Source organism: Diadema antillarum, unplaced genomic scaffold (assembly GCF_040938485.1).
Source record: "Diadema antillarum isolate AM-2024a unplaced genomic scaffold, OU_Dant_1.0 seq00000696_RagTag, whole genome shotgun sequence".
Lineage (NCBI taxonomy): Eukaryota > Metazoa > Echinodermata > Echinoidea > Diadematoida > Diadematidae > Diadema > Diadema antillarum.
The window spans coordinates 266,003-548,783 of NW_027271601.1; the positions used below are offsets into that span (position 1 = coordinate 266,003).

At 37.6% G+C, this 282,781-nt stretch overlaps 3 protein-coding genes across 8 annotated transcripts; 2 read left to right on the forward strand and 1 right to left on the reverse strand.

The window, feature by feature from the left end:
* Positions 1-30,387: 30,387 nt before the first annotated feature.
* Positions 30,388-131,119, forward strand: LOC139737542 (forkhead box protein N3-like). Of its 6 annotated transcripts, none has more exons than XM_071648215.1 (9): positions 30,388-30,571; positions 81,772-82,363; positions 92,905-93,056; positions 99,262-99,317; positions 120,024-120,101; positions 122,270-122,338; positions 125,940-126,114; positions 126,533-126,775; positions 127,000-131,119. In XM_071648215.1, exons 2-9 carry the CDS (start codon positions 81,788-81,790, stop codon positions 127,232-127,234), a joined length of 1,584 nt encoding a protein of 527 aa, XP_071504316.1. In that variant the 5' UTR covers positions 30,388-30,571; positions 81,772-81,787; the 3' UTR covers positions 127,235-131,119. The 6 variants fall into 6 exon arrangements, with proteins under 6 accessions (XP_071504316.1, XP_071504317.1, XP_071504315.1 ...); XM_071648216.1 differs by lacking the exon at positions 30,388-30,571 and adding an exon at positions 56,203-56,220; XM_071648214.1 differs by lacking the exon at positions 30,388-30,571 and adding an exon at positions 64,074-64,671.
* Positions 131,120-146,370: 15,251 nt separating this feature from the next.
* LOC139737561 (transmembrane protein 223-like) lies at positions 146,371-148,030 on the reverse strand. The gene is made up of 2 exons (XM_071648243.1): positions 147,742-148,030; positions 146,371-146,663 (listed from the first exon to the last, which is right to left on the reverse strand). Exons 1-2 carry the CDS (start codon positions 148,028-148,030, stop codon positions 146,371-146,373), a joined length of 582 nt encoding a protein of 193 aa, XP_071504344.1.
* A 6,893-nt stretch (positions 148,031-154,923) lies between these two features.
* On the forward strand, positions 154,924-171,692 carry LOC139737585 (protein phosphatase 1 regulatory subunit 21-like). The gene is made up of 14 exons (XM_071648267.1): positions 154,924-155,079; positions 159,742-159,810; positions 160,336-160,482; positions 161,163-161,264; positions 163,169-163,360; positions 164,620-164,746; positions 165,335-165,387; positions 166,286-166,438; positions 167,166-167,267; positions 167,722-167,810; positions 168,907-169,136; positions 169,518-169,645; positions 169,922-170,077; positions 171,394-171,692. The coding sequence occupies exons 1-14, from the start codon at positions 155,029-155,031 to the stop codon at positions 171,601-171,603; spliced, it is 1,809 nt and encodes a 602-aa protein (XP_071504368.1). The 5' UTR covers positions 154,924-155,028; the 3' UTR covers positions 171,604-171,692.
* The last annotated feature ends 111,089 nt before the right edge of the window (positions 171,693-282,781 follow it).

Below are 282,781 nucleotides of genomic sequence, written 5' to 3' on the forward strand. Positions count from 1 at the left end.
GGAGTCTTGACAATGACAATGGTGTAAATAGATTTGATATGGTTTTTAGTATTGTGCATTGTATGACTGCCCTCTTATTTTCCAGCATGTTGCCAATCATTCTTACCCATCAGAGGTAAAGAACAGAGCTGAAAGGAATATTAAAGGGATGGTATAGTATTAGTGGAGTTGAGTTTCTGTGAGATCCCAAGAAACCATCCATGAAATACAGAGCATACCATTAATTCTAGAGGAACTCAAAGTTCATAAGATAAAAATCGGTTTTGAAATGGCTGAGACATCCAAAAACAAAGCAAAACAATGCGATCCTAATAAACGGTGAGTCCCACCTTTTGAGAACTGCTCTGTTTTGGATATCCCATCCATTTCAAAACCAATTTTCATCAAATAAACGTTTAATCCCTCTTGGAATTGCATGCTCATTGATGTTTTATAAGAGGTTTCTCAAGGAAACCTGAAGTTAGGTCCCAAAAGTATACGATCCCAGGGAGCAAGGAAGGCCTACACAGTTGTTATTTTTGTTATGAAGATGATTTATTTGTTTGTTAATTAGTGGTTTGCCTTGGGATGGGAAATTTGAAACTTCAATGATATCAGCTTACCGTAAAATATTTCTTTCAGACGAGGATGAATCCCAAAACATTTCATGGATTTTTAATAAGGCGCAAGAAGAGTTAAGAACGACAAACCTACGCTGTAATTAGATTTGGTTTACCGGGTGATGGAGAGAGAGGGGGGAGAGAGGGGGAGAGGGTGTGTGCGTGTGCGTGTGTGTGTGCGTGTGTGCGCGCGTATGTGTGTGTGGGTGTAAGAGGGGAAGACAGAGGATGGGGGGGGGGCTGGCACGGGACTGGAGTGGGTCTGATTGAAAGTGATGAATTCTGAAATTCGTCTCCGTCCTAATTTATGAGAATCCTCTGCCAGTGTCCTCGGGAGAAGAATACGAGGAATATCAATGTTTTCCATCTGCACGGCAAGGAGAATGAAATCCATATTGCGAGATTTTCCGCTGTCGTTATTTCTTCACGACATAAATTCACAGATCTACTCATGTGGAAATTTCCCTCTTCTATCTGTGAAATCGCACTCAGGATTCACATTCGTCATTTCCAGTTTCTCCCAAGACTTTTTTTTAAATGAAACCCAGATTATAGACTAGCCAATCGCCGATAATGTATAGTAAAGACGATTTGAAAGGGGAAAAAAGTAAGTGCCACCATCCTCAACTCGTATAGTGCACATGAAAGATGTGTCAATAAGATTTTCACATCAGACAAGTAGTCATAACAAAAGTTATCAAAGTTTGTTTGTCGTTATTAATTACTGTTTACTATACTCACATACAATCAACTAAAACACTTCACCCGTAGATATCTGATTGATACATGAGCCTATATTACAGCTTAACACATACTCTTTACCCTTCTCAACTCTATAACGAACAGAAAGAATGCCATGTAGGCTCCATGTAACTCAAACAAACTAATCGACGGGTGATGAATATCTGGCCAGCCTTTGAAATTTCAGCCATTCGAGGCTAGTTCAACCCATATTCTGTGTCGGGAATGTCTTAAATTATGTTGCATCATTTGTATTCAACTAATTGTTAGAATATTAATTATCACTTACCCACTTTCAACGGAGAGTTAAGCTTTATCCATTTACGAATAGCTCAAATGATACTAACATTGAATACATACAGTTCAATGGCCAGGAACCCCGGCCAAGAACACATTGAAGAGTGAAGGTAAATTCAGTCATGTTGTAGGATAGGTCCATGGTTCAGTCAATTTGAAAATTATATTTTACCAACAAAACCTTGAGGTACGAGTCACATCATATCTTGTCATTAGCACGTATGAATGTAACGGTATTTGCGAGAATCCTATTATTGATGTTTGATTTGTGTGTGCGCGTGTGTATTTGTATTCGTTTTACGTGGACATAAATATACATGCACAAAGGAATCACTTAAATGTTAAAAGGAAAGCTGATAAAGGGGGAGCCCTTACGGGACGGCCAGTATATACAATATAGGACTCACACCTGTAAATAAAATGGAATGTCCCATACCCCTTCACAAAATCGTACCAAAGATACCAAAATAAATGAAGAAAAAAAGTTATCAAAAATCAATGATGCAGTTTGAAAAAAAAAACTGAACAGCTGCAGATATTGAGATGAATTCCTCTACAAACTGCATTTTGGTTGGAAGATGAAAGCTTTCCTCATGGAATTTGGAGGGACTATACATTTGGGTGCAAGTACAGAAAATAGGTGATTTTTTTTTTAGTGAAAAGAACTCGTAGTCTGGCTTTGCGGACCCTTGGACAAAGTTTGAGCTGAAGAACCCGCCTTGGAAATTTGATGGATGAAAGGGTATATCTCACTTATTCAGGTTAGGGGAGATGAAACACCTCATTTTTCCCAGCTATTTTACAGAATTTTTTTTGAATTTTGAATTTTAACACACGTCTCTATGAGGAATTATTTACCTGTGTGAGCCCTATAGAGTATGCATGTAATGCACACAAGTCAATGGGAAGTATTCATCCCATAAAAGCTCTGCTGGTTTATGTTGATCTATTCTGTCAAACCCCTTCCTCCCCCCCCCCCCTCCTTGCCCCCCCCCCCCCCCCAACTCTGCTTGACTACAATTTGTTTTCTTATTATGTTCTTGTGGTACTAGATCTTAGTACATTAGTAGTCATCAGTATCACACAACTTTGAGTGATTGTGGTACCATTTTAATGTATTTCTTTGTTTTGGCTACCACTGAAAAACAGCTCAGAATTCATGAAGTTACCACTGTTTGATAAATCAAAGTCTTTTACAGTACTTTGCAGGCAATAAGGTGATGATGACATCCCCTTAATCAAGGATAACTGCCTGCATCTATCTTATGAAGAACTAATCAACACTGCAAGATTTATTTTTGGAAAAAAAAACCCAAAGGGCATAATTTTCAAAAGTGTCCCTTTTAGAAGCTTTACAACCCTTCAATGTGCAATTATATTTGGATAAGTGCAAAAAAAATAGACCTGTCAACATAATAATAGATCTGAATAGGCACACATACATGAAAACTAAAGGTATGAGCAGCATTCTTATTTTTTATTTCACTGTACAATTACAGGTGCTATGTAGATCTTATAGATCTACGTCACATAGTGGCGAATTGCACTGTACAAGTCATCATGCTTTCCACAGCAAAAAAAAAAAAGACACACACAGAACAAAACAAAACAAAAACAAACAAACAAACAAACAGTACACACATTTTTATGGTCACATTACGACCTTAATGGAGATTGATAAATCATATCTAAATGAAATGCAGTTGCCTTTAAACAAATTCAAGCTAAACGTATAAGAGAACACATTCCTTTTTTTGTATTCCACAGAATTTGTAAAAGAAAAAATAAAATCACTAAATGCACACTAAAGCCTATAATAACAAATTGGAAAGCAGTTTTGTCACACGTTTGAAGTTTGAAGTTTTATTAGCAACAACAATTGAACATGTACATTTTCAATCATAACATTATTGTATAATTACATACATATGTGAAAAAAATACTTATCTATTACTCCTTTACAATAACATAATTAAATGATGACATTAGATATTTATATTTAAATATGATACGTGTAGCATAATTCTACAAAGTTGTTGTTGTTAACAAGGGAACCAAAAGTTAGCACAAGAGCTAGTCGAGATTGGTCACCTTGATCTTCATACTAAAAGCTAAACACAAAAGAAAAATTATTACATGGTTAGTTGAAAAAAAATCGCATGATAAAACTTTGCATGCTTTGTTGCACTTTGAAAAAAGAAAAAAATTATGACTGACACTTACGGTGCCTGTTTTCTTAGACTCAGCATATTTCTGTCTTTATAATTTTCGTTTCTCCTTAAAACTAAATGTCTTGTTGGGCCACCATCATTTTCAATCAGTGCAGTAAATTAACAGATCTTTTTTTTTTCTTGAAGTCCGGAGGTTCAATTCTGCAGTTCAATGAAATCTGCATCTCACTCAAAGATCGAGCCATTGTTCCACCTTGATCCTTTGTTTCCATTTTTACATTTGATGGTATATACAGCAATGACAGATTGTCCGTTTCCCCACTCTTTGCTTTTGTACCTTATAGAGGAAAATCAATAATGCATAAAAAAATCTAATTTCATCTTACTCTTTCGGCCTACAAAAAAGAGTATACTATAACGTGTGCTAAAATTTGATATGATTATTAAGCTATATTTGGTTGGTACTGATTACAGTAAAAATATAAACTTGAAGGTAAAAACAAAGAAAAGTGTTCACTTTCTTCCTGTGCGGTGTGTTGAAAACTAGATTCACAAGAACAATCTTTAGCACCGTTAATCCAATTACATCTAACAGAAAAATGATTTAACAGTGATTTTATCTAAACGTAGGCCTATGCCTGTTTACGGATGTTGCGAAAAAGAGTTCTTCAGTTCCTCTTTTCTTCAAATGTATGAAGCAATTTTGATTATCATTTTGAATATTATGTGGAACTCGAGTTGTACAGCGCGAAACACGTGATTGTGTGCAATATAATGCGGACATTTATCATGCATTGGCGGACGGAATTTTTATTCATCGATTGCATAGCAACTGTACACAGTGTCAGCCGTAGAGTTATTATTTTGCCGCCTTGACGTGTCAGGGTTTGAGGGCCTTATGCTAAACATCGTCCACGTCGTTTCGCTGTGCGCGAAGTTATGCCGCACGCTTATTTCCCATAGACGCATTGCTTTGCGTCAATTCGTGAAACACTCACCTCGACCATGTGCAGGGAGGTTAGGGCCTCTTTTTCAAAGAGACGTAAACGATTTTCAATATTTCCCGGTGTTTTTATGCTACCAAATTTACTTCATATGTAGATCTTGGTATGTATATCAAGAATATATGAAAAACTCAAAAGTGAAAATTTGCTCAAAATTTATCACTTACGTCGGTTCGTGAAACGGCCGACGATATGATGTAGGGGCAAATATCATCAAAAACACATTGAAGATGTTAAAAACTCAATTAAGAAATAATGACCTCTACTATAGGGGCACAGCCGCAGCTGGCAGCATACATTATATTCGAACCAGGAACTTAATGACCGAGTTGGAGAAGATACATTCTGCCAACGTCAAGCAAGTGAGGGGACCTTTAGTGACGAAAACTTCCCAATTTATGACGATCGCTGTGTGCTGCTTTGCTGTTACACGCACTCACATACAAACACATTTTTGTGTGAAAAATTCAATAGAATGCGTGGTCCAAACTAGTCAAATGTCACAGATATATTCACCCGTTTGCCATGAATAGTTCAAGTATCCACACACCAGGGCTCCATACTAACTTCTTGTTTGGTGGCCCGATGGGGCCACCAAAAGTCTCAATTTCAAAGTTTTGGTTGCCCGAGAGAAAAATTTGGTGGCCCGAAAAAAAAAAAACAAATAAAAAAAATCAAAAGCCCTGTTTTTTTTAATGAGTCAATAAGTTTTATCATAGTAAGAACTGGCAGTTGGACATATCTACTCATAAATAAACCTCAACAAAGTCGCAACACTCACTCTCAGGCACTCACTTAGTCCTTTTTATCCATCCTTTAAACAAATCTAACTGCTAATTTCTGCGCAAAAAGTTACAAATTTATTGACATGGCCTTTTTGCCATTTTTTGAAATTTGGTGGCCCGATTTTCATTTTTGGTGGACCCGGGCCACCGGGCCACCGTTAGTTTCGAGCCCTGCATACACTGATTATACAACCTTTGACGTCATTAGTAAAGATATTTCCCATGCTAAGAATACAACTACGTAATTATAAAGGCAACATTATGGTCACTCTGTGTCATCATGATGTACCTTTTGCCTTATACTTTCCCGTCTTTTTTTTTTTTTGGGGGGGGGGGGGGGGGCGGCAGGTCTAATACGGATTGCCTTTTTCCTTCACGCCGTTTTGGAAAGGTACAACATTGTATCTTGATGTCCACTGATCACACCACATACTGTTAATAATGTCATAGACTGAAGCAATGCGTTTTATCTCGTTTTACCGTTTGAGTGCATTGTTTGTTTAAGGCCATGTGAAAGTGTAAGAGAAATGATACAGAAATATGTTTCAGTTGAATGATATGATCGTACGCATGTTCTTCAAAATTTATTATCAGTGATTAAAGAGTGCCACAATTCTCACTTTGAAGCATCTATACTATCAAGCCTAATTTTAGAGTAATTATGTCTTCGTTTGCTGGACATGTCACTTGTCTCTTAATTATGTGATCATTCCTATTATCATAACTGTATTATTATTATCATTATTACTACTATTATCATCATTAGGAAGAAATTGTACTTTTGGCAGGTGAGAGTTTTGTAAAAAGATTTTTTTAAAAACCCATGGTATTGCGCCACCTTCAACAATATGCTATGTAGAAATGGTACTTGTTTGATATTGTTAAAAAAAGAGAAATGTATAGAGAAAAAACAGCGAATTAAGCAGATTACTGTATAATTCAAAAGTTGAGTCTTTATACAAATACAGCTACAACATTATCTATTCACTGCTGCTGGTATGTAAACATCACATACACAATCCACCTCCCCTGGCTCCAATCGACTGTCTTTGCCTGCCTTCAACACCACGTCTCTTTCCAATGCTGTCAGGTGTGTGATGTTTATTCAGATATCCATTGTATATTCCGATTAGAAATCAACAAAATTGCATAGAGTGGTAAACAGACAGACGATACATCAGTCAGCCAATAGGAACATTGGAAGAGGTTCACTAATCTATACTACTTACACAAATATTATAACAACATATTTGTTTATCTTTAAAGTTCCCTTGACTTTGAAAACCATCGCAACCAACGCAGATTATGAATATGACAGAAAAGTATACTTGCAGAGAATGCAAATGAAGGAATGAACAGATTAGAGTATTTTTATTAAATCCGTATTTCTAGTAAACAAAAATCATACAAAATGTAAACGTGACTACAAATTGGATGTGACGCTATGCGATTGGTTAATAATCCATTAGGTACTCTGAGTAGCCGAGACCCTAACAAGACTCGATGCACCTAAATCAGTAACATCAGGTTTGAAGGGAGGGCAATCACGGCAATAATCACCTGGATTATGCAACGCTGACTTGTCGAAAAGCGATGCAGGAAAGTTATATGAAGAGAGACGTTTTCAAATAGGCACGCAGGATTGGGGTGCTTTAACCCTTTGAACTTCGATTACTATACCCCTGAGAGTGTGTTGTATTGCTTGGCCGAAAAATGACATGTCTTTTCTAGATTGGTATATGAATGTCAAGAACCTTCCTGATTATCTATTTTGTTGTTTGTATTATCTTATCTTATCTTACCTGAAAAGTCTTGATATTACTGTATTGCCTATTACAGCCGGCTTGCCTAATATTGACCCTATATCATCAATAACCTTTTGTGATTTCAATCGTAAGTACTTATTCCATGAACATGATTATGACTGCGGTAAAAATCACTCTGGTATTGATTCAGCTCCCTTGTTTTGAATATGGGAATTATATAGATTAGTAATTGACTTCATAGGAAAAATATTTAAGTATACATGTTATCTCCCTTTTAACGATTAGTTCATAAGACTTACATCATGTAAAAATACTCCACACGACTGTTCTGTACTGGTATTTTTTGATATCAAGGGTTTGATTGGCTTCAAATGTTTTCGTTGAGTTGACCATAGTTTGTGTTTTTATCATTGTCTGGCATCTACAGTCTTCAACGATCACTATTATAGTATAATGATACTGTCTGCCATGCTAATGATTACTTTCCACGACTGCGACGAAAGGTCTGAAGTAAGATTCAGAACTAATTCCGGAACCCAAGGTAAACGACAGACGGTCTCAAGAGTCGAGGTGAAGCCTCCTTCTTAAAGCTGACAGTGCCTTGAATACCACCACCGAGTCCGAAATGTGGAATAATCGGTGCTGCTCAGCTTGGGGCGACTTCGGGCTTGCAAGCAACAGCAAGAAACCTGAGGGATGTACAGGTCTTCCCGAGGAAAGATGTACACCCAGCTCCGCACTGCCTCCTTTGCATGGTGATATACATAGCTCACATCGACGCTAAGGATTGCAAAAATATTGCGTTATTGCTCTTTAATGTTTGAGAGCGGAAAAGGATCGGCATCACCACTATTATGGAGGTTAAAGAGCGAAGTTTGTAGCAGAATTGCCAGTCAGATTGTCTGCAGACATTGCCAAACATCTCAAGCAAGTCACCATGAGCTGCCTCTGAAGATTCCTTAATAGATAGTGAAGTCGTCCTAAAGTCTTAAGTCTAAAGATTGTTATCTTTCGAGTGCGTCTTATACTTGGGGCTAAACTACGAGTTAATCATCAAAGTTTGAAACTTCGAACAAATCTTGAAGATTGGGAACGTCGTGTGAACGTAACTTTTTTTTTTGTCTGTCCCACGAGGTTCAGACTTCCTAGCTTGTGCAACAAACGTTTTATTATAAAAAACAAACAAACAAACAAACAAACAAACAAAACTATGACCATTTTACAATACGAGGCACGAACATCATCACCGTTCATCTCCACAAAAATCACTGTTTGTAACCAATAACATGAATAGTCCGGCAGAAAAGAATGTAGGCCTATATCCAAGTAACTGACACAGGGACGGTCATACTCCTGATATCGTTTTCACCTGGTATCGTTTATCGCCACTCCTGACATTAATATATATATATATATATATATATATATATATACATATATATATATATATATATATATATATATATATATATATATACGGATGCATAAAATAGACTGAGGCGGACGTTGCTCTCGATCTTGTTCGCCCTTTTAATCAGTCGAGCTTTCGGCCTGTCATCAGGCCTTCATCAGGATCTACCAACCGAATAGTTATTATCTAAATAACCTGATGTGTCATAATATATAATGCATTATAAAATGGGTTCAAGAATGTAGCCAATTGGAAGCGCTGAAATGAGTCACGTGTGCGTGCATTATTTTCTTCTGGTAAGCACTAAGAAGAGTCTCTCTTCCACCTCCCTGGCTTGACGTACGTCACAATGTTTTACACTAGCAGTGCGCACTCAATCAGTTGTTACAAGTGCGTCACGCGCTACTATACGCGCTGTCAATCCTGTAAACAACTTCTAGTTCGGGCCGCGGGCTGCCACAACAGCCTTTCTTGTGCATAACAGTACGTGGCGTACGTATACTCTTATACGTACGTACAGTACTTATAGTGTGCGGGATTTCCGAGTGCGACGTGCGTAAATGTTTGGGACGAACATCTTCGGACATCTTGACTTTTGAGCGAGTGCTACATGTAGCTGCCTGGTATTGACCCACAAAGGTACGTGAATAATGCTGTTAGTTTTCGACCCATTTTATAAAACTAATGATGCACAGGATTATTTCGTGGCGTTAGTGAAGGTGCGGCTCACTCTCGAGTATTGACAACGGTTGCAAACATGCACTCGGCTGCGCCTCGTGCATGTCGCACCATTGTCAATACTCTCGAGCGCGCCGCACCTTCACTAACACACTCTATCCTGTGCATCATTAGTATAATATCATATAATGCCAAACTTCTGAAATATTACCTTTATATACACAAATCAATCATTCAATTCAACACAAAATACGTTTGGGAAGGGAACTATATCTCTCGCACTATATATATATATATATATATATATATATATATATATATGTATATATATATATATATATATAATAACATCACCTCTTCTAAAACATCTCCTTAATCACTCAAATAGAATTCTCTCTTTGCCATTAATAGAGATATGTTTTTCACAATGATTTTATAAATGTGTGCCTATTCAAAGCCCATGTGTATCACTGTAATTTGTTGAATATGTACTTGTGCACATGGCGGTGTTTAGTGAAACCTATAACAAGAAATCACTTTCATTGTTTTATATACAACCTCATCTTTACTTTGCACATCTTCTCTCTTTCCCTCTCTTCCTCTTTCTTCCCTACCCCCCCCCCCCCCCCTTTTCCTCTCTCTCTCTCTCTCTCTCTTACTCAAATGGTAACATCTTTCAGGATCTGGGTCAAATATTTTACAGCATCACATGGAGCAATCAAATTGAAAACTAATGACACGTGTCATTGCTGTTACTGACCCCTTGGAGACTCCTCTGGACTTCGGACTGCCTTGTCACCACCAAGATAAAGAGCTGTAGCTTTGTCCGTTAAACTTCACTGAAGAGCTAATTTCACATCCCATGTCGCCGTTTTGAAGACCCTCCCTATGTACGACCGTTACCATAGCTACCGCCACGTCAGGCCTCTATACATACTGTCAAAGGTATACACCCTACTAAACAGTATTATTTTGCGTCCGCGCAGATTCTGATCTTTGACAGCTTTGAGCTGGTCTTCATAAGCCTTTTAGCGCTTTTCGTCAATAAATGCAGTGAACATTATTTGATGAACTCATACATATAATAAGATCTACAAAGTATCAGAGTTGCCCTTTTGTAGCGAACGCCGGATAGAAATTCAGGTTAGTTATCTCATCATGATGGATATGATGACATCAGTGATAGAAATTCCCTCGGACCTCTCTGGATGATTTCATTGTATTATCGTAAACGCGCTCATTAATTCTCTAAGAATCATTACCGTCATTCATTTCTCTTTTGAAATATCGTTTTATTTCCAAAAAAGAAAAACCCACGACAAAACAAAACAAAACAGTGCAGACAAACCCTGACTTCAGATAAGTTGCTCGCACACTGCGAATCTGGCGACCTTCTGAAACAACATATTGTCCATTGGATCATACATGGTTTCTATATGCCATAGACAAATTAGGCCTTCTTGGGCGATTTTCTAGCTATGAATGAGCATTAAATATCCATGTGCAATAAAACGTGTTCTAAGAACCCTTCCCTCTCGAAGATGTTTGCAATGTTTTAATATGATTATATCGATAGATATAATCATACATACAAGACTATTCAGACGTTAAGTCAATCAACCACAGATTTTCAGTTTTTCCTTTATCGTCGACAAATATTCTGTTTGGTAAAAAAAAAGGGCTGTAACAGCAAATAGTATACAATGTTCTCATTTTACGTCCTTTCACATGGTAACAAAACTTCTGTTATTCTGTTTCTAATGTCTCTTTGTACTCAACTTGATCCTGGACTGGCACTTCATCTCAAGCTCCTCAGAATCTGCTTGGAGTCGAAAAGAGTGGATAAACGATGACACAAACTTATGCTCTTCTGCTTCTTCAGGTTGACGGAGATGAAGTTGAAGTTTATTGCAAGGGAAACATGTCGTGTTGATAAACTGTTATACCTGGCAGTTATGCCCCCTTCCGTGCGTTGACTTGAAGAAAAAAAGATGAAAGGAAAAGGTCGAAGTAAAACAATTGACATCCTATCCCTCCAGTGAGTGTTAAGAGGAGTGAGAGAGAGAGAGAGAGCTTGTGTGTGTGTGTGTGTGTGTGTGTGCGTGCGTGTGTTTGTGAGAGAAAGAGAGATGAATAAAAATTATGTTCCGTGGATCACATACCGATTGATTGTTTTTCGTTTGATTATTTGCTGTTGATTGTATATTTGCGTAGAGGCCTATGTTCAAGATGAATGTTTTGCCATGTAAAATTATAGAAATCAAATAGAGATTATTAAAAAAGAAGAAGAAGAGTGGATTGACAGAGATGTTAGGGGGGGGGTCAAACTTTCAGAATGAATGAGGTACTTCATCACAGTGATTATAGTTTACTGGTAACATGAGATAGAGATGTCATCACCTAGTTACTCTTTACCAATCCTAGAATACTCTGAACAATGACGGATGAAATAGTGTTACGGGCTCAACAGTGCATCACTTATATTAGTATTTTTTTAAAATCTTTATGTTTAAGAAGTTAGACACGCAAATCAATCTCTTGCCATCGCACCCGGCATTCGCAAACTTGAGTGATAAAAAATAAGGGAGAGATTTCATCGCATTCGCCTATTTACAAGTTGCTTCACGTATCAACCTCTGATTTCGCGGCATGAGCAACGTGCTGCTCTCTCAAGTGTCTCATGGTGACAACGCAATCCTTACACTGGCCATTAAACCATCACTTTTAATATACTTCCTTCATTTCCCAACGTTGAAATCGCTCATTATTCATGAGACGTATTTAAACAGTGATCAAGGACGTGGTAAATCCCTTGCTTTAGGCAAATTTGTCTGGACCCTTGGAATCATTTTTGATTTGATAGTTCTTTGAACATTTACAGGACGTGTGGTTGCTATGGTAACAGACGAAGCAACGCAAATGCAGTTCACGTGTACAGCGCTAAAAAGAAAAGAGAAGTTCTGAATTGTCTCTGCCAACACTGTATCTATAGTGGCAAAATAAATTCACACGTTAGTCATCATTGATGAATGAGCACACACACGTGTATACAATCTGAAGATATATATATATATATATATGTATATATATATATATAATATGCATACTGTATGGAAATGGTCAACATAAATACTAGTGGGTGATTGGTCATGACGCAATCACGTGAGTGACTATGATACGAAATGCAGCGAGGATTGAAATCGCTATATTGCTAGCAGTGACAAGCAGATTTAAGAATTGACTGGCTATGATTATACCGACATGGTTTTGAATAGATTAACGTGTATTTATGTAGACCATATTGTATAACAAACACGGTCTTGTTTATATTATTTTGTGAAATGATTGTACTTGACAGTAGGCCTACCTTGCGAGATTTTCCCCTCAGCACTGCGCTCTCTGCAAAAGGTCTCTTGTGGAAAACATCACTCCCGCTGGATGTCAAGCATTATCATTACACCTCTAAAAGAGCAATCTGCATACGTAAACATATTAACATACATGTGTGAATAACTGCTTTGACTATTATGACAATGCCTTGAATAAACTCGAATGGATCTAACCGGATCCATGCATGACAACTGTACAGTTAGCCATGCCGGTGTTATACTATATATCTACGGTGGCAAAAGATCGAAGAGAAATGGAAAGTGAAGAGCAATTATGACTTTTCCGTGAATATTATAGTCCAGAATAGTCCAAGATCAATTCGTTATTGTAAACATTATCATAATTATTATTCATGATTGTTGCATATAACACATACACATTTACTCCTTATACGTCTGTCTCCTAGTGTGGGTATTTGTCTACAATAAAAGAAAATAATCTGACAAACTTACAATTTCTTTGCCATACTATGAAATATGAATCCATGGAAAACGATATTTCTGTATCTACTGTATTTTCTACATAAATATAAATATTTGTGTTATAGTTCATGTACCCCATGTGCATCCCTTCTGTTGTCATAGTTACCATAGATGTAATAATAGAATGGCCCATAGAGCGCAGCTGACAATTGACACTCCCCCCCCCCCAAAAAAAAAAAAACAACAACAAACAAACAACAACAACAAAAATAAACAAACAAACCACAACAATCATTTTTCGATATACTGAGACCGTTTTTATCTGTGATTCAGAAGGCAAGAATTTCGAAGAGGTTTGATATAGGGATGGAGAACAAGTTAGTGACTTAAGGTCGTTAGCCAATCATTGACATGCATATGAAACGCCGGTCACAGATTAGTGGTATGATTAGCAGGCAATACTCGAAATGGCAGTTTACCCCTTGGATGGTTCTAATCTCTCTGTCTTTTATTTTTTAAAGAAACGCCATGATGGCATTCCCAGTAGGAAGTCCTTCGTACATGTCGTACCCTCACAAAGGACGCGTGCCAACGCAGCTGTTGCTTTATTTAGCGCGTGCCGCCAGTTGGATGCAGGCACACGCCACATACCAAACAAAGGCGACTAACGATTTGCCTGCCGTTTGTTCCACGCTCCCTTTCTCTCTTAAGAGATTAGCAGACAAGAGGAAGGTACAGATGGAGATAATCAATACATGTACGAACAATGCCCGGTTAGATTTATTCTACTCTCGTTGGACCGAAACATGACCAACCTCTATATAATCACAAAGGCCATTACGTGAGCTCAAAACCACGTGACTTTCAGGCTCACTTTACAAACTACATACGAGTACACCAGTAAATCAGGCACCACAGTTTCAAGCAAATGTTTTTTGGCCAGCAGTTACTGTGAGATTTTTAAACTCGATCAATATTGATTTGAATTGATCGCTCGAAGCAAAGTGACGCTATACATTGTAGGCTCCCTGCTGTACATACACTAAAGCGTATACAGGAACATCGAACAACGCTTAACTACTTTTCCCTTTCCTGTGTGTGTGTGTGTGTGTGTGTGTGTGTGTGTGTGTGTGTGTGTGTGTGTGTGTGTGTGTGTGTGTGTGTGTGTGTGTTTGCAAGTATGTGTTTCATGCTTTGCTTTGATTTGTGTGTGTGTGTGGGGGGGGGGGGGAGGTCCCATAGTACTAACTGTCGCAGTTTTATGAATGTCGTTTCTTGCATAATACATCCTCCAAGAAATAGGTCTATGACACGACAGTGATGAAATGTCTTATAGTTATAGATGGAGTTTACTGAAGTAGGATAACACTAACCAATGTACTTGAATTCACCATTACCATGATAACAAATTTGACCAGCGATATGTGTCAAGATTAGCACTGAGAGAGACCACCAACATGTAATTTTATATTTTTTCAAGACTTTATTATGAAGTTCTGCTCCTGTCCATATTTTCATAAACTATACGTACATTCGTCTAGTCATGGCTTTCAGCTTCGGCAGTTTGTCCGATGTCTTCCTGGCAAATTGAAAAAAAAAAAAAACATGGGAAAGAAACGTAGAAAGGTCAAATGATTCTGATGACTGAGATTGTAAAGTGTTCAACATATTCGTAAGATTTATGTATACAGTTGCCATGGTAAAGAGTCACTGTATCCATAGCAACGCCGAGAGGCGACGCACGTCCCCTCATTTTCACGCGCTCCTTTTCTCTCGTTGACAATACATCGAACTCCTTGGTGTGCGTATCGCTCGGTACAAGACAGCTAACCGCGGAAGTTTATTCTAAGTTGCGCAGACTCTATTCTCAACTTGATTTTCCTATTTTGATGTACCCTCGCGTTTTTAAGCGAAATACTACATTTCAATAATCTTTGTCATGTATCTTTAAGATTATGACTATAAAACTGACTTTTCTGTACATTTAGCTATTCATACGATGCATGTGTCATATCGAAGAGTGGTGATACTGCCAATAATTATGACAAAGAGAATGACTCGTAAGACTAGTCTTATTATGCCGTAATTAATACTGATACGATGATTGTTCGTTACGAGAGATATGCATTGTACCAAGCGGGAAAATATCGCGGCGGGGAGGAAACACATGGCTGCGACATGACGGATAAACGACACTTGTGTTTCTCTTTCAAGTGCGAAAATGCCGATCAATAAACCGAGCTGAGATTGTGTAACGGTATGCGCTGGTTCGCCTTGTGTTTAGAGTATATATATATATATATATATATATATATATATATATAAATGTGATATATACATATATATGTACATACATATATATGTATATATATATGTACATACATATATATAAATATATATATATATATACATATATATGTACATACATATATATGTGTGTATATATATACATATATATATATATATATATATATATAATGTATATATATATAATGTTCTCAAAAATATTTCAGTTTGAGACATTGAGTGATTTAGGATTAATTTCTCAACAAAGTCGTTTGTCATACTTTTCTAAATGTCACTTCTCAATCTGCAAAGTTACATTTTATACATCAATTTTGACGTATTCTCGTAGAGGAAGAACTCATCTACCATTAATCAATCTGTCTGTCAACACAGTTAAAATGTATATCTTTATACCTGTTTATCATGGCACAACCTGGATGGTTATGATGCGTTCATTAACAGTGTGCATATATGGAAATATGTATATTCTTCCATCATTCCTGGTGTTATGCCTGCACGATTATGATTCAGTTCAATTCACTTTAATTCAGTTCACTTCAGTTCAATTCAATCTAAATTTTATTTGTTCATTTTTCGACAGAATATAATAACATACACTTCACTTTTTTGTAACACGGGAATAGCGTGTAGACGATACATCGTGAAATGAACAAAGAATGCAACAATTGCGAAACATTGAAACAGCGAAACACTGTAATAACGAAAATTTGTTATCAATCATCAAAGCGAACATGATATCATAAATATATAGGATATGAATACAAGGTGCTGTAAAAACATAAGATAGCGATAGGATTTAAATGCTTGAAGATCGACTTGCCTTTCTCCCTCATCCCGTCTCCTAGCAACCGCGTCCTCCGTTGCAGCGTCTCGCCGTGTTGAAGGGTTTCTTCGATGCCTTTGTGTCATTCTCTCACAATCAGTTTTATTCGTCGTGACGCTCTGGATTTAGCATGAAATTTGCATGTTTGAGAGTATCTCAGCATCTCTGACGAAGAGATCCATAAGAGTAACAGCAGTGAGTTTACTTGGAAACCATTTCGTGTGTGTTTGTGTGTATGTGTGTGCATCGGTTTTATGCGGCAGACATGAATTTTCCGTCACCACTATCACTATATCATTCTACATTAATTTTATTGTCACTGTTTTGTTCCGCTTTTGTTTAAGCTGAAGAATGAGCTTGCCTGAATTTTAATTATGAATATCATTACACAGACTATCCACTGACTTTCCCTGAAACTCACATGTAGCAATGTGTTAGCACGTGAGAGCTCTCCTCTGCGTTCGTCGTGTGACAAAGAGATGTCCATATGATATGACGAATTCATCGTAACGTCATCAGTGTCACAGTGCTGTGCATCTACCGATCTGTCAACTCAAAACGTTACGCTCCCTGGATTGCATGGATCATACACACACACTGACGTTTTATTCTCAAAACTCAACATTAATCGACTAGCTGCAGTGGCGTGGCATCAGTTGATGAAACGTTTTTCTCTTTTTAAGACGCTTGCTTTTGCGTCCAAAACATGACAGCTTGAGTTTCGCAACCACACAACGCAGGGTCCTGTGGAAGAAGAGGGTAGATTCTGTTTGTCGCATCTTTCGCAACAAACGCACTGAATAAACGAGCAGATCTTGCCAGACTCCACAATGAGATGCCTACACATCAGCATGAAGGTATGTGTACGCAGTACTGCAGTTGCCTCATCACCCTCTTCTTTCTCGTGTATTTTTTTTTGTCTATATGCTAGTAGCATGTTATAGTTGTGGTTGATGATGAATTTTCCGACGATTCTCATTGGAGCGTATTATTTTGATCGGTCATATCTTCAAACGGAACGATAATAACACAGTCAGAGTAATGTATCAAATATACATGTCTGTGTTCATATTGTACGACAGCTCATTCTTTTGAATACATGCACTTCGACTCTCATCATAATAATAGCGTTCTTACTTTTGTCCGAAAAAGTTAGATATTAAAAGTATGTACGAATATGGGGAGACGTGTATGTGTTGACTGAATTCCGTCCTTTCAGGTTCCTAAAGGTAGAGAACTTTCGTCGCTTGACCCTGATCGTGCAGATATAAACCTTGTGAGGCACAAAAAGAGGAATGTCATTTAAATAGTGTAGTTTTAAAACCCTATTAAGTGAATTTCAGCTGTGTGAAATCATGGCCTTTCTCTTTTCTTTTCTCTTTTTTTTTACCACGTTGTAGCAGTATATTGCTGTTAACGGATCAACAATCGACAACAACAAATCACTATAGATAGGCACTTATTCTATGATTATCCGCATAAGCTCCAATTTGTTTTGCTAGTATAGCCATAGTCAAACTGCTAAATACATTTTCCCCAAGAAATGTAAGCAAGAATACCGATCTAAAATGTAAAGTCTAAATTAACAGAAAATGAAAAATGATGATGCATTTGTCGATCTTCGGTGTGAATAAAATGATTATGAATGGCTGTCCTTGTAACAGTTGTCATTTTACTCTCATCAAGATGTAATGTGTTCAATTTGGGCTCTCCTAGGTACACTGTCAAAACGATGGCTGAAAATATGAATTGACGTTGTATTATTGCTTTGCTTGAGGACTAGGTTGGTTTCTCTTGGATTAGAAGCTAGGAAAAGTCAAGCTGTGGAAAATGTATATGCATGGGAAGCAGTCCTTATCTGCTAAAATGAGCTCTCTTTTTGTTTCACAAACTCAGATTGAAATGGATTTGCTCGTTAAATCACCAAGTCTACTTGCCAAAACCAATAAACATATTGCAATTCAATTCATGACTAAAACTTTTTGCTTACGCACAATTTATTTTGTCAATAACATATTAATGACGTATGCTGTTTTATAATTTTGGTTACGCATGTTCATTTTAAGAAAAGATGGAGCGTACAGACAGAGTTTTGGAAGGATAGTTGGTACAACAATAGTTGGTACAACAACACAAAAATGCAGAAAGAATCTACAGCAGAAGATGATTTCACTTTGTATGTCAACAGATTGAGGTGTTCACTGGCTATGAAGAAAACATTCGTCTGTTTATATAGTAGCATGGGTGTTATGACATCGCAGCTTGTTTACGTAACTCGTCATCTCTTTCGAGAAGTATTTTCTTAACTTTGCACTGACGAATTCCATCGGAATACGAAAGTACAGGAATACTTGCACTGCCCCTCTTTTCCTTTTTTGGTTTGAACAGAAAGAGAAGGTATGACATACAAAAGTATACATTTTGCAATAATGATCACATGGACAAAGCCACGTAAAAACCACTACCCCCTTTTTTTAATCCTTTAAGATGAAAACTAAGGGGAAAATAAATGGTAAAAAAGGGAGAATTTGTTATACAGTGTTTTAAGGATGTTATAACTTAAGCTAAATATTTATAACATTATGAATCATTTGTTATCATGAAAAAGACGATTGTTTAGATATGTTATCGCCAAATATTTCATAATGGCTATAATAGTATTTCATTCAGTCTCATTGACAAACCAGATTCATTGTCATCAATGGCAAACGGCATGCTACCTATACCTAACACAATCGAATTGATATACACGTTGAATTGCTCTGATTGGGTAGTAATGGATAGATCATTTATCGGTGGTGCTAAGAGTGTTAGAACTAGTCTGATTCAACACTGTCAAGCATACTGACCAAAAATATATGTGAGTAACAAAAATGAAGGGATTGAAATGCATCTCGTCGCCCTGATGTCATTTCCGGGATGGGAGTCTCTCCGATCACAAATCCCTGCATTTTGTTGTTAGGCGTTTACCATTGTGATGGTCGGACCACTTGAATTAATCAAATATAGCATACCTTCGGCGTTCGTCAAAACAGATGAGGGACATTTCACTAGTGTATCCCTCATCATCTCACTTTCAGCGATGTTCACTTCAGAGCTACGGGAAGACTTATCTCATTGTATCCGTTTCATCACTCACTATTTAATCTCTAATACTGTTTTAAAGAAAGTAACCCTTAATGGCACATGCGGACTTGACACGCAGGGCGAGAAAGGCAAATGGATTTCAGAGAGGGTTGAGGAAAGGTCCTTCCCGTTGCTATGCTAATCCTCATCATGCGTGAGGTAATGAAGACGCGTTGCCAACCAGGGCTACTGCGTGCTAGGCTAATGAATTCATGTATTGATCGGTGGAGAAGAGAGTGAGAAAAAAGGATTGTACGTCTCTCTCCACCAATGGCATTGATTGCTTCGCACCATTTAGCCTCAAGTGTGTCATCAGCATTACTCCCAAACCTGGGCCATCTATCAACTGGACTACTTACACTTCCCATTTATGGGTGTGGCTTTCCTTTATTTCATTACCTTCTATAAAGAACATTTTGCTCATAATTCTGTTGATGACTTAATCCATAGGTGGAATGAAGAAATGTTTAAGCATGGGCATCGACTGAATTGATTGTAATTAAACACGTGTGTTTGAATGTATGTGTGCGCTTGCATAGGTGTGATTCCATGACATTTACTCCTGCGACAATTGCTCCCATGGAATATGTGCACGCTATAAAAGCCAAACATATATTCTTCCAAAACACATAACCATAACCCTTATCCTATAATCCTCAAATAAAACTAAACCCCAAACCCTGCTACAATCCTAACCCTAACGCTAAGTCCTTGGAGAAAACAAGGTCGGAGCAATTGTCGTAGGAGCATAATTTTATTTCGTGTCACCGCATACTAGGTTTACCTCAGGTAAAGCAATGTGTCTCTAATTTTGACAAACATTGCTTGTGAGACAATTATTATCCATGATCGAAAGAACAATAGAAAGAAAAATCACAGTCGTCAAGTTGTATCTTATGTCAATACAATGTCGTTTATTTCTATGATATCTAGTTTTCAACTGTGTAATAGGCCTATACCTATTTCCGTTGGAAAAAGTGCAACACACACACACACACACACACACACACACACACACACACACACACACTACCTATGGAACAAAAAGCGGGTTAAGTATGCGTCTGGAAAATTTTCAGTCTTCAATCATGTCTGTAGCTAGATAATTTCAAGATTTCTCAACAAGCTTTTCAAGGGTATAGGCCTATAATCAGAGATGGAATATCGGTGAAATAATTGGATCTTGGCTCACCGTATTATTAATAATGATGACGACAATGATATCAGTAATAGTCGTCATGATATAAACGATAATGATGATAAATAGTAAAAATGGAATAATTATGATAGTGATATCAGAAGAAAAAATATCATGTAAAATCATAATCCCTCCAGTATACCATGATTGCAAATATCACCATTATTAATTGTTATCATGTATATATATGGTAGTAAAAGTAATAAGCATGATAATAATTACATATTTCCATATGAAACTATACCACAATGTTCATAATGATAACCCAAGGAGACTTATGTTATAGCTAAATGCCTTCACAGAGGACGGAGATATATCATTACCTCACGTTATATCATCTGAGCGTTGTGAAGACTCATGTTGTACATATCAGTCAGGCAGTACACTGGAGAATTAACACATCGAGACAAAACATATTGTTCTTACTCGGAACTTGCTTTGTTCACATTCACTGTTACGCTACACATACCTTTCTTTTGCTTTGACAAGCTGACTGGCATTTTCATTTACTTCGCCGCGGAGATAAGATGTCTTTTATCATTTTATTTTTGTTTTTGTATTATCACAATTATTTGATAGTTTTATAAATGAAATGAAAGTATATATATATATATATATATATATATATACATATACATATACATATATATGTATCTTTTTTACAGCTGCTTTTTCTGAGCACGTGTGGTTTTTTTCTTTACCTGCATTCTCTCTCACATAAACTAGTGACCCGCTCAAGAAAATAAAAAGGAATGCAAAAGAAAAAGCTTGCGAACTGGGGGAGGGGGGGGGGGGGGGGGGGAGGGGGAGAGACTAATTAAACATCACCATTTACATTGTTAAGTAAACTACCCTAAGGTTTTCATTGCTCATTAAATCGCACGATCAAACACCGTTGTAATATTACTTAATCATTCGATAAAGTTTCAAGAGATGAAATGATGTTATCAAACTTTTACTGCTGTTATTGTCAAAAGATAATAATGCAGAAATGTCTGTGCGTGCTTGTATCTCATACCCGTACATAAGAAAGAAAGATAGAGATGGGGATGGGGTGGAGAGAAATCCAAATTATTGCCCGAATGAACCATGAAAGAGCAGATTATTCTGCGATTGAATCCCGGTATGCGGCAGATCATTCTGCGATTGAATCCCGGTATACGGCAGATCATTCTACGATTGAATCCCGGTATGCGCATTGCTCATGACGTAATGTCATCAATCTTATTTGCATGTTTCAGACAGAAATCATAAAAGAGGAGAAGAGGAAGAAGAAGAAGAGAGGGCATGAGAGGCATGTCATTTAAAGAGATCGTATAGTTTTGGTTGAGACCTAATTTCAGGTTTTTAACATTTTTGTGAGATAATGAGAAAACTCTTATGAAATATGAAAGAGCATGTAATTCTATGAGGAATTCAACACTTATTCGATGAAAATTGGTTTTGAAATGGCTGAGATATCCAAAAATGAGCGATTCTAATAAACTGTGGGACCCACACTTTATTACGATCGCTTTGTTTTACTTTGTTTTTGGATGTTTCAGTCATTCCAAACCCGATTTTCATCAAATAAACTTTGAATTCCTCTCAAAATGGTATGCTCTGTACTATATCATACAGTAAGTGTTTTCTTGGTATCTCACAAAAATTTAAAAGCCCAATTCTCATCTCCACCAATACTGTACTATCCCTTTAAACCCTTCAGGATTAGATCCTATTACTGGGAGAATTTAGGAGTGAATGGTGAAGAAAGGCGCGACTATTACGGACTTTTTGCCAAATTCTCACTTAATTTGAATCAGCTTTTCACATGAAACTTCCTTTTCACATGACCTATAAATAGACTTATTTGGGTCTCTAAAGAATATGGTGCTGTCACTGTAAATGTTATTATAATAATGACACTTAAACATCCTGAATGTTTATACGTTCGTATACCTTTATCATCAATACATTATCTACGGGATGCCGAAAATTTAGATACCCGCATAACGATAATTTTTTTTTTTTTAAAGTACATTATTTCTTCGCGGTCTTATGTTCAACACAATGATTAGCGTGCTGCCCGATGAGAAACTCTTTGATCCAAACTACTACGTATAAAATCCATTTGCACTGTTGTAGATATCAGTATACTCAAAGGTATGATTATGGCTTTGCATTCGACATCGAACATTGATATTCATTAAGTAGTTATAAGACATACAATGTGTAATTGTGTTTTCAAACATTTCCACATTCTGTACATGTCATGGCATTTGAGCAGTATGAGGACATATCCCATGGTATGATTCTTGATTGTGACATACATACTCTCGCCCTCGCATGGGAACTGCGTATACGGACTTGCAAGACACGTTTCGTAAACGAGTTATAACGAGAAAACGGTGAGGCAATACACCCAAAATGACTGCTGCTGGAAATAAAGAGCATATGGACCGTTGTGTGACGATAGTCGATGTTGCCATGGTAACGCCGAAATATTGCCGCACTCGGACCCATCCTGAGTTCAATCTCATCCTCAATGAGTCTGCGCAGTAGAGACAGTGCCCTTGTAAGCAGTAATGGGTGGGAAATAGAGCGAACCTGTCTCCTTTGTATTAGGGATGGTGAATGAGGACAAAGATGAGAAGCGGTATGTTGACAGAGACACCGCCTTACATCGAATAAACCAAATCAAGATTTCTTTGCCGTGCTGCTGCCGCCTCGTCTCAAAGTTTTGAATTGGGTTAATCCAATGAAATCTTTTGATCTTGAAAAGGTGAAACACATTTGCAATTGCCTGGTTAGTTCATTGCACAGGATAACATAATAACCAAATCATCTGTGTTCGCATATTTTCTCTATGTACGCATTTCTTTGCGTGGTGATATATGCTATTAAGTTTGTAATCTTGGTTGAGGCTGGAATGATTATAAAGAAATTATTCTGTAACATCTACGATGCATATTTACAAAGACGAATACGATAAATGAATTAATGTTAGCGTATATTTGTATCTGATTGAATGATATCTCTTCGCAGATATATAGTTGATTTGATTCTATGAATTCAGACCTATCCGATCAATGAAAGTATGAAGGTAAATATCAACAGTACGGAAAAAGGTCAGGCCAATCTAAAGCTATCTTAACATAATTGTCTTTGCCATGCGCCCGTTTCCGCGCGCGCGCGATCACTCCCCCCCCCCCCTTGATCTTTATAGATTTCATTCAAATCATACATGAATTAACCCATGCTGGGTATAACATGCAAAAAGGCAATACAAGTACAATTCAAAACAAAAACGAATAAATTCGAAGAGTAAATCATATCCTCGATAGCAAATTTTATAAAAGATGTGCATGTTTTACCAGTTAGACATTGTCTTTATATAAACCCCAGCTGTGTATAATGATGATGATGATAATAATAATAATAATAATAATGATGATGATAATTATATATATATATATATATATATATATATATATATATATATATATATATATATATATATATATCAAGAGTAAAAACTGCTTTTTACAATGTTATTTCTGTTCATCGCATTGTGGTACAGATTTTCTGACATCTGTGTATACGAATGTTTCATTGTCCTTCCAATTATTTTGTTTGTTGGAAATGAAATAAATCAACTTGAACTTGAATTTTCAACTAACCTAGCTCTTCGGCTGGCAAATATCAGTACTGTTTGCTATGTCGGGTATTGTTGGTTAATGTAAATCTGTTTGTTTTTGTGTTTTTTTTTAAACACATCTTTGAAAAGGAGACAGAGGAGCGTAAAAGAGCAGGTTAGATCTGTACTGGCAATGGCAGCTCTGCGATACACTATGGAGGTACTAGGCGAGCAGAGTACCTCCTTGGATACACCATGCTTCACTTTCAGGGCGCGCACTGCTCAGGCAGAGTCGTATTATAGGATAACAGGCATGACATGCGGTTCACCTATTTTTAGAATGCAGGCATGCTGAGATTACGAACAAGTGCTTTATCCTGCCTGCTCCTACGATGCTGACGACCGTACGCGTAATAAGCGCGAGCTGAAATTCCTTTACAGCGCTCGGTAATGGATACGGTATCGAATTTGTTTACCATAATCGATCTAGAAGTCTCGGAGTTGTCTCGCAGTTGTTGCTTGACTTGCCGCGATATCCAATATGCGCGATGAAGTTTGAAATCGATTGCACTTGACAAACACATTGCTTTGCTCATGAAGTGGTCATATTCATTTCAAGCTTCGCGCTATACTGGTGGACAATCACCTATGAGTATTAAATAGACTTCAATATGAAAATGCACTCCCTTTGACATCCTAAGTATTCTGTGTGAACAAGATACAGAAAATAGCCTACACCCGATGCTATGTGCTATGACCACATAACAACGTATAAATGCGTAATCGTCTGCATTTTATCGGCGTGCATTGTACCACTGAACAGGGGCGGCGGAGCGTTTTCAAAAGTGGGGGGGGGGGCACTTCCGGGTTTCATGAGCCAACAAGCCAAAAAAAAAAAGAAAAAAAGAAAAAAAGGTCCTCAGCTCATCTCTCCCCTTCCACTTCCGGGTGTCTTCAGCTGACAAGCAAAGTGATGACACCTTATGTATTCCTTTATTCCTTTATATGGTTCACAAAAAGTGGGGGTGGGGGGGGGGGGGTGGGGCGATGCCCCCTGCCCCCCCCCCCCCCCCCCCCCGTTTCCACCGGCCATTCTGAAAACAACAATTTGGTTGGATTCACCGAGTATGAAAAAATGAAAAATGTCATAACTGTGATAACATAAACTAAAGGGCCTACTTAGTTATACAGTATAGTAGTAGTAGTAACATAATGTTTCACTAGGCAGCGTTAGTGCGGGGGGGGGGGAGCTGGTCATGTATTGTTCTACATAAAGTCTCACGATGCGGCAGATTTCTTAGCGGATTAAGGCGGCAGTTGAACGTTCCAAAGTAATTTGGGGATAATAAGAACTGAGGGACAAGAGCTCCACGCGTTTAAATCCTGCCAGCATCTTATTATTTCCCGATTAAGTATCTGCACTTTGTCTTGGCTGTCGAACGGGCTATTTCCTGCCCTTTGTTATAGTCTCCACGCATCTTTTGTATATCACCACGCCTTTTTGTCACTATAGTCTACAAGTATAACCTGTACAAAGTCTCCTCATATTCCCACCCAACTTCTCTATAATGATCTCGGCATTACACAGAGAACACGGTTGAAAACAAATTTGAGAGATGTTATTTTGAAAAGTGAAAACCTGCAGACGTAAGAACAGAAGTAAATATATACAAATAAGGACACATGTACAGAGTATAATATGCAGAGACTGTTTAAATTGCAAAAGCGAGCTATTAGAATAGTGTCGCATTCACCGTATAGGGCGCCTTCTTTGCCAATATTTTCTACTTTGTCTATTTTAACTGTGTATGATATATATTTATTACAGAGTGCAGTATATATGTTATAATGGTATTTTACCTGTATTATTACTTGGTTATTTTAAACTAAACAAAGATAATCATAATTATGGCACAAAAAATTGTAGAAATTTTTACTTACCTCAGATTCGAACATCCTCCTACAAAAAGTCAATATTTTTTCAAGGCCCTCAAATCTGGAATTCTATCCACTCTGATGTGAAATGTAAGAAAACGGTTAAAAAGCTTTAAGAAAGCTTTCAAGCGTATTTTACTTGAAAGGTATTCTGGAAGTTACCAATATAATTTTCTGAATTCATAAGAGATTAGGGGTGTGTTTGTGAAAATGGCATCTTGTGTATTGCTAATATGCTGGTGTATGTTTTTGTCTGTGTATAAGCATGCGAATGTCACGTGTGAGTGTGTGATGTGTGTGCCAACGTTTTTCTCAGTTATAGTTTATCGAAAGAAAGACATAAGGCTGTATTTACTTTTCCTGGGTTAGTTTTAAATAAGGCCCATTGCCTTCTCACTAACCCCTTCACTTGATATCTTTGGTTGTTTGATTACTTTTTTGTTTGTTTGTTTGTTTGTATGTTTGTTTTTGTCACATTGTCATGTTATACTTGTCATACCATTGTAACATTTTTATGTATGCATGTTTTATTAAGTGAAAATAAATGAAATGAAATGAAAAAAAAAAATGAAATGAAAAATGAAATGATCTATACATGGTCAGTTAGATAGATTGTGCATTATATGGAAAGACCAAGCATGTCCTCCGAACTAGACAGGCGTGAACATTAACGCTTTGTGTATTTCGGTCATTCTTTTGTTGTCCCTGAAAACTCAATCATACAATACACTTCAGATCTATTCCGCAACAAAGGTGCACAAGGTGGAATTTTAAAAATGCTATTATAGTACGTGTTAAACATTCAATGTGTATCATGCAAACAAGAGTAGGCCTATACACCGTTATTTGTAATATTGATTCAGTTCCACCGAAATCTTGTGATCCGTATGATTTTATTTTTGAGGCCTCGAATCTGTTCTTTCGTTGGAGTATATAGTCTAAAGGTCCTGCATGATGGACCCAACATCGAATTTAACTAAGAGAAAACGTTTGGCTGAGCTAAGAAACTAGATAGGGCTATTTACAATAATCTCCCAATGGCCTGTAAGTACATAAATGAAATATTACTCTATATGAAAAGTTGACATAATTTCCGTCTCTGATTAAAAGTTGAAGTGAGCGCAAACTACTTTGAATTTTAGCAAGAGGAGAAGAAGAGCAGATTGATACCTTAAATAGTTTTTACTAACTGCCAAGTTATTACATGTATCTTACTTATATGTTGGTAGCTAATTGTATCCGAAATCCTTATACTTAGAGGCCTACTGAAAAGCTATGCTCGTATTTTATTCTATTTTGATTATTCATTCTCCACTCTTGGGAAGGATAGATAGGTCCTTTCAGCCGTAGTTAGGGCTGATTTTCAAAAAACAACAACAACAAAAACAAAGAGACGTACATTCAACATTGCGTCAGTGTCAACAGATTAATTATTGTGCATGATAATCATACTCATGACGTCTATACAGAAGAGAAAAAAATACGATGCAGAAAAATGTATTAACTTCAATATTCTTCTTCTTGTCTACCGTACACTGCACAAATTTGCCCCTGCCTACCTTCAAAATATTCATCTTCACCAACCACCACGAAATCTCCGCTAGCCGAACTCAGCACAAAAATTACAGGTACCTCGAATCAAGCATATATATAGTTGGTGGGGGGGGGGGGGTTGGGGATCGTGCTTTCTCATACATGGGCCCAAAACTTTGGAACAACCTTCCAATATATTTACGACAAGTATCTTCTATTGACGGTCTCAAAAAGAACCTCAAAACCTACCCTTTTTAATTTAGATTGACAATTGTTTACATGTTATGTATGTGCGTATATTGTTTGTTCGCTTATCGTTCTTACAATTGTATACTAGTATCTTCTATGATACTCTGTTGTAAGGTAATATTCTTTTCCATATCGCCATGAGTATCTTTTTAGCTGGAATAAGCGCTTTATAAGAGTCTCTCCATTATTATTATCATTATTATGCAAATAATTATTAACACTAAAATGAAAACAAAACCTTTACCATTATGCAAGTATAGTCATGGGGCCATTTGACTACAAAAACAAACCTCACATACTTAATAAAATAAACAAAAGCAGACATGAAAAGAATGGGTAATTAAAATGTGGCGAGAAAAAAGGTGAATTGAAGGTTTAAATCAATTAAAGGTTTCATTTGGCGTATGCATTGTGTAGAATATCCTACAAGATTTTCCTGCGATTGATTCATGCAAGCAGAATCGCCATACAAACATAATCGCCATTCAATGGTGTTTAAATGATGCAATAGATACAGTCGCAGACTTTGGATAATCGAGGTCATTTCAAACTTTTATAGTTCCTATAATACGTGAGGGCTCTTTTACCGTAATTCGTCTTTGGTTGTGTATAATTATCAACAAGATAAAGTTTCCTAAGGCCAGATCGTGTAGTGTAGATTCTCGACAACAAAATACTGTATACCAGTTAGATATAAGACGGGCAAAGATTATTAATCGGAGCAAGTTTAGACTAACGAAACTGGAGTCTGTCTAACTTTGAAGTGTAATACAAATATATTCGTTGGAAATTTGTAGTGTACATTCATTTATACTATAGAGACTTATTTTGCAATACTTGTAATCGACTGAGATATGACTTACAGCTCTTGTTCTACTATAAGAAAATGGAAAAATGAAGAAAGGAAAGTGCACTATGTATACCATCACATCAGCTGTCATCCAATTCGCAATAAGAAAAATGCAAAGGGCCAAAACAGAGGAGATTGAATGAAAGGAATATATATATATATATATATATATATATATATACAGAGAGAGAGAGAGAATGGGAGAGAGAGGAGAATAAAGGAGAAAGATAGATTTAGGAAGGAAAGGGGGACAAAGGGGAGAGAAGAGGGCTTCGACCAGATTGACCATTTTCCCTATTTTTTCCCTTCAATTAACTTAGTATGATGGAAATATACATAATTTTCTTGATACCATGTTTCCTATCGCTTGTGTAGTAGACAATATGAAAATGATCATTTTCATTTATCAAGTTCCCATCCTAGGCAAAACTAAGGCAAAGATCATAATTTCCTTATAGGTAATAGTGATGGCAAAGCCAAAAATTGAATATGACAATAACCATTTGGTGATAATGATTCTTCCAATTTTCACAATTATTCATGTTGTTGCTTGTTATGGATGCAGTATATTGCATCTGCGAATATATAAAAAGTCTTCCATAATGGAGGATATAATTCATTCGAAACTTATACTCAACTGTTTTTTTTTTCAATAAATCGTTCGAGTTGTTGGTAAATTGTGTAGGGTACATGCATCAAATATCTAACGCGAATTGTGGTTGTCCTACTATTATGACTAAGGGTAACTTACAATACTGAAGTAACGTCTGAACCCTTTTGAAGAGCAGTTGTAATGCTGATTAGTCTACCCTATACATAAAGAAAATCATATTATTATAATGCTTTGGTATAATTTATATGATTGGCTCTCAATCGACGATTTGAAGACAGCTCAGTGACCAATCTCGTATTATACGTAATGCTTGGTAGACTCAGTATCCAATTACGAAATCTCAAATCGAAACAAATATGTGGCCTTCTGGAAATGACCAATTCTTACCACAGGTCAGCACGACACAACGTGGTCGACAGCAGTCAGCGGTCCACAAGCAAAAATGGAAAAGGCCGTGACAAAGGGTTTTCCCCTTTCGAACATACCGCCTGGCCTCTGAGGGCGTGCATAGGATATACCGAATTCTCATTGGTTGCTAAATACGCCATCTGTGGCTCTTCGATGTTACGTACTAAAAATTGTCTCCCGCTGGAAAAAAAATAATGAGAGATAACATCGCCTTATTAAAGAGTAAAGATTCAAAATAAATCATGAAACTGTGAAAACAAATATTTAGATATCGATTTTAAGTAAAAAATGTGGCCATTTAACGGAAATTGTACTTCCTTAGTTAATAAGTCTCCAAAGGACATAAGGAGTAAAGCGTATCGTAGCGACTACGACTGGCTGTGCCAGCGTCCCTGTGTGCAGTCACCGTGCACTATCAACTGTATGGCTACACTGGGTGAAGAGAGCGCTACCACGACACTACTACACGTGCACTGGCAAGTCGATGGCCGCAAGCCTGTAGCATCTTCCCTGAGAGCCAGCGGATCCGGAGTTCAAGCGACTGTACTGACTGACTGACGATCTGGCTGGCCAGCTGAATCGAAATTCAGCATACACTTTGCAAAGGCGTCGAACGTAAAATTTTTCCCTCGTTTCTCGACTTGAAAGTGTGAGTAGACATATGAGGATGAGACAGTGACAGAGAAAACAGACTTATCTAGATATCATGTTTATGTCCTCAATGTATGTCTTCAATTATATATTGTTTTTAAGAGTGCATGTTTCACGAGTTTGAAGTGATTTTGGATGCCATTGTCCTCAACTTCTTGTGGTAGCTTTGTGGGTAATTTCGTAGACCAATGCGTCATTGATCGTTGTTTGGAGGGGTGTGGATTTACTCACGTGCATGTAGCGCGTGGTTGCGTGAATGTTGTAATTTTTGGTGACGTGTCTTGTACTTTCGAAGGCCTATAAGTTTTAAGATCTATTATATGTCCGTCCTGTATGTGCTAGATGAATTTCAAAATTTTGTTATCGAATGTGTAAACTATATGTGATTCGGTTGATTCGAGAACAGTGATTTGTTTCCCACAAAAGCCGTGACATGTCCCGAGAAGAAGGGTGCATAGCCTCATCGCTCAGTCTGTACAAACATATCGAGTACAATATATTGTTACATGCGAACAACTTGGATAGAATGTGTCGATACAGTGATGTACGACGTTGGTTTTTATGGTCTTCTCAGCGTTACTTTTTTTATCTTCTTACATGTCTTTTTCAACCCAAACGGAAGTCGGGCGAAAGCCTTTCCTGCGAGCTGCATTCTGCACCACGCACAAGGTTGTCAGTCTCTTTGTCTGCGGTAGGGGCTGGGGACAGTGGGGTGGGGACTCGCAGGTCATGTGTGATTACGGATAGAAGCAGCATGCTTGCGTGTTACACTGGTCACATGGTCGGTGTGACCAGCTCTCCAGTGAATGGGTTGATTTCACTCTTGTCTCCCACAAGGTTGCATCAACATGTCTAGCTACTACACATATCGTGCATTTTTTCCCCCTCAATACTTACTAAGTTAGTGATTGCCATGGAAAGTTTTGCAAATGAAGAGTTTTATCACAAAACAAGCAAAGTACATTCTTGTTAAGTTGAGATATTGATAAGAGCTGCTACTGAGTAAAGCTGCTAATAAACAAAGAAAATAATAAGAAAATAACAGGATATTTTTGATCATAACTTCTAGAATATTCCTTGTTTTGTTGCAAGTGAGGTGTTACTGGAAAGGTTACATTTTGCTCTAGGCCTATCTGATGATGGACTTCCTTTGAAATGTTTAAGATTGGTGCTTAGACCATTTTGCAATAAAACTCTTCAAATGCAGAAATTAAATGACAAAATCCTACTCCCAGTACTGCTACTATAGACTATAGTCTAAGGAAAAACTTAATCAGATCTCTTAGATTTAAAAAATCATACACCACCTGGCCTTCATATCTGTTTAGTTTTATTCTTCTTTACCCCACCCGTCACTCCAGCTACAATTTGTACACTACAAGTACAATTGTAGGTAGGCAACACTAGTTATGCATACATTGTAGGTGACTACAGTACACTTGTATATCTAGGTGTATGCAGTGACTTGTGTGGGCACGTTTATTTCTGCCTGCTGAACTTTGTTCAGATTATCTTTGATACCACTGTGCATTATGCTGTACAGTTGTAAGTTCAGCTCAACTTCTTGGACAGTGTTATTGCTTTTGTCTTGCGAGTTCAGTATTGTATCTGAAATACAGTTATAGCGACACACAAGTGTGTATTCTATATGTTATATAAGAAGAATCTGAAACAAGTTTCCATGGATACTAATGAGATACCCAAGTAGGCTTCCTGTATTCACCTTGGTCTTCACATTTAATATGAGACTGATGCAAGACAGTGTAGTGGTACAGCATCAGTTTAGCATCAGTCACAGCTTAACCCGTTGAGGAAGAGCCACGAGTACATGTATACTCGGGCAGGTGTCTATGGGCAATGCGTGTTGTAGCAAAATCAGTCCGTCCTCGACGGGCTAAAATATATTCACTATGAAATCACAGTCTCGCACCAGTTGCATGCTAGAAGTGAAATGCCACATTCATTCATTCATTGGGTGTATGCACAAAAACAAGTGTGTAAAGAAACTATTGGCATGGCCGATGTAGAGTGAAGAGGCAGTAAGCAATAAAACCAAAACAAAGAAAAATACATGCCCATGTACAGTTTAGATTTTTGCAGTCTCTTTAAAGAGTTCTAACAGTTTGGAAAGAACTTTTCAATCTTTGCAGTCATTGCATTTGTTGATGAGAACAGCCAACTCGTTCACTTTATCGTCTAACTGTACCGGTAAGTTAGACGTTGTTGAATATGATAAATATATGAAGTCGATGATGTTCTCACATATATCTAGATACCACTGTTCGATATCTTAGACTATAAAACGTGAACAAGGAAGGGTACATTTATCAACTCACTTCTGGTGTAGAATTAACGTTTCCAAATAAAAGACTTTCACTTCTGGGGAGATTTTGGAAATGGGCAGTTGATAAATGCAGAACTGTTATGGTTATGGGGTTAGAAATGCCTTTCTGAAATGCCCCCAAGTGTGATTTAATGCATTTGGGCTAGAAACACGTTTCTGTAGAAATGATAAGTGCAAAGTCGTTTGAAAAGTGTGTATACCGATTACCCATGCCAAATGCATGAACTCCACTCCTCTCAATTTGTATAGAGATGATAAATGCAACAACTCCATGCACTCTGAAAGGCCTTTGCAAACATGTTTTGAAATTGGGTATTGAAATGTGTTTCAAACATGGGAAAGAGGGTATTATATGCAGTCAAAAACTTACATTGTATTAAACAAAAAATGAAAACTTGTTCTGCCTCTTAATTGAGAGATGCTTTCCCAGTGGTAGCTGTCTGGCATCAATTCTGTACTGAAATTTCAGTTAGATTGGTTTTAAACAGGGCTGATGCGGGACATGACCATATCACTTTAAATTAAAAGATGGAATGCAAGTATTCAAACTGACAGTTGTCTTTCATCAGTTGCAGACAAGTTGTGTATCAGCTCTGGAGTACAACTATCATGGCCAGATTTCCACATCAAATAACTTTGAAATGCAACTAAAGAACTACTCTCATTTATCATTTTAAAGTTTGATATTTGTTTTGAAAACTTTGTATTAGTATTTGTTAGTTTAACCATAAATATGTTATGATGATAGTTATCTAATAACAGAGACTTGGAAGTCAACCACAAGTATCATTTCCTTTTTGGCCCAATATCTCTGTCTGGCTCCCTCTATGATTATTCTAATGAAACAGCTTGCTCCCATGTGCAGATACAATTAATACTTGCAGGTGGTTTGAACACACATGGGGCTTTAGTTGTGTAAAGAGTACATACATGACAGTGGATAATATATCATAATTCTGTAGAAATGTGTTCTGGAGCTAATCATGCTGTTAGTAGAAGTACATGTACCATATGTTGATCAATACAGAATATTGTTACTGTGCTCTGCTGCTGATTTGATTATGAATGGCCGCATGATAGTCCCAAGGTATGATTTATAAAGACATAGTTTTCGAGCAGTGGACATGTAATTTAGCATATATTTCATTATGCTACTGAAAGGTGGAAGGAAAAAATTATTTTCCCTGTAAATGGCCAAATCCTTTGTACTGCTGTGCTTCATTTGATACATACAGTACCGGTACCTATGTAACTAGCTAGGGATTACTTATGAATTTACAATTTGTACATTCAATGGTACAAAATTGTATATGCTTCGTTGTCATTGAAGGGAATTTCTTATTTATATAGTGTGCTACTCCTTGTTTTAAGCAAGTGATAGTATTGTACATTGTTTCAAGAAAGATGTTCCCTATATCAATGTGCCTACACTTTCTGAACTGCTATTATTGAAAGATGTACATCATTTGTGGCTTTGTTCTAATATACTGTAATGCAGAAAGAAAAAGGAGTATGCCTAATAGTATGGAAGGAGTAAAGTGATAGCTTTCATGTGTGCAAATGATTTAAGGTACAAAGTACACCTTGGCATGTGTACCAAATCAATATTCAGAGAGCAGAAATACGAGCTGGAAGAAGGCATGTGTTTTCTAGTGTAGAAAGTATTTGCCACACCATGTGTGTTAAGCACTAGCTGAGGCCTGGACTGTGTTAACTACAATTGTACATAGATGTAAAGCCACTTTGCACTCTGCCATGAGTTTATAGACAAACACTGTACAATATATGAAGCTGAAATCATTGATCAAGTCTGTAATATGTAATACCATACAAAGTATCCTTTATGGAGAAGAAACTCAGTTATTGCATTTATTTTTCAGTGTGGGCATGAGTTATAGTTGTTAAATATATCATAAACCAACCCCTGTAATGTTTGTAATCATGATTACATGACTTTTAGTTCTTCAAATGACGTAAGCAAGAGATAAGATTATTTCCATTTGTGTGTCTAACAGCCATCTGTTTGAAATATGTCATTGGTGGAAGGTCATGATATTTATGAATGGTCATTAATATTTTCAACATGAAGGCAAATTGCACACAATTTACAAACTTGTTTACACACGTACACATACATAAAGACTAAAGTGAGATGTTTTTTCAGCGATAAACGGGGTTTATATAAAGGTCAATTTGTTTCAGCTTCATTGTGACAAAGTTCCAAATGTTGCATGACAAGTTTGCCATAAAGTCATGGATTCAGGGAAGCCAAGTTCAGAAAACTTTTATGAGTGAGGTTTTCATGACTGGGCATCTCGGCGAGCGAATGTGCGCGTGAGCGAGGGTGTGGGAGGGGTCCCCCCCCCCCCCCCCCATGGCCTCCCAATTTCAATTTTTAGCTCTTAATGATGCGACCAGGTGCATACTCAAGTGACTATTTTCGACTTATTTTGAAAGAGAAAAGGAAAATACACCTTCAATTGCAACTATCATTTTAATCTTTGGAGCTATGCTGCAGACTTCGCCCGATGCGTGAGAAAAATGGGTGCCATGCGTGAGATCGTGAGACGGCCCCTAAATGCTTGAGTAGCTCTGTGGATTCAAACAGATACCAAGTTTGACTAATAATAATGGGAAGCTTCCATAGAACTAAACCATACAGCTAATAGTCTATCATTGTCTTTATTCGAGTCAGTGGACATTGAATACAGTGGCTGTGAATTACAGCTAATTGTGCGAATCAATTTGTGGTTATGCAGGCATATTAGTATATGTCCAAAGTATGAATCCTCAGTGACCAGTTTCAAAAGCCCAGTCATCACTCTTCCCCTATTTTCTTCTGAGCCTGAGGGTGTCTACTGATACAACTGTGTACCTGCAGGGTGTAATGTTATGTTGAACAACCCACTGCTGGAACAAGTAAATGAGGTTAGTTGTCCAAATTTGCTGATTCTTGGACTTTGTTAGTTTTATAACTTACATGGAGACTGTTGCCATAAATTTCAAGGTGTATGAAGTATATATGGCAAAGCCTGCACACTAAGCTCTGTGGTTTGCACTTATTTGTAAGCAACACTGTGGCCTAACGAGATATATTGGATCTCTGGATCAGCATTTACATGTAGCTCTCCAGGGTGTCAGCTCTTCCATCATATGTGATATGTTGTTGACAGATGTGTGTCTCCTGTTGTCATGGAAGCAAGAGCGTACGCTTCCATGCATGACCAATTAAGGATGGAGAAAGATTGAACATCAATCATATTTTTGATGCATATTTTCACATTTTTTGTTGTCTTGTAGCCAAGCACTGCTGCCTTTTTTAAATGGTACCAGTAAGTAAAATGCATTGTGCGATCAGCTTATCCTGCTGACTATATGACATTAGCTAATAAATGGAGGATGCCTAAAGTTTTGATTTTCTATTCTGGGGAGCTGCATAACAGGAAAGTTTACCAGTAAAATAAATAACATCTACACAGTATGTTCTTTCTTGAAAGGATTAACATATTTCATTATATCTTCCCGTCCAGATGGATGAAATGATATTCTTCATGGCTTGACAATCCCCCCATGGCCATCTTTTTTCTCATGTCAGGGATTAGTTAAATGCTGCCTGCATGTCTGTTGTCCCCTCTTCATTGTTTGATGAAGTTGTCGCCTCACTTTTAAGATTGTCCTTTTGAAAAGGAATGCATACTTCCATGTTAGCGTGGGCTAATTCATTTATGGTATTCTTTTATGTCTTTAGAATTCAACATTGTGTAGAGAGGAATTCAGTGAAACCCAAAACCATAAAATATCTTTTTAATAGGGGTAAAGATTTACTCAGGTACTCTCATATCTACCCTGACCTTTACACACAAAATTTGGCAGGAGTTTATAGGTTTATTTGTGTTTTTATGCAAGGGTAAAAGCAGGGAGGTTAAATACTAAAAGTAGGCCTTGATTGCATTTCCTGTTTTTGTACCGCAATGTTTGCAATGTATGTGATGCCCATGACCTCAGTGTTAGAGTTGGAAATATTGCAATGCTTTGATAGGATGTGGTCTTCCCTAGATAACTTTTACATGGATTTTACATTTATGTATGCTCAACTGATACATTCTCTTTTTCACATACTCAATTTTGCTTAGTTCTTAACCATCTGAAAGCATTTTCTTTTTCATGTGCCTTTTTGTAAATGGGTTCACATTATCATAAAGCCAACACCTTTAATCACTTTGGATATCATAACAGGTTTCCTTTTGTTAAAAGCTGATTACTAAGCTACTACCTCAATAGTAAAATTACACTACCCACATTGTATGCCTTCAAATCCCGTGATTCCTCTAGAGAAGACTACTACATTTTATTTCTTCTTGAATTATTTCCTTTTAAAGAGATCAGACTAGATTCTGTATCGTTTCTCCCTCTGTCCTACCAGGGAGGTGACACCTCCCTGGTCCTACATGACTCTTGGTATGGTCTGTTCATGGAGCCACTAGCTATGGTCTGTGTATGGTCACTTTCTACACTCCCTAGCTACTTACTTGTATTAGGAAGATTAAGTGAAATGTGGCAGAGCTGTGATGAAATGGAAGCAAACATGACCCAGCTTACAGGCTTGGCCAGAAAGCTTGTTGTTGCCATGGAAACTAAGCTGACCATTGTACAAAGGCCAGGCTATGACATACAGCTGTACAATTTGTACTAAAGAGTTGCATGCAAACCCTCACAAAGGAGGCAGGGTCTGGAAGACAAGGTTCTTGAATACACTACAATGTATGGAGCTACTAGTTCCATGGTATAACCCTTATTGTTACATCTCAAGTGTTGACTTAAATTATTTTCTAACTGTGCCTATTAGATCACCTATTCTGGTGTGTCTTGGGGAGAATCAAAGCATGTGGTGATTTTCACAGTATTAAGCTGAATAAAATGGTGCAACTGAATTTGTTTATCATTTTAAGACACTAAGACCACCCGTGATGCCCCGGTAAATAGTTTGTGCTCAGGATTATTTCCTTTGAAGTATATTCTACTGTATTCCTTTGATGATGCTACCAGCAAACATCCAGCCTGGAAGGTTTTGTCTTGGATCAGATATGCTTCTGAGAGGATTAAGAGCTGCAGAGGTCAGGGTCCAGCCATACCCAGTCCAATCTGCCAATCAGTCATGCACCAGTAGCTGCTAATGACCTGCACATTTCATTCATTTTCACCACAAGTCCATTTTCCTGTTATGCACTGTTCCCTTTTTTTTTAATTGCCTGATATAGAATAGCCTGCAACATTCTAAGGAAAGCAGGAATTATGATCACATCTGCATAGAAAACACGTAAGGACCTATAGAATTGTTTGTCCCCCTTCTGAAAAGCTTTTGTTTTATGCTGTTTGGACACACATACAGTGTATGTGTGTACAAATGTATTGTGCGCAGGGATTGTAGGTGTGTAAGAAAAGAATATCTGCAAGCAGTTCTTGGGTTCTCTTCTAGATATTCTGTTGTTGTTGCATTGATTGAGTATAGGTAAGTAGAAAAAACAACAACAATGATCTTACATTCTGGGATGTTTTAAAATCCCATAACTCTCTCTTTCTGTCTTTCTTTTTTATCTATTTTTTTTTCTTCTAAACATATACACTGTACAGTGTACCTCATCTCAGCGCCTGTCACTAGCCACAAATGGTAACACAGTAAATTGCAGAATAAAACAGTTCTGTACCTTGTTACATTTAGCATCACACAAATGGTTCTTAGTGGTTGTACAAGTGTATTTGCTGTAAAGTTCAAGTATCGGTGATGGAAAGTTGTTAAGAAGAGAAAGAGAATGCCCGGTTTGGGGGGGGGGGGGGGGGTGATCATGCAGGCATCTTTTTGATGTCACTTGAAAGAGCTTTTTAAGTTAAGATGGCTTACTGAAAAAACTCATTATAGACACTTGTTCAGACTTGCTGGGGTGTTCAAGTTCAGTGATGAGCAAAGTGGAGATGGTGGTATTTAAAGGTATTTTGGTAATGACCTTTTTGGTTGACTGGTTCCAGTTCCCTTTGAAGCTGAAAAGCAGTTTCAAAGCTTCATATTCACTAGACCATATCCTAACAGTAAACTGTTAGATGTCGCCCTAAACAGCCTCCCTGCACACAAGACATGCTACCGTATATAGAAGCTGGCCACAAATTTAGCCATAAATCATTTCAGAAAGATCAACAAGTTGAATATTTTAGTCACATGTAGTCTTCTTTTTTTAAATTTTATTAAAGGTACATTATGTATTGCAGTGCACTGTGAATGAGTTCTAAAGTGACATTACTGCCTCATGGGTGTTGACCATACTGGTGTTCATGTTGTAACATGGTCAAATGAAGAACTTGAAGGCACCAACTGTGAGTGCTATAAAGTTGTACTTATTTTAACAGAAAATTACTTGTCTTCATAAATGAAACAATTGTTGAGCAGTATAAAATCATGTAAAATGACACCACATTATTCATCACTAGACTTAATAAATTGCTTGATGGATATAATGGACTGGTAAGAAGGATTCCCACTAATTCAGAAGAGCTAGGGAGTATATCCGAGAAGCTGGAGGAGTGTTTGGATGCAGGCAGGTGCACCCAGTTTTGGGCCCCTCTTTGCCCCATGCCTTTAGCTGTGATTTGCCTCCGAATGATGATGGCAATCGATTGATGTGAAATGATTTTTCTCTTGTCCTCAATATGCTTGGTGTTTCACCCACAAGTTTTTCTGTTGTAGTGTGGTGGCTTAATTTACATTGGTAACCATGGTGATGGAGAAGCAAGTCAGTCTCCAAAGGTGACTTTGCCTCGGGCTAAAGAATGGAGATATGGCATTGAACCAAGCCATGGAATGCTAGCTAATGTTGCAGCCCACATCCTTTTGTGTAGTTCACCATTAAATCAGAATCAGGTTTGCAAGAAGAAGAAGAGAATATGATGCCTCAACTATTTTTGAAGTATAACCCATTTGGGAAAATTTGTTGTGAAGGGAATAATTAAACAGGCATAAACTGTAGATGACTTATTTATACAGTAGGTGAATTTCACTTAATGGAAAACAGTAAAAAACAAAGCATTAAATATTATTCATGAAAATAATACAGTATATTCAATTAGGTGATTCTTGGGCCATTTTTGTCGAGCCCATCAGAGGTGAGGGGAGACTAAGGGATCACCTGCGGCGTCTGTCCATCCGTCGTCCATCCGTCCATCCGCCCGCCGTCCATCCGTCCGTCGTCCGTCCGTCATCCGTCCGTCTGTCATCCGTCCGTCGTCCGTCCGTCCGTCTGTCTGTAACGCTACTCTGGGCTTCAATTGCAATCAAAATTCGGGGAAGAGGGGTCATACAAAGTTTCACATTTTTCCTTATATGAAGGTCACCTCAAGGTCAAAGCTCACAGGCAGGGGTCAATGAACTTTTAGAGCCCAATGTTAAGTTTTAATGGCGCGCTTCTATTATGGGTCATAACTTTCGATCCATAGGTCCGTTTGTGACCAAACTTGGATGGTAGATGTCCCTTGGGGAGTGGATGGTCACCACAAGGTCAATGGTCACAAGCATGGGTCAATGAACTTTTAGAGCCCAATGTTAAGTTTTTATGGCACGTTTCTATTATGGGTCATAACTTTCGATCGATAGGTCCGTTTGTGACCAAACTTGGGTGGTAGATGTCCCTTTGGGAGTGGATGATCACCACAAGATCAAAGGTCACAGGCAGGGGTCAACAAACTTTAAAAGCCCTATTTTAGTTTTTATGGCGCATTTCTATTATGGGTCATAACTTTTGATCCATAACTCCATTTGTGACTTAACTTGGATGGTAGATGACCCTTGGTGAGTAGATGGTCACCACAAGGTCAGTGGTCACAAGCATGGGTCAACGAACTTTTAGAGCCCAATGTTAAGTTTTTATGGTGCGTTTCTATTATGGGTATCACTTCTGATCTACAGGTTCTTTTGTGACCAAACTTGGATGGTAGATGACCCTTGGTGAGTGGATGGTCACCACAAGGTCAAAGGTCACAGGCAGGGGTCAATGAACTTTGAGGGTGCAATGTTGAATTTTTATGGCACGTTTCTTTTTTGCCATAAATTTTTACCCTTTTATATTTCTCGTTATATGTTATATCTCTTTTTTTTATCTGTTATATCTCTTTTTTTAAAATCTGTTATATCACATTCGCGTACAATTTCTTGTACGCGAATGGGCGAGACACATTATGGCACTTGTCTTAATTCATTCATCTAATTATCAATGTAATGACTTGGGATATAAAGTGTGTAATGTCTGTAAACTTTGAAAATTTAAATCTAAAATTTTGAACATTAAAATAAATTCCTCTGCACTTTTTAACGCATTAAATGTCCAAAGCCACTTTCAGTTCTCATCATGTTCTCCAAAGGAGAGGGACAGAGAAGTGGTTTTAAAGGGGAGGGAGCTCATTCCAAATATAGCATAGGAAGGAAAGATAGTGAACAAATTCTTCTGCACCATTAAACATGATATATTAGGGTTCAGCCCAAGTCTTACACACTTGAATAATAAGCCAGGACGCCTCACTTAGAAAATCCTGATATGGCGCAAGACGGTGTATGCTGTGAAAGGGCCTCTGCATGCCTGTTAATTGAATTCCTGCCATAATACTCGAAAACCAAATCAGAATTACCTTACGCTTCAGCAATTATCGTTGGCTCACTCAATGAATAATAGACAAAGCTAACTGTGCTGTGGGATTCGCTTCATTGCACGTCTTGAGTGGGAGGGCGCTTCATAGGCATTTCTCCTTGTGCCATCGTCATGGGGAGCCCGTCACTGTCTAGTCCTGGGGTGTGTCAGGTAGTAGCTCCATGGTTGGTGGTTCCCACACATAGAATGTAATGCATGCATGTAGGAATTCATGGAGTGAGTTATTAATGGAGATTATATCCCAGAACAGATCCCAAGCATACTACAAGTATGTACTTGAAACAGGTTTCTGTTCAGTACAGTGTGTATGGGACCTAGCCACTACGTAACAGCTTACTGTAAAACACAGTGTATTGGGGATAAAAATTCAGAAACAGAAAGGGGGATCAGCCAATTCCTCAACTGGCATTTCTTAGTGTGTTTCTAGAAACATATCTATCATGCTGCTATGAGCATACCTTGTGACACATTGGTGCAAAGAAGTATTGATTGCGAGAACTGCTGATTACTGTACTATAACATACTGGGAGCAAAGAGATCTATGTGTTGTACTGCATGCTTCAGATTTCCACTACATTCTGGTGTGATGGAAAAAGAGTATATTATTGTCTACTCACCATGACAACAGCAAGTGAAGCTCCTGGTGTGATATTCAAGCTGCTGAAAGCTGACTCGCCAGTTTCCTGTGTTCTAGTTTCACAAGTTGAGTGCAATGTGACATGACAGAGCTTCTTCCTTGTAATGCACGGAATGAAGTTTGGATATGTGATATTATCATTCTATAGTCTGCATCCCAAAATATATCAGCCATTTATAATCGTATTTAAAGATCAGTCAGTCAGTCCCGTTAATCAATGTACATATGACAAACATAGATACACACAACTTTGTTATGTTATCATCATTGGCATTAGTTATTGGACAGGAGATGCTGAGAAGCAAGCAATATTGCCTACTTCATTTTCTTCAGACATTACAACATATAGAGTAAAGTGTACATGTTATGATAGGATTCTTCTCCACATTGTTTTTGTTTGCAGCATTGACTACTGTAAAGCCAGAAATGTTTGCGTGCATCAAACTTTCACGAATTTTGCGAGGAGCCAAGATGCACGAAAAGTAAATGGATGCAAAATTGTTTGTCTACACAATGAATTGAATGCCACTGGCAAGTTGCAGAATTTTCATGCTGCAAAAAAAAAAGGCTGTTGGCTCCAATTTTGGAAAGTTTGATGCCTTGAATGTTTAGAACTGGCTTTACAGTATGTGAGAGAACATGATTGCTTCAGGCATGTCACATTGAGCGTGTTTCTACTGAGCGACGAAAATTCGAGGTGATGCCAGCCGATGTGTGGTGATACCGGCCGATGCCGGCCGATACTGGCCGATGCGTGGTGACACCTCGAATTTTTCCTCAGTAGAAACAGATCGGGTAGTGGCCGATGCCGGGTGATGCGAGGTGCTCCGTCGTCCACCCTATTGAGGTGGTCGATGCGTGGTGACGCGAAGGACGATTCTCAGTAGAAACACACCGGGTAGCGAAATTCGTGGTGTATCGGACGTCTAGAATTTCTCCCCGCGCTTTTCAATTGGTTCATCGCACACACTCCTTCGACACGTGTACAAAATACGTGTGTACACACAGCGACCGTGTTCGCAACTTGCTTTGTTTGTACCAACTCGCTTGTGTACGTGTTATAGGCCCTATACGTTACGTTACATGTGAATTGTGGCATTCATCGTCTATTGTTCGCATGATTAACAGCCTAACTTATTGCATTACTAAGCCCTCATCACTTACTTTGATTTTACACCGCGTTACTTAGTATTTCATTTTATATTGTCAGGTAGTGCGCGCATGACCCAATCTGTGACTTAGAAATACCTGACTTCTGGAATCGCCGCATTTGCACGTCACCTTTGCATCACCTCGTATTTTATCGCTCAGTAGAAACAGCTCGACTGGTCGTAAAATACGAGGTGCTGCGTTGGACAAAATTCGTGGCGATGCCAGGGATGTGAGGTGCTCTCAGCAGAAACACGCTCAATGTTAGCTGTGGTCTGCACTCTAGACTATTACTTGGCCATGTAGGAAAGATGTGGTATAGAAAGCAATAGGCTGCTGCCTTTATCTTAATCATGGCATGTTTAAGCACTTTCTTCCTCTTTTCTCATTAGTTCATTCAAAAACAAAAGGGAAAATATATCCAGAAAATATCAGATGAATCAGGCAGGGAAGAGCACAATCAAATTTGAAATGAAAATGATATCGATGAATTCGCACGTCACAAGGACAATTACACGGCCTGCTAGTTCCAGGCATCGCTTTGGATTAATTTCATCCCTGATTAATATTGACCATCATCTTAATGTGTGTTGCTCTCCCTTCCCTCATATGAGGGCCCAGTGTGTTCTGCTCCCCTTCGTTTGGCCTCGCTTGCTCCAAAACAAAATCACAATCGCATCAGTGACCACCATAATCATCATGTGTGATGCAATGTCATCTAAGGAAATGAAGATTTTTTTTTTCTTAACCATGGTGGAAAAGGGTGTACACCAAGATGAGTCAGTCCATGGAAATTCTCCAATTAATGTTTTGTCAACTCCCATTTACGTCCTCTGAGCCAGTAATTAACAGTGTGCATGTACTACGAAGTAAGTAGCCTTTTGCTTAAATGGCAGTTAGAAAACTGCAGTGCTTGGCTATACTTTTAGAGGCAATGGACAATTATATCTAATTGGTGCAAAATTGCTGCCATACAACCTTAATATCAATATAACTGGGGCATTTTATTTGGACAACCGTTACAAGAAAAAATGAAATATTTGATTCTTTTTCAATTTCTTCATTTTTAATTCTGCATCTTACTTCTATATTGAGCCCTGATAAGTCATTGTAGATAATGTTCTGTTGATGGCAGTAACTTTTTGTCCATGGATTCCGGAGACAATGTGTTATTAATGTAGTGTTTATGTATCCTCTGCGATGAGGGCCAGGAACTGGGTGTTTAAAAAGGGTAAAAGGTTTGACTCTGTGGTGGTACAATGTACACCCATATAAGAAAATCAGATACATAGTTCCGTTAGATGGATATTAGATTCTTACATCAAATAACCTCCCAAAAATAACCTCCCAAACATGGTCACACTGTCTAGTATACATTTCATGCTCAAAGCTAGATGCTCACCAACAAAAACAAAATAAAGTCAAAGTTTAGTCTGATAGTGATATGAAATTCTAAATTTTAATATACTTTGTTTGTCTGAAGGAATTGCTCTCTTCTTAAACTTTGTGATTGCTTCCTTTGGACACGGTTGATGTGATGTCATCCCACTGAATTAAAGACCCAGTCAGCATGAGGAAACATGGGCAATCCAATTGAATTGATCTTCATTCGCTGCCCTCTGGGGTACAAAAACCACAAGTAGTGCCCCTTAGTGAATATTGTATGTGCATGGAAACATAGGCTCATTGGTAGCGGTCAACTCCAATTGAGATTCTTCAGTTACGTGTCTAGATATCAATGATAAAGCTGTATAATACAATTCATTACTGGGATTGTCAAATATTTCCAAGCCAGCTAGCCAGTCTCCCCACTCCATGGCATCCCATGCTGCAAGGTCTTTAAAGTACAATGAACACGAAAAATAGCTCGATATTCATAAATAGGGTGAATCATACATTTCTGGAAAGCTTAAGTCTCTAGGAATATGAATAATGTTCAGAAGGTGAAAACGTCTCTAGAACGATGGATAGATGATGTTTTGAGACCCTTTTCTGACCACCAGAACCCGATCTGACAGCGAAATTTCGGGGACCGAAATTATGACATCATGCAAGGAACGAACAAGCCGGCCCTGCACTGATGCGCTGTTGCTACAGTACATAGCGCTGTGGTTCAAAGTGTGAATTCTGCATGATCCGTAGGCACATTTCAGTGAGGTATCTTCCTATAAGAAAGGAGGTACGTGAACTTTGTTTCATATAATTTTGTAGATTTTTACTTATAAAATTGAATCTATCTTGCTTAGAACTAAGAAGAATACAGCTGTCTTTTTAGACTTTTACTTGTGCTTGTGTGCCTTATAGTCTCGACTCTCGAACAGTCGGTACCTGCTAACTCAAGCTAGCACTAGAAGCAGGATGGGGGACGCCGTGCAAAGCACGGCGTCTGGTCGGGCGCGGTCGGGCTAGTAATTCCATTGAAATTTTGCACATCCATCTTCATCTGTAGATCTAACATGGCTCATCTTTTGATGGAGCTAACGTTAGAGATCTAGACTAACATTAGTCCTTCTCCTAGAGTCCTAAAAAAGTGCTTCCAAGACACCCTCTGAACTGTGGAAATTTCAGGATTCTAGCTAAATATATATCAGATTCAGATCCCAGATATGGATAACTCACCTTGGGTTTGGCTCTAGTCGGTAAAAGTGTGTCTGTATGGAGGTAGATCTGTAGATTTAGACTTTAGAGGTCTGCCTACTGCAGAGTTCTACAGTAAACAGTTCCAATACTTTTGTGAGACGTAGGCCCTGCATCTAAAACACACCTTGTGTCCTCAACGGCTTCTGCTGCTAGCTTACTAAGTTAGTGATTGCTGCTGGCGACCGGCGGCCAGCTAAAATATAGCTTTATATGAGCTAGCTACGTGCTCGCTCATAACCCTAGCTGCTCGTGTACACACATGTACTAAGTACTGTATCAGTAACCAAGGAGATGGTAGTGAGAGCGCGTTTACACCGAGCACGGTAACGGCAATCGTCATGATTTTTTGCTATGGTGCGCTAAAGGGAATCATGTCTGGTTCTGTTAAGAAAAATAGTATTTTGGCACAAAATCACCCAAAATGTTATTCTTATGTCAAAATCAACAGCAACAATCAATCACCAGCAGAAGTTTAATTTTGTAACAGAGTTATTAGCGCGGAAGTGATATCTAACAGAACCAGACATGGTTCCTTTTGGCGCACCATAGCAAAACCTGGCCTGTTGCCCGTACCATGCTTGGTGTAAACGCGCCATAACAGTTCAATGCGCGCTGCAGCTGTGAAGTGCACAGATATCAACAGATATCAACATGAACATAAAAAGCAAAACAAAAAAATCTAATCACCGTGCTCGGTCATGGCATTGCCCTTCCTTCCTCTACCTACCCGACTTCGTTGCTGTTGCTCTCAGTGTCATTTGTTACTGCCATCACTCAATTCACCCTCGACATCAAACTCAAAGTCTTTCCGTACAATATAAGGTAAGAATTGGACTTTTAGTGGCTCAGCTGAGAAAGCTGATGCGAAGAAAGACAGGCCAGATATTACATCTGCTCGCCTGGAAATACGTGCTTTATGAATGACGGCCTCCATGTCCCGTTGCACTCGTAAAGGGTTTTGAGCCTTTCGTGACGTCATAATTAAGGGCTCGAAAAAGATGGCTGTTACGGGGCGAAAATCAGTGAAGTTAATTGATCAGTTTTAACTCGTGATTTCTCAATGGCACGAATATCTTTTAATAAGTCATGACAGGGAATAATTTTCAAACTCAAATTTGATTAGCAATTTCAGCTGATGAAAAATATCTTCAATGATATCCTGTACACTTCTATGTAAGAAAGCTGCTACACAAAAGTTAGTTTGTGTAGCAGTGGTGTAAAAATGCATAGCAAATTGCGATGCGATACCAGGAAAATTATTCCCTGCATGATAATATGTTTCAGGAGATATTTCCCTCTGCTTTGATACCTTTTTTCATGTGATTTTCCTAATTTGAATCTCTCATTCATTGTACTTAAAGCAGCTTGTTTGAAACTAGTGTGAGGAGTATGAACACAATGTTGATAGGGTACACAGAAGATGATATTCTGTCATGGTGTGAGGAGTGTTAACACAGCCCTGACAGCGTTGTTAGGGTACACAGAAGATGATATACCGTCATGGATGGCTTGTCCATATTTGGGATGAGCTACCTCGATCCAGCAGCTCCATGTGGAGTCTATCCTAACTGTAGTCTTCTCTTTCCAGACATGTTCATATCACTGCATGGAATTCTCTCATGACAATGTGTATAGTTTGTATCCCCTTCCTCTTCTGCTCATGTAGATAGACCTGGACCCAAGAACATGCACATATTGACTCACAGCCTAAAATGTGAGGTGAAAAAACTATGGAAACCATCAAAACAATGTCTGTGGAGTATCTGTAAGTAGAAATGATGTCAAACATACATGTATAACACTGATAATGTCTGGATATTTATGATGAGATCTAAAGTTAGTTGAACAAGAGATATTTTTGCATCTTGAGTGGATGGGTGTCTGCGAGAGAATATCATGCAGTGCGGGGTTGAAAACAGTTTCAATTTTTCCATCCAGCAATTTTGTTATAAAAACAGGCTCGCAGCCTCAAATGAAAAGTGTGCTGCCCTACCCCACGGGATATCAGCAGTTATCATTTTTCTCTTTTTCCTGCTTTTTACAAATCCCAGTTTGTGTCAAAGCAGAGGGCCGTGGTTGTTGAGGGCAACACCAGTAATGATGTTGTTAACCCTTGGGATGTGTGTGTCTGCCCTGCAATTTGTCAAGGCAGCAAGGGGTCTGGTGTGTGAGAATTCTGCTTCTTTCTACTCCTACATGAGATTGTGGGACACCAACCAGGGAAGAAATAATGCATGTCAGTGCTGACGGAATATTTGTGCACTTTTTCTGCTTGTTATCAGGAATCTGGTACATAAATAGAAATCAGAATTTAAGAAACTATTTTCTTCATGTGCATCAGTACAGTAATATTTCCAAAAGGAAATCTGTGTGAGGAGCTACTCATACTTTTCATGGTCTATACCAGGTACCTACATGTACATTGTTTGTACTTGATTTCTAATAGCTAAGATCCATGCTTGTGGTTGTAACCTGCGTGCTTTGATCAACCATAGAAGCATAAAGCAAGAATGTGACAAAACAGCCATTGTTCTGTTCAGAATCTTTGCCATATGATATTTTAAACAGAAGTATAAAAAAGATAGTGATAAAAAAAAGTGAATTGAGCCAAAATAATGGTGTATGTTGGTTACTGGTAAATATCAAAAGATACCCAGTAATCAAAACTTCCATTTCATAAGGTTGAACTAATTCAACTATTTTCCTTTGATAAAATCTGGGATCAAAATGTAGTTTCATTTAGGGGCCTACATGTACATTTGTTGTACATGGACATCTTAAAACTGGTAATAAGATTCAAGAAATACAAAGGACAGGTTCAACCAAGATGCCATATTGAATGAATCAAATTATTGATTGCCTTTTTTTTTGCTTTTTTTTTAGTGTTTTAAAATAAACAATTTCATAGAGATAAGATTTTATGCAGATGTTTTCAAAGAAGAGAGTTCCATCCTTTCATGTAAAGTCTTTAATTGTCTTTCATTAAGAAACCATTGAAATAGTTCCAAGCTATAATTTTGTATCAATAGCAGATTGTAAATCAGTAGTAGACACAAGGACAGAGTAGTTTTGGAAGCCCATGCCTGTGGTCATGTTACACTGTCAGGTTCAACAGCTTAATACTTCAATCCCTTTCCAGGATCAAAATGCTACTTTACAGTGGCCACTCTTTCTGCTTGCTCATCCCTAGAATTTTATGAATATGTAGTTCGGCAAATTTACAGTACCTCCAATGAATGTTCAGCCGCCAGCTTGGGTGGAAAAATGATGAGAGTTTACTGCACTTCACCTCGGTCCCCAACCCATGCTTGATCAGTAATGCAAGGAATATAGAACCTTAACGCGGAGACGAAATGGCAGCTAATGGTGAATATGTGGTTGCTAGGCTGCGCGTGGTCCCCGGTAGCTTTCTATAAATCATATATGGGATCTCTTAATGAACCAGAGCGTCCTCATTTTTTTTCTTTATCTAGATTTAGTTAATGCCACATCCATTAGTTCATTCCAATGTGTAATTTTTCTGTAATGGTTCTTGTATAATAAGCATATTTTCTCATTTTGTTGGTGTATCAAAACCAGGTTGAGTTTTGTTTATGCTCTAAATGAATGAGACCAACAAAAGTGGATGAGGTGATTATTCAGGGCTAATGATGGATGCGGAGACAGTAATTGGCTGTTTCCAAAGTTGCCATGGTGGTAGAATGGAACATTTACTGGTTGCTTCCTTGTTGTGACATGTACACACTATACATGCACATTGTACCAACAGACTTTCTATAGTAAGGTTCTTTATTATGTGCCATCCTCCTTTTGTGCACAGTCCAAAGGTTGTTGTTATCTTTTTTATTAATGTAAAGGTTACAGAGATCCCAATTCATGTAGTGAAGATACTTTCACAAAAGTCAAATATGTTTTAGAGAATATAGTAGTTGTAATTGGAATAGCAGTTGTATAGTAAGTTATCATGACAGAAGTATAAGTTAATATGGTTGCTGTATTATTTTTTTTATTATCATTTGTATATTTTCTTCATTTCATTATTTAGAAAACTGTCATAACTTCTATTTCTTAGATTTGTAGAGAAAATTCGAATGACAAAGTCACAGTGTCTTTCTGTCGATTCATGCGTGGTGTAGCACAAAGACCTTCTTTCACAGGATGAGTTGTAGCCAGGTATGGAGGAGAGATTATGAAGCTAGCTACACAGTGAGGCGAGAAAAAAAAGATGTTGCTTGAGGCTATGTATCTGGATGTATCATGCGTGTAGACCTGCGTGTACATTTGTGTGTGCATTTTATAATGCAATTTGCCCCCAGCTCTGTGGTCTGGGCAGGTCAGGTGACCTGTACTTTTAGCTGGAGCAGAGACAGGGAAGAAAAATGGGAAACATAATTTATTCATTGTTAGAACGTCTTGCATAGCTGATTTGCTTGTCCCATATATTAGAGTGGGCTTGTTTTATGAAGGGTCCTGCAGTTGTAGTGGGAGGAATATCTTGCTAAAATAAATGTGTTAGTATATTTCTGTAACTTTGGAGGATGGTAAATTGCAAAAAAAGAAAAGAAAAGCAGATGAAATTGAGACTATTGTGATCAAAATTTTATGTAATGATCAAAGAAACAAGTTATGATATAACCTCTTAATCAGTCAAGTCTCCAGGTGGTATGTTTAGGGAGCGAAGGAAATTATTGTGGACAATAGAGATTTGTCAGCAAGATTGTGTGAAGAATCAACAGAAGTAGGCTCAAGTCGAATGTGAAGTGGAGAGTAAATGTGTAATTCAATTGTCACAAAGAAGTTAGTCATGGTTGTTACCATGGAAATGTGTATGGTCACCATGGTGACTCACTACTCAGGAAGATTTGTGAGTCATGTGGGATCTAGACCTTTGAATTTTGATAGTCTGAGTGCAAACAGCAGAAAATTGTCAGTACTGACCTATACTTTGCAATGAGTGTCTTATTGCCTGTATGCCTTTTAAAGGGTGGAACAAAAAGTGATGTATGCAGGTGTGATGATTAGTATTTAACATACGCAGCATGTTTGGCCTTTGTACATGCCTGAAGCATGCCAAGAAACTCTGGCCATCTATTCCTGTAACTTGACCATGTGCAATGTCAGTGTTCATGTGATGCCAAAAATGATGGGAATAAACCATGGCTCACAAAACTATTGAATGTCTTTTGAAAGGTTCACCTCAATATATAGATGAATTACATATTTGATAACAAAAAGCACAATGAATAGAATCATTTTACCTCATTGAAATATATGTTTGCTAGTTATGGTGACAAGCCATATATATTTTGCAGGAATTTGATTGGAATAAAAATAGACACAGTATTAATGGAAATCTCATTTTTAAGACTCTACCGCCAGTATCATTGTGTCTAGGGAGTGTCTGCTAATGGGTGTCAAGGAACAACTCTTGCAAAGCAGCTTTTAGGTAAAGACAGATTTAAAATAATCAAACTAAAGTGTGCTAGTAGCTGTTTTTTCTTCTTTATTTGTTGCATTTGAAGAAGTTTTGATGAGCAACATTTGTGTGTGTGTTTCTTTTTTAGAAAAAAAAAATCCAACAACCTTGAAATACCAGGAGCGAGCTTTAGGGTATTAGCAACAAGTTTGTCATTCTTTTCTTTCACGATTTGAATATTTTCGTATTTGGTTTGTCACTAGGCTTTTCTGGATCCACTGTGTTTACCAAACTCAGTTCCAACTCTTGAATTTCCACCTGTGCTTCTGAACTGCAAATTAAGTACATGTAAAATCACCATAGCTCAGCATGGTAGAGCAGAGGTGAAATGATAATACAGTAGTAGTGCCTGTTCCTGATACAAGTTTATTATACTATATGTAGGCCTATACAATAATTACATGCTCTTAGTAATTTCATTTCTTAAAAGCTCAGTTATACAAAGTATGATAAGTATCTCAACAGAGTGAACACATGGGCTGTGAACCAGATGAATTCATGTCTCTTCTCAAATTAGCGGCCTTTTCTCAAATCTTGGCAAATTATGCAGCTTAGATGTAAAGCGCGGACAAGGCTTTCTCTCCTAATGGATGTGAATTGTTTGACAACCGCAAATCGAGATTTAACAAAAATGTGAGTATTGACTTCCTGTATGGATGACATTGGCTGATGTCCATTGTGTCGATAGTAGTGAAAGAAAGTTCACTTTGCCTTGAGGAAGACTCCTTCTCCCCTCACCATAGCCATGTCAAACACATTATTTATTGAATACCTTCATGTGGGCACTGTTACCCTGTGAATAGGGACAAAGTTTACTTTCATTTCAGAGAGGGTGACAATAAGACACCAATCTGACAATTGAGCGGAAAGTGAAGTGCCCTCAGAATTTCAGCTGTTGGTTTCAAGCAAACAAAGCACCAAAGGTTGGGCCGCCAAAAGCCTTGTTGGTATTAGTTCTTGTGCTTATCCTGGAGTACTAGCAGATTAAAGGCGAGTGTGAATGGAAAGGAAGAAATAAGTTAAAAGTCCTATATCCCTGTGGTATATCATAAGTTCAGAACTGGTACTGAATCAATCCATTGTGGCTTGTGTTTGATACACTTGACACTGTGGATGTGTGAAGTGGCATTGGCATTATAGGGTCAGGGCAAAGTTGAAAGCCCAAATTCTTATTGATGGATTTAAATAGAAGTTGCCTAATATGATGTGAAAGAGAGATTATAGAAGAATAAGGATATGTTTCAAAGTTTGTCATAGTGTATTGGGGGAGTGCATTAGGGGAGTGCATTGGGGCTAAAGGCTCAGTCAAATGTTTTGACCAGTACAGGGGATATACACTTGTAAGTGACATTCTAGGTCATGCAACTCATTCAGATTACAACTTTATATACCTTTACGAAGTGCCAAGCAAGACTGATTTCCAGTTGAAAGGTGTACATCTCATTGGTTACTCTCTCTTCTAGTACATTCCAACCATAAGAAAGAATCCTGAACCAAATACATTTGTATTCTAAGATACTGCTGTAAGTTGTTGACTGAATATGCCACTGTAATGTTCCATATGACGTATTTTGAGTGTCTGTATACATCATGTTATTGCTGCAATGGTGGTCTTACACTACAGGTTATGTGTTCATTTAACCCGTTGAAGACTTGTCCTGAGTACACTTGGATAGGTGCCTGTGGAGAACGTGTGTTAAAGCAAAATCAGCCCGTCCTCAATGGGTTAATGCATAACGGCTTGTTCTGGAGATGAGCAACTCTGTTCTTACTCTTAGTCTCAAGAAAATGAATTTCAAAGCGAGACACAGCTAGCAGCCAGGATATATAACCGTGAGGACGCAGGCCACTGAGGGGAGTGTCTTAACTACATGCACGCAAAGACCAAGCAGATGGGGCATACTTTATAATCTTGTTAATTTTGGGAGTGGTCGAAGAGCGGCAGCTCTAGATTGAATTATGGCTGGTTTTTCGGTAGATGCTTTGAATAATGAAAGTGTTTATGATAAAACTTTAATACAATTTAAGGTCATTTTTATTCAAAATCTGGCCTGATATGCTCAAATATCAGAAGATATGTTTGGGACCAGGAAAATCATTCCAAAAGAAACCCCCTCCCCCCCCCCCAAAAAAAAAAAAAAAAAAAAAAATATATATATATATATATATATATATATAAAATCCTTGTAAAGACCCGAGCTAATGCTATGAGAAAATAGGAATAAAATTTAAACATACACACAGTTCACATTACAATGAAATTGCAGCTTGTTGCAGCAAAATAAAATGCTGTTAATAGAAACATGTATTCTATGCCCAAATCACCTTGTTTCAGTGAATTCAGTATTTAAATAAGATGTAATATAAACAGTTTTTTATAAACACCAGTAAGCCATGGAAAAATCAAGCACATACAGTGTACCAAGCATGCATTTTCATCATTTTGCTGTGTTTCAGGATTGTATCACCTGTAGGCATTTACTTTGTAGACAGTCAGAGGCAGGAGAAAATTCTTGCAATGTTTTATTCAAACTACCAATCCATTTTGGACAATTGGTATTTCTTGTTTAGATCTCCCAAGCAATGTTGACTGATCCCAGTCTGCTTTTCTTTGGATTTAGGTTATTCTTTGCTGCCCAGGGATGACAGCAAAATGACTTCCTGTTAATAATCACCATGGTAACAGCTAACACACTGTAAATTGTTCAGAGCAGTGGCTTCTAAAATGAAACTTTGAATTATCACGTTTAGGTATGGGAGTACAAAATTGCCGTACTACGTAGAAAAACTACCATTGAGGGATTGATTTTTACAGCTAACCCGATAACTTCACATTTGGAATAAAAGATTGGTATGAAATGTTTCATTATTTTTCATTGCATAATTACATTGTTATGATGTATGCATGTATCACATGGAAGTATACAGTAGCAATTTGGCCAACAATTGCCTTGCTTGCTTTGGAAATGAATGGAGTGAAAGAGGCAAGAGAGAAGTGAAGCCAAGGCACTGGAGGTTTATTAAAGGGATTGTGAAATGACAGTTATGAGGTAGCATCCTGACAAGATGGCTGTGTACAGACATCCCTTCATCCATGTCATCATTCCTCCTAACTGACTGCATTGTCACCTGAGGAGAATATGAAACTGTGAACTCTGTGTGAGATGTAGCATGGGATAGGCTCATTTCCCCATCACTACGTTTATTCAGTGTGCCAGCTGCACAAATACCTTCTCTGTGTACATTCCCTTCCCTCACACACTTCATGTAGAGTCCATTCCAAGTCCACCTTCAGAAGGAGTCTGAAAGGAGTGACTGAGGGGATGGAATTCCTCCTTCTAGAGGAAAAAAAAATCAGATGATTAAAGTGCTAAATTTTTAAATCATATACAGGATGTTATTTGTACGTCAAATCTACTATCTACAATATGGCATGCTTCTTTTGGAACAACAAAAGTAATCAAGGTCTACCTTTTTGTGCAGTGCAAAGACAAAATGTTTACCAGTACAAGTCAAAGGGGCAAATATATTTAATCTATATGTAATTTAGATAGTTGAAAATAGAATGACTAGTTTGATGACTGATTATCTTGGCAAATATTGCATTGTCACATTCATCATCAATCCCTTCTCAAGCTTAAGTTAAAAACTTATAAGGGGGAATTTTATGAAAAACATTTTGCTATCTTTGTAAGATATAGACATGTAGTTATGCATACTTGCTAAATCGTAGTATATTATGATGATTTTACTCTCTGTATAAACTGAATAGATCTTAATGGTGCTATGGATATTTAGCAGTTTTATCACTAGTATCAGAGCCTTTCTGTGTAGAAATTTTGTATGTCACATACATGGTATTTCATGTTAGCAAGTATGAGTTCTGAAGCCACAATGCACTAAAGCTAGTTACCTTCCATTTTAACTTGTCAAGTTCTTAAAGTACCTGCCTTGTGTATGGAAAGAGTTAAGATATCTTCCATTCCTGCAGAAAGTTGTCAATGTACAAGGTTCTTTCTCCTTTGTCCATCAGTGCTTCCCTAGTATGATTCTAGACTACACATCCCTGACCTATCCCATGTAGAGATCCTCCCCCCCCCCCCCACACACACATACACATAGAGAGAAATGGCCAGACATCAACCAGCGTCAACATGGAGCCTGCTGTTCCCATTATCTTTTTTTTTTCCTTTGCTCGGCTACATCTCGGGGGAAGAGCTTCCTTCGTGCATGCTCATTTTGTGCAGCCTCTGCTGCCTGGCTCCAGAGGTGAATCACTCTTCTCCCCTCTCCTTCTCTTCCCTGTTGGATGCGTAGTCATGACAACTGGCATTGCGTCGTCATCTAGGCAGCATCATCTCATCCTCCAGCTTTGCTCGCTAGCTCGCTTGCCCCATCTTCTTTCTCCGTCAGCCTCTCTCTCTCCTCCTTGAACATCTCCTGAGTAGTGCGGTAGCTCTTTGCTTGATGAAGACCCAAGATTATCGTTCGACGTTGGAAGGGTCGAGATGCGATGTGCATATGGCTGTGATGTATTGCATGAGAAGTTGCACTTGAGCAAACAGCTTTCTTCTCTTGTCGGATAGTGCTTCGCAGCTGATGATCTTGTGTCTCCTCTCTCCCTGTTAATTAAAGGGTCTATGAGATGTTTTTATGACAGCTGAAAGACTCGCCAAAGAAGACTTAGGATGGAAGGAGACAGCTTGATATTCAGGTAGTAGAATGTTGTAATGTAGTGCTGTGAAAAGGTGTTGTATTGCTGTCTGTGTGTGGTTGAATATCCTGTGTGATCATTCATGGAGATAATACCTTGGAGAATTTTTCGTTCATTTTGAGCTTTGCTGATTCAGTATTGATGTGTGTAATACTGAACCAACATTTGTCACTTTCTATGATATTATATAAGTTATGTTTAGGCCTATATTGCTGGTAGAATGACCATGTACTCACAAAGCTAGTAATTTCTGATCAACATAGAGCTTTACAACCAATGGGTGTTTTTTTTTTTTTTAAATCTGATATTGTTGTGTTATGATGTAGATGGAGTGTATTCCAGTTTATTAACATGAATAGAATAATTTAGATAGATTCCAAAATCCTGTCATAATATATCACAGTTTAAAATATGAATGGTCCTGGGGCCCGTTGCATAAAGGTTACAATTATGGTAACTTTGCCATCCAATGGTAACTACCATGGCAACAATACTCAAAATCAATCAAAATCAAGAATTCCATGGAAGTTGCCATTGGCTGACAAAGTTACCATAATAGTAACTTTTATGCAACGGGCCCCTGGACTGACCTCTAAATTTCAGAACTTTTATGAATAAGCTGATAGCTGGTATAACTTTCATTTGTTTAAAGTGAGTGTGCATACATCAATACTTTGTGTGTCTCGTATCGTCAAGTAGCAATGTACTTTGAGCAAACTGCAATAACTGCGTTGAATATGTGTGTTGTCGGTTCATATGCCTGCAATTCACTGCTTCTTAGTGGTCCTATCACCTTACTGGGTCAACAGAGCGCTGCTTCACACACTGGTCAATAGTTCTGCTTCTCTCTTCTCTCCTAAAGTCCCTTCGTTTCCTCTTCATTCTCATTCCCACTCCATCTCCCTCATTCATTTAATACCTTTAGAGGCAGCCATTGAGTAGACTGGGTAGATACAAGAGTACATTCTCTGCACACACTGTGAGTGAACATAGCTGTTGGTGATTAGACTTATTCTGGCCATTATGTGAAAGATTCCGGAAGTAAGTAATTTCAAAAGTGCTTGAAATCAAAATATGTTCATTTCTGTACAGGCAAATATTGTTGTATACCGCATAACACTATAGATCTGGGTACTGATTTGGTCAAGCACCCTTAATGCATGCATGTTTATGATTTCCATTTAATTTGACAAAAGACAGGAGTACAAACATGTTTTAGTAAATGAAAGGCACAAATGTTTCACATATTTTTATCATTATTATTATTTTTTTTTTTTTTTTGCTGCATGGAAAATTAAATGCTGTTAAGATGTGAGTAGAATTTGTGTATCATGGTGGCTATGCACTGTGCTGAATATGTGTACAGAGTTTGATTTGAATGAAATGTCATTCACATCAGAGAATTTTGATGAATTATCCGCATGAATTCCTGATAAATGATCCTGGAATTTCGATTTATATTATAGAGATAAACTGAGTTGAATGTGTGAATATGGTCAAGGGAAAGTCATCCATTTTCCCAGCCATAGCATGTGGGTGAGAAGAGCCCATTATGAAAGTGATTATTTTTGATTTTCTGTCATTTTCACATTTACTGCAATGCATCATCCTGCAGCCAAAGAGAGCCTGAGAACAAGAATTGAGGATGAAGAAATTTTCTGTCTTGTAGTAATCATGTTGACTTTCTCTTGCAAGCTGACCTTCAAGTCCTATGTTATCATGGCAAAGAGACATTGGAAGAAAGAGGGATTCTTGAGAGATACAGACTGTGGACTTTGATAGGCCATCACTCCAGTGTCAACAGATTTTCATACCCATCATGAGTTGTCCTTAGTAACTGGAGAATGCTGGCTGGTCGTCCTGGCGACACACCCCATCAAATTTCAATCACACTTTTCCCTCTCAAGGTTTGTCATGATGGTATCATGGAGAGGTAAAAGGCTAAGATTTACATAGTTTGTCTGATAGATTACCAGCTATTGAAACTAGCCCCCCCCCCCCATTTTTTCCCTTCAGTTTATCACCATCATGGTTGCACATTGTCCATGTCATGTTCCCATCTCTTTGCTGAGAATGGTGCATACCCTTAATACTGTGGTTTCTTTATTTTTCTTTTTTTGTGCGGGGTTAGGACACGATTGTCAGATTGTGTTTGATGAGGAGTGTAGGGACAAACAGAGTTGTCAAATTTGTCCGTGACTTGCCTCGGGCCTTGCAGGGAGAATGGGAGCATGCTCCTCCGTCATCAGCATAGCAATTACGGGAGGGGTAGGCATCGCCATGCACCACAAGCCACTGGGACGTCGTCGTCTTCTATCGCTCCATGCTTGGCTGTATTTACTCCTTGCTATCAGCTGGTCTGTCTAGAATAGACCCTCTTGAAATTTACTCATTGCCTTACAGCAATGTTGCATAGAATGCCCTCTCTCTCTCCCACTACTAGAGCTGCCCTTTGTCAGTGCCTCCTTTAAGAACAGTAATGTATTTGATACCTCAGTCCAGTCATAGAAAGAGCAAATGAATATTTCAAGTGAAAGGTCTGGGTAAAACAGACTAGTTACAACATTTGATGTGGGTACAGGGAGAGTTTTTGTGATATTTGAATGTAGTTATAGATTCTTGTTTGCATATTGTTTAATCTTTTATTAATGGCTCTCCTTCAATTGAGGTCAGGCATGATAGAGTATTGATGGGGAAGGCAAACAGAGAAGAAGAGATAGGAGACTTATGAGTGCCTTGAAGGAGAAACAAGATGAATCCTGAGTGAGTTAGTGAAGTTTGCATCTTATCAGTCTCTCTGTGTTCTCCTCAACTAACATGTATTAACACACCTACAAGATAGGTCCATATTTCTTTGGAAAAAAAATGTGGCAGCTAAGAATACAAATTGATGCATTTGAACTCTATTGAGTTGATGTTTAACAAAGAATTTTTACTTACATACCATACATATCACCTAAGAAATGTACAATACAATGTATTACTCGTGCATTATTTCGTAACAACCCATTTTATGAACACATTTGACTTCAATGATATTCTTAGTGTATTCCATTCTCATTTAAGAGGTTGTGACTGTTTTAAAAAGAACAATATTGAAGTCAAAATAGGTTCTTTTATTGTATTCTGTAACTTACTGACATTTTCTTTAAAAAGTTTTAAACTAGGTATGAGCATAGTGCCGTACTGCAGTGCTAACCAAAATGTGTATTGAGGGCTAATATATTTTTTTTCTTTGTCTGTGTACAATTCCAAGAATGATAATTGAAACATGAAATAGTGCTGCAGATTGGAAAATAATTTGCACACACATACACCACACACATTCAGAAATAATGAATTGAAGGAATGAATTAAAAAAAATGAGAAGAATTCCTTGTGGGTGCTACTATTCTGTTGTGTACATTATACAGTGGCGGATCCAGAGGGGAGCGCACCGGGCGCGCGCCCCCTCTTTACTTATGATTAAAACAAAAGAAATACATGTAAAAGGAAAAAAATGGGAGGGGGGCTGCGTGCGCCCCCTTTTAATTTTGCAAAGGCGCCTCCCCTTTACAGAATTCCTGGATCTGCCCCTGTTATATAGATAATGAGTGGTAGAGATGGCAACTAAATTAATGCTAATGAGGAACTTTGAACCTCCCAAAACTAGCAATTTATTTAAAGGTTAGAACATTCATGTTTATTTTCATAAGTAATTACAAAAGTCATCAGGTGTTGTGGCAGTATAGATTTGTCAAAGTACTTTAAAGAACAACTAATAATAACTTTTAAGTTTCCAAGGTGGCCATTTTGCAGCATGCAGGTGTTTTAGTAGCAGCTTAAAATCTTTCTATTAATTACACTAAAAAATACCATGGTTCTGGTGTTTACATCATTTATGATATGTTTATAGCAAAATATTCTCCCTTGGTAGAACATCACAAATATCCAATGTCATGTCAATATAGTTATCTGATAGCCTATTATACTGGCATTTGATTAACCCATGACATATTTTAGTGTCTTGTTTCATTGAAAAATGAAGTGCTCCAGATACATAACATACCATTCCCCCCTGCGTGTATGCAGGGAAGAGCTTTGTGGAAACTGCTGTAAGGTGTCTATACAATGTAGCTCAAGCTTCATTCAGTCTTCTGCACATATACTGTTCTGCATATACAAGGCATACTTTTCAGATAGCCCAAGGCTAAACATTTTAAACTGATATGGAAATAATGACAAGCTTACAATAGACATTGAGGGATAACTTCACAATGTAGCAGTGTGTAATATTTGCAAATAGCTCCTTTGTAAGTTATAAAATTGGATCTGATAGGACTGTTTTGATATTTGTAGGAAATTTTGACCAATGGGGAATTTTGCATTGAAACCTTGTGGTTATAACTGCAGTGATATACCTTGCATCTAAAGAGTAAGGATTGTGGCAGTCATTCTATGATTTTCTTCCAAAATGTCATATCTACATTGACTCATAATGGTTTCAACCATTTGTATAATTCATGCAGCATTGTAAATCACATCCCTGCTAGTGTTACTTACATAAAGTGTTCATAATTTTTGTATCATGCCAAGATTTGAATTCTGAAGTCTGGTCTCTTCGTGACCACTTTTTTTTGTCACTTCTCCCCTTCATCTTATGTCTTTAATGTCTTCATTAAAGCTACATGTAGTACTCATGCTGACAAAGTTTGTTGTACAGACTCACACGCTGCTACATTGTAGTTTCATTTTCGATATGTGTACATGCACCTTGCACAACCTATAATTGTGTACATGTACAGTGCATATTGTACAAGTACTGCGCATATCACACACACTAAAAAGAGCGATGGCAACTAGATTAACTGTAGCCATGGTTACCAAACTGAAATGACGGAAAGTTGCTGGCTACCAGCAGACCCTTTCCGATGACACACTATGATCGAGCAATGTAACAAAGCTTGTGATTGGCTAGTAAGAGTTTGCACCCCAAGCCTTGAAAGGTGACGTAATGTGCTAAACAGATGTTAGGCAACAGGGGAGAATGTATGTGTTTATGCATAGAGTATGGCTTTATTTCTTTCTGTTTTTTGATGCCATGGGAAAGTGAATTGAGATGAAATCTACACTATTCCCAATTATGATACTGTATGAACCTTGCATCAGGACTTTGATCACCGAGAGAGAATTCAAACATTGTAAACTTATGCCAGTAAAACAATATTGATGGAAAAGTGGAAATTACAATTCCCTGGGTGCCTCTGAGGAGTCTAGTAAGATAAATAGTATGGTTTTCTTTCATCCGGACAGTGAGATGAGTATTTGTGAAGTTTGGGTTTTTTTTTTTGTTGTTGTTGTTGTTGTTGTTGTTGTTGTTGTTGTTGTTGAATGTTGCAGGCAATGGGATTGCCATCATTCAAAATAATTTTTCCATATGATGAAATTGTATATTATCAATCTTAACAATATATTTTGCAAATAAAAAGTACTTGTGGATGATTGTTCCACTGTGTTGTTTTATTCAGATGTGAAGGAAACTTGCAGAAGATGAAGAAATGGAATGATTAGATATCATTCTTGGTATTGACATATTAAAGAAAAAACACTGTTTATTTGCCAGGGAATGGGGCAAGATTGTGTATGAAAATAAATTCAAACAAATAAAATACAATGAAAAAATCCCCACACTCAAGACACAGTCAAGGGGTTTGTGTGGAAAGAGTTAATAGTGAAGCAGTGGATGGCTCATGTTGTAATGTAGCTTATCATACCCATGGGAGTATTATGATAATCTTTTGCTTGTCCTGCAGCAGGAAGATAAAACTTGATATTCTTTCCATGACAGAGAGAAGGGCTGACCCTGGGTTACTGGGGTCAATCACTTTCACATGTGACTTCAGTCTGTGCTCGCTTTTTCCATTTGCCATAGAGTGCATACTGGTGCGCTGATTTCCTGTGTGAAAAAAAAACCAGTGTTACCAGGATAAACTTAATTCAGCCATATGTGGCATGTTCCAAATGCATATAAAGCACATAACAGACAAGTTACAGCAAAGTACAAAGATTACACATGTGCAGGGTTTGTATATGGGTAAGATCTCATGGACCATTTGCTTGTTTGAGCAATACACATTTAACTCATGATATTATACAGTGTACTAATAGGCCTACATATTTGGAGGATAGTGGCCCAAATTCACAAGGTACAGTAGTTTGAATTTTATCCATGGATTATGCACATTTTAATTGCTTCAATGCACATTGGGTATAGTAACAGTTGATAGAGTGTATATTGTACTTATTTATCCATTTTTTAATGTAGTAGGGATGTTGTGGTACATGTATGCACAAGTGGTGGTTCTCTGTAAGTTTCTTATTTTTATGGATATCCGATATGTGTCTTTATGTATACTTTTTTGTTGTCTGTGTTTTTTATTCGTATAAACTACACACATATACATGCAATGTATTTATATGAATAGCTTCATATGATATTACAGAACCAAATTCAAACAAACAGGCTGTAATGAGTGGAGACAGGTTGACCAGGAAGTATTGCACTAGATGCTTTTCAGTGTATAGGGAAGTAAACCATCAGGGTATCATTGTTGATTGCATGACAAAGATAAAATGGTGATTGGTTTTTATGACACAGGCTTCTGTATGGCCTAGAGTGTGAAATCTAAACTTCCATTAAGTTCAGTGGTATTTTTAGTACCTTCTGCACATGAGAATGATAGACTGAAGAAAGTAAGAGGTTTAAAGTACAAAAGATTTTAAGTATATGACTATTAGTCATGTGTGAGCATTTTCTAACAGAATGTTGGAACTTATAAACTTGTAAAGACATGCTTAGACAAGTTTTTACCCTTGAAAGTATAAAATACACTCATTCAGGATTGGTGGAGTGATGTCTCCGATATACAAACAAGCACTATATCGTTAGACCCTCTTTTAACTGATGTTTGATGGTATGGATTTAGTCTGTTTGTAGGAGTAGGACATATGGAATGCAGCAATAATTTAGCAAAACAAAGTTTTTATTTCTTCAGATGATGAAAGATTGATTGGTTTTAAAAAGACAAAAGAGTAGTCGTCAAGTAGCACAGTATTAATGCAATATTGAAGCATACACTGTTGGTAAAAAATCAGATTTTAGCTAAGCCCCCAAATTTCATCTTACATTTTTCATCAGAACTTGGCATACTTGTACATGCTAAATTATGAAGATTATTTCCCTCAAATGACAGACAAATGAAGCCTATATGGAAGATCCGAAATTAACTGATGTTCTGTTTGAATGCTTTTCGTCTCTCTTTTTCAAGGGATCAATTTTTTCAAGGGACTTTCGTGTATAATTTGTTTGTCTACCACATTGGGCATTATGTCTCTACAACTTGGCACCTACATTGTTGTATACCTTGAAGTTATACCAGGGAAAGGGGAAAAAATATTGAATTATAACTGATAACAAATATAGTGCTAATATTGAATTATAACTGATAGCAAATATAGTGCTAATAGCATATATATTATAGTGCATGCTAATTTCATGACAGTTATTTTGTCTCAAGATGTGTTTTTAGTTTATATTTGTAAGATTTACTAGAGATTGCTGTGAGCTGTAAATGAGCTCAAGCTGATATCAGCTGTGAATCTACTCTTTGTAAAATTGAGATACATTGTAAATGAGGATTCATCCTACATTCTGGAGCAGGTCTTGTTGTAAAGAGACCTGTTATCCTTGGGTGATCCCACAATAAACAGGCCCATGATTGGTTATGACGAAAGTGGACTAAAATGAAATAAAAGATCAAGGGTTTGTGTGGGAAGAGTGTCCACGTGCCATGACCACCAGTTTTTGACCAGTGAGCTAGAGACAAAAGCCTGCATAGACTGCAAAAACAGATAAGACTGGCTGAGTGTCTGTTTCCTTCAGTCCCACGTGTGTGAGCTATGAAGTTATGTAGATGTGCTGTTGTTTGTGTGTGTCTCAGTAGTGGATGCAAACAGCCAATCACAACATCCGACACAAAATCTTGTCCTGAGAGTGCTAGTGTAGTAAGAATCTCATATGACTCATGAGGGAGCTAAGGCGGCATGGCTACAGTTCACATGACGGTCCAAGCAGCCCCCATTACTCCTAGCGACTTCTGCTCCGATCCCCCATCTTACTCCGGTTTCATACAACTCTCGGGGGTTTGCTCCCCACGCGCCTTCTTCCTCTCATGCATATTTAGCCTCAGAAAGGATATAACTCATTGTCTGCCCTATCAACGCTGAGTCAAAACTTTTTTTACGTGGTACAATCAGGAAATAACGCTTTTCTCTATCGCGTTCCTGTTTCACTGAGTGGTGCATTGCATTGTGGATCTCTCATCCTGTTGGATCTTTAATGTCGGACTAAATTCAAGCTCTTTACGGATTTATATTATTGATAATTCAAAAATGGTTCATATCACTTCAAAGGTAAGGCTTTGTCAGATTGAGACATTAATTTACTGATATTAGTAAAGCCCATAATTACAAGAGAATATGTAACTCAACAATAGATACAGTGTGCTTGTGCTGCTGTGTGTTGCCAGAGATCTGTAGTAATTTTATTGCACTGAGGCTAAGCCCATGCGGCTGTGTAGTACAGTAATATGTATAGACTGTGTTAATTACATAGTCACAACCATCTACGTCATTCATTCCTAACAGTGAAGAGAAGGAATTAAAATTTTACAGCCAGATTTCATACTTTTTTTTTTATAAGCTGATAATGACTTTTCTGTGCCCTTATTTACCAGCTAATAAGTTCCCATGCTATCAATGTCCTTTGTGTGTAAAGTAAAGATAAGATATTTGGATATCGATGTTTGTTTCTTACCCTCACAGAGAGATAGGAATTGAGCAGATGGTTGTGTCCCATAGGTAGTACAGTGAAATGCAAAACTCAGATAAGATAGTAATCATTCACTCATTAGGTAATTAATGTTTATAGATAAATGAATTCTGGTGCTTAGTGGCAATATTAGGAAATATAAATTTCATTCTCTATCACTGAATATACAATTTACACAAATGAATGTGTCTGTCCTCTGAAATGTATTTCAGAGTGTACTCATAAAAAGTTACCATGATATTGTTATACACTGTTTACAATACATGCGTTTCTGTAGTCTACATTAACTCAAGCACAAATAATATTTACAGTGCATTGTATGTCCATGGTGTTCATGCTTTGAAAGTGTTTGATGATTTGTATGTTGTACTGTACAGAGTTTGTATATTTTCTGTACATTCTTCGAGTATCAATATATTAAGATAAAGATGTAGGCCTACTTCCACATTGAATCATTACTATGAAAACTGTTCAAATTTGATTGATACAATGTACCTCTTTGAGGAAATGTGTCATGATGGATCTGTGTACGGTTTTAACCAGGTATTACATTGTACACATACAGTGTATAACATACACATAACACAATGCACACATAACACACAGTAAATAAGGCCTATTTTGATGGTGTAGCTCAGTGTAATTGTGGTGCATATGAAAATCTGGCAATATTTGACCAATTTCTGTATAAATCTGCACTAACTGTGATTTGTTTATTTTCTCCATTCAAGACTTCTTTATTATGTTGTACTTATAGCAGCATTAGAAATTGTGAATAAGTTTAGTCCACTCCTGTTCATATCATTTTTTCCATGACTCACTGCAAGTATAATCTACATTCAAGATAAAAGTTATAAATGTCAGTTTTAGAATAATGCAGTAAGCCTACATGTATACGCACTTATCTTTAAATAGTGATGGTGAATTCTGTAATCTGATTGGTCAATCAACCATGCAATAGGGCCTATATCCTGTATTACGTGAATATACGGTCTTTTACCCCCATTGTGTTTTGTGTTTCGCATTGTTCATGTTGTTCATTTGCACACATCACAGCTGCGCACACTTGAACTAGCTAGCAGCACTGTACGTACTGCAGCAGTTAATTTATATCACAGATAGACAAGAGAGCACAAGTGAACTGTATCTGATGGACCAAAGTTTCTGAAATATGAATTAGGAGTCATTTATGTTCCCAGTGATAATTTACCAATGAGATTACACTGAAATTCAAAATTGTTGCCTCCTGCTTGTTCATACAATGTACATGAACAAGCAAGGGGTTACAAATGATATTTCTTACCAATATGATGTATTTACCTACACATCTGTATATATTCTGCTTCAACGACTATTGGTCAGCAGCCTCACAGGAGAAGGTAGGCCTATGTAGATGGATATCAATAAAATCACCAGGGACCCGTTGCATAAAAGTTACTATTATGGTAACTTTGCCATCTAGTGGTAACTACCATGGCAACAATACCCAACAACCAATCAAAATCAAGAATTCCTGGAGGGATCCCGATGGGCATTAGGGCAGGAAACGACTTATACATTGTAGGTAGAGTCCCACGAGCTGACTGTATGCATGTCATCAGTGTTTAGTTCAGTATCACAAAACTGTAATATCAGACTATCTGCATCTCATATAAGGCTAACTGTTATTATATCCCTCATCAATGAAATCCTGTTTACTCATAGCGTTATGTTACCAAACATAACATTGCTATCATGTTGATGATATTGAAAACAATGCCATGAACGAAAGATGTGGTATACCGTCATGACAACATTCATGATAGTGCATTATACAAGCAATCTCTCATTCTTTGTTTCGTTGATAGCGTGTATAAAGTGTTATCAGTATCAGCCTCATGGACCAGTGTGTTGATCGCATCCACCGCAATATACTGATTGGCTGCTCTGCTATCTGTGAACAGTTTTATGTGGACAATTTTCCTATTTTTAAAAAGATTCGTTGAAAGGAAACATCAAACAGATACCTTGCACTGAGAGCCACTAGAGAAATTATACATTTCTTGGTTACAGAAGTATGAATAGCTATTCAAGGCAATGATAAACTGCAAGTCCATGTGTGTCATATCCAAAGATACTTTCCAAAATCCACTCAAGAACTCCGGGCCCAGCGTCTTGCATAAACAGATCTACATCTAATGAGGAGAAGACTAAAGCTCTTCTTGATTGATTTCTATTAACTTCTCCGCAGATTGTCTCCATTTGATTACATCTGCCAGAAGATTTCCAGAAAAGGGCACCCTTCGCTGTCTGTCCCATATCTCTCTCTGCCAAGGCAGTGTGCTTTCATTTCCTGCTTGTTTTATTATCTTTGCAATTTACATTTTCTGGCGTACACTGACGCTGGAATCTTGTATCTCCAATGGGACTGAACTATTAGTGGTGGCTTTTGTCTTCAATCTACTCCCGCCCTCACATCTCTTGCTGGATGTTTAGATGGAACCTTACTGATCCACCACCAAGTGATTTATGTGATGAGGTAGGGGCGTTATTTGTCGGGGCAATTTGAGTTACATTTGCTAGTGCATTCCAGTACCTGCAAATTGGTGTCCTGCTACGAATGTTGAAGTAGCTGTGGGAAGAACAAGCCTTGTGTGCTATGTGTAGAAGGACTCTGTAGTCGTACTACAGCAGGAGTACTTACTGAGCAGAGTACGCATTGAGATGATATTGGGTTGTGTAAATCCATTGTACATTAGATCTTCCTTGGATTCAGACAGTTTACACATAATGTTGAGTACACACTTGCTGCATTGATTTTTTGTTGTTGTTTTTGTTTGTGTTTAAAAGGAATACATATTATGAAGTTTGCTTGCAATATTTGGTGTGCATGTCCAAGAATTTTATGTGAGGCATCTTGAATGCTTTGAATTTTTATGAACTCGACAATTTTACTTTCGAGGGAATAAGGTTAATTACTTATATGCATTTTTGTTTTTCATGTCTCTCATGTATTGAATAGAATTATTTATCATTTTATGAAACCATTTTCAAAATATGATGCATATATGGTAGACAAGAACTTTTGTGTACATTCTAATTTTGCAAAATTTGGCTCTCACAAAATTTGCGAAATGAAAATGCTTGCAAGCATTCTTTGTTTTACAGTAACCCAAATGAATCTTATACTACATACATTATTGAAAATGAAATAAATTGATATGTTCAGAAAAATAAAGTAATAAGTGCATGTACTTAATTAGACAGTATGAACCACATGTACACATTCAAAATGTAGGCCTATCATGTACATACACGTACTTCGTACCACAGTGTTTCTGTGTCACAAAATGAGCCATTGATTCATGCATTCTGTCTGAAAATGATATTTTTCTCAGAGGAAGAGAATAATTCTTTAGTTAGTTTAGCAGTGAAGGAAGGGATTTATAACTTATCCATAATGTTTATTAGAATGAATAATTAGGTAAATTTCTGCTGTAGCTTCATGGTTCCATTTCAGAGGAGGAGATGAAAAAACAACGACAGAGTTTAGCCATCTTTTCAAAGCTGTATAGTGGGCCTTTGGAAGATGAAGCAAGCTCTTTCAAAGGTAGATGTGTTTGTCTTTAATTAAAACTTGGTTTGCTTTGAGCTGGGCATGAGGACAAGCACCCCACACAAGATTTATGAGGTGATTCATTGAACCACCATTGTTCTCTCTCAAGTAGAGCCATAATTCAGCTGTGTCCAGTTCTTGTCATGATGTTCAGTAATACATTCACGTTCCTTGGACGTTTTATTTATCAGTGCATGATTTTCATCAGAAGTATTTAATTATGCTAGAAAGGGCATAGTGTCATAAAGTAATTTAATACAGAAGTATTAGCATAATATGATTTTGTCCTCTGTATGTAAATATCAGTCTTCTTTAAATCAGCAACTTTACCAGTGGATAATTTAGGAAATCACATTTTCTGCTTGACATGAATTTACTGAAGTTGAATGATGTGAGTGACAAGTGTGGCAATCTTTTTCTGAAAGAATATATGTGATGATTTTCAGTGATCAGCATAGGTGCTGATTTTATGAATTTATTACTAAACTAGTATTAGCTTATTTAAAAAAGAAAAAGCAGTCTTGAAGCTGTGATTTCCTTGTTACTGAAAGGTGTCCGTGAAAGACTGTAACATTCTGACAAGGTGACTCGAGAAGGAGGAAAAGAAATAGGAAGGAATGGGGATGGTGATTCATGTCTTCAGATTGACTTTTCTCTGTTATGGCTACAATCAGTTTAATAGCCTGTGGGAAAGATTAAGTAATTGATAGAGGCGAGTCTGTGAGGATGGTGAGGAGTGTTCTCCAAACAGATTAGCCTCGCTTGCTCAAGTAATTAGCTCCCTTTGCAGCTGAGGACCACCCTTGACAGACAGATCAGTTGCTCATCCCAGCCAAAGACTGAGATAAACCTTTAGGTATACATTGAGACCAACCACTTAAAGTCTGGAATATTGTTTATCTCTCATACTAGTAAAAAGTATATCTTTTAGGTAGGATTGTCTGATGAGTAGAGGTGTATTCAACCAATGTTATTTTGGCAAATGGTGGAACATGCATTTAGATGATTCTAATCATCTGCTATTCTGGTCTTATATTCCAATACATTGTGTATGTTTTCTCTGAATTTTGACCTGACATTGTGATTTGATTTTGCCAAATGAAATCAGTTATCATGCAAGGTGTTGAATATACACACTTAAGATCATTTTCAATACCCCTGATCTTCATTGTAACCCATGGTGGGAGGTGTACACTTTGAGGTTTGAGCCTTTTTCCTCCTACAACTGAAAATGGAAAGAGAAGACAGGACTTTCAAGTAGTTATGCCATCCTTAAGTTGGGAGGAAAAGTTCAAAGTTTTGATGGGACATATCTCCTACATAAATCAGGACAGGTAACAGAAGCTGTTTCACCTTTCAGTACACCATCTACTTGTATCAGAGAGGTAAATAACAACCTTCTTCCCTTAGTGTAATCACACAGATTCACACAGCAAGATATTGGCCTTAATCATTTTGAATGTCGCAAATACTAATAGAAGAAGACCAAAATTATGTTACTGAAGCTGTCTTAGTGTTATAAAAGGATTTATTTAATATGACAATATTTATGTCCTGTTTCAAGGAACCCATAGTGCATTGCTAAATGGGTATGTGCTGTTTGTCTTTGAAAGCTGCACCATAAGATGACCTATAGTTGTAGGGCTTGGCATACTACACATGTCGATACTTACGTAGACATAATGATATGATTACCATTCGATGCTATGGTCACAGGTCTTCTGCTTAGTCCTGTTGTATCCTTCAGGCCATGGCCTGGTGTACTCATTGTAACACATGTTTTCCACAAATTTGAATTCTAGGATGCATCACCACTAATGCTCAGTTGCCTGAATGATACAAAACATGGTTGAACTCTTGAGTTTCAACTTTTCGTACATTTGTGATAAAGCGGGACCTTCATGAGGAGAGTTGACATTTTGATTGTCTCATGTACGTCCTACATCCATGTTAGCCTTTGCTGACTATTTTCACACTCTACCCAACTAAACCATTTTAATCCAGTTCATGCTACGCCTTTAGACACTATTTTTTTTTACTCCCACAATTGTACATTTTACATGTTGTGACACATTTTCACTGCATAACCTCCATGTTTATAAAACAAAATATTTTCATCCTTGTTGACAAATGTTGTTCCAATAGCAAGTTGGTTATATTATGTCATGTCACAATAGGTAATGTGCTGTGTTCTTTGGCAACACTGCCTCCAGCAATGACTGACTTTGTATTCAATACCAAAGATGCATACCGTCATGACTTAGGTGTCAGGCGTTCATAATTGGTCTAGCTGAGTTTTTAGGGAACAAAGTACACTTTTTGGTGAGAATAGGCAGGCAATCAACCAAAGCAGCAATGTATGAATGTTTTCAAAATGAACTGATGTACAGATATTAGGCCTATTAAATGTTAGGCTCTATCAACAGTCCATCAGATTTAGGGCTAGACAGCAAGCTTACACTTTGCATGTTTGCAGACCAACAAAGAAAAAAAAGAGGAAAAAAAGTCAGTCCTATGACAAAAGAAATCTTGTCATGTGGTAAACAGTGATCAAAGATTTGGACAAATGCACACCATTTCAGCCATGATGGATGCTTGTGTTATGAAAGACTGACAGGATCAAGTTCATACTCTAGATCAAATAGATTATATTTGTGTCTATCTAGGGAGTTAGAAAAGAAACTGGAAAAAGGTTAAGGTGGGGCCTTTTTTCTGTCAAAATACCATGGTAGTGAAACCTAGAATGATGCATGTGGTCACCATGGAGATAGCAGTCTGCAGCCATGTTTGCACCAGCTAACAGATCATGGTAATGTTTGCTAGGTTATTCTGTACTTACATCATGATGTAGTTGAAGCTACTAATACTAAAAAAGGTGAGTGTGTTCCAGCATGAGTACCTCCATGATCTGGTTTTATACCTAGTCATCTGACTTATGATGTCACATTTTTGTCTTTTTATTTGCCCCTGTAGAGCATGTGCACACCAATCATAGAATCATATGAAACATTGAAAAAGAATACTAGAAAAGAAGCACAAAATTTCTATAAGGAGCAAATAATGATGTGAGCTAAATTTAATGTTGCAATTGATTATCAGTGCCAGAATAGTGTATTTAAGCCATTATCCTGAATTGATGAAGAGTATTTGATCACCATGACATTAATTAGCCCTGAAATGCATTTGGCAGGGGGAAAATAGATAGTGATATTAAAGGTATGTAACCTACAGTTGTACATGTATTATACATCATATTATAAATTATATTATATATTATGCCTCGGACACATTACATGTTAGTACATATAGATTACTGATATTTGCTTTCTTGATTTATGATCTATTGTATACGAATCATGAACAGGCGGAAGTATTTACACCCCCTAGAATGATGAAACATTTAATGTAATCATAAAGCAAAGGAAAAGAGCTTGAAAGAATTCAAGGAGTGTTGTATTTGATCAGCTCTGTACACACCCATCCACAATGACAAAGCAGAGAACACACAGTTGTTGCAATATTTGGGATGTTCATACGGGGTTATGAACCAGAACTCTGGTTTATTTCTCATGAGATTATGTGACAGAGCTTCAGCTCACATTTTTATTTTTATGGAAGATAATATTTTTATTTTCATGGAAGATAAAAATTATTTTTCTGTCTTGATAATCATACGTGTTTGCAAAATACAAACACTGTGCATAATCAAATGATTAATACTTGTAGAAACGTACATGCAAAGCTGTTGAGAAAATAAAACAACCATGAAAAGAAAACAAGATAAAAAGAATATACTGTTATATGTATTCAACTGAAGATCACCTGCTTATACTTATAAGTGCTCGCCATAAACCGATACCCTTTGCTGTCGTGGCTGCATGAAGAGCTGTTGCTAAGAGGTATAAAAAGGAATAGAAAATGGAGAATATTCCTGGTCAGTTTGGGACCTTCCTGGTCTATCGGTGAAAAGATATTAAGAATAGTAAGAAAAGCCTCTTGATACACATGATTATGTTCACCAAGGACAAATGATACAATACATCTTCATCTCTTCTATCTATCCTAAGGAAAAAAAGAAACATGGAATATGGTTGTCTCTATTCTCTAGCCTTTTCTGCTACCGTGGGACTTTCAGGAACAGTGTTTTATGGTAAAGGAATTTCTCAAGCTTTATTGTGAGGCAAGCAATCTAACCATGAAATGAAAATAACATTTTACATTGTTTGGGCTACATATAGCTGAGAAGCCTTGTTGAATGTTTATGTTGTTGCCAAGGACAACCTCTTGAAATAGCCAGAAATATTTGCATACTGTGAGCATTGAATGATGTAGCTCAAAAGAGCTGGCAAATTGCTGCGGCATCAAACAAGATGTATTAGCATGCAAGATTAGAACATTCCTTCACTTCATCCATGTTTCACATGAATTCTTCTGGAAAGAGCTGTTTAGTTGAACTTGTGTCAATGTATAGTAGAGCAACGATATAATAAAAAATTCTGCTTTTATTACAAGTTCCCTAACAATGACAAAGATATTTGTCTGATAACGGTTAAGACGGTTGGTTGACGCTATACAGACTCACTGAGCAAGTCAGCGCCAGAGTAAACATGTAGATTTGTATTGGTGCTGGCGGGAGTCATTGTGCAAAGTTCTCTTAGTGAGATTCCTGTAGCAGGCTAGGGAACCACCCATTCCCACCAATAGTGCCTGTCACCCATCACTCTTTCATCCAATCACGCAATTTCATCAGAATATAACTGTACAGCAAAGTGGCAATGGAAATCACCATTGTGTGTTGCATTCTTTTGTAAGCAAGAGTTCATGCATGCTATAAAAAAAACTACAACAAGTAAACCGTAGTGCCAGATAATGCCAGTCTTGCGTGGAGAATAGGCTTTCAAAGACTGTGTGTCAATTATGACCTGATTCAGTAGGCGTGCCATTTGAACTTGTACACTGGAGGAGTGAATGCTGTCCTTTTTATTCTTCTGAGAAAAATCAGGAAATCATGATGCTACCTATCTCAGGCAAATATTTGTAAAATACACAGTCAATATGTGTATGATGTTCTGGTTATCTATTCTTAGCTTTGGGAAATGGGAAGAGGTCATTTTTCTTAAGAGCATAAAGATAAGACTCCAAAAAGTCCAAGATCAAGCGACTCGCGTGGTGCTTGACACAAAGAAGAGATTGCGTAGTGCTCCTTTACTGAAGCAATTGTACTGGCTTTCCATCAGAGAGCGAAGTGATTACAAACTGCTCAGTAATACCTATCCCACTTACTAACCACCACCACACTCTCCAAATATCATCTCTGTTCACAAAACAGCAAAATATTACTACAAGTCCCACGCGCAAACACTAAGGCAGTCGAGTACACATTCTCATATGCCAAATCCGTTATCTGCAACACTCTACCATATACAACAACTCCATCTATATGATACAGAAAAAAAAAAAAACCTTTAAAAAGAAACTCAGTCAAACTGTTCCCATCAAAATGTAAAAATGCTTAATAAGAAATAGTTATTATCATTATTATTATTATTATTATTCATATTATTATTATTGTTGTTATTATTATTCATTATCATTATCAGTGTCACTATCATTGATCAAAAGTACTTCACACAAGAACACAATAATTGAAATGGTATATGAAATTCACCTTAGAGATGTCCATCTGGACCATACAAATGAAATTGGAGCTAATAAAAAGCATTTTCAACAAGAAAATGGAGTCTTGTCATTACCCTGATTACCTATTGCTTCTCAGACCTTGCAACCAGAAAAAAAAAAAAAAATGATGGTACTGATGTAGGCTACACACTAGAAATTGAAAGATGCTCAGAGTTTCCATGTGTAAGTGATCCACTGCTTCAAGATTCACTTCTGGGGTGAAAAGGTGATGTAGGAAGAAGACCCTTTTCTTATCATGTCAAATGTATATCAAGATGCTTTGACATGATTTATGTCTGGAATTGCATTGGAGAATGAGTAGAAAGGGTTATTTGTTGTTTCCGTTGTGTTCCATCACTCATCACAGACACTCACAACCTCCTCCCTTGATAAAAAAATGAGGTAACTTAAGCTATTGCCTGTATCCAGTTTCCATCTGGTTAAGATGGGCAAGTTTGAAACTTACATTTGAGATGGTTGAGTGTGAGGAGTGCCTCTCTGTAGCCAGCCTCAGTTTGGAGTTGGTTAAAAGCTGAATGTCAGCCTGCATGTACTGCAAAAAACCCATGTCTTACAGACTCTGAAACATATAGAGTATCAAAGAGAAAGTTTTCCTCCTGTAAAGATGACAAATCATTGAAAATTGGAACATGGCAATCAATGCCCTGTCCCATATTTCATGCATGTCACTGAAAGATTTTTTTTTTTCTTTTTGCATGCATTTAACTTTTTTTTTTCTATTTACTGAAGTATAACAACACCATAGGCCCCATATAATCACCATGACTGTATCACAGATTTGGTATTCATTTGTGAGACAATATGTTTGATGACATGTGACCCGCTACAGCAAAAGCATCTGAAAGTTGGGGGAGGTCGATTTTCTGAAAATGACATGACATTACTTTCTTACTCTTCCCCTCTAATTACATAACACAACTCATAAAAATACTCAGGTGCGGAGAAATCGATGATTTTTATGAGAGCATGTCGAGTGGTCTAGGAAATCAGTGTTTCAAGAAAACTGCCTTCAAAGTTTTCCTTCTGACGCAATCGAGATCAAGAGGAGGGTAAGACAGTTTTCACCTCTTGACAATAGAAGGTATGCTCCTAGCAACCTCCGCCATGTTCCCCTCAAGCTAGTGCCAGCAGTCTATGCATGACCAATCAGTATCCAGGATGCCATGCACTGACCAATAAGATCCCTCCCTCGTTGCTAGGGGCAGAGTCTATCTGCGGCGCTAAATCCAAATCATCGGACACGTTTCTTTTTTGGGTTGAAAGTGGGAAAATCATGGTCCAGAAAACGCTGATTTCTTGCCTTTCCTTTGATCATTTAACTTCGAAATTTCGGCAGATGGTAGACGAAACATTAGACTACAAAATTATGCCCAAAACAGAAATTTGATGGTTTTGACCAGTTTTGATGATCTGACTTCAAACAAGATTTTCTCAGTTCAGCCATCAGTGACTTTCAGATCCTTTTGTTGTGGCAGGTCACATGTAATCCTAGCATGCATGATTAATTGTATAGTCTGAGTGTAGCCTTTACTTTTGTTTAAATACACAGTTATATGCTGTGTATAGAAACACTTGAACTACTTCCTTGTGAACAGAGCAATGGTGTTGTCATACTTTTTTTTTCTCTCTCTCTCTCTTTTCCATTCCATTGTTGGCACTAGGCCATGGTAACTATAGAAACAGCTTGCTCCAGTAATCAACAGTGAACCATAGTCATGGCAACCATGATTTTTTTTCCTTGATGCAGAGTGCAGTGTACTGAAGCAGATTGGCCTTCAATAGAGAGGTGACAAATGCTCACTGGTCCACATCCCAATTGTGCCCTGAACTTTAGAATCAGTGTTCTCTCTCAGTCATCTTATTTGGTGCATAAGCTCCCAAGTGCAGAAAGAGGGAAATAGGAGTGTATATCAATCTCTCTTTGGTGAGCTATTCAAAGGAGAACAAAATTCTTGTGTTTTTCTTTACCCACAACAATGGAGGGGAAGTTGGGTTGCTAACAATGGCTGAGCAAACAGTTGGGGTTTGAGTTGCCCTGGCAACTAAAAAGAAAAAACACACACAGAACCTTGTGATGTGAACAAAATGTACATTACCCTTGCTTGTGCCTCCATTTTCTTCTGGGATTTCATTTTCAATTTAGTGTTATTTTTCTGGAAGTGGTGCCCAAAGGGCAGTCCTACAAAGGCAACAAGAGGCATGGTTTTCTTTCTCCTGTCAAAAACTTTCCCGTATCCCTCACTAAATCTTGGCTGATTTAATTTCTCTCCAGGTGCTGAAAGCGATGTATTTCACAATGGTTGGTACCGGTAGCTTCTTTCTACTCTTTCATTGGTGTACCTAAGATTGAGGCAAGAACATTTGTAGCAAAGTGATGAGATACAATGTAGGCCTACAATTAAGTGACAGATTTCATGGTACCTGTAGACCACACCCACTGATATGTGTCACAGAAGCTGGAACTATGGAACGTGCTGAGATGAAAAGACACAATAAAAGACAGTTTGACAGAGCAACTGTTTTGACCCATCTGATAGGATTAGCTTTAGAATACTCCACACATTAACATTGTCACTGTCATGTCTTACAATATAAAAGTATCATGCGAGGTCTGGATGACATTCCAAACAAATGAAGAAGTAAGCCTATTGAGGTTGGATTAGTTGATATTTTGTTCTTTTCTAACTGTACATTGGAGAGTGCTATATTGTGTTTAATGACTGTTGTAACATGTATCCTGGCATGGCTCTGATCTCATTGGCGTCCTGTACACCAGAATCATTTTGTTGATTTGTAATTCCTCTGATATTTTGAATGCACAAAGAAAAGAAGTTAACTTTGTAATCATACAATGTTATCACTATGAGATTGCTGACTGTATACAATATATAGGAGGACGTAAGGTAAGGCATGTAGTATAGCATGGATACAGAATGCATTCATGACCCGTGGCTTTGCCATCCCACTATGGAGTGGTGTATCACACTGACAAATCCTTTAACCTTTGCTGCTCTTTTTATGTGTGGTTGCTATCACTTCTACACATGTGTAAGCTGTCCGGCCAGGGTGAGTTATGTCCAGCTCAAGCCAGGTTCAACCTATCAAGAATTTGTGATCCCAGAGGTCAGCTATCGGCAGGCGGCAGGGCTGTTAGTAACAGTACTATGACTTCGAGTCATTGCGTAGGAAGGGTGTTAATGCTGTGCAGAAATAACGAGTGGGAGGTTAGTGAATTGATAAACTTGGGAATACAGTATGGCAGTGACAGTGACATTTGAAATTTGTAAACAGGTCAAGACTGTAAAATGACTATATATAGTATCCATTACTTCAGTTCAAGCAAGAGACACTACATTGCACATGCCTGTGAGTCAGTTAATTAAAAGTGCATTTTTACACAATTTCAAGTTATTACAATATCAAGATGGAGTTAAATCAAATGGTAGTATTGTAGAGGTTTTATAAATAAACTGGGACCTAGAACAAGACAGTGGTGGACTTTAAACACTTCCAATCTTTTCACACAAAAATGCTGTGAATGTTACAATTCATGAGTTAAATGTAGATGAGGTGCTAATGTTGTGGCCTTATAAAGTCTCCCATTGACATGCACACAGATCTTAACAAAGTTTCCTTTCTAATATGAAATCTTAAATGAAATCAGTTGTTGTTTTGTTGCAGTTGCTTAGTAATGATGACTGAGGGGGAGGGGGAGGATGAAGGGGTGGAGTTACTGAATTTCTGGCCATAAATATGATTTTTATGATATTCTTGTGGACAAACATTGGGTGGGAGATGAATTGAGGACATTATCACCATTCTTTTTGCATCAATATATGTGACAGCAACTAATAGGCCGATTTGCCAAAAGTCACCTTTATTGTCCCAAACATGTTTGGTTGCCATGGTGTATAGCTCTGCCCTGTGCTGTTACAATGCTCATTCACATTAGCATGTGATTTTTTTTTCTTTAAACAGACATGCTTTATCATTTGTCTCTACATTACATTTGAAGGCAACCTCATCAGCGATAACTAGGAACACGTCTCATATCAAATATAACTAAATGTATGTTTGAAGAGGATTGCTTGATAGTGACTGAAGAGACTGACCAGGTTGTGGTCCATTATTAGAAGACTGAACACAAAAAGGACAGCATCCTACATGGCAAAAATATCAAAATCGTTATAGAAGGATTCTAGGTTGTGATGTAAAGTTGACTCTGTGCAAAATTTCTAGCTTAGCTGTAAAACCATGAACGGTTGTCGTTTCTCAATGCCTACATTCAAGTGCAGTGTAGGCTGCCTGCTGTAAACATCCGTATTTTCACGCAATTAATTTTTCGCGCTGAGCAGCTCAGAAACATATAGACCTATATGCGGGTTCTTGATTGCTCTGTACGATTGTCAATCCATTCAAAATGTGCAGAGAAAATCGTGAAGATATTTTCGCGGGTTGTAGAAGTCGCACTAGCCAAAAGTAGCGCGAAATGCGCGAAAATTAATGTACCGCAAAAATTTGTGCCTTTACAGTAATGTTTATTCCGTATACATGTAGCATACTAGTAATGGACAAGTTCACCTTCATATACACATGAGAATTGTGAAAATGCAGCAATAACACATCCCAATGAAAGTTTGAGGAAAATCAAACAGTCCATTCAAAAGTTATGAATTTTTGAAGTTTGGCTGCCGCCATCGCTGGATGAGAAGGCTACTAAAGCTTGTGATGTCATGAGAAGAACGATACAAAGAAAGTGTAAAGAAAATTCAACATAATTTCACTTTTCTGGCATGATGAAAGAGCACTTGACTCAACTCTTTCAGAAGGCAGAGAGAATGATATTATCCTTATCATATAGGCCTATGTCAGGTACAAATGGAGGGAATGTATACTTTTTCAAAAAATTAAATTTTGTGAAATTCTCTTCATATTTTGCTGAGGCCTATATCCCATACATGTGACATTGTAGTGGTGTTTTCATCCAGCAGTGACTGCAGAGACTTAAAAAGTTTTTAGCTTTTGAACAGATTGTCTGATTTTCCTCAAACTTTCACTGATGTGTTCTATTAATATTGCTGCATTCGCTCATTTTACATACAATTTTTCCTTTAAGACTTTCAAAAGAAAGAAACTAGAAAGGGATGCCTTCTAGACTAGAAGTCTATGCTCTGATAAGAGCTTTGAGCCACATTCTATAAAAGTTTCAAATTTCAAGTTGTCCATCAACTTTTAGTGGTTCAGGTTTCACTGGTTCTTGTGCTCATTACAAGTGTTCCTCTGGGTTTCACATGCTTTATGGGTTAATCAGTACATCAAAGGTCTAACAAGGATCCATGGAACGTGGTATTTAAAGCGTTTCATCTTTCTAGTGTTCTCAAATTTTGCTGGAAACAAGGCTCACTGAAACTGATCCCTCAATGGATTTAGAGAAGGAAAAAAAAATAGGGAAAGCTGCTGTGATGAAAATCACATTTTTAGCATTCCAGCCTGACTCAGCTGACTGTAAACACACAAGTTGGGAGTAAGAGATTCCATACCACATTCTCTGTTTAGGCAATGCTCCCATGACTGACGGCTCACAGCTATACCTTACATATATGCACACAAAGTAACATACACATACAGTGTACAAAGAAAGAGTAGCATTTATGTGACTATTGTGAGCATGATATGGATAGGTTGTAGAATAGCTTGTCTTCTTAAACACCTATTGATAAGCATTGCATATTGTAGATGTAACATTGTTATCTTTACAGGACAAGTTCACCTTAATATGCAGGGGGGTTGAATGAATGCAGTAATATTAGTAGAACACATCAGTGAAAGTTCATGGAAAATCAGACAATCCATTCAAAAATTAGAAAGTTTCAGTGCTGCCGTCACTAGATGAGAAGACTACTATGGTTTCTGATGTCACATGTGTAGAACAATATGAAAAAAAAAATTAAAAGAAAAATCAACATATTTTCACTTTTTAGCACAATAAAAGAGCACTTACTTGCCTCTTTCAGAAGGCAGGGGGAGTAATATTACAATGTAGGCCTACCCTTAATATACATCAGTAGCAGTTCAAGGAAATTTGTACTTTTTTCAAAAAATGAAATTTTGTGGAATTCTGTTTACATTTTCTTTAGGACCTATATCATTCTATGCATGTGACATTACAAACTGTAACAGTCTTCATATCCAGCAGTGACTGCACAGAGATATTATAAATTCTTAACTTTTAAATGTATTGCCTGATTTTTCTTAATTTTCACTGATGTGTTCTACTGATATTACTGCATTCACTCAATCCACATGCATATTAAAGTGAACTTGTCCTTTAACTGGTGTTCCCATGAGGAGTAACAGGATACAGACTGATATAAGGTTGCTTTCAGCAGGAAGGTGAGATGAAAACATCTCACCTACTTTCAGTCCTCCCAATTCAAGCAAGGCAGGAAAGAGAGAAGAGACAGACTTAACACCAGAAAAACGACATTAGGTTTACAGTGAGAAAAGGGGAAGAAATCTTCTGGTTTATGTCAGCAGTATGATAGAGTTATTGTCTACCATAAATTTCTTCCTTGATACTCCGATACAACTTATGTAGTGCATGCTGTGTATGATCAAATAGTGACATATTTTCATGTACTCTGAATTAATGTGTTAAGGGTCTTTTTTTCTGCTGTCTGTTGCGCTTTGAGTTTTGTCCAGCCCCCTCACATGCAGTCATGTTTAACACTTGATGTTTGATGTTTTGTTCATTGTTCGATGGAAAAAAATCATATGCTCAGCAAACAAAAATCTGCTGCAAATTTTATACGCTGTAACTTCTATCTCGTCAGCCCCCCCCCCCCCTCCACAAAAATGAACTTTTCATTGGCCAATGCCACGGTGGCACTTAGTACACAACTGATTGAGATTAGGTTGAGCTGAGTCTGTTGCACCGTTAGTTCCAAATGAGGGAGTGAGAGGGCCTTTGTTATGCAAATGTAAGGGGGTTGGGCTTAGCAGAGAGGTGGGCAGGAAACCCGCTAGTGCACCCCATTCAAGCCTCTCCACCAGTTAGGACCCTTTTCATCCCTCTCAACTTAGATTCTAACCAAGGTATTGACTAAGAGGTATTGAATATGGCTTACTCTCAGGCAATGGTAAGTTGTGATTTCTCCTTTGTGTCATAAGTGTATTGCTACTCTGTTTCTTTTCCTCCAAAATCTATTAGTGGCAAAGAAAGGGTCTCCAGCATAGAAAGATTTGGTGATAAAGAAAAGTGTGGCATGAATACGGCTTCAGTTTCCTTTTCATTCTTTCCTTTCCTAAGAAAATGTTTCCGGTAATACTGAAGTGAGGTGTTTCCTAAGTTTCTTTCTTGACAACTCATATTTTTGTTACCTTACAGGTGGTGATTGGCCACCATGCCTCCTAATCGCAAGCCAGAAGACTCTCTCTTGAAGAAGCCCCACACTCTGGGTCTCAGCCAGAGTTTGCCTGCTTCCTCGTTATCTACTGCTCTCAAGCAAGTCAAGATAGAGATGGAGGACACAGATCTGGACCTCAACAGTAGTTGCTTTGGGGCCATCAGAATGGATAAAGGGCCATTAGAAGATGATGAACTCAAACCCCTGGGGTGGCTGCACACCACAAATGTCCTCAAGGACATCAATTTGGACGATGATGAGGATGATGATGAATCGTACTCCAAAGAAAATGATGTTGGTAGCAATGCAATCAATGGGTATTATGGTTACCAAGATGATACAATGGACCCTCATCGACACATTAACAGCAAACCTCCCTTCTCCTTTAGCTGCCTCATCTTCATGTCTATTGAGGACTGCCCTCTCAAGCGTCTTCCCGTCAAGGAGATATACCGCTGGATCCAAGACCACTTCCCCTACTTCCGCACTGCTCCTACTGGCTGGAAAAACTCGGTGCGACACAACCTCTCTCTTAACAAGTGCTTCCGAAAAGTTGACAAAATCAAAGGCCAAGTAAGTGAATTTTCTTGTTTCAATGAGTGTTCCAGTACAGAGTAGGATAGATAATTTGCCTCTGAAGGTTGTTACCGTTACTTTTCATTTGTGATATTTTGATCATGATTAAAGATACAAAGGTATAATGTATTGATAGGCACAGTCTGTCCAAAATGGAATGCTAAAGTAGTAAGCTAAATTGGATTTGTTAGATGATACAGCTAATATCATGACAATCCTGCATTACGTGTACAAATTCAGAGTAATAAAAAAAAAAGAACAGAACAAGACATTTGAAGGGTAGCACAGTGTTCAGGTATTTATCAGATTGAGACAGAAGTGCAGGAATTAGGAATTAGTGCAAGAAAAGCAAAAATACTGGGTTTGTAAGAAAACACGGTTTGGTGAGAATATCACTGTGTGTTTCCAGACCGCTACTTTCCTTGCCATTATCCCAGGTTTTTTCCCCTTATCAACACTCCATTTTTTACTCATTTCCTGCTTGGCTGAGAGGGCAGGCAACTTTGATTTGATTACCATAGCAACCGATGCTCAGTTGCTATGGTGACTGATGTGAGTGTGACTTTTTCAGTGGGACCGTAGCTGGCTGCAGCCCCTCACTGCACTGGCAAGCTCTGTGCATTGTGCGTAGGAGGAGGCTCAGCGTGGCATGTCTTACAGCCCCAATCATTTCTGGCACTTGGCTAGTATTTGAGACCTGAATTGAATGTTTGATAGTTGATTCAGAATTTTGATTTGCATGTAGGATGTTTCTCTTTATTTTTCTTCCTTTTCCTTATATATATTAGAAGTTTTGATTTGTGACTTTAATAGCTGTATTGATTTATTTTGTGGTTGTTTTTTTTGCATGCACTCAGTTTTGATTGGTCTTTATATCTAGTTGCACTACATTATCCCATTTTTTAAAATATTATTTATAACGTTAGCCTTTTTTGCATTTAGATATTGCTGAATTTTATTCAGTCTAAATATTAGTGAGAATTAGATAAAATGTCGCTTAGATATAAGAAGTCCTAAGGCATTTATCCGGGAAACTTTGATCCCTTATGTCATGCTGTGGATATGAAGAAAATAATTCCAAGTTTTTAACTTTTCCAGCAAAACATGAAGACCAGGAATAATTCTTCTAATCATGTTGTAATCAATATTATATTGTATCCTATTGTACTGTGCTAGTGGAGACATTTAGAGGAAGGAATTTTATCTTCTGGTGACTTCAGATGACTGTGCTGTTCATTTACATTTTTTTATAAACATCATTGCCTCATACACACACAGAATTTGCATGTATTTCCTCATTCATGTCATATCAGACAGATTTTGCACAGTGCTCCGTGCAGCTTTCTTTGTAATTACCTGCTATAGGAAGCATCAAAAACTCAACAACCAATCGTTGGTGTGGAACATAACATATTTGGTCATGCAAAAAAAGAAAGAAGTGGAGCCACACTGCTCTGACTTCATAACAAGTGACTTAGAGCCAATAGGGCGGGGTTAAACGATGAGGTATTGCCATCCAGCAGCCAATCAGAGGGTGCTTACACAACACCAGAGTTAGTTCTGGTCTCTTCCTGTTGGCATTGTTCTGAGTAACAGGATAGAGTGTTAGACATTCCATGGCAAAAGCCTGTGTATTTGAGGACAGTTTTGCAGAAGAAGAAGGAATTTTATGAAGTGCGTGTGAGGGGAAAAAAAAAAGCCCCTGCCATTATACGTGATTATGATGGATTTGGTTCATTTAACTTGCAGAAATATTGCTGTGGTATACAAATATTGTTTGTTGCAGGAAGCCTTGCCCACTCTGATCCAGTGATATTTACTTTAAGAGACGACCAAACTATTCCCTGGTGTTTTGTGGGACACAGGGAGTGGGCACAGTGAAGAGCTAAGTAGGGAGAAGAGTCATATTGAATATTTGTCACCTAACGAAATGGAATAAACATTAACAAATGAAGTAAGACTCACATAACGATAAAAGATGTTAGTAGTGATTAAATCATCATGGTTTCAGAGTGATGATTCCCCAACCTACATCATAGACAGTGATTTCACCAAACTGTCACCTGCTATTGTAAAACAATAAAACTTCAAAAGAATAAGTTCTTAAAAATGCATAAAAATGTAGGATCAAAACAAAAATTATACAAAAATGTCAGTGTTCATATTTTACAAATATAATCAACAGGATATCAAAAAGATGAGTTTTTCATACAGATTTAAATTTTCAAAATGTGTGATATATCGTATGTTCAGACGGAGATTTTTCTGTCATGATATTGCCATATATATTCAAATGCCTAGGATTTCACTACTTCAAAGAGTAAATTCTTTGACTTTGAACATATGTAGGTAACAACCGGGCTGATATGGCTTCCTGAGTTCACTGAGATAAGCAGAGGCATATCCATGAAGACATTTGAATACAAGTGTCAGAACTTGAAACACCATACAATGTACCAACTCACATCGGCAACCAGTGAAGACTATAAAGGATAGGAGTTACCCTCAGATTTCATTCTGTGTGATATAAGCAATTACTGTAAATATTACAAATTCATAATGTCAGGGGTTTTTCATGATCTCTTACAAATGGCCTTAAGCCAAAAAAAAAAAAGTGTTTCAGGGCAAGCACTGGGGCAGATAAAGAAAAATTGGAGGCCCAAAATGATGCACAAACTTGATGATAAGGAAGATTTACATAGACCACCAAAAATTGAGATACATGCTAGGCATAAATCATTATGAATTAACCCTTATTTAGACACGATTTGATGTTCTGCTGGCAGTAACTTGACAAGAGCCTGCTCATTCACCACTGCTTGAAGTGAATTTAATTTGATAGGGATAAAGAATAAGTTTGAACTTGAATGATCTGACTTCAAGCTTTTAATAGTTAAGTCACACTCTCTATATTTTACACTGTACATTCATTTGACATTTCTAAACAAAATTTGACCTTAGTAAATTTGATGTACAGAGAGTTTTGAGAGTATTCTGTCATCCATAATGAAAGCCATACATACAAGTATATCATGGTTCTACTTCAGTATAGCAGCATTTTATTCACACTGCACAAGATATGTAGAGCAGATCATTCGAGGAAAAAAAAAAATGGTCGTACCTATAGATAACTGGCTGGATTTCCATTGCTAAATGGACATATTAATATTTAAAAATAACACAGCAGTGATGAAGACTTTGGCTACACACTCAGCTACATGATGAATGTAACCATGGCAACCAATATGGCATCAACAGAGCCACAAGCCACTAAGCTTATTTTTCTTCCCAAGGGAAAAAATGCTGCATAAAAAAAAAAAAAAGACACACACCTATTTTTGTGTAACACAGAAAATATATAGCATGCTGTTTTGGTTGAAGTTGAAAATAAAAATATTTGTTGATCACATTTTTTTTTAACTTCCTAGAAAAGAAAGATATTTTTAGTAAACCTTACAAATCTAGAACTATGGTCACATGATCATGCTGTCAGTGTCTACAAAATACGATTCACATTGATACAGTACTATGGACCCCATTTGTAATTTGATCATAGTATCTTGTTCCAGGTACATCTATGATTGAACTTTGTGTCCCTTCCATGTAGTGAGTAATAGGAACAGCTGTCACAATAAAGAAACTCATATCAGGCAGTATATCATACCCTGGCTCTGCTCTAATATTTGTCTTATTCTTAACCTCTTTACTTGGTGATGTGCCTTTGCAGTTGTTAATATATTCTACCCTTATCAGAGCATGAATGCTTTCCATGTCTTAAGAAATAGAGTAAATTGTATCCCCAGTTATCTTTTGTTAATACCATCAAGTTTTGTTAACTAAGGCTGTCCAGAATTTATAGCCAAAGACTTGATCTTTAGTATGTAATCAAAAAAAAAAAAAAGTATGAATGTTGTAAATGTTTGCTAAATAGTTATTGAAACCATTTGAATAGAGAACAAAGAGAGCAAAGGTGCAATTGAACACCTGCCCATCAGCAGAACATACAGATTTGAAATTTGGAAGGTTAATACTAGAATCCTTTTGATGTTTATTTGTGTTTACTCATGTTGCCATGACAACCCCCAGCTGATAGTTGCACCTGCAGTGTCTGTATATGAGACTAGAAATATCAAACAAAGCAGATCAAATGTTGATAATTGTGTGCAAACCACAGTGTGGTATTGTTGAGGTGTGTGAAAGGAGAGGCTAAATGAAGTAATAGCCCAGCTGCCTCCTACAATTATTAGGGTCACAAATCTCTTCCAGGTTCCACCCTCCCATGTCCTGTTAGATGGCTTCTTTTCTTTCAGGCAAATTTGATGAGTGATAGGTATTACTCTCTGTTGTAAGAGCAGATAAAATAGTGCAGGTTTTCTTTCTTCCTTGTCGAACAAAACAATTCCATTTCTCAGCCTTTTCTTGTAGCTAATAATGTAAAAACTTGCGAGAACATCCCCCCCCCCCCCCTCCCCCTTTGATGGAGAGTAGGTGGTGGTTAGGGATACGAGGGTCATGTATTGCCCCAGGTTCTCAGCTTCAGATCTTGGTTTTTGTGGCTTCAGATTGGTGTAACATGATGACATATGAACAAGGATTTAGCTTGAAGCATGTACATTATTAGCACTTGCACCTGTAGAATGCTGAAGTTTAAGAATCAAAGATGTATTAAGTCATTCAGGGATTCATTCATGCTGTTCACTTCAGTCTTGGAGCACAGTCTTTGAACAGAGTTGAGGATGTCTGTGATATCAAGTATTGATATTATGATTGGAATTAATCAGAATTGGTAGAATATTGAACTAGAGAGTATAGCTTGATGCTGTACATTATCAGTCTGATCTTGATGCTTAATGTTTTTTCTTTGTCATGTGAAGAAATACGCCAATGAGTAGAGTGGCACAGTCTTTAACTCACAAAATGGACAATTATAACTATTCAGTCTTTAAAGGACAAGTCCACCTTCATAGACATGTGGATTCAGTGAATGCAGCAATATTAGTAGAACACATCAGTGAGAGTTTGAGGAAAATATCATTGCTGCATTCATTCAATCCATATGTATCTGAAGGTGGATTATCCTTTAAAGGAAATATTGAATCAATAGCATGCTGTACCAGCTGTAGCAGTATGATAAAATAACCTCTGCCAGCGCTGCATTCGCCACACCTCACTAAAAAAGCAGCAGTCTTGTTGTTGTTGTTGTTTTTGTTGTAGGTATACTCAGAGGGCTTGTACCTTCTGGGAATCACAAAATATGAAACAGGCCTACTGTGCACTGTTCATTTCTCCTATTCTGCAGGGAAAATGGCAGCACATTTTGAGCACATGTAGAGATTGCAAGCTGAACAGCACATATTGCTCTAGACACAGCCGTGTAATATGCCAGTGCTAAAATTCTGTTTGGACACGATCCTTACAAGGAAGTCCTGTACTTCCTCCTTTAGACTCTACTGTCTCATGGAGTGCTAATAGGAGAAACAGTAACTAAGGCCCTGTTAAAACAAAGTATTAGAGGTTGCTACTCTCAGACAAAGAGGAGGAAATACAAGTTTATTGAACTCGCGTTGAGCAGGCTGTTGATTGTGATGCTCAATGCTTGTTTGAAGACCACAAAGTAATACCAAAGAGTCCAGTAGAACATGTAGTCTTCTTTTTGTGTTATTATTTCTGTAAGCCAACAAGCAAATTAGATCTATATGCAGATGAATTTATGTGATATGAGATTCCATTGCATGGAAAAAGAAGCCAGCATTAACATGCCTCCTAAGCCATGGAATTAGGCTAGAAAGAGGAAATATGCTAATAACAGAATGAGGATAACAAGAAGACATTTAATGAAAGGCAGTGAGAGATAATTGTGAGAGAAGGCTTTGTTGGAAGGAAATTGCTGATTACAGACAGCTGTTGCGAGACTGAAGGACAGCAGGCAGGTAAACATATGTAGTTGGGCCACGTTTTCTGAGATCTCAACTGAAACCCTATGCAGAAGAGTATGGACAGGTATAAAAGAGAAAGGTACAGACAGTGTTTGAATGTATAAGTGGAGAAAAGGAAAGAATGTTTCAGTGTCCGGATATCCCTTGATAGCTGGTATCCCATGGGTACTCTTGAGGCATTTGGCTGTACCCTGTCAGTCACCGTTACCATGGTGATGCTTCCATGATCCTCATCCTCTTATTGGACAGTGCCAGTAGTCTCTCCTTGGAACTCAGTTGTGTTACTGGCACAGCTATTCAATCATCACCACAAATCTGAATCATGATCGATGCCAGCAGCCAGACAGTTAACTTTCATACAAATAACATGTAGCAGATTGTAATACAATTGTGCATCTTTCACACTTTAGCATTTGTGGGTAAGTAAAGACTTTAGCATGTATACAGATAGTGGGCATGTATACAATAAGATGAGCCTTGAAAAAATTCTCAGATTGTCTTTGGCAGCATGATATTCTTTGTTTTTTAATGATTATATCTGTGATGACCAATTCTAACATAACTTTGACAAAAATGAGCCAAGCACAGAAGTCTTTTATCAAAAATCACATCATAAATTCAGTTTTAGTTTTTTTCCCCAATTTATTTGTTAAGTCAGTACAGACTCATATTTAACATCACATTTTCATACAATTCTGACTGAAACATTTTTCTGTTTGTCAGTAATATTTGTACAAAATTATCAATATGAGCATAGGGTCTGGTAAGGCAGACAACAGCTATCCTCAGCTGGCTGGGGAAGGAGCTGTTGTTGCCTAGCAACCAAAGCTCCCTGGCAACATGGATGAGGTCAGAGACAAGTTGCCTTGGCCACAAATTAGTTTCTTCTCACTTCTTGTGCTTATCCTTATTTGCTCCTATGTTTTCTTGGATTGACTGGGCCCCTGCAGTGTGAATTTATCTAAAGTTTATTTATTTTGGGACAAAAGCATAGAAGCTTCTTGTCACCTGGTTCCTTCGTTTTTGAATCTCATCTTTCCCTCCTCTCTCCATGCTTTTCTTTCTGGGGACACTTTAGAATAGGGAAAGGAATGAGGAACTAGAGATAGGATGAAGTCCAGGATTGATGGCTGTTTGTCAAGTTTCCTGGTTTCACAGTGTCATCAGTTCCTTCTGATAAGTAGAGAAACTATTCCAAGTCTTTCATCTGTTTGCAGTGTGTAGTACATGCACTTGGAATGATTGATGTTACCAGTTAGCCAGATTGTCACTCTGAGTGTTGTACAGTTAGATCACTAACATCATATCTACCTGTGGTATTCTTGAGGAATTCTTTTGTAACTCCCACTCAAATAGTAACCTGTATAGGAGACCCCTCTCTCCAAAGATCATCAAATTTGAGATGTAGATTGCAATTGACATCAAGCAGCTGAACTATATAAATAATGTTGAACTATTTCTTTTTTGCTTAATGATATGAAAATTATGTTGATTTTCCAGTTTGTCTCACAATTGCCTAAACACCTCTCACACAAGTTTGAGTGGCCTTTGATTCAAATATTTTATTTTGATAATGAAACTCATAATTGACGTAGCTAATAGTTGATACATCTCATAGTTCTCTGGGGGTTGGTTGCTGTGTGTTTCCATGATTCATACTTTAGATGATTTTATTGGAGTGGCTCATCATAATTATTCTACTCTTCATGTATATGAATGGTTATGGACTTGTCCGTGAGAGTCCAGTTCATGTAAGATCACTAATCAAAGTTTTTTTTTCCCCTCCATGTTGGAATCCAATGCAATTTCCTGAGCTTGCACACCATGTGTTATGCTATGCTGAAATCACACTTCATGTGAGGCAGACTCCCCTTGTGAAAACACCCAACACTTTCCAAGGGCGTGCCATTGATTCACAACTTGCACTTCATTTTTCCCTCCAATTTCAAACTCCCATTTTGTGAACAAAAGGGAGGAGGGCTGCATGCCCCAACAAAAGACTCCTAACCAAGGCTAAGTAACCAAGTGTGCCAGCTGGGGCCTCCTAGTCTTGGCAGTACAGACCCAGTGCAGAGAATACATCATGACTGTGACACTTAATACATGACATGTTACAGGCAGCTGTATATGATGCCTTACACTAATCAGTGGTATCTCTGCCTTCTCATTAGCTATGCCAAAAATAAGTCAGGTTTGTTTGAGAATCATAGTGCTTCCCTGCCAAGTTTCAATGAGCTCCTGAAACTGCAGACCATTTTGCTCTAACCAACAAAGAACGCTAGGGAAGACAACAATAGAGCAGTGGCAATGCTTGCAGCACATGTGCTCCTGTACAAGCTGTTGTTTGGTTTAGTTACCATGGAAACTAAGCAAATTACAGAGATGATGCCCTGAAGCAGTTTGAGAGATTGCTTCTCCTGTTTCCTGCTCGACATGTTCCCTCGACTTTTCTCTTTCTTCATGGACCGTACCCTGGCTATCGTAAGGTCTTTGTTGGCTGATTCTATGCCCTTATAAAGTAGGCATGTATGCCGTCTCTGCTGATACCACAGCAGTTTGCAACTTTTTGTCACAAAGTAAAGAGCTTTAAGAAACCAAGATATAGTGTTCATGCCTTATTGTAGAACAGTCACATAGCAGTTAAACTGAATAGACAAATTAAAAATGGCTTTGTATGATTATGTGTACATTATTAATACTCTTTGTAGCTTACTGAACTCTGAACATTTTACACAGTGTGTCCTTAAACAATCATCCTCTCAAAAAATATGATGTATCTTACAAAATATGAAAATGGATATCCAAGTTCAGCAGAACACATTTCCATTTAGAAGACATTAACAGTATGTAAGATATATATCTATTCCATTTACTTAACAATTTAGCATTTTATATTAATGTGAAAATTGTACTGAATGGCTCTTCATTGTGTATAGATGGAGCACTCTGTAGAAGGTGGCATGTTAGAGCAGGTATGGTGGTTATTCTATAGACGCCTTTCATATTCTCCTGTAGAGATCAGCCACAGGAAGATATTAGGATATGATGACCTTTAAGAAATGATAAATACATAAAACATGGTTAAATTGGTAACTTGGGATCTTTATATCCTGAGTGTGCTCTGGTGGTATCCCAGTGTTTTACTGAGCATGACACATCACAGTCACTATGGCAGTGTTGGTTGGGTGATTGGAAAGGTGTGATTTTATGATAACTAGTAAGTATGTAGCAGGAGTGAGTGAGAGAGAGGGAGAGGGAGAATGGTAGAAGTGGGAATGAGAGGGGAGAAGCTGGGTTCTCTTGGCCCAGATAGTAGGTGTGAATCAGCAGCCTGTGAGCAGGGGGTAATGACAAACATAGGGTGGGAGGTAAGGAAGGATGGGTGTGAAAATCAATATAACTATACATACCATCAGTTGTGATTGGGTGGCGTGAAAAGTGGGAAGGGAAGGGGTAGACAAAGATACTGCCTTATGAAACAGCCTTGTGTATACCCACTTGATATGAAAGAAATGATTTCTGTATGAAGGCAAGTGGTTTCTTGATCCTCATTAGCTATTGTGATCCTCGAATGAATGAGACAAGACGTTAGATTTTGATTTAAGAATGCCTATTTTTATATCCTGTAGGCTATACAAAAGTGTTCCTTCTTTGCAAAATTTTAAGATATATTGTCTGTCTGCAAAGAGGTGAATGGAACTTCTTCATCCTCAGCTATTTGGCTTTGAGACTGGGTATATCCGCTTAGTAGCTCATTTTACATTGTAACAAGAACCTGCTTAGCAATATTCAATATCTTGTATAGAATTGGTTGTAATGAATTGTTCAGATTTCAGGCATTCCATAAATATCATTAGAGTTTTTGTCACCTGACTTGCCGAGGAGTGGTGTGTGGGATGTTCCCTGCTGTGCACAGCTCCTTGCCTCTGCATCAGAGAGAAAATTCCAACGCATCATGAATCATAGCTGAGATATGCTGACAAAAATGGCTGGTTGGTGGATATCGGTTAATCATTGATTTGGCGTCATTATACAGAGATTTTATTCATCATTATGTGATGATAGAGGCGTTGCTAAGGTTGATGAAACAGTCCGTTAAAGGGATATTCACAAGCATACATTTTCCACCCACAAAGAAGTGACAATATTGTTCTCACGTAAGTAGAATTCATGGATTGATATCTCAAACATCAAATATAGACTCTGACAATGTAAGACAATATCCAAGATTATGTAGTGAAATATTCCAAATACATTTCTGAATATTGTACATTTAAGTAATTTATTTGATGGATGAGTTTCAGTGTTAGATTTTACTACTTTATGGAAATAGTATACTGCATTTGCCTGTCACCCAAAGTATGAATGTTGAACAAGTAGTGTGAAATCATATATTGTAGAAGATTCTGTAAATGTAGGAATGTGATGAAGAGAATTACATGTAATGACAGTATAGCAGAGTGTCCATGAATATAGAAATGAAGTGTTAGTAATATTCATTCATTGCTGTTCACTGACCTGTATCATATTGTAATTTGGTGCGTGGTTTCTAAAGTGTTAACTGATTTTGAAGACTGATGAAATGATTTTGTTGTGCTCCAGTCTCTAGGAAAAGGCTCTCTGTGGTGTGTGGATCCTGACTACAGGCCAAATCTCCTCCAAGCATTGAAGAAGACGCCCTACCATCCGTACCACCACGTCCTGCCATACTCCCCTTATGGCTTCTCTGGGGGACCACTGTCAAACATCTCAAGGTATGTTGTGGACAGGCTCAATTTACAGTCACTTGCCCCATTAGCAATCTTAAGGGCATTCACCCAGTCTGCCTTTAACCCACTGAAAATGAGCTCATTTTGCTAGACCACACATTTCCCATAGACATCTGTCTTGATTATTGGGGGGGGGGGGGATAGTCTTCAATGGGCTAAGGAAGAGAATCACATTATAGAGAAAGTGCTAGTGGTAGATTGATAAGACTAGAACACAAGGAACTCTGTTATATGTCAAGACAAAGAAAAAAAAAAGATGGCAGCTTTCAGGAAGGTTTCATACAACCTAAGGTAGAAATGCTTGCTCCAGATCAAATGTTGTCAATGTTTCATGGACTTGCCAAAGTTTGGGTCTCCCATTGAATTAATGTAACCAGTGGCCAGTAGAGACAGGTTGTCACCTGCTTTAGGGAACTGATGACAGTCTATTCCGCATTGTGATCAAACTTCAAACAAAACCAAATTCTTTCAGATTATCAACCCAGAGACCAAGTTATTGAAATGACACTCTTGACCTGTATCAACTACTCATATGCCAAAAAGCACACACTCAACCCACTAAGGCAAACTTTACTTTAGCGCTACCTGGAACAGAAAAGAAGCCCAGAATACAAGAACCTAATGTTGAATACACTAGTTAGTTATACTTGATAAATGCAGGTCCTTTAAGGAAACGAGGCCAGTGTTTACTTTGTCCTTCACAGAAGTCATGACACAAAAAAGGTCAATCTCTTGACCTTGAGCTACTCATTGTTTTTTTCTTTTTTACCTGTAAGTTAGAGCAAAAGAAAAGAAAAGAAAAGAAAAAAAGAAAATATCGAATTAATACAAAATGAATTTCTTGTGCAGGAGCATGTATGATTTTTTTTTTTTTTTTGGGGGGGGGGGGGGGGTTGGGAGCCAAGACGCTTTTAACATTCTGGACTTAGAACTCAAAAGTTACTAGGTAATTTAAGTTTCAGTTTCATTTTCATTTTTTACCAAAACAGGAAGAATGTAGGCCTATATAAACATTGACAACAGTTTGCAGTCACAAACATATCAGATAAACACCCCCCCCCCCCCACACACACACACACATGCAACAGAAAGAATATGGCATTTTTATTTCTTAGACAGAGGTGTGTAGGTACATATGCTATGGTAGGTGTCAGCCAGAAAGGAAATGTTTAATGACCCTTATTTATGGCTGACCTATAGAATATTAATTCAACTACAAAAATTTCTTGAGTTTAAGTGCACATAGAAAATAACAAGAGGATTTGTCAAGAACAAATCAAAACACTCAATGGCAAACAGACAGTATAGATGTCTCACAACTTAAGCGATGAAGGTTTAATACTACTAATAACAATGAAGTGTATCTCTTGACACAAGAACAAAACCGTCCATCATGATTTGCCAGTAAACCCGATAAGCAGGATAATTGGTGCAAGGGGTAAGGTATCCAAGTGCTTTTCAGTGTTTTGAATTCAAGTTCACTTTGAGTAAAATATGCTGCAGTCAATACCAATTGATTTGTGACAGAATTACCAATATGATGAAGTCAGCAGACTCCTATATTCTTCACTGAAATTTTCTTCTAAGTTGCCCTCTTGTTTAGAGGCTGTCCATAAAAGCACAAGAAGGACATTGACCTAGTTGGTAATGAGTCATTAAGGTCATCCATTGGTCAATATTGACTATAGTCTGGTCATGTCTTCTGTATCCCTGGTCACTCATTAAAGGACAAGTTCACCTTCATTAACATAAGGATTGAGAAAATGTAGCAATATTAGCAGAACACATCATTGAAAGTTTGAGGAAAATCGGACAATCCGTTCAAAAGTTATGAATTTTTGAAGTTTTTGTGAAGTAACCTCTGGATGAGAAGACTACTGCAGTGCATGATGTCACATGCGTACAACAATATAAGGAAGATATAAAGAGAATTTCACAAAATTTTATCTTTTGAAAAAAGTACATATTCCCTTGACTCGTTACCGACATATGTCATGGGTAATATCATTCCCCCTACCTTTAGCAAGAGGCAAGTCAAATGCTCTTTTATTATGCGAAAAAAATGAAAATATGTTGAATTTTCTTTACATTTTCTTTATACTGTTGTACTCATATGACATCACAAGCTGTAGTAGTCTCCTCATTCAGCAGTTCCAACACAAAAATTTAAAAGATTCATAACTTTTGCATCGATTGTCCACTTTTCCTCAAACTTTCACTGATGTGTTCTACTAATATTGCTGCATTTTCTCAATCCTTATGTTTATGAAGGTGAACTTGTCCTTTAAACAAAGATATCTCACTGTAACAAATGTGACCCATCACATCAAAAGGAGCCAGAAGTCAGAAACAGCTGAGAAAAAAAAAAAATCGCATCTAAAATCAGACTGTCAAAATTTGTCAAAATTGATGATTTTCATATTGTGTCTATTATCCTCGGCTTCTTTATCATCAGTCAAAATTTCATGACGAAATGATTAAAAGATCTTGCCGCAATGACATTGTCAAAAGTAGTGTATGCTGGTGAATCAGGGAAAAGCCATTTCAGAGGAAAGAAGATAATGGTTTCATGAAGCAATCGGGCAGTGTTGACACATTTGGGGTATTTCAATGTTTTTTGATGGTCATCACAGTTGAAAATGATGATAGTCATGTCACTTTGGTGGTATGATGGTATTTTTATACCCCCACCAAACGAAGTTTGAAGGGGGTATATAGGAATCAGCGGGCGGTCGGGCGGTCGGTCGGGCGGTCGGGCGGTCGGTCGGGCGGTCGTTCGGGCGGTCGGTCGGGCGGTCGGTCCGTTGCAAATCTTGCGTTGCGAACTACTTCCTCAGTTTTCAACCGATTCCCATAAAACTTGGCACAGATGTGTGCCTTGGGTTGTAGATGTGCAAGACGTATTTTTTGACAGTACCCAAAAGTACGTTGCCATGGTAACGGCATATTATGGGCAAAAATGGGTACAAATCTTGCGTCACGAACTCCTCCCACAGTTTTTGATCAATTTTTATGAAATTAGGTACAGATGTTCATCTGAATATGTTAATGTGCAAGACACATATTTCCGCAGTGGCAAAAAGTGCGTTGCCATGGTAACGGCATGTTATTGGTAAAATATAGGGCAAAATGCTTCATGGCAAAACTGCTTCATCAGTGTTCTTCCAATTCTCATGGAATTCATATTGAATGTTTGTCTTAGGATATAGGTCAGCATGACACATTTCTTGACAGTGACAAAAAGTATGTTGCCATGGTAACAGCTCACATATTATGAGCCAAAATGATGGAAAATTTTGTGTTGCAAACTACTTCCTCAGTTTTTGCCCAATTTCCATGAAACTTGGTACAGATGTGTGCCTTTGGTTGTAGATGTGCAAGACGCATTTTTCGACAGTACCCGAAAGTACGTTGCCATGGTAACGGCATATTAATGGCAGAAGATCAAGGAAAGATCTTGCGGATTTAACTACTTCCTCAGTTTTTTTACCAAAGCTTATGAAATGTTGTTTTGACCAAAGCTTATGAAATGTTGTTTGGCGGGGGTATAACCAGTCGCTGTAGCGACATTTCTAGTCTTTGTATTGTTTCAGTCCCTATTAATTTCCTTATGGCTTTTGCTCTTTTGATGTCTCTTTGAATCTCAGTTTCTATATTTTTGTTCCAATCTTTTTCCCTCGGTATCTCACTACACCTCACAGATATTCATGTTTACTCTTACTACCCTCTCTCTCTTACTCTCTCTCTCTTCCTCTCTCTCTCTTTCTCTCTCTCTATCTCTATTTCTTTATCTTTTATGTCATCTTATTCCACTGTTCTATCTCTCAAACATAGATTTATTCATTGATGTGATAAACGTAAGCACAAACCTAACAGCAATAAATGGTCAATTATGTTTGCTAGTCATGAAGCTAAAGGAAACTGTAAAAAACATAATGATGGCTCACGTGAATGAAAACAAGCTTGTTAAACTGTGAGCACCACAATATATATGATGTTGCAAGATTACAGGAAATGGATACAGTATGTATGCATTGACTGAATGAATTTCATGATAAAGATGGGAAGATTAAGAATAGCAAGTGTAAGTTTGATCAACCCACATGTTGTTTGAATACTGTTCCACTGACCACATTTTATTTCTATCGTAAATGTGAACGTTTTGATGTTCTCAAGTGCCTCGTAATGTCATGACATTCATGCAATTGAAGTTAGTTGAAATCTGAATCTCATTGAACCAAGCAGTGCTAACTAAATAAAGAAATGATGGTTATGAAGAAAAATGATAGGTGCAAAAACATTTTGGGGAAGGCATGGAGAGTTTCTGCCAATCTAAGCCAGCTGCCACACCTTCACTCCAACAGATGAGGCCTGATACATGCATTTATTATGTTGGTGGTGCTCCACGAGCAGAGCAGGGTGTCGGGAGTTGGAAATAGATTAGATTTATATTCATGGAGATAAATGTTACATTTTACTGGATATTCGTCTGTCTATTGATAAATGGGTGTGCAGGGCACCATAATGCTTTCTTCTTTTTTCTTTTTTTTTCTTTCTTTCTTTCTTTTTTTTTGAGGGGGGGGGGGGGGGACATCATTGAAATGGGCACTTGTGGTGAGTCATGGAAGACCGCCCGTTCTTAACCCGTCAGTTATTGATGAAGTAGGGTTTGACAGTGCTCAGACATAGCAAGAGGTATTGCGGGATAAAAGGAAATTGTTTCTTACAGTTTGTGTGAGGCAAGAGTCCAGCAATCTGCCAAGGTGAGGTGTAAGCAGTGTCTGCCCTTCAGCAGAGAAGGAGATTTTCAGCAAGGAACTCTCAAGTCAACTGTCAGCCAAGATCACCTGACTCTGATTAATATATTCCCAAGGAGCCGTTTCCAAAATCCCCCAAAGTCAAATTATTTGATCAGATTTCAGAAGCACACATGGGAGCAGAAAGTGGTGAGGTTAGCTTCCCCAGTGGCAAGCCAGCCCTGGATCAGGTTGAGCCTCTGACCCAAAAGGTTTTACCCCTCCTTCTGGAGCAAGAATGAGAAATGAGAAGAATTGTTGCTAGATGAGATTATCTTCCCTTGGAGGCTGGATTTAGTGATCCACTTCACAAACTTAATTCAGAAATATGCCCTGATGTGAGTGACATGACATGGCCTGCATTGAGAGCTATGGCTGAGATAAAGAGGGCTGGAGACAAAGAGATATAATTGCATAGGAATGGGAAATGATTCTCCCTGTCAGCTGGCATACTATTTGTATGGTTACATTTCTTCTCTTTTTCTGTAGATGATGTTGCAGGAATAACAACAATTTGCTTCTAATCACAATGGAAATACTAGTATGATATATTTTGATTTAATTTGAGAGATATTATTATTCTTTGTCTTTAGTCAGATGTGTGCCCTGAAAGAATTCATCCTCATTCTATTGCTGATAATCCTTTGTTGTTGTTTTTTTCTCCATATCATGTGTGATGGCAAAGGCATAGCTTTTGTGATGCAGTACTGTTTTCATTCAGTAGTCAGATGATAGTGCTGTATTTATTTGTCATGGGTTGCTTTGAATATTTATCCAAATGTGAAGGAATGAAAATAATTTGACAGCCCCACCCTCACTGTGCTCCTCTTTGATATCAGCCTCCTAGCAGGAAGAATATTCTCATCCACTATGCTGGGATGCAAGGCTCTCACAAATTGAGAGCGAGGAAAAGTCTGCCACACCCTCTACAAACTTGACATAAATGTCACAGATTTGGGATGGCCATATCATGGCTTGACCTATACATAATGCTTCATTTTGGAACCAAGACAAAGTTATTTCAAAATGAAGGAGAAAAAAAAACCATGCTGAAATGCAGAAATCACTCCAGGCATCACTTGGATGATGTCTGAAATGGAGTTTGATAGAGTTGCCTAACAACTTTCACCCACATGTCCCTATTATAAAAAAAAAAAAAAAAAAAAAAAAAATCATTGTTAAATTGTCTGAGTGGAATTTGTTTTTCAAATAGTTTGTTTCTTTCTTTGTTCATTTTTGGGGACTTGTCCACTGTAAACAATTCATTACTGGGATTTTCAAATTTATCTAAATTGGTCCAGCCTTCCCACTGTGTGGTCACCCTTTGCTACCAGATCCTTGAGGTTTGACGTTTTCCATCTCTTTTTTTCTTGTGCACTTCATTTTCTCCATAGCAACTCAAACAGACTGTCCACTGTTCTCTCGGCATATAATGGAGTCCCAATACCAGGTAAGGCACAAGCTCTCTTTTCATATCACTGTGAAATGTGAGTGGAATGTAAGTTTTGTCTCGTACCCCATTTATAATGCAGCTTGGTCCAGGAGCGCTCCTGAAGCACTTCGACTTGTGCCCCCCTGTTCTAGTCATGCAGACAATCGTTGCTCGCCGAAACCGCATACGAAGTGACTGAGAGGTACATTACTATCATGGTGACCTTCGGATGTGTAAGAACTTTGAACATGTAAACTGCACGCACAGCCCACGCCACATACCACTTCCATAGCGTTCTAAATGTTGGTGACCATTTTTACTGAGTGTAGGGTGCTTCAGGAGCCATTCCTGAGCCTAGGCTGGAGAGGGGCATAACTTTCGAGCATTCCAGGTCCTGATTGTCTACTCATACAGATCTAAGAGGGGTTCAGGAGCACTCCTGGAACTCTCTTAATGCCCTGTATAAATGGAATACAACAAAGCTGATGTGAGAGACATTGCACAACTTGTATCAGATTCGCAGCCAGTTTGGTGCAAGCTGCATACTCCATATATCTTTAGATACCGTACGAGCTGAAATTTTCGCGTACAGATATTTTCGCGAATTGCTATTTGGAGGACATTTTCGCGTGTTGTTAATTTCGCGGTTGCGAGGGTCTAACTGAACTTAGTTATTTTTGCATGTTGTTATTTTCGCGATTCAAAGGTGATTCATGAAATTCGCAAAAATAAAACCACCACGAAAATTTCAGCTCGCACAGTAATGGATAGCTTCATAAGTATAATATTTGATTATCCTACCCAATGAACATTGTGCTCTTTAGTATAGCTACATAATTGTATACCGAGAATATCACACTCTGCTTTCGGCAAGCAAAACTGGGTCATGGCATTAGCTATCCTTATGAAAGTCATCTTCTGGGAGACTTTTCACATACAGTCTTGTCATTCTTGAATGTTGAAATCAAATTCAGTAATTTATTGAGAATTCTGTCAGTGGGCTGATGATGAGAGATATTACTTCTTTGTAAGAGAATGTGATGTGTTGTTGTTCGTGGTTGAGTGGATCAATATCTCTTGTTTGCTATGGGTGCAAACAAATCATAGTACATGCTTATCAGATTACAACTTCTATATACACTCTTGTCTACTTCATTGTTTGACAAGTCAATCTTGTTCATAGTTCATCTTATGTGAGAGACCACATAAAGTTGCATTCATGAGTCAATTATGTGATAGGCAGAAATATGTGTTTTGGGTGTACAACATTGATTTCCAGTTTGGGATTTCCATTGAGGAGCAATCGTTCTGCTGTCCAATCTGACATTTGGAATCATGCTATTGCTGTTATGTCTGAAAGTGGTGTTTGTAAACATTTTTTGTCGACTCCTGTTGTGTTTATTTATCTCATTATTTCAATAATAAGGTGCTTGAAATATACATGAATACCTTACAAAAAATTTCCCACCAGTTAGCAGTTGCTGTGTTACTTAGCATTGCTCACAAAAGTAATGTACTTCATGAGTGTGCCATGTTTCACAATAAACTGATAACTTTATTGTGGTTGACACAGAGTTTAAAATCATTTTCTGCACACACAGTAGAGTAAGTCAGCTTACTTCAATTTGTCTTCAACTTCAATGCCCCTTATCTTTAGTGATACATTGTAATTACCGGAAGCGTGGGGGAGGGGGGTGTGGGGAAGGTTACTCTTTTCAACTAGTTAGGAACATCTAATCTAGAAGCACAAAGTTTAATAGCGCAAGCGTAAATAGTTTGATTGTTATGGGTATAGCATAGAATGAAATGCTGATTTTGAGATAGCAGGTTGCTCTAAAATTATGTTTGGATCATGCAGCCAATATTTGACAATGTGATCTTGGACCTTCCGACTGGATATTTGCCCAAGACAAAGCACATTTGGTGTTCTCTGGTTGGTAGAGATAGGTTCGTCCTCATAAAGTAAATCTCATTCACATTTTAAACATGATGGCTGCATTGATACTGTATTTATGTGTGGGAGAGAATAACTGATATGTCAACATATTAAATCCTTTGACAGATATAAGAAAAATTTTTGCTTTGATTAAAGCAGATCTTTCTGTCTTAATACCCCCGCCCACACAAAGTGTGTAAGGGATATACACGTATATGTGTAGGAATCACTGTGTGGTCAAGTGGTCTGGTGATTGGTTGGTAATTCTGTCACGCCATTGCAAAGTTTTTTTTTTTCCAACTACTTATTCTTTTTTTTTATGCATGTCCATACTAATATGTGGTGTGGAAGACACTTTTTAGTCAGTGTCAAGAAATGCTTGCCATGGTAATGACATTTTTTGTTTAGATAAAACCATGTCATATCGTAGAATGTGCTTCCTTCATAAAATTTTCAGTGTTTTGCTTGAGATTTGATACCTGCGACCACTATAGAATGTAAGATGTGCAATTAACATCTTTCATTCATGTCAAACAGTGTGCTGGAATGGAGATTGACTGAACATCATTGTTTAAACAAAAGTCATGCAAATATATAGTATATACTCCCTAAATTTTTGAGCATTTGTCTGGAAATTTGGCACATGTGACCAATATAATGTGTAGATTTGCAAGACTTACCTTTCATTAGTAATGTGAACCAGTGCCATGGTTGCAAACCAATAAAAGCATACAATTATATAGGGAATTAAGCCAACTCAGTTTTTCAGCATTTGACTTGAAATTTGACACGTCGTGACAGAGCTCTGTACTATGAAGATGTGCGAGATGCATCTTTCGTCAGTGTCAAACAATTTGTTGCCATTGTGACAGCATTTTAAGATATTAACATGTAGGCCTACACATAAAATCTTATGGATTAAACAACTTTTTGAGTTTTTTTCATGTGCTTGACTTGAAAGTCAGCAAATGTGACTCTGATAAGATAAGATGGACACGTGCAATCCTTTTTTTTGGGGGGGGGGGGGGGGGTGTCAATGTAGGATGTATTATATCTGCGTGATATTGTTTCACACCGTTTTCATGTCATAAGGTGATTCACAAGTGTAAGTTGTTCTTCACTATAGAAAACATTGTTAGAATATCACATGCATTTATACTTGCATTATCTCATTCAATGCAGTAACCATGCCTCTCTAATTTCGTAGTTTAGGTATTTTTTGATTGAAAAAACAAAATGGAGCCACCACAGAACTACTGTATGGAATAGGATGTGGTACAGGAAGATACACACATACTACCACCTGTTTGTGAATTCAGGCTCCTTTAACAAAATTTCATCAAGGCCAGATGTATTTATGGGCATTCCAGATATTACGTGAATGGAAGGAGCAGTTCTTCACTGGTGTAGGCACAAAAGAGCATTGTATGAATTGACTGAGGTGTGTGTGTTTAAATTGTCCTTCACTCTTCTTATGTATGAAGGAAAGTATAGCAAGGTTTGTTTTCTCAATATGGTTATTATCTAACCTTTCCTGATGCTTGCTTTGGCACTTTGAAATGAAAACTGTCTTCATGTTTCAAGTACCGGTACTGTAAAGTAAAGCACCATAGTGAATCTGGAACAGGACTTCATATCTTAGAGTTTAAAAAAAAAAAAAAAAAAGGGTCCTTGCATTGCTGGGAGACAGTAGAGAAGACTCACACAGTCACAGATTAAAGGGAGATTTATCCCAGAGATATATTTAGATCAACTGACTGCAGTAATTTAGTAGAACACATGAGTGAAGTTTGAGGAAAATCAGACAGTCAGTTCGAAAAGTTTTCATGCAGCCATCACATGTCAAGAAGACCACAACATTTAAAGATGTCACAGTAGGACAACAATAGACACTCTATAAAAGAGAATTCAACAATTTTTTTTTTAAGTTCACGTTCCATTGGCTTGTGACTGAAATATTATCTTAAAGATTAGCCCCCCTGCCTTCAGAAAGAGGTAGGCCTTGGTCAAGTGTTTTTTTAATTATACTAGGAATATGAAAATATGTTGTTTCTTTATATTTTCTTTAAATCTTTGTTCTATTAAATGCATTGACCAGTTTTCCCCAAGTTTCTGTGATTTGTTTTACTCATACTTTTACATGTACCAAATCCACATAACATTCGAGGTGAATCACCCTTCAACCCACATATCAGTGCCATGTGACCATTATGACAAAACATATTTCATTTGTGGGTTTTTGATACCAGATGTCCTCTGTTTATTATCCCTTTGCTAACAGTGTGTTATGATTATAACTTTGTAATATTTCAGCAAGTCTACTGTCATAGGTTTGTTTAGTAATCTGTATGCTTATATTTCTGACATTATATATCATTTTATTATGTGTTTGATCAGCAAGATGGCTCTAGCCTTCTCCTGGGCCTTCCCCTTAGCTGTCCCAGCTTTTTATATCAGATAAGAACCCAGTGCTTTGAGATGGAGAAAAGGTCTCTAACCTGTAGCCCAGTGCTGGTACATGTATTAACAGTCCAAGTTTAACAGACACCAGAGTTGCAATGCTGTGGTCAGGCAAGGTAAGCAAAAAAGAGAATATTGTTCCCTGAAGCACTGGTTGCCATGACAACATTCAAACAAACAGAACTTTTTAATCATTTCTTGCTCCCTACCCTAATCCTTTGCCAAGCCTTGAGCTAGTGACCTGGGTCTGGGAGGAGACCTCTTCCCTCTGGAACCTCTTTCATCTAGCTTCCATTTCCCTCTTCATTCTCTGGTTTGATGTAGAAATCTTATGAGAGAGAGAAACTCTATTCCATGCACCTTAATAAGGATCTAATCAATTTTGTGTCCTGGGAAACAGACTTATCAGATATACTAGGCCTACATATTCTTGGATTTCCCTAGTGATCTGAATTAATAGGAAAGGATTAATTCATACATTGATGTTCTTCCCAGTATCTGACATATACTTGTACATTGCATTTCCTTCTCATTCTCCTTCCTTTTCTTCTTCTTCTTCTTCTTTTCTCTTCTCTTTTTCCTCAAAGCGTAAATTTCTTCTTATTCCCAAGTTAAACATTTTCAATATCGAGTAAATTTGTTTAAGTTGGTTCATGTATTTGTGTTAGTATATCAAAGGGCAGTGTTTATTTTATGGCATTATTATATTGTGCTTCATAACTGCTTTATGTTCTCAGATAAATTTTTATGAATGCAAACTGTAGTTGTAGTAGTTTATTTACATCCAAATTATTCGTAGATAGCATCGTCATCAAGAATTCTCAACTTCTCGACAATAGACAGCTTAGCTTGTGCATTGAAACAGATGAAAGGGTTTGTAATTATGGAGTTTCATTCAGCAGCAAATTCATAGTCAGAGGTAAAAAGTATACTTCTTTATTTTCTTGTTGCTGATAACACCTGTAAAGAATTAACACCTGCTATATAATTTGATGACCAACAAAGTTTGTTTTCCACAAATAGCAGGGTTAAGTGGTCACTCATGGAATCATTTCAACAAATTACATGGGAAGCTATAAAATCTCAGACATTTTGCTTTGCTTTGTTTATTTTACCGACTTGTAATGTAGAGAGATAGGTATGGGAACAGTGATAATCTGAATTAAAACTCTTGCAAATGCTATTAAATTTTGCACATAGTAGAATTCTACCCTAGCTTCTTCAATCTTGTGGAAGGTCAGTGATAACTGGAAATCTCTTGAGACTTGGTTTTGTCCACCTGGAATATGTGTGATGGGCTTACAAATAAACATGGTAGTAGAATATTAGTTTCTTAATATTTACTCAGATCTTCCCGTCATGCACTGTAAGCTATGATTGATTTAAATCAGATGCATACAGTATTTAGCTGTCTTTTTGTCATCTTCCTTTATCGCTGTCAATCTGATGCATTATGTACACATGGCTTCACTGTAGATATTGATGCAATCCAATTTTTCTGGACAAACACTTGTTCAGCTGAAGAATGATATAGTTTGAAGCACACAAGACATAAGCACATACAGTCAAAGATGGAAAGAGAACTTGTTAGAAAAAAAAATCATATTATAAACATTTAGGAAAACGTTCAGTTTGTGTGTGCAAAGATTGAACACAAGAAAAGTGGGAAGTTTCCATAATGCCAGTCTTCAGGGCTGAATTATGCTCTCTCCAGATTGTGTGCACAAACTAACTCCAATTATCACAATGTACACAAGCATTTTCTACCCCAAAACACTTCATTCCAATAATGAAGCTCTTTTTGCCACTTGGAAGCAAGCCTGAGGGCACGCTTTGCTGTATATAGGCTTAGTGTTTTCCACGCATCTCCTCCAGATTTGAGTTTGTGCCATATGAAAGTGAGTGATTAGAGATGACGGGTAAGCAAAGAAAAGAGCAGAGAACTGGGAAGGAAGTGTTGGATGCAGGGAAGTCTGAGAGAGAGTGTGTGTGTGTGTGTGATAGTTGGTAGAGATGGACAGAACAGAGCAGAGGGAGAGAAGAGAGTGTGGGAAAAAAAGGTGAGAATCCATCATGGGGAAATTACTCCAAGTTACTCCATGCCACTCCACCAAATTGCCTGTCAATCTTCTCTATTCTGTCATCATTATCATGTCCAGTGTAGTGTTAAACCTTGTCTGGTGGAAACAGGGCATAGCAGGATAAATATATTTAATACCACAGAAAAAGAAATTAATTGGATATCCAGTTATAGCATCAGGGACAGGGAAAGGGTGTAGAGATATATGAAGAAACACAATTGGTTGGTTGTAGGATGACTGGTATGTAGGAATGGTACAAAGTTATTTAGGTCACTTTTAAGCAAATTATAAAATATTAAGTTTTGACATCTTATATGAGTGCTTACACTAAATGTCTCTACATAATATCAGTTAGTGGGATGGAGGTGGCTGATGATATGTTGAAATGTTAAATATAACACAGATTTGAAAAAAAAGAGATGGAGAAGGAAAGCTATGGGGGGGGGGGCAGGTTCTGTGCCATTAATCACTGAAGACAGCTTAGTTCAACTGACATGGTCAGTGAAGTCATTGTAGAGTCCAGTCTACTTTGTTTTATGTTGGATCTTGACCTCTGCTTGTTTTCAGTGTCTGATGCTAATGCTCTATAAACATCATTCCTTGGTGATATAGAGTGTAGTTTGGAAGCCTTGCCTACCTTTTTGACCTTGTTTAGTTAAAACTGGCTGGTGGTCAGTGGTCTGGTACAGATGGTCAGCTGCTGACTACTTTTGACTGGATGAAGTAAAAAGTCTCTCCTACTGATGTCACAAAGAGCCTTTATTGTTACCCTGTAGGTAAGGATGTTTACAATGATTGGATACTTAGTACCCTCTACCTTAGCAGAGCCATGTTATCTTCTTTGTGAACAGGGAACAGCCGGATTTATGATGAGATATTTTGAAATTGGCACAAGACATATCACTATGAACTCGATGAGGATGAGGATAAATTGTATTAAAACTAAGTACTGAAGTATAAATTATGTGTAGTAATAATGATATGTAATGATAAGTAAAGTATAGGCTTAATTTATGATTTAAGTCAAAATACAATTATAAACAGAAATATCTGTAAATTCTCTATACCAACGATGATTATATTAGTGGGACAAAATGAGCACATGCCTTATTAATCTACTTGATAGACACATGATAGAATGTGGACCTTTAGGTCAGTACATTCTGGGTGAGAACTCCAGGTCCAAGGCATTTTAACTTTGTTTTATTTCAATAAATATTGTATGATTTTGTAGCATTTTACACAGCTCCCAAATCTTATGTCTTGGCCTTGCTACCCAGCTCATAAGGTCAGTTGAAGAAAGCCATTCTTGCTGTGGGTCTTGGCAAAATTGTAGAGCTTGCCAGTCTTGAGGTGGTCAGCTAAAATTGAAATAACCTCCAGATCACCAGGGTACCTGGTGAGTTTATGACCTGTATTTATGGTTTATAGGTTACTATGGTGATGTCAAAGACCAAGGGCTCTGTCTTCATAGTTTTTTGAATGATTTAGGGCTCAGGTACAGGTCAGCTACTTTTTAGAGTCAGAACAAATAATGCTTTGATATGAGAGGAACAGAAATCTGACATAGAAAACCCTTGAAAATTTTTCTACCATGTTCTGCTCTTCATGCCCTTTATGTATTGAATTTTTAAGAAGAATACTGTCTTGAAATTATGCCATTATTTCTTTAGATAGTTCAGCCAGTGGTATCTAGCTTCAGCTGTATGAGACATTCCTTTTATGTAGGATCTAAAAGTACATATAGTGCATAGATTGACATCTAAATCATTTTAAGACATACTTAGTTCTTGAACTATCGTATTAAAGATGAGATTTGGTAGTAATCTTCTGTCAGTGGTAGTCAGTAAGAGACCTTAATTGAGCGAGATTGAAACATTTTAAAGGAGTGAGTATTTGAGTGGTACTGGAGGGCATAAGATTGCCTTTCTTTATTACAAGACAGCCCAGCATCATCTGATGGAGTCCTGAACGAGATGACAATGAAAGGATGCGAGGACAGACAAAAATCTTCCTGTCAATGTAGGAGGAAGTGCAGACATCCCTATCGGGACATTTGGTGGGTCTTTGTCAGTGGACTCTATGCCTCCCTCACTCAATCTCGACCAATGTCCGCCATGAATATGGCTGCTAGCTGCACAAAGGGAAGAGGCAGAGGGACAAGGTTGTTATTGCTTTGCTTGCAAGCTCTATCAGAGATAAATCCCTGTTGGTTAGACATTTTTATATCAATCTCATCTAACTTTGGGAAATGGGGATGGTACGCGGCTCTGGAGATAGAGTGACAAAGTTCGGGCACATCTGATGGAAAGATGGGCTCTTGTGCTGTTAGGTGCATATTACCATTTCTCTCTACTGGAGAATGAGAGGAGTGCATTACACAGAGTTGTGCCATGCACTACTTAATGCAATCTGTGTGAGCATGATATATTACCCCTTTATGGATGCCCGTCTGAGAGCCAAAATATTGGGTGTATTTTGGAATGAGTAGATGGAAAGGAGATGAGAGAAGTGCGGGGTAGAGAAAGGACAGAATTACTGGAAGCTTTTGAAATTTGATAGCATTTTGAAAAATTCATGCAGGAAGAAGTGCACTTTGCTTGAGATGCAGCTCTTGCCCTCTTTGCTTCTGACCAGGAAATTTCCGCAGCAAGAAGAGCAAGGAGCATTTTAAACCATGCTGTTTGTTCAGCTGTACCCAGCGGTGAATATCCCTTACCACCCCCCCCCCCCCCCCCCAATAAAAAGCAACATTTGCATTGATGAAAACTACACAGCCAAGCTCAGTTTCAGTTGTCATACTGCATTGGTTTCAGTCATGTTCTATCATCATGTCTCTAGTTCGTAGAAATGAGTATTTGGGTTTGTTGTATTTTTAGTTTGTAAATTTGTGTTGTGTTTGTGTGTAAGTGTGTTACTACAAAAGTTTTTGTTTGGAATGTGTGGGGGTTTTTTTTTGGTCCTAGATTAGTGAAATTTTACATGTGTTCAAAAGGAACCTCAGTAGAGCTAGAATACAAAAAAAACCCAAACCCAAAAACATAAGAGAAGCAGGTTTGAAAACAAAATGAATGAATTTAAAGCAAGTGATTAATCATAGGTTTAGTGGTATCAAAGAGATATTAAGAGAGTTTTACCAGGTTAAGTATCATCAAGCAGCCTATGTTGTCCAAAGATAACTCACTGTTGCTGCCTTTGTCATATGACTCGGAGCTCATTAAAGGAATTTCTTCACTATGAACTTGGAAGACTTTGAGTGAGATTTTTCTTTGCCTTGTTGATGTTCTAACTTCCATGATTCTGCAAAAGCTGTAAAGGCATATGTTTTCAGAAGGGTTTTTTTTTTACATTAATTGAACAAAGTGATTTTGAGATTTATTGTAAGAAAGAGATTGTAAGATGACCATCGAACATGATGTTGACTGAGGCATCTTAATCATAACTGTCTTCTGACTTCGATTAAATTTCACTGATTAGTTGTTACAATGATTTTGGTGTTTTTTTTTTTTCTTCAAATTGAAGAATCTCCTTACAAGTTCATATTCCATCATCTTTAAGGCTGCTCAACAATTCCTCAAATGACCTTGGAAGTTGAAACATGTATATGCATGATGGATTAAAATGTGCATGGTAGAGAACATGTTGCACTAGAAATGCATTCAGAGGAAAATGACTGATTACTTGATCAGATTTTGGCGCCATAATGACAAAAATGAACCACAGGCAAGTCTATCAAGAAGCATTTAGATCTTGTGAAAAGCAGTCTGAACTGGCGGAAAGATGGTGCCTCTTTTCTTCAAAGTTTTGCGCAGTTAGTGCTAGCTTGCCTCAGTGGGTATCTTAGCAACGGTTGCTGCGGTTACCCGATACCATGATGCCTGTGGGTGTGAAGCATTTGTTTGACGGGGCACCCAGAAGGGGAGTGCTAATTTTGGAATCCTGTGAGGCAGTAAGCATCCTGCTTTCTCTTGGTTAGGATATTTGTGGCCAGTATGGTTGTTATCATCAGAAGAGCAGTTTCTTGACTAGTTTAGCCACCTACAAAGATTACATGATGGTTACATTCAAGATGCAAGAAGCCACTTGTGCTAATTACATTTAGAGGGGGTTGAATCGACTTCAGAAGTAGCCAACTTCATCTATACATCACGTTTTCATGGCCATGCTTTTCATATTTTAACAGATTTTGATTCGAACAGTAAAACATCTTGCTGTTTATCATACTGGTAGGTTTATGCTTTATCATGCAAACAACTTTTCTAGCAATGTTGGTGTTTTATTTGATGATGACATACCTGATTTATTATGATCACTTATGTATGCTAACCAGAGAAAACATCTCCATTCATCTAGAATATGTTGCATGGGGAAAGGAAATCTCAAGTTGGTCAAGATTTCTCACTAGGACATTAGAAACCTCTGTGTGTGTGAATGAGTGTTGTGCGTCCATTGCATGAATATGTATGTAATGTACATGGTTTGAACTTTGCAGATTATGACATGAATGAGCATAAAAACATGCCTCATAACAAGTCGTATTAGGAGCTTTTGAGATGTTGAATTGTTTTTGAACTTCCGGCTTAACCATCACTTCTCAGTATGTAAGGGATACCTTTACTCCTATTGTCAAATCAGTCTTCATATTCTTGTCATCTTCTTGCCACATTCCTTCACTCTGTTGTCCTCCTTTTCTATGAATCACTCAGTGGTTTAGTCTTTGACATAATTATCCGGTCTATCTTCTCCGTCTCTGCTACCTAGGAGCTTGCTGCTACCCTCTCCTTTCCCTGCATCCAAACTCACACATCCTCCTCACAGTCACACACTACTTACTCTGCTCAGAAGGCTCCATTTATGCCAGGCAGTAAAGCATAACCCCAGGGAATAGGGTACTCCCATCAAGAGCAAATTACCAACATTATTTATGTATGTTAGCAATTAAGGTTCAGTGGAAGGCAGAGTGTGTGTTATACATGGCTGATTCAGTGTTAGACTTTACTATCATAGAAACAATCCTCGTATGCAAATGAGCTACCTGTCTTCTCCTCCTCTCTTTTATTACTGATTGGGATTACAGTGATATAAAAATACTCTAGGCCTAAATTAATACGCCGTATATTTCACAAGGTTGTGTTTGCAGATTTTGCGAGTTGGATGCTATTCACAAATTTAACAGCACAGGACGATCGGTATCATGAACTCTGATCACATCATGAATGTGATATGCATTCATACATTTCTTTGTTCATTACTCTACTCCGGCACGTTTGCAAATTTAACTACTCGCGAAATTGTTGGGCAGTCCAAATTCGAAAAGAAAAAAAAATTAGACTTGCTAAATGTATGGTATATACAGTAAAATATGTGGGAAAAGGAGTTGCTTGGGTATGTAGTTTAGTTGTTATACCAGCTTGTTCTTTTATTCTGAAAGAAAAAGCAGTGCTGTCGTATAGCATGCATGCATGCATCACTCAAAACGTACAAGGGTATCTTATCTTTGTTATTACATCTGCTTCAAAGACTTCCTCCCAAAACAAAACAACAACAAAATAGTGCTTTCATAATGCACTTTCACTATCAAAATCAGTAAAATCTGAACAAACAAATGAAAATCAATAAGTGAATAGAGATGGAAATATAGAAACATTCATAGAGTTTCCTTTAGAGGAGGTATGTTGGAGGCCAGCGTTGATTATGGGTGTTTTGGGTAAGAAAATTGAACCTCAATTGGGTTCATGCAGATTTCATTATTGCCGGAATTCATTTGAGACAGAGGGAAAAGCTCATTAGACGGGAGACTGTAATTGGGTTTTCTTCCAGAGCTGGTGAAAATTGAATTCAGTCGTCATCAAATGTCGATGCATTTATCTAGGTTGTGACCCACTGTGTGTAGGGCATGGGTAACACACTGTAGGAATGCTAGCTTTGTATGCACATTTAGTATTAGCTTTATGAGACAGTAGGAACAGATGTGGAGTTATATTTGTTGTTGCATTTGTTGCTGGTGTTGATAGTCATCAAATCAAGAAGCTCTGTATTGGCATGGTAAGAAACAAATCAAACAGGGAACTAGATCCAACTTTCTGTAAGGTCATGACACTAAACATTTTCCACATAGTATTTTCTATTCAATAACAAATAAGCCTACATGATAAAGGCACTGGTATTGCCCAATTTCTTTGTGTTTGTTAATATCATTGGCAAATATATTATATCAACAGATAATTCATGTGCATGCACAGACACACACAATATCTTTTTGCATTCTTAAAACTGCTTCATTTTTTTGTCTTTTATTTGAGTAGCAGTGATTCATTTTTATTGCCATATTTGCCTTCTTAGTATTCTTTTGTGGTAGATAGTTGGTGAGATTAATCAACAGTTATCATCCATTGAAGCAGTAAGTGGCTTTTGTGTAATTTCCATTTCACAGGAATGCCCACAGAGTCACCTTGTAAATCTATAGAAATGTGGTTTTCTGCATTATTCTACAATTTATCTAGAAGACTAACTGATGATCTGATGATATCATTCGAGATTCAGTGTGCTCAGCCCCTGAGTAGAATCATTCTGATTTAAGATATTTAATGTATTTGAAGAGAAAGCTTTATTATATGACTGATAAATCTAATTGACTTCCAACCCTACCTGTCTATTTCAATATGATTACCGGTACTAGTTATTCATTTTGAATCAATTAGGTGAAGAATAATCACATGAAATATTGGATGTAGTTGCATGTATTGATTAACTTTATATGATTTAATGATATCTGTATAATTTGAGGAAAGATTCCAGTACAAGCTAAGCATGTGAGATTGAATATGATAGAGTGGCAATTAAAAAGAGGAGAGAGTAAGAGATAAGACGATTGTTAGCATGTCACCTCGTTGTCTCTGCCTTGCCTGTGTCATTCATTACGGCCTTAGCTAAGATCCCAGGTGTGTTCTATTTCCTGTCCAATACGTCCTGCGCAGCCATGCATGCTTGTAGGCCGCACTGCAGGCATCCCTCCCTCCACAGGAAACAGACTTGTAATTTCCTGTGGCAGCTCGCCTGCAGCCCCGCTCCGACAGGACTTGGCCAAGAATCAGTGTAGTTATGACTTTCCTGCCCTCTCTTTGTGTAGAATTAATGAAGTAAGCAATGGGACACTGGGAGTTGATCAATCATAGGAAGAACAGTGGATTAGTGGGCACAGCTTAAAGATAAATTGATGAGTTGTAGAGGTTACTTAATACTTAATACAGACATCATCATTTGTGTAAATTGTGTGCTTATGTTCAAGTTTTACCCTTTATTTGTCTGTGCTGTGTATCATTTTTGTTCTTTATTTTATTCCTATTAACATGCATGTACTTAATTCATGTATAACATGTCAATTGAGATGATCTACTTTGTCTTTTTCATGTGCCATCATTGGAATATGTAATGTGTAAACTAGTGTGAATATCTGTTGTGAAACATGCTTGTGTGTGAATGTCATTTTGACGCATACATAAATTTAAGTTGGCAGGGAAAATACGTACACATGTATACAATCAGTTTCTTTAATTTTTATAAAGGTTTAAAAATTGCAGTCTTTCTGTCTATAAGGAAATATGTGACACAGTACCCTGTGTTTAATTTTAGTGGAATATTGGAAATTTCCTTGTAGTGCTGGCAGCGTTTCGGAGTCCTTATGAATGCAATTCCATTCTTGGGTGACCACGACAGTTTTCACACATAATGAGAGTGCGTAATTTGAAACTAGATTGTAATGACACATCACTAGAATCATGATTTAAATTACGCATTTTTGCCGCGTTAATGTAAACTTGAATTGCGGATCAATCGTAATTCCAATTGTGGTTCAGATGGCAGGCTGGAGGTGTTTTCCGATCACGATTCGCCAGAATCAGGGAATTAACAGTCATGTGTACAGATTGACCTGCAAATACTGTTTGGGGGCGGAGCCTACAGTGACCTTTCAACCACTTCTGCAGAAAAAACGCGCTCCTCAAATGCACTCTAAGTGTGCCTGCGTACAGCTCATGAGTCATTGATAGGAATGTGGGAAGAAGCCACACCTCCCCTCCTCGCTTTGAAATTCAGAACCGCAGAATCCACGAAGCCTTCCTCAGTCGTGTGTACAGACGATAATTTGAATCGTAATTGTAATTCAGCATTGCAATTACGTTTCTCGACCAGTGTGAAGATGGCCCAAGAACGCTCTCATTTAGCCTAAAGGTTACTAGCTTGGATGAGATACTGACAGTTAGATGATAGTAACTTGATCTATTTTTGGTTAATTTTACTTGAAATATCTTTCTCATCTTTTATGTGAGGTTCCTGTTGTAAGGAAAAACATTGGCTTTTGGATTTTATAATGACTAACATGCAGTTGTTACACGCAAGCCTTGTGTGCTGGGCATATGGTAATTACTCATCTGTAATCTGATTTGGCAGAGTTACTATGTGTCAAATATTCAGTTGTTATGAAAATGCCATAAACACATCAGGCATTTGACAGACAATCTCTGACGTTGGCATTGGTCTGCTTTGAGGTCTATCACACTCTGTTCAGAGTTTCGATACTCACTGGGTATGCACAAGTGTTGAATATTTGGCATTTATGTGTCATAAAGTGCCCCTTTAATAGAGGACTTCTGACTACTGTTTAAGATGGGTGGATTTATGTGGGCATCTGTGTGTCATGCAGTGATGTGCATAAATCATTTTTCTTTGCATGATAAGGACAGAAGGCAGACACCATGAATTCTTATATAAATGCCAACAGGTTGTAGAGGTAGTATCAATCATTTCACATAATGGCTACCTTTGATATGAAACATGTTCCTGAAGAAAATCTTCCTCTTGGCATTCAAGAAATCTTTTTTCTGTGAATGTATTCAATTTGTACATATTCAACATAGTATTGAGTACAGCAATGGTGTTACCATGGTAACATTGATGCCATTCATGCTGCTGTATATATCATAAAGATTGAAGTGGCATGGTACCCCCCCCCCCCCCCCCCCCCCCCCCCCATGTAAAAGAGCCGTGTTGTACAACTCAGCTTTTTATTGCTGAAACGATACAAGTGACTTTGAAAAGAAATAACAAGAATATTGAGATACCGGTACAACCGCACAGCTGAGTGAGTGCAATGTTATAGTCATTGTGAAGATATCAGAATAAAGGAAGTCGTAGTTCAATCAACCTACTCACTCATTTGAAAAATCTCTCATTTTAAACGTCTCATTTCAAAATATTTCATTGTGCCTATTTACTGACAGAAATTTAGTAGAAAAAAATACATATATATTCATTTGTATGTGTGTGTGTGTGTGTGTGTGTGTGTGTGTGTGTGTGTGTGTGTTAGTAGGGATCAGTAGTAACACCAAGGGATACAATAGGATTGGCATGATATATGATAGATCTGATGGATCTGATCATGACATCATGTTTGTACTAAATTTCTTCTTTTTTTTTTCATTTTCTTGTGTAGTCATACAGTTAAGATCTAGGATGCATTTACAAATTGTGTCTAAAAATTTTCTGAGGCAAAATCACTATCCTAAAAGTGTTTGAGACATTTTTGGGCAATGGATAAACGCAACTGTATTCTCAAACATGTTGAGAAACGCTGATTTGATACAGCATTCAAAGGGCAATTTGAAATGCATTTGAGACCACTATTGCCTTTCTGCGAGAAGATGCTAAACTCAATGCCATTTTGAAACACATTTATACAATTGTATCTCCAAGGTAAACCGGCAGTATACATGCCGTCCATTACAATAAAAGCGTGCACCTCAGTTGACCTCCAATTTCCGGGTTGAACCGGCAAAAGGCAACTTTGCAGTAACAACTCTCAAATTGCTACTTTAGATGTTAAGATAAATGCGGCATCCCGAAAAGCGCATGTCAAACCATGTTCGTAAACGCCATTTAAAGCATTTTTTGAAACGTGATTTTCTCTCTCCAGCTAGATAAATGCAGTCCTAGTCTAAGACCATCGTAATGCGGGTCACTGAAGTTATCAGTATGTACTGGAGAGACATAATGACTTGAAAGTTGATGAATTCAGAGAACCGCTGCCACACGTATTACTCCCTTGAAATGTACATGGTTTGTTTTTCCTAGTGTTCACATTTAAATCTTTCCACCAGCCACTTGAAGTGCTTATCTATGATAGAAACAGGTGTTTAATCAGTGTGGGAACCATCATATAGCAGGTCTGTGAGGGGATCTTGGGTAGAGATATTCCTGATATCAAACTTATCCACCTGTCTGATATGATATGAGATATGGTGTACTGCATCTTACAGGCTTGTAGGTCATAAGCCCCAGTCAAACATGAGACTTGCGGATCGTGTAGCAGAAGTCAATGTTAATTTGCAGCCATTCACGTATGGCAAAAACAATAACAAAAACAACAACTTATCTGGTTGCATATGATCACTATTGATTATGATAGTTACTTGATTTTTTGTTTTTGGTGCCCGCACACAAAAATTATTAGTTTTTCTATGGTACTGCAAAAAAAAAAAGGAAAAAAAAGGGAGAAATATATAGGCTATGTTGTATGCTGTAAGCCTATGTTATATGCTGCAGGCCTATATATCGTTAAGCTGTTATTTAAAGGGGGTGGGTTACAGTTTGTGATGTCAAAATAATAGGTACCCAGTGGCCAGATGATCCTTACGATTTGTTCAAACAATAAATATCTTTTCATGTACCTGTATACTTGGAATAGGTGTTAGTATTTCAATTTTAGAAAGATTTATCACATGCTTGTAGTTGTACCCACTAGATCAGTGCAGGCACAATGGTTGGTATGTAGCAGGGAGATGTTAGTTCAGTAACATACACACTGCCACAGTAGGACAAGATGATGGGTAATTGATAAACTGGTGTCAGATATTCCATATTGGTCAAGCTCATGATACATGTACAGTGTGGGGCAGCTTTCCAGTAAAGTGTAGAAAGTCTGACTAATTCTTGGCTATTTAGAAAGGTTTACTTCTCCAAGACAATGGTGTAGCATTCTGTTTGATGGTAGAAATCACCATGTGAATCTTCGTTACAGTCACCTTGTGATTGGCTGCAGTGACCATGAAGGCAAAATGGCTTCTTTCGTCAGGTCTATCCCTAGAGAGGAGCCACAAAATGTGTCACTCTTCTGGAAATATTGCAGTAAATTAATTACTTGTGTAGTGGAGATTTCTTCAAGTGACAGACAGTAGAAGGATGTCTCCTTAGAGTGGAATCTCAGTAATTATAAGACTGTCCTGTAGCCACCATCTGGAATAAAGGCTGCTTGTGAATGCATCTGTCTTGACTTGTGGTGAACAATATGAATAAGAATATGGCTGTCAACACATTCAAATAGACTGTGGAAAGGATAATCTGGTCACTAGTAAGCAAGGGGGGGGGGGGTGGAGCTATGGGCAAATCTGAATTTGTTCTCACTGATTAGATGTATCAAATATCTATGTTCAATTCGGTGAGAATATTTTCCCTTTCATTAACTGAAGTAGGCACAGACCATATCTGGTTACTACTTCCCAATCTTGCCATAGCTTCCTTACCCAGCCCAAACCACACTGTTGTGCTTTATGAAAGATAAGTAGGCCTACAACTAGTACAATACTTGTTATGATTACAAAAAACAAAATTTTGGCAGCCTTATGATATTCCATATGAAAGTTACTGCATAATATCGATAACAAAACAAATTTTTAGAGAAACCGACTTTCTTATGCTATGAATATTTAATGCGCTGAATACATAATGTATTTTATTAGGTTTTTATTTTCTTGAATTTCGTGAGTCCAGTGGTATATATGAACTTAAAATAAAAACAATGAAATTATCAAATCTTCCCAATGAACATGACGTGCATGAATACACTTCTCCTTTCAGCTCTGTACTCCAAAATCACGAAAATAACAACTCACAAAATTGTCGGGAACTCCTAATTCGCAAAAAATTAGACTCGCTTAAGTATATGGCATATACAGTAGGTAATTGAAATTCTTGCGTTCGCCCTGGTCATGTCGATATGCAATATTGAGAAAAAAAAAACAAGAAAAAGAAAGATGTAGACCACATGCACTCTAAGCATCAACATGGATGTGATTCTGCTGCATTGGTACCAACTTTTTCCATTTTAAAGTCAATTTAGCTATTAGGGCCCATGCACTTGTTCATCATAATGTCCTGAAAAATACAAAAAAGTGTAGATGTTCTTTTGTTATATGAAATTTACTTCATACCATTTGAAAGAAAAGGAGTATTTGGTTTTAGTTTGTCTTCAGGTTCTCTGCTAGTAAAGTGGAAATTAGAAGACATGTTTTCATGCAAAAAAGTCATCCAGATTTTTCAATTAGGTAGTCTCTAACACGAAATATGCATGATACTTACGATCATTAACAGAGCAGACATTTTAAAATCCATCAGTAAGCCTTAACGTAATCGTGGAGGTGGGCGGATTCTTTCGGTCACACTAGTACTGGCTACACAATCATTCGGGGTTTTTTTTCCCTTTCTTTCAACGATTTTAAACTCTAATTGAGTAAGTAAGCAAAGGTCACTGGTTTGTATGTATTTTGTTATCCTGTCCCCATCCAAAAGAGGAATCCACATGTTTGTTGCTATGACAGTGGTTAGCTGTTGCCACGACAACCACAAAGGTCTGAAGACAGGGATTGTTATCAGGAGATCTGTGAAAGTAATTCATGTTATTTACCGCAGCGGTTTCCCAGCACAAAATGGTACCACAGCCAAGGTGAAAGAGAATGGTGTGTGAGGGGGAAAAAAAAGCTATAGAGAAAGGATTGCAGGTATTTTTGTCATAGAGAAAGGATTGCAGGTATTTTGTCATAGAGAAAGGATTGCAGGTATTTTTGTCAGCTTATGATTCACAGACATTGAAGACTGTGATTATACAAAAAAAGTATCTTTTCTAAAAAATTTTAAAAAAAAGTATCTTTTCCAGAAATTTCCATGGTTGCCAAACCTTCTCTTTTTTTGTGCATATGCCAGAATTGGACTTCAAGGATTTAGAACATGTCATTGAAATCCTCTTTAATGGTAGTGACTATGTGGTTGGAGCATTGATCAATTTCATTCTTTATAAGGAGATTATGCTGTCAGATAGACACCACTATTCCAAGCTAGTAATTCAGCAATTAATACATTATGTTTTATTCAATTCAGATCAGTGCAGGATGATGTACACTATGTTACTCATTTGTTTCTTGTGTCCCCCCACCCCCCCTTTTTTTTTGGGGGGGGGGGGGGTTACATAATGAACTGTTTTTTCCAAATCCTTGTGCAGAAATTGAAATAAATGTTTCACCAGCTTGTACAGTTAGGAAAGTTATTAATTCCTTCAGCCATCATTTTGTTTCATGTGTCTGGTTAAAAGTTTTGTGTAAGTAAACTGACTACTGTATACGCTATATATTTCGCGGGGGTTTTATTTTCGCGAATTTCGCGAGTCGGGAGCTATTCGCGAAATTAACAACACGCGAAAATATTACCTTCCAAAATGAATCCCTTGCCTTGATGATACGAACATTTCAGTACTAGTATACCATGTCACGGCTTACCGAACAGACCATACTGGCTAAGCTTGTTTACGCACGTCCACGTCTACTTACGAATACTGTAGAGAGCCAATCCATTATCGCAAGGGGACCACTCGTCAGAAATCTAGCGCGATGGACTTAACCACTTCAAAAATGTTGAATTCCAACTTACTAGATCGCAGAGTTTGCTAAGTTTTTTTCATGCAGTGTACAACTAGTATCATTCTTATTTGCTAGTAAGTTGAAAATTCACACTTTCTTTGCCACTTCATATTTTCTCTGGTCCCCCAATCGCGAATTTAACCACTCGCGAAAATGTGTGACAGCGGCAATTCGCGAAAATTTATGTACGTGAAAATTATAGCGTATACAGTAATTGCTTTTTGATCACAGAGCTTGTAGAATAATCAAGCCTTATAAACAATTACTGACCAGTTAGAGGTTAGTAGCACATTTTTCAATTTACATTTCAGATTTACTAGGTATTGATTTATTCACAGGAACATTAAATTTTCGTATGAAAATGATAATTTAGTGATATTTTGTCTTTTCATACTGATTTCAAGAGTGAAACAATTCAATCTATAATGGTGATGATTGAATAGTGTTCTTAGTATCATTCTCACTTTTATTTTATTTTTTTTGTCTTCTTTTCTCTCTCCTGCAGCTCACATAGCCTTGGTGGAGCGGCTGTTAAACGGTCAACCAGCCCTCATCCCCACTCATCACAATGGACCAGATCTTGGTAAGACTGTCCTGTAGTTGCCTAGCAACAAAGCTTCTGCTTCCAGCTCTCACAAACTTCTTTGCCACCTTCCCACAATTCCCCTTATCTTGTAGGTCCAACATTTTCCACAATCAAGCTGGAAAAATGCATGGATATTACCTTTTGTTTAAATTTATCATGCTTATGTGCATCGTCCAGTTTGCTGAATGAGAAAGATAAAAGATGACTTTGCCATCACTCTTTATTTTGACTGCAATATTAAATAAAGAGATGTTCTGTGGCTGACTTGGTGGCTGTTGTTGCCAAGACTATATGCTATGTGACATGCTACGAGTGATATGCTAATGAGGTAAAATACTTGAAATGCAGCAAAGATCATTAATGTCATGTTTGTTTAGTATGGCAAAGGGGGCCTGCTGTAGGTACACAAAGAAAAGAAAAAAAAAGAAATGCACACAATGTGCATGTCTTCTATTTTGTATGCAGCTGGTACTGACAATATTTCACTGAATATGGAGGGGTAGCATGCGTGATGTGTGTGCGTAGGTTGTAACCTGGTTTGCCTAAATGTTAAGTCAACTACATGATGGATGGGATGAACTGAAAGCTCTGTGTTGATTGATGATCAGAAATTGTGTGCTGGGGCAATATGTGTGTATGAAGACCAATGACTGTATGTGTATGGTGCCTGATACTGATCACCTACTCAAACAAAAAAAGGTCATTAAGAGCAAATGAGCAAATACACTCAAGCAAATTATCACAACCTCACTAGAAATCTGCATAAACAGAATAATCTGTGATTATGTGGCTTAGAATGTGTAAGATCTGGAGCTCTGCAAATTAGCAGTTGTTTTTCTGACATTCCATTTATTTTAAAATCTTGATGAAACACTTAGTCCAAAACATGACACTGGACATGAATAGGAGTATAACTTCCCCAAAGGACTTTAATATTTTGTTTTTTATACCCACAATTTTTTCCATATTTACTACTGCATGTTCCCATAACGCAGTGCAAGTCACATGAGAATTTGGTGTGGGTGATTACCCACTGGGGGCAGGTGGTTGGAATCTTGGCCTGAGATTGGAGCTGCAACTCAAGCAAGTAAAATTTGCTCAAATCTGGTAAGGAAAATCCTGCCCTCAATTATGGCACCTCAAGCCACAATTGGATAGTCTTTCCTCGTGGTTTCAGCAGGAATATAGCCTTAGTTCATCTACATTTCTGTAAAGCCTCTCTTAATGTGGAATTATTCAACCTTTTCTACTCATAAAGACTGTTTGCAGGGGATCTTCAGAGTTCTGTTTTGTCCTCTTAGTTATATACCACAACAAACACTTTCAGAGACAATTGTATAAAGTTTGTGTTCAGATCTGGGTCTGAGAGTGATGAGACCACTGTTATTCTTTCGCCTGACCAGATTGCTGGTTGAATGAATCAAGGTTCGCTCCACGAGGCACATTTGCGTGGAAAGCTTCTGGTGTTAATGATTAAAGTTACGAATAAAGGAGTTAATTCATTTTATGTGGGCCGTATAACTTCAGTGCTTACATCTCCTCATTTTCATTGCGTACATACCTTTGTTCAATGTAATACCTTTTCAGTGTGCCTTATCCAGTGTTGATTCTACTCTGTGTTTACCCTCCAACAAATACTGTCACCTTGATAACCTTGGTTGTGGTGTTTGCATGACTGATTGTTTTTTCCTGTGTTGGTATAGAATGCCCTATCTTTCTTGGTTCTTTGTCTATGCATTATAGTATAGATATGATTAGATTGGAGTAGGCCATATTGCGATCAGATGATCATTTGTATCAAGAATGTTGACAACAGCTTCTGTATGCCAAGTGGAACATCTTTTGATCTGCACTTATATATATATATGATATATACCTGAAATTTGTTTTGCAGGCATTACTGTTCATGTTCACTTCCCAATTAAACAAAATTCTCAGCGAATTCAGCATCAATGAAAATTAAGTAAATCTAATCTGACAGAAATGCTCAATGCCCAAAACTTGTTGGGAATGCTTAATAATCAAGGCATTGAATGTCATAATCACAGGATGATATCTAATAACATAACACAACTTTCCACAACAAATGGAAATGACAGATACAATCAGTATGTTATATCATCCATTCTCTTAACAGTTTTCCTGCTTCTTATCATTTCATACAGAATCTGAGGTGGATGCTGCAGCAACCATGATGATGTTCAGGACACCACCGGATAGGAGACTAGCTGAACGTAAGTCAAGACCTGGTCTGCATGATGGTCTAAAGGTTCAGTCCAAGTCAGAAAGAAGACAAGCTAAATTTAAATTGAAATCTGGGTCACGAGGCAGTGCGTAGGTTTGTGTAGCACTCTAGCAGACGTACAGTAGAATCGGTCACCAGACTGCTTAGAGAAAGGAATTATTTACCTGTCACATGCAGCCAGTGAGGAAGTCTACCCATACCATGTGATAATTAATCTGTTTTCAAGCTGCATTTGTAAATGTGTTCTGCTGATTTGGTTGGAGTGATCCCAGCAGAGTTTGTTTCATTCTAAGCTCTCTTGGAATCCTTGGAAGCGGATATCTTTCTCTACGAGGCGTAGCTAATCCCACAATGCTGTAGCTTTAGGCTCCATAAACATGTATTCACACATGAAGAGATCAGCCAGGTTGGAATGTCCTCCTAGTATTGGGTCTGTGTGATAGATGAGCTCTACTCCACTGCACTCTTTCACAGTGTCTGTCCACACAGGGACCGAAGGAAGCAGAGAAGATCTAACTAAGTAAATGAACCCACAGGTGTTGTAACCTTCATATCAAGAATTCAGTGAGGGGCATGTTAGGGAGTCACTGAGGTGGAGCTTTCATTCTCTGGAGAAAATTCATTATTCTTTCAGTACCCACACTGTAGACGTCCAGAAAGTGATCCTATTTGATCCAACTGAAGAGTGTATAGAGCTGTTTGAATAAATCAGGGAATTGGTTTTCCTTCATCTACATTGGACTTTGGAGTAGGACGTGTGTTTTACCATCATTTATGGAATTCATATCATGATATTACAATTATGACAGACACATTAAGAGTGATAATGACAACTCACACAAAATCACTGAAAACTCACACACACTCATGCTCACAAGTGCCAAGAAACAGTATTGCCAACAATTTACTACTAGGAAACATAATCTAGGAAAAGCAGGTGCATGTGAAAAAAGAAAGAAAGAAGAAGGTTAGCTTATGGTAAACAAGCAGTTGGAATAAATAGTGCCAGGAATGAGCAATTAAGTAAAGTGAAATGTCTTGAAAAAAAAAAGAAAACAGTGGAAGACATGCAAGAAACATTATCCTAAATAGTATTACTACATTGAAGGGACATTATACAGCATTTGTCAAAGTATATTGTTAGTTTAGACCGTGGAATTATTTCAAGGCAAAAAAAAAATGATAATGATAATAAGTGTTGTAATTTGTCATTACTGCATTATTTCATCAATACACAAAGATATCAAATATTTGCAATCCCATGCAGCTCAGTGTTTTTGCAAAATAAACTCACATGATACTATGGAGGAAACGAAAAGATGAAATACCATTTGAGTGGTGTAGTCTCCTTCCCAGGCTCTCTGGCTATGGTTCATGATGAGTTGAAATTCAGCTGCTACATTGCATGTGAACTTTTGTGGTTCTGTTTAGGTACTGTGTGTTGCAGGAAATGTTTTCTTAACTATGGAGGTCACTTTCACACCTTCAATGTGTAGTTAAACCTCAATAACTCATTGGGTATTTCAACTATAGGAACAGTGAGAAAAGTTGGGTATAGGCTTATGTGATAATCCAAGGCATAGTGAAGCACCGTAGTATTCAATAATGTCTTTAAAAAGTACAAATACATCATATCACCAGTTATATCAGAGATTTGGTATGCTTACACTAAGTTACAGCATTTACTGTACAAGTTCTCATGACAACATACTGTAAAAGTGGATATTTTCGCGTGACTAATTTTTCGCGCTTGGCCGGGTCGGAAGAGTTTCGCGTGTTTTTAATTCCGCGGAATCAAGACATCACGCACAGGCACATATGGCAAGCAAAAATATTCGCGTGCTGTTATTTTCGCGCTAGTTTCTGGTTGCGCGAAATGCGCGAAAATTTGAACACCGCGAAAATTTCCACTTTTACAGTACACTGTACAAATGACAACTATGTCCTTTTTACTGATTAAAGCTGTGAATTTAAGTAAAGATGATTGATGGCAGGGTACAATTAACACATGCTCTTCTGGCTTGACAATGAAAACAACATAGATATGAATACAGTGAACTTTGTTTGTAAAGTACCATGAAAGTTTTAGGACAGCTTCTAAATGAGATGACATTATTCAATCCCCTCATGCAGAGGAAGGAAACATGTGATATTTCAGAGGCATGCTTGTCCAGTCATCATAACTCTGAGCCACGGTCACTTTGCCTAAATCCCTACATTACAAAAATATTTTGTGTTATGACACATGGTTTGACTTTGGCAGTAATGTATCATCAGGCATGTTTACCAGCAGCTGAACTATTTAAGACTCTCAGGGGAGAGTCCAGACTTGTTTGTCTGTTGGAGCTAAAAAAGTCATCTTTGACTCATTCAGTCCAGAAAGGACAGATTTAGCAAATGTTGGCAAGGTCATGGTTTTATCACGATCTGGCAATTAATGAGCTCTTTGATGGGATGTGAAGTCCAGATTTTGATTTGTATCAGAGTGAGGCCCCCTTCCTGTAAGGTTGACTATGATTACCAGAACTATCATGTTCTAGCGTAGTTAAATGTGAGGTCATATACATTGTATATGTAACCATCCACCATGTTGGCCATACAGACAATAAATGATTATCTATGCCTAGTACACGCATTCCCCTAATGTAAAATGCTGTGACATGGTGGTGGAATAGCATCCTCTTGTGTTTAACTGTGTGGTGAAAATACTGCTGGTGTGACCCAAACTAAAATTTACACTCTAAAGCGTACATCATTGCATGTATTAAGGAATAGGAAGAGAATTGCTATGAAGGTGTGCTTCTGCTTGCATGTAATTAAATCTTTCAGAGTGACGGATGAAAATATCATCAACCGCGGTGCAGCACCGAAGTGTCCTGATAATTAGTTACGACTCAAGTTGCTCGATGTGAATACCATATGCTGAGCTGCCAGCTCTGAGAGTTGGGATAACTAATTTGGTACAAACGTCTTCAGCCGTACTTCTCAGGGTAGCATATTGGATTAGTGTGCCGTAACAGGATGTGATCACCTTGTAACACCAGCAGGGATGGATTGTGTGCATTATATGCTACTGGCAGTCAGTGTACACAGTTGGGTATATATGAAAAGTTGAAGATATGGTGAATGGCTATGTTTTCTATATCATGGTTGTTACTCTGTGTAGATATACTAGTAGTATGGTACAGTCCATGATAGAGTTTTGATGTATTTTTAAAGAAGCTTAGACAATAAATGCTTTGGCCATATCTTTTGGTTAAAAAAGAACAACAAACAAACAAACAAGCAAAAAAATTAATATGCTGTCTATTGTTTGAGACACTCTTTTAGCAATTGTAGTCTAATTCCAAGAATTTGGTTTTGTCTTAAATTTGTTGCTGTTATTATGAACCCTGGATTGATGCCACAAAAACCAGTATTATGTAACGCCAAACATGAAAGAGCAGAGAATTCCGTATTGATTCTTGATACATGCCATTTTTTTTTATTTCTAACTAAATTCTGTTTTGCTGACAGATATCAAAAGAGCTGTGTTCCATATGATAAAATCATTTTCTATTTCTATTCAAATTCATTTTTATCAAATGAAGATGACAGACTGAAGAGAGAATCCTACCCAGGGGTAGTCCCAGCAACCAACATGAATGGCTACCAGGTCATCAGTGGTGTTGTAGCACCCATGCAGATCAGACCAGAGCAGCCCCACTGCAGACCAACATTGAGTGACCTTGCCGAGACTGCCCTAAATGAGATGGGAGGTCAAAGGTTAGACTTCAAAATGTGTTAAATTCTCTTACAGTATGCTACATGGCGAAATAAACAGATTAGCACAGAGGATATAGTTATCTGGTGAGACATGAAGCAAATGATTATTGCATTGTCAAAATATTATGTTGAATAGTTGAATCTCAGGCATTGTTCCAAAGTAATGAGAAATACACTGCAATCGATTGATCTTTGTCTTGTGGACTCTGAATACTCTTCTTTAATCTAATGTTCTTGAGGTAGAGGCAAAGTCATGTCTCGTCCCTAACTCAAAGAAGCAAAGTTTGGCTATGTACCTTAACTTGTCCTCCAGTCAGTTTAAAATCAACCTCTGTGACTTTCCCTATCACCAAGCTCTGTAATCTGGGTGACATTACACTTCTCAATCTAACCTGTGCTTCCAACTGACTGATCTCAGTCGCCATCTATTCTCATCCTATCCAAGGATGGCAGTGACTCCAGAGAACCGAGAACTCTTGAAGGCCAAATGTACACCATCTCCAGAAGGCTCTGATGACCACACCTACAGTTTGAGCAGCTCCATCAAGATCATAGCTGACCACGGCTACTCCTCAGACCCAGGAGATGTTGAGATGAGTGACTTTAGTGATGAGAGCTTTGAGGAGGAAGAATCTGATATGGAACGAGATGCAGAGTCTAGGTGAGTGCAGGGTCTAGTCTGAGCTCTGAATCAGTATTCAAATCAAGATTATAATTGTGTCTTAGAATCTAACAATCTGTTGGTGACTGATGTTGGTTTGTTTAACCTGCTGCAGGTCACAACGATGTTCATTGCATTGTTTCATTATATATGCATTGGAGTATAGGGTAATCTAGGGAGTGTTCACACTATTTTCTTGATATTCTCTTGTGCTGGTTTCCTAGGAGACTGGGTGACAGTGGAATCCACACTCACCTGGATGGAGACAAGAAAGTGGATGAGAAGGAAGCTGCCCTACCCCTCAAGAAACGACCACCACGTGTGACGGAGGAAGCTGCCATTGGTCTGCTCACTCTGTCTGGGTTTGGACCGGAGGACATGGCAGCCAAGCAGGCTGCTAGTCCTGGTCCAGTCTCCATGGTTATCGAAGAAGAAGATGAGGAGCAGGCTGCAAGATAGTTGGAACCATTCATGAGGACTGGAGCTGTGTGTGAGCATGGACTGCAATGAGTGCAGTCAATGAGTGCAGCAGTAAGCTGGCTGTGATGCACCAAGGATGGTTAAGGTTTTGGGGGCTGATGGAGAGGTATGATTGATTGAAAGAATGGTGTGGTAGATTAGTAAGTTGAAAAGTTACTTTTCAAAATGAATGTGTCACAAAACAGTATTGTGAAGTTTCTAGTTTTGTTAGTTTTTGTGTTTAAATACCGCCCTCAATTTTTCATGCTTGTTGAAAGGTGGAATTGAAATGAATAGTAAAATCTGTCAAGAGACTGTGTGCAACAACATGCACGTTTAGTCTCTTGGTGTGTATGAGAAGGGGAGTTAGGCAAAAAATGAAGCTATCAGACTTTTGAGGATTTTCTGTTATGAAAACAGAATGGCAATACACTTGAGATAATGATGGGTGGTGTGTCAAGGGTTTACAACCTTTTTTTCTTTGATGTATTACATTAGAAATGCATTATGGACAATGAATGAGATATGTCTCTTCAAATAAGAGAGAGAGAGAAAACATATCATGCCTGTAGTGGTAAACTTTGTGTTAAACAACTCAGAAAAAAAAAGAGATCTTCATTGACGGTTTGCACAAGTAAATGACCAGATAATGTGCAATCAGTGACAATATATATTTTTTTGAAAAATAAATGTTTGTTGATTTTTGGAGTAAAGAGTGTGTCAGCTCCCCAGCAAATGGTTGGAAATAAGAAAGGAGGGGATGGTGTAAGTGTGTGTATGACAAGCTACACAAGGAGATAACGGTGCTTGCATGATCATCATTCAGAGAACCAGTGAAGAAAGTGCTATGTTAGTCATCATCTTGCCAGCAATGCATGGAACAGACATCAGAACACTACACGAGACTCCCTGTCTATAAAGTGGTCACTAGATGATGACCAGACGATGACCAGGTCTGATGGATTTCAGCACTGGGAGGAGGAGAGTGATGTGTAAAGGTGACCCAAGAGATTCACCTGATTGACACTTCCTGCCAATCACTCCATTATCCATCTCAACTTGACAACTATTTGAATCCCATCATGGGAAGTGAAGCTCTTTAAGGTTTCTGCAATAATTGACATCAACGGGACGGAGCATTCACCAGCAATCTCATCATTTTTCATGCCGTTTCAAAGTCAAAAAGGCAAAACAAAAACAGTTTTCCTTATGGACGGCATTGTGTAACTCCCTGCATTGGTGTCATGCATGGGATGTTTGTAAATATACTGTAGACTAGATAACTGTAGTTTTCAAGCTCTTATTTTTTAGTTCTTTTAATAATTAAGTCTTTTATCATTTATTTTTATGTCTTAAATAATGGTTGTAAGCATTTTACAGTGCTTCCATTCTATTAGTGTCATCATGCTTTGAAAGCATGGATAGTCATCAATGTAAATATGTTGTACAAAGTCTCTGAAGACACAGTGTTACATAAATGTAGTACTTTGTTGCAGTAGCAGAGGGCAATGTATTATGAAGTAAGCAGTAATTTGACATTTGACCTCTGACCATGTGTGATGCTGCACCCAACATGATGATAGAGTGTACAATATGACTGTGACTTCAGTATTTAAGAGTAAACACCATGGTAGCATACATGGTCCTGAGGAAGAGGTAAGATTCTTTTCTCTTGTTCAAAACAAACCGATGCAGCAAGCATGGCAGTGTCAAGTCTAAAGGATCATGACCTTCCTCAATATGATGCAATGCAATGTCACAACTCAGACATAGTAACATGCAAGCTGCCCAGGGCAGTGACGGTACATTTCAGCAACTGAAATCACTTCAGGGCGATTTTTTTTTTTTTTTTTTTAAATGGGTGAGTAAACCAAGATCTTTTATTTTCGATGAATCCAAAGTTAATGTCAGCAGTTTTTATGAAACCTACATTTGAGGCGAGGTGAGTAGAGTTGTGCAGATAACCAAATGATGTATGATGTCTGGTGCACAAGAAAAGATTTACCATAGATCTGACTGAGGAGTATAACTTGCTACGATCAGAGGAAGCTTTTCATTGTCACATTATAACTTGAGTAAGAGACGGTAAAAACAAGAAGTTCATGTAAAATTGAACTTTTCATCACACTTCTGCTCTGCTTCCATATCTTAACCAGAAGTCACCTAACATTTTGGGGTATCTAATGATAATGAATAATACAATGCATTTACATTGTGTCATCTCTCTAGTAAAAGTATTCTGAGGCACATTGTGAAGGAGGAGGAGAACAAGATCAAGTACAATGTGCTTCAAACAATTACAAACTTGTGTCAGCTATGTACTGAATCTTTTGTGAAATGGACAATTTTCAGGTCAGCTTTGAAAGAATCCAATGCTTGCAAAGAGCTGATTATTATAAGTCACCCCAAAGTGTTTGGTGGATTGAAGCAATACTGGACTTCTTGTGTACTTCACTGTTATGATTGCTGTTTAAAGGGAAATGTTAAAGAACAGCCACAGAATGTATTTCAAAGTTCCCTCAGGTAACCCATGTGTTCCCATCGATAGATCTTGTTGACATGTTGCTAGTATAGAGCGCATATGACCTGTATAAGGAGAGATATATGTGCTGGTTGTAACTTCATGAAGAAACTTGATGCTATGTGCAAATAATGAACCTCCATGTTAGTTGGCTGATCAATGGTGTGACAGTTATTTTGTGTATCTCATCAAAATAAAACTGGGATATTACATGTACATGTATGTCTAGAACTTGAGAGACCATTTTCACTACATGATGAGAAGTCCAGTAACTAGAGCTGTTTACATGTCATTCTGATGATCAGCTTTTACACAGGTTTTTTTTTAATTGATGTCTGGTAGTGTTCCATGAAACACAAGTATGTGCTGAAATTTGAAGCTTTATAATTTTACAAAGGTGGTGCTAGTGTGTTCATTTTCCAGGATAGAATCTTCAGTGGTGTGGTGTTCCATGTATTTTCCTTAAATTCAATTCAAGCAAACTCTGATAAATGTGCATTATGTGTTAATGCTTTTCCTGACTCTGTGGTGCTGGGTTTCTACACAAAAATAGTGCTTACATGACAATTGCAGTAATTGTTTGCCAACATTTAATAACTCTGCCAATTTGCACTTCCTATGTCAAGGATATACATTGTGTTATGAAAACAGTTTGCTTTTTTACCCTTAAGCAATGGCGGCAGTACTAGTACAGGTTGCTCTGATGCAGCAAATGTTAACAGTAAAATAAAACAGGGGAGAAAGCCAAAATACCTGTTATGATATCATTTCTGCAGGGAACAGACAGTTGTTGTTGATTTTTTTTATTACTCTCTCTGTCTGAGTGAGGACAGACAGGGGCTTAAGACATACTGTACTTCATGATATGTAATACTTCATGGTGCATTAACTCATATTTTAGCATACAATATTTTGAATGGATTCAAATGTAAGTCTCCCATAGTTATTTCTATACCAGTCTGCTCAACTTACAATGTAAAGGAATATTGCATTCACTGTTGTAAAACACCAGTCATGGTCCAACAGCCTTGTGGTTACCACATGCCAGTGTGCTGTAGTAGCTGTCATGAGCTAGGACCATGAAGATATATCTGAAAACATGACACTTATGTAACACAATATGAATGTATATCGAGGTTCAGAGTGTGTTTAGTAAAAAGCAACTTCAACATGTTTGTTATTGATTGATGGTGGGTCTAGTTTAAATGAAGACTTTGATCAGTGTTTGTTTTTTTTAGGTCTCTGCCATCAGCATTCTCTATGGATGTACACTGTAGTGTGTCTGGCTCTAACCTTAAAGTAAAAGGAGGGTAAACTGCTGGTACGTCAAAATGTGTATGGGATGTTGTCAGATTTCATGGGATATGGAGAAGGCAGAGTTTGATATACCAGCTGGGGCGTTCAGTCTCTTGGCATCTCCTTGGAAAGTCTTCCCAACCATCAGTATTGACATCTGAAATTAACTCTTTATTTTGGTGTTCTTTTTTACAACAGAAGGGAATGAACAAAATCAGCTCTGACCAAACAGGAATTCCTATTCCGAAGTCACCAGATAATGATCAAATATGTGAACGTGTATTCAAACATTTCAAGTTATGACAAGAAAGGTGAATTTCTTGGCTGCAAGTAATCGAACAAAAATATATGAAATTTGAAAATTTATGACTTAAAGAATCAAGATTTATGAACACAAAAATGAAGCCACAACATTTGTTTCGTTATGCTCAGTGCTTCCATTTGTTTTGTTTTTGTCTTTTGTTTTATACATGCACATAAAAGACCAATTTGCTTTGTAATGACTGCTACTATTTCAGTGCATTTTAGTCCCTTGTGCAAACTCGAATGTATTGGTTCATATTTATGTCTACATATCATGCCATTGTACTGGATTGTTACAGTGATGAAATGAGTTCTAACAGGTGTACTTGTTCATTTGTAACAGATTTTGCTTTAGTCAGTGAGCATCTTACAAATAACTGCATGCAGAGGAATCCAGTTGTTTGGTTCATATTTTGGTGTGATAGTTGCAAAATTTAAACACTGAGACTGGTAATAATATTTAACAGATAAGAAGTCAGTTATTGTTGATAGAATTAATAATTAAAAATGAGGACCACTGTTGTATATGATTCTAGTATATGCCAGTAATCACAGAATGAGAGAAAAAGTGTTTAATCTCGATTGAGCTCATAACTGGAAATAATTCCATGTGAGTAGAATTCTCTGATTTGTTAATCACACCCAAAAAAAACCTCAAGTTTGACTTCGAAGGTAGCAAAGTTGAGAAGACATCGCACTCAGGACTTGAACTAAAGATTATTTGAATGAGAAATTTCATTGGAACTGGAAGAATGCACAGATTAAATGAGGTCAGTGCACTGACCAGAATGTACAGATAAAGATTTCTTGCAGTATTCACAATTCGTATTGATAAAAGACAACTGTGATCAAAACCAGCTAAGATTGCAAATAAACAAACCGAAGATCAAACCAGCTGAAATTGCTAATGAGCAAATGTAAGATTAAGGCAGCTGAAAATTCTGATGAATAAACTTAAGATCAAACCACCTTAGATCACTGAAGAACAAACTCAAGATCAAACCAATGTAGATCGCCTAAAACCAAACTCAAGGTCAAACCAGTTGAAGAAATAACTCAAAAGGTATCCTTTGACCCGAGTCGGTCATACCAAATTTTTGCTCCTTTTTTTTTTCCTTCGTTCAGAATTGTATTATTATTCATTTGGTGTATAGGCAAACCTCTCTATTATGAACATTCATTTTTACTTTCATTTTTCACAAGATTGTGCAATAGTAGCATTACATGTACATGATTATGAATACATACCTGACTTGGTAGTAGTAAAACTCTTGCTTAGAGGCACAAATCACACTGTGATTGCAATTTTTTAGATCACTTTCCTCTCTTTAGTACTACTTATTGTGTAACGTAGTCAAAACACTTTCAGTTTTTTCATTATTTCTGTAAAGTATAATTACAGAGAGAATTTTTTTGTATGTTTAAACAAATCAGAGTTGTTTTTTTTTCAATATATGAAGTCCAGCTCATCCAGGAATCAGTAGTAAAGTGTTTGTACATGGCTTCATGGTGGAAGCATAGGCAAAACATTGTATTGGACAGTGATGTTGAAATAGCCTGGGTTGAATACAGGATATAAGCTTTGTGCCCCTCACTTATTTGGGGAAGTTCAAACTGACACTTGACAGTAGTTGACAGATATTGCAAGGCACAATTCTGAGTTGATTTTTGTTTTTTTAAAGGACTTGCCATTTTGTTTGAATTTGTATCCTGCCTGTGTAACTTTCTGGCATGACATGTGATATGTTCCAAGTTAAATCAATGACAGAAACCATACAGAATCCGTTATGGAAACTACATCTCATTTAAATCTTCAGGTAGATAATAGGAATGACCAAATGGCTTGGAAATGTGTCCAAATATCATTTTTGTGTATCTGACTTTGATATTCTCAGACTGCAATGCTACCCAGATATGTAACTCTGGCAAACCAGGGAGTTTGATGAAATCATTGTTTGAATGTAGTAATCAGGGTATATGATCATCTGTAGTGTAAAAACTTGCCATAAAATCTTTTTTTTTTCTTTTTCTATCTTTTTGCTGAAATGAACATTTTTTGCCGATGATCCAAGTTGCAATCTTGTGTGTTTTGGGTATTTTTTTCTTTTTTGCACATGTTAAGTGTGTGATTAATTTCAATGCAGATGTTTTATAACATGTGCACAAAAATGACAATTCAAATACTGCAGGCAATGGTTTCATTACTTATAGTCATTTTTATGAAGCAGAATGAAATCTTACACTTTTTCATGAGTAATCAAGTGTTTCTGAGGTAAATGATCAATGAGATGAATGATTTTGGTAACATGTTACCATAATGTAACTTGTTCATATTACCACTTTGCAAGTTATTTTTTATTTATTGATGTACAATTACTGTGTAGAATTCTGTGGTAAGCTATTAGTTTTATTTCATGTGTTTAGTGTATCACAAATCTATCCCCAGGTCTACAGTGCTGAGAAGGAATGGTTTTTGTGCAAGAATAGTCATTAACTATTCCAGGGTTCTTATTCTGTGGTTATCACACTTCTGTCTGTATTTTGAAGATTATGTTACCGTGTATGTGTTATGTAAAACCAACTGTTTTCTCAGTATTGTTACTTCAGAAATGTCTAGTGGAAATCATAGTTGGCTGAATTGTTTATTACACCTTAGAAGATATGAAACACTTCAAAGCCAAACTATTTTTCATGTAGGAAGTCTTAGTACTGACAGACAGGAGACATGTTATATTGATAATCCTCATTTATGACTCGACATGGTAGCTTGTATTTATTACATTATCAGTGTAATCATGAGATATAATGATAGAAGCAAGGTCTCTGTTATATAGTATTTCAATGACTTGTTAATCATACTGACAATTATTACGTTTATTGATGATGAACAGAAAGAACAAAAAAATCTCCCATGAGGCAGTGTGTTCAATCGTAGCCCAGTTTGGTATGACTTGGACCTTTTTCCTTGTGTGTTTGAGTACCAGTGAGTATCTCTGTGTGCAAGAGACCTACAATGACTGCAGTCACCAGTCAGGTGAAATGTTAGGGAACAGGCGATAGATATTCCACACTAAATGAATGTATATCCTTCCCCATTTCGGACAGCTGTAGCAAGTTTCTTTTCTGTCTGTCTGTCTGTTTGTCTCTCCCTTTCCCTCTCTCTCTCTCTCTGTCTCTCTCTGTCTCTCTCTTTCCCTCTATCTCTGTATTTTTTTTTCAAAGAACAGTACCAAAACCAAATATTGTTTGGTATATTTGTAATATGTCAACACCTCGCATGCTTTGTAAACTTACACCAACCAATTAGTGCAAGTTCCAGATAAATATGTACAGTATATGTAGTCAAAAACCTTAACTTGTTCAACCTTTGTAAGAAACTTGTTGGGAAAATAAATGACAGCAAAATGTACACTACTATTTACTTCTGTTTTCTTGGAGGAGAAATGAAAGAAGAGAATGTGAGAGAAGACACCAGACATAAGAGAGGTTTAATAGAGTGGTGTCAAGAGACAATGAAGAGAACAGATGTTTAGAAGTACAGTAACCTTCTCAAGTCCTCTGTTTTATTACATGACTACAGATCATAGCAACCATTCTGACGTCTTCCTATCTTGTCTCCACCAAATGATTCTTATTTGAGCTTGAGCTCATCGCAAAATGTAATGTACAAATTCATTGCAAAATATGAAGTACAAATTGTAGAAATGTCATACACAAAGGAAAGACACTTTGTGTGTGTGTGTGTGTGTGTGCGTGCGTGTGTGAGAGAGAGAGATTAAAAAACAAACAAACAGCAGTCTGGTAATTTGGATAATTAATTAATCAGAGCAAATCATTCATTTGATCCACAAAACAACCTTTTTAGAGTCAGTAGAACATATCAAGTCACAATGCGTATGACCCTATCAATGCAGAAAAAGAGGCAGCACTGCTATCTTTAATGTGTTAACAACATGCACATAACGACGACACTGATTGTGACGAGCACATTTTTCTCATTTTATGCCTCCTTACACTGTCTGTCACACACAAACACAAGTATGGACCACACATAGGGAATGTGACTCTCCGCTGAAGTGTTGGTACGTGCATGAGTACAATGTACTACTGAGCAGAAGCCGAGAATGCTCGATATGTGCCTGCACTACATCCTTCTGCATAACAGCAGATGTTTAGACTGTGCAATCGGCATAATTCATCTGGAATTGGTAAGAAAATAACCATTCGGACGAGGAAATGAAATCCCTGCAATTATTTCTTAACCCCGTTGAGGACAGTTTAATTTTGCTACAACATGCATTTCCCATAGACCCCTGCCCGAGTATACTCGGGACTCGTCCTCAACGGGTCAAGGATTTACTTATCATTTTTAGACATTATAATGACGGACAATGGAAGTGTTTCAGCCAGATTTGTTGCGATAAAGCGGTTTATGTTTCTAATTACCAGTAAGCGGTGGATAAGCGGGGTTCCTGCTAAAGCAGTTCCCAACTAATGGGTGAGCACTGTACACAGTACCTGCAACTTTTATCCCCACCCACCAAATAGACCGCTTCATATAGGAAGGTGTGCTAGAACACCACTTGCTATAGTAGGGATGTATATTAAAAAAATACCAACAAGGAACTGAGCAAAGTTCAACAACAGACTTGGTTCTCTACCGGCACTCACAAACACAACACTAGTCTCCACTTGAACCTCTCAGAAGTGTAAATGCTCTCAGCAAAGTTTTCAGTTGTCTGCCAATAATCTGTGTAATAGACCTTTGCAAACACTTTCAGTAAGTGCATACGTTGCCATGGTAACTGTTGAAGTCCTAAGTAAACTGATCTTTGCCATGTAGTATATCTTATTGATTTAGCAATTGCTGGGGTGTGAGTCACAGAACAGAAAGAAAAAGAAGGAAGAAAAAACACTACAGTGAACATGAATCTATTCAATGAGGCATGTTTGTCACCGGAATGTCCATTTTTGTTTGGGGGCACTTGGGAAGAGAACAATTTATATCAGCAAAGCCATGTTGAATTTGGCAAACTGATTTCTGTAAAGTATTCTGTTTCAGTCTACCTGGGGAGCCACCTCTTGCATATTGGACCATAATCACACTTGTGGTCCACTGTAGAAATCATATCTATATTTCAGTGTGATTGGATAATAATATGTAATCAACATTAACAGTCGACATAATGAAAAAAAAAAAACTAGCCATTCATTACATTGATTTTAAACATGGGAGCTCTCTGTGGAAGGCAATTATATTGAATAAATGGCAAAGATCATCAGTCATAATAGTTGTGCATCATGTCAGTGTCCACTCAGAACAGCTGACCATCAAGTTTGTCTTCATAACTGGTGTAGAAATGAAACAATGACTTTGGTCTGTGGTTCCATTTTATAAAAGATGTTATGATAGCAATTCTTGCTAGAATGTCAACTTCCCATAGCAACAGCCAACCAGGAAGCATGATTCTTGTTGGTACCATGACACTTGTCATTTCAGCAAGACTTGCTATCATAGCATCTTTTTATGAAATAGGGCCCAGGTGTTACTTGTGCATGGACAAATGCAATAATAGCTTGACCTTTCGCTTGACTGGAATTTATGCAGCACTTGGGAGTGTGTACATGTTGTGTAAATCATCAATAACATGTTTGTCTCATATTTTACTATGGAAACTGGTATACACTATATACTTCAATAGCCAGCATGGTACAAATGTAGTTCACAAATTTGGACTCCAACACAATTTTAGAGGTGGTTGAATTCTTGGCCGCAATCCACAGCACTGGAATTAGAAGCAAGTGTACACTGTCCCTTTCACAAGACAAAAGTGAGCAATTTGCTTTTCTATACATGACATATGTACATGTAGGGCCTACATTCCATTTTCTGTACAAATGACAATATTTGTGGAAATTGTTCATTCCACAGATAAATATATATGCTGACTCACAAGATTCTCACACAAGTGGACAAGCTGCAAAATACATAATATATTAAATACTGAGTAAACTGAAGAAAAAAAGTGATTGTCTAACTGCAGTATTGCCTATTCATTTGTCTGGCCCCTTCCATTATTTCAACATTAAATTTTCACTGGCTAAACACGTGTATACACAAATAATCATATGTGTGTTCTAGCAAACTGTGTGCTACTTGTCATCACCTGAATAAATCTATCACAAAATAAATATCTGTGAGTCTGACTGTATTGGGAAAAGCTGCATCAGATCAGCACATATCAAATTACTGACAGAAACATCTTCTTCAATGAACCTTCCACAGCTAGCACATATCCTACTTTTAATACAAGTCTTGGTTCACTTGACTCTATCAAGAAAAGTGGGCTGGTCATCCCAGACTATTTGTGAAGAGGACGCTGCCCGGGAAATGTTAGAACACTTGGCAAACAGAGATTGTATTGTGTTGCCATGGAAACATCCATCTTGGAAGGAGAATGGGATGAGGCGTAATCCAACACCAGCTGCAGGCTTCTCATGTAATAAGGACTCGGAGAAAGAGGAAGAGAGTGAGTTGCCATGGTTACCACACAGCCAACAGGAGGTTCAATTCTCCCCTTTTCTCTAATGAGATTAGATTCAATTAACATGCTAATATAGTTGCCATGGTGATTAACACTACAGGAGTTTCAAATTTCAAGACCTATTGTTAGTGCAAAGATGCCACAGTCATCTCATACATCTGCAGTGAGAGTTTGTAGAGAACAAAACTTCCCTTTTTTCAGGATTTAGTTTCATAAACATAATTTCATTTTGAAACTGCACCAAATTTGTCCCAATATCTGTCACTCCTTTTCATTTTCCCCTTGCATTTCTAAACTACCTTTTCATTCTTGTATTTCCATCAAGTTTGAATGAGATCCAGTCTTTCTCTTATTTCACCTAATTCAAGCATATTTTGTTGTGTTTGGCGCAGCATTTCACAAATGCATTTGCCTTTCTTCTTGACATACAGGTTTGCACTTTACCTGGGTTCATTCACCTATAACATAGTGACCACTAGATGGCGTTTTTAAAGATCCAAACAGCTTCAATAAGTGTAGCTTTTTGCTACAAAAAAACCAACAACAAAACATCACGATTAGAAGATGAGAAAATCATGCATGATCTCAGCAGTTTATAGACATGGAAAAGACATAACATACTGTAAACGTGGATATTTTCATGCTCAACTGAGAAAGACAAATTTCATGTAGTTTTAATTACCGGTACACCTAGAATCAAGACATTACATAGTAATACATATAGCAGCAAAAATATTTGTGTGCTTTTATTTTCATGCTAGTATTTGGTCTTGTAAAATGCACAAAAATGTCCACACTGCGAAAATTTCCATTTTTACAGTACATCTTTGGGATGTCCCTGTGAATGTCAATGTTTTGTGCTACTTAACAAATTTACACACAAAAAAATCAATCTAAATGGTGAAGAGGAAGGGACATGACTTGGTTTGATCTAAGAGTTAAGTCTGTATCATCTCATCAATCATATTTCCATCAATTACTAGCAATTTATGGACTCTCAGTGCATAAACCATTAGGTACAGTGTCATCAGAAGCAAGTGCTTTTATTTAAAATATTACAGCATTTCATTAGGTATTAGGAAATGTAAACTGTATTTCTTTTTTTTCATGGTTTCTACATGCTTGATTCACAGCTGTGAAATTAATGAAATCTTACACACAAAATAAAACTTGAAGAATGTCACCACGCAGATTAAGCAGTGTACGAGTTTCCACTAGGTGGGAACAACACATACAACCACCCTGTGTACTAATTGCACCAGCTATATAATGTTCACGGAGTGCTACAATGTACTTGGATATTATTACTGTATCTATTACATGTACTGCTTTGGCAAGTAATTTGTGATCTCAGTGAGATGGGTAACATGTAGAGAAGCATCAAACAATTCTCTCAACAATCATTTCATCAGGAAATTTTTTAAAGAGAAGGTTTCAACTGACAAGATATTGGACTTACAAAGTCAACCTTTGTTTACACAGAGTGTAGAAAGTCATGTTATTTTTCTATTCAATGCTAGGTCACAGTATACACAGTTTACAATGTATGAAGCATTTTTTATCATCTCTTTAAACATGAATACATGATGCATCCACAGGTAAATAACAACATCCATCATTTCATGTGAACAGCACATAGGAGATCAACAAAACCAGGCAAGGATTTATGTCAAGAATTATACGAGAGGGAATATGAGAAAGTGCATTTATTATTACCATCAACTTTGAACATGGTCCATCAAAAAGCAATGAGAAGCCAAGAAAATGAAATGTGATATCACTCATGATACTTATGGCACACTCTCAAGCTAGGTGCATGATTACAAATGAGTACAGTAATCAAGTGCACAGCCTCCTATGCTGTATATAACGACCACTTATAAAGCTGTTACCACAACTTAAAACTGTAATAGGCTAATTCTTCCTGTTCAGTGATAAACGTTAATTACAAATTAAAAGAAAAAAGACTTTCTAACTACTACTGTGGTAGTTCCATGGGCACACTGTCATGAAGACGTTTAGGACTTTCTATTGGGCCATGCCATGTCACTAGGCGTGTCTTCATCAGCCCGAAGTTTCAAAATAGCGCGCTATCTTGCGGTTACCAAACTAGTCCGATGTCAAAATAGCGCGCTATCTGTGTAGTGAAGACGCAGATAGCGCGCTATTTGATCGGGAAAATTTCCCCCAAAATCTTGGTCTAGTTCGTCAACTAGAGCGCTAATTCGTGAAATAGCGCGCTATCTTGGGTGCGTCTCCATCAGCCCGAAATTTTCTCGATCCCTCCACGCTTCTAGTTAGCCAGCTGGCAATGGAAAGCGCATGTACAAGCAGCTAGTGATTGTGTATAGTACATTACACGCACGGTGTATTCAAGGATCACATGTGTGTACTATAGGCCTACTGTTGTTGTCATCTTTAAAACCAGGGAGGTGATTTCTCTCACCTCCCTATTAAAACTCAGTGCCGTGCATGCTAGCTGTTCTTTTGTGAACTTCTTCTTCTGGTCCACTCTACCTTAGCTGAAGATTCTTGCAGATTGTGTGCATTTTGGATTTGTTTAAACATTGCAATTCGTTAATTTCATATAAGATGCCTCACTGGACAGAAGAAAGAGTAGCATTATTAATATCCCTTTGGAGAGAATTTGCTGTACTGCTCACCTCCCTGGTTGTAGAATCGTACATACGGTGATATAGGAGATTTTGAGCGGGGAAATCCACTTTCGAACCGCGAGCCAGGCAGAGTAATATTGCAAAGTGCGCATGCGTCAATTTTGGGACTAATTTCCCGAAGCAGGCTGTTCGAGCTGATGAAGACGCACATTCGCTGTATCGGGCTATTTTCTAAGACCGCAAAATGTCCCGCTAGTTTGAACTTCGGGCTGATGAAGACACGCCTACTGTGTCTCCTTGAAACTGACACCATATTTTTAAAGTGTGAAAGGTTTGGGTTCTGCAGAAATGCAGTTCATCATGAGCAATCAAGCTATTTTGACCCTTCCAGGCTCAAGGGGGGAGGGGGGATTGTGCCCCCTATATACTTGTTTATTGTTTGATGTATCACCGTCATACTTGGTACATGGGCAGAGCAACTCAAACTCTACATGACCCTACATTTGAACTTTCTCAAGGTCACCCACTGAGGGCACAATTCACCAGAATATAAAGAAGTACATACAAAACATGCTAAAATAATGTGTTTTTTTTTTCATAATTTCTTTATCCCCAGTATACATGTCTCATTTTAGGTCATATTTGCTACAAAAGAAAAACAAATCAAACTTCACTATTTGTTACTGTTAAAATTTCTCAAGTTCACCACATGGTAGGCTATTCATTACAATAAAAAGAAATCTATGAGACCTGTGATGTATTGTTTGCAATAGGCACATGTATGGGTATCACACTTCATATTTCCATAATAATGGAATATCGAGTTTGCAGATTGCTGATATGATAAACGCATGACACTACAAAAGAAACTTGTGTGAAAGATTCAAAATGATACAAAATAAAAGAGTAATCTTCGGAAAATACTTTTTTTTCAATTATCTCTTATATATATTTCATGATACCTGTGTCACATGAAAAATACAGAAAATAATAAGACCATATCAGAGCCATTCACAACCAAAATTACATCATATTTTTGTCCTTCAGCAAATTACAGCCACGAAAGCTTTATTTCATCCACTATTATATACAGTCAACCTCGCCTAAGTCGACCTCGCGTAAGTCGAAAACTCGGCCAAGTCGAATCTCCAGAAAAGTCCCGATTTTCTCTTTACTTATTTCTTTAAAATAATCTTGCACAAGTCGAAGTTTTACAAGTCGAATTTCGCCTATGTCGAAGAAAATTTCGAGTCCAGATTTGTGTAAATACATGTAATTTTCATCGCACAAGTCGAAGGTTTTTTTTTCCCGTACGTCATTCAAACATGGAAGTGAAGCGTTCTTTCATTCTTCGATAAATAAACGAAGGAAAAAACAGTACTTTTGTAATAAAATACTCCCAAGGGTCGAATACAAGTTAACCCTAACATCCCTTATATCCTTGATGTCCAGTTGAGAAGAACATAAATCACATGTACCAGGGTAGAGGCGAGCCATGTGCGGGCAGCGCAGCAGGGTTTGGGGAGAAAAAGGAAGGAGAAAATGTCCTCACAATCCGGTATAAGCCACCAATCTCTGTTTGCGAGCGTCTTTGGGACAACAAAAACCGCTTCCGACAATAAAAACAGTGTGCGAGTTTGACTGCAATTGTTTATGAATTTGATTGCAACTGTTGAAGAATATTTTGAAATTCCCTAGTAGGTGCCTATTCGCCACGCTCGCAAACATCTGCAACTCAGTGAGACTTTGCGGAGCACGCGAACGATTTGCAAAGGACGCGAATGGCAAAATCAAACATTCGGAAGTTTTTATCCGAATGTGCTCCAAATATGAAGCAAAAAACAAAACAAAACAAAAACACTCATTCTTGCGCAGCTTATGCCAATTTCCCATGATGTAGGCGTATGTGTGAATGTCGCGTGTATACTTTTGCTAAAATACAGCCAGTTACGTAAACGAAAAACACGCAACGGAAAAGCAAACCACGCAAATTTTTCATTAATCACTGGAGATTTTTTTTTCAGGGAGATTGATAACTGTCTTGAGTTTAGGATTTTCTCTTTCCCATATTTTACTTTTCTTTCCCTTTCATTTCTTCGTTGCGTATGTGTGTGCAGACCGTGAGTGCTATACCCCACAATTCACAAGCATCTTTTTTTCCCCCTAGGTTCCCCCACACATTATTTTAAGTTTCAAACATAATTTCCGCGTGCATTGGGAGTTATCTAAAGTGTATTTTGGGACTTAAAAAAAAAATAATGCGTTTTCAATCAGGCCTACAGTGTACAGGGCTCGACACTAACCCGGGGCTACCAAAATTTCAGAAATGAAGATTTTGGTGGCCCGCGAAAAAAGTCGGATGTTTGCCATTACTTTTGGAAATGAACAGCGGTAACAATCGGCTCCGTAAGATGCTAAAATGAATGTCAGATGTTTGCTTTTAATTTTGGAAATGAATAACGGTAATATTCGACTCCGTATGATGCTAAAATGAATGTCGGATCTTTGCTCATACTTTTGGAAATGAATAACGGTAAGATTAAACTCCGTACAGTGCTGAAATTAATGTCAGATATTTGATTTTGCGTTTGGAAATGAATAAGGATAACAATCGGCCCTGGAAGATGCTGAAATGAATGTCGAATGTTTGCTTTGACGTTCGGAAATGAATAATAATAATAATATTCAAGTCCGTACAATGATAAAATTAATGCCGGATGTTTGCTTTGGGTAAATAACAATAACATTCAGCTCAGGAAGATGCTAAAGTAAATGTCGAATGGTCACTTTGACGTTCGGAGATGAATAACAATAATATTCAACTCCGTATTTGTACCATGATTTAATAAATGCCGGATGCTTGTTTTTAATTTCGAAAGTAAATATAGAAATAACATTCGGCTCCAGAAGACGCTGAAATAAATGTCAAATAATTGCTTTTACGTTCGGAAATGAATAGCAGTAATATTCTGCTCCATACGATGCTAAAATAACTGTCGGATGTTTGCTCTCAAATTTTGAAATGAATAACAGTAACATTTAAATGCGTTCGATGGTAAAATTAACGTTTGATGTTTGCTTTGACGTTCGGAAATTAATAACAATAGTATTCAACTCCTTACGATGATAAAATAAATGCTGGATTTTGCTTTTACGTTCGAAAATAAATAGCAATAACAGTCAGCGCCAGAAGATGCTAAAATGAATGTCGAATGGTCACTTATACGTCCGGAGATGAATAACATTAATATTCAACACCGTATTTGTACCATGATTAAATAGAATAGATGTCGGATGCTTGTTTTTACTTTTGAAAGTAAATAGCAATTACATTCGACTCCGGAAGATGCTGAACTAAATGTCAGATGATTGCTTTTACGTTCGGAAGTGAATAGCAGTAACATTCTGCTCCATACGATGCTAAAATAACTGTCGGAAGTTTGCTTTTAAGTTTCGACATGATGCGTTCGATGGTGCAGGGGAAATTAACGTTTGATGTTTGCTTTGACGTTCGGAAATGAATAACAATAGTATTCAACTCCATACGATGATGAAATAAATGCCGGATGTTTGCGTTTACGTTCGAAATAAATAGCAATAACATTCAGCTCCGGAAGATGCTAAAATAAATGTCGAATGATCCCTTTGACGTACATGAAACGCATTTCGATTATTACAGTCCAATAACTAAGTTTCTCGATTTTTTAAAACTCAAAACAAAACAAAAAGCACTAAATATTATACGTATTGCTACCGTCTACTGTATTTCAACTGCCAATTAAGACATAAAAAGATATTGCATTGTAAAAATTTATCGGAGAATATCGCGAAACAGACTCCGAAGCTTCGGGGTCTGTTCGAGGTTTCACGAAGATTTTGCGAACATCACTCACGTCTGGCGAAGGTCAAGCGCTATGTCGAGACAGTAAAGACTTCAAAAACAAATCACGACCAGATCATGACGCATTGTGCGGAAAAGTTCATTGAAAAAAAATATATATATATATCTAATTCAAATTCTTACCGAAGTAAAAACATCCCCAAACAAATAACGGCGCCCCGAACTCCCGCGTTCGTTTCGCGATCTTTTGCAGAAATTACGTGCAACGCATTTCGATTATCACAGTCCAATAATTGAGCTCCAGGATTCTTTTTTTAAACGTAAACAAAACAAAAATACTAATTAAAACATAATACTACCGTCTACTGTAATTTCACGGCCACTAAAAACATAATAAGACACTGCATTATGAAAATTCGTCTGGAAATACAAGTCGAAGAAAAATTCGACTTCCGCGGAAGTCGAATTTCGCGTAAGTCGAAGTGTTTTCGCCGGTCCCAATAGATTCGATTTAGGCGAGGTTGACTGTAGTTAACTGAAATTGGGACACAAAACACACAAAATCTGACTGACACTGTTGTTAGTTTATGGTTGCCATGATAACCAGCAATATCGGACATAGCTAAATCATATATCAAAATGTTTGCAATAAAAGTTTAGGAAAAGTCACCAAATTTGTTTAACATTGAGTCAAGGGCATAGAAGTGGCAATGGCCAAATGAAAATATGGTAGGGGCACAATGTGCCCCTACCCCCTTGGGTTAAAGATCAGTGCACATGACACACTGCTACAATCGCACTAACATTCTATACACATAACACCACATAGTGTGCACATTGAATTTGGGAAATTACAAATGTAGTAGTAAATGCTATTGAAATTCATGAAAGGCCAGGTTAATGGAGTGAATAAAACAAAGCTTCCAAGCACTTTGCAGGAAGTCCCAAAATCCACATTTTTCTGGTTTTGTGCTGTATCTTTCTCATCATGATTTTTACTGCAGATATTCATAGTATTTCAGAATGTAGAGTAAAATAATTAATTTATTTTAGCTATGTAGTAGCTTTGTGTTGTCCATACACAAATGTCTGTTTCAACTGCAGAATTTCTAATGTCTCTTAATTGCTATATTTACAGATGGATTATCAAAATGGCAACACATTTCAAAATATTAAAGTAAGGTTTTTCTTTTTTTATTCTTCCTGATTTTGTGAAAGATTTAATGACTTTCACTAGCTTCATCTAAATTTTCTCCTATACAATCTGTGAGGTAAGATTCAGAGCTGCAAATTTAATGACAAACCAATAACATCTGCAGCAAATTTTCCCCCGGCTTAATTGGTTTATGCCGCTATGTGCTGTTGACCATGGGTGTCTGTGCTGCGGTGCAAACTCAATGTCACAAGGGTTATGTTGATGCTCTCTGGTGCTATAATAGCTTCATTTTTTCATATTATGTGACAAAAAGTAAATTTTGGTGATAGAAAAAGCTCTAAATTTTAAGTGGGAGAAACATAGCTGAAGCTAGGAAAATTCAAAGACAAGCACGAGAATAGGAGATTTTGCAAAAATAGCCTCAGATCGGGGCCAAAAGCCCAACAAAAGCCTGCCAAAAGCACAGGAGGTGGAGTTTCTATCATTATATCAATTCCCACACAGCTGACACGATGAACCTGTGAAAGTTCCAACATCAAATGTTTTTCTTCCTGATACACACTTATGGACAGTGTCTGCATATTGCAGGACAGAGAGGCGCATCCGTGCCTCCTTCAGGTTCACGTTGTACTCCAATATTATTTTTTTGTACATTTGATGGTTTGATTTTAACTCATCACACAGTGGAGATTTCTCACTTTTGTATTGTATCCTGGCTCTACTTTTGTTTTCTTCCTTTTGGGCAAGGAATACTCCCTCAGTTTTCAATCCCTCAGGGTCACCTCCTTGCTTGGCTTTATTTAATCCCATTGACATCTCCTCAGATGACCTCCTTGATCAATGCAGTGTTCAAGTCTTGCTATAACATTCTGTGGACTCCAACAGTGTGATCAAACAGTCTCACATTAAAAAACTTGCCATCTTTGTCCAAGATGTAGAAAAATCTGTGACCTTTAACCTTAACAGGAAGCTGCTTGCGAACTCCATACCGTGAGTGTTCACAGGAGACATTTCTCAGGGAGGTTGTGAATCTCCATGGCAACCCAAAGAGGCCATACGTCTGGATTGTCACCTCCTCACCTCCTTTCCTAAGAACAATGCGATAGATTGACTTCCTGCAGTAGGCATATGAACCCATGAAAATGACAGCTCCTACAAGAAAACAAAAAGAAAAGACAACCGAAAATGACATCACAAACACAGTCAGGTATCTGCTTGTACAATAGGGACATACAGTCCCAACTCTAGAATTGTGTACAAACTGATAATTTGGCTATGCTCAGTATTAGTGAATTGCAGTAATCATTAATAGCAAAGCATCTGGTTATGGCCAAAAAATAATAATAATAATTGTCTTGTGAATAAGAATGAAGGTTTCAGCATAAGGAAATTAACCTTTAAAGGGGAAGGCTAGTAACTGATCAGTGGGAATCAGTGGAAATGCTGGAAGATGATTGTTCCAATCCTTATGGGATTCATTCAAGAGTTCATTGTATATCTATTGTTGTGTTAAAATGATTTGCTTCAGAACGGTCTCATATTCAAGTAATGTGCAGATTAATGCTCCGTCACTGACCAGGGACGCTAACCTGGAAGCATTAAACTGCACATTACTTGAATATGAGACCATTCTGAAGCAAATCATTTTCACACAACAATAGATATACAATGAACTCTTGAATGAATCCCATAAGGATTGGAACAATCATCTCCCAGCATTTCCACTGATTCCCACTGATCAGTTACTAGCCTTCCCCTTTAATAACTTCTGTTCATTTAGTGTGCTTGTGCCCTGACAAACAACATAAAGAAAGGAAAAATGTTCTCAAACAGCCCGATGCAAAAAAAAATAATAAAAATGAATATTTTCATATGAATAAATGACAAACAGAAACAAGAGAGAAACCATACTATTTCAATTTCACAGGTCTCACATCACAACAAGAAAACTTTAGTGCTTTATTCATAAAGCATGTCAACCTAGTCTTTTACTTTTGTTTTGATTTGCTAGTCCAGATGATCAATAAAAGGAATTTGCATTCAACCATTTTTTAGCATACTTAGCCCAATCATCTACAAAGAAATCATCAATCATTTGCTAAAAAGTAGTAGAAAAAAAGGGGGGAATCAGTGAAACATTTTGGAGTCAGTTTCCCTGGTTGTACCTAAAAAGTAAATAATCTATCATGTGGGAATCCTTAGTAGGGACTGCACATTAGTCATTGTGTACCTGCAGTAACACTAAGCAGTGTGATTGTGTAACGCCAGATACCAGAGCTGAGCTGCATGCGTGCTCCCGCCCATGATCTCCAGTTTTTTACGTCATCCGGTGGCCCCTCTTCACCATACTTCACTTTGACGTAGGCATCGGTATCACGCATAGTCAGGTATGCAGTATGGGTCAAGTACGTCCAAAAGATCAGCTGGGTACAGGCAAACACACCAATCATCTTGTAGAAAATTCCTCTGTCATTTTTGTACAGCAGAACGTCTTTTGTCACCTCCTCTTTGGAAAACATACTCAAGAAGCGTTTATACAAAGCAACACTATGTGGATCTTTACACATCCCCAGTATGGAGTTACCACAGTAGAGTCTGCTGCAGCACTGTCTTATATGATCCACTCTGAATAAGGCAGGACCTTGACTTGAAAAGGAAGACTTTGAAGTGAATATCAGATTTGGTTTCCATATTCTGTAAGGCCACATCTTCATCATTTTGATACTGTTTCTGGTGTGTGAAAACAGTGAAGCAGCCAGCATTATGGAGCAGTCCTTGAACACAGATTCCTTAAAATTGTGATGCCAGCAGTCCAGATCACTGTGAAATAAAGAAGACCAAATATACATAATTGGTACATATACATACATATAGATTTAATCAAGAATACCAAATGTCACAGTCTGAATGTCACTGCATTAAAACCACGTAATGAACATTTGCGCAAAACTGCACAGTTGATACAAAAAAATCATCAAAAGGTCAAGTCTGTATTCATTGAATATGCATGGGGTCCTTCAGGCTTATTTTAGGCGCAACACTGTATACGCAATATATTTCGCCAGTCTAAATCTTAGCGAATCGGGAATTCCCAACGATTTCGCAAGTGGTTAAATTCGCGATCATGGAGTCCTGTACTGAACAGAGAAATGTACACGCATACGTCACATCCACATTGGGCTCAGAGTCAATATTTTTGTGTGTCTTCAATTTCGCGAATAGCACCTGACTCGAGAAATATTCGGCGTATACAGTATTGGTCACATAACCGAGAGAGAATGATTCTATTCCTCTTCAATTGTTTTTCTGTCTTTATGGAGCTTCTGAAATTTTGGGAAAATGCCATCTTCATTCTCCATGATATGAAAAATTAACATCCCTATAAGGCTATCCCTGATATATTCCACACAGTTCTTCATCACTTTACACACACACACACACACACACACACACACAAATGGATTTCATTAAATGTTGAACTATGAAAGAGAAAAAGCAATTTTGCAGTATGTACCGTATGTCTAATCATGCTATTTAATGTCCAAAGAGTCATGTGTGACACTAGACAGAAAGATCCGTCTGTCCGGAGGAATCTTTTATATTTTGCCATTAACGCTGTCCTCCGTAGACAGACGGAAGGTACCAGTACCCATTGCTGTGTGGATATTCTTAACCACTGTCTCTATGGAAAATTTGGTGAGGTACCTCGCCCTTCTCGATTGCGTCTAATTCACAGCCCTAGGTTGGCAAATTTAAGCTTGTATAGTGTAATCAACTTTTTAAGAATACACTACACTCACCAGATTAATGAATAATCCAACATTTCGGTAGAATTTTCAACGTAAAACACACATCAACCAGCCCGTCGCGTCGTCACGTTCAAACTGCAGAAACATACAGTATGAATCTATTAGCCAATCACATGCAAGGTAGTTTCTACGTGTTTCTTTTACTAAAACACGTACCTCGCATGTGATTGGTTTACAGATTCAAAATGGCGACTTACGGCTAGCAAACGGCGATGTTGTGATATGGATAAAATTTCTGCATTATAACCGAGTTACTCTGAGTATTTCGATTGCACAATGTGAGAAATTACCCCAAATATTGCTGCATAATGTGTCATGTCATGTCAAACTTGTTTGAATGTAAAAAAGCAGTCTGAAATTTGGTTTATCGTAACGTTTGATCTGTGCGCGATGCTCCACACAGGAGCCGGGATCATTGACTTCGGTCTGTATACGGAGGGGATCCGTGAAGCCAGACACAGTCTCTGCGGAACATTCCCCGACAGACAGATACAGACCGATCTTTCGGTCAAGTGTGACACCTAGAATGCTTGTGTATATCATGAATCATATTGTAATGCAAAATCACTCATTTTGATTGGCATGACGCGACGCTGCACAATACAATAATACAAATACAAATTCATCTATGTCTGTCCAATTCTTACAACAGACAACTAACAAGTAACATTAATTCACTCTCTCATTCTCCAGTCTATCATTTAAAATCACATTTTGTTTTTGGCAGATTTTCTTTTATTCTTTAGCAACTCTCATAACGATAATTCATTGATCTTCGGTCCTGGCTGACTTGGATAAATAACAATTAATATTTGTCTACTTCCGGGTCACTGGGTAGCTCTACTTCTCCTTCCTCTTCCATAAACAGTGCATCTCTCTAAAAATTGCTAAAAGAAAATCTGCCCAAAAGAAAAAGAAAATGTGATTTACATTCTAAACGCTAGTCGTAGATTATCTAAAATAATATTACTTCTCATGTTAAATGACATGTCATAATGAAGACGGACGTGACAAGTGGTATTTTCAACTTCACATACGTACTAGACTTCTATGACCAGATAGCTCTCATAACATTATAATTGAGACTTGCTCCAGTTGGAACATTCATTATCGCAGCTGACTGAACAAAATGTTGTTGTTGTTGTTGTTTTGTGTTTAGTGGCGTTTTCCATTCTCTTTAGAATATTTACGCCAAACACTTATCTATAAATTTCTTTTCCTTTTATCATTTTTTTTTTCAAAAAGATTATTGTAATGAGTATCCTTGGTCAGCTGTCGGTACGTCTATTTGCCTGCTTAAAATATCGTGTAAAACCTTTAGTCTACGTTAATGGCACTAGTATATTTTATCTGACATAAAATCGAATACATGGGACTGGTCATAACAGTTTCGATACGTACGTCTAACTTTACACTATTTATAGTCTTTCGCCGAGTTCACTCTTCGACGACATATTCTAAAAAGAGTGAGACTCTCCTAGCCGTTAATTTTACAAGTGCAAATAATTACCTAATGTTTGATGTTGCTTCAATTCAGCAAGTGAAAGAGTCAGTATGATTTATTACCCGCCGCCGGTAGCCAGAGACGTGTAATGTTGTACGATTGATGCCAGCGGTACAATTTTACAATACACAGCGAGCGTAACATGTGCGTATGCTGTATTAGATCGGATACGGGAACAGCAAAATCTTCTATTATGACGTTCCTATATACCGGTACTTCTTTTGGGGAAAAAAAAAAGGGGGGGGGGGAGGTGTGCTATCTTGCTTTATTTTCTGTACAGGGATACCTTCTCCTTCTTGACTTTTACATAAAGTTTTTATGTACGCTTTGTTTATCTATTACATGAATGATGTAGCTTTCTTCTTCTTCTTCTTCCATTCCATGGGAACAACAAATGTTCATCTAAAATATGTTCAACATGCAAGAGGTACTTTCTTCATTTGAATTACAAGTGATAAACGTATGTTTGTTCAATTCTAACATGTTTGTTATGGATTTTAAAGAAACAGTCACGAAAATTGAAATAAAGTGTGTTTTGATGCAAAAAAAAATCCACATTTAACAACATCAATTGCCCGAACACTGTTGTTTGTTTATATGTTTTCAGAAAACTTGTCATTTATTTATAGTTACGATTCTCTTCAAATGAAATGGTTACAGCTATGATATTCAAATTCATGTTGATTAGGGATAGAGTAAACTGGAAAGATTATCAATGACTGAAAATGCTTATCAAATTATGACCAAATAACTGAATGAGCACGGTATGGAAACATATCAGAGAAGAATGCAAGCGTACTGATTTCTTAAACAATCTCATCCTTTCTCTTTCTCTCTCTCCCCCCCCCCCCCACCCTCTCTCTCATTTTCATTGAAGTTAATGAAGAATGCTTTACGGACAGGGTTATACTACCCTAACCATAAGAGAGAAAGAAATAGGCCTAACACTGTTACAAGATTAATACTTTTCTGTACCAAGGTCTATCTGGTGGACAGTGAGAACAGCTCAATGGGAATTTTTGTGTCCATCATGATCAGCACTCATACCAATAATTCGAATGTGTGACTGTCAATTGCAGTTATCAGTAAGATCTTTGAGGCATTCTGAATTACACGCATAGTGTAACTGAAAGTGGAGGTGGACATCCTTTTCAGAAGCACACCCCCCCCCCCAGTTACTTTATTGTCCAAATTGATGAAATTCTCGAATCGAGCTGTTTTTTTAAATTGCATTTGACAAAGTCAATTTTGTCAATCAGTTGCAATTAATTTATTGTTGTTGTTCATGTTGTTTGAGTGAATGGTTTGATTCATTCAGCCCGATGAGTACGTATCATGAAAAACGATACATAATGATTCGATTGATAGTTATATTCTTCATTTATTAAATAGATGTTCTTTAAAATTTTCATTATTTTCATAGATAATGTTTTTCCCTTTAACAGATCTAGTTCGGTTTGTGATGTATTTTCCGGTTTGTGATGTATTTTCAGTCAAGCCCAACTCGGTACGTTGAGCAGGCTAGCTTTACAGCTAAAGCACTGCCTATACCGTTCCAACAACAGGGCCGAGGGGCAATGCTCCCTTCCTCCCCCACCCCCCCCCCCGCCCCATCCCCATCCGATGGGAAGAATCGTGGAAAGACGTGGGTTTTCTTTTTTCTGAAGATTTTGTTTGTGTTTGTGTGCGGGCATATACAGTCACCCAGCCTCCCTATACACACTGGGTGCCAATCACGAGTCCGACATCCACAAATCATAAAGCCCGAGAGTCATACAACAGTACAGCAGTGAATGAGCTTGACACTCAAACAAGGCCCACAAGTCCGACACATGTCCCGTGTTAAAGTCGAACTCGTGGGCTGTTTTTACCTACTCTCTCTATTTTTTTTTTTTTTTTTTTTTTTGGTTGAGATGAGGAACTCATCCAAAATTAGTTTTAAAATTCCAATCTTATTGATTCAGAAATCAATCTATTTTTTCTCAGTCTAATTTTGGATTTGTCTCTAACCACAATCTTATAGATTGATTTCCAATCCGTAAAGGAAGTTAGAGAGTTAAGTGTCGAACTCATGGGCTGTGTGAATTGTGGATGTCGGTCTCGTGGGATGACCCCCACCCCATCCCCCCCCCCCCCCCCCCCCCACCGTCGTTCCACGACCCCGGTATAGTGGAGCAGTGAAAAGAAAAAAAAAGGAAAAAGTGTTGCAAAGGCCTTTCATTTTAAACTAATACATTCTAGGGCGGTGAGTTAATTGGCTCAATCGGTAGCGCGTCTGCCTCACGATCCTAAGGACCCGGGTTCGAACCCGAGTCTGGACTGAGCAATGTTGTGTGTAATCATACCGTCCCCTCTAGCAAGAGGCAAAACACTCTGTCCCTCGGATAGGACATAAAATGGGGGTCCCGTGTATGAGAGAGTCACAACTCATATCAGACACGTAAAAGATCCCGCTTCATTCAGTCATCGCAAAGAGCAGGGTGTTTAACCCGGTGAAGTGGTTCCACCTCACATCCAATTGGACCCCATGGAAGACCAGCTTAGCGTAGCTGAATATGGGCTATCCAGCCATCTTCTCAGATGAAAATGAACAAACAAACAAACAAATTTTAGTCGCTAAATTAGCTCTTATTTGTATTTCCAATGCTGTGACATATAATCTTGTTCAGTTTATGTTATTTTTCCTTTCTCATAGCTGGTATTAACGTTAAAGTTCTATACCTTTTGTGTTTGTTTCATTTTTGCTGTCCGTTAAATTTTGTTGTGACTGTATTTACAGCCTTTCCCCTTTCCTCTTTCCGGATTTCAGTGTTTGGAAGCTACGTTCAAGTTGGCTTCATAGAGTGAAATCAAACTCAAAGAATGGTAGAAGATGCATCAACATTGGACATGAAATAAATGGAAAGTTGTGTCATATATCGGAAAAAACATATATATATGTATATATATGATCATATGTATATATACACTAGTATATTCTTCACGAAAAAAGATATATATATATATATATATATATATATATATATATATATATGTTGATAAGGTAGTCCACGTGTTGGCAAGATAAAAAGATAAGTAACAAAGCTGCAACAAAGTTCATGCTGTATTCACCAACGGTCTATTTCTTCACACAAATTTTCGGGCGTCTCGCCGCCCTTTCTCAAGTGTATCAACACTTGAGAAAGGGCGGCGAGACGCCCGAAAATTTGTGTGAAGAAATAAACCGTTGGTGAATACAGCATGAACTTTGTTGCAGCTTTGTTACTTATATATATATATATATATATATATATATATATATATATATATATAGGCACCTTAGATGAGGTCATTGCCTTTATACATAACTGCATTGTTTTACACTCGTGACCTGCACATAATCATTGCTAACTTTTTAAACAAAGTCAAAAAGAAAAGATTTTCAATGATTACGTTGCAATGACAGAGTAACAATAAAGGGTTACATTTGCTACACTGTCGGCAATATTAACAACTCTCTATCTATCTATCTATATCTCTCTCTCTTTCTGTAAACACACACGCACACTCACACACTCACGCACACACACATAACATATCTTTACCAAATGTCACTCTTCGATGAATCGCGTGAAGCACCAAGATTCAATGACTATCTTACCTTATGACTTATATATAAATTATGTATAAGCTTCCACCTTTTTCTTCGTTTGAGTTCACTGCATAACAAAGTTAACTTGAACATTATAGGGTGTTTCCTGTTTTGTGGAAAGTTTGTCGGCAGCCACTTTGTCAAGCTAAGGAGAGTAAACAAATAAAACAGACAAAGGAATAAAATTTTGCTTACCATGTAGCTCTCATTATCTTGCTGTAATATCTATATAACTTGTTTAAACTCTCTGACGAAAAAAGTGGTAAGCGCAAGGAACAGCACTTGGGATTTCTGCACGGGGGCGTGGCTCAGTCGCAATAACATACTCTTTAATTAGTATCCGGTCTATCGGAGCCTTGTTCGAGCACTATCTATTCGCTGCAACCCACTCAATTGCAGACTATGTGACCCGCTCCACTGTGCACTAGGCTGATGGAAGCATCGAATGATTGTCCTGAAGATGGCCGCCCCCTTGTCGAGCTGAAGGAGTAGCTGTCACCGCACCAAACTCGGTTAATTTGACTTCAATACGGTGTTGATGTAGTGTTATCAGCACCAAACCTGATATTCAAGATGTCAGATCTGCAAGCGAAGTATCAAAAGTTAGCACAGGAGTTTGCCAAAGTAAGGAAAGGCGCATGTTTACGTTTTCATTGATTCACCGGTAGCGGAGCTGAGCTTGCTTGCTAACCGCTAACGTTAGGCCTACTGCCACTGAGTGGAGTGGACCGTTATTAGGCGCAGGCCCTACTATAGACAGAAAGATCCGTCTGTCCGGAGGACTCTTTTTATATTTTGCCATTAACGCCGTCCTCCGTAGACAGACGGAAGGTTGCAGTACCCATTGCTGTGTGGATGTTCTTAACCACTGTCTCTATGGAAAATTGGGTGAGGTACCTCACCCTTCTCGATTGCGTCTAATTCACGGCCCTAGGTCGGCAAATTTAAGCTTGTACAGTGAAATTAGCTTTTTAAGAATACATTACACTCACCAGATTAATGAATGATCCAACATTTTAGTAGAATTTTTAACGTAAAACACAGCCTGTCGCGTCGTCACGTTCAAACTGCAGAAACATACACTATGAATCTATTAGCCAATCACATGCGAGGTAGTTTCTACGTGTTTGTTTTACTAAAACACGTACCTCGCATGTGATTGGCTTACAGATTCAAAATGGCGACTTACAGCTTGCGAACGGCGATGTTGCGATATCGATAAAATTTCTGCGTTATAACCGAGTTTATGTGAGTATTTCGATTGCACAATTGAGAAATTTATCCCAAATATTGCTGCATAATGTGTCATGTCATGTCAAACTTGTTTGAATGTAAAAAAGCTGTCTGAAATTTGGTTTATCGTAACGTTTGATCTGTGCGCGACTGCTCCACACAGGAGCCGCAATCATTGACTTCGGTCTGTATACGGAGGGGATCCGTGAAGCCAGACGCAGTCTCCGCGGAACATTCCCCGACGGACAGATACAGACCGATCTTTCGGTCAAGCCCTACTAGTACTACTGCTACTGGTGCTGTGTTGTTGTATTAACGTTTAATTTGTTTAACTTGTCTAACACAATGTTGTTATCCAGTAAAACTGTAAAACCTAGGTCTAGATCTAAATGAAAACCTGACTAGAGCCTAGTCTGAGTAGTCATTAATCTTGTACCAGTGCACTAGATTAAAATACTCCGTTTGCAGCAGGTTAAGGCCGGGTTTTCCCACAATGTAAACAAATCAGGCAAATTATTTTCAACCATTTCATATGTCATAGACAAGATTATTCATTAATGCTATTGTTTTCATAAAAAAATGACCGATGACAAATGCAGTTTTCATGATTTACCAGGGCAAAACCCGGCACAATTTTCGCCGATATGCGCCGTGACTAGCTCTGCTTGCGGCACGATGTACAATCCCTATGCAATACGCGCGTGCTCCGCGATCTTCAGCTGAACGCCTTCACATGTCTCGCGAACATTGCGTAAGCATCAATTCCCATTGCGAAAGCACGTGAAAATAGTGGGTGCACATGCGCTGGCTGCAAAAAGGATCGCAATTCTGGCGGTGTTGTTGATGTCTTTCTCGTGTTTTTCTCATTTTTTTTTCGATGGTAACATTCACTTTCCGAAAAAAATGGTGGCCCACATCGGCTCGCGAAAGTTCTATTTTACATGAGGATATGTTTTCAAAATCCACGAACTACAGGAAAACGACAAAAAATCCAGTTTCTTGGACCATTGTTTCTTAACTGTTATGTTAAGAAGTACCGAAAATAAAATTTTGGATGCGATATGTTGTCATTTAGGTGAAAAAATTTCACTTTTGTCGGAGATCGTGCCCATTTTATCGGTTGGCTTTTGTTAATTGGTAGTGTGTTAGTATATAGTGTAGTGTGCATGTAACAGTGCAATGCTGTGTTTAGCGGTATATTACCGAGTATGTTGTACCTGCCGCGAACGGGCGCACGGCCGCTTACTGCCGCAGTTACTCTAGACATTGACTTATGAGGTTACTTCCATTAACCGATTGGAACAGGTGCAACGAGCTGCTGCCCGTTTTGCTTGTCTACCAAGACTGTGTATAGAATAGACCGTAGACGTTCATCTCCTATCACGCCATTACGGTCCAAGTTGGACTGGGACCTGTTACACACCCACCGTCATCTTGCGCAAGCAACAATGTTTTACAAAATACAACACAACCTTGTGAACATCTCCTTTTCCCAGCCATCATAATCCCAGCAACTTATATTGCCAGAAATGACCACCTCCTCAAATACAGTCCCGGAAGCCACAATTGATCCATATAAATATTCATTTTTTCCAAGAACAACAAAACTGTGGAACTGCCTACCATACTGTACTCTACAGTTACTTCAAGAACACGTACTGCTTCCCAAGATGCTGCCCTCCCATCTATTTGGAACATGCAGCCCCCAGTAGGATCCAGAATGCTAATAATCCACCGGCTTGGTTTTTACTTCACATGGCAAAATTTGGCAAAATTTTTTATTTTGTATAATTGATAATATTTGCCATCTGTAAATACACTCTCAACTCTGTCCATTGGCCGTTGATGTCACCTTGTACCATCCCAGTAATAGCTTCCCACGAAAAGCTGCAACAGGGATTACTTCTTCAAGGTTCAAGGTTTAAGATTGGACAATTTTGATCTAAAATTAAAGTGGTCACCGTCATACTTCTTAAACTTACTTCGCATCGTAGTTGCAGCAACCGTTCTAACCAAGATAGAAATAAACTCAAAGCTTTGAAGTGTTTCGGGCATATTTTAACTCTAACTTACCTGGGGGGGGGGGGGGGGGGGGGGGGCCAATAATGACAAATTCTGCGACCATTCCGGCGCGCAAAATTTGTTGACCGCGCTGCTCGCTGACTTTTTACTTTCAAGTTTCGCGCAACTTTTGAGACCAAATTTGTCACGCCCGGGCATACCGTTCTGAAGCCACGCCCCGTCAAAAAATTTTCGTCAACCCCAAAATTGCTCAAAAACGTGATTTTGTGTACAAAGTCAATACAAATTTTGTTTTTTCAATTAATTCATATAAAGATTCATATTTTTAATTTTGATGGCTGAAATCAATTTATTTTAGTATAAGTATGCTTTAAAAAATGTGTATGACAAATTCTGCTAAAAAAACAAAAACAGAAGTTCAAAAAAACAATGAAATACATAAAAAATGGATAAAACAATAAAAAACATAAGAAATTATTTTTGGTACTGAATTTTTTTTACGCACAAATGTTTAGAATGTCACTAGGAATATTTACACCAAAAATTAGCGTTCCATAAGCTTTTATAAGCCAATTGCAGACGAAAATGAGGGTTTTTGCATATATTTTCAGGATTTAAAATAGAAAATGCAAATTTTTCGAAAATTTAACTTAACAGTCCTGTAGATTACATCCGGCTTTATGTTCATGCAATATTTTGCGGCGATCGCGCGATCAACGTCCCCCCCCCCCCCCCCCCCCCCCGGAAGTCAAGCTCGCTAAATAGCCCAGGTAAGTTAGGATTAAGGGTAGTCAAACACTTTATGGTAAGGCCAAACTAAGGGTACCACGTATCGGCAAGGTACCTTAACATCGGCACCCTGCATGTCTTGGCTGGCTGATAGCATAGAACGAAAAGGTGCGGGTGATGGGATTAAGCGCCATTTGCATTAGCTATGAAACTAATATTGATAAAAACAAAGAGATGAAAAACAAACTAATTCCTAAACAAATTACACATCTGCTATTTAAAGTAAATCATGAACACGAGAAATGAACATGAGAAATACTTTGTTTTGTTGCAAAATTTTTTGCTCATCGCAAGGCCAGAGTGTGATGGTATCCACAAAAACGCAAAAGAAAAACAAAATCTCTGTACATGCTGATGTAGTGACTAGATGCAGGGTTTAAATGCAAACTTGCCAGAATTTGGTCACCAATGGGCACCTCAATGTCCCCGATACAACCTTGCGCCAACAAGGTATGGCACGCCGCATTTTTCAGCACCCTTGTATGTGCATTGACATCGAATGCGCATATCGCCTGACCGAATTCTGGCTGGGCCGGACAGATTCTGATGGGTTATCATATACTAATTCTGGATTTTCTGAAATTCTATGATGTATTCAAAAAAATCAAAGTTAAGGTAAAAAAGTTTGATATAGATCTATTTAAAGGGGAAGGCTAGTAACTGATCAGTGGGAATCAGTGGAAATGCTGGGAGATGATTGTTCCAATCCTTATGGGATTCATTCAAGAGTTCATTGTATATAATCTATTGTTGTGTGAAAATGATTTGCTTCAAAACGGTCTCATATTCAAGTTATGTGCAGATTAATGCTCCGTCACTGACTAGGGACGCTAGAAAACCTGGAAGCATTAAACTGCACATTACTTGAATATGAGACCATTCTGAAGCAAATCATTTTCACACAACAATAGATATACAATGAACTCTTGAATGAATCCCATAAGGATTGGAAAAATCATCTCCCAGCATTTCCACTGATTCCCAATGATCAGTTACTAGCCTTCCCCTTTAACATACATTGTTTTAGATATGATTTTGTATGTATTATTCAAGTTGAAAAAAATATTCCAGAAAGGCTTAAGTGGCCAAAAACTGGTAGTTTTACTCTACATGAATAGACTTCGTGCACTGATGTCACAATTTACCTAACGACCAACTTGGACACCATCTTTCAGACGAACAATGTCTTGACAATGCACTCAAACTGTCTGCCATCACACTATGCTTTTGTTCTTATCTCAGCTCCGTGCACAGAACCAGGTGCTGAAGAAAGCTGTGATTGATGAACAAGCCAAGCAAACTGACTCCAAGGTATGAGAGGAATCTGGTAGAGTGAGATTCTTTAAGTGATAGCACTGTATTTGCTTTGTATGCTTGTGGATCTCATAAAAGAATATGGAAATGATAATATTGTGAACATTTTTGTTTCTTTCTCTCAAACATCCATTGTTTGTTACTCTGATAGTCCTTATAGAACGGAATTTTGCTGATTAATGAGACCTCACCGTTCAGTAAGTGTAAATGTGCTGTAAATATTATTTTGGCCGTTAAGATTAGAAAATAAAAATAACATGGTATGTAATGTGCCTACTTTTTCATCGCGTAGTGAGACATGCTCTATCACAAAGTTTTCAGTTAGGACTGTTTCTGACTATTTATCTTCAAATTTCTGTAATTATCACTGATGATCTGATTGTTACTTGCTGGTTTTCATTGATATCATTAAACAGTACTCAATGACATAGGGGGCACATGCTGCATGAATGTGATGAATATAGAGTTGAATCTTGGAGGAGTCATAAATTTGAAAAACAAGTTTCTGTAATGTTCTTCCAGGAGCAGATGAAAGTGCGGGATCAGAAGATTCGCAAGTATGAGCAGGAATTAGACAGTCTGACTTTTCGCAACCAGCAACTGACCAAGAGGGTCAATGTTCTACAGGATGAGCTGGATGTCTATGAGTCCAAGGGCAAAAAGAACAAAGTAAGGAGGTGGCCTAGTCCCACATTTACTCTGAAATGATGTAACACAGCCTTACTATTGTAGACATACTTTTACATCTCCAGAACATTAGATTTATGTGTGATGTATTGGAAATCCACTTCTTTTCATTCAATAATGATTGGAGAGACTCCTGCTTTCCTGGATAGCAAGTTTTACAGAACAAATGCAAGTTGTCTTGTAATCATCAACTTTACTAGGGTAAGCACAGTTGATTATTTGAAACATTTGATATTGAAAGGTATCAAAACTGCTGAAGAATGTTTAGTGCATGAAATTTATGTCAGTATGGATGATATTTGGGAGGTATCACTTTCTTATTTTATTGAAGGAAAGTACTATTTCTGATGAAGGAAAGTACTATTTCTGTGCTGCCTAGCTCATTAGAAACCACACTTGAGTTAATATTTCACTATATATATGTATATATATATATTTTTTTTTTTTTTCATTTGAAGTAAATTGAATATCAAAACATGTAACTTTGTCATCTGTATAAAAGCAGAATACCATTGTTTGACAATTACAGGCAGACACACACACTAAAAGTGATTTTTAAAACTCCCTAAAGTAGAGTGATGCCACAATTGCTCAAAGTATCATATTCTGTAATCCTGTTTGGATGTTTGATTGTGGCTACAATGCATGGTTGATCCTCACAGAACCGAGATGTGGACAACTCCACCCATGTGAAGGCATCGTCCAATGTGATTGGAGAGGAACTAAGAGGCAAGATTCAGGAGAATGAAAGTCTCCACAAACAGGTTAGTCAAACTGCTTCTCTTCAAGGAGCACCAGTCACAAATCCTCACAGGTTTAGTTACGGGATGATATTCAACTGAATTAAAATGTGAAAAATGCTAAAGTATTTCCACAGTAGTAAACATTAAAATTTGGCACAAAATATCAAATATGTGTGTAAAAAAAGTGTGCCAAGATATGATGAAAAGAATGAGGGGAGCAGTCAAAGAGAATGAAAGATTATCTTTGTAGACAGGCTAACCCTTGAAAATTTTTAATATGCAAAATTTGGGCAGATATTCTTTTCACTCTTCAAGGATTCTACTGAAACTTGTAAGACAACACAAGAAACCTTAGACAAGGTCACTCTCACCTAGTGTCTCTGGGATTATGTTGTTTACCCAATTCACATTTAAGAGGTAACAGGCCATGTATGCGTGAGGTTTTTTTTTAGCAACCCTGGCAGTCTGCATCTAACATTTTTAATCTGTCTTATGTAGTTTCATGTATAAAGTTAAACAGCTTTACTGTCAATCTCATTTGTTCTTTTTTGTATTTATGGGTTTTTATGCCTCCGCCACGAAGTGGTGCCGGAGGCATTATGTTTTCGGGTGTTCCGTCCGTCCGTCTGTCCGTCCGTCCTTCCGTCCGTAATGAATTTTGTTGAGAGCGTAACTAAAAAACCTTTTGAGTTATCCTAATGAAACTTGGCATGTATGTGTATTAGGGGGTGAAGTTGTGCCTATCAACTTTTTGGTGCACATGCTTAAGGTCAAAGGTCAAAAGGTCAAGGTCAAATACGTAAAATTTCACTATTTCCACCATATCTATGCAATGCCTGAAGATATTTTCTTAAAACTTAGCGTATACATGTATTACCCAATTAAAATTCTATGGTGAAAGTTTGGGGTCATGAGGTCGAAGGTCAAAGGTCAAAAGGTCAAGTAACAATATTAAAACTTCACTTTTTTCTCCATAACTTGGAAATTGTTCAACGTATCTTCATGGAACATAGTATATAAACATGTACTGACTGGCAGTGATTATGTAGAGAATTTAGGGTTCATGGGGTCAAAGGTCAGGGGTCAAAGGTCAAGGGCAACACTTCAACATTTTCCTATTTCCCTCATATTTATGCAATGCCAGCGGGATTATTTTTTTTACACTTGGTGTATGCATGTATAACCTAATAGAGATTCTCTGGAAACTTTTTTTTTTTTCGTTTTCTTTTTGCCTCAAAGGTCAAAAGGTCAAAGATCAAGGGAAAGTGCTGAACTAACTTTTTCCTCCATATCTCAGAAGTGGCTCAAGTTATCTTGAAACGTTCTACATATTTATGCATGTTCTGCCTGACAGTGATTATCCTATGAATTTTAGGGTCAAAGGCCAGATGAAAATGGTAACAATGTACTCTTCAATACAGAAATTGCACTTTTTCTCCATACCTTGAAAATTACTCAATGCATAAACTTATGAATGAGCAAAGTCAAGTTAAAGTCCTTAAATCCCCAAATACATGCTCTCCTATTCATTCAATTAAACCTAGGTCAAGGAAGATGAACATTCAACACATTTGTGACAAACTTGTCATTTTAATATTTTGCCAATTTTGTGAAAATGTAATCACACATTGTCCACACGTACTATAGACCTATTAGGAGAATCATGCACTATGGCGGAGGCATACCAGTCGCCTTAGCGACATTTCTAGGTTTAATTTTCTTTTTAAAGTCAGGACATTAGTTTTCACTAAATTTTGTTACTGGTACATTCTTCCTCTTAATTTTGTTAAATTGGCTTTATCTTGGTTTAAGTGTACTGGTTTATACAGTACCGGTATGTATTTTGATTCAAAGTATTCCAATTGATTTTAATTATTCTACAACCCTAAATAATGTGATTGTACATGTATGTCTGTCTTGTGTAGCTGTATGACTTGTCTGAGGAGCATCGCAAAATTGTGACTGAACTGCAAAGCAAACTGTCCAACCTGGAAAGGGAAAGTAGCCAGCATCACAGTGTGTTGGAAGCTGCTGAGCGTCAGTACAAGGAGACCCTTGAACGACTCCAGCAGGATCGAGCCAGGTTGGAGGTACAGCTTCAGGCACAGGAAAAGGAGGTATTGTTTGGTTTCTTTCGTTTAATTTACTTTGCAGCATTTTGTATATTCCAGATTAATCTGTTTATTTTATTTCATTTCATGTCCTTATTTGATTTTGAGATTAAAGGGCTATAAAGGTACTATATGACAATATCTTTTCCCCTTGATTTTGATCTGTCAGTTTTTCAGAACATAATCGGGAAAATAGATTTGTTTTGTCAGCGGTAGCATTGATGCACTTAAAAATAATAATGAATAGATTGTGCTTGAAGAATGCACCAACTTTCAGGAAAATCTGATTTTCATTTCATACAATGTACCAAATGATTTTGATTTTTGAAGCCCTATTGATGAAGCCCCCTTTCACCATGAAAAGCAAGTCAATTTATCTTGCATAAGATGTGCAGTTTTTCAATTTTGTCAACCTTAAGTATGATGTTTTCCCTCACAATGTATGATTTACTGTGTGTCAGTTTATTTTCGATCTGCAGATGTTGGCAGCTTTTGTAATATGATGTCCTTTTTATGTGATCATAAAAGGAAAGTAAGGAATATTTTGCAGCAGTTTTGGAAAAGATTGTATGAAATTACTAATTGTGCTTTATATGAGTGATCATATTCTTCTGAAATGAGTTCATATTTGGTTGATCCGTAGGGAATTGTCAAGTAACTAATTTCCTGTGTGTGTTTATGTATCACATATATTTACACAGCAGCTTTACATCTTATTCTGCAAAATTAGATTAGATTCAATTAGATTGATTAACTAGATTAGATGCCTGATAGCTATTAGGAGAAAATCAAGAAAATATGGCTGAGGAAATATTGAAGGATGAAAAGAAGAAATAGATGAGAGAAGAACATAAAGGACATATGTACAGAAGAAATAAAGGGCTGTGAATAAAATACCATTATGATGATTATGGCAGGAGATTATTGAAGTTTGATTTAGAAAGAGAAGTCATTTGGAGAAAAATAGTTGACCATGAGTTGACCAGTAGACAAAAGCTGTGAAGAGTATGATTTGACACCCCACTCCATCCCAAGGTTCAATACATAGATGATGATTATGACAATTACCATGACGATGACAGTGGTGTTGATAATGATGATGGTGATGGTAGTGGTGGTGGTGGTGGTGGTGATGATGATGATGGTGGTGGTGGTGGTGGTGATGATGATGGTGGTGGTGGTGTTGGTGGTGATGATGATGGCAAGTAGGTGATGGTGGTAATGGAGCACCTTCTCTCATCCTTCCCTATCATACAATGCTGTAGGTGAGGCAGGCAATAGCCAAGGCAGAGCAGTGCTCAGAGGAACTACAGAAGACCAGGGAGGAATTAGGGAGCAAGTTGTCATGGGCAACCCGCATCATTCAAGAACAGTTACCTTTCAATGATGAAGGTATAAAGTCATTACTGTATCAGTTACTATACAGCCTCCATTGCTATGTTGCTGAAAATGTATTGACTATATCCTAAATCTCTCCTACATCTCTTATCATTACATAGCGCCTGTTTATATTTGGTCAACTTAAGTTAGGAACTCTGATTCATTCACATACAATGTATCACTGTTGGGGCAACAAATCTCATACCTGAAAAATGTCATGTTCAGGAGAGTAAAAACACGTTGCAGGCAAAGCACTATTAACAAGTGGGACTGCCGTTCCTTTGACATGCCTTGGTAGCTTCATTTTGAGGGTTAGACAGCTAGGATATGGATAGGACATCACTTAACTGATTATCTGACAATTGCCAGTAATCAAAAAAGTGATTTTCACCAAAATTTGAGATTCAAGATCTTGTCACCCAGCAACAATATGATGACTTAAAAATTTTCCTTTCACCCATTGGACATATTTATTAATATGCCTTTAAATAGAAGGGATCAATATATTTCATATGTCATATCATCTCATAAACCTTTATCACAGAGCAAGTGAATTAATGGAATCACTTTCACCACACATGTTGTTTTTTCTCCTTTTAGAGTTTCCAGCGTTAAGCAGCCTGAATGTTCCTGCACATGACAAGAAGCACCAGGTAAAGAGCACTCTCAGCTTTAAAATGATATATAACTATTCAAATTGAATATTCCTGACCAACTGATATAAGTGAAAGCAAAACCAACCTCAAGAAGTGTTACTTTTGAGTGAAAGGGCTTGGAACTTGTTGGTCTTTTAAATGCTCTGCCTATCTCTTTATAGTGCCTGCAGACTCAGAACTCTGTACTCACAGTATCCACTATGATTGGATATCATATTATCCGCTGAAAGCAGATTTTTGTCATAATTATGTCATAGTATCAAAATTTGTCTTGACTGTCTAAAAGTTTTTGTAGGATGTCAGATTCCTTGTTAGCAAAAAGCTGAGATAAAAACTGCTTGGAATTAAAGTGACAAGGACTTATACAAACTGTGAAAACACTAATATATCCTTTTTTTTTTTTTCCTTCTAATATGATCCCAACTTCAAATGTAGACAGACAATGATTACCCTTGGAAGAAATGTAATATGCAATAAATCAAAGTGATGAACCCAATAGACAGGGCTTGTTTGTAATACAGGGTAACTACTGTAAAATTTGCTTTTCTCATGAATAATTGCTATTACTTTTCATGACATACAACCTATATTTGGCAGATGGTTTAGCTAAATCTGTGACCGATTGTTTGCCACTATAAAAGCTCCTTTATCTTCTGACTTGCAACTATTTTTTTTTCAAGTAAAAGATGACTAATAAGAGAAATAAATGAAATGAAATTTTGATGAATTTGTTATCATGATACATTATATATTTGATGAAAAAAAAATTGAAAATGCTAAAATCAATCCAACTTCTTGTTCAATGACAAGGATGTCAAAGGTAGCAGTGAGTTCACTCCTAATGACACTGTGTGAAATGATATGTACATTGCTCCTCCTTTGCTCTGTTTTCCAGCACAAAACAATGGAACTAATGGGGCAGGCCTCAACATTAGTGAAGGAGTTGTGTGCTGGTCTTTCAAATTTTCACACCTACACTGAGCAGCGCTCAAAGATCTACCCCATAGACTCTGGGACTGGTATGCCTATCAGCCAAGTCAACCAGAAGGTGAGAAGAAAAAGGCTATTTTTTTTCTTTGTTTTTTACCTCCCTTTTCTGAGTTCAATACTAGTAAAACAACAGTTATGATGTGATGTGTGGTGTATCAGAAATATTATTGACTCAGATTGACACAGCAGTAATTAAATAGAATGTGGAAGATACTAGTTACATATGAAATGCGGGCTTTTATGTGGATGGTGTACATCTAAAATGCTGCTTGAGGTCATGAAGTATAAACACAGATTACTCGTGATCTTAATTCATGGCCTATCAGTATGCACTGGATTCATATTGGAACTTGTGTAATGGATGTGTCACCTCTTACCAGGATATTTGATATAGTAGCATAGCAACATATCAGTATAATCAGTGATTAGTAATATCAGAGAAGAAAACTTGAAGTGATGATTGCTGTATTCAAATGATCCGACAAGTATGTTATGTGATGATGATTTCTCACACTGTGTGTATATTAGAACACTAAAAGCGAGACTGTGTTATTTACACCAGTCAGCCTGTAATTATCATCACTATGTGGTACCGTAAAGTCAAGGCAATGTACTCGAAGTGAAGCTCATTTTTTGTCGACCATCTTATACCATTTATCACAGTTAACTTCATCGAAGCATTTCATATGCATAATGAACAGAGTTTAGTATTTCAATCCAATTATTCATTGAGTTGTGCTCAGTAGCCTATTCACTCTGCCTGTGTTCTTTCATCTGATTCTCAGTTTTGTAGCCACCTACATGAGAATGCTTCATATCTGCGATCCCTGGAGCAGTCCTTTGCTGCCTTTAATGAGAGCATCCATGATGATGCCCTCACCACTTTGGTAAGTGGGCAGCTCTTTTTTCATTCAGCTGGGGCGGTAGGTCTGAGTATTGTCTTACTGTCTATTGGATTAGTGCTATTAACCTTTGTGGACATTTCCACTGAGTGCCCTGTTACACTTTTCCTTACAGACCACACATGCATAAATGAAAAATACAAATGTTACTTGACTGAAAGCAATATATTCAAGTCTTCAATGAACATCATGTGAATGATTTACTGAAGATTTCATGTCTTTACATTTTTTTGTGTCGATTTTGCTTAGTTTGCTATTAGTTAAAACTGACTTGTACATATCCTTCCCTTCTTTACATGAAATTTCTCTCAGTGTAAAGTCTCTGTAACTTGAGGAAACCTATTTAGATAAGTAGTAACTGTGGAAGTAATATTGTTGTCATCATATAATGTTTTTGTTTCTTGCTGTTTTTTGTTTTGTTTTGTTTTTTCCTGTCCAGGAAACTTCGACAGGCCTTCAGGACTTTGCTGCTAAGTTCAGTAAATATGTTGCTTATCTCCAAAAACTACTGCCGTACCAGCTACTCAGGTGAACATCCCTTACTGTACATGAAACAATGATATTCATTTTTATTCAGTAATAGTCTCAGTAACACACAAGCATCACAACCAAGCAGGGGACTTACATGTTGGATGCAAATTTAAAGAGATATATTACACAAGTATGATGTATACATATATGATATGATATAATATGATAGATATATTGCACATGTATAATTACAAAGTTTTTGTTCATTTAACATACTCCAAAATAACAATAAAATGAATTAGCCTCCCAACATATGTTAAACCTGACGTGAACATGTATTTTATATTATGATAGACATACAAACACAATAGACCAGTTCTGTGCATGAGCAGAAAAAGGTCATTTGTACCAACAGGCATTATGGTTTGTTAATTCACTGAGATAAGCATCTGTGATGTGATGATTATTCATGTGATCCTTATCTAAATGGTGCTTGCCAGCACATCCACCTGACAGGAAGCCTGGTATTTGGCAATATCAAAAGAAAGGGGTTGTTGCTGCATCAATACAAAACAATGAAATGAATACCTGCTAAATTGTCAACTGAAGGACCATTCTGGTCACCTGATCTAAGCGCAAGTTCATTCTTTGTTTCTGACACCTGATAATGATGTAATCATAATATGTTATCCACATGAAGAGGTTACAGGGTACCTCTGTATTAATTACTTACATTCCAAAATAACCTACAGTGATAGTAGAATTTGCATTATATCATTCCCATGTTTATTTTTAAAGCTGCTAACTATTGCAGAGAATTAGTCAACTCTATACAGATATTACTAAGATTTTAGTTGATATATAAAGATTATTCATAAAATGTTCTCTGTGCTTTATATGAAAGCAATGCATGCATATACACTTAAAATGTCTAGTAACAAAGTTTATTGAAACAATTAAAATGTAATGTTACATCAACTGCTAAAAGTAGCAGCATGTTTACTTCAAACTTTGTGAACAAGATATCATAATTGACAGGTGTAATTTCCTAAATAGGACCCCTGTAAACTCTTTCATTCTTTCCATGAAAAGATGGTTGCCTAAGATGAATTCCATGCTCAACACATTCCATGACATCATGCTTGTTTTCCAGCATTGAGGAAGAGTGTGGTCTGTCTACATGTTCCCAGACTCTTGAAGCTCGTAACATGGAGCTACACACATCCTTACAGCAGATGTCATCTGTCTTCACAACAGTGGAAAGCTACATCACCCTCCTTGCCTCTGCCAGCACTAACTCCTGTGAATGTCCACAGAACAACTTTAACACTGTCTTTGAGAAACTTGCCAACAGTCTCTTCAACCTCTATGAAACCATGAAAGGTGATGAAGCCATCCATAGTTTGAGGTTTTTCTCCATTAATGTAATGCTCAGCTTTTATAATATGTTTGTAATCATTCCAAGTAAACTTTTTGCAGCTTAACATAGCCCATAGATTTTGTATTTCTGCCATCGTAGAATGTTGAGAATGAAACATGCTACAATGACCAATGGAAATTTATTTCAAAATAGTTTCTAGTTAGAGAACTTGTATATGTTGTAAGAATATGGTATTCATTTTCTTCATGAATGGAAATACTTGCAGTGACATATTTATTCTGATAGAATCCTCCAGTTCTGAAAAGTTTGCTTTATATCTGTATTCAATGCTGTTAATTTGAGCTTCCAGAGCCTTCCTATCTCTTGCTTCTCTGCTCTTCCAGATGTGTCGAAAAACTACAACTTCAAAGTCTCATTGGAGCATCAACTACCCACGGCATCTCAAAAGCTGAAAACGACTGATGAATGTGTGGTGTCATCACTTATCTCTCTGGTCTCATGTACAGGGAAGGTATGTCATAAATGAGTCCCAACTCAAACGTTGGAGTAAATACTATTGTGAAAATCGAACAAGCAATGGTCAAACACTGGCAATAAGAATTTTAAAACATATTTGATTTCATTGTATATTTACAGATACATTGTAGTACTTAGTAAGCATTTTTAAAAAGATTATTGTATTCATTCTTCTCTCCTTTATTATGACTGTATTTACAAAACACTTATTCAGTTTTTTTTTTTCATATTTCAAGCACCTGATATTCTTTTTCTCATTCACTTCATCCAGCTTGCCAACTTCATGAAAACCAATCTAGATTTCTTCAGCAGTCCTGCCGGCTTCAGTAACCATAGCAACAGCCACCACGCATCACCAGTACAGAGTTCTCCATGTGTGTCTGCATTGAGGCAAAGAGCTGTCATATTCATGGCAGCACTTAACAAGGTATCTCAGTAGATATGACTTTAGTAGCATTGGTTCACTTGACGGATATCTCTTTCTCTCCATACTTGAAATCCACTTGCAACAATCTTGTGGTTTGCATAAAGTACGTGCAGTGGATAGATTCCCAGATGGACCAAAATTTTTATTTAAACTTGTGCAATTTTGTGTAGCTTAATGAGTCTGCATGAATGATTATTTGCTTGGTACAGTGTTTGAGAAAACTCTGTCTGTGTGAACCCTTTACTGGAAGTAAAACTTGGTAGTGTAAACAGATATATGTGCCTTCTGTCCAACTTCAGTGAGAAAAAAAATGCTCATTCATAAAATGCTTAAGATGGTCAGCTATTCAGTACCAATTAGTTTCAAGTGTGTTTGGAGTGATGATCTGTTTTAAGGACCAGAGAAAAAGCTTTCTGGTGCAGCCTTTACAGTTCAAAATTAATGAGAGTATTCACATCTATAACTTCTTCAAACGTACATGATTATGCATTAAAGATAATAAAAAGTTTTGGTACCTCAAAAGTTTCCCTGAATTTCCTTGTCTTGGTTTGTGTTTCAGGTTAAAGTACGTTGTCTGTGAGAATTACTCGCCCCAAAGTGCTCTCATGTCTTAGTAATCATGCAATAATGGTTTCGTACCAGAGCCGTTGTGGTACCGCGGCGATAAATAGTATTGTACGAAACCACTGACTGCGACCAGCAGCGTGCAGCCCCATACGCATAGAATACCACGGCCAGCGCATGTGCACTCAAACATCTTATCCGTTCATGGATTTGAAATTTGTGCGCTTGTGATGTGTTCGCATGCACTGGCTGTAGTATTCAGTGTATGTAGCTCTCCCAAGGTCCTTTCGACCGAGTCACATTCAGTCATCAATTCGAACAGAAAGTGACTATTGGCAGAACCAAACGTTGCCCGAAGCCTGTTTTCAATACTTCAACTTAATTGGTAAGTCTTCAAATTGAAGAAATTTTTGGATTTTAAGTTGACATTTACCCGCGATACTAAATCTGTCATGATCCTGAATGCTACAATGCGAAGCCCGATTACGCTATGCGTATGGGGCTGCTGGTCGCAGTTAATTGCATGATTACTAAGACATGAGAGCACTTTGGGGCGAGTAAGTCTCACAGTGTTAGTTATATGAAAGTTACTTTAACCTGAAACACAAACTAAGACAAGGAAATTCAGGGAAACTTTTGAGGTACCAAAACTTTTTATTATCTTTAAATGTTGCCAATTTATTGATGAGTTAAATGTGTTGTGATGGTTTTCTCATGTGAGCTCTGTACCCGTCTCCCTTCCCTGCTGGTAGCCATGTCCAGAGACGGTGCCCTACCCAACAGCCATCCACAACCAGAGAGTCCTACTCAGCTCCACAGAGAGCAAGGAGGGACTCGCCCAGCAGCTGGGAGCAGCTCGGAGCAGAATCACTCACCTGGAACAAGAGAAGGAGCACTGGGTGCTGGAGGCACAACTCATACAGATCAAGTATGACCGGGAGATGCAGGTGGGTGGAGCTTAGGATAAGGGGTGGAGCTTACAGGTAGGGGGTGGAGCTTTGAGTCACGGTTAAGGGTATACAGATTGAAATAGATAGTTGATGTAGAGACTGTTTCCAAGCAGGGATACCTGTGTGCACATTGCAGCTATTAGAATGATTTGTTAGATTTGTCTCATGATATAATGATTGTGAAGAGAGAAATAATTCATAATTGTGTACTTTGCTGTGTGTACAATGTATTTCCTAAGGTGTTAGATATGTGCTTTGCAAAGTCCATTCTCCACTTTTCTTTACCTCTGTATGTTACAATCTCTGGAGAAAAAAAAAATGCAGCCTACTCTCTTGAAAATCCTAGCTTGTCTGTGACTGTTTCTAATGAATAGTACATATGACCTGTCACACAGTCCATCTGCTCGCCAGTGTTAAAAGAGACCTCCGGATGATTTTCAAACTTTTACATTTGAACAACTATAAATTAGTTATACTGAGTACAGAGTTTCAGAATTCTTGGTTATTGAGATGAGGAACAAGAATGTTTTCAAAATTTATAACAAATTGCAATGGACAAGAATGATGGCATGGCAGCCTCACCATAATTGGGGCTTGCTCAAGGACCACAATGAATTCCACAAATCTATACATGGAGCTGTTGATTTATGTACTATGTTCATGATGTGAAATTTTGAAAATCGTCTGGAGTGCCCCTATTTATGCAAGTATCCCATGCCAAACTCTTTCAAACGTCTGGACTGTCACTTTGAAATCAGTATTTAGAACAGAACAAAAAAAGAAATGCTCAGTCTCTCAAGTTCATCCACAAAACTCTCCATATTTTAAAGTGTGTCTGAATTCTTTGCAAATCAGGTCTGTCTTCTGCTTATCTCAATTTGCTTGGCTTCTCACTGGTAGCCTGTAGTGATTAGAATGTATTTTAATTGATTAAGTAACACACTCACAAAAAAAGAAAGCAGCCATCAGAGATAGTGTAGGTTTCATGATCGAATTTCATCCATTCAATACAAGTTGAGTTAACTCAGTTGTTCATTAACTATATATGAGCAAAAGTTTGCTAAAACCATTGCATTTATTGAAATTACATTGAAAGGTGATCTTCAACTTCTTTTTTTTTTTACTTTGAAGTCCAAGAAATGAAAATGCATGTAAGAGTAATTATGGCACAGTGTTAAAAAATCTTTGTCACAGAATTAAATGTAGATTAATTGACTACTGTTTTACAATGATAAACTGACTTACAGACGTGAGTTTTAATGTTCATAGTGTACTATGTGCTCTGTTTGTCTAGCAAGAGAAGCAGAAGTATTTTCTCTAAACAGTCTGAGATAAACTGACAGTTTGTATCCTGCACATCTACATGTTAAATATTTGCTGTAGTATGACTGGATATTGAGGGTCATTTGGCATTCAGAAAAAAAAAGACAAAACATCTTTGGAAGAAAAGGAGCCAGGGCCTTTGAGCTTTACTCTATGTGCATAGATCACAAAGTCCCATTGTACAAAGTTGTAGTTCGAAAGTTAACTTGTGATGGCCTCGGGTCAGGTAGATTGTAGCATGTTTGTGCTCACTCCTTGTCTTTTACCACTGCCTTTTTTATGCTTTTAGCAAATAGCAAGCAGTAGTGAGGTAAGCCCCACGGAATGGCATGTTACAATGTGTATGTATATGACATCCAGTGTTAGCTGTCTTGGTCTGCATGGTATATCCTCATTCTTCCTTTAATCCCCAATTAACCTTCAACTATTTAACCTACCATCTACCTCAGAATGGTCAGATAGAAAACCTTGTTAAAGATGTTTTCATATCTCAATTTATTGCCTCACTACTACAAAGAAAGGAATGGAGAGATGTGTATTTCATCTTGATTTCAGAGAAGGAAAGTCAGCTATTGAAACATGTGGAGTTGTGATATCAATCACCGTAATGACATGCATATCATTCTTTATCTCATCTGTTTTCATCATCTACCCTTGTCACTTTTCTGTTTTTATCTTATTCCATGTAATGGAACTGTATGTGGTAACCATGTACTACAACACTTTATGAAAAATGTATTATGAATTAATGCATTGTATAATGTCATGCAAATAGCTCAGTTAACAATGATAAATCATAGTAGATCCAGAACCTAGTGTGATGAGTCTGATTTGAAAGGTATTGTCATCCCTGGCTTATAATGTATACTTACATATCATCTGTTATCAGAGTTATATTTTATTTCAGAATTTAATCATAATGACCCATTCTAGCCCACATCTAACCTTTCTGAACTCTAGTCTCATCCCCCAATCCAAACCCCATTGTGCCTTAACATCTCTTCTTTCCAGAATGACTCTCTATCCTTTGGGTCATACTGATTGATAGATATTGCACATGCAATTTGAATGTCTACTAATTGTATGAGCAAATGTAGACTGACATGTGTTGTGTATGCTGCTTGACAACTTTGAATTGTTTCAATACTAACATGAGGGACTTTGGCTTGTGCATGTTTGAATGAATCCCTAACTGACAAATGTAGGAAACTGGATACTGTGACTGGGTTCTATGTTTGGGTGTATCTGTACTATCATTGACCAGATGCAGGAAACAAAGCAAATTTATGCTATAGTATGCAATACATGATGTGTACTTCACATTATGATATCTAACATCCATTCTTTGTCACTTAACTTGTGTAGCCTGGTAGTGAAAGCTACAAGTGTTAAGTGTAAGGCTAATATCTATGCAACCAGTTTTGTGCCATACCACAAAGTTTATAAAGCTCCACATGAGTCATCCGAGTAGTCACAACTTTCGCTGTGTCTTGACATATTTCTCTTATAAATTTTTCTTAACCTGGCTTCAATGTCTCGTATTTATCTGTGATACACACATGTATCTTTGATTATATTATTATTAGTAGCTGTAAATCATTGTATAAACTTGGTTTACTATAGAAGTGTCTGTATAAATCTGACATTCACCATTCTGTCCAATGTTGGAGCATGAAGTGCTAAGCACCCATCTCTATATGTACATACACATTACACAGAAGCACCAGACAAATAATCTGTGATAATTCATCGAAGTATTTGGATGAAAACATATCCCTTGATAATGAAGCAGTTGATTATGTAGCTAGCAATAAAAAGTTAATTTTCATTAACAAATGCCTACCTGGAAAATCATGGATGACCACAAAACTTTGTTGAAAATGGACCAAAATTTGCTCCAACTCTAAATGTACAATGACTCTTATTTCTAGAATCTTGACTCGGTTTGAATATAGCAGGAGAAAAGTGTAAGAGGCTAATAATCAACCTGTTTACTCACACTCTGATATGAATGTGACATGACTTCTTACTGATTTAAATATTTATGATAATGGCATCTTTATAGCAGACAACTGATATCAGAATGAAATAACTACTGGTACAGAAAACGCAGTTTTAAGTTCCCGTTTGATGATGAATAGAGCCTCCTTACAAAGAGAAAGCTGAATGCATTGAGACAAGGGTTCTTCAAGCTCTTGCCAAACTAGACCCCCCCCCCCCCCCCCCCCCCCCCATGGGCTTAACATGTACTTGTAGCTGATGTTTTATCAGACTTAGGTACATCTACAAAGTTTAACATAGCATTTAGTTGTGTAGATGTATGGGAAATTCAGTGTGGTCAAAGCTAGAGATAAAGGTCAAAGTCTGGACTTTAACAGTTTAAAAAGAGAGAAAATAAAATTTGAGAGGTACAAGTTTGTATTGTGATGTCACCAGACTTTCAACATACGTGAGACTCAAAACAGATTTTGCTTTTTGATTAAATGTGGGGAGATCAGCATCGAAAGTCAGTTAATGTTGGAAGTTTCTTGAGCTTACAGTGAATCAGATGTAATTTCACCAGATTTGGTTGGTAGACATAACATAACATTGTATCTCATTTTAGACTAATCCTTCATTGTGGTATCAAATTTTTCTAGATTGTCGTTTTCTGAAATACACCACAACAATGTATTTCTACTTTTCTGTATTTTGTAGAAATCAGCAGAGTTAGCATCCATACTGAATGGCCAGGGTGTACCAGTGACGAAGCAGTCACCAGTCAAAAACCAAACACCGCCCTCTACAGATCGGAGCAAGACAGCCAATATTATCACAGATACATCCATGGTAAGAGAATGCTGAATCCGTGGAATTTGTGATGCGTTTTATTTCATTAAGCACATTGTAAAAGTGGAAAAAACATGTTATTATATCATACCCAGAGTCTGACCGTCCCAAGTGGTGAGAGATATAGAATTGGATAAGAGAAAACATGAAATCAAACTCAAAACAAGCATATCTCTAACACTATGTATCAGTGATGTTACTATACATGTACCTACCCTAGAGTCTCTCAGCATATAGGTGGCAAGAAATGTTCCATATGAAAAGATATGTAAAGAAATTCAAGCAAGTGATACTGCAGCAGTGACCCCTCAACAAACATGATGGCCTGTGAAGGAATGTGAAGTTGACTATGAATGTACAAGTTGGACAATGTTGAGATGTGAAGTCAAATGTCATCTTAATGTTTGCAGATTCTATGTATCTTTTAATTTTCACATTCATGGTTACAAAACTGCAGATTTATCAGAATGATTTAGTAAATGCCTTGGAAAGATATGTGCTTTTTCAAGGCTTGGAAGATATTTCTGAAATTGCTGTGGTTGTATTATGAAGTTTAATTTCTGTTTTGTTTTGTTTTATGTTTTCATTATATTTTCTTAAGTTTTTATTACAAACCTGACTTTAAAGACTTGTGTAGCTTGTATCAAAAACTTAGCTTGGAACCAGTAGCAAGTCCATCATAGGAGATGTTTATTTTCAGTGAATGAGATGTTTTATCATTGATTGAACAATATTTTGTGTGCATCTTTGAGTGTGTGATTTTTTTTTTTTTTTGATCATTCAATATGGAAGAGCAAATGGGTGTGCTTGCCTGAGATGATAGCTCCATGTATAAATGTAGGATATTAGGTGTATGTTGGTACTATATCTTTTTCTTTATGTCTTGCGGTTGCATATGAAGCTTGGAACAGCAGACAAATTGGCCATGGACTTTGGTGGAAGTGATGAAATGTCTCGAGAGAACATGATCAAGAGTCACTACACAGGGCGGCTGGCTGAGCTGAGGACTCACCAACAGATATGTGACAGTAAAGGCGTCAGCTTCCATGCAGAGGTTAGTGCACTTTTTACCTTCCTTGGTCAATGTTGTATGCATTCGAGGTTGATGAAAACCAGGTGACTTGTGTGTGCTTTGTGTGTGGTTTGTAATATTTCAGTACCTGAGAAAGTATGTCATTATGAATCATTGTGAACACACTTTGTGGTAACCGAGTCCTGTGATGATAACATGAACTTCTCTAAAGAGCTCTGAAGTAATGTCATCCAAAAGTAGATGGTACCAACTACCATGGTTATTGTTTGTGAACAACTTGGCCCATGTGCGATGTTTAGTTTGTAGTCATGGGCTAGAGTAGACCCCTTCATGTTTTGACTGTAGCTGTGATGTATATAGTAAATCTTCACTAGATGAGACTGGTGGAACCACTCAACATTTTTGTCAGAAAAAACAAACAAACACTAAACACTGCTACTTTGATGCAGAGCTTATACATAAAAAAGGGTATGATACAAATGTATATCCTCCTAACAACATTCTCTATGTACCTTTAAGCAATGTTATGAAATCATGAGAGTGGTATACACTATAGATTCATTGTAGTGGTATAAATCCATGTCTTTGACAGAAGTGTGAATACTGTGTGGTCAGGTCTGCAGTATATGACAAATATTGTATTAGCGGTGACTGATCACAACTTTGATGAAAAAAATGTTACCAAAATGTAACAGTTATGAAATACACATATATTTATTCACTATTTGCTATATTAGAAATTCACAGCCTACCCTTTCTTCTCAGACTTCTTTGTTTGACAAAGCATGCCATTCTGACATCCTATTTACTAGTATTAAAGATAAAATATGGTTTCAACTTTTTGATGAGTTCGGCTCGATATCATTTTAACTAGGTCTAGACTTATTCTATCACTTGATGGTTTGTTTGTCAGCAAGCTGAACATCATAGAAGAAATTGACTTATTCATGGCTGTAAAGAATTTCATTATGTATTTGTAATGTGTGATAAAATTTGTATCTCATTACAAGTGGCTATACATAGAGAAAATTCATGGAATTTACAGTGTATGTTGCATGCATTGTGTTAATGAATTAGTGAAATAATGGTACATAAAAAGTTGATCATAATTGAATGTCCCTTTAAATACGCAAAGCAAGTACTGTGCTTAAACTACATGTTCCTTATAGGAGTGACTCGTGTATAATGATGAAGAGACTTTCCTCGTGTTAAGGGCAAACCCAATGCAGAATTTTACATTAGGTTTCCTATGAAACGTCTCTCATGGACAGCAGGGGACTTAACAGTAGGAGTCTTGGGCTGATGAAGTACTTGCTAATGTCTATGAATGTTTAGTTTGAAAGCTGTTTGAATGAAATTATTCAGAAGTGTTCATTATTTTCTTCTTTTTTGTGGGAGGGGAGGATGAGTGTGTAAAAGAAATATCATGGATAATTTCTTTATCATATTTGCTGTAATCTACTCCCTTGATCTATCATCAGTCAATGCTCCTAGTATGACATCAGACAAACATGGTTTACTCACTGAATATTTGATGGAGTAATTGTGGACACAGTTTTAGAGCAATGTCTAAGAAATATCCAGCCCTGATTTTCATCTCTCGGTATGTTGATCTCATGAGACACACATATTACATTCTGCCATGTAACAGTGGTAGATAAGTTTGATTGCTATGGCTGTTTTTAGGAATGCCTTCCATCCAAACCTCCATTGTCAGCAGCTGTTCCTCACTTGCTACAGGTTCTTTATTGATCTCTAGTACATCACTATGCACAGACCATGTATAGCTTGTTGCTAGGTTACACGACCCTCTGCATTCTATGGCATTTTCTTCTTCTTCTTTTTTTTTAGTTACCATACGATTTTAAGTATCATTAAAGTGGTTGATGGCTTGCGAGGTTTGGGTTGATTTTGTTTAACAAAAAGAAAATTCTATCTCATTTTTTTTCAGCATTTTTTGCATCTTTATAACATTCTTTGTCACAAAAATAAGTAAGTAATAAGTAAGTAAAAGGTCAGCCATTTCTCAACCAGCTAATGTTGATTTGCAATGAGATGTACGACCTGGACATAGTCCTTATTAAACCTTTGTGTGTTTTTCTTGTGTATTCATGTAAGATATACTTCCAAATAATTTGTAACATTTGAGTGTATCATGTCAATACGTATGAAATTCACTGTGTGATAAGGTAAGCCACACCGAAAAGATCAGGCTGGATGTATAAGTTTGGATATGATGTGTTTGTTGTACATATTCATTTAATATAAAAACAATAACAAATTTGTTTTTGTTTTGTTTTGTTTTGTTTGTTTTTTTCATTTTGTAAGTTTGGAAATTCAAAATACAATTCTAGTATTAGGGTATTCTCCCCCAAACTGATGAGACATTATTTTGGTATTTTGATGATTGTTGTGTATTTATAAGCTGAATTCTTGTGGTAATCCAGGTCACATGGAAGATTTTGAATTGCTTTGATGTTATCATGAAAGAAAGAGATATGCGCACCAAAAGTGAGCAGTTAGGTAGATAGGCACACAGAGTGAAGAGTTTAACCGATTTATTCACAGTATCTAACACTGCATTCGTGGCCTGTGTGAGATTGCCCCTGTTTCGTGTCACAGGAAGACCCAAAATAGCTATGTGACAAATAGGGAGTGTACCAAGGGGCATGTATAGGGAGGGATGTTTGCACGGTGTATTCACCTTTCTCCATGATCCATCACCACATCTTGCCCCCTTAACAAAATGGAAGTGGCCAGAAATCTCCATTGGAGGATGGACATTGCTGACGTCAAGAGGTGTGGGGTGATGCGAGGCAAGGAGAGATCCTCTGGGTGATGGTGAGATTGTCAGTATCACTCTGAACCTTGTCTCCAGCTTGGATGGGTCTTTTTGGTATCAATTGTAACTCCGTCGGCTGTGTGCGTTCTTTCCCAATCAGAGCTTTGTATAGATTGCTTACAGTGATCATTGCAATTTAGCTATCACAGTATCTTATTAATGCATCATCAGTTATTTAGATATATATGCATTGTAGTTGTTGATCTTTAAATTTTTCCCCAAGGGTGTGCTATTTATTGTCATCAAGGTAAATTGAGTTTGTGCTGCTGATGTCTCTCAACTGAAGACAAAGGTAAAGCAGGGTTGATGAAAGAACATGCTTAAATCATCATGGAATTGACCCTTGTGTCTAAGTTGCTGTTTACTGTTTATCAAGAAGGAAATGGTTCATAGATTTAGAGACAATATTGACATCAACTGCCAATGCATGAAGGACAGTAGACAGATTGTATGCATAGTTGTAGTTGCTTGGTTCTGGTTGCTAGGTTGTGGTTAAGTGACCTCATAATGGCCATCATGTCTGAATCCTGTCCTCAGCAAGGTAAAACCTTGCCTCCAGTCTCACCTATATAGATCAAGGTCTTGTGATACATCATACAGATTCCCCAGTACTGATAACTGCTGGTAGAAATCAATGTATGATATCTGCGTGGTCTACTAACAGTTGTGCCTTAAATGAGGTAGCACTATTATCATTCACAGAGGGTTGCCAGCATTGAATTCATTCCTGCCCAATGCATGCAAGATAAACCTTTTTTCTACAAATTACAGAGCTGCTCTCAATATTTATCTACCTTTGAGTCATGAGATACATGGAAACTTAAAAGTCCGTTAGAATCCAGTTCCAATGTTGTTTTCTACTGGTGTGAACAGGTGATAACACCACACTGTTAGGAATCATCTGATTATAGTATCTATCACAATTTTATGATTATTCTCCTCTTCTTTTTCTTTTCACCCACGAAGCTCCACTTCTAGTAAATCTTTCTTGCTTCTCCTGTTGTCATTAAAAGTAAAGTAAGCTGAAGTAAGCATATCATTACCTAATAGCTTATACAAGGTCCTCCAGCTGGAAGAGTTTTTGCAAAAGACTACTGTATACGCTATAATTTTCGCGTACATAAATTTTAGCGAATTGCCGCTCTCACACATTTTCGCGAGTGGCTAAATTCGCGATTGAAAATATGAAGTGGCAAGGAAAGTGTGAATTTTCAACTAACTAGCAAATAAGAATGATACTAGTTATACACTGCATGAAAAAAAACTTACCAAACTCTGCCAACTTGTATCACTATTAGTAAGTTAGAATTCAACATTAATTTTTGAAGTGGTTAAGTCCATCACGCTAGATTTCTGACGAGTGGTCCGCTTGCGATAATGGATTGGCTCTCTACAGTATTCGTAAGTACACGTGGACGTATGTACGTAAACAAGCTTAGCCAGTATGGTCTGTTCGTTAAGCCATGACATGGTATACTAGTACTGAAATGTTCGTATCATCAAGGCAAGGGATTCATTTTGGAAGGTGATATTTTCGCGTGTTGTTAATTTCGCGAATAGCTCCCGACTCGTGAAATTCGCGAAAATAAAACCCTGGCGAAATATATAGCGTATACAGTATTCCACACTTGTTGCGATGGATTCAATCCTCAAACATTCTGCGTAGCAATAAAGGTTATGCTAATACTCGTGTGAGTTAGTGCACTAGTTATTACAAGATGTATATGGGTAATTCCGTGAAGTTGGGGCTCAAAGTGTGACATTTTAGCATAACTCAATACTAATTATGCTATACATATATTCTTTATAGGCTTTACATTTGTATTGAGACCATACATTTTCCTGGAAATTTTGTGCCATTCAGACTCAATTTTGATGAAGTTATTTTAAAAAAAATGTAACGGTGTCCTGTAGCGTCGTGACGTGTCCATGTAGCATCGTGATAGTTAAAATCTGGTCCTAAAAGACAAATTAATGCAATTAGCTTGACCAAAATTTGATATAATATGCATAATTACTAGATTAGTCAGATAACTAAATATCTTAACTCTCCTTTCCACAGTTTTACTTTTACAAGACAATTACACAATGTGTCACTATGCTACACGGTGTCCACCAAATTCAAAAAAAAGGACACCGCGTAGCATCGTGATACATTTTGTAATTTTCTTTTAAAATTAAAACTGTGTACAGGAAATTTGAGATATTTAGCTATCTGACTAATCTAGTAAATATGCATATTGCATCAAATTTTGGTCAAGCTAATTGCCATAATTTGTCTCTTAGGACCAAATTTTAAAATTTCACGATGCTACATGGACACGTCACAATGCTACAGGACGCCATTACATATATTGTTTAATAACTTCATCAAAATTGAGTCTGAATGGCACAAAGTTTCCAGGAAAATGTGTGGCCTCAATGCAAATGTAAAGCCTACAAACAATAAATGTATAGCATAATTAATATTATGTTATGCTAAAATGTCACACTTGCTGAAATGTATTTTTCAAATATCACGATGCTACATGGACACTGCCCCAACTTCATGGAATTACCCATATTAGAAGGCACCATCATTCCCATTTTGGCTTGATATACTAGAGATGACACTGCAAAGGCCAGCAAGATTTTTATTTATTTATTTTCTATATATACATTTTTTTTTGATGGAGCTTATTGGGTGCTGAGAAATGAAATATAAAATGACTGCAAATCTACAGTATTATATTTTGATCAAACAATTACTGAATTTGATGAGTATACCTATTCATATCAGCTGAGGTCAACATTGAAATGGATTTCAGAGAATGTCTAGCAGAGAATCTGAAATTTCTCGCTTTTCATTTTTCTGGTGCCTGCAAGAGGCATGTGTAACATTTTCCTTTTCAAAGTTTACTATGATTCGTGATACATGTTATTTTCATACCTTGATCCATAGGAGAAACTGTAGCTGTAGTAGTACTAATAAAGATGAAGGATTTTCTCATTCTGTCATATTGTACCGTATGTGGTGTCTGTGCACATTCATTTCAAATGTATGTAGACCTCATTTGTCGTCCCAGATTACGAGATATGAGGGTTAATGAAGGCTGCCTGCTATTAACGAGAGAGAAAAGGGTATCTGGTATCTGGTGATGGGACATCTCAGAGAACCCTCATGTGGATTGATGTCATTAGTCAACCCACAAACACACATTGTCATGTTCTATGTCTTGGATACATGTATAATGACCAGATAGCTGTGCCAGTTCTTTACCCCACTGGCAAATTGTTAGAGTCCCCTAGTCACATGACCTTCATAAAGCAAACCTCCTCTCTAATAATTGCAACATGCCTGTTAGAATAATGAAAAGAACAAACAGCACAGAGAATCATAAGTTTTCACCAAATTTTGTGAAGAGGTGAATGTGAAAAACTCAACACTCAGAGAAATGTGAATAAAAAACAAAAGAGGTTTATGATGAAATGTAATAAAGACTGATATATGGTATAAAGATATAATTTGATGATTTGAAGCATGAAATTTAGCACATGGAAACAGGCTCAATGTATACATGGACTGTCTTAATTATTTGCAGGTAGTCTTCCTGTATTTAATAATTTATACAAAATGAAATATCTACAAGACTCAGAGTTCACAGAGTTGTTGATTGAGTATGATTTGATATCAAAGAAGAAGCAAATTCTTACCTGTATGCAATATCAGCATTACTCCATAATTGGTTTTTAGTCCATAATGATATAACTTTACTTATTCCTTTCATATTTATTCATTTCATGTTTTGACGAAGACAAGAGCTGCTATTTTAACATTAAATCTGATGTGATTATCAGTAGTATGTAGTTGAATAATTGAGATTTTCATTTCATTTGAGAATGGAGGGGACCCATACAGATTGCTACCTTCATTGTCAAATCTGTAATATAGTGAGATCACTCATAAGACAAAGCTACAGACTCCCTCTCTGGAAGTGTGTTGGTTGATTGAACTCTATGACTTATGCAATGCTTCATGGGAAGGTTTCTTATTGGTTACATGTTCCACTTTCCGCCAGATATGACAATTCACTGCAGGGAATGATGAGCAGATGTTTTTATACCCTTGCTCTACTTCCCCAATGACTCTTTCATGTTCCCACATTCTATTTATAGCATGTATTATGCCGTAACCATTACCTGACAGTCGGTACACCATGAACTGCTTGTTCCCCACAAATGGAAGTATGTTTCTAGGACTAAGGTGATTTACAGTTTCCTTTTTACGTTCCATTTCAATTTGTCCCTGACTGTATTGCCAACCCCCTTTCAGATTTATTCTATTACACTCCCTTCTAGCCATCCTCCCCCCAGTGGAAAACACAAAACAGAATTGAGGGATGCTCATTTAATTCTCTCTTTCTGGGACTTGAAATTGACAGACAAGAACAAGTATGTAACCAACCAGTGAAAATTGTATTCAGTGCACAATTTTTAGGCTTTGTATGATTGATGAAGCTGAACCGTTATTTCATTAAATATTCATTTTTTATTTTTTTTATTGTCAATTATGTAAACAGGCCATATTGAATAGAATTTAGAAATAGAGATACAATGGTGTATTTATTTTGTGTATATCATTAGTTTAAACAACAAAATATTTTTCAGATCCATATTTGTCGATAATCCAACAGTTGATCCTCCTGTTATGATCATTGTTGTTTGTTCATAGCCGCTCAAGAATGATACCAACTCTAAAGAATACACTTTCTCTTTTTATTTCATTTCAAATGAGGAAATTAGTTTAAATTACCCTAGCAAATCAAAGGAGACTTGAGGCAATGATATCTCTTTATGGAAGTCGTGAATGTGACATAATGTGACATTATTATTATTATTATTATTATTATTATTATTATTATTATTATTATTATTGTTATTATTATTATTATTATTATTATCATCATTATCATTATTGTCATTATCATCATCATTATTATTAGAATCATTATTTTCATAATTTCTACCACTAATAATCACTTTACTATATATCAATTCGTGTCACTGTTATCACCAAAGAAATACACAGTTTAATGAAATGAGTCATGTTTTATCAGTTATGAAATCATAAATTCTATGAGATATTTAGGTAACAGTAAGATGGCATTTTCCACATGTCTGCCTAGTTCTTTTACATGGACCCTGGATGGCCAAGTTATAGCTGATAAAGAGGGCGTGGGATTACTCTAGTTTTTGTTTTTTTTTATGTAGAGCCAATGGGGAAGCTCATATTGAGGACAGCAATGTGCAAATGTTTTCTCAGAAGGCTTGATGTTAATAACACTCATTGTTGATTCTGCAGACATTGCTTTAGGCAGTGTGCTAGTCATTCTTGGATGACTCATTCCATCAGAGGGATTTATATCTAGTACAAGACCTCCATTATCAGGGACAGCTTTAGAAAGCTTTCTTTCTATCACACTAAAGGGGAAACGTGACAGGTGTGCAAATATTACAAACAAGATATATTCTTTGAAATATTGTGTATGAATATTGTTTCAATCCAACTTTACTTTATACTGATTGAAACAATGACTTCATAAAGATGAATATGAGTACATCATACTCTCTTGTCTGCTCATATTTTGTCTCCCTTTTCCAGCTTACATATAATGAGCTCCCATGGCTCTACATGCTGTACTTAGATGCTTGTAGAGCACAAGGTTTTATTATGGCAGACAGCAGGAATCTAATTTAGTCATCTTTGTCCCTGCATGTCTCCTTGTCTCTCCTCTTAATCTTAATGAGATCTCAGCTTTCTCTGTCCTCGGTGGTTAGAGTGGCTTGCTGGAAGGCTAGCTATTTACCTTGCCTATTGTGATATGGGATAATTAATCACGTTCCTTTGGCCCTCTCTTTGCTACAGTGTCGAGCCATGAGGCAGCTTCGTTTGCTGTGGAATTCTGGGAAGTTAATAATAATCACATTATCTCCCAGTCAGACACGACTAGTCTGTCTGTCTGTCTGTCAGTGTGTGGCCAGTGTTGACAGAGAGTGTGTGTTTTACTTAAGACAGGGATACTGTCACTATCTCATACACTTTGTCTCTTCTATTCATGATTCTTCCACTTTCTGCCATATTTACTCAGACTTAACATTTCTTACATGGCACTATGATCATTGCATCTGTGTTACATGAATTATTTGAGTGTTGGCTTGTTGTTGAAGCACCATCTACTGATACTGAATTGAAGATTAGAGTTTCATATCTGTGACTTACTCTTAATTTTAATTGAAACATAATTCAGTATCAGCACATAAAAATATTGTGTCAAAGCAATGCCTGTGATGTGTAAATAATGAGTTGTTTGTAGGAGGCATTCAGTAAATTCCTACATTTGTGTGTGTAAGTTTGAATAACCAATCGATCAAAAAAGGCGTCAAGAATATTAAATTGCTTTGTAGATACAACTATGTAAGAGTAAGAGATGTGATTGACAGTTTGCTATATCATAGAAAGGCCTCTTGGTATCACCGATGCCCAATGTCGTTATTGACATTTACATGTACCATCTGTCATACCCTTGATATGTTCTGATATTAGCATCACGACATGCCCCGCCCACTCATCATGACATGGTGGGTAGTGTGTGGTGGGCAGGGACAGAGTCTGGGCATAGAGGCCTTCATCGGCCTTCCTTCCTCGTGTCCCTTCTCTTGGACTGCTTACAAAGGGCAAGAAGGGAGATGAAGAGAGAGAGAGCTAGAATGCTGAACTGGTTCCTCGTGATATTGACTCACTTGCTGGCCCAAATGATACAATTCTTGCTCCTCCGATACAGTCTGTTGCCCTAAATGTATCCGCACAGCCCAGTTTCCTCCAGCGTGATCTTCTTTCTAACCTCTCCTGACCTACATTTCCAATTTTTCAGGGGTGAAATTGACCAAGCCCTTCTTTCTATTTTTTCTTAATTTCTCACCGTCTCTCACTCTCCTTTCACTCTCTCTATCTGTCTGCTAAAAAGTACCATGACACTGCGGTCTGCTATTAACCCTAAATGCTTCGAATCATATTAGAGTCAGTAACATTATAGCCTGGTGCCCCACATGGCATGCCCGCCATGCGCTTTACAAATTATTCTCACCAAGTTTAGTAGGCCATGAACTAGTTTAATATTTCATGGTGCATTAAAGGTATGTTCCTTCAACAGAAATGTCACCAACCAGACAATCGGGTCATAGAGCCTTATCTCCATGTAAAGCTACTTGATGTGGACCACTCCTCTTCTCTCCTAGCTTTAATGCAAGAGGAACATTCTGATTAATGTTTCTAAGAACTCTTGCAAAATGATGTCATGACAGATGTTCCCCTTTGAATCATTAAGTAGAATGATCGATTTGTTATCATTAGCATCCATCCCGGCACAAATTCAGGATTTTATGCATCATGCAAGAGATATAAGCCTTAGGATTCTTTGTAGAAGCACTCCCTACCAGTGATTGCAGTGAAATGAAATGCTCTAGCCCAGACAAACTACTCCTCAGCATGTCAGAAATCTTCTTTTTTTATCCCTCAGAACAGATAAAGCTCACCCCTTGAGCAAAAATACTACAACCCAATTTACTTAGCAGAAAAAAAGATGACTAACCGTCTACCTATTTTCACCCAACCCAGTTAATTTCAATCGTGGTTTCCAGCAAGTACCCTTTCTTCATTATGTGTGTCCCTCAGAGAACATGTTCTATACACCCCTGTGGCCCTCAGATAATAGAATTACCCAGTATGATGAATTAGCCAATCAAATGCATGTTGCAGGGTAGGGAAGCAGGGACGCTGGCACCTGAGCATTCTGAGTCGCTGCAGCCCTGACTAAAGTGATATCCAATAGGCATTCGTCGTTGGCAGGGAGGATGGAATAAAATGCCGGTGAGCGCTAGTCAATCTATGACTCTGGCAAGCCATTATGCAGCCCACAGTCTGCTATCATTCCTACCTCTACACTCAGCAGGCAACATTGTCACTGCTGTGTCTTTCGAGGCAGACGACTCTTCATCTCTCTTCGCTGGAAGAGTCGGCCATTGGACAAAGCTCTTTGGTGTCATATATTCAAGGAATCGAATACTGTTTATGCTTCAACTGCATATCTGTGGAGACATCATGTTAGGCGTGAATGTGTGGTCTCAGTGATTGCATTGTCTATTTGTAGCACTATTCCCATAATGGAGTGAATGATTATCCTGTGTTTTTCAGCTCTTTTCTGAACTTTCCAAGGTTGATCTGCAGATTTACACATAATTTTTGTGCTCCTTTTTTACCCATTTTAAATTCTGAGATAATCTTTTGCCACAAATGATTGGTTGATCAGTTACAACAAAAGATTGTCATCCTCATAATCAAGGTTCCCTATACATACAAAATATCACTTTAATGACGATTGACTTCAGTTAGCTCCATCAATAGAAATATCCCTTGGATTTTCTGTTCTTTTTGAATTCTGGAAAGAGATAATGAAAGCCTCATGTCTTGTGATGGTTACTTTGTGTATGAAGTTTGTCAGTTCTGTGTGTGACAGACTTTCTTAGTCAACGGTAAACAGTCCCACAAACACTACTTTGGGCATTTCTTTCTCTTCACTTTTTTCTGTTTTTTTTTTTTTGGGGGGGGGATTGGGGAGTTTCCAATTTTCCTGTTTAGTCCCTACACATTTCCACAGGAAGAAAAAAAAATTGTTTGACATCACTGCACATGATTTGACCTTTACGGCCATAAACAAGTGTAGGGTGGCTCCATAAGGCGAGTTGCTTGTACACGTAGGATTCAAAACGCTAGCAGGACAGAACGCATCTTCGCACCATGACTGCTTGATAATGAATGTCTTCAGATTTCTCCATGAAATACACAGGCTTTATTATTCAAAAATATACATGAACATCATTAAATAGTCTGGATATATACATCCTTCTAGTACTACCATGGATGATTCAGCTTGGATGTATTTTGCATCAAGTATTTGTGCTGAAAAGAGACTTCAAACTGATGAAATTTACAGGAGAGAAAGAAAATACAATAAATGTACAGCAAAATGTAGCCAAGAGTAGTAAACCTTTTACCCAATGTGAATAATCTAGAGATTTCACATTGCAATGTAAACAGCATTCACATAATGTTCTATGACATGTATAAGAGAACACACCAACCAGAGGTGGTAGTTCCACCATTTTATACCATGTGAATAGGAATACAGTGGTCCATGTGTAGGCAAGAAATAGAAAGTAGAAACATGTGTTCTTAATAAAGGAAGTGCTTTATACTTCAGAACATTGCAAACCTTGAAAGCATAGTACAGGGATGGAGAATATCATTGCCCCCCCCAAAAAAAACAAAAACAATAAATAAATAAATAAATAAGAAAATAGAATAAATAAATAAATAAATAAAAAACTAAATAGATAAAACATTTAGTTTCTGTATCTGGTCAAGTGCAAGCAGACACACCTATTGTTGAGAAGTCACCCATCCAATGTAACAAGAATTAACATGTCATTAATATCAGGGATTGCATACATCCTGTATCAATGTAATCATTTGAACAGAATATTTGAAGGGTACTTTAACTTACCTGTAGTTTTGGTCTCTAAAATGAATGATCCACACTGGCAAAATTCACCCCCCCCCCCCCCATGAGAAAAAAAGTGCTAAGCTTACAAAAGAATGCACAGTGTGCATAAACAATATAAAAGGATCTATTATCATGTCACAAACTTCTCGAAGTTTCAACCGTGCACGGTTGCACTATACAACACTGTGTGTGTAGTTTCATGAGAGTGAGAAATTTCCCCAAGACATTCAGGAAGTTTCGAGGGATGTTTTGCTTATAACTAGACTATATTCCAGAAGTTTGTGGTTATACTGCCCAAACTATGCCAAGCAATATACAGGGTAGTAAAACTATGTGTAGTCTTGTGACTATTCAAAACTTATTAAACAACTCTATATAGGACTTTACTTTCTGTTTCACAAAAATTGAAGTCATACTTATAGTACATGTCAAATGTCTTCAGTTTCAGTAGACAAAAATTGAACTGCACTAGATCACTAGATGGGTTAGTCATTTGGTGACTTCCTTGCAATGCCACTGGACAGAATGGTCACCTGTGTAGAGAAAATAGGGAACAATTTCTGCCATGACCTTGACAGTCGGATATCATTAGTGTACCAGTCTCTGTAAGTTTGTATTCCCCTGTCTTTTGTATAGTGATATTTAATAGTTTCAGTTCAATACAATTTATTTCCATCGTCAACAAAAATAAGTAGCAAATAGCATTATTGAGCAATTTGAAAAAAACAAGGAAATACAGATCGTGAAATATAATACAATATATACATACATATAAATATATAAAGTATCCAGACAACAATGCACACTTTGCCATAGAAACAAAGGAAAATTGAAACAATGGCAAAGAGTGATCTACTATTCAGCACAAGAAGCAAAGCTTGTACGTCATAGATCACTTGAGAAAAAAATAACAATATGCAAGTAATATACTAATGTAATATAAATAGTTTATGTTTTTATATTGTATACTTTGAAATAGGCGCACATGTAAGTATTCGTGTCTATGAGGAAGAATTCATTCACCATTGATTTTATAGATAATGGTACAAAAGGTTCTAGAAAAAAAAAGAAGAAGATTAGAAAATAATCAGATGCAGTCTTTGCACTTATGGCATTTAAGCGTCATGTTTCTTTGTAAATGCTGCAAGAAGCATGGTACAATACCATAAGCAAAAAACAAACAAATAAATAAACAAACAATAAAATTAATTCCTGTATTATCAGCACCCATCTATCAACTACTGTTTCGTCTATGTTATCTGTGGCCATTTAAAATCACCCACTCCCATCTCGCAATGGAGAAAGATGAAAAGAAGAGTGGCCATTCCATGGTATTCTAGCTTCAAGTGTTAGTTATTATTGCAGAGAGAGAGAGAGAGAGAAGATGAAGAAGTTAATTATCAGCCAAGCTGAAGCAGTTACCATGGCGATAGCCAGACATCACAGAGAGACACTGGACATGATTAATTTCCAACCTCTTCACAAATCATCACCGGATGAGGGTAGTTTCTCTGTATCACAAGAATACATCAGTCTGATACATTGAGGTTTATGAACTTGTTTTGGGTTCAAAGCTAGGTGAAATCTTCTCTTCATCAGTCATCAGGGTTTTTTCACCCTGATGTCCTCTTTAGTGACCTCCCATGACCCCTCATCCTCTTCAGGAGCAGTCAGTGACCAGGGAACACTAGAAGACTGCCTGTAGCCAGGCTGAGGATGACCGGCACTGCGGCATCACACAGGCCGTTGACTCTGGATCTGTGACCAACATGCATAAGAAATACCGCCTGCCCCAGTTTTCCTTTTCACACTACCTCACTCCTGAGGCTGAAATTGTTGAAAAGAGATAGGAGGCCGAGATAGCAGGGAGTCACATCCGAAATCAGGGCATCCCTTGTTTTCTGCCAGGAGCAGTAGAGAGTCTCCCGTTGCCTAGCAAGCGACAGCTACCCACACCCCTTTGGGATTATGGGCATTAATAATAATCCCTTCTCTAGCCGTGGTGTGCGGCTGTATTCCCTCATTATGGACGCAGGAGATCTGACAGGTCTCTCATCCCATTTTTCCAAGACAGAAGTAAAGAAGGATTAGCTTCCAGCAAGCAAGTCAGATGTATTCTACACCTTCATCCATCACTCCACTGCCCATTACTTTATTGCTTGAATATATGCAGCAGCAGGGATACTTATCTCTACCATTTCCATTTTAGATTCTTTCAATCTCTCCTTGCTCTCATCTTGTATTCCAGTCCACTCTATATGTCCAATGTGGTCAGTTTACATCAATATGAATTTTAGCATCTCTGTCAGAAGTGCACCAAGAGAAATCATCCCGCTTTAGAAGCTTTTTGGATAATCTTCTCAGGACAATAGAGAACACAAGATGAAGTCATGGACATATAAGAGGATTATTGATGGCATCGTAAGCAACAGTTCACTTCAATTTATAGTACCTGTAGCAAGCCTTGACACTATTATGTTTTTGTTTTCTTTTCTTCTTGTTTCTTGTTTTTTTGTGGTAGCAAGTTTTGGCCACCAAGGTCATCAAATTTCAGCTTTTGGTGGCCCTCAAGAATAAAGAAAATAATGACATCATCTTATAAAACATCAAAGTGATAAACTGTGATAATCATGTGAAAATTGATATGTATGATAAAGTGCTTCAAATACCATGTACTGTCACTAAGAAATAAGACAAAGATAGCATTAAAGAATTGAAATGTTATGATGAAACATCGAAATAATTATAAACTGTGATAATTATGCAAATAACAGCAGGTATGATAATGAGCTCTGTACCACATAAAGTGACTAAAAATTTAAAAAAAATGAAATAATTTAATAAAACAGCTTGATCTGGCAACCCAAACACAGCAGCTACATGTAGCTGAAATGCATTCAGTTATCAAGCACTGAGCTATGAGTTATTCTCCCCTATTCTGGATGAGAAAAACACTTACAAACATTGTACACATTCACAAATTTTTGATGGCCTTATTCGCCTACTAAAACATATCATTTCTTTAAAGTGGTAATTTTGAGCCTTGCCTTTAGAGCAACAAATCTGTCTTGTTTTATTCCCCAGTTTTACAGGTTCTATAACCTGTGACATTCAGCATGCCGTAAAAAGCACTATAAACCTTACAATATTTTGTCACATTTTTCCTTCACTGAGTGTAATTAAAGACAAAATGACTTTTGTGCAAAACAATCAAGAGGACTGCAGGGACAAAAAGGCTCTGTACCTGGCTAGCACCTAGTCTAGCTTCCAGGCTACAGGTAGTTTTTCTCCTAACATTTTACTTGTCCATTTTGTTTTTAAATTGTTGTTGGTGATAATGCATCCCATCCCATTAAACATAGTACTATTATAGGAAAGTAGTTTTTTTTGCAAAGTCAAAGAGGCGTTTGGAAGAAAAAGACTCTGTATCATGAATTCTGGGCTCTTCTACAAGTCACATACCATAGGAAACAAACCTTTGTCATGAAATCATTCCTTATTTCATGTTTCCAGTAAAAATACAATGTTTTATAATGCATTCTATTACTATTATCACAAGGTGAAAAATATGCTGTAGCATGGAGGAGGGTTAAAATAATACTACCTTGCAATTTAACTGCATTACATGAACTGTGTAGGGATGTCTCATGCAGTACAAGCTAAGTGCTGTGTAAATGTTCAAATACTGTGTTCTCATTGAAATAATACCCAAGCATATAGGGAAATAATCCTAACAGTGAAAGCCACAATTTGTGCATTGATGAAAGCTCATCATGCAATGATCTTTAAATATTTGGGATGAGTGGCATTTGCCCTCTGCTTGTCTTCTTTTTTTGAATTTTTCCCCATTTTTTAGTGGTACTCTGTGATCAGCAGTTAAGATGTATTTTTGTCAGTATATGGAATACATCCGTTTATTTTTCTTCCCTTGAAATTCAATATATATTACATTTCATCAATTTTAGATGATTCTACATTGTAATGTCAAGAAAGATCAGATGTCTTGTCCATATGAAGGATCCAAGACTATCCATTTAAAATTTATCTTGGCATGGAACCTTGTTTCTTGTGTAACTTTCCTTGAATTCTATCTAAGAGAAATGATTATAGGTAGCATTGGACCTGATCTACTTCAGTATAGCTCATGATCTTATTTCGCAGTCTCTTTGCATGTATGTGGCCGTACTCGGTACAATCTAGTTTGTTTGGCATGCTAAAGTAGGCTGTCATGAGAATATTTTGGTCAGCTCCGCTCTACTTTGACTATTTACCGATACACTGGGTGAGTCTGAAGACTTATATAGTCCACACTGCCCCAATTACCATTCCCAGCCACTGCCCAATATGCAAACTGTTTATTACCCATATCATCCCTGACCCAACCTTCTGCTAGTGGGTAATTTCAAAATCAATACCCAATTTGCATATTTATTTACATCAATCAAGTCTGAATCCTCCTCCTTCTCAAGAACATGAAAGAAATACACTACTACTCCTCTCTTTCATTGACTCCACTGATTGAAAAGCTTGCCTCATACGACAATGGCACAGATGACGGAACAGTTACACAATTTTGTAGACGTGCAAACTAATACAAAACTGGCAAATTGTTAAAATGAGGATAAATGTTGAATTTATTACATCAAATCACTCATCAAAGGTAATTCCATTCATATTCCTATGTCTTCCATTTGAGTTTATAAGATTCTGGTTTAAGCATTTGTGAATAGACTTACATTTTCTCTCAAACCTTGTGTGTTAAAGGACAAGTTCACCTTCATGTACCTGTGGATTGAGTGAATGCAACAATATTAGTAGAACACATCAGTGAAAGTTTGAGGAAAATCCAACAATCCGTTCAAAAGTTATGAATTTTTTAAGTATCTGCGCAATTACTGCTGGATGAGAAGACTACTACAGTGTGTGATGTCACATGCGTACAACGATATAATGAAAATAAAAAGAGAATTTCACAAAATTTTACTTTTTGAATAAAGTGCACTATTTCTTGGACTTGTTACTGATGTATGTTAAGGATAATATTATTCCTATTGCCTTCTGAAAGAGAGAAGTCAAGTGTTCGTTTGTTACGCGAGAAAAGTGAAAATAAGGTGAATTTTCTTTATACTTTCTTTATACCGTTGTACTCATGTGACATCACAAGCTATAGTAGTCTTCTCATCCAGCCATGACTGTACAGAAACTTTAAAAATTCATAACTTTTGAACGGATTGTCGGATTTTCCTCAAACTCTAACTGATGTGTTCTACTAATATCGCTGCATTCACTCAACCCACATGTCTATGAAGGTGAACTCGTCCTTTAAGCTCTGCTGCGCTCCCTAAGCCTTAACTCTTTATGCGCCATGATTTAACCCCCTGTGTGCCACATTAATCTGAGATGGCAACATATATGTGAAAGCATTCTGTTTTTCAAATCCAAGCATGATTAGATTTTTGTTACACTTGACATGTAATGGGCAAAGCTGTAGAGAAAATGCCAAGCTGTGTTATAATTACATATTTCATGACAAATCTATGATTACATGTATTTCTCTTTCAAATGACCAGTTGCTACATTATTGTCCAGGCATGACTTTTGCACACAAAGCAGTGACAGAAACTTGAAATATATGTGCAAATCATATATAGGTAACACCGCTTAATATTCAATCACCACCTAATGCAAGCTACATGTGAAAGGACTGGAATTACAAGTGACACTTTCATTTCACTGTGGCATTTGACGATTTATAGATCGGTTTGGGCGGATTTGTGTGTTTGAGCAGAATGTGCGATCTTGACACTCCGTCGACTGAGTAAAGCGTGAGAACATGGCACATAAAGAGTTTATAAACTGTAATTCATCTAAGAAAGGATACATGTTCAGACTGGGGTATACATATTATGTACTGTATGTGGTTATGTGAGACAGTACTGTCAGTGAATTACTATAAAGCAAGATATTTTCTTGACCTGAAATTTTCGCAAATCGGAACCAATGGCCTTTTTCGCCGCCTGAAATTTTCGCAAATTGCCTCTGGCATTCAATGCACAGTGTAGACAAGAACTTTTGTGCGTATTTTAATCTTTCAAATCTTGGCTCTCGTGAAATTCACGAAATTAAAATGCCTGCAAGCATTCCTCATTGTACAGTACTAGGCATGCTACTATACATTCATGATGATAGTCTAAACAGTTATGTACCTTGGTCTAGAAAAGACATTGTGCTATGGGTAAGTTTTTCAGTGAACTGTGTGCTGTTTTAATCAGTCTTTGATGAATAAATAAAAAAAAATGTTTACACAAATTCTTTGACATGTAGAAAAGCCTAATCACAACACAATTTGAAGACTTTTGAAAGGTGAAAATGAAGCTTCCTGCCAGGAATCTTCAGCCATTTGCAGAGGGTCAAGCAACCTTTGTAGTCCAAGGCATACCTTTACTAATTACATAGAAAGGTTGTTCAGGGGTCACTACCACATTATAGGCAAAAGACCTTTTCCTGATTGCCAGACAAACTTGAAAGGTTTTTGGAAGAACCTCTTCCTGGATCAAGCAACCTTTTGGTTGGTGGAAGGGGGACTGGGGAAACATTTTCCTCCTGTGGCAGTTACTGTCTTGTCTTGGAGACTGCTAAGTGCATACATAGGACAGAGCAGGTCCATTTTTGCACAAAAGTTATTGGCTCTTTGAACACATTGCAGAAACTGAGTTTATTATATGCCACTGTTCACACATGATCTGCTCCCCCCCCCAAAAAAAAAAAAAAAAAAAAAATCATTCTGCAGCAAGGAAACTGACTAGCTAATCTTTATGTTTGTTTAAATGTATTTGTTTTCCTTTTTTCTAGAAACAGGATAAGATGACAGCAGTTTAAACCTTTTTAAAGCCTCACGTTAGTTTGAAAGCTCAACTCCTCACAAACCACTTGAATGCTGTAAAAGGTTGCAACACAGTGCACAGTACAAAACAAAATGGCTGTTAGGAATCTTCAGCCATTTGCTGAGGGTCAAGCAACCTTTGTAGTCCAAGGCATACCTTTACATAAAAAGGTTGCTTAGGGGTCACCACCACATTTTAGTCAAAAGACCTTTTCCTGATTGCCATACAAACTTGAAAGGCTGTGGAAGAACCTTTTCCAGGATCAAACAACCTTTGTAAGTTGGTAAATGGGTGGGGCAGGGTGGGGGAGGAGAAAACATTCAGTCTTTTCTAATTCATCCTATGGTAGATACTATCAGAGACTGATAAGTGCATACATAGGACAGAGCAAGCTCATAAATACTTTACACGCAGAACTTATCAGTTTTTTAATTGCATTTCAATAGCAGAGATTGAATTTACATGCTATTGTCTACACAAGGTCTGCCCTCCCCCCCCCCCCTCCGAAAAAAAAAAAAATAACATGAGGCTTAAAGGGAGACAGACTAGCTAATCTCTGTGTTTAATTAAATGTAATTGGTTTTCTTTTGCTTGAAACAGGATAAGGTAACAGTAGTTTAAACCCTTTTAAAGCCTCAGGGTAGTTTGAAAGCTCAACTCCTCGCAAACCACTTGAATGCTGTAAAAGGTTGCGACACACTGCACAGTAGGAAACAAAATGGCTGCTAGGAATCTTCAGCCATTTGCTAAGGGTCAAGCAACCTTTGTAGTCCAAGGCATACCTTTGCCTAGAAAGGTTGCTTAGGGGTCACCACCACATCATAGGCAAAAGACCTTTTTCTACTTGCCATACAAACTTGAAAGGGTATGAAAGAACCTTTTCCAGGATCAAGCAACCTTTTTAGGTTGGCGGATGGGTGGGGGAAGGGGGAGAACATTCAGTCTTTCCTTCATCCTGTGACAGTCACTGTCTTACTGCTTCAACTATACGTGTAGGAGCCTGCTAACTGCATACATTAAAGGTCCTGTTTACCTTTGGGAGCAGTGATTTAGATAATGTTCAAGATATCACATTTGATGCATATGTGTAGGTCTGTTGTATCAAAAAACATCCTACCATATAAAATGTTTGCAATAAAACCTAAAATATAAGGAGATATCAGTATTTCCCTCATTAAACCGTAACTGTAGACAGTTTAGTCTGGAAACATTTTCATTATAACTATTGTTCACATTTTGTGTATCTATCAATACTTAACATCGATTATACGGATTCCAATTGTTACAGTGGTTGTCTCTATCCCTAACTTCCATTTTACAACTATTTTAAAGCACTAATTCTGAGTTTTTTTTTTCTTCTGCAAATGGTAAATTATGCCTTTAAGACAGTGTAGGCCCATTTACACACACTTATCAGTTTGGATTATATGGCAGTGATTGAGTTTATATGCTATTGTCCACACAAGGTCTGCCCTCCCCCCCCCCCCCCCCGAAAAAAAAAATAACATGAGGCTTAAAGGGCGACAGACTAGCTAATCTTTGTGTTTAATTAAATGTACCGTAAAGTTCCGTGTATAAGACGCACCCGTATATAAGACGCACCCCTAATTTCGGACCTAAAATTAAAAAAAAAAAAAAAACACGAAAATGTCCACGCAAATATTGCGTGTGTCATACATATTATTTCAGCTCAATATTTCCCTAGAATGCAGCATGTATTTGCTCTATTTTTCGTTTCCTTTTATATTTTCTTTTAACGGTATTCATCGGGTATCAACAAAATATGGAAGACGCAAAATGCGAGACTTGTCTCGGTACTCACTTGCTATTGTTTCGCCTTTCAATCGTGGTACATGTGTCATGCATATCGTACTCATGAGTATACAGTACGATCTTTGCTGTCATACATAGCAGAGGGTGTCTCGCATATTGACGCATGTCAGACTGGAAGGTTCATCACGAAAAATAAGAAAAACATTAACAAGTGTAGCAGAGGGATCATACGGCAAGACGTACGGTGCGTACGGTAATTACACTCATGCACTGTTACCAGTAACATGTGTGTCTATTGTACCATGCTTGTATGCACAGTGCTAGCCTTTTGCAAAAGGCAGCTCGCTATAATTTCAGCACACGCACACAGAGAGCAATAGACTTGCACACACAGCGCGCAACGGGTTAGCGCGCTTCGATCCGATCGCTGTGTGCACGCGAGTCCATTGCAAAAGCCTCTCTGCAGCTGCTGCCTTTGCCAAAGGCTTGCTACTAGCTAGCTACAGCACAGTGTAGCTATGCTATCCTAGCTGGTCTCGCACTCGTGAAATGAAGAGCAAACGAACGACATGGATATGCATGCATGCTTCACACATCGTTCATATTTACGGTGACATAGTGTCGATCCTACTCCGTATTTTACAGCTTTTGTCTATGGTCATATTGATACTAGTACATTGATAAGTTTTACAGTATCGGTAATTTAGTAATGATACCTGTACATCGCGTATTCCAGCTACTAGGTTGGCTGTTGGTAGCTTGGTAGACTGACATCGGTAGCATACAGCAGTGCTGTTACAGCTGTTGTCTATGGCCAGATTGATACATCGTTACTGCACAAGGCCGATGTAAGTGTATCTCGTATTTGCAGCTTTTGTGGGTGTCCAGATTGAAAGATCGCTCTTTTATCCGTAAGTTCAAGTGATTGCTTACCTTCCAAACGTCGATGGGCATACATGGCCCCAAGTTGGCCTTATAAAATTGGGTGTACATGACAGATTTTTTTCCTCGATTCGACTGTACCCGTGTATACGACGCACCCCCGATTTTCAATGTTTTCCGACGAAAAAATAGTGCGTCTTATACACGGAACTTTACGGTAATTGGTTTTCTTTTGCTTGAAACAGGATAAGGTAACAGTAGTTTAAACCCTTTTAAAGCCTCAGGGTAGTTTGAAAGCTCAATTCCTCACAAACCACTCGAATGCTGTAAAAGGTTGCAACACAGTGCACAGTAGGAAACAAAATGGCTGCTAGGAATCTTCAGCCATTTGCTGAGGATCAAGCAACATTTATAGTCCAAGGCATACCTTTACATAAAAAGGTTGCTTAGGGGTCACCACCACATTTTAGTCAAAAGACCTTTTCCTGATTGCCATACAAACTTGAAAGGCTGTGGAAGAACCTTTTCCAGGATCAAACAACCTTTTTAGGTTGGCAAATGGGTGGGGCAGGATGGGGGAGGAGAAAACATTCAGTCTTTTATAATTCATCCTATGGTAGATACTATAAGAGACTAATAAATGCATACATAGGACAGAGCAAGCTCATAAATACTTTACACACAAAACTTATCAGTTTTTTAATTGCATTTCAATGGCAGAGATTGAGTTTACATGCTATTGTCCACACAAGGTCTGCCCTCCCCCCCCCCCCCCCCCGAAAAAAAAAATAACATGAGGCTTAAAGGGCGACAGACTAGCTAATCTTTGTGTTTAATTAAATGTAATTGGTTTTCTTTTGCTTGAAACAGGATAAGGTAACAGTAGTTTAAACCCTTTTAAAGCCTCAGGGTAGTTTGAAAGCTCAATTCCTCACAAACCACTCGAATGCTGTAAAAGGTTGCGACACAGTGCACAGTAGGAAACAAAATGGCTGCTAGGAATCTTCAGCCATTTGCTGAGGATCAAGCAACCTTTATACATGTAGTCCAAGGCATACCTTTACATAAAAAGGTTGCTTAGGGGTCACCACCACATTTTAGTCAAAAGACCTTTTCCTGATTGCCATACAAACTTGAAAGGCTGTGGAAGAACCTTTTCCAGGATCAAACAACCTTTTTAGGTTGGCAAATGGGTGGGGCAGGATGGGGGAGGAGAAAACATTCAGTCTTTTCTAATTCATCCTATGGTAGATACTATAAGAGACTGATAAGTGCATACATAGGACAGAGCAAGCTCATAAATGCTTTACACGCAGAACTTATCAGTTTTTTAGTTGCATTTCAATAGCAGAGATTGAATTTACATGCTATTGTCTACACATGGTCTACCCTCCCCCCCCCCCCCTCCGAAAAAAAATAATAACATGAGGCTTAAAGGGAGACAGACTAGCTAATCTTTGTGTTTATTTAAATGTCATTATTTTTCTTTTGCACGAAACAGGATAAGGTAACAGTAGTTTAAACCCTTTTAAAGCCTCAGGTTAGTTTGAAAGCTCAATTCCTCACAAACCACTCAAATGCTGTAAAAGGTTGCAACACAGTGCACAGTAGGAAACAAAATGGCTGCCAAGAATCTTCAGCCATTTGCTAAGGGTCAAGCAACCTTTGTAGTCCAAGGCATACCTTTGCCTAGAAAGGTTGCTTAGGGGTCACCACCACATCATAGGCAAAAGACCTTTTTCTACTTGCCATACAAACTTGAAAGGGTATGAAAGAACCTTTTCCAGGATCAAGCAACCTTTTTAGGTTGGCGGATGGGTGGGGGAAGGGGGAGAACATTCAGTCTTTCCTTCATCCTATGACAGTCACTGTCTTACTGCTTCAACTATACGTGTAGGAGCCTGCTAACTGCATACATTAAAGGTCCTGTTTACCTTTGGGAGCAGTGATTTAGATAATGTTCAAGATATCACATTTGATGCATATGTGTAGGTCTGTTGTATCAAAAAACATCCTACCATATAAAATGTTTGCAATAAAACCTAAAATATAAGGAGATATCAGTATTTCCCTCATTAAACCGTAACTGTAGACAGTTTAGTCTGGAAACATTTTCATTATAACTATTGTTCACATTTTGTGTATCTATCAATGCTTAACATCGATTATACGGATTCCAATTGTTACAGTGGTTGTCTCTATCCCTAACTTCCATTTTACAACTATTTTAAAGCACTAATTCTGAGTTTTTGTTTCTTCTGCAAATGGTAAATTATGCCTTTAAGACAGTGTAGGCCCATTTACACACACTTATCAGTTTGGATTATATGGCAGTGATTGAGTTTATATGCCACTGTTCACACATGTTTTCCCCTCCCCACCCCCCCCCCCCCCCCCCCCCTCCAAAAAAAACCCACACCATATCATTGGGCTGCAAGCAAAGCACATTACGTCTTTGCACTGGATGCCATGACTAGGGTGTGACCCCAGGCATCTATGTGTATGGTCCTAGTGGGGCGAGGTACATTGTGGGATTAGAGATTCATGTGCCATTCACACACATGGTGCAACGTAAATTGTTGTAACAAGATTTCAAAAACAAAAATCAAGATTGACTAATTTCTTTCCCCAGATTACAATAGTGATTTGTGTGTGTTTGTGTGTGTGTATCCATACACACAAATCATGCTTTGTTTTCTATGTGAATGGGCCTGTTGTTCCTACCTTGTATTATCTATGTATACTGTACGAGCTGACATTTTCGCGATGGTTTTATTTTCGCGAATTTCGCGAATCACCTTCGAACTGCGAAAATAACAACACGCGAAAATAACAACGCACGAATAACTAAGTTCAGTTAGACCCTCACAACTGCGAAATTAACAACACGCGAAAATGTCCTCCAAGTAGCAGTTGGCGAAAATATCTGTACGCGAAAACTTCAGCTCGTACAGTAAGTGGTGAAACCACCAGAAACAAGTTATAAAGGATCAGTATTAATGAAGCAGACATTGTTTAACTTGATTAAAACTCTGTCATGATGACCGCTTCTGCACATGGTGATTATGGAATCATGGAATTTATTGTCTTCCACATTGATAGTAATTATGAAAGCAATATGGAAGCAAAGTTTAACCATATGTTGATTGAGCTGTGATAGAGCGATAATTACCGTATATTTTACTGTAGGATAGGTTCGTAATTACTCAAAAAGGTATTGCAATATCACCATTTGTGAACTGAAGATTTCTATAAATCGTAGCTAAAGGTATCAAGTCTATGCATGCTTCAACAACCAAACATGAACACGACTGTACTTGGTATTTTCAAAACCTGACCAACTCTGTGGTAGTCTTTAAATTTTTTCAGCTTGTTTAGTCTCATTAACCCCTTGAACTTCACTTTATTGACATGAAAAACTCAATTGAGTTCTGATGTCTGACTGTATGGCAAGGCCATTCCATAACTCAAGTCGTGGGAGGATGTTTGTCATACAACCTATCTAAATACTGCAGCTTGGGACAGTTTTCACGCCCATGATCTGAGGTGCTTCGTCATGATTGGAACAAGTCAAAATCATATGTAGGGCATGTCTGATGATTAGTAGACTATTAGGTGAGCCAACCTGCTCTGAAGGAGAAAGAGAATAGTCCATAAATGTGTAGGGGTGATGAATATAGTGGCACAAGGCAATTATCACCTAATTGCGCACGATGTGACCAAGGACAATGATTTTAGATTCATGCTGTCTCCCCCATGAGAGCTTCATGGTACAGTCCGATAATGCACTGCGTCAACACGAAGTGGAAGGACATGAGTCACCCAGTCAAAAGCCATGTAGTCTTTACATCCAGACTTTGTATCTCCTGTCTCTTTCAAGAATACATACGTCAGAGAGAGAGAGAGAGAGAGAGAGTGTGTGTGTCTGTCCCGTGTATCAAAAGTAAAAAAGCATATTCAAATGATTTGTTAGCAGTGTGACAAGATACTATAAGAAAAGATGACAGTGTGAGTATTAGGGATCTGGCATTCCGCAGGTGCTTTAAAAAGATACACAAGTAACTTTTTCCACAGCATAACTGTCATACATTCGCGTACATTGTATAATTCGCATAAAATATCCCCCTTTTTTAGTGGAGGGGGTTCTTAGGCACATGGCGACCCGAATGTGTCATTATCTGGGCATTATAGTTCTCATATTCTCTCATTATAAATGTGTAATATCTCAGAGTAAAATCAGAGGAAAAACGTTTATTTTTTGAAGCTATGATGATATTAGTGACATTTAGTGAGGAAAAGAGCAAGGGAGTACTCTCTGAACAATGTCAAAAATATTTCATCAAAGAGAGTTATCTATTTCTTTTTCTTTTTTTGCTGGAGGATGCTGAGTGGTGCATAATGTGAGATAGCATGATACAAGCCACATATATATATATTTTTTTTTTTTCCATCCAGTTTTGCTGGTGTGTAGTCATTGGTTGCCTTTGAGTTACTTCTCTCATTAAGTTATTTTTTTTTTTTTTTGGGGGGGGGGGGGGGGGAGTTAATTCTCCATTAAACCAGTTGTATTAGTTTCTGTGTACATGTTTTTGCAGGTAATATTTAAAGATATGTTGCCCATTCATGTGAGAAATATGGGGCCCACATGAACCTGTATGAACTGACTTTTCAGGTAAAGACCAGTCTACTGAGATATTCTTGTAAGTAAATATATTCGTCCTGATCCAGTAATAAGCTTTGAATGTAAGTTTCTTTCATATCAGATACATTTCATTGCTTGGAATCCCTTTTGCACAATCAATGGTACAGTTGATGTTATATTTGGCAAAGTGTAGGCAAATTGAGTATCTAGATGTCAGAAACATCCTTTGTTGTAAAGGAATGCATTACATTTAAAAGAAAATGTTGTATGATTATTTATTATACTCAATATTTGAAGAAGTCTCCTTTGGGTGTTTCCTTCCAGGAAAGGAATAGAATGAGAAATGAGATGTTTTTGTTTTCAATTGATTCATTAAAACAGAACTGATATGATAAAGGCAAAGATACTACAAGTAGAGGTCTCATCACCCGACCTTACAGTCACTCCCACACAGCCATAACATTGAGGTTCGGAACAACTGACAATTGCTGGCATTGATTCTGTATTGATGTACGTAATGACTACATTGTATACTCCAATGCAGTAGCAACACACAGCTGAGTGACTAGTCTTGATCCATACTCATTTTAGGATACCTCCTGCATGAGCTTTCTATGAATAGTTCGCATGACACCACAACTTTCAGTTTTGATATTGCAAAATGATGAAGTGAATTCTTGAGTTGAATGTTCCTCATTCATGTTGGGTTTTTGTTTCTGTTGGCACTACATTCAGAAAGGGCTTGATACTAGAGCTTTTCTTAAATTCAGACTTTTAATGGTTAGATAGAATTAACTTTGTGAGATTATACTGTATGGCACATAGAGTCTCTTTTTTTTTTCTTTTTTTTTCTTTTTTGTGGTCTAGTGAGCACAGCAGTAGGAATGAAACCAGATATGGCAACAAGCACTTAGTGATGCGTATAAATCATCTGCCATAGGAAGCAGGATAAAACAGTCTGTGAGAGTGCGGCACTCGTTTGTGAATTTGTGAAAAGTATGAAACTGGGACTGAGAGAGATTATGGTAGTAGACTACACACGCTCTGTGCACAGAGACGTTGGCAGAGGTTGCAGTCGGGATGCAGCAAAAAGGTTTCAGGCTGAGGGGAGGTCGGGAGACCTTTCCTGCAACTCTTCTAATCGGGCTCCTAAAAGGTCTGTTAAGGGTCGAATAGGGCCAATTCTTGCTGGACCTTTTACAGAAAGGTTGATAGAGACCTTCTTTCACTGCTGGAAAGGTTGTTTGGGGCATCAACCTTTTTAGAAGACAATTCTGCGGCCTTTCCTTGTCAGCCCTTTTCTGAGCTATCTGAATGGATTGACTGGCATCCAAAAGTGTCTGCTAGGAAAAGTGATGCTATGAGTTCATCGTGATTCACTTTGTCTTCTACCATAATTGATCAATCTTATCTGTCCATGCAGTAATTACTTTTCATGGATTTTTTTTCTCTTTTCTTAAAGTCATTTCCACTGATGACACTAACCAACATTTTTTATGTTTTTTTTTTTCATTTTTTTTTTCAAATCTAATTGTTGACTGACCAAAATGACTGTTGTGATTGTGGTGAATATTGCAAATTCACTTTAACGGAAACATTTTTTCCCCATGTAACTTGAAATGATTTGTTGGGTGTATTAGACCTTGCCTCACCTTTACATTGTGAGATTAGTTTTAGTGTGGTTGCATGAACTCCGAATGTACTGCATGTTAAGAACTTCATTTTTTATTCTAATGCCCATAGCTACAGTCATGAGAATTCAGGCTTCTTCATCTGCCAGTTTTCATGTACATTTCAATCAGAGTAAATTTCAGGTACAAACATGGAGTACATTTGCATTGATGGGAAAATACTATGGTATTTCAGGAGCACATGGTAATTCATAATATGAATGCAATACAGACATCATGAAACATTGCAAAATATTGTGATGTTTGGATTGGTAATACAAACTTTGCATGAAATATGCATTCGAGATTTGAGTATGGATTGCGTAACAAAATACAAACAATTGTGGAGTGGAGTATTCCTTGCCTGACCTGACACACTTCTTGTCTTTCATCTTCTCCCTGCACTATTTGTGATGTTATGATATGAAGGTGTAGTTCATGTGTGTACTGTAGTTTCACTAATTAAAAAATTTTGAATACGCTCCATGGGAGATATGCTCATGTGCAGTGCTTACCTCGGAGAGACGACCTTTCAGGCCATAAAGACAATGGTATCTGGTAAATTAGAGTGGTACCAGGTGAATTACTGCAGCATCTATTACTGTGGTGCCAACAAGTTACTGTGATATTTATTACCATGGTAATTCAGATGTGAGGGCAACTTGTGGCCGAGATGTTTCTGTGAAAAAAAGAAAAGAAAAGAAAGATGGATGATTATAAGCACTGTAGGAAGATAACATGTTGGGAATTGTGAATATAGGCCAACATAATATAGCATAGCAGTGTGTGTACATGTGTGTGTGTGTGTGTTTGTGTGTTTCTGTTTGTGCATGTGTGTGTGAGTATGTGTATTTTTGTATTTAGACTGAATACACAACAAGCAGAGAGCACACATGTAGGCACAACTGTTGGTATTTATTTTCACAGAAAAGCCAATTAGATTTATTTTTACATTTCAAAATATTTGTCAGGGCAAAATATTCATTAACTGTATACACTGCATATACAAGTAATAATAGAGCAAGTAATCTTATTCCCATCAAGCGGTAAACAATAAAAACTGGGGCTCTGGCTCATGCCCCTGCTATCAAAGGATTCTCATTATTCTCAGCTTCATTATATGAGGATCTACGGGGAGATATTTTTAGAAAGACCTGATTCATGCTGTTGTTGTATCACCATTAGAGCATGGCGTTCCCTCCATCGGCCTAGTAGAGAACTGGTGACTCATTGTAAAGATCTATGTAGACAGAGCTAAAAATAGGAGGCATTAGAAGAGATGGAGAAAAAGTATCATCGGTTGGTAGTCCACATAAATAGATTTCATTTTTTTATTGCAACTGATTGACAAATGCCCTACATCAGCATTGCCCTATGTCGATGAAGGGCAATTTGTCAATCGATTGTAATAAAAAACGAACTCGATGGAAGAATTTCATGAATTAGATTTCATTTTGTCTTCACTTGATTAAGGAAAATTTAGTTCCAATTGTGAAAATGGACAATATTTAGAGAAGTGAGTAAATCAAAGTGTTTGTTATCAAACAAATAACTTTGTCTTCATCATTTTAAAATATGGAACAAGGAAATGTAATATACAGTACAAGTGTAAGGCCACAGGTTCATCTTATGTTAAGCCTAATATGTCACACTATACTATGTCACAAACTAAAATGCAACACAATTTATAAGTTGTTAAATGAAGCGAATTGAGCTAAACTGTAACAGATTTATTGCGATAAGGCAAAAAAATAGACAGAATTTTTTGACATCACATTTTTACAAATGAGCAATATCACTCATCACATACTGTCATGATGTCACTGCTTTACACCTTGCCTGTTAACCTTTACAGTAATTACACAATCTTCACCAATATTCCTTTTTTTTTGTAGTTTAACAAGAAATTATCTACTTATCAAATTGTGTTAAAATCATCTTAACTCTTAAAGCAGAGTTACGTCTTATTCTTTTCTTTACGTGAAGGAGGGATGTAGTTGCAAAATTATCGACAGAAATGTATCCATCTTACTATGTTCAGACCAATGGGAGACGTGCAAGGGCATAATAACATGTACATTGCAGTTATTACATACAGTGTGTGTGTGTGTGTGATTTAAAATGATATGTTTGACAATTTAGTAGCTTAAAATTCCTTTCCTTTGTCCCTGCCCTTCTCTGTTCTTTTGACTACTGAAGTGTAATCCAATTATGAGTTGCACATGGAGCAGAGTTTTCCCTAAATCAATATATTTAGATTTTGATTTGTACTTAAAAAGATGGCTTTGAATCTTACAGGATTTAACATTCGATTGACAAGGTGTCAATTGAAGAATATAGTCGATAGAAACATCACTGAATTTCTCACAGACCTTACACACCACAGACCTTTAAACACGCTTAAAACAAGTAAACAGTTTTCAAGTAGGAACATTATTAATTATATTCAGATGAGGTCATCTTGTAGGATACATACATGGAGAATCAGGCCAAGCAACAGAATGCATATAAATGCATTTTTTTTTCAATCGTTTTCATTTGATTTCCATGATGATATAACAAACATAACAAACACAAGTTACATATAGCATAACACACAGATGCATTTGTATTTGTATCAAAAGTTGTTCAAATAAATGTTTCTCTGTTCAAGCAAAATAGGTATTCTTGATCCTGTGGTATCTTTACAAGTTTAAAAAGAGAAAAATAGTTCAATGGTACAGCCCAAAATAAAGATTTGGTTTTAGGAAGGTACATTTCTGTACTTCAAATTTTGACTAACTCAAGCTGATAAATGTTTACCATGTAAATATAATCTAAAAGTAACAAAAGAACATTAACTCATGCCCCATGGTCGTGCAGTAAGGTGAAAATTGTTGATTTTATGAACGTACTGCTAAAACACAAGTTCTAATCCACACTACATGTATATCACAGAGCCTACAAGGGCATTTAAAGGAGAATAAAGGTTAAAATACAAGTTTAAGGCTTCTTACAGCTGACATTATTACCGTTTAACTTGACCAAACACACCACAGGGCTTATTTTACATATGAGAAAATCTAACTTAAAATCAAACAAGTGCAATGATCTAACATGAAGCTGTATGCAGCCATTTTGCTTGGGGTTCCCAGGAAACATGACGTTTTGGCGCTGTACATGTGATTGGCTACTAAGGTCTACACTCACTACTAAAACCCCACCATAAATATAACACTTGAAAATGTTTTAAGTCATAATTCTAACTTTGTAAAGATATTTCTTATTAAATATTTTATTACCTTTTTAACTTTCTGAATTTTACCATTTTTTTGTGTGTGTTTAAGAGCATGAATTACATCAAATATTTTACATTATGAAATTGATCATCGAGCTCCAACATATCCACAGAAGCGAACTGCGTGTTTTTGCTATAGTGTATGCCCTACTACCGCAAACACTATTTCTGTCATTTCATTTATTCCTGCTATTTGTTCTGGATCAAAAGTTTCAGTATTTTAACGTCATAATTCATCATATTCAATCAGTAATCTCCATATTTGTTACATTTGTGTATATTTAATGGTTTGCCCAGTGGCGTACGCATATGAATCAGTGTTTTCAAAGCGTGAATTGGAGCGTGGCAGGGATGGTTTGATGCAGCTGCATATAGTGAGAGCTGCCGGGAGCAGTACAAACAGCAAAGATGATCGCCTAGCTTTCCCTATCCCCCTGAACCAGAGTGCGAACAATCAATGGTGCTGCTGTATCAACTGTAAGCCACAAGACTCTGCTTTGCAGTGTGGATGCTGTCATGAAATGACAAACTATGAGAGATTTGTTTTTCTCTGGGTTTGGGAGGATATGAAACATTTTCCCGCTTGTCTTTTTGCTCTTGTTTGTATATCCAAAGGCCTGACAGTAAGGCAGGCGAAATGTTAAGCGGCCGAGAACTAGCACACTCGTTTTTCACCGCTGCATGTACAGGACCACAAGTCTTAGCAGGATTTTACAGTGTACAGCACAATTTGTCATTTCTTCATGGGGGTCTTTGTATTCCCTGACAAAATGGCAGTCCACTTATTAACAAATACATATGATTGCATTTTAAAAAATGGAATAACTTTGTTATGGGGAGGGGGCACACACTTGCCAAATACATCAAGTTGTAGGTGGTAATGTTCTCTATTCAGATAGAATTATATATGTGCAAAACCTTTATTGTCCTTTAATATTAACAGTTTTTAACCCAGTTTTTCTCATTCTCTGACTTTCACTGGCAGTTCCTAGGCAGCTAAATCGCTGTGAAAAACTCACAATGATAAACCCACCTCTTCACTGAGGTTTTGCAATCACTCTCACCTAGATAAAGACATACACGTAAGCTTCTGGTCATGTGATTCTCCCCCCCCCCCCCCCCCCCCCCCATGTGGATGCATGTGAACATAAAGGTAACAAATCTTTGAACTTTTATGTACATCCTTCACTATCTTAAGGATTTTATACATTATGCCACAAGATGAGTAGGAGATGAACACTACTAACAAAATTTTGTTTGCGTGTTTCATTTTAATCTTGAAACAAAGCTGAATGATATTTCTGAACTTGTGTTTTTGAAATCATATGTCAATAAAAACTTACTACAAGTTCAGATTGATTGCATTAATGAGGAGAGTAAACTAAAGGAATTAAAAGAAAAAAAAAGAGATTAATTTCCATGTAATAGACTGAGAATGAGAAAGTGACTGAATTTGATTTTGAGCCAATAATAATATTGGACACAATCACTTAAATTTGATTTGGGCTGAAGATATAAATTTCTCCCTTTGATTTGACTCAAATCTTTTCTATGTTTCATCTTTGCATTAATACAAGGAGAAATTAACGGAGAAATTACATTGTCTGATTCAAGAGCTGTGTGTACAAACCAATTGGAGATTTGTGAAGCAACAGATATTTGTAGCTGATATCACCTTTGATAATCCATATAGCTTTTTGTTTTAGTTTTGATATTTTTTTATTGAAACACTGTTCTATTTGTTTTTCTCCACTCTTCTTGTTAAAGGTTATTATGAATATAAAGAGAATATTCCCTTGAACACATCATTGTCAAACAGTGTTTTTCAGTTTGATGGAGTTTTGTTTCGTTTAAGAATACAGATATTGTTTGTGTCTGAACAATCCATAATCATAAACACATGTAATACATTACTGGTAAAGGGCAATGTCAAATTATTGATATCAGTAAGAGATAGAAGCTGTTTTCTAGGAAGGGCAAGGCTGTGTGAATGTTTGTTTTTTTTTCATAAAGAGAGATATTTATGAATACTTACCAAGAGAGGTGTATTTATGTGAGGTACAAACTCTCTCTTGACTTTATTATGCTTATAATTTGTGAAACTAGATTTTCCTCTCTCTTTTTTTTCAGACCCATTGCACACTGTATGAATGATATATCGTGAGAGATAGAAACTGTGTACTAGTAAAGGGCAAGGCTTTATGAATGCTGACAGACAGACATAATACTGTATCAGTGTACAAGTGAAGGGCAAGACTGTAGGAATGATATATGAGTGGGATATAGAAACTGTGTACGTAGAGAAGGGTAGGCTATATGAATGAAATCAACTGGGCATACAGCTGTGTGCTAGGGAAGGGCAAGGCTTTGTGAATCATATGAGTGAGAGATAGAAACTGTGTGCCAGGGAAGGGTAAGGTTGTGTGAATGATATATCAGTGAGAGATAGAAATGAGAGATAGAAACTGTGTGTTACTCATATACTGCTAGGGAAGGGTAAGGCTGCTTGAATGATATATCACTGGAAGATAGAAGTTGTATACTAGGGCCTATATAGTGAAGGGTAAGGCTCTGTGAATGATATATCAGTGAGAGATAGAAATGAGAGATAGAAACTGTGTACCAGGAAAGGGTAAGGCTGTGTGAATGCTGACAGACAGAGATATACATGTATTAGTGTACAAGTGAAGGATAGAGATGTGTGAGTGATATATTAAGAAAGATAGAAGCCATATACTAAGGGTAAGGCTGCATGGATGATGAGATAGAAACCTATGTAGAAACTAGCAAAGGGCAAGGCTGCATGAATGATATTATATGGGTAAGAGATAGAAATTGTATACTAGAGAAGGGCAAGGTCTTGTGAATGATATATCAGTTGGATCAGAAACTGTGTACTAGTGAAGGGTAAGGCCGTATGAATGATATATCAATGAGAGATATAATAGAAACGAAGGGCAAGGCTGTGTGAATGATGTATCAGTTGGAGATTGAAGCTTTATACGAGTGAATGGTAAGGTTCTATGAATGCTTACAGAGGGAGGTGTATTACTGCAAGATACAAACTCTCTGTTAACTTTAATGCTTATTGATTTGTGAAACTAGTTTTTCCTCTCTTTTTTTCATTGCATACTGCCTTGCCCTGCTTTACTTGTTCTGCCTTCAGCAAAATAGAGTAAAATGGTTTAAAGCAAGAACAGAAAAAATAGACAGAAGGTGTATCATGAATAGATATCCCTACAGTTCTGTATGTTGTGGAAGAAGGGAAACTTGTGAGGCTAGCACAAGTTCAAAGAATGATCGTTGTTGGACCAAACTTCCTCCATACCTAACCCATGCTTGCCTAAATCTTAGAATACCAAACATATTTTTCATTATGTACAGTGTGTTATGTACCCTCTCTATCTCCTTCCCAGTGCACTTACCTTCAGCTTTAATGGAATAGCCTGTAAAAGCCAACCAAGATCTTGATCAAACCATTAGGGTGTGGGGTTGCACACAACTACATGATGTGCACTGTTGTTGTGATTGAAGGGACGGCCTATACTATATACTCAGCTGTGCTGCAATTGCTTACCTGCTCTTCTAAATGGAATCTCCCTATCAGAAAGAATCCCCTCATAAAGAAGTCCCACTCCTACACATCCTGTGTGTGAATTAGGTGCAGTCTATTTTAGGGCATGACATCATTCAAACAGTTTCTACACCACCCCTATTTTAGGGCTGTAACATCTAGTATGCAGGGGGAGATTAATCTTCCTGGCCTCTGAGGGAATGGAGCAGGTTTAATACACTGCTGCAAGCCTGTTACCCATGTCTCAAGAGTACCCTCTGGAAATGGTGTAGTCATTTTTGTGTGTTTTGTTGAGAGAGATGGGAGATTATTTGCTGGTAGTCTGAAGGGGGCAGATGTCATAATTAAAGTTACTAACAAACTGTTTCCTTGTTCTTATTTGTGTGTTTTTTGTACAGTACTCTCCACGTAATCGGGTATCGCTTAAACGGGTACTCCGTTTAATTGGGTAGTAATGTCAGAGTCAGTTCCAATGCACATTAAAATTTACTGATACAGTCAAACCTGTCTTAGCGGCCATCTCTCGATAGCGGCCACCTGCTTATAACGGCCACTGAAAAATCCCCCAAACGCGATTGCTGTATTATAGACCCTTTATAAAGCAGCCACCTGCCTAACGCGGCCAGCGGCCACTCATTTTGTCTCCCGTGGTGAATATCAACCTGCGTATAGCGGCCACAAAAATTGAGTTGATCCATTAAATCAGCAATGAGTACGATGTCTTTTACGTTCATTGCGTAATTTCTGCCGAGTCCTACCTCAGTCACAATCACACAGACATGATTGACAAAATATTAATGCAGCTCTTTGCCTCGAAAACCCGTCTTACCACCAACTTGACTAGATTAGATCTAGGCTTCATCAGTAATGCAGCCCTGAATAGATGCTACAAAGGCACAGACAACTCCTAATAACAACTTAGACTGTTACTGAAATGCAGACTAATTAGTGTTTAAGTCCCTTTGAATAAGGACAACGTAGTACTTGTCTAGGTATTGTTTCATTTCATTTCATTTCATTTCATTTCATTTCAGTCTTTATTGTCCATATCATGGATATTTGTTTTGTTCACATGCTATTTACAAAACAGAAAAATATACAATACACAATTACATTGACAACATTCAAAAAACATATTAAATATCACAAAGCATCTTTTTGCCAACATTATAAAACAGAAAAACATTACCGGTATATATCATCATCAATTTTCAAACATTCAACCTATTGATATGTCTTTATCTTTAACTATGAATACAACAAAAACTGATATGGGTGATTTGTTTCCGTATCTTTCTGGCACAATATACAAAATCCTGCAAATTATTCATCCGTAATCACCAGATGAAATGAAATACGCAAACAAAAAATTCTTACTCTAATCTAATTCAATCTCCTCTCCCTTCTCAACAGATTTCATTTATCATAAAATAAATAAACATCATCAGCTACGCTAAACCAAAACCTTCCGTACAACCTCCAGCTCAAAACTTTCCTAAACCTTACCACATTATCAATCAATCCAATCAATCAATTCAAAAATCCAATCATATCATTATCATTGTTTCTATAGTTTCTATAGTTTACCGGCGTAAATTTTACACATTATCAATCTTCCATCGAACTCAGCTTTCGTGAACTCCATTCATGCAAACCGGTAGGGAAGAACCAGAGCACTTCTCAGGCCCGAAATATTGTTTTTAAAACCAAAAGAATAGAAGGAGGCAATGAAAAAAAAATTGAAGTGAATTGTACAACGAAAATCCCCATAATAGCAGAGCTGCTGCACATTCAAACTTATATGTTGGTTGTTGTTTTGTTTTTGTTTTTAGAATAACATGCGGTATTTTTGGCTATCATATAATGCAAGTAATGAAATTCAAAATGGCCGCCAACCTGTCTATAACGGCCACCTGTCTATAGCGGCCACCTGTCTATAGCGGCCACTTTTGTTGTTTCCCGTGGGTGGCCAGGGCACTTAGGTCAGTCAGAGGGCACCAAGGCCACATTCGAAAGGGCACTTTTGAGTGTTTATACGTGATGTGAATGCCCCATAGAGCTGTATGCTATCGACCGTGCTGCTACACTCCAGCAGCGCACACACGCATAAGATCTCTCCGCAGCAGACGACGTTAGGCAGTAGGCCATACGCAATACGATGTAGGTCCTGTAATACAGTACGTTCTCAACGCACAAGCCGCGCTCGCTTTGGAGCACTTCATCAGGCGCCATTTTGCTTTGAGCATGCGGCGCGGGTCGCGCGGGCGGGCATGAATGCAGAGCGAGAGAGATGGCAATGCTCGCAGCCGTCCGACAGGCCTTTTTAGCATGGCTTGCGACCACTTGCTCCGGTTCGCCGCCGCTGCCTAGCTAGTAACTCTATGGCTGCTGCGCTGCGGAGGCAGTCGGGACGGTAAAAGCCGGTCGGGTGTAGACACATGTACGTACACGTCGTCTCGTATCACGGAAAGATACTTTGAGTTTGAATCAGATATATCCGGACACGAGTGAACTGAAGGTATGATATTTGAGTAGACTTTGAGAAAGGGCATATTATACGTCATACATAATAACTTTCATTCTAAAAGGGCACCACTGCCACAAGAAAAAGGGCACATTTTTTTTTGGCCGTAACTTTGATCAAGAAAAGAAAGGCATTGCGGCCAACGAGAGGGGCACCGACGGCCATGGCCGTCGGTGGCCGTCGGTTAATTTGAGGCCTGCATGTTAATACACATTGTGTGTGTCCATTGTGAATGAGATGTGTGTTCTTCTGTTAATCAGGTGCTCCGCTTAATTGGGTAAGAAACGCTCTGCCCGAGCCTACCCGTTTATGCAGAGAGTACTGTATTTATTTGACTGGGGGCAGATTATTCAGGTGTCGAATGCAAAGCAGCCCAGAGGAAGTTCAAGTGACTGTTCAACTCCAGAAGAAATTTCTTGAGCATGTTTACAGCCTAGTATTTGTGAATAGTTGTTCCTTACTCAGTGCAAGGATGGTTATTTTTACTTTTTTTCCAGGTTTGTTTTGTTTGTTTGCTCCTTGTGCTTGATGTTGAATTCAGAGACTCCAACCCCAAGCACCTTCTGATCTGGAGATTCTCCCGCCTGAAACCCCTTGCAAACGGGAGACTCAAAGTTGATGTGTGCGAAGCGCGAAATTCCCAGGGTTCTAGATGCTCTCTGGTGCTATCTAAGGCTTATTTTTTCAACATGCGATAGAAATATGTAAGAAATCCTCTCCAACGGGAGACAAAGAGCCAGGGCGGGAGAAATTAAATCTCAAACGGGAGAATGGGAGATTTTGCAAAAATGGGATTTCGGCGGGAGATCTCCCGTCGAAAACGGGAGAGTTGGAGTCACTGTGAATTGGATATGATATAAGGACATCCATCATTGCTAATTAATAGTGCAACTTTCTACCTAGTTGTTAGGTGATGATTGTGTCTGTAATAACTGTGCATTGGCATTGCTCTGATCAACATATCCTAGTCACCTAATTGAGCTATAAAAATCCTATATGTATTCTAACCATTATGCATCCCACCCCACCACCCCATCAACCATCAATCCCCCCCCCAAAAAAAAAAAAAAAATAGCATATCAGCCCTTGCTCACCTAAAATCATTCCTGATTTGCAAAATATTTTGCTCACAAAATATATAACATGCATATACAATATACTGTAAAAGTGGTTTCTTTCGCGTACAGAAACTTTCGCGGTTTCCATCGGTGCGGACTTTTTCGCGTGTGTTTAAATTCGCAGTCGGTAATGATAGCATTGTACAAGCAACGAGTTCAAAACATTTTCGTGTGATGTTATATTCGCAGTTCAACCTCAAAGCGCGAAAAGCGCGAAAATAAAACCACCGTGAAAGAAACCACTTTTACAGTACAACACAAATCTTGCCCTTGGGAAAGCTGTGTGCAGGCAGGGAGGTGGGAACCCACTTCCCTGGTGCAGGGGGTGCTGGTGGTACCCACCTTCAGAGACCAGTCTTTGGGAGGGGTGGGTCAGCTGAGAGCATGGTGTGAATAAGCCTCACCTTCACACATATTCGGACATACAATTGTGCAACTGATGTGCAATCACACGATATGAAGCTCAAGCTTTTGTGTGTGTATGCAATGTATCAATTACTACATACGCTGAATATTTCGCAAGGTTTTTATTTTCACGAATTCCGTGAGTCAGGTGCTATTTGCGAAAATAAAGACACATGAAAATAATGACTCTGATCCCTATATGAATGTGACACACACTTATACATTTCTCCGTTCAGTACAGCACTCCATGATCGCGATTTTAACCACTCGTGAAATCGTCGGGAAGTCCCGATTCGCGAAAATTTAGACTCGCTAAATATACAGTATGCAAGTGTTCACAGACTCACAAGTTGTCATAATCATATATCCATACTTAGTGTTCTCTTGATATCACTGCATCATGTAGACTTTATAATTATACTTTGTATGTCCATGTTAGTATGTGGTACCTTGGTGTACCTACTAAAAATTTGCTGTTTTGTAAAAATAAAAAATAAAAAAATCGGCGCTGAACCCTGGGGTACCAAGTAGATAAGTGAAAGTAACTTTAGTGCTTTTTGTAAGGAAATTTAGATTTGTTAGTGATCTTAACACAACAATAAATGAATGCTTATAAATCAAATAAATCCCACTATTTAATAATTTTTTTCTCTCTCTCCCTCTGTCTGAGTGCAGTACTAAATGGTGCTAATTCAATACCCTGCCACTGTAGTGGCCCTACAGGCAGTGCAATTCCTGCTGTGAACCATTAATGGTTCTGCAATATATAAGTTAGATGTGATTGATATGTACCTTAGGGTTCCCAACAAGTAGAGTCATTATTTCACTGAGGCCCTTTTACAGATACAAAAGGCTTTGAGAAAACATGTTTTGAGTCTCTTTCTTGCTTCTAATTCCACCTTGATCATATTTTCCAAGTATATTCAAGTTGAGATCATATTCTCTCCCTCTCATGTTGCCTTGCCAGAGACAAGGCAGGGATTAGAAAGCAACATTCACATTTGTTAGCACCCAGCTGTCTTCCTGTTATTGAGTTCAGTAAATCGTCACCCTTTGAATTCCACAATCATCCAATCAGACAGCGCTGCATGACAGCAGGGTTTCCATAGATGTTCGTCATTACAAAATGGGGTCAGCCCATGCCCTTTTCCGTGCCACCATCAATTTCTACCACTTGGGGTGTAAATTTGCACCCTATATGCTATTTCTTAGTATTGGTTATTGAAATTTCCTCCTTTCCTCCTCCCATGGTATCTAGTGAAACAGGAAGGAAAGGTTTACACCTTGGAATCACGCTGTTTTGTTTTTTTGGCTGATGAATCTAGCCAATTAGACAGCGTCGGTGTGATGCTGTGGCCTCGGCAGGGCCAGCAGTGGGGTGCAGTGTGAGACAGGAGGTCAGGGGAGAGGTGTTGAGACAATGGCCTCCTGTCCTGTCCCCCTTCTCTGCCCTCCTCATGGGATGCACTTTTCTCTTTTCAAGAAGTGCATTTCCCCTGCCAAAAAGTACAGGGAGGGGTTGAAACTCCTTCTTAGCTCATGTCAAAGCACTATTATCTCAGTCGGCCAGCAATTAGCCACCTTGTGTAAAACGGGGTAAGGAGATGGAAAGTGCAAACTGCAACGGCTTTAAGAGTGGGGAAGAAGAATATGAGACATTTTCATGTGCAGCAAACTGTTAGGTGTTTTGTGGAGGAGGATGGGCGGACGTGATGGTGTGCCCCATTTGAAGTCAGAGGGACTTGGGGACATCTTCCTCTCTTCTATCTGGTTATAGGTCAGTAGTTTGTTGAGAATCCCCTCACGAGGGCGAGAGGAAGGCAAGGCTGGGGACCCATGGGATGCATGGCTAGGAGCCTGGAATAATCCTCTCAAGTGTCAATTGAGCGAGGATAAGGGACTCCGTCACTGTAGGCTGGGTGTGTCTTGAGATTGACCCCACCGAGCTGGAAAGGGCCCTGGATGATTGGATTTAAATTGATTGCTAGATTTGATTTCAATTGGCACTTTCATTTCTGTCCCCTTTGCTGGCCAGAGGGGAAATTCTCTGGCAAGGTTAAACACTAGTGCAATGATTTTTGTCTCAAAAGTAATGTGGCATTCTCATCCTCATATATTTCAGAGAAAAACAAGTCCTCATCTTTACTGGAAAACACACCTAAGGAAAGCTTGAATACCCTTTCTTTTAATAGGGGGGGGGGTGGGAACGTTATGTACAAAAATTTATTGACAGGACCTTAATCTAAATATCCTTTGACTAGGATTAGAATGAAGGGCTGGAATTTCTGATCTGATTGAACAAAATCTTACCCATCACCACTTCCTTTTTAGTCTCCTCCGTAGTGATGACAATTCCTACCTCAAGGCATCAGCTATTTTGCTTATATCATTCAGTGATTATACTACTTGTTCACAAGGAGATACAGTGGTGTAGATTCCATTTATGTGAGTGTGTTTTGCTCACTATGTCTGAAAAGCAGCAAATGTGGAGATTAAAATTATGTTTATCAAATACCCTTGACACTACATTGCATGAAATTGGAAACCATAAATCTCTCATCACTAATGCATGCTACTTAATCAGGGAGAAGAGACGAGGTGATTGTGGTATAGAGGAAACTTTCCTGATTACGTTCTGCTGCAATTCCACCAGAACCTCTGTATACATTGGCAACACGAACAAGATTCAGAAATGGTTGTAAGATTGATGGAGCTGAAGAAAACTTCTTCTTTATCACCATGGAGACGGATGATTCCTCCTCCTCCTCCTCCTCCTCCTCCTCCTCCTCCTCCAGCTAGAGATTGATGCTGATGAAAGGCAGTGATTACAAGCCGTCATCCTAAATGAGCTTCTCAGACCCTACTCTGCCACTTACATGACTGCCTCAGTCAGTGAGATTGATGAAGTTTAGAAAGCCAGTGCTTCTGTTGCCATGACAACTGTATTTGTAATACAAGTGGAGACAGCTCTGTGCCAGATTCCCATGATAAATTAAACATAAAGTAGCTTGCAAGACTAATGCACTTCTTCTATCATCAGCATATACATTAATCTGTCCATATGGTAGCTCTTGATATTGTGAAGTTGGTGGAAAGTTGGTTTTTTTTTTCTTTCATGGGTGATTTTTGAACACCAAAACAGTAAAATTCTCAGTGTAGTAAGTCTCCAATCAATTAAATTCTGCAGTACCTTCCTTATTTCATTTTCTTCCTTTCTTTCCACTCTTCTTCTATCCATTGCATTTACTTTTTTATGCTTTCCTTTTAAATTGCCTTTTAATTTCAGCTAAAAATTGGAGTGTCCATCTCTGTTTGATACCAGAAGTGGTTCCTAGTTGTGAGGCTAATTGATGTCCCATTTCCCTTTCACTCAAAGAAAGTTAATAGAAAAAAAAAAACAGCAAAGGTTGGTAATTTCTTTCAGGTTTTGAGAAAATGGTGGCATGAAGAAAATCATTTTGAGCCCTGGGAAACAAATTTACAAACAAATATATTTCTCATGTTAGGAACTTGAACATCATGTTTCTGTAACACTTTTCTCACCGAGGCAGATCAAATAATAGGCTGCTCACACTGCAAACAATAATTCATCATGCCTTACTTGTGCTTGTTATCAGTTTTTGTTTTTTTTTTGGTTCACATATATCCCAATGTTCTCAACACCCCTATGTTAAAATGGAGGCATCCTAACCAGTGATCTCTCCTCATTGAAGCAGACACAATGTATTGTCCTTGTCTATTTTGTTGTTGTTGCTGTAAAGGTCATGATATTGCAGTGCCCTTATAGTTTCCTTTCCTGCCTATTTGCTGATCTCTGCCCACTTGGACTTGCTACCTTTGACATTTTGCCTGTCATCTTCTCTGCTTTGTTCTCTCATCTTCCACTTTCTGAATCATTCTGAGTTATCTCTATTCTTCTCTCCTCCTCCCTCTTCCTCTTTCTCTCTCCTCTTTTGTTTTGTCTGCATCTATTGGCATTTGGTAGTATGTATACCCTGTGACGGTTTCGGATCGAAATATTTTTACTAGTTTGTAAAAGTCTGACATTTTATTCTTTCTTTCTTTCAGGTGTAAACATTTCTTCTTTCTTGGCGTACATATCATCCCCCTGTTTACACTAGTCATACTCTTTCTCTGTCTTACCCTGATGACCCTGTCTTACTCTGATGAAGTCTAGCTGGTAAACTCTACCAAAGCTTGGATTCTCCAATCTTAGATGAGAGTGAAGCACTCATCTCATGTATTCCTGTCTCTTACCCCACCCCTTTCTCTTACCCCACCCCTGTCTCTTACCCCACCCCTTTCTCTTACCCCACCCCTGTCTCTTACCCCACCCCTGTCTCTTACCCCACCCCTTTCTCTTACCCCACCCCTGTCTCTTACCCCACCCCTGTCTCTTATCCCACCCCTGTCTCTTACCCCACCCCTGTCTCTTACCCCACCCCTGTCTCTTACCCCACCCCTGTCTCTTATCCCACCCCTGTCTCTTACCCCACCCCTGTCTCTTATCCCACCCCTGTCTCTTACCCCACCCCTGTCTCTTACCCCACCCCTGTCTCTTACCACACCCCTGTCTCTATGGCTCTTAAATATCTACAATGTAGCTGTATTCTTTTCTTTTCTTTTCTTTTTTTGGTAATTTATCACAAGGTGGATTTTCTGTCCATCATCAAACAAGTTGCCTCCTTAAAGTGCAAGTGAATTTTGCTTTGAAAAGTGTGTTGTTAAGTTTGCCTTTGAACGAGTGCATTCTTGCTCAAAATGAACTTTTGCGACTGGCTATGTAATGACACTGAATCTCTTTCCCTCTTTATCTCTTATGTTTATATACTTCCTTTTTTGTGTGTTTTGTCATTCTTTCTCACTTTTGAATAATTCATACCCTGGTATTTCCTGGTATGAATTTATGAACAAATCATATAAAACTTTTTTTACACTGAGAGAGAAAAGCAGCCATTCCCTGGTATAAATCTATAGGTCTGCTGTGTAAAGAAATAATGCAGAGAGTAAAAAGAGAAATTGTGGTTGCCCACAGCAACCAAAGAGTAAATGATGCATGGAGGGTGTGTTTAGAATGATTTTGTTGAGCTAGTACAAGACTCACTTCATCCATTTGTATCTCTACCTTAGTAGCTTTAGACACCTCTGCAAAGTTCTGTTTTTTTTTTTCTAATAATTGTAAAGCCTAAAGCCTAGACTTTGTATACCTATTCAAGCCTCTCTTGTGTTGATTGTTCATTAATGACAATGTACATTGTGTTCATGCTGTCAGAGAGTAATATCGCCATGGCCTATCACCGTATGCTGATTATTTCACAAGGATATTTTTTGCATATAACGGCTTTATAAGGCAATTCTGCATGTGGTTACATTTATTTTCTTTAAAACCACAGCTGCAGTATGGGAATTAAGTGTCATCCATGTCAAACAGAGAGTTCCTGATTTCTCATTTTAGAGGTGATATTTATGGCACTTCTGATGTAATAATTTGGTGAGTTGTTAATGTCATGAATATCAAGCAACTCGTAACATTTGCAGAGACGTGTTATTAAGCATCATTTTAGCATAGTGAAAACAGTTAACTTTCAGCATTTATTATAATGAAATATATTTCAAGCTACGATGTATTCACAAGTAAATCATGTTCAAACACTGGACTAGACCTGACAAGTGGCATTATCTTCCACTCTGTAGCTGTCAACTTTTAGCAACCATACACTGTATGTTTGTGAAACCCCCTAAAGATTTGGATGTATCGCTACAGCTTTTTATTTCTTTGTTTCATCTAATTTTGATCTTGATAGCATATTAGAGTGTCATAGTTTTACCCTATTATGGCTTATAGCATTTAAGTGTAGGTGGTGAGTTCTTTTTTCTTTCATAGGGATGCATATATTAAAAGAAAATTATGATAAAAGAAGTGATATGTCATTAGTTCCTACCCACTCTGGTGACAATTGATTATCTTGCTGGTAATGGATTAAAATTTCATCTCATAGATTTCCTAGTAATAGCCGTTTGTTTTCTGAAGTCATAATCTTTTTTTCAGTGATGAACAGACACAGGGTGATTGCACTAACTAAATGTAGTTTGAACAATATACTTTTCATCAGTTATGTATGTATTCAGGTACACATCAAATTCATTCTAAAGAAGTGATTTTGTAGGATTTGTATGTATATCCATAGTACTTTCATCACAATCATATTTCCCCAAAAGTATTCAGACATAAAAAAAAACATATATCCACCCTGTCATTTCTACATTTGTGAATGCATCAAAGGCTTCATTTGTCAAGAAATAGCAGTTAAAATTAGCCATTAAAATACTTCAAAACATGCAGCATGCATCATCCTATGAAAAGTTAATCAATAATCATCCGTTTTATGATGTACTGCAATGGTAGATATCTAATAGCTAACTCTAGACAGTCCTGATATCTCAACTAGTCCCACAACACGAGGGGAAAAAAAAGCATGAGCTTCCTCTAAAAATGATCTGAAAAGTCAAAATGTAAACAAAGGGGAGAAAAATAGGGAGAAAAAGTACAAGTTTCGGGCCACATTGATGTTTAGTGCAGGGAACCGTCATTAAAGTGCAACGTACACCTCCTGGCTTAGCCGGATGTAGGAAAGGAGGTGTTACCAACCGCGAGGGTAAGTGCACTTTTTGCGCTGACTTCCAATGTTTAATTTAGCTGGCTAATCACCCTGATGGTTTTTCCATGAAACGCTGAACGCATCCTGCCTGCTGTTGACGCTTGTCGCACCAAGATGTCAGTGGCATTGTTTGCTGGCCATAAGTTTAATTGCCAGCCAGCCCCTAACACTCATTTTGCAGTCATGTTCATTGTACGACCTAATTCATGCATGTGGCGTGTCAATCACTAGTTTGCTCTGTCTCCTCCCTCTTTTCCTTTCTTCTCTCTCTCTCTCTCTCTTCTTTTTCTTTCCTCATCTCTTTTTTGTCACTCTCTCCTTCTTTCTCTCCCTTTCTTTTGTCTCCCTTTCTTTTGTCTCCCTTCCCCTCCCTTTTCTCTTATATTTCTTTTTTCTCTCCCTTTTATTTTTCATTTTCTCTTTCTATCTTTTCTTATTTCCCTCTCATCTTGCTTGCATCTCTCCCTTCTTCTCTTCCTTCTCTATCACATTTCACTCTTCTCTCTTCCTGCTATCTTTTGTTTTCTCTTCTTTCTTTCCTTCCCTTATCTCCCTGTTTTCTATCTCTCTCAACTCTCCCCTTCTTTCCTCTTGTCTTTCCCCTCTTTTAAACATCTCTCTCTCTCTCACACATTTTTCTCTTCTCTCTCTCACATTTTTCTCTTCTCTCTCTCCTCCCTTTCTTCTCTCCCCCCCCCTCTCTCTCTCTCCCTCTCTCTCTCTCTTCACTCACCCTTCTCTTTTACCAATCTCCTCCTCTTCTCCTCTCTCCCTCCATATTATTCTCTCACTTCTCTCTCCTACCTCTCCTCTCAGTCATATATAATCATCATTGCACTGTGATTGTGTGTACTGGACTTCCTACTCACAACCCTATGACCCTGTACTGATGCTCTTTTCTCCCACCCTGATATATTCTCAACTTACCCATAGTGTTTGTCATTTTTCAGATGAGGTAATAGTCATCATCCAAGGCCACCAAATTTTACTCACATTTTACAAACGCAAACTTTTATCATGGGTAGTGTGTGCCAATTATTGGGATTTACAGCTCATTATGACACCATAACTTCCAAGTATTCCTTGAATTATTCAGAATGCCTTCTTAATCAGATGTTTAGCACATTGACAATAAGGGTTCTACAATGAATGTGTGTTGGGTCTTTATAAGCATATGTCAGTGTAGTGTCAAGAAAATGCCTGAATTCTGTTATGAATGGTTCTAAGTTATGTACACTAGGATTTCAGAAACGTAATGATACCTTTTAAATGTTCTTTGTACCTGTATTGGGTTTTTGTAAGAATTTGGTCCCTTTTGATGTTCTGCAGATCCTCTCATAACTTCTCCCTGGTCTGTGTTTGGAATTTATATCTCTGTCATTTCATCATGGTTATTCAAGTCTTTGGAAATGTTTGTGATGTTGCTATAAAACCATGTAATTTACACACACATCCAACAACAACAAAATAAATGAATAATACCTGACAACAGCACTCAGAATGAAATGCAGACATAGCTTGTCTATGTGTGTGTGCTCACTCATTGTTCACAATCTCACCACCTGATTCAAGTTTCATGGAACCACCTGTGGTGTGAAATAGGTCAAGTGGTAGTCTAACGGCTAGAGAATTCATCAATTAGAGATACTTACAACTTAATGATTGCTGCTAACAACCACTTTTCTCATCATGTCTTAATCTTGGAGTGACCCCAGGCTGAATTGCTATCTCCCTCTCTTTTTCTTCCTTTAGTATGTCCTTCTCTCTCTCTCTCTTGTTCCTTCTTTCTCTCCTTCTGTCAGGGAGATTTGATGAGCCTTGTTGGCAATGTCTTTGTCTAGATTAAGATGAGACTTCCAGATTTGTATCTAGTCTGTAGAACAACATGACCCCTGTGATTGACATTAGGGATGTCTCATATTATTGCATCTTATTACTCCCAACCAAGCAGGTGCATCTAGAGACAGGTCTGTTCACACACACCCAAAGATTTAATGGTTTTTAAGACTGATTTTTGCAAAGCAATGCATTTGTGTTTGTACACAAGCAAATAGTTAACTCTTACAATATGTATCGAAATGCAAAAAGTGGTCGTGTCTGATTTTTATTAGAATTCTTGTGATAATTCGCGCGCATCATTTGTGAATGGCACATGTAAAGGAACCATCAACTTTTCAATCCCACAATGCAATTCTCCACACTATTTCTGGACAATGAAGTGCACAGCGTTACGCTCAAGTCATTGTTCAGGCATGGGCAGTCTGGAAATTCAAAGGCTTCATTTGCAGCTGAGCAATTTTTAGTTTCCTCGCATGAAAGATAGAAAATAACATTGATTTTCACATTGCAATGCAAAAAACAAAAACTCATTTGGATATGTCTACAGGATTACAGTTTGTGCTTTTTGTGTGTTCTTCTTTTTTTTTTAAAGTATAATTAGTAATCTCAGAACATTGTAGCCTCTTAAGATGCTTCTTAAATGTGTGGTAGTTGCTCCCGAGACTGGAATCTATGTAATTAAAATATCATTCTGTGGTGAAAATGTAATGTCATTGCAGGGTAGTGATGCTGCTGCTAGGAAACCAAGTTTACATTCTGAACTTGCTGTCACTGGTAATACACTAGAATAGACATTATAGCATACTCCTGCATCTGGGATTCAAGATATCAAGTACATAATGAACTTTGCACAGCTGATGACCTAATTTAAAACAGCAAACATGTCAATTTCATTTAGTGGGCACTGTTGTGCATGTAGGTTGTTTGCTGAAGCGTGGGTGTAGTTGATATAGATGGCTTTCGGAAAATAGCGCTAATGTGGCATAATCAACAGAGTGAATCATTGACATGGACTGTTCCATTTCCATACGGGGTATTGTAAAAGTGACAAGTCTCCAGAGATAAGAATGAGAGAATGTTCTATGCTTGATATTTGTAACTCTCTGTTTTGTTTTATCATGTTTTGAGAAAAACTTCACGCACATTTGTTGAGAAAGTAAGAAAAGGGTAGAAAATAAAGCAAACTTCTACTTCATGTGAGAGTATGAAGTAGAAACACCCTGCAGATATTGTTGACTCATCCTGGTATGAGTTCATCATGTCTGCATGAAAGGTTCAGTGTCTGCAAGGCCAATATCATTTTGAGTATGGCAAGCCAAAGAAATGAAGTTGTGCATGTCTGTCCAATAATAGGCACCCCTGTGATATTAGTTTAGTTTATTCATTCAAAGCACCTACAGTCTGTATGTATTTCCAGCATGTATTGTAAGACTTATGTTTCAGAACTTCCAAGCTCCAGTGTTGGCCTACGTAGGCTACCATTTGTTGTGATGTTTATTTTCTGCTTTAATACAAATTTTGTTGTTTTCAATATGTTCTGCACATGTGTGTGTATCTTATTGGACTTTGTGTAGACATTCATGCTTTGTTGATATGCTATAGGCTACATGTTAATACTAATTGTTAGTTAATTGTTACTAATTGTTAATACTAGTTGTTCAATGAACAATCTTTTGTAGATTTTCATCTATATTGTGTTCATTCTCATACAAATTTTCCACTTGTGTCTTACACTGTGCAAGTGAGTTCAGACAGGAAAAAATGTAGCTGGGGTATGATATTTTTTGTATGGTTCATGATGACGTGATCATTTCCTTATGTGATTAGCTAAAGAAAACTACTCTGGTTGAATGTTCTGCAAGTATTTATCTTGTCTACCAAGAAATTAGAGAGATGAGGGTGTGATCTCATCAGGTTTCCTCTCTCCTCATTCCACCATAGAGGCAGGAATGAAGACACGCCATGCAGTCTATCAGGAGGCTATTAGACCCTATCAAGGTACATGAGATGCCAGAAAGCCAATTAAGTGCCACTACTGTTCTTTAGGGGGCTGGTTAGTGTGCAAGATTTTGGTCACAAGATCTAGGTTAATAGGGAATTCAGGTCAGTAGGTAAGTGTGCTGCTAATGGATTTTTACACCGAAAGTGGTGGAATTTCTTGTGAAACCCGAAATGGGAACGCCCATCAGATATTGCCCAAGATTTCCAGTGAATGAATAGAATGGGAGCGGAAACATCCTATCTGGGGTTTGTGTGCCAAGTTGATAAGTAAGTAGGCCGCTGGTAAACAGAGAACTAGATCTGTAACGTTTTAAGTAGAACAGCATGCCACATTGCTCCATTTTCCACCCATTTCCCAAGAAAAACTATGAAGAGAATTGTAATCGTATTTACACAGTTGAATAACTATCATTCATTTCATACACTGCATGTCCTCCTCTCTCGCTCTCTCTCTCTCCCCTATCACTCCTCTATCTCCAAAACTGCTTCCTAGAAATTGATATTAAAGCTTGATAGAGGGGCCATTGTTCTAATTCCATCTATTCAGCGACTGCCTCCTCATATCTCAATAATCATATTCCATGCACTGATTGCGGGAGATTTGGCACTTTTTGCGGCCAGTAATGATGGCAATTGAGTTTGTGATATGACCAGGAGGGAAGCCGGACTGAAGAAAGGAAGGAAGGAAGGGGGATGGGGGGGGGGGGGAGACATAGCATAAGGTGGCTCATGAAATATTCAGGCTAATGTATGCATTTATGCCACTGCAGTGTTTTTATTCTTGGTGGCCACAAAAGACAGCCAGAGGGAGGTAAGATTGGTGCCGAGTGTCGATCTCTGTGTTATGAGTTCCATGATTTCTACTGGAGGCGTTTCCCCTGACACACCACTACCCAAACCTCAGACAAGTTCAGACTGAGTGACTATCACAACATCTAACCTAAACTTCCCTTCTAGCCTTTAATCCAGTCTATATTTCAAAATCCATCAGTTTTTATGCCTATCCATCACAATCACTGTGCACTAGTTTATATATGACAAATTATTGCAATCAAATTCATACTTTCGGTCACCCCCATTCATTGATCACTCAGTCATCAAAAGAACCACAAAATTGAGTCGGGGCAAAAGTCATAAAGAAGTCACCCTGTAGTACAAGATATGCTTAAAAGATATTGTTCGTACACAGTGGTGTAGCCAAGGGTAATACAAAATGTGTAAAAAGATGATGAAGTACTCTGTATCTGAGTTTTGTCAGCTCTCTAATCTAGGCACAAAATTGAGTCCGGGCAAAAGTCATAAAGAAGTCACCCTGTAGTACAAGATACGCTTAAAAGATATTGTTCGTACACAGTGGTGTAGCCAAGGGTAATACAAAATGTGTAAAAAGATGATGAAGTACTCTGTATCTGAGTTTTGTCAGCTCTCTAATCTAGGCACAGGTGTCATATTTTACAAGAACGTTAATTGCTCTTCAGAAAATGTGAACCACATTTTCACTGGAAATAGCGATATTCCAAGCTTAATTCTTGTCAGGCAATGGTTGCTTTCTTCATTGTAGTTGTTCTTACTTATTTGTGTTTCTTTCAAGTTTCTCATTCTGTCTTTGCCTAGTCTCCCTCTCCCTCCCTTCCTCCCCCCCCCCCCCCCCCCCCGCCCTTTCTGTGGAGTGTTATCTCATCCTCCCCTTCAAGTCACTGGTGAAGGAACATCTCTGTCAGGAAATGCATATGTGAAAATATCAAGCGTGGAAAATCCAGAGGGTTGCTGCTAGTCCATCTGGTAAGACGTTGACCCAACTGACGTTGGAAATGAGGTTCGATAACCATCGAATTGAAGTCACTGTCCTCGTTTCACCTGCATATCAACCTAAATTCTCATCTCATTATAGAGACCGGCGATGGATTGGGGGGGGGGGGGGCATCAGTGATTGATTTCAGCCGACTGCCAGGTGATGGCTTCGGTGTGAAGCGTGACAAACATAATCAGTGGGATAGAAATCTTGAGGTGTAGGGATGATGCTCGGCTGTTTTAGATGGCACAGCTCAAGGATAAATAATTGTCTGTTCCTTGAGAAAGCACTCAGGGATAACCAGTTTACAGAACTAGGCCATCTTGGATGTGACAGAGAATGAACCTTGATTTCAAAGGTACAATCCTATGTTTTTCAACAGAAGTGAGTTTCAATTGTAATTTATGCTTGGTAATCACGCCTTCTCTCATGGCGATCAACATTACAGTTGATAAAAGATAATTTCAGCTAGTTTGAAGATTGACCATATTGATTAAGAAAAAAAAAAAGCTTGTTTGTCTCTTCACAATGAAATTCCTAACAAAAATAAGAATAACTTTCTAATATGATTGTAGTAGTTTCAGGAAGACAAAATATAATGTTAATTGATACTTCCTTGAAGATTATAAAAGGAAGTTCAGAGGGAAGATGCTTTAGATATAAATGTATAGGTATAAAACGGGAGAAATGGTATAAGACAGTGTAAGAGACAATTGATACAAAACATCCAAGGAGTTGACTTGACACTGAATCCAACCTCATCTGATTTTGTGATATTTTTTTTTTTTTTTTTACAGTAAACTGGGAGGAGATACAGTGAATTTTGACAGGGAAAATATTTACTGCTAAACTCATTCATTACTAACTACTAGTACATTGTCCTGACTATGCAGATAATGTGTTCACATCTTCATCTGATCATCATGTTTAGTGTATTTAATTTTATGACTGAGAATAGTTGATCAGGCAGGTGCCCTGTGTGTTCATAAAGTGTGCTGTCACACACTTTCTTGACATTTTCTGACATTTTCAAGTCCTTAAAAAACTTGGGTTGAGTGTGCAAACTAAGATTTTGGGTGGAATGATTTTTATTGACTGATATGCCATGACATTGCAAGTGATTATGATGACATGAGGTGTTTTTTTTAAATACATATTATCTATTTCTGCCAAAGATGCACAGTCATTCTCAAATGACTCCCGACAGAGAATGCTGAAAGTGAATGTTTTCACAAGATTTATGAAATCGATTTACCAGTAGGTACTCATATCTGGTATAAAAGAATAATTAGGACAAATGAGGGGTACATTCTGTCGTTGCACCCCAGATTACAGTCGATAGTACGAGATTATTTGTTTTTTCAATGCCATCCCAAGAGTTGGTATTGTGATTCAAAGAGGTAAAGAGGTAAAATCAGTAGCGACCATGGACTTTGCTATTTTGGTATGTAGTAACTGTAGAGAAAAAAGAATGGACAGAGCGGGACCCCGAGGGGGCTAACCTGAGATATCTACTGTATAGTGTCAGAGACACAGCTATGACCAGAGGTCAAAAGGTCGATGAATGGCCAATAAAGAAGATGATGATGATGATGACGATATTGACGACGACGATGACGATGACGATGATGATGATGGTGATGACACTAATGTAAGAGGAGATTGTACTTTTCTCTCTCTGGCATTCATGACTTGCTGCCTTTTTGTGATGCCTCAAAGCATCAGCTGCAGCTCAGGCATTAAAGGGATTGTATAGTTTTGGTTGAGACCTAACCTCACTCTCTAACATTTTTTTTTGTGAGATAACGAGAAACCTCATGTGAAATATGAAAGAGGATGTAATTCCAAGCCATTTATTGTATGAAAATTGGTTTAGAAATGGCCGAGATATCCAAAATAGAGCAATCCTAATAAAAGGAGGGGCCTACCTTTTATCATGATTGCTTTGTTTTACTTCTTTTTTGCATGTCTCAGCTATTCCAAAACCAATATTCATCAAATAAACTTTAAATTCCTCTTAGAATAGCATACTCTGTACTATTTTGTAAGTTTTTCTTGGTATCTTGCAAAAATGTTAAAAGCCCAATCCTCATCTTTACCGACAATCCCTTTAATGTACAGTAGGTATAAACAATCAACAAAGTATGTTATCATACATTTCAGGTCTAGTTGCAACTGGATGCATGCAGGGGCCACCAATTTATCAATCTACTTAGCATGATTGCATTGAGTGTTGTATTGTTACAGAGTGTCAACCAGCCAAATGTTTGCACAAATTTCAGTAGGAATTCTTTAGATGAAAGAAAAAAGAGAACTATGTTAAGGAGTGGTATATCTGTCATATAGCAAAAAATGAAGTCCTTGCCAACTGATATCCTTTGATATTTGCCATGATTGGAATGCTGGTCATATGAACAATGTAACCAGATCATGTCTTTGAATATCCTCTATTAGTACTCTTGGTTCATGGGTCAGTGTAGAGAAAATTGCTGTGGATAGGGCAGCCCCCTAGCTGATAATTTAAAAAATTGATTTTAAGTTACATGAGTCTGCCACTCATCAAAGTATAGGTTTAGAAGATCAACAGTAAACTTTTCAAATATATTAATGAGAGATTTACAAACTTCAATCGTAACTTTCTGTAAAGAAGAATGTGTACCCGTACACAAGATTGATGAGAGTGCATGAAAATGTGATTTTTTTTTTTTCAATAGTATCAATTTCTTCATACTATAATCCTGCAGGGTTGGTCTATTCAGTTTTACGAAACTGTTTTCCAAAGGCAACCCTGCAGTTTGATGTAGATTTATGCATCATGAAGGGCAAAATGCCTTCTGTGTGCATACATTCTAATAGATATAAATCAGAACTAGACTTGGAATTTGTCAACACTGACAAATTAGGTGATCCGATCTTTTCTGAAATCAATGATTTGAGTCCTGATCCAAATATTCATGACCATACAGGTTTCATCTGTGTTGACGGGACATTGGCCGTTTGGATTCTCATTTAGAAAAGGGAGTTAGACCTGCCATCTTTGGTACCGAATTCCGTATACACTAACGGAAATACAGAATGAAATATATTTGACCTTTGACCTCACTTTGCACACCCAAGATGGCGTCTGAGCAAAAAGTGGTTATTTTATGAAATGATTCTTGTAACATGGTCTTTACGTGTGCAAAATATGGGAAAGATAGGACATGTATTCACCAAGATACAAGATGATACATTTATGACCTTTGACCCTAATTCAAATACCCAAGATGGTGTCCGATCAAGTAGTTATTTTATGAAATAATGAACGTGACATGAACTAAATATGGGGGTGATAGGGTATGTTTTTCTTGAGTTATTGCAAAGGAAGTTGCAGAAAGAAAGAAATATCTCAATACATCGGAGATAAGCTTATTTCAACCACGTTTTTTGACATGATTCTGTCTTCGTATGAAAAACAAAGGGCACACTAGCTATATAGCGCAAAGTCTCAGCTACAACATGTTAAAATCTGGGAGGAATTCACCGAAGGGTAAGTGAGCTAGTGCTCGATAAACACAATCATGTCAATTTTCACATCTAGAAAAATTCCCTCCCATAGAGATAACACGTCATAACGAAGATAAAGAAGGAAGTACATATAACCTTTGACCCCAATTTGCACAGACAAGATGACATCTGAGCAAAAAGTGGTTAGTTTGTGAACTGATCCTTGTAACATGGTCTTTGCGTGTGCAAAATATGGGAGAGATAGGACAGGTATTCACCAAGATACAGGATACATACAGATACATTTAGGACCTTTGACCCTAATTTACATACCCAAGATGGTGTCTGATCAAGTAGTTGTTATTTTATGAAATAATGTACGTGACATGAACTAAACATGTGCAAAATATGGGATTGATAGCCATTGTTGTTGTTCATATATTGCACAGAAAGTAGTAGAAAGAAAGACAAATAAAGAAAAAATTATGTTATTTTATAGAAATTTGAAGGAGAAGCATAAACAAATCAGAGAAAGATAAAGTTAGGAAGGGAGATTAAGACTAACTAAAGAAAAAGAAGAAAAAAAGTGTTTGAAAAAATTTTTTAAAAATATTGGCAGGGGTGAGCCTCGAACCAGGGACCTTAGAATTACGAGTCGGATGCGCTATGCAATGACCTATTTCATGCTCCATAGGCCCTGTGTATTAAGCAAAATGACGCTGCATCGAAGCCGCGTGCCATTTTCAACCAAGTTTTTCGACGTGATGCCGACGTCGTATGAAAAAATGGAGGGCACACTTGCGATAGCCCAAAGTCTCAGCTATAACATGCTAAAATCTGGTAAAAATTTACCGAAGCATTAGTGAGCTAGTGCTCGAAAAAAGATAGTCATGTAAATGTTCACTGCCAGAAAAACTGCTCTCCCATAGAGATAACGCGTAAACTGGTCAGATCTTATAAGGATACTTTCAATCCATTTTTACGAGGCGATAACGTCATCCAATCAAAATGTTGTTTTTACATTAATGAAAGAGCATTTTATAAGCTACAACATACTGAAATCTGGGTGACAATTAGCAAAGGATAAGTGAGATACGCTCGAGTGAACTTGTAATTTGATGACGTCATTTCGAAAATTTACTGTTTTTATTTTATGAAGAAATTTGATATCTTTTAATCATTTTTCCAGCATCGCCAACCCATGAAATGACATGTACAACTCATCAGCTTTCAGAATATGTAAAGAAAATGGGGGGTCATCGTCCATCCTGACGAGTAAAATCGGATTTAAAATTGGCGGTTTTTTGGCATTGTTGCACTGTATATCGCCATTGACGCGCGCGCGTAATTTCAACTTTGACGGGCCCGTATGACGTCATATTGAGTCGGATTGACTTGAAACTTGCTAGAAATATTCCTTGACATTTCAGGCAGCCGATAAGTGAGAAAAAACGGGAAATTTCTATTGCATATGAGCTGTGCGTGCGTATATGCGCGCGCGTACGCGTCCGTCCAATTTTTTCAATTTTTCAAAAAATGCTCTAAATGGTCTGAAACGTGTGCAAAAAAAAATTGAGCTCGATTTAAGCATACAAATATTTCAACGCGCGCGTACGCGCACGTTTTAAGGTATAGATGAATTTTGAGAATATGAGTAGAATGCGCTTCACTTGAAATATATGTGGCGTAAATTTCATTGTAAAATTCCATTCCATTAATGAGATATGATTGAGAATGTGTTTTCATATAATGATGTCATAGTGACGTCACGGTCGACTGATCACTTTGATTTTAGTTCGATTGCCGTCTTTGGGAGACGATACATATATGGTATAAGTTTGAAATTGATAGGAAGAGGACTTTCTGAGCTAATCGATGCACAACTTTTGGGGAGAAATAAGAAGAAAAAGAAGAAGAAGAAGAAAGAATCCGTACAGAAACAGAAGGTGATCCGAGAGGATACTCGGATCACCTAATTATTTGATTTTCATTTTGGGATTGGAGTTGAGGGGAAATAGAATGTGGGAGATGAACAGTAGTAAACTATTCAGCTTTTTTGTGTGCAATAAGCGATAAGGATTTTTGCATTGTAGAAAAATACATTGTGGAAGTAGTTATAATATGTTATTGAAATGGGATTATGTTTTTCAGTATTGTAGCAGATCAATTAAAACAATATTACTCATTCCTCTAATGAACAAAGTATCTTCATGATGCTGAAGTAAACTAACTGTGTTGTTGCAGTCAGCTTGTTTCAAAGTGATAGCATGTAGAAAAGTGACTTCAGCAAGCTGTTGGCTAATTTATTCTGCAGATATGTGATCATGCCATTTGTAAAAAGTAAGAGCGGCAAACCAGTCAGCGGGAATTCAATCAATGTGGTGCTTGTGTTACTTGACAAACAAAAAGCGAAACTCCTGTTCTGTTGACTGATCGTGTGGTAATCATTCCAGGATTTGAGAGTAAGAAGAAGAAGTGGTTGCACCACTTTGAACACTCTTTGGGAGTAGTGCATTTACCTTGCTGTTTGGTCTTTGGGCTTGAACCAGGTGAGGTGCAAAATAAGACCTGGATGGTGGAAACACGAATTACGGGCTGGATGAATGCAGCTATTCTGTCAATATTTGATGGATTACTATTATATACTTCCTTCCAAGGAGAAACCACAAAGAGTATAGAAAATATTAAAGAAGGAGCTATACGCCTCCTTGACTTTGCTAGTGAGAGATCTCATATGTTCAGTCACATGACTGTACTCCCCCTTGCTTACCTCATGAACGGAGCAATTAAGAGTCATATTGTTAGTCATATGTCCCTGTGTTCATAGCGCCCTCACATTTCCTATCGATTTGTACTCTGGTACGTGAAATCATTGTTGCATACATGCCGAAATTGACATTGACCCTGGTGGCTCGTATTTCACTTTGCCGGTTCGCTGCACTTTAGCACGAGAAAGCCGCACCGGTTGCCGTAGTGCAGTGCCACTTTACCCTCAACCAAGGTCCCTACGCTTGGCTTGACGTCAATTTTTCTTCTAAACCTTTAATCACTGTACTTTAATCGCTGTATTCATACGCTGGGTGCAGCCTACACAATGCGTGTGAGTGCAGCAGTGCCTGCCAGAGAAAGAAGAATGAGCGTCAAGAGGAATAAGTAGAGAAGGATTTCGTGCAGTCAACACCGATTGCTTCCAGCCGTGGCTTTCTCTTCCCCCACGATTCAACCTTGTGTCCTCTTTAAGCATGCTCCATTGGCTTCTTTGAACAAGTCTCAACCCTTGACATGATGGTTGTATATTAAAGCCTGTCAGCGTTGCTTTTCAGCTCTTTTCTCTCACCCTTTATCTTCTCATATCTTTCATATATATTTCATAATTCAGAGCAGTCCATATATAAGGCTATTGTATTCCAAGGTTAGGCGTGCATTATGTTTTCCAGGGGCACTTTCTTCAGATAGGCATGTATATTTTGTATAGCACAGTTATAGAGTAGTGATACAAATAGGGACAAACTCTATATTGATTTCGTTCCCTGGTGCTTGACTGCACCGATCAGGAAGCTCACTCCAGATCTGTCGAAGGTTGGGTGCTCCACGATTTTCTCGTGCCTCCAATAAAGCCTTGATTTTTTTCTTTCAGGCATGTCCCTCAATACTGAATTAAGCCCACCCGCAAGTGATAATGGACTTTTCTGTGCGTCCAATAGTGCATTCACATTTTTTACTTTTTGTGAGTTTCGATAGTGCCTGCAGGCTCGATTGAAAACGGAATATTCGGAAACCAATTAATCCACAATTCATTCCTTTTGATGCTTCGAGTCTGAATTGACAGTTCATTGCGTATTCATTGCATACTGAATAGAGAGTAATTTTAATGATGATCATTTTGTATCTGAATTGAGCATCTTCTTGCGTGGTAATTGGTGCATATAAGCTCATTTACGTTACCAAGTCGTCTTTGCCACCCCCCCCAAAAAAAAAAGTGTGTTGCCCTCGTGGCAGTGTCGAAAATGGCATTTGTGAATTGTTGTTGTTATTGTATTTAGAGAAAAATGTATAGTCTCACTTCCTGCTTTCAGATTTATTAAAAGTGAAACAAAAACCTGACATCAAACTGTAGTGTATGGTTGGGATCAACATATTACAGGTTTCTGGTGCAAGGCACTTCACCTCAATAGCTTGACCCTGCACTTTGCAAATCTGAAGAGAAAAAAAGTGCAAGCAAGGGTGAACAACATTCATGAGATCAGAATTTGTACATGTGTAATCAGGGTTTACCGTAGGTATACCATGTATGCATTATGCGGTAGTGACACTATGATTGACTTCGCAGAATCTAAACTGTAAAGAGAGGCAACACTTGCTTCATTTCACTGATGCTATTTAACCCTTTGAGTCTTTTCAGTGCTGATTGACACAGAATAGTGTTGAACACACTGCTGATTGACACAGAATAGTGTTGAACACACTGTCCAAAGTCCCTGGTGCAGGAAAGGTTAATGACCTTCTCTTGAGATTATGGTTGTATGACAAACTCAAATTCAAGTTCATTTGAATTTGTTACTTCTGTTTAAAAAAATAGTTACAATGTACTAGTATATTTGGTAGATGTTTACACAAACCATATAAAGACAGCCATGATGATGGTGATATTATCTGGATAGGATCAACAGCTGTTAGTAAACCCTTTGAGTCTAAATACCATCAACCATGGAAGACACATGAATTTATCCAAATAACCCACAACACTTGTATTTCTGTATAGCTGGACAGAGAGTGGTGATAAATTTTAAATCATAATACATGAAGGACAGTAGACAAAAGCCAGTCTCCTGTCATATTGAAGAGCTGATATTAATGGTTTCTAGGACTTGGGAGTGGAATTGAAGTCTGTTTATTACTTCAATATTAACCACAAACCAAATACATCCTTTTTTGTGTGTAAGATTCATATATGATATTTCTACTTGTAGTGTTCTTGTTTGTGCATGATTTTATTTCATATTGTAATCCATGCATTAGCCATTGTAGGTCATTTACACTGTAACTTTGTGCATATGGGATTAAAGATACAATTCTTGCCATATAATGTATGTCTTATGTCATTTTGCAAATATGATCAGGAATAATCTTGAATTATACTTTTAATCCCCGCCATCACATTGACATTTCCAAGATGCAAAATAAGAAACAAAATGAAAACTTATTCATGACTGAATGTTTTGCTATGATATGATTTGATCATGCACTGATCTGAAGTTTTGTTAATGTGTATTTTCCCCCTTATTTTTTTTCTACACTCCACCATACAGTGTCGAGCCCTGAAGAAGCGTTTGTCACTGTCAGAGAAGGCCAAAGAAAGACATGTAGAGGAGTTCAAGTCTGCCCAGCAAACCATCACACAAATGAAGGTAATGACCTCGTACTGTAGTATTCAAGTCCCAATTGAACAAATGTTGATGTTACATTCAAACACATGCATATTTTATCCTGATTACCAAGTAACCAGCTATTGGTGTTCCTGTGCAAACAAAAACAAAACAAAACAAAACAAAAATGAGAAATGGATTCCCAGGATTGATTTACATGAGTCCAACATCCAGAGAGGTCAAATTATCACTCCTCTGTGATGTCTCCTAGTAAAGTTAATAACAATTAAAAATTACATTGTATGTCACAACATTCTGCATCATGTTTGCTGGCACAATACAAAACTCACTGCTTAATTGTATTTTGAAGGTGAGCAAATTTTTACTCCCTTGACCAGAGTGCCTGATTAATAGGAGAAAAAAAGTATGTATGTAACCTTCATAGAAGGTATTTATTCAAATCCTATCCAACTATTAAAGAGGAGTGTCCTATCAAATGGTTTCCCATCATGTGAAGACTACTGTATCTAAAAACATGCCAAATTTGTATACATGTGCTTCTTCCTCAGAGATGTACTTTTATAATCAGGGAAGAGAGAAAAAATCTATCCACCATCTAGGAATCTCTAGTCATGGTTGTAGATATCTAGAGTGATTCAGTGCTAGTGGAGTGTTTTTTACCAGCTGGATGATCCTTGAGATCATTATTTTTGGCATCCAGGAGATGAAGTGCACTGAAATCTAATGATCACATGATCCCATCCTCAGATTGGAAATGAAATTGAATGATGGAAGAGGGACTTTGAGAAGACTTTTTTTTTCTCTCTCTCTCCGAGAAGACGGGGGCAAACCTCTCGTTGGTAGAGAGGAGTTTTAGGAAGATGGATTTAGGGATAAAGGGGTCCCTCTATGATTGCTTTTGAATGATTCCCCTCCCTAACTGAGCTTTATGCTATGTCAGCTCAATTTTTGTAAAATGAAAAGATAGAATAGATGTTAAAAGAGTGTTTTTACCATAGGGAAGCCATACATGTGCATCAGCTTTGAAGTTAAACATCTTAGTTTAAAGGTGTGTCATCCAGTCAACAGTCTGACGATGCATACATTTGGATATCTTGTTTCCCCCCATTTGCAGTAATGGAATCTCCACGCAATTGTTGAATCATTGACATGATTGGATGATACCATTTGAATTTGGGATTTATATTGATGTACTCATTTGTATGACAAAATTACAAGGGATGAGAGACCTACCAGAAAGGCATGTTTGCAATGGGAGTACCATGTCAACACTGCTGAATGCAGATTGTAAAACAGGGATTACAGCGATGTATTTTTAGGCAACGGTAATGTTCATGTTTTGCACTTGTATGTAGGATGAAGTACTGCTTTGGGATGTGCCATGCCCTTTTGACCTCTTGAATGATGTAGAGAGAACTCTGTGGTGAAAGTCACATTGGCAGACAGAGATATAGGTCAGGCTGGCAATTCTGACATCTTTACTGGAGGTAATCTTCAGGGCACCTCCTGAAGGAGTTATTGAACGTTGATAGGAGCTTGACCAGACATGGGTGTGGAGAAATAGGGGTAATCAGAGCATGTCTGAATTAGTAGGCCAGCAAATTACCCCCTACCAGGTAGAGATGATAGTGATGCAGTCAGTGATGTTGCCATGGTAATGTTTGATGGATGCTGCATCCCAGGAGGAGACTGCTTCTCATTTTCCTTCCTCTCATCATCCCATCCTTTTCATCTTTTTTTTTTCTTTTTCCTTTGTCTGTCAGCCTCCCTTTTCTATTCACATTTTTGTGTGTGTGCATTTTCCACTCATGGCTGTATCACATATCATAAGCATTTTCATATACCATCAGTGTATAAGATGATACATACTTTATCACTTATAACCACTCCAAGAGATGGTACACTGGCCAGCATTAAGGTGATTCCATTCTGTCAAGAGGAAAATCATTTCATTCCCTCAGATTGTTTGGATTGAAACATTATTGTATCTTTTCAGTCCATATTGTTCATTACAAAAAAGTTGTGAGATTTAATGTGCCAAATTCAAATTGATGAATCTATGTACCAAGCAGTTTAAACATGAAGAATATGCAGGCACATAAACATTAGAAATGGTGAAAATCATCTTTTGTACCATCAGGCAGCATTTTCCAGTTTTGCACTGTTGCTTCTTGTGTAAATTGACCTGGGAGAATTAGTAGGGCATGACAGCTAATTAGGGTAATACATGGGAGTACGGATTAGATGCAGTAAGAAAGTCCATTGCACTATATTTTCTTACTGAGGAAAATTGTCGTAACAAGATAATGTAACCTTGAGTTGATGGAACTTTTGTTCAGGAACAATTTGCTTGTTATCATGGTTCAGTAGTAATTACAACTAATTAGGCCTATACGTGTCTTCTCAACTAATTAGGCCTATATGTGTCTTCTCAGCCTGGTTGCTGATGAAAGACCATACAGTGTTACTAACACTTTATGGGAATTTAATTTGATTCATTCAGAAACATTACGATGATGAAACATTAAAGCAATGCTCCCGTATATCAGGGGCCTGATTATTCGGTCACAATCACACTGGTCTTTTTTATTCATCATTCTCTCTATTTACCACTCCTCCCTGGCTTCACACACAAAACTGTGTTTTATCACACAAGAGGTATCAAACACACCAAATACTTCACTATTTTATACATTCTAAAATGAAAAGATGAAAAGATGAAAACAACTTACAGACCAGTGTCATATGTGTTACTCTTTGACAGAACTTGAACTATTCCTTTTATGATGGGTGATGGAACATTAATTCAGGTAATGAAATTTCTTTATAGATTTATTGATGGAAGAACACAGATTTCTTTCATCAAAAGTGGGAACCCTCTATGTAGGCATTGCACAATGTTTGTGAAGCAACACATCAAAACATTTAATTCCAAGTTATAGTCTGCCACGAACTCCAGATAACTGAGAGTGGAGGTATACTGCATAGAACATTTTACAAAGGGAAATATAAGGGAAATGGTATGTTAGGTTACACTGTTATATCGTCTGCCATGTAGATTAAGTTTTTTTAAGGAAACTATGCTGATTTGCAATGAATTAGAGAAACAAGTCATTGCTTTAATATGACCCTAGTATTTAATGCAGATGCCATTATGCCGGTGGAATATTACCAGAAATCTACAGGAGCGTAGTCTTATCAATTAAATTTCTGATGGTTCATTTGTGAAAACTACAGAAACTTTTACAAATTCACCATGTTTTTTGTTTTGGGGGGATTTGGGGCTTTGTCTTGTTGTTTTTTTCTGTGTCTGCAAATCAAATACTGAAGATTAAACCATTTCTAACAAAGTTTTTCAGTGTCTTTTTTTTTCTTTCTTTCTTGAAATAGATTTAAACTGATAGGGGCTATTATGTTCAAAGAGTTCTTAATGAATGCAGTAAAAGTTAAAAATGATCCTTTGGCTACCGACCTACCTTACTTTGTGTTCCTGTAGGTAGCTTAATGAATATTTAGTATTTTTGACTGACTTTGGGGTATTTTGAGTTTCTACTATCCAAATATGAATAGGACCCAAACCCAGATCATTAACCTACTTATTGAAAGTTATTTTCTGGAAATTTTTCTGACTGTACCACTTCTCTTATTTTTCTAAGGAGAGCCAAAGAGGGGAGTTGTCTGCAGTGCTCAGAGGGAATTCTGGATATGATATTTTGAGACTCTGATGTCAGTGACATTGGCTAGCCCCAGAACTTGCTGGCACACATCATTATTGAGGGTTGTGTGTCAAGGGTCCCCCAGGGCTGCATGGCCCTACATCGACCCACCAAGAGTGGGCTTGAATTTCAGCTAAGAAGCTTTTCGCCCCAGGGCCACTTTTACTTCTTTTTCCCCCTTTTCTGTTTCTTTTCTATATCCTTTTTCTTTGAAATTCTTGATCCATGTTTCCTGTTCATATCCTGCTATTGCTTCATCCATGTGCTACAAAAGTGTTTCCAACTAATTTGGGGGAAAATCTGTTAACTAGTTCAAGTGCCTCACAGGCATGCCCCCTCTTTTCCAAATGAATCAGACCAAGAGTGCAGGCCTTAATACCTGTGCAATAGCCAACAGGTGTAGTCAATGGGGAGAGTCTATTGTTGAAGAAGGGGAGGTTCGGGGGCAGTATGTGCCAGCCAGGCTTCATGGAGGGACAGAGCGCAGTCGGTCTGGGCATTGAACTCCTAAGCGTGTGAAGGAGGCAGAAATTGGTGGCGGGTGCCAGGCCCTAAGTGGGTTAATGAGAGCTGTCCTGACTGGTCTCATGAATTTTAATCAAATGGTTTTTAGCCAACCGTAGAGGCAGTGCTTGACGGCTCCTTAGTAAGTTGAAGTTCAGGTGAGGGACTTAAATGCTTGTTCTTGTCGTGACTTTGTAAGCCACAAGAGGCCTTTCTCCTCGACTTATTGTGACCAGTAATCCATCTCCCAGTTGTCTTTTACCTCTTGCTGCTGTATTTGATTAAGTTATTGGCAGTCAGTATCAGGATACTCTAGTCTAACTGTGGGCATTGTTACCAGCCAACTGAGTCTATGCGGATTTTTTCCCTTCTTTGTCGCCAAAGAGGTAACTGTAGGTCAGTTGAGTTGATTTTACAAACCAACCAGGTATCAGATTCTGACAGAAAGCCAGACACTCTGGTGTTTTGACAAAGGTAGAAGAAAAAAAAAGAATCATTTATTAAATGAGTATTTATTTTAATCAAAGGAAGAAAACATGACGTGATAATATGCTGAGATGAAAATATCAGATGATAAAGACTGGTTCAGTGAACTACATTGTAGAGAAGGAAATCCAGAGAGCTAGACAGGGTCATTGTCACTATATCACCAGCCAGTGACCATCAGTTCAGTCACACCAAATTCTCTCAGGCTTTTCTCATTTCCATATTTATGTCTCTTGGTTTTTGTGAAACAGCATCTCTCCCTACCCCACCCTCCTATCTCCCCTTCTCTCTCTCTTCCCCTCTCTTTCTCCATCTATCTATCCATCTATCTATTTATCTCTATCACTGTCTTTATTTATCTATATCTCCTTCTATCTATCTATTTATCCATATGTCTTCTTTCATCTGGTTTACTTGGAAATAAATGTATTTCTTGGTTGTGATTTTTTTCCCCAGGTCATTAAACTTTCCCCAAAGCAAATACTTATTGCCTGTCATGTGAGTTGCATGCTAAGCATATCATTGTCTTCCAAGTACCCAGCAACTGATGCTCAATACACATTGTACTGATTATGTCTTTGCAGCACCCCCCCCCCCCATCTCATCTTCACTGTTTTCCAAGCCATTATAGTCTATTCCCTGCCCTACCCCACTTCACATTACACCCAGGAGACTGCTTTCTCTGCCTGAGTGTTCTGGAGTGCGTTGATTGCTATCATTCTTGGCCTACTGAATTTCAAAAGATCTCTGCGAGTCATCCACTGACATAGTTGGTGTCATCATATCAAATGTTTATTCTGCTCCTGTTTATTTGCCCACAGGAGTTGTGGCATTTCTCTTCATTAACTTACTCTCAGATTCAGTTTCCATCATATGATATTTTTTTCTAACTGATTAAAGATAACAGTGGCAGGCCAGGAGACAGGCGATACTAAAGAACTGTTTGTTTTGCATTCATTTTAGATATTTTTCCTATTTAAATGTGTCTTTCAGTGCCAAGACTGTAAATTGAAGTCTTGCATGCAGTCAGTGATTCTCACTGTGTGGGTTGTTACCCTCTAGAACACACAGGGAAGTTCACTATCAGTATCACACCAAAGTGGCTTTTCAACTGCATTTGCACAAAATTAGGGAAAATATAAAAAATCGTTGAATGCTCTTAAAGTGAAGAAGGAAGAAGAAAGTGAAAAGGAATGACATGTCAGAGAAACGTTCTCTCTAACTATTTTGAAAAAGTTCTACAAAATAGTAATTAGAATCTGGTAAGGATGTGCTCCAAGTGCTAATAGGGAGCTTTAGATTTTCGACACGGACGTTTAAGATGACGATTGCATTGGCCGTTCTCCTCTCTCCCTGCGTCATGTTGCAAAGTAGCTTTATACCCCTTTCAGGTAATCGCGGTTCAATTATCCGCGTCCAAATAATGCAGATGAAGTAATCAAAATCGCGTTCATATATCCCATGAAGTGCGCACTACTTTTACGAGCGCCTGTTCATATAACGGTGCGAAAGACGGGAGTATTTGTCATGGTTACTGCGCACGCCTCTATAATGACGTAATGTTTCCGGTGATATATCCTCAAGCGCGCGCTCGCGAGGGGCTTGCAGACGGGACTCACGTGTATGCACAGCTCTCGCTCAAGCTCGGCAATCAGCGGTTGTGCGGGAAATCGAGTGACCTTTGACCGAACTGTGGAATGTTAGTCCGCATAAGTCGTAAAACGCGTTCATGTATTCTCGATCAACTCCTCATGCTGCAATAATGCGGATAATAGCAGCATCAAAATAATGCGCACTTTTTTACTCCTCTCCCGTTCATGTAATCAAAATTTTACGACTCATTGCTCCTATTATCCGCATCCACGATTACCTGAAAAGGGTATTAGATTACTTGAAGACGCAACCTATGCAAAGTAAAATGGTGCCCCCATAGGATCATTGCATCAAGTAGCTCTCTGCGGAGTGAATTTTAGCGGACACAAAAATAGCCCAGAACCGACTGTGCGAACTCAGATGACACAAGGTCGAATTTTATAAGCAAACAGTAGTTTTTCCTCTGAACATCCTCGTCGCAAAAATTTAAAGCTCCCTAAGCTCCCTTTTAACATGACATAAGAATATGAAAGGGAGAGAAGGAAAAGTGTTTTCCTGGCCTTAGAAGCATTTTCTAATAATAATAATATTTAACTATACCTAATATAGTCAATACTGACTAAGGGTTGTGAGCAGAATCTCTCCCCCTCCCCACCCCCATTACCATCTTAAACCTTTATGTTATGTGAATGAATTGTAGACTACAGTAGACTGTAGTACATTATGTAGTATGTAGTACATTATGGTAGATGCAAAACTCACCATAGCAAATCATAACAAGGTATTGCATGTAACAAGCTATTTATCTCAATTTCAGATTAATTTTCATGTTATTCCATAGTGCTGTATATTTCTTCTTACAATGCCAGTCATATGAAGATGTCAACTGCAGCAAACACATTTAGTGCTGGAAAAAAAAAACACAGTAAAACATTGTAACACTCTGCAGTGTAACAATGATCAAATCTTCCTATAGAGAAGTGATGGCATTTCAGTGCTTTTTGCCTTTAGAATGCTCATGCAACATTTTTGTCAGATCACATCATTAAACCTCACATTGGTTGGAAATATTCAATTATGGCATTTGGATGCCAAAATGATTCTTCACTTTTGCTGTTTGATTTAGCTGTTTAGGTCATAAAAAGAAATCAGAGAAAGTAAATTATAGGAAGCATTAACATATCTGTATCGATGAAAAATTGAGCAGCTAGTACAGCAGCAATAGCATACAATATTTTTATAATTAGACATTTTTTTCATTTTTTTATTTCTGTTTTTATTGAAAACGTATGTTGCCTCATGTGTTGAAAGTCACGTGTATTTTTGTATACAACACCACCAGTCATTGATGTGTGTGACTCAGGAACCTTCTGTGACTTAACAATGACCCGTGCCATATATTCTATGATAATTACAATAAAACAAAAGAAAGAAAGAAAGAAAAAGACAATGATTCATCGGATGCTAGTGTTGCGTTTATATGGAAAACCAAACTGTCAGACTCATCGAGTACGAGTTCCCCTCCCAGACACTAACACCCCATGGGAGTACAACCTCACCACATCCAATCCTAATATCAGAAATCATTACCAGTCACACAGCCTCCAGGCTGTGTCCCATTTCCAACCCTCCAAACTGGGGAATAAAAAGCACTTGAATCTTGTATAGATTGCCTCATTTAGGACAGACACACTCTCAAATCAGCCATTTTCTCTCCTCTTTTGTCCTATCCCACTTCTCCCTCCTACCTCAAAAAAGGCTAATCAAGAAATGAAGGCGCTACAAATGAGTTTTATGGAATTAGTAATAGATCATTCCATTTTTTTATGGGTAAGTCATAGCTCACCCTCAAGTATCCAAAGGGATTATGTCAGAATGACAGATATGTAGAGTAATGGATTAGATAGAGACACACCTCCTGCAACAGTGGAATATTCCATTTTGACAGAGCTGTACCACATTTCAGGTGCCAAAGTGATGCTTATTCCATTTGTTCATAGGGGTGTTCACTGTACTGGCATCATAATGACGCTGGGAGCTCTGACTGTTTTATATTGCTTTCATCTTGTATGTTGGTGTATTCTGTTGCTAGCCATTTCTCACAGCCTGTATATCTTTGTATTGTGTCCATTTTTTGTTTTGCCTGTCCTTGGCCTTTAACACAATCTGCTCTGTACAATATGTTTTCTGGGTGGTTTCCCGTGTTTTATTTTTGTTGTCAACAGATACCTCCCTCTGATAGAAATGATGCACATTGTGTTATCTTTTCCTTCTATGACCTGTTCGTTCGATGCATCTCCTAGGTCGTCCTTCCCCTCCACACACACTCTCTCTCTCTCTCTCGCTTTTCTTTTTCTTTCTATCTTTTTTCTTCCTGTCTTTCTTGCTGACTTTACACCTCTCTCCCCTCCTACACTCTCCCTTTATCTATCAATCTAATCATTCGTTCCTCTCTCTTCATAGTCCTGTGATATTTCCCAAAGCATTCTGTCAGAGTATGTTTTCTCTCAAATCAGAACATCTTTGATACACTTCAAGATATTTTTTGCCATCCCACATGGTAGTCATCACTTCTTGGCTAAATGCAAAGAGGTTTTTGTCAAGGCTAGGTGATGAGGCCTTTTGTACACATATTTGAAACATACTTTGTCAGTTTTTCTTTTCATGACATTCTGTGGGATTTAGGACAGAAAGTGGAGCATCAAACTAGTTCTAGAAGGAAATGAGGCCAGGGTGAATTGGGAGCTAAAACTGTGACAAGCTTGATAAAAACAGATGCCCCGAGACCATCCATCAAGCTGGTTTGAATCTATTTACTTAGTCTATATCTTAGGGTTAAGGCTCTGATTTTCCCCTTTTACATCACCGTTGTTTTCTTTTTATCCATCCCGCATTGTCTGCTGTGCCATGTTCGTATTTCTAATTGTGCAAATGGTGTTTGTAGTTCACAGATTATCTGGGTACTCACACACGGAACAGTTACTGGGATTGGCTGAAAATGCCTTCTCATTACAGGATTGTTTAAAGAGAAAGAATATAAAAGTGAACTGCAGTACTGAAAATGTAAAGGTTTACCAGAGCCAGGAGTTGATAATAGTCATTGATGCAAAATTCACTTCTATCACCCGTGTTCTTTTCATGCATTTTTCTCTCAAAAAACCATTTAGTGAAATGTGAGTGTGTGATTGCCCTGACGGAAAGAAGAAAGATGACAATTTATACAAGTATTATGATAATGAAAAGAGGGATTTTGTGCACTGATTAACATAAAGATGACTTTTTTTGTCAGTGATGACAATCACATGGAGTTTTAAATGTCGTGGCAATTACAGTATGGTCGTATGATTTACTGTGCCATTGAATTTGATACAAGTCATGTTTAAAATGATAATGAGGACACCGAGCATAAAGTCTTATGAATGAGACTTTTATGCCATGTTCAATTCTCATCTGTAGATTCCAGGTTTGGGTCATGTTGCTCTTTTATGAACTGCTGTACATGATTTGTTTAAAAGTAGTACACAAACATACTCGTTTATCAGAATAATAACGGCAGGTTCAGACTGTTTCACTTTTAAGTTTCAGTTCAAAATGCAGCAGAATTTGTTTAAATTTGAGTTTCAAATTAAAGGTATCCTGACATAGATATGATATTATTTGGGGAGAGGATTTTTATAACTTTTCCAACTTTGCAACCTTTATAACATGAATAACATTTTGAATAATCGGTAGTTCACGCAATCCGCACTTTGTGGTCCCGATTATTCAAAATGGCCATCAGTGAAAGATGATGTACCGTTTGCACATGCTGCATATAATCTTAGTTTTCGGTAAGTTGTGAACTGTGTACATGTCAATATCAATAACATAGAAATGAAGTCTGATTAATTAAGATTGTCTTTGCTGAGTTTGAGGTAACAAAAATGATGTCAAGTATAAGAATTCAACGCGATCGCCATGTTCGCTTCATGTTCGCTTTGTTGGTGTGCACCACCCTGGTACAGCCCTGTCACTTTTTTACAGCGACTGGGCTTTGTATACATAGTTAATATCGTCAGTGTTATTTGATACAATTATCGTTATTATTGTGTATGGTAGCATAATCATTCTTGTATGGGTTCAAATATTAGTGATTTAGCATTTTTAACCTTGCAATAATTTACTTTCTAATTTGTATTAAGGTGAATTTAGAACTACATGTACTCATTATGTAATGTATACATTATATATTTTACAGCAGTTTTATCTTCACAAATTTTAGAACAACTGATAATAGCGAAAGTAACAACTCACAAACATATTTGCTGAGGTGGGAAATAACTTACTTTTTTCCTGAGCAGAGGTAGTCCTAATCTCTCATTCCATCACTGTTCTTGATATTCAATCACTGTTCTTTATATTCAATCACTGGCAAGATTAATTTTTTTAATTGTCCAAAATTGTGAAATATTTTACTCATGAAATATATGGCATATGCTGTACATTAAATTATTGTGTTCTGAACCATGTTTGTGATGATTGTTTAAGGGTAATTTATGATGCTTTTTGATGCAATTCACCCCCCCCCCCAAAAAAAAAAAAAAAAAAAATAGGTCTATTTTGTTCCTATTTGGAGGGAGTAATTCATTGCAAAATTCCTTTTCTTGCTTCAAAGTGTACCATTCTTGGGGTTTTAAGTTTCTTCAATGTGTATCCCTCTGTACAAATAAAATTTATAAGATCGCAACTGTGGATCTATATTTTCAACAAACAAATAATCTCTTGCTTTCATTTACCATTCTTCTTATGGTCTTTAAAGGACAAGTTTGCCTTAGCATATGTGTGGATTAAGTGAATGCAGCAATATTCAATAGTATAACACATCAGTGAAAGTTTGAGGAAAATTGGACAATCCCCTTCAAAAGTTATGAATTTTTAAAGTTTCAGTGCTACCATCTCTGGAATAGAAGACTTCTACAGCTTGTGATGTTACATGCATAGAATATATAAAGAAAATATCAAGAAAATTCAACATATTTTCACTTTTTGTACATAATAAATGAGCACTTGACTTGCCTCTTTGAGAAGGCAGGGGGAATAGTACTTCCCTTAACATACATCAGTAACAAGTTGAGGGAATGAGTCTATCTTTAAAAAAAAATCATAGTTTGTGGAATTTTCTTTATATTTTCTTCATGCCGTACCACACGTGACATCACACACTGTAGTAGTCTTCTCATCTAGCAATGGCAGCACTGAAACTTTAAGAATTTATAACTTTTGAACAGATTGTCCCGTTTTCGTCAAACTTTCACTGATGTTTTCTACTAATATTGCTGCATTTGCTCAACCCACACATATGCTCGTCCTTTAATTGAGAAAGCTATTCATTAGAGGGTGAAAAGAGCTTCACTGCAATGAGAACTGACATTTTTTACTCTAACTGCTTTTAATTGATGTAAAGTGAGGATTTCCACGGAAGGAATGTAGCAACTGCAGCTGCACTATAAAAAAAAAAAGATTTAATTCCCCAGATATACAGTATGTGCACTGTAAAGGGCCAAAGCTCTCAAATATCCATCTACAGATTTATTTCTAAGGGGTTTCAGGATTCTTTGAAAATTACAGAACTAAACTCTGGGAAGAAATTACTTCAGCTGTTCCTTATACAGATGATCAGTGGTATCAGAAGAGAAATAGAATATAATCGAAATCAATGATTGCTCAAGAATCATCCACCATGTGGCACAGCAGACTTGTACATTATTTGTTTCTTCCTCAACAGCTTGTGTGTGCTCACTACTTCCAACATGACATTTTCAATCCTGCCGTGTTTTCCTCAGGCTGTTGATGCATTGGGATTGTTGACATGATGGGTTACTTGTGCTCTGATTGGCTGCTAGGTTGCCAGGGGATACAGTCAGTCAGCACGCTACTCCTTATGCCTTCAACCTCACTTCCTGACACACATCTGACTAAATGTTTCACATCTCATATACCATTCACCCTCTCACGAGTCCCGACATTCTATTTGTACCAGTGAATAAATACATGAAGATTGCACAGTGCAGACTTCTAGCTGCTATCAAGCATCTCTGAATAATGGAAATACAGTTTAAGTATTGTTCATTTTTGTCTACTCTTGCAATTTATGTCTAAGAACCTCAAAAATATATATATATCAAGATATCAACTTCACATGGTATGGTAAACAGCTTTCCAAGCTATGGTTATGTACATTTTCATCTTATTCTTCTTTAACATCACTGTACGATACAGAAAACAATTTAGAATGTGAATTAACTTCAGAAATGCAACTTTCTGAGTGATTTCATAGTGCTGTAATGTCATTGTAGAAGTAATCCCATATTCATCCTGTACAATTTCTGGGCATTTCAAGCAAAATGACAGTCTCAAGTCTGAAGACTAGAGGGACAGGAGTAGGGGACTGGAGTAGGGGACTGGAGGGGAGGAACAATCTATGGACTCCAGGACAAAGATCCACATTCCTGTCTACCCAGATGGCCGATGGGCATCCAGACTGGCCAGAATAAAGAGAGGGAGAGGGAGAGAAAGAGGGAGGGAGAGTCAATCTCTGATATTATTCTCTCTGCATGAAACTGGGAGGAGGAAAAAGGTGACTGTTGGAGGGACTGGAGGGGGATGGAGATGGGATGGATTCAGGGAGCGAAGGGACCTTTAGGGACCTTTAGAGGAGAGGAGTTGATGGGATGGATGGAAGGGGGAAGTTTTTGTGCTTGAGCCGCAGCGCTCAGCAGGGTGAGGCTTTGAGTTTTAGTCCCCGCTTGGTGAGTGAGTGACCTTCTCCTGAAGTGTGGCTGGAGTCGAAGGGGTGCGCACACCTCGCTCCACTAAAGCCGCCCCGCTCGTCGCTTTACATCCAAACATCTCCACATGAAAATAGTAAAGGTAAGAAAAAAAGGAGAGGAAGTGGTGATTGGGGATAGCATGGGGACTTATCACCATGGATCCTGGGCGTCGCACAAAACATATCCCAAGAATAAACGCACCATGTGGGTTGCCTGTACTTTAGGCAGGGCAGCAGCACTTTATGTTGCAGCCGGAGCACTTTTGGCGGCCATTCCTCCCCTACAGACTGCACTTTCCTCCTGTCATGAACCCAAGTGGGCACTTTCTTTGTTGGCTGCTTAAACTAGCATGGAGGGGGAGAGACGTATTACCTGAGGCCATAAAGTAGGTCAGCCGTGCCCCCAGTCCTTTGTCCCCACCTCCCTCAAAAAACACAAGAAAAAGACACGAGAAAGGAAAAAAAAATCTGCTATCACGTTGTCAGTTCATCCACACCCTGGAACTCCCAAACAATTTTCCACACTCAGATATTCAAACCAACACACAGAATGATGTACATATGCACTCCCAACATAGCTTACCCCTCCCCCCCCCCCCCCTCTCATTCAAACCTCCTCATTTGGCATTTCTGGTGTGCACCCATCCGTGTAACACAGCCTTTCACACCTGAAGTGGGGTTATTTTGGTAAGCAAATCCCCTCTTGAAAGGCGGGCTTTCAGGCCAGGATCAGCAGCAAATATTTGGACACGTTTCCAATGTCTCTTCCCTGAGATTACCTACTCCTGTTCACCCCATCTCATATCATCCCACTTTACAAGTAGTTAGTCCTACATGGAAGTGCTCCATTCTTTCTCACTCTCCACAGAGCAGAGCCCTATTTAACACCCAAACCACCCCTGATATTTTCCTAGCCAAAGCACACAGACCCTCCCCAGTAACTTGCCCTACTTTCCAACCACTCAGCACCTCCTTGGAAGAAACATAAGGGGCCATCACCCCCTGACAGTCAGCTTTCTGGTAAAAGAAAGTCTGTAGTGACCTTTTCCTAAGGTCATGACCTTATCAGGTGATAGTGGAGACAGAGAGGTGTCATGAGGGAGGGGTGGGCTAACTTGATTTCAGTTCCCACCACAGCTGTACCTGCCATTTTACCCCCATTTCTCTTACCCCACTCTCCACTTCATAATCTAATTAATATGTCACTGGTTGTCATTGAGGTATTTATTGCTGGATGCCCAGATTGTGAGGGCGTGTCCATTGCAGGGGTTCTCCACAGAGAATGCTTCCATCTGATGTCTTTGTACTCTTGCTTTTCATTGGTTGAAACTTGAATGAATTGTTAAGTCAGATGCTGTGATTGGACAGAGGCAGGTTCTGCTGAAATGTGTTATCCCCATGGCTTGTGGCTCATGATTTTTTTTTTCATTTCACTGCAGCTTACTGTAATAAATGAATGATACAAGAAACACTGAGTACAAGCTCCCTGTCATTCTTAGCCTGATGGTGCTTATCTAATGTCAGATGACAGCAAGACGAAACCTTTAACTGCGTTTGTTCTCCCCACAGATGTACAGATGTCTGTTGATTAAACTTACAAGATTAGATACTGCTGCTTAGAGTGGCATGTCAGATTTGAGCTGTCTGGTGTGTAGGCAGCCTGAGATTGACTCCCAACCGTATGTCCATGATGAGTTTTATCAATTCAGATAGCTAAATTAGATATTGTTCTGCTTTATGGAGGCAGCAGGCAGACCACAATGAAGATTATTTCAAATTTTAATCTGAATGTACAAAAAAAAATCATCAAAGCCATTATCCTGATAATCAATTCACTTCCCATTCATTGACCCATTTCATTTTTTTTTTCAATATCAAGATTTGATAATGTTCTTTGTTGTCAAAGTTCAAAGCACTTTGTTATACTTTTGCCACATACAACACAAGTTCTATCACATCATTCTCTATGTCTAGTTCCACTCAGATTCTTACTGGAGGTCCTCAAGATCTCTGTGACTCTTGGCATATTTTTTTTCTTTGTATGCATTGTGAATGCCTTTGTGTTTACAGCCAATGTGATAGATGCATGATATTTTCTATATTTCTATCACAAATGATTGCTTTTGTCATCAACTAACACTGATGTTTTTAATCTTAATTTGGATATCAAACCTTATTTTATGATTCAAATGGAATTTATCTTGAATTGATGTCTTCCTTATACCTAGGAGGAGGCCAATGAATAGGACAGCCATTGTTGTCAATTGAGTAACCCATGTTGTCATGTTTTGTTTCTTTGACTTCAGTGTGATATTGGAGCAACCTTTAATCTGTTTCATTGCTGAGTGTCAAGCGTGTGTGGTGGTTCCAGGAGCACTCTTGTTTTACTTATTGACAAATTCCTAATTACAATTCAAAATCATTAACTGATAACCCAACAAGTTCCTTCCTATATCATGCTACTTAAAAAAAGGAAAAAAAGTTTCATTTCCAGCAATGTTTAGCTGTATGATATAAGGATTGACAGTAAAAGTTATGGCAATAGACATAATAAATCACCATAATCAACAAATCCATCCTCTGCAAAAACAAGTACAAGGGTATGAGCTTGCCCAAAACAAAAGCACTTCTAAAGTCATATGGAATTGTTTGAACTGAGATAAAAACGTGTTAACAATATTCTGGCCAGGCACATATTTGTTCATAATATCAATCTTTTACAGCATACCATTTGATTTATGATTGAACTCAAGAGTATATAGTTCATTTGCCCACTTCAAGAGGGGCTGTATCTTATAAATGGCTCAGGTGTTTGTACAGGGAAACAAATACACCAAATGTCTTTCTCTTCAAGTAGTGGATTTTCTTTAAAAAAAAAAAAAAAATCTGTACAAACAGTGAAATTGGAGCAACACTTTAGCAGAAATGTGAACAAAGACAAACTGGAACAAAATGTGACCTTTCAGAATGCATTTCTAATTCATGTTTATGATGACTGTAATAAAATCAAACAAATAGAATCATATGAATTTTATCAATCTTGAAATTGAAATTGAAATAAAAGAGTTACAAAATGGCTACAAAACAGTAATGTTAGTTAAACTCATTACAGAAAGATAATGTGATAACATTTCAACTGACCTACCGACAAATCTTGGATGAATTTCTTGACTTGAATTGAGATTTTTTTTTAAAGATATATAGATTGATGGAATTCAATCATTGTTGTGTTATGGTAGGTATGTGAGAAAACTACTGTGGTATGCATTCCCCTCATCTGTTTTGCATAAATTCAGTTATTGCCAGTATCAATTTTCATGAATGTCAAACTTTCATACACCATAACTTTCTTATTTTATGTCAATTTTGATGAAACTTCTACCATTCTATATATTTACTTTAATGCAGTCATGGTCAATGTGAACATAAGTGGTAATACACTTCAAAACTCAGTAAATGCTTCATCAAACATGATTTCTTACAGACCACACAAACGTGGCCATTAGGTAGGTAAACTGATGAAAATGCAGCTAGGGGAGTGTTCACCTACATTCTAAATTTTAAGTCACAAATTTCAGTGACACTATAACTGCGAGATAAATTCACCAGGCATTAGAGAGATCTGTGACAACATTCAGAGAACTCACTTTGACTGCTTGTTTTTACTACCAGCAGTGTAAATAAACTTGTTATAGGTTTCATTTATGCTTGTCTATAAAATGGTGATATGGATCCTAAGCAAATGATTGGTTGAGAGCCATTAGGTGACCCATCTTTTATTTTGCCTAAAGGTCTAGCTTTACATTTCACTGGGCCTTAGTATAATAGCGATTGGTATTTACAACCACTTGTTTGCTTTCAGCTGTATTACAAATGCATTGCAATTGTTTGTGTGTGGTTTAGTTACATGTAGCTTGGAGCTGGTACTGGCCTGGGAATCTTGCAAAAATGGATGCTGCAGAATCTAAATCATGTTACCATTTTTTAGAACAAATAATGCATGTCACTTGGTCAGGCATTACTAAAATTATCCATCCTCCATACCGATTAAACAGGCCAAAACACAGTCTGCTTTTCCTCATGTGTTTCTGACTGTTCCAAAGTTATTATCGGCTAGATCATTTGTACTACCACTCAGTGTAATGTTTGTATGCCACCACCCTTCAGCTTCTTTCATTAAAATTTTACAAAGACTTCTGTAGGTTTGAACTTGCTTTCCATCATGTTTAAGTTTACCCAAGTCATTAGTACACTACCTTGCAACTGAGCTATTAGATCTTCCTTATCACTTGGTCAAACCCATTACCAAACAACTTTTGACCTGAGGTACACCCCCTGCCCAATGGTCTATACCTTCTCATAACATGGTATAGCCCTTGTTCTATTATGCTTTACAGTATTGCAGGACAAACAAAGATCCACAAAGTTCATTTACATGGACCGATAACTTCTATACTTCCTGGTTGAATAGCCACAGACTCATTTGTAGATACTAATTTTAGTGTACATCCCCAACTTGACCTGGTTTCGATCTAGCATAGAAACTGCCTGGATTATTAGGGGATTTATAGAGAATAAAACTAACAGGAAATCACTTATGCAGCTCTCACAAGGAAAAAAAGATTTGAGGTTAAGGTTGATTGCCCATCAAACAAAGTGGTGCAACCATAAAGTGCAGTGTCTGATTACTCACTTGTGAACTTGTTGGTACTTTTTGAAGAATTTGCACTTTGAGAGTCCCCTTCTCTTTTTCTGCTGACAGAGTTCCCCAAACTAAGACAGTGGAACAGTCCCAGATGCTTTTCCTTCACACAACATGGGCAAGTCAATTACCAGAAATGGGAAAGCATTCGTTTGTTGATCTTAATTTCATACTCGAGTATTTTATTTCAACAGTTTCTAGTTTCAGCGACCAATGAATTTCCCAGTACCTTTTATAGATGTCCATAAATGTAAGATGTCTGCACTGGGTTGATTGAGATATCTCAGAGCCTTATTGTTTTTTAGGTACCAGTGGAAATTATAAAAAAGAATGCAGAGTTTTAAGTTATATGATGAAATATGTATATATATCATATAAAATCAGCTAAAAGCATCATACTTATATGATCCATCCATTATGGGGGTCCATAGATGTAAAATGTCTGCATAAGGTTGAATGGTTAGCTCCAAAGCCATATCATATTTTAGGTACCAATAGAAAAAATAATATCAAAAAAAAAAAAACAAATTGCAGAATTTTTCACTTCATTCAGACTTATATGGAAAAAAGAGAGCTAAAAGCATCATATCTATATGATTAAAGATATCAGCTGCAGATGAAGTATCATTATAATTCTGGATACCAACAGAAAAAATGGCAGAAATTTCCCTCCATTCTTGCTCATATCAGCTCAAGTGCATACATGTAAGATTCAGACAAGATCCTTTAATCATAAGACTAGCATTTGGCATTCAAATTATAGTCATATAATATCTAGTTATACAGAAATGTCTTTATCAATACCTGACATAGCCATATATGTGTAGGTATGATTTAACTGGGTTCATAAAGGAAATAATAGATCACAAATAATCAAGCTCTTTCCTCTGAATATTGGAAATTTTCCTAAAACATTCTCTTATTATTGATTACTATTTAGAGGACTGTGCTGTTATCCCCTTTGCTGTAGTATATTTGAATGGTACACCAACTATTGAAACATGACAAGAGGAGGGCTTATGTACTGGAGCGAGTCTTGCTTGGGAATGATTGATTGATTGAGAGCATAGAACTCTCCTTTATTTCTTTCAACATTTCAACAATAAATGATTCATGAACATGACATGCCACAGGCTTGAGACAGCGTCCTCGGGATCAAATAAACCAGCTGTCCTCTACTTGTGTGCACGTTTGTATCTGTAGATATTAATATAGCATACGTTATAATTGTCACCTTATGTGCCCCCCTCCCCCTAAGATTAAAGGAAAAAATGAGGGAGGGTAGGTTTTGATACCTCTGAATAATGAATTTTTCCATCTTACAAAAGGTGAACAGGTAGATTTTAACCAAACTTGCAAACAATCACATAAACAGAGACTCCAACTCTCCCGTTTTCGACGGGAGATCTCCCGCCGAAAACCCATTTTTGCAAAATCTCCCGTTCTCCCGCTTATGATTTAATTTCTCCCGCCCTGGCTCTGTGTCTCCCGTTGGAAAGGATTTCTTACTTATTGCTATCGTATGTTGAAAAAATAGGCCTTAGATAGCACCAGAGAGCGTCTAGAACCCTGGGAATTTCGCTCTTCGCACACATCAACTTGGAATCTCCCGTTTGCTAGGGGTTTCAGGCGGGAGAATCTCCAGACCAGAAGGTGCTTTGGGTTGGAGTCTCTGCATAAATTTAACAAACTTCCCTTCAGGAAATACTTATATTGTATATTGTTGCAGTTTGTAAGAGTGCCTTGAAGAGATATTGCTAAGCCTATGTGAAGTCATAAAGGGATGGTATAGTATTGGTTGAGGTGAGGATTCTGCTTTTAATTTTTTGCAAGATAATTAGAAACAACATTATGAAATGTAAAAAAAAAATGAAGAAGAATTCAGAGTTTTGATGGAAATCAGTTTTGAAGTGGCTGAGATATAAAAACAAAAACAAATTAAAAAATCAGCAATTTCAAATGCAATTTTCATCAAACAAACTTTGAATTCATCTTAGATTTATGTGCTCTTTCATATTTCATTAGAGGTTTTGCATTATCTCAACAAATCATCATCCAAAAATATTAGAAACCTGAAACCCCATCTCAACCAAAACTGTGCCATCCCTTTAATGTATAAATTCTATCTCATGTTATATGACCCTTCCCTCTCTAAAACTGTCAGATGACAGTTGAAAGTTGTTAGTTTACTATTCTGCACATCCCAAAATGTTATATTCAGAGGTTTAAGTCTAAATTCAGTATATATTGCATGTGTGTGTATGGGGGGGGGGGGGGGGCAAAGTATGACACACGAAAACTAGGGAATTAACCCCAAAGAGATTTTTATAGGTCTTGGAAATTGTGATATTTCTTGAAATTTCTCAGGAAATTAACTTCTTTAGTCATGGAAGATTTGAAGTATATAACCTGCCATCATGGATACTTTTGAGAGTCTTAGAAAGAACTTCTTCTGAGACAGTGTGGCATCAATGATGTTTCATGCACAAAAAAAAAGAAAAAAAAGATGAAGCTGAAAATCACATGAATGATATCAGAGCTGCATGACCACGATGGTTCTTCCAAGTTGTTCTTTATAAGCCACACAAAAACACTAAGAAAATCCTAAATATACTGTAACTTCCCAAGTACTGGTATCATACTTCCTCAAATTATTCTGCTTTGCTGTTTCCATGGTGGAATATGTAATGATTATGTTAATGACAGTTAAATCAGCATTGTATGGAGGAGATTTGTCAAGTTTCATTCCGTTCATGAACTTGAATAAAAGTCCTGAATTTTATTGTGAATGGTTTTTTTTTTTTACAAGTATACACTTACTAAGGTATATGTACTGTGGTAAGCAACAAAAATGACAAAACCAATCATTCCTGATACTGCTTACACTGAAAGTCAATTCATATATAACTGGTTAATGTGCGACGAGTCTCATTACAAACAAATAGGGCCTATGTCATCTGTTTGTCAAACTGAATTGGAGTTTGGTTAAAAATACCTACAATTGTAACCTGTCCAAATGTTATGTGCTGTCCTTGCTCCTAGACTTCAGTACAATAGATAATCACATTACATTTTCTTATGGTTTCACAAAACTGTACTAGGGTTGTGCATACTTGTATAAATGATTTCAAAAAGGAATTGACATTTGATTATCAGTCTCAGGTTGTCACTATAACATGAATTTCAGTCTATTTAACACTAATCCAGTAATGACACAATGTGCACTCTTTAAAGGACAAGTTCACCTTCATAGACATGTGGATTGAATGAATGCAGCAATAATAGAAGAACACATCAGTGAGAGTTTGAGGAAAATCGGACAATCCGTTCCAAAGTTATGAATTTTTGAAGTTTCTGCTCGGTCACGGCTGGATGAAAAGACTAAGTAAGCTTGTGATGTCACATGAGTACAACGATATAAAGAAAGAATAAAGAAAATTCAACATATTTCCATTTTTCTACCATAACAAAAGAACACTTGACTTCTCTCTTTCAGAAGGCAGGGGGAATAATATTACCCTTAACATACGTCAGTAGCAAGTCGAAGAAATGTGCACTTTATTCAAAAAGTAAAATTTTGTGAAATTCTATTTTTATTTTCCTTATATAGTTGTACGCATATGACATCATACACTGTAGTAGTCTTCTCATCCAGCAGTGACTGCGCAGATACTTAAAATATTCATAACTTTTGAACGGATTGTCCAATTTTCCTCAAACTTTCACTGATGTGTTCTACTAATATTGCTGCATTCTCTCAATCCTATGAAGGTGGACTTGTCCTTTAAAGACTGCTAAAGTCATGATTGATATACTTCTTTAACAGTGATGCCCCTTATTCAGTCTGAAATTGTTTCTCTACCACTGAAGCCATTATGCTCTCTTAAATCCAGCTTCTATCCTTCCTTTCCTTCTTAGTCCCACCAACTTTTGCCTTTAGCAGCACTTTCCTCCTGCCGACAACCTCCCTGTCTACTCCCAGGATAAATCATACTGACAACAGACCATGGCCATTAGACGTTTAAGTGGGCATAAAGCCCTATGCCTTGGCTGAGTGTTATTTTAAAATCAAAGTGATTGTTGTCCCAACTTGGGTACTTCATCGATCTAAATAGCTTGGTGTCTCACAGGAAGAGAAGGATAAGAGAGATCCTGGATTGAGACACGTGGATGGCTACTCAAATCCAGGTTAATGTGCAACCAGCCACTCAAACCATGCCCTAGTTTCCACTCTTGATAGCTACCAACATTAATTTGCCCCTCCTTGAGGCGGGAAATCTGTTCCTACCCTATTCGGTACAGTAGAATAATCTGATTCTCCATGCAACACTGCACAGAAGCAAGGAGGAACTGGGATAGTCAATTGTAATGAAAGGGGTCATTGTGAAGAGGGCATAACTGGGTCAACAGGCAACCCATTATCCCTATTATGTCAGTACTTGTCTTGACATTTACCAGCAATGAATGTTTGGATACCATTACAATTTAATTGCTTTAACAGCTTCCTGCAATGTTCAGAACACAATTACCATTAAAAGTAATGGAAGGCTCTTATTTCAAATAGGGGAAAAATTATGTGTCAATGAACCTTCATTTTCAAACTCCCTGATTAAGAAATGGAATGTTCCTGTCTAGTCATTTATGATCCAAGAAGTGGTTTAGCACATGAATGACATGGCATTATTTCCTGTCCCTGTGAAATGGCTCTAACCCTAATCACTCAGAGCTACAAAATGACTGCAACATTGACACAAACAACCCCTCAGTAGGTCGACAAATTAGATTCAGTTCAACATTGAGTACCCTTTTTTTTCTTCACTCAAAGCCACTTTATTTGTAAGCCTAGTTTTCTCTCTCCACGAAACTGGACTCCACTCCATGTTAAAGGGCTTGTATAGTTTTGTTTGAGACCTAACTTCAGGTTTTTAACATTTTGGGGGGAGATAATGAGAAACCTCCTATGAAATTATGAAAGAGCATGCAATTCCAAGAGAAATTCAACATTTATTTGATGAAAATTGGCTATGAAATGGCTGAGATACCCAAAACAGAGCAAAACTAATAAAATGTGGGACCCACACTTTATTACAATCTCTTTGTTTTACTTTGTTTTTGGATGTCTCAGCCATTCCAAAACCAATTTTCATCAAATAAATTTTGAATTCCTCTTAGAATGGCATGCTCTGTACCATTTCATAAGTGCCTTTCTTGGTATCTCGCAAAAAAGTTAAAAGCCAAATCCTCAGCTCCACCAATACTAGCTGTACCATCCCTTTAAGTTGAATGTCATCATGGAAGTGATATTAATCACAACAGTGAATTTGTCATTTAGAATTAGACACAAAATTGTATTGAAGTGATTGAAATTAGGGTTTGACTTCTTTTATTAAACAGCAATATCATTCACAGCCCCATATGATACTGGTATTGACATTGAATATGTTAGTGCCATGTAGAACTGACTGTCACATAGACTTCTGCATGAAACATCATAACAATATTTTTCATCTGTAATCAAGTAACTACAACTCCAACATTTGTGAATTTACAATTTCTTAGTGATTACAGTAATTTTTTGCGAAAGATAATATCTTCCTGTTGAATTCACCGTGAATGAGAATACCTCTCTGACAATTTTTGTGCACGTCATTGAGGTGCTTCAAAGGCAATGACATCATCACCTCAATCTAGGTTGCGTAAAAGATTATTCCTGATAACACTGTTCTTTAAAATCCATGATATTTCATAATTCTGTACATTTTTAAATTTATAAATAATTTTGTTTTATCATTTTTAACTTAACTTGAATATGAAGTGAAGTTCCCTCTAAAGTGAGCCTTCATCACACATACCCACTTACATATGAAGAGTTTGTTTGCAAAAACCGATAAGTCCATATTTGTCAAATTGAGATATTTGCCATTAAAGGTCAAGAAAAATAAAGAGAATAATAAGATTTTTTTGCTTCTTTTGACCATAACTTCAAAAATGTACCTTTATATGTAGTGACCAATATATCATTTAAAAGGTATTATTTTGTACTTTATGACAGAGACCATACTTCAAAATCTTCAAAAATGGACTTATCGGTTTTTGCAAACAAACTCTTCACACATCTTTCGTTGAGTCAGGAGGCAAGTTGCCCTGGCATTTAATAAAACAGTTTTGTTTGAATTAGATTTCTTTTTTGAATTGATGTTAGGAGGAAATGCAATGGATGATGCAATTAGAAAGAAGAGGTCAGATGATTACAAGTTTGTCATTTCATTGCCATGGTTACCAAGAATGCTAGATGCCACCAGTATCATGTGATGCAGTTCTGACTTTTGAGTCATTTTGTCACCTTTTTGACTGATTGCTGCACAATTATGATAGATCAAGAATTCTTTCTTCGGGAATGTTATGACTAAGTTTATACAGCACCCTTGCAAATATCTAGAGCTGCTTTATATAACATGTGTCTCTTTCAGAATTATGGTTATATGCAATAGGAGCACTAATGCAAAAAAAAAATGATTACATGAATAAGGATTAAATTTTGACTATTTTTACATTTTTGTGATGTTGCTATTGTATACTCTTTGAGATGTAGTTTGATTAGATTTAGTTGAATATGATTTAGCAGCATTACACCAATGCTGCCACTTTGACTTTCACTGTGTCTCATTTCTTGTGTGTACTCTACTGGCCATATTTCTTCACAGATTTTGGCCAAATTTTCTATGGGTAACAGTACCAAACATTCCCTGTGGTACACCATTTCAGAAATAAGAGCGCAAACAAAATGTGCAGACTTTTGTTTCATTGGCATCAGTGGGATTCAGATTACTAAATGATTACTAAGCTGTAATGTTTGCAAAAACATATTTTCTGTAAGACAATTTCCAAGCCAGGCTTTTAAAGAGTGTCAGCTATAGAAATGAAAATCAGAATGTATTATTTCTAATACCTTCAAAACAAGAGTGTCTATGACATTAAAGTACAACCCTGCACATCTTCAAGTTGAACCGAACAATGAATTGGTCAAAAATTGAATTGAAATCAAGTTGAAGTGAGTAAGAACATTTTGAATGTCATAACTCATTGAACATGCTTGTAATAAGAACTTGGACATAGCTGTCAAGGTCACATGAATGTCATCATACAAATGTTTATGACTTTGCCCTCAGAATATATTAAGTGTATCTGTTAAAGAGAATGTGTACTAAATATAATAACAATGGTATGTATCAGAAGTAGAACCATGTGGGGGGGGGGGGGAGGAGGGGACACTTTCATGTTCAAACATTGCAATTAATGACATTGCATTCACATAAACCAGGACTTTTTTTCTGAAGGCATTAGTCATGTGACCAAGATCATGTTTCCTAGCGACCAATAACATGAGAACTTCAATGGCTTCATAAATCTTGCTTGATTACAAAGAATATACAAGTTTATAGTACCAGTACTTCTGTGACTTTGAACTCATTGTCACTGATCTGCTGCCATTGTGTCTCCATACATTCTCTGCTAGAAATTCTGACAAACTGCAATTGTCATAGGTCTTTACATACAGTCAAACCTGTCTACAAAGGCCACTCAAGTGAAACATGGCCACCATAAGCCACACTCGTTTTTTGCATCACAATGCGAAAATCAATCAATTCTAATCGCCATCACTCACACACGACCCCAAAACAAAGGTCACTCGTCTGCAAATGAAGCGTTTTGATTCTTCCAACTGAGCATGCCTATACAATGACCACGCCTATCTAATGACCACGGCATGACTCTGGGCACCCCAGTATGGCATGTTGCATTGTTGGGATAGAAGAATTGGTTGTTTCTTTGAATGCATTTCACAGCTATCACACAGGGCAAATTACCACGAGGGTTTAAAACAAATCAAGATGACAGATATTTGCATCAAGATTTGCATCACAACAGTTAACAATTTTTTTTTTCTGTCCACATGTAAGAAATAATGATTTTTGCATCGTGAAGCAAAAATCAATTTTCACAAACCATCAATATGGGGGATGTGAACAAAATCGTAGACATATCGCTTGGCCGGTTTTTATTTGACTTGGTTCTACAGAAACAGTCTGCCTTCTAGAGCTGAGCTTTCTAAATATTGAGAGTCGTTGCACAACCTGTGTACAGCATCGACTGCTGAGGAGAAGTGAAGAGACGGACAGAGAGAGGGAACGAAAAGAAGAACAGAATGGATGAGAGGTGGAAAGGAAGTGGATGCATGTTTTCTGTTTTCGGAGAACAACTTACAGGCTCAATATAGTGTATGATGTTTTAAACATTTCAAATAAGTGAGTGACACAGCTTGGTACACAGAGTAAATAGAGAGCTCAGTTTGAGGAGAAGGCAAATTCGGCTTGTTAATGCAAGCTGCTTGGCATGGCTCACCCAGTTTAGGTGAACTTTGAGATACATTATTGAACCTCGCGGCATCGTTGTTTGTACATGAGCACCTCAGATGGCCCAGTTCCCGCAACCTATGTCGAAAGTTGGCCTGCTTTCTCCTCTCCGGCTGCCCCTTCATACCGTAGTAATAAAGTTGTCTGCCCGAGATCAATTTATTTGTCATCTAGATATATTCTACCCTGTCAGAGCTGTGACTTTCTGGCCCTTATAATGCCACCACGTTCATATCAGCGCATGAAGGCAATAAGTAGAGAGATGATTTGATTGGTTTAGATGGCTACGTCAGGATGGATTGCTGACTACATTGCAGCTGGTTGTATATAATAGCTAGCTTACTCTTGGGATGCTCCTTTAAGAGGCTTTTAAGCTCTCAGGTTTTCTGCCAACATCGTCTACTGATTAGACACCGTGTCGCATCTTCAGTTTGCAAGCGTACTCTTTGGCCAACATTTTGTCTGTTCCATGAATTTCATATAGATTACATACATGGTTATTATTTTTGTGTTTCTGGCATGACTGCATGTTCTTATCTATCTTGTATCAAAGAGCTAGATGCCAATCATTACCCTGTCAACTGCTGTTTCAGATTTACGGGATGAAATATCTCAAATATTTCTTATCTCTGATGAGGGTAATCAAGCCATGCGTTTTAATCAACTCACGTTACTGCAGAATTACTATAATTGTCATTAAAAATAATTCCTTAGAGTAAGGTCTGTCACTTGTGGTTTCAAAAGGTGACATCAATTAATCAACATACCCCGATATTAAGCATATGTGTTTATTGATTACCTAGGATCACATGAAATTTATCTTGTGTGGTGTTAACTAAAGTGATGTATTTCCATATGATTTTAGATTCATGTTTTATTTCATGTAGATTTTTTTCTCTCACTGTTTAATTGCTCACATCTTTTAAGAGTTATAATTCATGTTTGTCATGTGAAGTGACAAACAGTAGATTTCAAGAGGGAATATAGCTGTACAGACATGTTTAGAAATCAATATAAATTGTTTAAATGAATGGTAAACATTGCCTGAGCCATGTATGTTAAAATGTTTGATTGATGATCGCTGAGGAACCAACCGTTTGTAAACAAAGAGACTTGATTCCCTCACTCTGACAGGCTGTCACATGTAGCGACAACTCAGCCAATGTTCTCATACATCATCTCTCACACGCCAGCCTCTCATAGGAGAGATGTTCCTCAATCCATCGTGCTAGAAGTGATTGTAAAGCGATTCTGACTGCATGTAATATTCAACGGTGGGGACGAGAGGAGTGGCGGATCGTTTGACATACATTATGAAAATGAGCGACCTGTCACATATCCGCGGAAATCGGTGTAATTTGGTGAAAATCGTTTGCCGATAGGTTGTGTAGAGTGGAAAGAAGTAGGGCTGAGGTCAGAAGACCGGGAATGAGGTCAGATGGGGCTAGGGTGAGGCGATGTGCTGTCAACGCATCACGCACAGGCTACATGATGGGTTCAGTCACAGGTTACAATGGCCACATTGAATTGGGCTAGGGGTTCTCCTCAGCCTCCGAAGTCAAGTAAGGGTCAGTCCGACCAGTTTTTCTTGCTTACTCTCTCACTTATCAAATCAGCCTCATCCTTTTTCGCTCCGTGTCGTACAGAGGAAAATAGGAAAATTATATCTCGTGCTGCGTGTTGCAAAGTTCACGTTTTTCCTTCTTGTTCTCATTCTTCCATCACTACACAGTAGAGGTGCTGATTATTCGGAGCTGATATTCAGCAAGTACCCGCCAATGAATTACTGCCTCAAGTTTCATTGTATGCTTCTATTCCCAACTGTACACCGTGTTTTCTATCAGGGCTCGCATACCCCTTAGAATAGCAAAGGGATAGAATAGCAGAGGGGGGATAGGGCTAGAATAACAACCTGCATATATGCTCAAGTGAATATGGCAGTTTTTTTTGTGCAATGGTAATTGTTATTCTAAAGCAGTGTGTGAGGCATTTAGCTCTATGGGATTGAACCTTTGGCCCAGCGAGGTGCTTTGTAGAGAGAAGAAAGGTGCTATCACACACACATTCGTGACCAGATTCTAAATTCAGACTAAGAGGGATATATTAGGTCACAAGTAGGGGCAATATTTTGTTTTACTCTTTTCACCTCCAGAGTGAAGGTAGCCCCTCCACTTTCTCAGCCTTGTACAGTGAAAGCTGATAATCAAGGTGCAACGGCTTTCCATGAGACAGTGAGGATAGATGACAGCGGTACTGTCAGCCAAGCTCTCTGTGAATACAACTTGTGTTTGTCCAGACCCTACATCTGTATTTGTCTCTTCAGACTCGTGAGGGTCCTGTGCTGTATTACTAAAGAGAACTCTCTCTCTTTTTATTGGATGAAAAGTAGGCATCCAGGCTTGATTACATGCACCCTCCAAAAGGCTGCCTACCCCCTGGGTGTAATGAAGTGGTCCATCCACAATTGACAGATCAAGATACCTAGGGTACTTCCCCCTGGACGATGAGCCCAGGGGATAGTGTGTTGAAAAATAACATTCTCTGCACACTACCTCATAATGTCTGCAGGGAAGTAAACAGAAAAAGTAGGTCTGAGGTTCACAGGCCTCAGCATGATGTGTGAGGCAAATGTGCAGAGCTATGCCAAGTCCCACATTTTTCCTGTGTGCACACAGACACACAAACGCACACATATTACCACATGCCCACGCACTTAATCCATGCACACTTAACACATCGATTGTGTGTCATGACTTTTGTGGATCTCTACAGGACATGTACATGTGTCAACTTAAAATTGTATGGCTGCAAGTTAACCCACAAAAATAGAAATCCAATAAAATGACAGATTCCCCTCCCCACAGAGAAACCATGGTCGCAAAGCCCCTCAGAATAGTGTGACAACACACTTTCCCTGTTCTCACAATGGAATAGGAGGGATATATTGCAGCATCTTCACCGAGCCAATCATAGTCAGAATATTCCATTGAGAGGGTCAGGGGAGACATGTTACCAGTGGTGACCAGGAAGAGACAAAGAGGCATCAATATGAGAAATCCACTCCAGCGACCTTGCCCTTTAGAATTAGTTTTTATCGACACTTTCCCTGTCTTTCAACATAATAAGCCCCACAAAAACTAACCACAAATTTTTGTAAGTAAGTAAAAAAGAGCAACAGACATTTAAATTTTTTATCAACTGCACAGTGGATATCCAAAAATGTGTTTTCATGATTGATAAATTGATGCCCCCAAAATCCTATTATAGAAATCTTACCAAGTCATTTGATTTCTGTCGCCTTAAAGAGTTTAACATAATAATAATGATAATAATAACATTATAATTTTACATTTTGCAATTCAACTAAAAAACAGGTTCTCGAAGTTCTTTATGTACACAAATGACCATACAAAATAACAACTGAAATGGAAATCGTATAACACAATGGCAAAATTCTAGGATACTCATGACATTACTGAGAATTGAAAGCTAAACGAAATAAGTGAGTTTTCGATTGTTTTTTGAACAGTCCAGGATTTGCTTGGGATCTGAGAGACAAGGGAAGGAAGTTCCAAAGGACTGGACCTGCATAAGCGAAAGTTCTTTCACCATTTTTTTTTCTTGGTCCTTCTTGGGTTACTTGAAGCAGATACTGAGAGGCAGATCGGAGAGATCTTGAGAATATTTGATTCTTGACATGTTTGGCAGTAGTAGAAAAGGTCTTAAATAGATTATGCTGTATATGGCAGTGTAGCAGATTTATCACATTGCAATTATTGACCAGGAGTGATTTCTACATGGCTGCCTATGGTTTCCAGCAAGACAACTAGATCATGAAACTCAATTAAAAGACAAAAGAATTTCAAGAACTAAATGTGATATAGATCAAATAACTGGCTTGTACATTCTTGGGAAAGAAGGAACATGCTCATACATTAATGTCCTACAAAAAAGGGTCATTTGCAGGGTTCTTTCTACTTATCTATTGTCACATCAACACCTTTTACCATTGCATGTATTACCATTTACTGTAAAAGGGAAAATTTTTGCAGTATGAAAACTTTTGCACATTTTGCATGACCAGAAGCTAGCATGGAAGTAAAGCATGCAAATATTTTTTTCTTGTGATATGTAACGCTGTCTAATGTTTTTCATTATGCAGAATTACAAACATGTGAAATTCATTATACCCTGCTGAGTGGGAAAAATTACACATGCAAAATTATCCAATTTTATAGTATCCTAGCCTTGCATACCTAGGATGCACACCTTATCCGTAATTACATAGTTTTTGTTATTATTATTATCATTATTATTATTATTATTATTATTATTATTATTATTATTATTATTATTATTATTATTATCATTATTATTATTATTATTATTATTATTATTATTATTATTATTATTATTATTATTATTATTATTATCATTATTATTATTATTATTATTATTGTTATTATTATTATTATTATTATTATCTCCGCCAAGGGAGAAGGTTATGTTTTCGTTACCGTTGGTTTGTTCGTTCGTTTGTTCGTTCGTTCGTTCGTTCGTTCGTTCGTTCGTTCGTTCGTTTGTTTGTCCGTGTGCAAAATAACTCAAAAAGCATTTGACGGATTGGGATGAAACTTGCAGGAATGGTTAAGAATGACACAAGTAACAAACGATTAACTTTTGGTAGTGATCCGAGAATTTTGGGGGAATTTCTGAAGGATTTTTTATATTTTGGCAGGTAGGGTCAATGAACTTGGGAGTTCAGGCTGCGCGTATTTGAGGTTTGCCTGCGCGCACTAAAGTGCGTGCTCTAGTTTCTGCTGGGGCGAGGCGCGCCATGCAGCTGAGGTTTTATGACGTAACAAAGGCTTCTATATTGGGAAATCGGGCGACTTTCAGCACCGATGCTGTGTGTACATATGATATCTCTATGGAAGAACAAGATCAGTGGTGGAAATAAGCACCATGCTTGGCGGAGGTCTGCGCTCTCAGAGTGCTTTTCTAGTTATTATTATTATTATTATTATCATCATTATTATTATTATTATTATTATTATTATTATTATTATTATTATTATTATTATTATTATTATTGTCATCATCATCATTATCATCATAACAATTATTCAAATGATTGATTGGCAAGAAGAAAAATAAATGGGAATTTGCAAGTTCTCTTATCTCTTTTGGCATGACATCTTGTTCTTTTGAGAGTTTTATATGTTGCTAAGGTACTAGTTTGAGTATATGATATTATACAAATAGTGCATGCTCTATGATGCACTATACTGGATTAGAGAATGACAAATACTAAATTATCCCTAGTGCTGTTTTGTTTCACCTCGGCCTGCGGCCTCGGTGAATAGAACTGCACGAGGGATAATTTAGTATTTGGAGTTCTATAGTCCAGTACTGGTGCATCAATAGAACATGCACTAATTGTTGTAGTAAATAGGTCCCTCGAACTAGGCCTACATGTATTTTCCGTAGGTCTAGGCCCTAGATCTAACACTAGACTCACCGTACCGGCACTGATTTCTTGCACGCAGAGTTAACTGCAACTATAAAGCTTGTTTACGTACACAGCGTGCGATGCTAGTACAGCCAAGCCACGTATGCATATTGGATTGCACATCACAGAGCAGACTCGCATATAAACTGCAACATTCTGCGTCCAGTGCTCTCCGCGTGCATGTGCTTGGCCTTGTCCTTTACTACGTCCCCTCCCTGCGTGAATCTCTGTGTACATAAAGTGTAGACGCGCACTGTAAGCGTTTGGTATAGTGGCACAGCCGTTCACTATACCAAAGTTTTTACACAATCACATGATGCAATCCAACCAATCACAACGCAAATTTTACTCTGCCTATTTATAGCACTCACCTCTGACCTCTCACAAACTTTACCATAGTTCATCAGAAGATATCATTATCAAGGTAGCAGAATGAGAAATTTCAAATTTTAGCTCAAACAACCAAGACTTTGAGAAGTCAGTTTTCTGTGGCTTTCCTCTCATTGCTAAAAGTATTTCACACTAGTATAAAAACAGAGATGTTGTATACATCTTACGGCAATAACCTTCTACAGCATGACCATGAATGCAATATCTTGATGTGTAGACTTCATGCATCTTCGATCTAAGCTACAGCAGGGAATAATTTTGCCTGATATTGCATTACAATTCGATATTCATTTTATGTACCACTGCTACAAACACTTTCTTTCCTGTAGCAGTTTTCTTCTATACAGATGTACATGATATCATATGAAATATTATTCATCAGCTGAAATAACATTAATTGAATTACATTAATCAAATTTGAGTTGGAAAATTATTCCCTGTACAATCAATCAATGTCTGTCCCATTTCCCACAATGGTTTACAAGTGAAGGTAAAGCCTTCAAAATAATCTCATTATTAATATGGTATGTTAGTCCTTCCAATGTAACATGTTCAGTTTCTGTAGATGTTAAATCGGTTATGAGAACATCGTCAATGAAAAGTTCTTTATTGCTACTGTTTCATTGCATTGGTACACCACTACTGGCTGAACTGTCCATAGACACTTATGGCAATAAATAAAGTGAACTAGAATGTGATATTAGAACCATTTAAGGCTTTCTGCCTCAGACTCCCTTATTAGAAGCCCTGGAGCCTTCCCCTCCCACTGCCCATATTCAGCAATAATCACTGACATGACTGGCTACGTGACTCTCATGTTAACAGCCCATAGTTCACCCTGTCCCTCACTATGGTTACTGCACTCTGTGCACCCCCCAATAAAGAATGAAATAATCCAATCTGTAGAGTGCATAGATAGACTGCTTTTCGATAATCTGGGAAGTAGGGAGAAACTATTTATAAATGGGAATGGCTCACACAAACACTTGCTTTATTTCCCTCTACCTGTTTATATTTGACACGCAGACATGCTTCAGTTATTTTGCCGTGGTAGGATTTTGGCATTTGGAAGAACATGCTGGTAACTGGAGGCTAGAATTACCTGCTGTGAACAATATCAATGACTTGTAAACAAGCTAGTATGAAAGCGTGGGTGTAATAATGACTCATAAACTATGACAAGAAAATGACTGATTGCCTTTAGAACCCAAACCTCTACAAGTAAACAAGTCAGCTCACTATATCAATATCACGATCATATCTGTATCATTTTCTCTGCCTATTTCTTCTTCATGCTTCTCTCCCCATCTCTCTCTCTCTCTCTCTCTCTCTATCTCAGTATTTTGATCTTTTCTCTATTTTCCTTTGCTGTCCTTTTTTCACCACTTCTTCTTTCTTCATTTGTCACTTTTCCTCTCCATAGCTCAAACTGAACCCATTGAATGAGAGAGGGGGGGGGTGTGTCTGATTACTTTTTGTGGCTACTAATTGATGCCGTTTTAAATTCTTGAACAAAATGAATCACTATGTTATCATCTACAAAGCAATATGTTTATCAAATTTAGATTTCTGATTAGATCTGTAGATTTTACATTTTAAAATAGGTTTTTTAAATTAGATCTGATCATGTAATGAACACTGTGTATTTCGCTTACTGAGTAATGTTTGTCTGTTATGCAAGATGCTGATTGTGATAGAATTTTTGTCAGATTGCTCTAATACTGAGTGTAAATATGTTGTGTGTTGAAAGTCTATTCCATGTTTTCTCAAATGTCCCAGACTGTACGACCAACATGCAGTGTATTTGAGTCATGTAGAAAGAGCTCATAATGTGGTATTTAACTTGCAGTGAGTGAGTGAGCCCCACTATTAATTCCATCAGCCATATTTGGTTGTGTGTGTGCACCCTTTTGGGCATCTCTGTACATCCACTCATCACCATCATCACTCTGGCTGTACCTGCTGAGAGAACTCCTCTCTTTTCTCCCTCACTAAAGGACAAGTACTCCCCTAGCTACGACCTTCACCTTTCTGCCCTCTTTGTGCAAACTAGTCCCTCGCTACACTAGATGCTTCCCATCCCCTGTGACATAATGGTACAATCCGTGGTCTGTGCTGCATGTAATGTGCAAACGACTGCAAATAAGACATAACCATTCTTTGACCGCGGGGGTAGCTGCACCCATCCAGCACTCTTGACGGGGTGTCTATTATCCAATTTTGCCGTGCAGGGAGTGCTTTCACCCATGAGGCAAGGGGAGATTACATTTGCATAGTTCAATTGCCCTGAAATCACTAGTCTGCTGAATTTTCTTGGGTCTGCATCAATAGCGCAGCGTTCCAATCCTGCTCCCTGGAAGTATGAGGTATACCTGCTTCTGTGGCTGATCACAATGTCATTGTATTTTTACAATAATGCAGCTTGGGAGTATAGAGTGCATTTATTTCAGTTTTCTGTGAAAACTCATAGAGTTTGGTATTTTAAACAAGAAATTTCTCTCTTCAAGTGCAAGCCTCTTGCTGTGAAAAGTTCAAGTTGTGCATTAAATGTTCTTTTTCGGAAGGTCGAAGAACCTTCTTGAACATACTGGAGTATAATGCTTGCCAAGATTTAGGCTTTTCCTTTTACCAAAGGATGGGGTCTGTGGCTGGTGAATGAAATTACACTGGTGGGAATTAAGGTCTCATTTTGTTTTCAAATTCACACCTGCTCTTTTCTTATCTTTTCAATATAGTGGTATAAAACAAGAAATTAAAAACAAGAAAATACCATAAATTTTAGGGGACATATTTTCCCTTTAGATTCTTTTCTCATGCATTCTGATATAGTGAGCATAGTCATTCATCCCATCACTAATTTTCATCCATATCTTTTATATGTGTACATGTATGAATATGACTTTGTATAATATTACTTTCCTGTACGTGTACTAGGCTCATTCACACAAATCTCAAAATTAAAAGATTTCAAAAATCAACTGAATATGTCTTCACTATGGAATTCACATTAAGACTCAAATTCATGTTACACATCAATTATGAATCAAGTGAAGGAAATTAAATGTGTTTTATGTTTCTTTAGGTGGCATGTTCCCATTTAATCAAATGATGGATTCTTGCTGAGGTTCCCAAATATTTCAGGGGAAAAAAAATCCCCCAGTTGGTTTATTCTGTGAATCAGACAGAGAATCTGGCTGCTGATGTGGCATGGAAATTGGAATGAGAGGTTATTAGGGGAACACATTGCTTCCAGGAAATGGCTGACTTTGTGTAGGCTGTAGCCATGAACACATCACATCTACGTCTACTCTGTCACACTAAAATAACCCTGGTGGACTCTTTCTTGAGCTCAGCCTGAACCCACGACCCACTTTTCATCTTTCCAACATCACTTTTGACCCAGCTCTTGGTAACCTCACAGACACAGCAGCAATCTACTCACCCCAACCCCCCCCCCCCCTCCAAATTCCCAGAGCAGCTCAGGGAAACTAGAGACAGGGTCAAGTGCAAAGTCTCACCTCAGGTTTATTTTTGTCTTGGGTATTGGGCTGGGAATGTGGAAGTGGTCCAGCCAGGAGTGCCCCCAGGGTAGAGAGTGAGGGAGTGGGGATGACAAGACTGTAGCTGCTGCTGTGATGTCCAGATTTCATCACAGGAAACTTTGCTGTGCAGGCATCAAATCCTAATTCAACCAGAGTTGGTGATGGTTGTGGTTGTCGTTGTTGTTGTTCTTCTTCTTCTTCTTCAACTTCTTTTTGTTGCTGTTGCTGCTGTTGTTGTTGTTGGGATGTCTATGCCTCAGAAAATTATACATGGGTAATACTGTAATGGTGACAATTTCATACAGGTTTCTGATTGATTTATCTTTAATCAGACCAGCTCAATAATTTGAAGTACACGTATCTGTGTATGAGTTGTTCAATTCCAATCTTAGTGAAATCAGGACATAAAGGGTGTATCCTAATGCAATAGTTAGGGGGTCTGATCATTGAGACTAATATTGTCTTGAGATCCATCCTATCTTGCGGCATCTTGAGGTTTCTTGAGGCATCTTGAGATTTCTTGAGGTTTATTGAGGTATTTTGAGGTTGAGGTACTTAGAGGGGGTGACAGATAAACCACTTGCCTCTCACCACTTGCTATTTTTGGTGGAAAAGTCATCACAGTTCAAGTTTGATCACTGCTGTAATTCATTTTGTTGTAAAGAGAAATGAAGAGAGCAATCTGCAATTTTACTGAGAAGCCAAACTGCCCAGATCAGAGACACTTACTACCGGTATTGGATGCACTCTCCTACCTCAGATATTGGCTCCAATAATGGTTGCCACCCACCCGGCTACAGTCGAAAGTCCACTTTGCCCTGTCAAATATTAAACCAACAAATCACCAGCTCTTCTTCAATTCTACATGATATTGCCTTTTCCAATATTTCTGACTGAAAGTGATAAACTAGTTCGTTGACACAGTATAGGCTCAACACCAGGCTTTCCTAAGGCTAAAATTGGGACTCCTTCCTGGTCAAATTTAGTCTGTGACACACCAAGTCACCTTTCCAATGGCATTCTGTGTTATTGGAATCCTCACTTGGGGATATTTTCTTTAATCACAGAGTTTACTCAAGGTATTTCAACTAATCCAAATTTGAACCCGAGGGACTGATCCTGACTCTACCTCCTGACCTGTACTTGTATTTATAATACCTGCATTCAACCAAATCTCCTACCCACCTTTTCATAGCAGGGGGTTCCTGAAGCAAACTGCTGTTTTGTATATTGGCTATGAAGTATAAAGTGGTAACCTTCCACTCACCTGTCAGAGATGTAGATGCAGGGAATTGTGATGAATTGAAATTGTCATGTGTCATGCATTAGCAATCTTGCCAAGTAGGCTGCATTGATATCAAACAAATTTACGAGAGAGCTCAAAACATGTGTGAGTGCATGTGTATGCATAGATGTATTCACATTGGAATATGTGGTATTAAATGCCATAGTAATTTGTCAGCATATCATTCTCATTAGTGAAATAATACAGTGATCGATATTGCAGAAATTAATTCAATACCTTTCTAATTCATGAAATTCTGTGGTATATCTGGTAAGCATTATGTGCATATTTCTCATGCAAAAAGACACAAAGTGTATCAATTCTTGAGAGGAATACACCACTAGATGATTGGTTGTATTTAGTGACATGATTCACACATACACATGTAGTTTAAATATCATAATTTCAACAATGCATTTCGCAGTGTATGTTTGTTCACAATATGAAATATGGTGGTATTTCACCATCAACGTGAACACACCTCTTGTTGCAATCAATTCTTTGCAGGGGTGTCAGCAACATGAAAATGATTAATTTAAGGCTGTGTTCCTGATGTTTTCAAAATATATTTAAAATCAAGAGATATAGTGAAAACACCGTAAGGAATTTTTGCCTACAGCTGTTTGAACAGTAATCCCATTTGAATGACTCTGAAAGAAATTTATTCTTTTACACTTCAAGCACATTTTGAATTCATGCAGCCCAACCTCTGGATGATCTGTGTTTATTATCCTGTAGTTACTGTATACTATCTCTTTAGCTCTTATGGTGTACTTTCCTCCCATGCTAAAAATTCTATTGTAATCTTTTAAGTGGAATTGAACTTTAAAAAATAGGCTGCAATGAAGCCCTTAGTGACACTGTGATTCAAACTGTCCAGAGCCTTAAGGCTAGTGTTTTGACAACCAGACTCCTGTTTTGCTTACACAGAGTCCAATATACCGGCTAAAAATAAGAAGTCTTCATTGTTACTCAAAGTGAACTAAAATATGTACAACCTTTAATTCATACTTATCAACCAATGCCTTCTACAGTGATCTCTCAAGTAGTATAATTGAATACTTGTGGTGAAAATCTCCAGTGAATAGCATGTGTAGTATTTAATACCACAAAGTCCCTTCCTCCTCCCCCAGCTCTTTTTCATGTTCATGTCTGCCAAAAAAGGTGGCTTGGCTTAGGAAAGCAGGCAGGACTCATCAGCCGGCGGGCGGTTTAATTGAAGTGTGAGCTGTAGGACTTTGTGGCTTAAGTTTCACCCCTAGTCACCCAGGGCTGCCCTTACATTGGCCTCTATTTGCCCTGTACGTAGCCTCCCTCTTCACCTCCATACACCTTGTGTCACCTCCTCCTTCACTCCATGCCCTCTACTTGCCCTGTCTGACTGCCAGTAGAGTTCATTTACAGTAACCTGAACTTTAGCAAACTTCCCTACATCACACCCAGTATGTCCATGGTCCACCTAGCCTAGCTAAACTGACACTTGACCAACCATCTGTGTCTAGTCATTCTATCGTCCTCTGCTTATTAAATAGTCTTCCTAAGGAAACCTCTGTTGCTTTTCATCACACATGTAATTTTCTTATTCATCAATTTAGATTTGCCTTTGAATGTCAGAAAAGAGTGTGCCTTTTCCCAGCCTTTCCTAACTTCAGGACTTATAAGTGTATCCAAATAGCTCAACAAATGATATATATATATTTCTTAATGTGTTTAGTTTGTGAGTGTGTGATATTCAACAAGAAAGAAAGCAATGGCTACATCATCCACAAGTATTTCAACGATCACATATGAACAGCTGATCTAGCATTCCTTTATTGGTAGTAATTTGTATGTGCATTTCACACACTGTATGTATACATGCAGAATGATTGAACTTTTCATTAATGTAAAGATATACAGTGTATCTACAAAAATAATGAATTAGTACTTATGTCTTTGGTAGTGATGAATATGAAGCAGTATTTTTAGTTTCTCCAGTGAGATAAAAAGTCTTAGTAGACAGACTAATTGAACCTAGATAGATCTGTGTTTCCATGTCATTGTGGAGTTTGATATCATCCTGGTGCTGTGATATGGCTTCCTTTTTCCTCCGGCATAAAATTTGCCAGTTTTGATATCATGATAAGCAGATGAAACACTGCCATCCTGCTGGCAGGAATGGATATCATTACAGGCTATTAAGACCTGGCTTGCTGGTTGTTTGCTCATATTTTATCAGATCCCTTCCAACAACAACAAATTATATGACTGTTTTATGATACCAGCAGTCTGAAGGGCATGAAAGCTGCTACCCAATGTCACCAAGTCAGCAATATAAGGGTACTAGTGTTCAAGTTTATATTGCTGTTTTCTTCTGATGTGACATGAAATGATGTGTTACTATACAATTCAATCAGTACCTTTTTGTCACAAGCTACAATGAAGCATTTTAACTGGTATAAGTTCCTAGTTTTTCCCATAATGAAGTAAATCGTGTATTTGTGATGTAATATATAATCAGTTAGAGGAGAAAAGCCTGTTTATTCCATGGATATGTTCTCTTTCTCTCTGAAAACATCAATTTTCTTGTAAATAGAAGGACAAGCTCATGCTTGGACAATGATTCATTTATCATGTGAATGTTTTCTTTGATGTGAATGTTAACTTTACATCTCTGATGTGAGATTTATTCTTTGTTTGTAAAGGTTTTAGCATTGAAGAGCAGCTCTTAGTGCTATAGTTTGAATGATCAGAGTATATTAACTGCAATGCCATCTTACTGATGGTTACTTGAAGTGACACAACAAGATTGAAATATTTTGACGATTATATATCACAGTCTTACCCAGATTTCCTTTAAAATCATAACTTGCTAGAGTGTCCATACTGTATTTTCAAACATTACAGAAACTGTTACAGTCATAATGCAGGCCATTTTAGTTTTATACTTGATGAAAATGCCATGGGTTTTAACATGTTTGCAAGCTTTGCATACATCCATTTGAGTGCAGAGAGTACATTCATATCTTTGAATTCATCTTAAAGGTCTTGTTAACCTTTGGGAGCAGTGATTTAAAAAATGTTCAAGATATTACATTTGATGCATATGTGTAGGTCTGTTGTATCACAAAACATCCTACTATATAACATTTTTGCAATAAAGCCTAAGATATAAGGAGATATTAGTATTTTTCTCAATATACCATAACTGTAGACGGTTTAGTTTGAAAACATGTTTATCACAACTATTGTTTACATTTTGTGTATTTAACAATACTTAACATCAATTAAACAGATTTTTTACGATACGATATTTTTACAGTGTTTGTTTCTCTCCCTAACTCACATTTTAGAACTAGTTTGAGGCACGAAAGCTAGGTTTTTGTTTCATCTTCAAATTGTGAATTATGTCTTTAAATGCGTTGGAGACTAGTCCCAAGTACATGTATACTCGGGCAGGTGTCTATGGGAAATGTGTGCGAGAGCAAAATCATCTCATTCTCAACAGGTTGATATGCTTGTTTTCTGGCTTTCAAAGACCACAAGGCAAAACAAGAATAGTATGGCTACTGGAGCTCAAACATGCTGCTAGAGAGGAAATAATATTCTACAGGAATTCAAAAAGTAGATGTACACTTAATGTGCAGAGACAGATATATTCAAAACTTCAAAATGTACATGACAATTGAGATTTTGTTGCAAATATTTGTGTATCATACTTGGAGATCATATGACTTTCAGGTTATGGAATCAAAGGATGGCACCCATCACTGTAAATTCCTGGGATGTATGCATGCTGTCTTGTCTTGTCATACAGTACTGTATGAATTCAGTTTCTTGACAGTTCGTGATTCTTGCTATTATCGTGTATATAGCTATTACCTGTAATTCAGTATTAAAGATTAGAACAATCTCTGTTGTTACCATTTACAGGATGAACTGCAGACGACTACAAAGAACTATGAGAGTCAGCTGAGTATGATGAGTGATCACCTGTGTAGCATGAATGAAAAACTCACCTCACAGAAAGATGAGATTGACTCACTCAAACTCTCCATGAAGGTAAGTTGACAAAATCTGAAGAAAGGGTGAGAGTTAATAGTATCTCTGACATGATGATGATGATGATATGATGATGATGATGATGATGGTGATGATGATGATGATGATGATGATGATGATGATGATGATGATGATATGATGATATGATGGTGATGATGATATGATGATGATAATAATAATAATAATAATGATTGTGATGGTGATGATAATAATAATAATAATTGTGATGGTGATGATGGTAATGGTGTTGGTGATGGTAATGGTGATGGTGATGGTGATAGGTGATCATGATGATGATGATGATGATGATTGTGTTGGTGGTTGAGATGGTGGTGGTGGTGATGATGGCAATAATGATGATGATGATGGGGATGTTGATGGTGGCAGTGATGATAAGATGGTGATAGTGATGACAGTGGTGATGATGATGATGATGATGGTGGTGGTGGTGATTTTGATGGTGATATAGTGAAGATGATTATAGTTACGGTGATAAAGGAGGAAGAGGAATAAGAGTGAGAATGATGGCACTGATTGTGATAACTAAGATGATGATAACATATTCTACTGATAGTGATAAGCTTAGCATTGATGGTGGTGTGGTAGTAATGATGATCATAATGACAACTGGAATCTTATTTTTTTTTTCTATTATGATAACCGTACTTCATATGACACAGTGTAGGACGTAATTGTTTTCACTAGTTTGAGGTTATGTGATGATATCTGAATGTAAGAAGACTGTGGGGAAATGAAAAGTGTTGCAAGGAGATTGATTTTGGTGACAAAGGGTGTAATATTATTTGATGCCAGTGATCATTCAGTGACATCTAGATGGATTACCTAGGCTGATCATTCTTCATTTCAAATATACAATTATGACTTTGTCACCTTTCAATAGATATTTGATGCATGTTTTGGGTTTTCCTCTTTTCCTTTTCTTTTGCTGCAGCAAACCAAGAAAGGGAGAGGAAAGTGAAACAAGCTTTAGTGTCATCCAGACTTCTTCATACATCGATACCCAACACACTGAAGGACAGTCAACTCAGCGAATGATGGGAAGAAATGAATACATCTTTGGCAGTCTTTGTTATCTTTCAGCCATCTTGATACCCAACCTTGGTGTACAGCCCAAGGGAGAAAACCATTTATGAAGCCATAAAGAGGCTTACAAGTTGATCATGGAAAGCACAACAGTTACTCCTGTTTTGCACAAGTATGAGATGAACAGAAAATGAGTAAACATAGATATTCTGGAAGTCCTAATTTTGCTTCTTTGAAACCAGAGTAAGTACAGGAAGGCAAGAGCTTGTGTATTAAGATCCAATTGCCCAAAGTATATTATACATGTAGTTAGTAAGTATGAAGTTAAGGTATTATGTCAGAAATGTTGGCAATTTCAGCAACAACCATCAGTTTTAAATGCCCATCTTTGCAAATGACAATGTCAATCAATGAAGGACAGCCAACTTGTGAAAGATACTGGTAGTTGTAAACTTTGAAGTGATAAGCCTCAACAACTTCTTTATAGGATGATTTGATGAGGAGCTGTAAAAAATTTAGTTGCCTATGAAGCATCGTTTCATGCAAGTAGACTTCACTAATATTCTCTTTACATGGTTTGTTTGCGGATGTGTGCTGCCCTCTCCTGTTCTATCAGGGATCAGAATTATATACAAAGAATGGTAACTGTGCCTATTGGATTTACATTGGCTGTTATGTCTGAATTGTGTCTATAACTGCAATGGTGTAATATGTTGAATCTTGACAAAGATGTGATTACTCCTATTAAAGCCATACTTACCTTTCAACTCCAGACGTGATTTGCTTATTTAATTCTTGACACCCATTACATTTAAAATTGCCACAGCACGTATTCCCTTTTGCCAATTACTTTGAGTGAGATGTTTACATTCATGTGTTGAATATGAGCATCCTGAAGTCTTAATCATGTCCTCCTGTCATGTGGCCAGTGTTTACTGCAGCAGAATTTCAGTTGCTAGATGCCATCTGCCATTTTATTTTGTCTTCCATGTTTGCAAATGTATTTCTATCCTTGGTGTCACTGGCTTAGCAAAGAACAAACAATTTGTCATTCATATGTCAGTTCATTAGTGACCATGTTACTACACCAAAATGCAAAGTGAATTTGAGCCAGTGCAATTTCCTCAAATGATATTAGATGCTGTATGATGGCTTGATAGATGGGCAAACAAATGGAGAAGTACTGTGCTTTCTTGTTTCTGGGACATGTGGAAAGATACTTTTAAAAAGTTATCATATATTGATATGTTGCTCCATATTTCTCTTTATTTCTTTAAAAAAAAAGCAACAACTGGTGCCCTTTTTATTATGATATAATAGTAATAATCTGAGTGTGACTACTACATATTAAAAGCCTGTCAAAATGTAAGACATTGAATATTAACATTGTGATTTGGCATGTAGTACTGCACTATCACATAATCATCAAACTCTGTTTTGCAGTTTTGCTGAACAACTTGCAAAATTATAGGAGAATTGATTTTAGTGTATGTTCATGTGATACATCTGTCATGTGAATGATGTTTGCCAATACTAAGACTCGTTGGAGTTTGACTGGTGTAAGTGTGATAGTGGGATGTGAACCTTTATTGTATGCTGCTTTGCTAGATAATCTTTTTCTATAGCTGCATTTCTTACTCAAATCAATGCTTGCTGTGTCTGGGAATGTTTTGTTTGCCATCTTGGCATTTACTACAGATTCAAGCAATGTAAGTTCATAATTTAATATAGTAAACAGAATATTACAGTTCAGTAGTTAGCTTGTGCTTCCTTTTTGACATTGTTCTTCTGTCTTGTTTGAACCTACCTATAAGACTATAAGGTAAACCATAACATGATGACTCATGGGAAGGATGTCTTGTCTGTACATTGATTGTGCACTGAATAAAAGATCTACAATGAAATACCGCAAAAGTGGAAATTTTTGCAGTGTTGAAATATTTGCACTACTAGAAACTAGTGCAAAAATAAAAGCACACAAATATTCTTGCTTGCTGTATGTTTCTGTAGTTGATATCTTGATTCTGCAGAATTAAAAACAAGCAAATCATCTTACCCGGCCGAGTGTGAAAAATCACTCAAGCGAAAATATCCACTTTTACAGTAGTACATTTTGCAATGAGTTCACTTTTATAATAAATATTGAATATCATTTCAAGGCTTCAAATGACATAAAAAGCAAGGCTCCTTTCTCGTTAATGTAACAGTAATAATACATTTCCCTTGATCAATCTTTACTCAGCTTTCTTTGACATTTTGTACTTTTTAATGTCAATTTCATGCATTAGAGTAAATTTCTCAATGCAAGTAATAGTACCTTATACAGGCAACTATGATGCCCAGAAATTAAAAATCAAGAATTTAAAATTAGTGGAGTGAGCTTCTACAAGGGAAACACATATCTGGTTTGGTCAGTGCTAGCCACAGTAAGATTTATACATAAGTTAACATGCTTATGAATTTGTGAAATAGACTGTCAAAGCAATTATGATTTGTGAAGTTCTTCATAGGAGCCAATGTGGGGAAAAAAATCAGTGTTAGTGCTTGTGATATTCAACAAAAAGTAACCACAAAAAAAGCAAACCATGTTGTCTTTTGTAATGAAACTGTGCTTTGAATCAGAAATGAAATAAGTTAAATTAATTCACAATTAATTCTTGAGAATACTTTGACTTAGGCTGATGGAAAACTAGTGTTGAAAGGAAATAATATTTTTGTAGGTTTATTTCATATCAGAGATTTATTCAGGTTCAGAGATAGATTTCGATGCAACATTTGTGATGTAGTGCAATTATCATAGATTATCACTCTCATCAGATCAAAGTAGCACAGCTAGTCGTTGAAACTAACACATTTTCTCGTTGTCTATTCTAATTCCTGCTTTATTTTGACTCTGCTATCCTTTAGGTGCATATGTGCATTGTAATTGTGGTTCTCCTCTACCTGTGAGTCTATTTGTACGATTTTATGATAAATAGTGTTCTGAACAGATGTAATGCATTTGAATTTAATGTCTTGCCCAAGGTGGCTACAGGTACGCCTCTATGTAGCAAAGCTGAATTATTACTGACTGTTTTAATGATATTGCTACAAACTCGTGAGCATGAATTTCATCCCTTTGTGAGATGTTTTGCTATTTGGCAAATCTAATCCTAGCAAGATGTGCAGGTTCTCAAGTCAATGGTAAAAGTGATGTATTTTCACTCTTTTCTCATGAATTTGCGTAATCACTTTCCTTGCTTTTGGGTGGGTAACTTGCTATTGCCAGCATGTTTGATAAAGAGTAAGTTTAGCTGTATGCATAACTCCTTTCCACGAAAAGTTATGAATCAATTTATTTTATGATGTATTTATGTGCTGTGTATACCTCATCTACCAAAGCTACCAGTGGTACTTTTTAAGGTTGGTATTTCCCAGGAACAATGTGATGTTCAGAACATGCTGTGGTGAAATTTGGAAATGGAATTTATTGTACATGGACAGTTTGCTGATTCCAAGGGGTTCCAAGATTAGATGTTTTGAAATTTTAAATCAGAAGTGCCAAATGACATGTGACACACTGTACTCATATTACACACTTCAAAATCACTTGAACATGTGTCAACTTTGCTTGA

Bases quoted from the DNA above. Each gene is read 5' to 3' on its own strand.
- LOC139737542 (XM_071648215.1), top strand. From the start codon at position 81,788: ATGCCTCCTAATCGCAAGCCAGAAGACTCTCTCTTGAAGAAGCCCCAC. The intron at 93,057-99,261 runs GTATGTTGTGGA...TTTTCTCCATAG, and splicing joins CCACTGTCAAACATCTCAAG to CAACTCAAACAGACTGTCCA. The intron at 99,318-120,023 runs GTAAGGCACAAG...TCTCTCCTGCAG, and splicing joins TAATGGAGTCCCAATACCAG to CTCACATAGCCTTGGTGGAG.
- LOC139737561 (XM_071648243.1), bottom strand. From the start codon at position 148,030: ATGTTTTCCAAAGAGGAGGTGACAAAAGACGTTCTGCTGTACAAAAAT. The intron at 146,664-147,741 runs GTACACAATGAC...GTTTTCTTGTAG, and splicing joins ACTGCTTAGTGTTACTGCAG to GAGCTGTCATTTTCATGGGT.
- LOC139737585 (XM_071648267.1), top strand. From the start codon at position 155,029: ATGTCAGATCTGCAAGCGAAGTATCAAAAGTTAGCACAGGAGTTTGCC. The intron at 165,388-166,285 runs GTAAAGAGCACT...TCTGTTTTCCAG, and splicing joins CACATGACAAGAAGCACCAG to CACAAAACAATGGAACTAAT. The intron at 167,811-168,906 runs GTGAACATCCCT...CTTGTTTTCCAG, and splicing joins CTGCCGTACCAGCTACTCAG to CATTGAGGAAGAGTGTGGTC.